A 288,358-nucleotide genomic window follows, 5' to 3' on the forward strand; every position below is an offset into this window, starting at 1 on the left:
AAGATAAATTAACATAGTGATACGTAATTGAAACTAGGCGTAATAAGGAGCAAAAAGAAACGTGATTGGCTCTGATTATCTTACATAGGTGGATCTATACGATAATACTTAACATGGATGCGTGCGCAGCAGCATGACGTGTGATTGACGTGCAACTAGGGGGTGAAGGGGACTTGACATTTAGCTCTACATGTGGAGACGAGAAGTCTAGGGGGTCATGTCAACCTAATCCCAAATCATATCTAACATCCTATGTTTAGAGAACTATGTTATCCACAAGGAAGGACTCTCGGACAGAATCTATTCTATACTAACTGTATGTGCGTGTACAAGCGTCTAAGTGTCTATATGAGAAGCGAGGGGCAGAAAACTTTCCATGGCAAGAGGGCTATGAATCACTTGCAGGAGGACGGAAAGGCTGAGTCCTTTGCTTGTGAGCTAAAGGAAATGTTTACCTAAATCACTAGACAGGAATGCATCGGCTGAAGAGCAAAATAGATAATTCGAAGGTGAAATACAGCTTCTTGGCAGGCAGGCGAAAACTGGCCGAGGCAGGCACCGTTAGCTGCACAGGGAGTAGGACAAAGTTCATGGATACAGATGCGAGCTCAAGCTGAAACTGTCAGAGACAGAGAGCAGGGAAAGGCTTTGAGGAAAGAATCGGGCCTACTTGCCTGAACTGTAAAAATGGAGTACCTTAGCCATATAAAGTCGGTGGCTTTTCATACTTAGGAATTGAATATCCAGCCCATTGATGGCGGATCTGACAGAGAACATGTCGACGGTAGACACACATATGTTTGCGTCTTGGAAACTGGAACTGGAGGGAACATACATGTACTTGTGACATGCACATAGAATCGTTGGGGTCCAAGATAGGGGACATAACTTATCAGGAAAATCCACATTTCCACATTCCCTCCTTGTCCCCTACTTGCCCTTCAAGAGATATCAATCTTCATTATTCCATCGATTTGCTCATGGAGCATCATTTCTTCTTCCTTCTTTTTCCGGCATTTTGAACGAGAACTTTGATATGGAATGCATGATGTGGCACACAGACCACAAATCGCTGGTCCACATTGCAGGCATAAACAACAACTGAAGAGCATAAGAAGGCCAATACCTAGGAAGGATAGAACTCTCCATCCCCAGGCTGATATCACACTCCAAAACCACCCGGACCACGTCCAAGTGCCTGGATTCTCGTGTATCTGGCTTACAATCTTATGAAGGCGTGTTATAGCTTTATATACAGATGGCGAATTTTCTGGTATGAATATGCAGCAGCTGGATCCGATGACCCTGCAAGCTCCGCCCCTATCGGCCAGGATGACGTCAAGGACAAGACGATTCTGGAGAACAACAATTCTCATCACTGATTGTTCCTCTGTCAGATTGCCTAGGGCGGCTATAGTCTCGTTTACTACAGCTTCAAGAGTCTTGGTGAGTCTGCGTATCAGCTTACTATTTGATATTGTACCTATATAGGGAAAGATACCTTTATTGAAATCTACATACTTGTCCCATGCTGTCTCAGTATAATCGACAACTGGGAGATCTCTACACTCTCTTTTGTGTACTAAATGAACATTTCGATAATAATCAGGGGGAGCTAGGAAAACAGGTGGCAAAAGGAATGCTATGTAACAGGTACCATCCCAATCTAGAGGCAGACGCATATATGCCGTCTGACCACATATAAAGTAAGAATGGCGAGAAGTTCTAAATGAAGATTTCCCTTGATCACTATATTCTACTGTAGTAACGCATTTGCTATGGCCCATGTGTATGGAACCAACTTTTCTCACACATAATTCACCCTTAACTGGAAATACTGACATAGTGGGCAGAATTAATTCAACTTCGGATTTGACGTTCAAAATCATGAGGTTAGGCGTAAAATTACCTAATTTATACACTTCATTTTCTAAATCAGTTCCTGTTCTACTGGGGTGACCCTCCTTATTAGGGTGACAGACTTTGAATAAAACTAGATTCAGATTTCCCCATATCCAATGTTGTTGATAAACTGCTGTGTCTGGGTCTATGGAATTTAGTAAACTAAACCATGCTCCACAGGAGCCATTGTGTGTGAACGGATGTGGAAAGAAAGGCAGAACTCCTTTGTTATTCTGATAGGGAGGGAGTCGGCCACACACCCAACAATTGGTGGCATTACTAGTCTGATGGGAATGATGTAACATACTAATGAAGGTGTTATTGCGCAGCGCAAGTCTATAAGATAATTCATGTGGCGGTAGGTCACTAAAAGAATGTTCAGCAGTAATATTATAAACATGTCTAGAAATAGGATGATATATGTGCAAAATCACACTCGTAATGATTATTAAAACACTCAATAAAAACAGAATTAATAATGTCCTCACACAGTAGCTACGCAGTGATTTACAATACGCCTGTCGTTTCAACATTTCTCTGGTATTTTCTCTACTCAGGTCCAAGGGATACATGTCAGAGACAATTCAACCGCTTCACCTTGGAGAGGACTTAAACAATCAAATTGCTCGACTGTTTGGGCCTAAGTTTTAATTTATAGTTCTGAGAGTCATTCCTTTCAACAAAGGGAAGTTTTGAATCAGTCTGTGAGGGAGTGCAGGGCACAGTGTCTATATCCGAGGATAGTCCATGAAATTTCTTAACATGGCTGGAATGTATCCATCCTTTGCGGCCCTCCACTTTCACGGCTGTTCTTGTGGTCAGCAGGACTAGCTTCGGTGTTTTCCACCTGGGCTCCAATTGGGTTTTCCGATCGAAATTCCTCACAAACACCAGATCCCCCGGAGCAACGTCATGGGGTTTCACCTCAGTGTTGTCAGGAAAAGCTGCAGCTACCTGTGAACGACAAGATTGTAGTGCAGACATCAAGGAAGCCAGGTAATCTGTCAGCATATTACAATTAACATCAGTTATTTTACGTGGTACAGGCGTCCCCCACATATTTGGTGGCCTTCCGAAGATCACCTCATACGGGGATAGCCCTGTTCGAGAGTGTGCTACCATTCTTATGTAAAATAGTGCAACTGGTAAGGCTACTATCCAGTCAACACCTTTCTCCTTACATATTTTAGACAATCTGATTTTCAAAATTTGATTATGTCGTTCCACGAGACCTGCTGCCTCGGGGTGTCGGACACAGTGGAACTTCCACTGATATCCCAACAAAAGTGAGACATGTTTCATTAATTCGGATGAGAAAGGCTGGCCGTTATCTGAATATACAACACGTGGTAGCCCGTACCGTGGGAAGAATTCTCGAACTAACTGTTTGGCAGTAGTCGGGGCCGTGTAATCTGATACTGGGTACGCCTCAGTCCATCGGGAGAGAGCGCAGACAACTACAAGAACATATTTGAATCCTCGACATCGTTCCATCTGGATATAATCCATTTGGAGCACTTCAAAAGGATGATCAGGAGTCTGGAATCCACCCTGTTCTACGGGAACACTTTTTCCCGGGTTGAACTGACAACATATCATACAGGTACGGACCTTTTGTTTAGCTGCTGCTCGTAAATGTTTATTGAACCAAATGTGTTGAATACTATCTAGCATAGCTTTTTCTCCTAAATGCGCCGGGCTGTGAATTGTAGCTATAATGGCTTGGACCATAGAGTCAGGAAGAAACCATACAGATTTCTCCTTCGTCATCCATCCCTGATCTGTCTGGATCCCTCCTAGTTCAGTCCATTTCTTTAATTCTTCTGCAGTAGCATGTGTCTGTATGTCAATTACGTCAAGTGCGGGATCCTTAATTGTCATACACTGTGTTGGTGTCTGAACTATTGGCTTTGTCATGTCTAATGTGCGATTCTGAGCAGTCTGTTTAGCTGTTCTGTCAGCTAAATCATTGCCTTGAGAAATGATATCAGTAACCTTCGTGTGTGCTTTACATTTCATAATCGATATAGCAGTGGGTAGATGTATTGCGTCTAACAAGGCATGAATGAGGGGTCCGTGCTGAATGTGGGCACCATGGGAGGTTAAATAACCTCTCTCTCGCCACAGTACGCCGAAGTCGTGTACAACTCCGAATGCATAACGTGAGTCAGTGTATACATTAACTTTCTTATTTGTGGCTTGAATACAGGCTTGTGTTAGAGCAATAAGTTCTGCTGCTTGGGCTGACAAAGTATCTATACAATTTGTCTCAATAACTTCAGTGTCTGTTGTGACTGCATACGCGGCCACTAAATCTCCTGTACTTGTTCTCATGCACGATCCGTCTACATACAACGTCAGGTCTGGATCTAACAATGGAACGTCTGTCAAGTCTTGTCTAGGTTTCGTCTTTATTTCAATGATTTCAACACAATCATGAGCTAGTGGGTCTGTTCCAATTACAGGTAATAGTGTAGCAGGATTCAATGTATTACACCGTCGGATCTCTATGTGTGGTTGAAACAATGTCAGTTCATAACCGGTAAGTCTTGCTATGGTCAAGTGTTGTGTTTGTGTTCGGTTCACAAGAACCTCTACTGCATGTGGTACTTGTACTGTCAATGGATGTCCTAATACTATGGCATCGCTTTGTCTGATTGCTAAAGCTGTCGCCGCCACTGATTTCAGGCATGCAGGCAAAGCCTGAGCTACGGGATCTAATGTACTGGAAAAATAAGCACATGGCTTGCGTGATCCTGCTTGATCCTGAGTGAGTACTGACAAGGCAGTACCTTCACGTTCTGTAACAAAGAGTGTAAAATGTTTGCTATAACATGGTGTTGCTAAAACAGGTGCTTGACATAAAGCTTCCTTTAGGCTTTCAAAAGCTTGTGTATGTTCCTGAGTCCAAGGGAGAACAGTCGATGTGGCTGCCTCCTGTGTGGTTAACTGAATGAGTGGTTTTACTAGAAATGCGTACTGAGGGATCCACTGCCTACAATATGAAGTGAGGCCTATAAAAGCCCGCACTTCCTTTTGTGTCTGGGGTATTGACATGTTAGCAATTAACTGGATGCGATCTGGTGTAAGCTGCCTTCCCTCCTTGGACAGCGAGTGACCAAGATAAATAACTCGCTGGACACAGAATTGCAGCTTAGAAGGAGACACCTTGTGCCCCTTGTCGGCTAGAAAATGTAAAACTGTCAGAGAAGCCTTTTCACATTCAGGTTCGCTTCTCGCGGTGATCAGCAGATCATCGACATATTGAAGCAGTGCAGTATTGACTGGCATGTGGATACTGTCAAGTTCTCGTTTCAGTGCTTGGCTGTAGATGCTGGGGCTTTCTGTGAATCCTTGGGGAGCGCGTGAGAATTTAAAGCTGCGCCCATTTAAACTGAATCCGAACAAATATTGGCTTTCCGGATCTATTGGGACGCTGAAAAAGGCATTCTTGAGATCAATTACAGTAAAGAATGTTGCTTCGGAATCAATTGCTGTCAATAATGATGATATATCAGGGACCACAGGAAATTGTGGTACAATGCACTTGTTTAGTTCACGCAAATCAATAACCAATCGGTATACTGGTGGGGCAGTAGGATCAGTTCGTTTAAGAATCGGAATTATCGGTGAATTACATACATTGGAGTCTGTTTCTACAACTACTCCCTGGGCAATTAGCTCATCAATGATTTTCAGCAAAGCCACTACAGCATCATGCGGTAACTTGTATTGTCGCATTCGTGGTAGTACCACTCCTGCTTTCAATGTGACTCGGTATGGTGTAATGTTCATGCAGCCAACATCCGTAGGGCCTTGTGCCCATAGATGTACTGGTAAAGTCTGTAGTCGGGGATCCATGTCCCTAGACACATAGTGACCTTTAAAATCACGTAGAAACAACCTTACTCCTTCCGGAGAACAACATATTATGGCTCCTAGTGCTTTCAGAGTTTTAATTCCTAACAGATTTTCTGGGCATGATTTAGTAAGCAATAAATCTGTAGTTCGTGTCAAAGGTCCTATCGTAAGTGGGAGAGGCTGTGATACTTCATTAACAATAGGTTTTCCTGAAAAACCAAGGGAAACATTTTGAGAGCCTGAGAGGGGTGCCCCTGGAACTTCACTACGTTTTATAGTTGTTCGACTTGCCCCTGTATCGAGTAAGAATTTTCTATCTTGACCTAACAATTCACTATGTACATACGGTCCTTCTTGATCTACAGGAATCTCGATGAGCGGTAAGTCAACTTCCCTCTCTAGGCTTGTTCATGCGTAACGCTGATACTCAGGATATTCATATTGTGCAGTCTGATACATTTGTCGTGTTGTGGTTTGTGTGGCAGTAGCAGGCAACGGTGGTGCAGCTGGCACAAACTGTATGGGCTGCTGTGAGGCTGGCATGGACTGTTGCTGAACTGGCATGGACTGTTGCTGAACTGGCATGGACTGTCCATGCTGCATAGCTCCTTGTTCATTCTGATCTTGTCTAACTAATCGTGGTCTCTCTTTTGCAATACCTGTAGCTATATTACGTTTCAGGACTGGACAATCGTGTACATAATGGCCTAGTTGCTTACAGTAATTGCAGGTTCCTTTTACAGGAGCTGCAGAATCACCAGAATGTGTCACACCCTTTTTGTGACCCTCTGCTGGTACTGTCTGAGAAACTAGCATTTTCATTTTTGTATCCTTCATGCGTCTATGCTCGTGTTCTTGTTCATCCCTAATTCTATTGTGATGATACTGTAACATTTGTAGCATTTGTGACGGAGTGTTACTTTGCCAGGTACTCTCGAATTTCAATATTCTATTCTTCACTGGAGGCAATGCATTTTCCACTAATTTTGTCACAAATAAATGTGGATATGAGTCACTACTTGCTTTTATACCACTGTTTATACCAAAACATTTTTTAAATCGAGCATAATAATCGCTTGTGTCTTCATCTTGCTTTTGTTTGCAGGCTGTGATTGCACCCCAATCTTCCTTTTTTGTAGTTAATAGACGTGGCAGTACCTGTACTAGTAAACCTGGTAACAGTTTAACTTTATCCCCGAGCCCTGAACCTGCAGTTCGGGCCCTTTCTTCCTCTGCTAATGCTGTCCAGTCTATCTTTTGGTCTCCCACTTCCCACTCTTTTTCTTTCAGTTTTTCATAGATGCCAGCAGGCAAAAGCACCTTTAATATCGTCATAATATCAGGAAAGGTGTACTCTCCCATTAGTAACATGTCTTTAATTTCTCGGTGGAAACCCGCTGGGTCTTTGTCATGACTAGGTACTACTTTCTTCATTTCTAATAATTCCATTTTTGATATGGGTGTGTAAACAAATACACGGTGAAACTCATTGTCTTCGCCTTTTATTGGGTGCACTTCTCGTAAAGGGTTTTGTCTATCCATATAGTACGGCGTTCTTTCTCTGTGGGGCAGCGAGAGAGAATCCGGATTTACAAAAAGGACATACTGTTTACGTGACACTAATATCTCTTTAATTAGCTTGTTACTAGAACCTCTCCATCTGTTCGTGAGTAGTTCCGTTAATATATCAGGTAAAGGACCAGGGTCAGCATGTTGGCTCTTATATAATATAAGGAGTTGCTGAATCATATAGATTCCAGCTAAACGTTGTTCGTCTGCACTGAGATAAAAAAACGTGTGTGCTACGGTCTCATCACCGTATTTTTCAGGACTGTCAATCCAGTGAACAGCTGATCTGGCTAATTCTTGCTCATCCATGGAATCGAGGAGGTGGTAACCCCTTCGTTCTCGTAGTATTTTATCTGCGACTTGAAACAAATGTTCAGGAGACTTCAGGTTTATTACAGGCGTCGGATACGTTCTGCTATTACTTGGGCATACAGAGTGTATGGGATCAGAAAAACATCTAGCATTATCACAGGATCTTCCTCTGCCTACATAGGCTATGGTCTCTGACTGTCTTGCGGAATTCCCTGATTCGGACACTTCATCTTGCTCGAACTCGTCTGTTCCCAATCTTTCTTCATGAATACGCTCTATTTCTCTACGGATTTTTCGGCACATGGCTATTATACAATTTTGCTTATCGTGTCTCCCTTCTGATATATTCTGGCTCCATCTTGTAAGAATAAGCATTGCATTCGGGTCTACCCCCGGACGGTCTTGATTTCTGATCACACAGTTTATGAGGAAACGTAACAGTTCCCCCTGTATCTCTACTTTCTGGAATTCCATAGCTCTGTTAATACATCCTGGATCTCGTCCTGTTTGAACAAAATGATATATGTTATCTAGATGCGTACTCATTCCTGGTAACCTTGCTAAATACTCGGCGGCTCGCCTGATGCGTAATGATGCCAGGACCATTTCGTCCTCTTTACCAACCACCGGGTCATATCTACAATTTACAAGGAGTTCCTTAAGCGTACGTTCACTTACGAATTTAGGTGTACGTGAATGCGCTGATTCTTGAAAGACAAGTTTATTTATTCTGGGTGGTGTAAAGGTATTGCTATCACCTCCCGTGGCCCCATCTGGGGCATCGGGTGTGAATGGGTTCGTTGAACGTGACACAGCAACTATGGGTGTCGATACCACTGTAGAATCGACTGCGGGGACAGATGTGCTTGCCGAAGCTTGTATCGGGACTTGCTGTTGCACGGGGTCGGATACCTGATCCTGACGTTGAACCCCTCCGCCAGACGGTCTATGTAGTGTGGCGTTAGCATACTCGGGAGCTGTGTCGTCTAGATATGAGGAAAGAAAAACATCTTCTGCGGTTCTGGGATGCCCTTTTTGATGTACCTTAATTGGAAATAACGGGGGTGGCAAGTCTTTTGGCATCCCTGGAACAGCCTTTGGTAGTCCTTCGGCTAGAAGGGGATACATACCATTCATAAGAGCATTTCTTTGTCTATTTACTTGTTCTGACTTCACTCGGATACCTTCCTCAATTAATAGATTTTCTTGAACTTTATTTGAACTTTCTTTACTCCTCTCTTCTTGTCTACGTGCTTTTTCTGTACGTCTATGAGATTCTTTACGCCATAACTCAACAGCGTCTTTCTGTGACTGTCTGACCTTTCTTTTCCATAACTCTTCCTCCACTTTCATGATGCACTCTGCATCCCAGGTTCCCGCTGCGGGCCACCTTTGACTTTCCGGTAATCCCTTGGTATAATCTACCCATAGATCAAGAAACAATATGGCATCTAAGCCATGCTTGTGGTACATAAAATGCCCTGGAGTGTCCCTAGGAGGAATAGGAACTGCTTCTTCAAGCACCCCTTTTCTGGTAGTAATCTGTCTTAACTTCGAGAAGAGCGGCATATTGACAACTGATCTGATACTTACTCTTGAATTCACTTAATACGAAAAACACAATAATGAACAGTGAACAAAGAACAATCATTCATACCACAATATGCAAGACATTTGAACACTTTAAACATTGAACATTAAACATTTTAACAATAACCGACAATGATGACAGTCTGCCTAACTAATCACCACGCTGAATTCTTGACAATAACTGAATACTTCGGAATACTTGATATACTGCTAAACAGTACATATACACTGCTAAACAGTGCAGACCGGATTTGTGTACCCAAATCCGTCTTGACCGGCACAACCTATGTGCGCGTCAACACGCCTCCTCGGCGATGGTACTCACCGAGTAGCTCCTTGAAACGGAAGGCCTCAGAGAATGGACAGGACTCGATGACTGCGGATAGCGGACCCTCTGGACATCGGGATTTCGAAAAACCTGGTGGGCTTCTGTATACCTCGGATCTTGCTCTCTCAGCTAGGCTCTGGTCGGGATACTTCGCACTTCTCACCGCCTCGTCTGGGTTGATCGCAGCCTCAGTCGCCCCCGCTTGACCGGAGGGAGCTTACAGGAAATCCTGCTGGTACGCGTTTATGGTCCGTCCAGCTGTGGCAGGAGACCGGGCCTGCAACGCACCGCCGGCGCGTGAGATGAGAAAGTGTCCCTGTTCGGGCGCCATTATGTGGTAAATATTCTTTTTACCGAAACTGAATTTCATACGGAATCTTTAAAATAAAGTAAAATAGCTCAGAATAACAAGAGGCAGAATCCGTGGTATAAGAGGTTTTCTAAATGGGCTTTATTCCATCCAAAATGGCCGACTCGAGTCGCGGCCTTCAGGTTCCGTCACCACGAGGGTTCAGGAAGTGAAGTACAATACTTTATTGACAAGAAGTAACTTTTATAGGTCATACATTTACAATGAAACAAGTGCAAAAAGGCGTAACAATTGATAAGATAAATTAACATAGTGATACGTAATTGAAACTAGGCGTAATAAGGAGCAAAAAGAAACGTGATTGGCTCTGATTATCTTACATAGGTGGATCTATACGATAATACTTAACATGGATGCGTGCGCAGCAGCATGACGTGTGATTGACGTGCAACTAGGGGGTGAAGGGGACTTGACATTTAGCTCTACATGTGGAGACGAGAAGTCTAGGGGGTCATGTCAACCTAATCCCAAATCATATCTAACATCCTATGTTTAGAGAACTATGTTATCCACAAGGAAGGACTCTCGGACAGAATCTATTCTATACTAACTGTATGTGCGTGTACAAGCGTCTAAGTGTCTATATGAGAAGCGAGGGGCAGAAAACTTTCCATGGCAACAGGGCTATGAATCACTTGCAGGAGGACGGAAAGGCTGAGTCCTTTGCTTGTGAGCTAAAGGAAATGTTTACCTAAATCACTAGACAGGAATGCATCGGCTGAAGAGCAAAATAGATAATTCGAAGGTGAAATACAGCTTCTTGGCAGGCAGGCGAAAACTGGCCGAGGCAGGCACCGTTAGCTGCACAGGGAGTAGGACAAAGTTCATGGATACAGATGCGAGCTCAAGCTGAAACTGTCAGAGACAGAGAGCAGGGAAAGGCTTTGAGGAAAGAATCGGGCCTACTTGCCTGAACTGTAAAAATGGAGTACCTTAGCCATATAAAGTCGGTGGCTTTTCATACTTAGGAATTGAATATCCAGCCCATTGATGGCGGATCTGACAGAGAACATGTCGACGGTAGACACACATATGTTTGCGTCTTGGAAACTGGAACTGGAGGGAACATACATGTACTTGTGACATGCACATAGAATCGTTGGGGTCCAAGATAGGGGACATAACTGATCAGGAAAATCCACATTTCCACAGACTCTTGGGAAGGTCAGAACCCACCCTGTGAGGACGAACTCAAAAAAGTATATCGGGCTTGGGTTGACACACAGGAACTCAGTAACCCTAGCGCAGGTAGGATGACAGATCATTTTTATCACTTCAAGCAGCACATATTTTTAGAACCATATTTAGAGCTGGCTCCCTCTTAGTTCGCGAGCTAACTGCAAAATGGAATGCTCCTCGACAGACTATTGCGGATTGCCCTTGCTGTGAGGCACCAAAAGAGAGGATGGCTCACCTCATGTTCGCATGCCCAGCATACTCCCGAGCCAGAGCAAGATGGATAAAACCAATCTGTAGACAGCTGGGCACCTTGGATTACAATGTTGCTTTGCGGATCTTGAGATCAGATTCAAGAGCTCTTTTGTCTGTGGCGTGGCAAAGTATCTCGGCTGTATTTGGCTTGTTAGATCCAAATTCTTGCGTAGGGAGGTATGAATTTACACTGGGAATGCATTTTTATATATTTTTTAAATCTCATCAAATAGTTGTTAAAGATGTATGCTCTTACTTTTTCTTAACTAGTTTTAATCACTAGGTCATATTTGAAAATATATCTAATGCACAAAATGAACTTTTCATTTCGATTCAGAGATTAGCATGCTACTGTTAATATTTATCAACAAAACGATCAATCTTTTGTATATTTTCTCTGAGTGGAATCTCTTCACCGATCTTTTTTTCTGTTTTTTATGATAACGCGCATCTTTTATTTTTGGCTTCTTTGATGTTGCTTTTATGATACTTGTTATCGGATAAAGCTATTTGACTGACTGATATAGCATTTACTATAGAACTTACGTAAAATGAACTACACTGTATTCTTTTATAGATTTTAACCGAATAAAGATATCTTGACTGAATGACTGACTGTTTGGAAATCACAAGACAGAAAGTACTGCAGACGAGACAGCTAAATGCTCCTTATGGTCTTCTTCACTGGACTTTGCCCATCTGAAAAACTGCAAGACACAGAGATACTTCAAAAGCAATAAAGAGAAGTATGAAAGAGGACAAAGCATTGTGATTGTTAGCTTGGAGCTCTCAATACTGTGGTTTAATCTTTTATTCTATAAGCACCGCATAGATAATGCTAACAGCTGAAAGTGCGGCAGAAGGATACATATTAATTACCCAACCGTGGCACCCTCAATAAATACCTCAATTGTTCTTATCATTCAATTCAGCTAAGATATGTTCAGCATGAAGAACCATTACCTGTGTACACGATTCACTCCATGACTAGCATTTCTTTCGCCATGTTTTTTATGAAATTTGGCAGGAATATAGATTATGGTCTGGAAGGGATTCCTTTGGGGGTTTCTTGAAAATATAAGTATCATACTCATAACGCACAATAAACTTTGTGATATCTCAGGCCGCAGTACATGGCAATGACAAGGCATTCTTTGTTTGGCTAATGACTGACTTTACAAAAGTTAAGGCAGCTTTGTACATTTAAGTACACTTTCACTGTGTTCTGATTCAGGGACTTAGATCTAGGTAAGTGGTAGGTTTTTTCTTATTTTTCCCTACCTAACACCACTTTATTAAAGTGGTAATAGGTTGGGAAAAATAATATTATTTTTCTTTATATTTGTACAAAAAGTTTACAAGGTATTGCAATACTACCTATGAAATACTGTGTAACTTAAAAATTAAAAAAATATATATAATTTGTTTTAAATACATTATACTACACTATATTTCACAAATATAGTGAACTACAGTGTATCATACATTTTAAACATATTTTATTCTTTGGAAATAGGTATATGGAGTACTGCGGTAATACCTATAATTTACTGTACTACACTATATTACACTAATATAGTGTACTAAAGGGCGTTTTAATTTTTTTACATATTTTTCTCTTTTTTTATTTTTTGAATAGCATGGTACTTTCTAGGTAGCAGCAGGGTAGTCTGTACATTTAAAAAGATATATAAATAAAATTATAAATACATTTTCCTACTGATTAATACTTTAATAGATAGGTAGGGAACAACAATAAAAAACACTATTATATATAGATCTAAGGCCCTAACTCAGTACACAGAATGAGAGTGGTAAAAACCACATGATTGCCTTTTAACTTTGAATAGACAGACAGGCCATTCCACTCTATGCCACTTCTCTCTACTGTATGACACACTACTCCACTGTATAACTCCTGAGTCTATGCCTCTCCACTATATACTATTCAACTGTACATCACTCCACTCTACGACACTCAACTGTACACAATGAGGTAACTCAGAGGGGAGAACGAGATTTAAAAAATAGCACTAGGACACTTTATTAATTTATTTGGGGGAAAGTTGCAATATTGAATATGTGGGCACTTTCATTGAAGGACTGTATAGCTTTGTTGTTCTGTGACTCTGTGTAAGTTTAAATCTGAATGCTAGAATTGACCTAAAAACTAAACAACAAAAGGAATTTTTAATTTTGTTTTAACTGTTCTTAAATTGGAGTTTTAACTTCTGCAAGCTTCCTGCTAGTGCATGCATTTTTAGCTTCCCTATCACTTCCTGGTTGCCACCAAGAGATGCACTCTTGGGACAGACAGTGCTATAGTGGTTGAAACCAGACAGCAGGTATTGTAGCTCAGCTCAATTACCTTTGTACATAAAATCCCGGCGGAACCGCCAAAGGCAAGACCGTCTGCACCCGTCCACATTCCTTCCAGCGCCAGCCACTATGCTGGTTCCACTTTGGACACTCTCCAGTTTACATGTTATACTTCTGAGGCACTGAAGAAATGTAACACTTTCTCAAGTGAGCCTATATCTGTTCTAACATCGAGTATAGGCTCAATTTCATGTGTCCATTGTAAAACTTAAAGTTTCTAACTAAAAGTAACAAATCCATGACAGGGGCTCTGCCTTCCCTGAGAGCTGCTCTTCTTCACACCGACTCCCTACAAAAGCACTTTGCCAACATCTATAATCTACTTTTAGATTCTGATTATGATGTATTTTTCATGTCAGAGACCTGAATGAAAGAAGATTCCACCTTTAACATTGAACTAACTTTTCCTGAAAATTTGGCATGTATACACAAGGAAAGGCAACGGAAAGTAGGAAGCCAGGTTGCCATTGCTTTCAAGACCACCTACAGTGCTCTACTTTGCCCTTGAATTACATTAAAGGTGCTGAAGCAATAGGCTTCTGCCTATCCCTCAATGCACAATCCCCTTTCTCTGGTGTCCTTTTATATCATCCTCCAGGCTATGCTGGCAAATGTATTGACTCTTTGCACCGCGGTAAAAGGGTTAAACTGCACATTATTTTAAATGTAGCTTCCTGAAGGTGATAGACTAAAACAGCTTACAGAATATTGTGTTTTGTTCGCCACACCTTTGACTCCGCCTACACACTCACTGAACCCGCCACCATTGCATGCAGCATCACAGTTCCCGTTCCCTTTTAATGCACTTCTACTGCTGACCTCACTCTACTCTACTCCACTCCACTCTACTGTGCAACACTGTAATCCACTCTGTGTCATTCCACTCTGCTACACTGTACAATACTTTCTGACATTCTACAGCACACCAGTCCACTCCACTGTACGACTCACCACTCCACTCTATAACACTTTACTATATGCTACGCCAGTCAACTCTACTCCACTCCCCGCAACTTTACTAGGCAACATGCTACTCCACTCTAAGCTACACCGTTCCACTGGACTCCACTTCACTCTACTCCTCTGCTCAACGCTTTACCCCACTCGATGCCAAAGCATGACACTTCATTCTATGGTGCTCCACTCTACCACACTCTACTGCATTCTATACAATTCTACTCTACAAGGCTCTCCTACACTATGTGTCACTGTACCACACTGTACTTGACTCTCTGCTCCTACACTACACTGTACAACACTCTACTCTACTAGGGGACACTTTCCAACACTCTACAATGCACCACTCCACGATACTGTACAAGATGCCAACCATTTTATGACTATTTATTTAACTTGACGCAATACCTCTCCACTCTACTGCACTTCACACCACTCTACTGAAAAACATGCCACTCCACTCCATGACCTTTTCCTCCATTGTACGCTATGTTACCCCACTTTACTGCACTCCACTTTACTCCTCTCTTCGGCGCTCCACTCTATGACTCACCACTAGATGACACTCCTGTCTACGCCACTCTACTGTGTGCCACTCCACTGTAAGGCATTTCATTGTATGCAACTTCACTCCATGCCACTCCTCTCTACTCTGTTCTCCTTTCCGCCACTCCACTCTACGTCACCCCACTCCAAGGCACTCTACTATATACTATTTCAGTTTATACCACTCTACTCTATGCCACTTCACTCTATGCTATTCCACTGTGTGCCACTACCCTGTACCTCACTCCAGTGTATGCCACACTGCTCTATGACACTCGACTCTATGACACTCCACAATATGCCATTACACTGTATGACATTCCACTCTACAGCAGTCTTCTCTACGCTATTCCACAGTGCATCACTCCAGTCTACGCCACTTCACTGCACATCACTCCACTGCACACTATTGCACTGTATGCCACGTCACGGTATGCCATTCCAGTCTACGCCACTCCAGTGTAGCCCACTCCAATTTAAGCCAATCCACTATATGTATTCCACTGTACACAATGACACTCTTTAAGACTCTACACTAACAGTGTATTTTAAGTTTGGTTTGTATAAAAAGAATAAATAAAGTTTGCCCATAACTATAACTAACGTTTGACCTTTGGCATTCTCATTGGGTCATTTTGCTGCAAAATAAATAATCTGTTTTCTATATTAACATTGAAGAGTGTGTGCCTTTTTCCTGGATCGTGGAAGGAGTTGTTCAATAATATTTATATTTACTGAAAAAAACAAAAATTAAAGTAATGCTATAGTTAGGTGAATTTCTCAGTAACAACATTAACATTTTGGATTAAAAAAACACAGAAATTCTGCAGTTATAGTTAGTAGCACTAACGATAACTTGTGCCCCTGCAATGCACGGCTTATGACCTAACATATGACATCACTCATGGCATGTTCTATGACATCATTTATGGCACAACTGATCACATCTCAAATGACATCACGGATGACATCATCCAAACTTCACTTTCACAGATATTGCTCTATAAATTAGTATAGCATTAGAGGCCTGACAGTAAGTACACAATAGCTCTGGAGAAAATCACCCATTGCTATTGCCGCCACACAAACAACTCACATAGATGTTGAAAACTAGCATTATACAGTGTTCAGCCTATAGCATACACATTACAGGCAGCATAGATCAAATTAGCAATCGACTACAGATATACGAGAAATACCCATTGACTGCAGTTTTCGATATCTGTACAATTGTTGACAGAAAGCCAAAATAGTAAATGCTAGTTCAAAAACAAATGCCCTTCTATGGACAGCTTTTATCTGTATAAGCTCTTGACACACCCAAACCCTAACTGAGAAATTAAGTTGATATGAGCTGAAATGTAGGCACTGTAAACAGTGTTTTCACAAAGGAGAGAGTTTACTCTGTATCACACTGTTTGCAGACAGTGAAACTCTCATGTGAAATGCACCACAGAGTATTAAAACAACTACTAAGAACAGTGTAAACTCTTTGCAACACTTGGAAAAAAAATACTATTTGATCAAAATAACCACAATTTGAAAGTGCTAAAGAATGTACTAGCTGCACCCTTCACACCATGGTGAAAACTTTACACATAGCTCATCTTTACTAGCAAAACTAGCTCACGCTCACATGCATATCTTGGCTCCTGGTACACACAATATTCTATGTTAAGTATAAATTATCATGCTGGCAGGACTCTCTCTAATAACTCAAGGCAGATTACAAAAGTTAGTATTTACTACGTAGAATCTTTCTCCTGTACAAAACGTTTTCTGTAGAATCAAAAAACTTTGAAGCAAAATTAACACAATTCAACTGTCACCTGCACACAGAGGTACTCTTGAATTAAAAAATGTATAACCACCTCTACACATCTATGAACATTACGAGCACATGCATTGTGTTAACACTTACACCCATTAGCTGAATACAAGCTGTGCAAAATTAACTACAAATGTAATATGACAGCTAGTGCCCACTATGTAAAGTATAAAACAAACTAGCACACTCATTGGATGATGTCATTAGTGATATCATCAATTATTTCATTTGAGATGTCATAAATGATGTCATAGGACATGTCATGAGTGATGTCATATGTGAGGTCAAGCAGTGTATGTCGGGGGCGCAAATTATAGTTAGTGCTACTAATTATAACTGCTGAATTTCTGTGTTTTTGTTTAGGACAAAGCGTTAATGTTGTCACTGAGAAATCCAGCTAACTATAATGTTACTTTAACCTTTTTGTTTTTTCAGTGAATTTATAAGTTTTTTTAAAAAACAAAAACAGATCTTTTTATCACACCTAACCATAAAGTTACTTTAGCATTTGTTTTTTTGTCAGGTTTTTTTTTTATTAAAGGATTTTTTTAAGTGTATGTGTGGTCAAATAACTCAATAATATATCGTATTGTGATTTAACAGGAAATGGTGCATATTTTGCAAAATGTTTAAAAAAATGATGTTTGGGCATAAAACAGAGTAATGCAGCAATATTTGTGCTGAGATGGTCTATCTCCTCAGTTCTTCAGACTCTCATATTGAGAAAATCTCCCAGCAAGTTCATTAATATTGTAATAACATACTTTTTATAGCCTTTTGAATGTGTTTGTATATTAAACTCATTATAATAATTCAGAAAGAGAGTAATCAATGTTATAAATATTGTATACTGTTAAGTGTAATTGTGTAAATCTATTTATTAGTTGTGTGATTACTTACTAGAGTTCTATATTTTGTTGTAATCTACTGTTTAGAGTTCTTTTTCATGTGTTCAGTTATTTTTTCAGTTAATCTGTAAAAAGAGAGTCATTAAAATATGGTTGTAATATTATTTTTTTAATTTTAAGGTGATGCCTCTCATTAGACACTGGCAGGATTCGAACACACAACCCCCTGATTGGACTCCGAGGGGGATGTACTTCCTGGTCGGCTCTCGCTATTCTCTTTCACAACATCGCACATTTGAAATGAAGTTAAGAACAGTGTTTTCCTTTAATTCTGAATAATGTAACTGATTACAGATGTTCATCATTTTAGTAACATTGATTACAATTTTTTTCATTCAATATATAAAGCATCGATATTTTTACGATCTCCCTGAACACACAATGCCCAGCACAGACTCCGAGTGGGCTGTACTTTCTATTTGGCTCTTGCAATCTACCAGCAAGATCGTGAATTAGCAATTAAGTTAATAAGAGTGGTTTCTTGTAATTCTGAAAAAATTAAGACATTAGAGATCTTGATTAGATTGGAAAAATTCATACTGAAGTGTTCCATGAAATATATAAAGCAATAATATTTTTACGATCAGGCGAGATGCTGGCGGGTATCTCTCGAAAGGTACAAGAGAGGGCCCACACAAAAAAGGAAGGATTGTAATTGGTTCATATGGACGTCTTTATTCAGAAGAAGAAGATTCAATCTTTTTTTTGCTTTATTTCACTATTGGATTTTGGTGAGAGTAGGTATATTTGGCTTGCTCTCCTTTCCTGTTTTCCTTTCTTTACAAAGATGTCATTATCAGATTCTGATGAGCAGCCAGGGGCGGCTGCACCAACTTCACCATCTCAGCCTTCTAAGGAATCCTTGATCTAGCAATTCTTTAAACTGAGGCCAAGTAGCAAGAAAGTTTCTGCGAAGTATGTTGCCTGTAAACATTGCAGAAAAGAGTTCCGAAGAGTATAAACAATTGTCAGGCTCCTCCTTCCAGAATCTTCAGGATTGTGCTGATGCTCAAGGGGGTCCACCTCTCGACGGCCGGAATATAAATACACACAGACTGGTGGGATAGTTAAGCGGGGAAGGAAAGGATAGGAACAGCATGGAGGGAGACCTGTGGATGACACGGTAATACAACGTAAGTACTTAGTTCAGTATTCAGATAACACAGCTAAAGGAAGCATTGACACACATGAATAACCTCAACATCTATAACACACTACCTGTAAAATAAGAAGGCGAGAGAACTATTCCAGAAGAGAGAAGAGGGTGTTTGCAAGTTCCCAAACACGAAACTAATAGGAAGAGAGAACATATATCGGAAGCAATTCCTACATCAACATAGCATTTGATACCCTAATCTCAAGAGAGAAGATTCCCCCCACACCTACCAAAGGTCACATGTGGATTAGCCTGATATGCAAGCCAGAGTTTGTCTGCACACCCTCTCTGGTCCCTCTCTCCTATGAAATAAGAAAAAATAGAACAACCAAATGTGAAGAAGTAACAAAGGGCCAGGATACAATCATAATCTTGTACTTGCCCAATTGGAAAAGAGCTTGGGTTTGTTTAGGTATCACAATACCCCAAGCCAATCTCGTGAACTATGGTTCACTGGTTAATGTCTAGACTTCTGTACAAGCCACAATCCTCAATTGTGTATAAGCCTCCTGCTTAAGCACACGTTCATAGAGGAAGTTTTCCTGTTCGGTAAAAGCAAGATAGCAATTTTCCACAAAAAATAACGGAGGTACTGATAACGCTGAGTCTGCTCCTCAACCGTATCAGAGATACCAAGGCAGTTCAAATGTGGAGGTTCACTGTGAAGCCCTATTGAGGAGAAGCAGCTACTACGATAAATATCAGATTAGGTTACTCACGCTTGATGGCCAGGTCCGGCCAGATAGAATGCTATAATCCTCCCTGCATGAAACCTCTGCCAGGACTGGTCTCTCCAACAGGGAGATATCGGGCAAAAATGCCCCTGTAATCCGCAAAGCACTCCTATGCAAGCGACCGCCAGATATCGGCTCTCGGCCAACAGAGGAGATAGAGAGGGTGCGCTCGTGGGGCTAACAACCACACCAGCCTCCACAAAACATGAGTCAGACAGTCCTGAATAGTGCTCAATGCACTCTTACAGCCTTAGGTCCTGTAGTCCATAGGAAACGGTGCTACGGGAATCCGCCAGGAAAATCGGCAGCGTTTGGTGTCTCAGCCGCCCTATACCTGGTATCCGGCATCTCGCCCAAGTCACGTGGGGCGTGGCTCTCTCATTGCTTGCCGGGAATTGTAGTTTGTAGAGGTTCGGTACTTCCTGGTTCACGCGGCTGTGTGCAGTCAGTGCCCAACTGGCGGCTAGTCCCTGACTGCAATATAGCATGAGTACCACAGAGATGTGTAGATACCTGCGGTCTATCCGTTGGCAAAGGCTTGCACAGGCAGAGTTTGCTAGTGGTGCGGATCTAGACAAATCTGCAGAGGTCTATAACATCATTTTCTCCAGGGGTTACTATGCTTGCGCAGGTTCTAAGTGCACATGTGGACAATAACCTGTCTTTTTTAAATAAAGTACTATTTTGCTGCTTGTGTAAGTAGATAATTTTTTCATCAGGGATAAGCAGGTCTGCCCAGGTGAAGCTTGTCCAAGAGCACAAGTGCACCCCAGGCAGTAGGTTATTTTTTTTAAAACAGTTTTTTGTAAGTTTTTCTCCTTTTTGCTTTTAAGGCGATCTTGATGGTGTTTATTTAACACTTCAAGTTGTAGATTTTTCTCATACCCTTTAATAATTTTTTTTACAAAAAATATATAAAAATTGTGAAAAACACAAAAAACATTTATAGTTATTGAAAACTGTTATAAAACCGGCTATTTTCAGACCTACCCTATAGTTTAATGATCTATATTGTTTGTACTATGTTTCCCTTTGTTTTCCCTTCTCCAAAGCTCTCACAGGAGCCAGAGAGGGATTCCCACGTGTGCAGTCCAAGGTGGCAGTACTTCCTGGTTTGCTCTTGCAAGCCTTTCGCGAGATCATAATTTTTATAATGGACTTTGCCCTTACACTGAATATATTCTTATGTAGCATGTATAATTTATATACATCAGAATATTAACAGTGTGTTTAGTTGAATTAAATGCAAGCAATTATATCATTCTGGACAAAAATAAATCACTTAGATTTATTAAAAATCCCAACTTGTTTTATCTGCATGAGACAAACGTTGGTACATAGCCCACATTGAAACTCATTTTTTAACTTTAAGCCCATTTATTATTATTAGAAAAAGTGCAATCACTACTTTTTTTATGATCCATTGAGAATCTTGCGCGATCTTAAACTTATTTTTTGAATGAAGAATTTGCACTTTCCTTTATTACAGTACTTATGCCTTCTAGTCCCTATTAGTAGGGTGTGCGGAGAAAGTAGACTCAAATGAGACCTTTTCACAGTATAACAATAGTTCACAGTAGGATATAAGGAGACATCGGGGTCTCATTGACACCTCTCCACAGCCTAACAACTGTGTACATTAGACTAGAGGGAGAAACAGTGTCTCTAGTAAGACATTGCATGAAGGTAACAAGTGTGTAGAGTAAGGTGTAAAGACTCACTGCCTTTCTACTCACACCTTTCCCCATGCTCAGCTGGATGCACAGTGGGGTAGGGAAGGTACACACATCACATGTAAGACCTTAGTATTCTATAATAAGTATAACAAGTACTGACCTCTCCACTGAGACCTCTCCCCAGGAAAATAACCATATTTATTAGGGTGTGGGAATGTACGTGACCGTCCAGCCACAGCTTTTCCCAGGATGACAAGCATATACAGTAGTGTGTAGGGAAACATTTTTCTCTCCACTAATACCTAGTTCCAACATGGATGTGCAGTACGGTGTTGGCAAGGAGTGGCCTCTATGCTGACACCTCTATCTAGACCAACAGGGATACGCAGTGGTATCTGGGAAGGGAGTGGCCTGTCTGCTAACACATCTTACCAGGGTGAGAGGTGTCTGAAGTATAGTTTGAGAAAAATGTATCTCTCTGCTCATACCTCTGCCCATGCTAACAGATATGCATAGTAGGCTGTGTGGAGGAACTTCAGTTTTTTCAGGCAGATCTCTTTTGCACAATAAGTCTGCGTAGTACAACTTTACTAATTTATAATGTCTTAATCACATTATGATGAGCAGCCTGGTGTACTTGCACCACCTCAGACACCTCAGCCTGGAAAAGAGTCTTTGGTATGGCAGTTTTTTGTTTTGAGCGCAGCTAGCAAAAAAGTCTCAGCAAAGTTTCTCATGCCTACAGAATTTTAAAAGGAGTTCACGAAGGCTAGCTAGGGTAGAGTTAGCTCGTGCTCCTGAACTGCAGCCCTCTTCATGTGCTTCCATATATTTTCAACCCGAACATACTGTGCCTGATCAAGTACTCACTGCTGAACAAGACAATAATCCTGCTTGTCTTAAAAAGGCTCTTTTTTCTGCTTATGTAAGCTGATAATTATTTCATCAGAGACAAGTAGAGCTATACAGCACAAGTTTTTGAAAGATCACAAATGTTCCCCTATGAAATACAAACATTATCACTTGTCAAATTAATAGTTTTTTCCCCACTTTCCACAGAATAATTATTAATTGTTTTTTTAAAAGTGCATAAGACTATTTTTTCTCCTCCATATCCATTCTCACATGGTAGTTTTGTTGTTCGCAACTTCTGTTTTCCATTTACCTCCTACTAAAAGAGAAAATAATCACAAAATGTGAATGTTACATACTAGTCAAGTGTTCTACATCTTTCACCTACAATCACATATTTATATCTAGTGTACTGCTAACTTGTTATTCATTTTTCCAGAAAAATTCCACACCCAGTGTATTTTTTATGAATAAATTATAACATGTCATCAAACCTAATTTCATAAAAATTTATAAAGTAGCACATTCCTCTTGAGACACCTTTGCTATAACTGAGCACAGTGTTGCACTCTAGAAATCGCAATATCATCACTCAAACACCTCATAGTGCTAAAGTATATGTACAGTGAGGTTCATAAAAATAATAGGGCTTGTATTAACACATTTCACATTCTTTGTTTTATAATTTGAGAAACACTGCCTCCTTTACTAACATGTACATACAGTTAGAACACTTCATTTATCAACACAATCTGGAATACTTGCTGATATCTCTCTACATTCTAATGTGTTCCTCTCAAAACATATATTAAGATATCTGTACCTCCCCAAACAGCTTTTCACTCAGTAAACATGCTCCAGAATACCTTTATCAACTTTTGTACACATACTGACACCACCACAAAGTTTATAAAGTATTTTATTAAATACTTGAACTTGAAGTTCTTTCTTAAATGCAGATGAAGATACCAGTCCCTTTCAGCTCCACATAAATTAAATTCTGCTGATCAGAACTCAGACTTCCTTCTCCTGCAAAGCACTAAGGACAAACTGAGCTATCTCCGGTTCTGTACCCAGTCACATCACAGCATTTCTCCAACCATGTTCTCCCCATATGATCTTTTGAGACTCTTGCAGGATCGTAAAACAGCTTTGTGGCATGCTCAATAATTTTCCACACGAGTCTCACGTGTAACTAACAGGATTGCATGAGCCTCAAGCGGCAAGCCTCACTCCCTGAAGCTTGCACTCTACTCTCGCAAGAATCTCACAGGATTACAGCACAATTGTAGAGGAATAGTAGCATATGGGAAGCACTAGACTCTCCACTGAGAGCCCTTTGTTGGATAATGGGTGTGCATACTGGAGTATGAGAAGGGACTACCCTCTGCATTCCAACCTCTTTCTCAAAAACAACTATGCATAGTAGGGTGTGTGCAGAGACTGGCTTCTTCGCTGAGACCCCTCTCTTGCATAGCATTTGTACATAGTAGTATAGTGTAGTTCCTATAGTACCCCTGCAGTACCTACGCTTTTGGATCACATACACTGTGGGACTGGTAGTAGACTGACTCTGATCACCCCCACCGCGTATGTTGGCCTTGTTTGCATTAGCAAGATTACAGTGCCACTTGAATCTCCTTTTTATTGGAGACATTAGTTTTTGGCAACCTCAGAGCACAACAACACTGATTCCTCAGACTCTTGGAAACAATGTATTACTTTTTGCCCAGTCACTCGTGCTTGCTTATTTGGTCTCAGAGAGTTACACAGAAGAAACAGTCGAGCGTGTTTACAATAAGAATTTATTGCACAGTTGTTTTCTAGTGTAAAATATATATGCTGCGAAAACGGTTAAACAGTAGCAGAGATATATAGTCAGCAGTACAATGAATAAAAAGGAATAGCACAGTTCTACCATTTTGCAATAGTCATGAACATATACATAAGTATAAAATGCATTTGTAAAATAAAACACATACTCCCACAATGCCTGTCTAGATGTACCTAAGTGTACCTAGCATGTGAGTAGGTGCGAAAGAGTCAAGATTCCCGCTAGGATTTAGTCAAACCCCATTACCTGAATAATGAGAGTGTGGGACCTCGTCCTGGTCTCGAGTTGGACACCCCGCAAGGGATGGTTAGACCACTGTCAGCTAGAGCGATTGCATGCAGGAGCCTCAGTGTCTCTGGCCAGTGTGTCGGCCTGGAAGTCTTGGTTTCCTATAACTACTGATAGCAAGTGGTGCTGTATTTATACAGAAAAGTATAGAGTCCCTTTGTCCCTTGTGTCATGTATTAGCCATTGTTGGGTATGAAGATGACGTATGGGATGAACCGTTTACGCAGATGTTTATGCAGGTGGATTCTAGCCGCTGCCTGGTTACCTAGAACTCTTATGAATATTTAATCATACTGGATGAGCACATCATAGATAGTATAGGAAACCATTGTTCGGGGAAAAACCCTCCTTCTGCACCCAAACCACAGTCTATATAAGGTTCAGCCCTCAGTGACCGTTATTGTGGAGAATAGGGAACTAATGTAGGTGAAAGATTATGCCTATATTAGGGCATCTCAAACCATGCCTATATTCGGAGATCTATATGAAACATAACAGTAGGGTGTGTCTTGGGACTGGCATCTCCTTTCATACCTCTCTCTCAGGTAACAGATGTGCTTAGTAGAGTGTGGGAGAGACTGGCCTTTCCTTTGAGATCTCTCTCGCAGATGACGGGTGCGTGTAGTAGTGAGTGGGGAAGGACTGGCCTCTCACTTCAGCCTTCACTCTCAGATGACTGGTATGTGTAGGGTGTTTGAATGGACTGGCCTCTCCTTTGGGACTTCTTTTTTAGATGGCAGGAGTGCTTAGTAGGGTGTAGGAAGAGCCTGGCCTCTCTGCTCAGACCTCTCTCTCACATGACAGGTGTGTGTAGTAGGGCATGTGGATGGACTGGCTTTTCCTTTCACACACCTCCCTCAGGTGATGTGTGTGCATAATAAAGTATAAAGAGGGACTGGCCTGTCCACTCAGACCTCTCTCTTGGATAACGGGTGTGTGTAGTAGGGTGCAGGGAGGGACTAGGCTCTCCTTTCAGACCTCTCTCTCAGATGACAGGTGTGCATAGTAAACTGGGACTGGTCTCTCTGCTTAGACCACTCTCTGTAAATATGGGTGTGCATAGTAGGTTGTGGGGAGGGACTGGGCTCTACTTTTAAACCTCTCTCCCATATGACAGGTGTGCATAGTAGGGTGTGGGGAGGGACTAGCCTCTCTTTAAGACACCTCTATGAGATGATGGGTGTGCATAGTAGGGTGCAGAGAGGGACTGGCCTGTCCACTCAGACCTCACTCTTGGAAGACTGGTGTGCATAGTAGTGTGTGGCGAGGGACTAGCCTCTCCTTTCAGACTCCTCTCTCTGGTGACTGGTGTATGTAGTAGTGTGCGGAGAAGGACTAACCTCTACTTTCAAAAACCTCTCTCAAATGATGGGTGTGCATAGCAGGGTGTATGGTGGGACTGGCCTCTGCCGAGACCTCTCTCTGTTATGGGTGTGCCTTGTAGGGTGTGGAGAGGGAATGGCCTTTCCTTTCAGACCTCTCTAACCAATGATGGGTGTGTGTAGTAAGGTCCGTGGAGGGACTGGCCTCTCCGCTGATAACTCTCTCTGTAATGACATGTGTGTGTAGTAGGGCTTGGGTAGGGACTACTCTCTCCTTTCAGACCTCTTTCTCAGATGATGGGTGTGCATAGCAGGGTGTGTGAAGGGACTTGGCTCTCTTCTAAGACCTCTCTCGGTAATGGGTGTGCGTGGTAGGGTGTGGAAAGGGGCTAGCCTCTCCATTCATACTACTCTCTCAGATGATGGGTGTGTGCAGTAGGGTGTGTGGATGAGTCTTAACCCTACACACAAACCAGTGAACATAAATAGTAGACTTTGCTAACCACTATATTCCTACAGAAACAAGTGTGCATCGCAGAGAGTATTCAAACATCATCTGCTCCTTTCTACTTTTCACAATCCTGTGAGAGTCTCACGGGATTGTAACATTTTTTACTCTTCCTCTCATAAACAAGAGCACAATCTACAATCCTACTAATAGAGTGCTTTGAGAACTCATCTACTACTTTTTTACTATTCACGATCCTGCGATAGTCTTGTGAGATCGTAAAAATTGGTTAAAAACAATATACATTTATTATCTTCACAGTAGTTATCCCTTAGACACCTCCTCTCTAAATTCAGGGAGACAACATGCCTTTCTGCTGCCCCCTTAAATTCCTTACATTCCTTTTATACCTTAATTGCCATTTTGTTTCTAACATTCCAACTGCCAATCAATCAGAGTGCTCGGGCCTCTCAACCCAACACAGGGTTTAATTTTTGATTTCACGCTCTCGCAGACCAACTGACAAAACATGCAATTATTACTGAACGGATTTACACCAAATCAAAAAAGGTGCAATTTGCAGATCAAGATGTAGTTATCTGTCGAATTTGGTGTAATTCAGTTCAGCAGTTTTTGCTGTAGCTCTGTCTAAAGAAGTGTATGGAAAATACAAGGAGATTTTATGTTTTGGGACCTCCCTTTTTTCTCGGCCGCCTTGTGACTATTCACCCAAAAACTTTCCAGAAAAGAACTGAGGTGGCTGAACTATTTTATTGGGAAAGCTTTGTGAAGATTCACCAAACAGGGCCAAGTTGTTAGCAAAGCAAAAAACGCTCTATCGATGGAAAAGCAGACCTAACTATAACTACAGAGTAGCGACTGCCACTAGATAATCAATCAATCAACCAATCAATCAATCAATCAGGGATTTGTGAAGCATGCTACTTACCAGTGACAGTCGCAAGGTGCTGGGGGGTGAGGAGGGTGTGCAGATCCAGATCAGCCAAAGAGCCAGGTCTTGTGGCTCTTCCTGAAGGTGTACAGAGTGGGGGAATGTCTGGTGTTGAGCGGCAGCTTGTTCCAGGTTTTTGCCGTGATGTAGGAGTAGGCTTTTACACCCACTCTGACTCTGCTATATATACACATACTTACATATACATATATATATACATATATTCACTGAAAAAAAACATAGGTTTCAGGCACGTTATAGTTAGGAATTAGCATTTAAAAAACCTTAGAAATTCACTGAAAAAACCATAGGTTTCAAAGGCGTTATAGTTAGCAGGACTTTTCACTCGTACAAAACCATTGAAATTCCCCCGTTATAGTTAGTTCAAAACTTTAACTTGCGTGCCCGCAATTCACTGCTGATGACGTCACATATTACATCACTCATGACATGGTCAGTGACATCACTGATGACATCACTGACGACATCTCAAATGACATCACTGATGACATCACTGATGACATCATAAAGTGAATGTGTGTTTTTCTGAAAATTAATTATGTTTTATATATGTATATCTCAAGGTCGATGGAAGAATAAATGGGTATATAAGTGTGTAAATGATTTCTTTATGTAAAATTAATTGTATAACAGACTGATTAAGTGTATCTTAGTGAATACATGGGTTACTGAGTAATGTTTAAATATGTAAATATCTGTATCAGTCTCTCACTTTGTGTATAAGTGACTGCATGGGTTGGTGAGTAGCTACATGAGTGTCTATATGGGTTATTACTTGGTGTTTCGAGTATCAGTATGAGTGTCTGAGTGTCTGTATGGTTCAGTGGAGGGTATTACTTAGTGCATAGATGCATGAATGAGTGCATCACTGTTTGTATGTGTTGAAGACAGTATGTATGCAGGACTGTATGGGTGGATGAGTGTGTGTATGGGTGTGTTAGTGAGTGAATGACTGTCTCAATAGTGTATTTTATTATAAGTAACTACATATGTTTTAAACTAGTATATGTGAGTATTGGTGTATATAAGTGAGTATATGTGAGAGTGAGAGATTGGAAGAGTTCCTGTATGAATAAGTATGTGTTTCTATAAGTGATTGTTTAAAAGAGGAAGTATGTGTAACTTTCTGTAGAAGTAAGTGTGCTGGTGTGTGTATAACTGTATATGCAAGTAAATGGAAGTTTGATTCTTTAATAGCTTGAGTGACTATGTGTGTGAGTAACTCTATGGATGAGTGGCGGTATGTAACAGGATGTATAGGTGTATGAGTACATATGATGAGTGAGTACATGTATGAGTGACTATATAGGACTGTTGGTGAATGAGTGGATGTGTATGTAGATCTTAAAATTACTGAATAGGTTGTTGTAACTGGCATTGGTATGACCATTGTTTAGAAAATGTTAGTTTCTATTTTTGAGTGTGGGTATCAAACGTTATATTAGGGTGAGAGGAGGTCTGCCACTCTATCACAAGGATGATGTCAGCAGTGATGTCATTTGAGATGTCATCAGTGATGTAATGAGTGATGTCACTGACCATGTCATGAGTGATGTAATATGTGACGTCATCAGCAGTGCATTGCGGGCGCGCGAGTTATAGTTAGCTGAACTAACTATAACGGGGGAATTTCACGGGTTTTGTACGAGTGCAATGTCCAGCTAACTATAACGCCCCTGAATCCTATGTTTTTTTCAGTGAATTTCTAAGGTTTTTTAAATGCTAATTCCTAACTATAACGTGCCTGAAACCTATGGTTTTTTTAAGTGAATTTCAAAGGTTTTTTAAATGATAATTTCTAAATATGCCTACAGAGAAAGGACATGAGAAGAAGGAAGAGAAAACGCACAGTAAGAAAAAAAAGAAATGCAGAAAGAAGCAACAGAAGTCCTTAAAGATGAAGAAAAGTACAGGAAGAAGGAAAACGTGCACAAAGAACAAACAGAGGAGCAGAAAGAAGCTTTGTTGCAAAATCATCCTGTACCCTCAACTTTTTTCAGACAGATACTGGTGGTAACGGAGTCTGACTAACCAGTCCTAGAGCCAGTGCTATGTTAAAAGACACTTAGAATACAGTGAAAACACCTACATACACTAGGGAACACTATGCGTTGGGGTCCCCATGTGATTAGCATGACCTCCTCTGTAAGCCCCTAGTATATAATAGGGCAGGGGGATTAAAACTACCTCTTAAAATGCGCCTCAGGGTGTGTTTGCACACTGGTGAAGTGAGGGGGAGCTGAGCTGACGTGTACAAACACGCCCTGTAGCCATTTTAATTTGGGGGATAAAGTTCCCTTGAATCCTGAGGGTCCTTGGGGTCCAACTAGCCCACTAGGAACCTCCAGTAAGTGCCACATAGCTGTGTTGCTGAGAGGCGTAAAAAGGGGCACGGCCTAGTCCACCTCTCTGCAACGCAGCTCCTTGGTGCTTACTGGAAGCACCTGGTGGGCTAGTTGGACCCCCGGAGCCCTCACAAGTGAAGGGGAATTATTTCCCCAACTTTAAATGCGCCACAGGGTGTGTTTGCACACGTCACCTCAGGCCCCGTCACCACTGTGTAAACACGTCCTGTGGCCATTTTAACTTGGGAGATTAAGTTCATTTGAATCCTGAGGGTCTCTAGGGTCCAACTACCCCACTAGGTACCTCCAGTAAGCGCCACAGAGCTGCAGTGCAGAGAGGTGTAAAAAGTGTAACGGCCTGGACCACCTCTCTGCAACGCAGCACAGTGACACTTACTGCAAGCACCTTGTTGGCTAGTTACCCCCCAGGGTCCCTCAAGGTTGAAGGGGAAATGCTCCATAGGGCGTGTTTGTACATGTCACCTCAGGCCCCGTCCCCTCCCTTCACCACTGTGTAAACGCGCCCTGTGTTGAGAGATTAAGTCCCCTTGAATCCTAAGGGTACCTAGGGTCAAACTAGCCCACTAGGTACCTCCAGTAAGCACCACAGAACTGCGTTGCAGAGAGGTGTAAAAAGGGGCATTGGCCTCTGAACACCTGTCTGCACCGCAGCTCCCTAGCGCATACTGGAGATACCTCTTTGGCTAGTTGTCCCTCAGGGACCCTCAGTATTGAAAGAGAATTAATTCTCCAACTTACAACTCGTCACGGGCGCGTTTGCACAATGGTGAAGGAAGGGGGCGTGTCCTGAGTTGACATGTCTGCAAACACGCCGTGTGGCGCGTTTTAAGTTGGAGATTTAATTCCTCCTCAATTCTGAGAGTCCCTGGGGGCCAACTAGGCCACCAAGTACCTCCAGTATGCGCCAGAGAGCTGCCCCCAGGAACCCTCAGGATTGAAGAGGAATTAATTCCCCAACTTAAACCGTGCCACAGGGTGTGTTTGCACACATGCCCGCCCCCTCCCTTCACCACTGTGCAAATGCGCCCCGTGGCGCGTTTTAAGTTGGGGATTAACTCCCCTTGAATCCTGAGGGTCCCTGGGGTCCAACTAGCCCACCAGGTACTCCATTAAGTGCCAGGAAGCTGCGTTGCAGAGTGTTGTAAAAAGGGGCGTAGCCTCAGAACACCTCTCTGCAATGCAGCTCCGTGGCACATACTGGAGGTTCCTGGTGGGCTAGTTGGCCCCCAGGGACCCCAGTATTGAAGGGGATTTAATTCCCCAATCTAAAACACGCCACAGGGCGCATTTGCAGAGTGGTTCCATGAGGGGCCTGACCTAGGCATGATCGCATCTTTTTTTATTTTATTTATTTTTTTGGAAGGGGGACTGTGTAGCCCCCCTTCTTTTTTCTTTTTTGTGGCCCTAGTGACCCCATCCCCCAGGGCCTGACACCCAATGTAAAAAGAAAAAAGATGCAGCTCCCCATGTGGAAAAGCAATTTGCTTTGGTATTTGGAAGAGAGAGCAGGTTTCCTGCACTCTCTTCCAAAAACCAAAGCAGTTTGCTATGACAGGGCGGGAGCCGCGAGGCTCCTGCCCTGCCATAGCAAACAGCAGTGTCCCGGGGGTGGGCACCCCGGGACACTGCAGGAGCCGGCCCTGGGGGGGTGGTGGTCCTCAGGGCCATCAAGGGTTCCAGGAGGGGGGATGCGTGGCCCTCTCCCAACATTTTCAAAGCCCCAGGGGGAGGTGGTCCCCGGGGCTGGGGGGTGAGCTTGAGCCTGCCCCCACACAGGGTATTTTATAAAAAAGAAAATCCCCGGGGGTGATGCTCCCTGGGGCTGCGGGGGGCAGTGTGCCCCCCCATAATCACATTTGAGTCGAGCCCCTGGTGTGGCGGTCCCCGGGGCTCAGGGGACCTTACAGGCCCCCCAACATTATAAAATAAAGCTCCGGCGGGTTTCGGTTTCGGTCTCTCTGAGACCGAAACCGGCAACCGTGATCAAGGTCTTGGAGAGACCGTAAACGCGTTGGTTTGTAGCGATGACATGCCCGTGACAATACATGATTGAACTTTGGAATTAAAAGAAAAAATTGGGAACAACACCCATGAGTGTGCTCCGTTCTTCTGAAAAGAGGGTGGTGAAAATGTTGAACGGCTGGGCTCTGCTGTGGAAGCTGCACCGCTGTAGATGTGCCAAGACTCCGGCGAACTTGAGCTAAACTTGGAGGAATTATATATATATATATATATATATATATTCACTGAAAAAAACATAGGTTTCACACATGTTATAGTGAGCTGGACATTTCACTCGTACAAAACCATTGAAATTCCCCCGTTATAGTTAGTTCAGCTAACTATAACTTGCGCGCCCGCAATCCACTGCTGATGACGTCACATATGACATCACTCATGACATGGTCAGTGACATCACTCATGATATCACTGATGACATCTCAAATGACATCACTGATGACATCACTGATGACATCATCCATTGAGTATGTGTTTTTGAACAATTTTAATATGTTTAATATATATAGGGAAAGGCCTGTTAAAGAATAAGTGGGTGTACAAGTGTGTAAATGGATGATTTTCTGTGGTGCGTAACTGACTCTATAAGTGAGTCATTAAATGTATCTTACTGCAGACTACTGACTAAACTATGTAAATGTCTGTATGTGTCTGCATGTTGGTGTATAAGTGGCTGCATGGTTTTGTGAATAGCTATATGAGTGTCTATATGAGTTATTGATTGCTTGTCTGAGTATCTGTATGGGTTCCTGCGTGTTTGTGTGGGTAGGGTGTGTGTGACTCTATGCATAGATGTGTGAGTGGGTGATTCTATGGGTGCATGGTTTTAAGAGTGCATCTGTGATGGACTGTATGTTTGAGTGAGTGTATGTATGGGTGTGTTAGGGATTGAATGTATATCTCAGTGGTACATTTGTGACTAACTACATATGTGAAAGGCAGTATATATGCGTGTAAGAGTATATAAGTGGGTAGATGTGAGAGTGTTTGATTGTGACAGTGACTGTATGGATGATTGTGTGCTTGTATCAATGATTCTATAAGAATGTAAGAATGTGATACTCTTTTTAAGAGTAAGTGAACTTGAGTGTGTTTAACTGTATAGGTGAGTAAATTGGACTGTGTTTAATTACTTGCACGACTGACTCAGTACCTCAATGGATGATTGGCGGTGTGTGAGTGTCTATATAGGTGTATAAATGCATATGATAGTCTTGTACGGAGTGACTATAAGTATGAGTGACTGTACAGGTGAATGACTGGAGGTGTATGTAGACCTAACAGTTAATAAGTGGGTATGTAGTTATTGGTATTGGAGTATGTATGGTTTTGAGAATTAGACTCAGAAATTTTGAGTCTGTGTGTCAAAGGTTATATTAGGGTGTGAGAAGATGCATTAATTTATCACATGGATGATGTCATCAGTGATGTCATGAGTGATGTCATTTGAGATGTCATCAGTGATGTCATGAGTGATGTGACTGACCATGTCATGAGTGATGTAATATGTGACGTCATCAGAAGTGGATTGCGGGCGCACGAGTTATAGTTAGCTGAACTAACTATAACGGGGGAATTTCAATGGTTTTGTACGAGTGAAATGTCCAGCTAACTATAACGTTTGTGAAACCTATGGTTTTTTCAGTGAATTTGCAAGGTTTTTTAAATGCTAATTCCTAACTATAACGTGTGTGAAACCTATGGTTTTTTCAGTGAATTTGCAAGGTTTTTTAAATGCTAATTTATGAATGTTTTATTATATTTTTTATTTATTTATTTGACAATATGCTACCTATGTATATAATTAAAGATATAGGTGCCGATCACAATCCGGTAAAAAATTCCCCCGTGCGACTCGTATCGGGTCTTTTTACCGTACGAATCGTACAAGTGCCGTACGAACTGGCAATCACGATTCGCATGGTAAAAAGTCCATACGAACCGCACTGGGAATCATTCCCCACACGTCCTCGGGTCGGAAAATGTGTCCGACACGTCCTCGGACGATTTACCTTACAAACGTGAAAAGCCAAGTCCGACCGAGGAATCACGATCCATCCCGTGCGTCCGACCGTACAACCGTATGGAAAAAACACCGTCCGCACCGAACACCCATAGCAACCATGGAGACATGTGCCCGCATACGCGCCCAACACTCCCCCCAGCCCCCGTACGTCCGACACGTACCCCCCGTGTATGTATACCCCCACCCGTCTAGGTACACCCCAGTACGTTCCAGTCGAACCCCCACCCCAGTACGTGTCATACCCCCGTCAATGTACACCCCCCCACCCCTGTACGTGTCGTACCCCCGTGTACCCCCACCCCAGTACGTTCCAGTCGTACCCCCACCCCTGGACGTGTCGTACCCCCCGTGTACCTACACCCAAGTACGTTCCAGTCGTACCCCCACCCCAGGACGTGTCGTACCACTGTCAATGTACACCCCCCCACCCCTGTACGTGTCGTACCACCGTCTATGTACACCCCAGTACATTCCAGTCGTACCCCCACCCCAGTACGTGTCATACCCCCCGTGTACCTACACCCCAGTACGTTCCAGTCGTACCCCCACCCCAGTACGTGTCGTACCACCGTCAATGTACACCCCCCACCCCTGTACGTGTCGTACCCCCCGTGTACCTACACCCCAGTACGTTCCAGTCGTACCCCCACCCCAGTACGTGTCGTACCCCCCGTGTACCTACACCCCAGTACGTTCCAGTCGTACCCCCACCCCAGTACGTGTCGTACCACCGTCAATGTACACCCCCCCACCCCTGTACGTGTCGTACCCCCGTGTACCCCCACCCCAGTACGTTCCAGTCGTACCCCCACCCCTGGACGTGTCGTACCCCCCGTGTACCTACACCCAAGTACGTTCCAGTCGTACCCCCACCCCAGGACGTGTCGTACCACTGTCAATGTACACCCCCCCACCCCTGTACGTGTCGTACCACCGTCTATGTACACCCCAGTACGTTCGAGTCGTACCCCCACCCCAGGACGTGTCGTACCCCCGTGTACCTACACCCCAGTACGTTCCAGTCGTACCCCCACCCCAGTACGTGTCGTACCACCGTCAATGTACACCCCCCCACCCCAGTACGTGTCGTACCCCCCGTGTACCTACACCCAAGTACGTTCGAGTCGTACCCCCACCCCAGGACGTGTCGTACCCCCCCGTGTACCTACACCCAAGTACGTTCCAGTCGTACCCCCACCCCTGGACGTGTCGTACCCCCCGTGTACCTACACCCAAGTACGTTCGAGTCGTACCCCCACCCCAGGACGTGTCGTACCCCCCGTGTACCTACACCCCAGTACGTTCCAGTCGTACCCCCACCCCAGTACGTGTCGTACCACCGTCAATGTACACCCCCCCACCCCAGTACGTGTCGTACCCCCCGTGTACCTACACCCAAGTACGTTCGAGTCGTACCCCCACCCCAGGACGTGTCGTACCCCCCCGTGTACCTACACCCAAGTACGTTCCAGTCGTACCCCCACCCCTGGACGTGTCGTACCCCCCGTGTACCTACACCCAAGTACGTTCGAGTCGTACCCCCACCCCAGGACGTGTCGTACCCCCCGTGTACCTACACCCCAGTACGTTCCAGTCGTACCCCCACCCCAGTACGTGTCGTACCACCGTCAATGTACACCCCCCCACCCCAGTACGTGTCGTACCCCCCGTGTACCTACACCCAAGTACGTTCGAGTCGTACCCCCACCCCAGTACGTGTCGTACCACCGTCAATGTACACCTCCCACCCCTGCACGTGTCGTACCCCCCGTGTACCTACACCCCAGTACGTTCCAGTCGTACCCCCACCCCAGTACGTGTCGTACCACCGTCAATGTACACCCCCCCACCCCAGTACGTGTCGTACCCCCCGTGTACCTACACCCAAGTACGTTCGAGTCGTACCCCCACCCCAGTACGTGTCGTACCACCGTCAATGTACACCTCCCACCCCTGCACGTGTCGTACCCCCCGTGTACCTACACCCCAGTACGTTCCAGTCGTACCCCCACCCCAGTACGTGTCGTACCACCATCAATGTACACCCCCCACCCCTGTACGTGTCGTACCCCCCGTGTACCTACACCCCAGTACGTTCCAGTCGTACCCCCACCCCAGTACGTTCCTGGCGCACCCCCAACACAACCTCCTAAGTACGGAGCGCACCCCATGCCCCAACATCACAACCGCATGTACGAGTCTTACAAAGCCACACACAAGGACAAAATCGTACAACCAAATGGCCCATGTACACACCGTACACACGCTCAAAACGCACGTACACAACCAGGACAAAATAAAACAACACAAGAATACACCAGTCGAAAGGCACACAGCCACTAAACATGGCCAACAACCACTTAAATAACACAACACTGACCTGCAACTGCCAAAAACAAACAGAGGCCCAATACACCACCACTCCTTATAACACACCCACCCAAAATTCAAAAACTGCCACACCCACCCATGGACCAATAAAAAGGGCCCACACACACAAACCATGAGCCTTTCCAACAGACTCACTGCTGCCAGACACCACAGAACCAGACTACAAGCTACACCACACCTTACACTTGCACACCTTCAAACGACCACCCTCACAAACACCCTCTCATCACATTCACACACACACACAACCATCCACACCCCCCCCCCAACATCCACACCCCCCCCCACACCCACACCATCCCCACCCACACCCCTCACCATGCCCACTACCAAGAATCCAAAGTTCAGTCACCGAGAGTTGGAGGTCCTTGTTGATCAAATCCTCAGAGTCGAGCCACAGATCTTTGGAACATTGGTCAGAAGCACCAGCCAGGCAGCCAAAACAGCCATGTGGCAGACCATCGTCGATGCTGTGAATGCTGTTGCGGACACCAGGAGGACCAAGCAGGATTGCCAGAACAGGTGGTACGATCTGCGGAGGAGGGTCAGAGCCAAGAGGCAGGAGGAACACGACCAGGCCAACGCCACCGGAGGAGGGCCCTCCCGCAGAGCCGTACAGTATCATCCCTGGGAGGAGAGGGTGATGGCCATACTGCCGGTGGAGGCAGTTGAAGGAGTAGAAGGACTCCGAGACCCGGGTGAGTACACAAACAACGCACCTCACATGGGGGGAACTGCAACCACAACCAAAATCAATAACAGGCACGCAACCACCACAAGCCATCGCATTACTCAACCACACTCCATGAGCAGGCACATGCCACTGCTGCCACCATGCCCCATGCACCCAGCTGGACAATGTCAAGTCACAGGCCACAGAAGACAACAACACATGACACGGTAACCCGGATGGCGGGAGGCTGGGCACCAAGAATCACATAGTGCGACTCCAAAGCAGACAACAATGCCCTCTGCCCATATGGCCTAGGTCACAGCCAGACAAACACTGTGTCCCAACACAGGAATGACTTGCCAGCAAATGGCGGACGCCTTGCATCAACACATGGGGGTGAAGGCACTGTTTTGCACATGCCAGCAGCTAATGAACAGCCAACAGTGTGAAAGAGTGGCAGCACACACCACCACAGCAGCAGCGCACAGACACACAGCAGACAAAATGGGTGCCTGGAGATCAGAAACAAACTCACATCAACAGGCCAAGGGCCACTCAAAGATCTGCTAACAGTGTGTGCCCAGGAAGCTGGGCCAAGGTGACAGAGGGTGACACACGGAGGGAGGGAGAGGGGGACACAGAGGGAGGGAGAGGGGGACAGAGAGGGAGGGAGAGGGGGACTGAGAGGGAGGGAGACGGACAGAGGGAGGAGGCTGACACACGGAGGGAGGGAGAGGGGGACACAGAGGGTGGGAGAGGGGGACTGAGAGGGAGGGAGAGGGGGACAGAGGGAGGAGGCTGACACACGGAGGGAGGGAGAGGGGGACACAGAGGGAGGGAGAGGGGGACAGAGAGGGAGGGAGAGGGGGACTGAGAGGGAGGGAGACGGACAGAGGGAGGAGGCTGACACACGGAGGGAGGGAGAGGGGGACACAGAGGGAGGGAGAGGGGGACAGAGAGGGAGGGAGAGGGGGACAGAGAGGGAGGGAGAGGGGGACAGAGAGGGAGGGAGACGGACAGAGGGAGGAGGCTGACACACGGAGGGAGGGAGAGGGGGACACAGAGGGAGGGAGAGGGGGACAGAGAGGGAGGGAGAGGGGGACAGAGAGGGAGGGAGAGGGGGACAGAGAGGGAGGGAGACGGACAGAGGGAGGAGGCTGACACACGGAGGGAGGGAGAGGGGGACAGAGAGGGAGGGAGAGGGGGACAGAGAAGGAGGGAGACACAGGGAGAGCAAATCAGTCCTTTGGTGTGTGGGAATGTCTGCTCGTCAGCAGGTGGACTGCGTGCATGTAGACAAGGGTGCCCAGTGCCAGAACCCCCCCTCTTCATCATGGCAAAACGCATGGCCATGTTACAACCTGTACACGAGCACAAGGACAGCCACCTGCATCATATGAGTGTGTGGATCCACTCCATGTGCACATGTACAGTGCTACAAGGAAGGCGCAAACGCATAGCTCGGCACACATGCACACTCCACTGCTGACTGCAGTCACACTTGACGCAGCAAGTAAGACTGTGCCACACATAGTTAAAGGGGCCAAATTGGTGCCCAAGGGACACACACATGCACAAGTGCACTGTGAGTGGAATGCAAGACAGATCCTAATTCCAAGAGGAAATGTGCCAACTTTGTAACGGATGAAACATGGATGTTGCATGGATCAAAAGTAACATTGTCTCTCTCACACACAGGTCAACGTCGTGCTGCACCCCCCAACACTGGGGGGGAACACTCACAGGACCCGGATCTGCAGGAGACCGATCCCACCGGCAGCGACCACTCTCACCACTCTGCGGACGACCCCGACCGACCTGGCCCCTCTGGTGTCCAACCACCTGCAGCACCTGCGTCAGGTACAACCGTGCCAACCACCACCCCCACTCCTGCCACATCCCAGGAGACACCCAGGATCCCTGCCCCAACACCACAATGCAGCCAGGCTCGCCAGGAGGGACACGGTGTCCCGGGCACCCAGGAGGAGGCAGGCGACAACGCCAATGCCACCCCTCAGGGGTCCCGGAGACCCCATGTGCCCACAAGTGCAGGCCAGACGCAAGTGGGCAGGGGTGGTGGGAGTGGAGAGCGGCGGAGGCGCGAGCCTGACCAGTTGGCTGGGGATCCGGTATTTTCCCATGTCCGTAAAATCCTGGACTCATACCGGCAGGACACCACGGGCATGGCCCAGGTTGTGTCCGTCCTCGAGGGGATCAAGGTCCAGCAGGCCCAGCAACATGCGGAGCTAATAGCCTGTCTACAGCTACACCAACGGAGGATGGAGGACAGACAGGCTGAGCAAGTGACGGCGTCCCAGGGGATTCACGCTGAACTCCGTCGGATGGCCGACACCATGGCCGACCCTCCCTGTGCCAGAAGGCGGAGAACATCACCACCCACAGGGAGGGATCATGAGGAGGAGGAGGAAACATCCGACGGAGCATCCCAGACGTCGTCACGGCCTGCTGCTGAGGTTCCCCGCAGGAAGCCGGGTCGTCCACGGAAAGGACCGTGAGGGTGGCTGCTACATCACCATCTCCCAGGACACCTGGCCTGGCACCTGGCCCACTGGAGCAACAGCATCACAGCATCAAGAGACATTCTCTGCCACATGGCCCTGCTGGTCACTGGCTGACCAATGTTGACAAAGACTGTGGCATGGACTCTGAGGATTACCAATGGCAAGGACACCAACTCCCCTACTGAACTTTGGATTCCCTAATCCCGGAAAGGCCCTCACTTGGCCCCCCCCCCCCAATAATAAATCACACTATTAAGAGTAGATGCCTGCTGGTAGCATTATTACCTAACATGTGTCTTGTACAGTCTAAACATGCCTGAGTCATCTGTTCACTTCAACCATCCACACCCTGGGGCCTGAGTCTGGCACAGGACACATGGGTCACAGTTTTCTAGGCAAGACAGACATGGAGCACCATACACACCCGTGATGGTCAGAACCAGCTGAGGGGGTGGCCGAACAACCGTGCTGACAGACACATTGAGTACAGCAACAGTCATGCGCAGAGGTCAGGGATCCTGGCCCGTGTCCTGGGGGGCACCCAGGTACGTGTAGACAGGTGGCAGAACCATGTCCTGCAAGCTTGAGTCCGGTGGATGCAGAGAATGGGGTCATGGACAACGTTGGATGCATGGGGATGGCACATGTCACAATACCCACACAGTCATGGACATCATGCCCATTACACAGTCTCAGCACACACACACAGCTTGCATCTTGCCACTCGACACATTGACACATAGCCACAATCAGGGAATACCATGCCAGACATGCAGGATGCACCGTGCCAACACACCAGCATTGACTGAGAAGAGGCACCTTGGAGGCATAGGGACACCTTTAATAGTCATGTGTTTGGGATTGCAGAGGCAACTTGAAGTACACATGAACACATCATGTGGAGTAACATGTGGCTCCAACACTGGCACCCCCCTTCTGCAGCACAAATGCGTGATAGCCATGGAACTGGCACACAAGTGTCGGATAATAGCTAAATACCCACAGCTGCTCACGGAGAGCCTGCCATACACCATACATCCGCTGATGTGGAAGTCCCACGCCATGTCAAGACAATGTTAACCGTATGTGTCCGAGGGCAGTGTCACACACATTGATGCCTTCATCACAATCCACCATCCCATCACTGATGACTGACAACCAGGCAGCCCATCTATTCAGGTGTACCCAGCTGCATGTCGTGTCCCATGGGGATGCCACATGTCTGCAGAGGACCCAAACCCCGACCGGGGCAGTGTGCACACATCGTGAACAACTGCCACACCCAATACACCCCAGATGCATCCCTTACCCCATGGAGACTTCCAAACGTGTCCGTGCCTGTAACGCTGAGTCAGCCCACGATGCCATGTCCATGAGGAATAGCAGTGCCACAACAATGCAACCAGCAAACGGCATGCGCAGGTACCTGGGGAAGAGAGACACACAAGAAGTCAGCCACAAGAAGCACAGCCACTTGCATGTGCATGTACTCGACACATGTATGTATGACAACATGCTAGGTCACAATTATGCCTGGGGAAATACTACCATCACTGCCACCATCACTCCAGTGACACACCCACACACACCTCTGACCCACGTGCCATACATGCAGGTGGAGACACACATCACAACGCATGCCACACGGGGACCAATGCGTGCACACTCAGACCCTGGTACTCACCACTAAGCAAAGAAGTCGCGTATGAGCCGAGTCCGGATGTCCTCTTGCGGCTCCACATCCTCCACATCACTAGCCCCATTGCCAAGCCCTTCGTCCTCCACGGGTGGATGGTCCTCGTCATCTTGATCCAGGATGAGGGGCACAGCTCTTTCAACTGCCATGTTGTGCAGCATGCAGCAGACCATGAAGATCTTGCAGACCTTCGCCGGGGCATATGGGAGTGCGCCGCCGGTCTTGTGGAGGCACCGGAATCGGCTCTTCAGCATGCCAAACGTCCTCTCTATCACTCGCCTTGTCCGGCCATGGGCGGTGTTGTAGCGGAGCTGGGCCGGCGTGATGGGGTTGCGGAGAGGTGTCAGCAGCCAAGGCATGTTGGGATAGCCAGCGTCCCCTAAATGGAAAGCACATGGATATCGTTAGAACAGGCGAAGCGGTAGTGCTGCTCGGCCAAACAGAATACAGGACAGACAGACTGTACCCACCAACAACACATGCACGTTCGTTGCGCAGCTGCATCATCATATCAGGCATCCCGCTACGCCTCATGATGTAGGCATCGTGTGCTGATCCTGGAAAACGAGCACAGACATGTGAAATCACCATGTTGGACAGACACACCACAAGGGCATTGATGGAGTGGTAGTGCTTCCGATTGCGGTACGCCACCTCCCGTGCGTGTGGTGGTACCAAACCTACATGTGTCCCATCTATGGACCCAATGACATGGGGCATCCCTCCCAGGGCATAGAAACCACGTTTGACCTCAGTCATCTGTTCAGGGGTTGGGAACTTGATGAAGTCATCCAGGTGAATCAACATGGCCTCCAAGAAATCATGCAGCACACCGCTGAACATGCTCTGGGACATGCCACCAACATGAGCTATGGTATATTGGAAGGTACCCGTGGCAAGGAAATGTAGGGCAGCCATGACCTTCAGCTGGGGTGTCAGTGCCGTAGGATACCTGTGCTGCGGTTGCAGGTGTGGTGCCAGTCTCGCCGTCAGCTCCAGAATCAACGGTTGGGTGAAGCGGTAGAGCCAGATCCTGTCATTCTCCTGCATGGTGGCCAAGTCTGGAATTCTTCGGGCAACAGGAGGCGCTCTGCAGTAATTTGGAAGTGACAAGGAAGAGTGAGTGCACTACGAGAACAACTCATGTCTACTGAGCACATGTAAATCTGCCAATACACACATGCCACATAGGGAGTCAGGCATGTGCTACATGCCCAGGACACGTATGGATGCAAGGTGACACTCCTTCCAAGACCCAGCTACACACGGTGATTGAGAACCTCCCCATGCCACGCCATGGGAATAGCTGTGTCCCAGTGCAAGTGCACTGCCCGACGCAAGACAGGAGTGACATACACCCACACATCAGCAGAAGTGTGATGCTGATTGCAGAGACTGGCAGCGGAACACTTGAGCCACAGGTCACATGACATTACACTAGTCCAGCCCACACACCTTGCCATGAAGGTGCACATGTCATGACTCCCCACACATTCCTTGTGAGTTTGCTGACATGGCCTTGTCACGCTACTCCGTGTCCCTTGCATACATGTGCACCTCACATCCGGTAACACATGTGGCATGGTGTTGGGAACAGTGTGCAATGACAATCTACACACAGCCACATGTTGGTTGCTGCAACGGCTGCAGCTTTTGAGGGTGCAACAACATCAACCCGATGTAAATCCCGGACACATATATGGCATAGTCACATTGTGCACTGTGGGTAGTGATGAGTCATGTGTCATGACCCCTGTACCGGGCATCATGGGACACTTCCGTGTGTTGGTGTCCGTGCCATGCCAGTGACGCTCACCCCAAGTGCGCAGTCCCACATGCACACATGTCAAAGGAGTCAAGGGCATGCCTGGCACACATTGCACCCTCACACAGTACACATGTACACATCTCATCATACATCTGGTGCCTTCTCCACTCAGGAGGCATGTTCCACATCACAGCCTGTGACACCTGTGCCCAACACATGTGGTAATGCACAGACGATGCCTTGGTGTCCATTCCTGGACAAGTATGTCCATCCATGGACAAGTATGTCCGCCCTATTCCGACATGTGTGTCGCCTATCACCACAGTGATGTGTAAAATCCGCCGTACTGCTGCTGAGAGGGCCTGTGCATGTTCCCAAATCACTGTGGGAGTGCTGCCGTATGTGTACCCATCGTGATGGCGAGCGTAGATGCGAGTGTACGGTCCGTACCACTACGGGTACGCATACGCGTGCAGACCCATAGTGATAGTGAGCGTAGATGCGAGTGTACGGTCCGTACCACTACGGGTACGCATACGCGTGCAGACCCATAGTGATAGTGAGCGTAGATGCGAGTGTACGGTCCGTACCACTACGGGTACGCATACGCGTGCAGACCCATAGTGATAGTGAGCGTAGATGCGAGTGTACGGTCCGTACCACTACGGGTACGCATACGCGTGCAGACCCATAGTGATAGTGAGCGTAGATGCGAGTGTACGGTCCTTACCACTATGGGTCTGCACGCGTATGCGTACCCGTAGTGGTACGGACCGTACACTCGCATCTACGCTCACTATCACTATGGGTCTGCACGCGTATGCGTACCCGTAGTGGTACGGACCGTACACTCGCATCTACGCTCACTATCACTATGGGTCTGCACGCGTATGCGTACCCGTAGTGGTACGGACCGTACACTCGCATCTACGCTCACTATCACTATGGGTCTGCACGCGTATGCGTACCCGTAGTGATAGTGAGCGTAGATGCGAGTGTTCGGTCTGTACCACTACGAGTACGCATACGCGTGCAGACCAAAAGTGATGGAGAGCGTAGGCATGCATGTACGGGCCGTTGCCATGCATTTGGGGTGCCCTAGGGCCCCCACACGCACCGTACCTGTGTGTGATGCTCCAAATTACATGGGGGACAAGTATTAAGGCCTACATGCATGCTGGTTGTCATGGAGACCAAGTTCAAAATTGGAAATTGTTCTGGAAGGTGCACAGCAGAAGTCAGTTGGGATTTGTCTACTTTGTTGCAATGTGTTTGTGGGGCTGACATCATGCAGGAGAATGAAACCGATAGAGAACCCACAGACTGCTAGGTTTGAAGGGATTGGTGGAAACATAGGATGCAAATGTGAGTGACCAATCTCTCTGTACTCCTGTGCATGAGACTGGGCAGAAGGGCACATATAAGGCAGCCAGGTCCCATGAGGGAGCACTTGCCTGCACATCTTTGCATTCGTCGACCCAGCTGCTGCTACTGATTCCCTGGAACCATGTCAAGGGCTGTGGAGAGGACACAGCCATTCACCCTGGAGGAGAACATGGCTCTGCTGGATGTGATCCTCCCACAGTACTCCATGCTGTATGGGCGGCCAGGTTATCAGGTGAGTGCATAGGCCACTGCCACAGACTGTCCCTATGTGGTGACTGTGACTTCTGCCATTGCGTCCAGGTGTAACACACATGCCATGTACTGTCGGGGGGGTCCCAGGGGGGGGGGTGCCTGATGTCTCCCAGCAGTGCCCTGAGACAGGAGGGGTGGGGGCCTATCACTCACAGCAGTGCCCTGAGACAGGAGGGGTGTGTGCAGAGTCCTCCCAGCAGTGCCCTGAGACAGGAGGGGTGGGGGCCTATCACTCACAGCAGTGCCCTGAGACAGGAGGGGTGTGTGCAGAGTCCTCCCAGCAGTGCCCTGAGACAGGAGGGGTGGGTGTGGAGTCCTCACAGCAGTGCCCTGAGCCAGGAGGGGTGGGTGTGATGCACAGTGTGAGCCTAGATCATTGATTGTGACATTGCCATCATTCCACCTGTGTACCCACTGTGGCACGTACTGCTTTTTCCCTCACCAGGGGATGATGTCCCTATGACAAAGGTGCAATGCGTTGGCTGCATGACATGCCTTGTTGTTACCAGCTAATTTGTACCCATATGTCTCTCTGTGACATGTGGCTGGTGTATTGATGTGGTGTCACTTGTTCCTCCTCACAGGTAGGCGCCACTGCCAAGGAGCAGATCTGGCTGACCGCCGTCAGTGCCGTGAGGGGTGTGGATGGTCGGAGGCGGCGCCTGGCCCAGGTGAGGAAACGCTGGCAGGATATCCGGTGCTGGACGCGGAGGATTGCACGGCTCCTGCTGGGGGACTCACCTGAGAGCCACAAGAACCGTGGCCGCCGCCGTCTGAGCCACCTCCACAGGCGTGTGCTGCCGGTGGTCTTTCCAGACCTGGAGAGGCGCTTACAGGCGATGCAGCAGCCGGAAGGGGGTAGGTACATGTGTGTTTGTTGTGTGTCACCGGCATTTGTAAGGGCACAGTAGCATGAATCCACTGGCAGGGTTTAAAGGTGCTGTGCAGATCCTGTTTGGCCCAGTATAGCGCTGTGCCCCTGCCACCCTTCCCCTCCTTGCAATGTGTTCCCTGGTCTGTGTGTAGTCACTCCTTCCCAGGGTAATGTAGGCTGGCGCTTTGTCCACGGGAACAATGTCTGTAGCATCATGTGTGGGGGTGGTGTGTAACAGGTTGTGGGACCTTGCCTGTGCACTGTCAAGTTCACTGCATGTGGGTTCCATGTCAGTTGGCACTGATGCTGACTCCAGACATGGGAGTTGGTCTCTCATGTGTCATGCCTTACAGCGCGCATGTCCTATGTAGTGGCCTGTGACATGATGTGCATGACTGTGCGATACACATAGTGCAGGGATGGTGACGTGTGTTGCTGTCATTACCATTCAGTAGCATGTAGTTGCGTGCCCACTACTGTCCCCTGGGGCACCTTTTCCTCAGTGGTGTATGTGTCATCATGAACGTGGCCACTGTCAGTGTCTACAGCGTAAGTTGTGCTCTGTGCCATTGTCCCCTGTCACCATGTATATAGACGTGCTAATTTGTACAGGTGTCCACTGTGCAGCCTGACCTGATTGTCCTTCTTCATACTCACAGTTGCCAGTGCCTGTGTGTCTTGTTATACTCATCTGAGGATGGGCACTGGTACCTCATTATTTGTACAGGCGCACCTTGGCTGTTTGGCGTCCAATCTTGCTTTTTGCCTGCCCCTGTGTGTATCACCCAGACCATGAGATGTTGGTGCCACCTGTGTCTCCACAATTTGCCTCGTGTAGGGTCTTGTTGGGGCGGGCAATGCCTATGTGTTAAATCCTGATTACCACTTGCTGGGTCTGGGCAGTGTGTGATGTGCCTGGACACACACGCAATGTGCAGTGACCGAGTCATGTTGTGCATGTTTTCAGCATTACCTATGCAGCATGTGTCTCAAGTTCATGGATATGGTCCCTGGTCATCGGTATTTTCGCAAACGCTGTGTGGTGCAGATGCAGTGCTGGATTGTCCCCAGGACCTGGGTGCTATGTCAGACTCCTTTTCCTGTGTTTAGCTATTGTCTCATGCTCTCCATGGTATTTCAGTGGCATGGTGGCTCAACCAACTGTGTGTTGCATGCCCTACATCGGTACCCTGTTCAGTAGATGTTAGGGATCTTCCTTTTCAGGCCATGCAATGTTACCTATGTAGATTGGACTCATGTGACAGATGTGTACAGGTGTCTGAATAATTTCTGTCTCTCCACCCTGCCCACAGCATCGTCGGGGGACACAGAGGGAGACATGGACACAGACCAGGCGGAGGGACCGAGCACCAGTGCCAGCCGTGACATCGGGGCTGGCACATCGAGTGGGACAGAGGCGGAGGAGAGTGTGGCCGAGGACCTGTCGACTGGCACATCAGACTACGAAGCTGACAGGTCCGGGGACGATGTCTCCGAGTGGGCGGAGGCTGCACCAGCAGCTGGAAGCGGAACAACACCTCGCACCGCCCCCTCAGTTTCCACCAGCCGCCTCCCACTTGCTCGTGTCCCTTCCCAGCGTGCCCGGTCACAGCATGTCTCCTTCCTGCCAGGCACCGCGCCCCCTGCCCCTGTCTCCACTGCTGCCGCCAATGCAGAGTCTGTGGACATCCAGCGGCAACTGCAGGTTGGTCAGGCTGCGATCCTTAATGTCCTCCATGCCCACGGCAAAACCCTCACCAACATCGAGGCTTTCTTGGAGGGCATTCATTCATCGCAGGCTGACCAACGCAACTTGCTGAGGTCCATCGACTCCACACTGACTGCAGCAGTGGGTCTCCTGCAGCGCGACCTCCCCCCACCTACCCCTGCCCCATCCACACTTCCCACTCCCATGCCTGTCACACGTACACCCAGACGTCGGCATGCACCCACATCAACGGACACGGGCACCACACCAGCAGGGAAGGTCCACCGCACTCCTCCTGACACGCACACACAGGGTGAGGTAGGCACACCCACTGGGTCGGGGGGCAAACGTGTGACACGCAGCCATAGTGGGAGTCCGCATTCCACCCAGTCCACTCCCTCCAAATCCCCTCCCCTCAGCTCTCCTGGCCACATCTCCCCCAAGGACTCCTTCATGGCCGCTCTGTCCCTGAGCCCCACAGTTACACCACCACGCAAGCGGTCACGGAGGTCCCCGGTCAGGGTGGTTGAGTCTCCCCCCCTGTCTCCACCCTCCCCCGGTGGCGCTGCGACCCATCCCTCTGACCCCCCCCCCCTCCTTGGGGCCTGAGGTCCCTTCGGGTGCAGGGGACTCCCTGGATGACCTTGCAAAGGTGTGTAGTGCCATCCTGGCCTCCGCCTTTGGCACTGACCCACCCCCTGTGGTGGACTCCTCCATCCCTGCACCCACAACGCCGCCCCTTTGCCCTGATGTCCCTGCGGTGCCTGTTGCTCCCCCCCCCCCTGATGCCCTCACCAGTGTGGAAGACGATGCCATTTGACTGTGCAGGCAAGGTAGGGGACACGCATCCCACTGTGTCCCCCATCCAGCTGAGAATCATTGACTGCCCTATGGGCTTTGTGAAGATTGAACTGCCTGCGATCCACGGACATTGTGCTCCTGCAGAATAAAGCTTAATTTTGTTTTCATTATCACACTACTGCTATGCTGGTATTGGTGTTGGTGGGGCTGCTACATGGTTTTGGGTGGTGTGTAAGGGTTTGGGTGTGTGGGATATGTAGTAGTGTACTGCTCATTGGTGGGACCCTGTGATCTGTGTGCCATCACAAGGTGTTGGCTAACTTTCTTTGTTCATGTAGGCAGTTACTGCATGGTGCACTTGTCCAAGGGTGTATTCCTTCCTCTGTGTACCCAGCTTTCTTCCCTGCAGGGTGTTCCCAATGTTTAGCGCAGAGCTGTGTCTACATGAGCTGTGTGTGTGACGGAGCCCTTCTACTTTGGCCATGCATGCAGGGCCATGTCTCCACCTGCGACAATCGTGGCATCCTTGGTGATCACTGTACTTGTGTGTGGAGTCTGTTGACATGAGTTCATGGGGACATGTTCCCTTGTAGCCAGTATGCATGTGGATAATTCTGGCCTCACACACATGTGTTACACCCCTCCAGTCTCAGGGCACTGCTGGGAGGACTCTGCACCCACCCCTCCTGTCTCAGGGCACTGCTGGGAGGACTCTGCACCCACCCCTCCTGTGTCAGGGCACTGCTGGGAGGACTCTGCACCCACCCCTCCTGTCTCAGGGCACTGCTGGGAGGACTCCACACCCACCCCTCCTGTGTCTGGGCACTGCTGGGAGGACTCTGCACCCACCCCTCCTGTGTCAGGGCACTGCTGGGAGGACTCTGCACCCACCCCTCCTGTGTCAGGGCACTGCTGGGAGGACTCTGCACCCACCCCTCCTGTGTCAGGGCACTGCTGGGAGGACTCCACACCCACCCCTCCTGTCTCAGGGCACTGCTGGGAGGACTCTGCACACACCCCTCCTGTCTCTGGGCACTGCTGGGAGTGATGGGCACCCACCCCTCCTGTCTCAGGGCACTGCTGGGAGGACTCTGCACCCACCCCTCCTGTCTCAGGGCACTGCTGGGAGGACTCTGCACACACCCCTCCTGTCTCTGGGCACTGCTGGGAGTGATGGGCACCCACCCCTCCTGTCTCAGGGCACTGCTGGGAGGACTCCACACCCACCACTCCTGTCTCAGGGCACTGCTGGGTGGACTCTGCACACACACCTCCGATTTCTGGATATGTGCGCTTGGCACATACACGGTGGGGTTACGCACACTGCATTAGAGGTGAGGGTACGAGTCTACTGACACTGGTGTGGTGGGGGTACGCTCCGTACGTCCGCAGGTGGGGGTACGGGTCGTACTTACACTGTTGGGCAGGGGGGTACGCTCCTTGCATTCGCGGGTGGGGGTACGGGTCGTACTTACACTGTTGGGCTGGGGGTACGCTCCGTACGTCCGCGGGTGGGGGTACGGGTCGTACTTACACTGTTGGGCTGGGGGTACGCTCCGTGCGTCCGCGGGTGGGGGTACGGGTCGTACTTACACTGTTGGGCTGGGGGTACGCTCCGTACGTCCGCGGGTGGGGGTACGGGTCGTACTTACACTGTTGGGCTGGGGGTACGCTCCGTGCGTCCGCGGGTGGGGGTACGGGTCGTACTTACACTGTTGGGCTGGGGGTACGCTCCGTACGTCCGCGGGTGGGGGTACGGGTCGTACTTACACTGTTGGGCTGGGGGTACGCTCCGTACGTCCGCGGGTGGGGGTACGGGTCGTACTTACACTGTTGGGCTGGGGGTACGCTCCGTACGTCCGCGGGTGGGGGTACGGGTCGTACTTACACTGTTGGGCTGGGGGTACGCTCCGTACGTCCGCGGGTGGGGGTACGGGTCGTACTTGCACTGTTGGGCTGGGGGGTACGCTCCTTGCATACGGGGTGGTGGTAGGGTCCGTACATATCCGTCCCCACGCTATGTGATGTTTGTGCGGCCCGTACCCAGGCCTTTGCCACGTGGGTGCGATCCGTCCCGCCATTGTTGGGGTGACGTGTGTGGGCGTGGTCCGACTCGTACCCACGCTCTTCAGGCGTGGGTACGGGACGTACCTGTCTGGTTGTGTTGCCGGTTCGCGTGGTGACGGACTTCCGTTGTGGCGGTCGCTGGATTATCAGGACACGCCCCCACCCCCTCGTGGTGACCAGGGCATGGGAGTCAGGTATGTCCAGGCCATGTGTAGTGTGTCACTCATGTGGTTGTTTTGTGGCCTGCCCTGGTCGTGCCACCCCCACCCCACCCCACTTTCCCCCCTCCCTTAGTTATTCTGACCTTCTGCGGCGTCTGCGTCGTAACCTGTAGAGGAGGTGTACTGCTATGAGGGCAGGGATGACTCGTAGGTTCGGGTCCATGTCTGTCCGTCGCGTACTGGTACTCCTTGCTCGCGTCGTCCTGTCGCGTACGGGTCCTCCTTGATCGCGTCGTCCTGTCGCGTACGGGTCCTCCTTGGTGGCGTCGTCCTGTGTGTCCGTCACGTACTGGTCCTCCTTGTTCGCGTCGTCGTCTGTCCGTCGCGTACTGGTGGTCCTTGTTCGCGTCGTCCTGATTTCCCGGCAGTTTTTGGCTGCCGCAAAATATTCACCGTGCGGGGTGACGTCGGTGCGAATCGTGATTCCTGGGTCGTGAATGGCTGGCTGCGTGCGTCCCGACGTCAGGTCGGCGCTTTCCCGGATCGCATTGGTAGGTGTTTTTTGTTCGGTCGGTCTTTTTTACGATTCGTACGGTAATGGTGTACCCGTGCGAATCGTAATTCCATGTTTGTATATTTTGACGACCGGGTACGCGTCGGACGGAGAATATGCTCCGTCCGACGGTTCGTACCCGGTTTTTACCGGATTGTGATCGGCACCTTACTGTATCCTGCAATATGGAATGGCTCAGCTTTTTTTTTTTATTTTAGATATAGTTGAACAGCGTAGTTAATATCTTCTATAAACCGTGACCGTGCGTGCACCGTACACGTACCGTACGCGTACGGTACGCGTACGGTGCGTGCACATGGCTTGCATGCGTACGTGCTTCGTGTGCGCATGCGTACGTGATTTACGTGCGCATGCGTACTTCGTGCGTGATGCATACGCGTGTGCTCCGTACGCGCATGCGCGCTTGCTCCTTTCGCGCATGCGCTCGTGCTCCGTACGCGCATGCGTGCGTGCTTCGTACGCGTGTGCTCCGTACGCGCATGCGCGTGTCCTACGTACGTGCATGCGTACTTGTACCGTGCGCGCACCGTACGCGTACGGTGCACGCACGGCAAGTCATGTGATCAAGAAACAACACTTTTCATTGGTTTATAGTAGTTTCAGTTCCAGAAACTTCCAACACCACACCCACTCCCCTCATTATTACTTCTGATTCCCTGGGAGAAGGAGCTGAGCAGCTTTTCTAGTACTTCAGTACTTCAGAATGGCAGAGCAGCAGTCATCTTCTGGGAGTGAGCAGGAGACCCTTGTGAGACAGAGACAGAGGAAACAGAAAGACTCTTTTATATGGCAATTTTTTACATTTCCACTGGGACAGAAGAAAGTGAATGCTCCCAAAGTCACCTGCACTCTTTGTGATCGTGTCTTATCAAGAGGAGATCCTAAAAAGAAATACTCTTTTAGTATCTTCACTATGATCAGGCACGTTAGAGATGTACATCCTGTGGCTTATGCTCGAGCTGCTAGAGAAAACCATCCAGCAGCTCAGCCGAGCACATCCGCAGCAGCTCAGCCGAGCACATCATCGGCAGCTCAGCAGAGCACTTCATTTGCGGCATCAGCTTCACCTTGTTCGGTTCCTCTGGATATACACCCTCTGTTTGAGAGGGTGCATATGCGGTGCAACTTGTGTCATGCTCTTATCTGTTATGCGGATACCAGCATTCCGCTAATAGAGAGGAAGATACAGCAGCACACGTGTGACACCCTATCATTTTTGCCATGTCTTTTTTTTCCTCTGTCCCTCAATTAACACAACGGCTCTTTTTAGAGCCACCTAACATCTAAACACGTAATTTTTTTTTTTATTCAATTTTTTTGTTTTTTTCCCCGCCGTGCGCGCACCGTGCACCCCGCGATTTTTTTATGAAAAATAAAATGTTTTTTTTCACCCTTCATGGTCCTTTAGGGACCTCCTGACAAAAGCTAGGGGGTCAGAAGCTCTGTACCCTTTCCAAATGATTTCTACCCCCAACATGACTTCTGCCTGCTAGCATAGCATTAGATCATGGAACACTGGTGTGTGCAGAGACGTCAGAAGTTCAGTACATAATGTTTCTAATCCAAAGAGCAAGATTGCTTATCTTTCCAAACCTAGCAGCAAATCCAAAGTAATGTTCTGTGGGAACACATTTTTCTGGACCAATACAAAACATGCTTTTAAAAATGTAAACATTCAGCCTAGTTTTTATTGTAAAATGGTCTGAAACAGCCAATGAGTTCTTTTTATTGAAAAAAAGTATATCAGCCTCCATTTTACAACTACCTTTCTTTTCATTTTGTCATTCTACTGAAAGACATCTTCAGAGTGCATCCAGGTCTCCTCCTCACTCCCTCAAATACACTGCTGTTCTACCATTTTCAAGTAAAATTGATTGCTGCTCACCTCCTTGTCCCAGGTAATAAGAAGAATAGTGAGGGGAGTGGCTATGGTGTAGGAAGATTCTGGAAGAGAAACTACTATGAACCAATGCTTCTGAGTGCATCCAGATGTCCTCCTCACTCCCTGAAGTAGTTTGCTCTTCTGCCATTTACAACTAAAATTGATACCTGTTCTGCTCCTTGTCCCACGAAATAAGAAGAAATAGTGAGGGCATTGGCAAGGCATTTATAGAGTAGACGGTGTACATTTCACAGATGAAGGGAACAGAGTCTTCCTCTTGATCTTTAGACTCTGCATCGATACTTACTTATAGGTACCAAAAAACACTAAATTAACACAATGGCTCTTTTTAGAGCCAACCAAAATCCAAACACTTAAACTTTATTTGTAATTCTTTTTTTTATACGATTTTATTTGGTCGCATCTCTATGCTTCCCCTGCGCAGGCGTACAAACTGCAGCCATGCACCGGCGCAGGCTCCCTTGCACCATGGTTCAAGGATGAGTGCGTGGTGGGGAGATTGTTCTTGTGCAGGAAGGGACACCTGCATCAAAAGAGGCTTTTTCCGCTTTCAATGCGTGCTGTAGAATGGAGGACGCACTAAAAGAGGAAAAAATGAGGAGAAATAAAAACATTTCTCCTCGTTGTGCCTCGCTACGCCACCACTAGGGTAGCGTAGCATTCACACGCATCTCCAGAGCTACGATTTCTCATAAACCTGGAGATGTGTCTAGTTCTTTGAGTTTTGCGTGGCAGCACCCACAACAACACCCATGGAACGCCCCTTCAACGCACAGTGCTGCGTGTGAAGTGGCTGTATTTATGTGGAAAGGAAAAGTCACGCAGGGTGGCTTTTCCTCTCCTTGTAAATATGGAGGAGCTCCCTGCGCCACCAGTACGTTATGAAAAGTGACATAGTGGTGGTGCAGGGGCCTTGTTAATTTTCCCCAGAGATGTTAAGCAAATTAAGGGTAAGACAGACAAAGGGAGAGAGACAGAAACAGAGACAGAGAGCAAGGAACTGAGAAGGAGTAAGGCAGTTCCAATGACTGAGACACATGGAGACAGGGAGAGATACATGGTTGAAAAAGTAGTGATGGAGGCAGTAAACCTAGGGGAGTAGTATAGAAGGAGTGAGGGAGTTACGAAAGAGCAGTAAAGGAAGAAGAGAGAGAGAAGGGGAATGAGAAAAGCAGAGTGAGGAGAAGTGAAGAAAAGGGAGCATGAAAGTGAAGGGGTGAGAAATACAGATATTTCAAACTTACCTGACCAACAAAATAACTTAATTATAAATAAATGTTTTTTTTTAAGTGCTAGAGAAAAGGATTACATTTCCTAAATTTTCTTTCTCGATCTGAAAAAAAAGAAAATAAGTAATAATATTTAACAATACATTTTAGAATACAGTACACATATTTTCATATTTAACAAAGTAATCTTTTGCCCTTTTTTTGCTGTTTTCAGAATATATTGAATTTCACTGCAAATTGTGAAATCAATTGCATTCATCACTTAACAGCGGGCAAAAAAATTAACAATCTGAAAGATTGTTTAAAAAAAGCCCTGAATCTCTACTCAGTAAAACATACCTTGATAGAAATGTAACATATATATTAAAAATATCATCTAAGAACAATAACTATTTGCAATAAATAACGTCTGTAAATTTTGTTGCTTAAGCTCATACACCAAAATAATATCTGTCAAAGAAGTCCACAATAGAAACAGTTACCTTTCCATGAGGCCAATGGTAATTTTTAAATTCTTTTTTGGTGAAATATCCAATGGTAATCCTACAAAATTGAAATAATGGTTTCTTCAGATGCTGCAATTTGTATCTAAAATTTTGGTTTTAGAAAAATTAAGTAGGAATTTGGTAATTCTGCAGGCAAACGTTGCTTGAAAATCAATTTTGAATCATTACACAGTGTCCAGCCTTTTTCACATTTTAGATAAACTGTGTAATGACCAGAAGTTATAGAAGGTCAATCATAGAAAATTATTGCAACTGCAACAAAAGTTTTTCCTGATATTGATAATTGATTTCCTGTAAACTTCTTTATTAAAGTGTCCAATTTTGTTCCATCAGCTCTACAACGTTGCATCATTAAAATTACATACTGTCCATATTTCTTTAAAAATAACGTTGATAACATTTCTGATTTACATTGAGAACATTCCATGTTGTGATTTGCATCTTTAACTAATTTACTAAAAGTCACTGATTTACTCTCTGGTAATGTTAAATATATGAACCTTTCAGAATCAACATTAGAGCTGCATGTGTTCAAACAGTTTTCACAACTATGTTCCCTTTTATAAGAGAGACCAAACATATTTTCTATTTCTACCCCTTCATCTTCCAGTACCATAAGCTTATACATTAAGAATTCCTGTGCATCTTGCTGGACATTTTGAGTAAACTGTGTACATCCTGAACATACATCTAAAAGATTTCTAACATCAGAAGCACTTTCTATTTTAGTTTTATCATTACTCAGCTTCTCATAAAGAAAACTCAGCAGAGAACAGAATCTTTTTTCATGATTTAGTATTATCTGCTCTTGCAAACTTTCAAGATAAAATACAACATTCAGCACTACATTAGCGTAGCAGTTGACACCAGAGCTATTTTCAAAATGACAACCAACAACCTCTTCAACATTGTCCTTTTTCTTTTTGCTTGCAATCACATCACTCTCCTTTTGTTTTCTCTTCTGTACATCCTCATTACAGATATTCTCAATTCTCCTTTTCCGACAAACAACACGTTTTTCAAACACAGGATACTGACCTAAATGAGGAGCATAGCTTCTTCTTAATCTATTATATTCCTTTACACAGTTTGCATCAGCACTAACTTTTGACTAGGGTTGGGCGGAATTTGCGAAAGCGACTTTCGCAAATTATCGTGAAAATGTTTAAAATCTCCGCAAACACGCGGAAATATCGCGAAGATGCGGAACTTTTTTTCCCACCCGTTCGCGGTATTTTCTACGTGTTCGCGGCTCGCCAACTTACCCATGCGGTTGCTTGTGGGCGCGGCCATCGTGTTTTCACTCTTGTCACGGTGCATGATCGCGAGAAGAAAGACGTGATCGCGCGACGCCTGACGTTACTGCAGGCGCGAACTGTCGCGAGACAGCGCAAATGGCTACCAACAATCCAACATCTTGTGGAGAACGCGACCGGATCGGGAAAACTTGTCGGTGAACGCGGGGATTCAGGCAAGGCGATCGCGCGCGCACGAGAATGTATTATTTTACAGTGCGAGCAAGAACCAAATTATCGCTAAACTGCGGAATGCGGAAATTTTGATATTTTCGCGCTCTCCGCAGAACGCGAAAATGTCAAATTATCGCAATTTCCGCGAGCGGAACGGTAATTTAGCCCAGGCGTACTTTTGACTCATCAAAGTCTATCATGAATAAACCAGATATTTTTTTCACGCGTGACAAAGCAACATATGCCATACCTTCTTTAAACACACTAGATCCAATGTTTACAAAAGCACTATCTACAGTTAATCCTTGAGATTTGTGAATAGTTACAGCATATGCTAGAGAAAACGGAAACTGCTTCCTACGTACATATAAGTCTTTCACAAGCAAGAAACGAACTGAACAACGACTAATGTCTTTAACCTCTTCAATCTTATCAAATTTTATTTTTAAAAATTCAATTCCATCTTTTTTCTGGTAATTAACAAAACCCACAACTTTAACCATAGCTCCATTCACTAAACCTTTTTCTACATCCAAATTACGTCTTAAAATTACTCGACAGTTCATACATACATAAAGATTCTTTTCTAAACCAGCTGTTTTCGATATGTTTTTCTCTAGAGAATCCACTTTAGTTGTCAATTTGCTTGTCAATGTAATAATTATTCCTTCATGCTGTATTTAATCCACAGCTTCCAGTTTTACAATCTCTTCATTTTCCAATTTCAAAACTTCTTGATTGAATATAGAGCATTCATGTTGTGTTGGCATTAAGCAGATTACAGTATGTTTTTTCAGCAATTTTCTTGTATATTTTCTCTGGAACTATTTGTTCTGTTGGAAATAAATTACATAGCAATCGACTCTGTAAAGCTTTTCTTCCATGTTCTGTGAGCAGTCCAATTCTGATATCTTTGAGAATACTTGCATAATCATCATCATTTGCTTGCTGCATATTGGTAATGAGTTCTTTGTACTCAAAGTATGTCCAAATATTCACATTACCTATACTTCCTAACGACTTTTTCGTGTCTTCATGTGTAAGAGTATGAAATACTGGTTGTCCTTTAACTGGTGTGAGCTGCAGTAGATCCCTAAAAACTATAAAATGTTTTCCTCCAAATAGTACGTCATAGTTTGTCTTTATAATTTGCTGCATTCTTAAATGCACAAAGGCAAGCATTAAGTTTGATACCATGCTTACCTCATCAATAATGAGAACTTTCATTTTTTAAAATACTCTTGAAACTTCATAACATGCTTCTCCTGTTAGCTTGTGGTATTGTATTTTGTTCTCATGCTCTACTGGTAACATTAGCAAACGATGGAGGGTAATTCCTCTTATGTTATATGCTGCTAACCCAGTTGGAGCAGTAACAACACAAGACAAAGTTGAATCAGTTTTTTTCTGTAGGTAGCTTCTGATTACTTTAATCAAGAAACTTTTTCAAGTTCCAGCTTGTCCACTCACATAAATTCTGATTGGTTCAAATGATGTGCATGAGCACTCTTTATTTTCATGTAGTAATCCATGATCAATTTGTTTTGTGACTTCCTCATAAATTTGTTGCTGTTCATCATTCAGTTGCTGTTCCAAATTTGGTAAGTTTATTAAATCTTCCTGAGCTTGATTCATAGCTGTTTCCACTTCAGTCATGGCTATTGCAGCTTCATTTTCTACGATTGGTTGTCCTAGGGGATCTTGACTGAGCGTCCCAGAACTTTGACTGTCCTGAGAACTGTCTCTAGCTACTTCACCAGCAATTGTTGCTTCTTGTTCAATTTCTTCATTTCACATTTGTACATAAGTTGTGAAAGTACTGCATTCTATGGTATCTTTGCATGCATTAAAGGAATCTTCATAGCTTTGAAAATGTCCAAGTAATTCATCCTCTGAGCGCCATGGTTTAAACAACTGTAAAAGTGCTAAGTAGTAAAATTCCTTCTTGTCAGTAGTGTCGCAACTCAGCTTTCTGTGATTAATCAAACTTCCTTTTGTTTGTTTTACCAAACATCCTTCCTCACCAATGACTTTATATTTTCCATTGTTGATGTCTTCTGTGGCATTCCGTTTATAAATGTAGTTCTGCAGCACTTCATAGAGACACATGTTCTCAAGATGATGACTTCTCTTTGGGTAATATGTGTCCAACATGTTTGTTCTTAAAATGTCTGTACTTTCAGGTTCGTACTCTGCTAAATATTCAATTTCTCGAATAGATTTCAGTACCCGATTTCGCATTCCTGGAAGGCCGAAACTTACCCAAATTATTCTTCTGGATTTGGAGTAAAGACTTGCAGATGATAACCTATCTGAGCATTCGTATGACCCAATTTCTCGATGCGATAACATCTTTAAACTGAAACTGTATAGCTTCTCGTGAGAAATCTCTTCCCACATTTCTTTCAATTCCGTTTTCTCAGATTTAGTGATGTAAGATGTGACATACCGAGCAACAGCAATAGAATTGTCAGCTACATACTGAATATCCATGTTAGCATTCCACATGGATAAAATGACTGGGTTTTAGTCATTTATATATTTCGACTCTTCTTTTCCTCTTAGGTTGTAGGTATTTTTAGGCGATTTTCTTGTAATAGTATGTCGCACAGCTGACATAAAACTGTTTACTCTTCCTTTTGAAAGAACAGGTCGTGGAAATCCAAATCGATATTTTGTATAGAATTTATCTTTACTCTTGTACTTTCGTCGACAGTATTTTCCACACCGATGACTTTGGAAACGTAAAACTTGCTCTTTTAAGTTTTTTTCTTCTGTGCTTTTAGGTATAGCACATGTTGCATATCCTTCAACGAAAGATAAAACTGCATCATCAGACTCTGTTCCAAATTTTGGGGCATCCTTGATCCACAACAGCATATGAATATGAGGAGCACCTCTTGCTTGGTACTCTTTTCTCCAAAAGAAATCCACAACTTCTCCAAGAGGTGGATTTTTTTTATTGCAGATGAAGGACATCATAGCCTCAAATCTATGATTGAAAGATCTGCAAACATTAACCGGATCCAATGAGCACAATTCAACTGCTGTCTTGTATTGAATGTTTTCAATATTTGAATTTGCCTCTCGAAGAAAATCCAGTAAATCATCCCAAGCGTACTCTGCACAGCTTAGGGTAAGGAACCATGTAGGAGTTCCTAAATTCCGTAACAAACATTTCAATTCTCCATGGCGTCGGTATCAATATTCATTAGTCCCACGCTGACAAGCCATTAGATTAATCAATTGAGATTCCAAATGATCATCTCGCTGTTGCACTTTGTTCAGAAAATCCTTTGCAGACACATTATGTAGATGTACTCCAGTTTTCAAAATGTGATTTACTGAATAAGATAGTGCTGATAAGTCACTTTCAAATAAAAGATGGAACAAATAAGGAATACTTTGATGAAATCTTGGATCTTCTGCATAAAATCTTGTAGTCCGATACTCAGAAGCAGGAATCTGTACTGGACGTTCATCATATCGTCCACCTTTTCCTGTAGGAAACAGCTGGGGAAAACAACGAGCTTCCAAGCTCTCCTCCCATACACTCACGGGAGTTCCTTTTGCTTTTTTCATCTGAAACAGATCAATAGTGTTTCCCATAACTTCTTTAGAATGAAGAGGATGTATGCTGAAATGTTCATAAATTTCTTCTTCTTTTGACTTATCCACTTTTTAAATTTGCCCAGTTGGTATTCCTGTGTCTGCTAGTAAAACTTCTTCATCTTCATCCATATAAATTGATTCATACCATTTATTATTTCTTTTCAAATATAAATTTGCTCTTTGTACTTTACGTACATCAACCAGCTCCTGCCAAATTTTCTTATTCTTTGTAGGTACACCATTAACCAGAATAACTAATGGTTCAGTTTCCAAACTATCTGCATCAATTGTTTCAATATTTTTTTTCAAATCTAATGGCAAATAGACAACTCTTCCTTTTAAACCTCTTTGTAAATCTGAAGGAGGTAATTTGCCTGTTTTGGGCTCCATACGAACTATAGTCTGAAACGGATGGACACATTGAATGAGTATAGACTCATACGTATTTAAATCACTAAGTTCTGCAGGAATAACAACCAATTCTAAATTATTATGTACAGCTCTAGCTGGCATTTTATTTTCTTCTAACTTGTTATAACAGTATTTACAAATACGCTGATCTTCACCCAATTCAAAACAATTTTCCAGAAACAAATATGTAGCAAAATCCTTCCACTCATAATTATTTTCTTTTTCACTTTTTTTATAGAGATCAACATTCCTTGTTTGAGTTTTATAATGGCTTCTCCGGCAACAAATACAAGTAATATTTGGTCTTTCATTAGAGATGATAGTACATTTTGTCATTTGATCTTCAAATGTTTTACTAACAGTGGCTTCTACATTCTCTTCCACATTTTCTTCAATAACTGTGTCATTTCCTGCACTTTGTTGCTCTGGACCAAAGTAACAAAACTCAATATCCTCACAAACCTTCTTCACATCTGTTACAGATCCTCGGAACAGAGCACTATTCAACTCATGTAACTTTAGTGCTGAACTTTTAGCAAAATACAATCTTCTCACAAACTTTCTCATTTCAGTATGATGAACTGCCAGCATCCTATGGTGAAAAACACTTTGACAAACTTTCCTAGAAAGACAAGCCAGAGAATGTCCTTGCAAACCAGTATTCTCTCTCACTCTGCATGGATCTAGTCTTTGAAGCACCTTAATCTTCTGTTTAACACTTTTTTTTACTATATTCTCTTAGAAAGTCACAAAATTTATCAATAGATTCCTGTCGTACAGTACAAATACTACTACATTTCCAAGTGTACACTGGGGCTTTAGGACGTCTCCCCATAACCTCATCAGCTAACACTTCTTCCTCATTTCTTGGAACCATTTTCTCCTTTTCCATTACACAACCATCCTTAACTTCATATGCTCGACCACTGGTGTCAACTGCATGCAGCAAATTATTACTTTGAAGATAACTCTCTTCATTAAAAAATGGTTCAGTACTTGAACTATGCTTCCATTCTCCTAAGAACACTTTACAAAAGTTTTTTTTTCACTTCTCTTTTTCTTTTGCTTTTTGACTTCATTACATTCACTAATTTATCTAATGTACGAATCCTGTTCAAAATTAAAATGAATAGTTTTATTTTTAATTCCAAAGCCTTTGCAACAATTGATTCAATATGTTTCTTTTTCTTATAAAATTTGGCTTTCTTCCTATATTTTTTCACATCCTTTAGCAAATTGAACATCACTCTTCTCTGAAACATTTTTCTACGAATGTTTTTTAAATCTATTTTTCTTTTTAAGTCATTCTTTCTTACTTCTGATTGTACATTGGCATTTAGTATATTCTGTCGATTGTTTTGTTGCTTTCTACTTGAAACACTACTTCCAGTGGATATATTTTTTACATTTTTTCTTTGCTTGAGGATATTTTTAAAAAAATCCTTAGACTGCTTACCAGAAGTCTTTTTCTTTTTTCCAACATGAGGTTCTTCAACTAACTTTTGTTGTCCAGTTGTTTTCAAATATCGATGTTGTTGCTGTTCTTTTCTCTTTCTTGATTTTATAGGCATCTTTAATTTATTTCAGTCTTGTTCAGCAATTCCTGAAAGAAACTAAAAAAAAAATACCTTTATGTAATTTATATATATTACTATATTTTTATGAGCTTTTCAAAACCTATCATATGAGCTGTCCCTTTCCTACGACTGCAAGTCTTACACAATAAAAGCTACACAAATTAAATCTCTGACAACAATTCCTGTGTGCACACAGACTCATGGTGTGATTCTAGGCAGAAAACAATATTTGATTGGCAATTTCAAAGCACATTTACCACTGTGGTTTTGCAAGTGAGAATTACTGTAACAGCCTGACACATTTCCTTATAGTTTAGAGAGGCAGAAAGGAGCATATGTCCTAACAGCTACTTGAGAGCATGAGCATGTGGAACCTGGGTGAGTGATTAGACTAGAGCAAAGGAAATGAGCCTTGGTGATGTTGAATGTGGTAGCGTTACACACTACTATCTGAAATACCACACAGTGCTGAATACTTAGCATGGGAGTGCAGGAGAAGCTACTGCCTGTGTGATAAGAGCGTGCTTCTGGAGACTGTGTATTGTCAGGTGCAAGAGAGATCTGCATGGACGCTTGCACAACTGCATGAAGACTGCAGAGATGTATGTAAGAGTACATGTGTGATAAGTTTTAATTGGAGTTTGTAACACATAGGAACTACCTCACCCATTGCAGGAGTGGAAGGAAAATCTACCCTGTTGTTTTCAAATGTGTTAGCATTTCCCTCACATTTGTGAAATATTGATTTGTGCTGAATGCTAGCCATCACACTTCAAGAAAACAAGCTGCCCCTTTCCTACGAATGCAAGTCTTACAGAACCAGACCACCACGAATTAAATCTCTGACAACAATTTCTTTGTGCACACAGACTCATGAAGTACTGGGAGTTTTAAGTCCAGCGGTGCAGGGGAACACACCCTATGACTTCGGGTTCTTCCTGTTTCAGACCTACAGAAACACAGAGTCTTCTGGGTGAAGTCAAAGATCAGTTTATTGGCTGCAGACCAATTACAGGTATCCTAGAAGTACAACAGCGTGTATGTTCTCAGGAGACTGCTAAAAATTAAAATTACAGAAACGGGCTTCTCCTTAAATTCAAAATATCCTGCTTCAGGCACACATTCCTTGTTTTATGGCATGGTCATTCATATGTATACATTACAAACGAAAAGGCAGAGTCATGATGACCATCCCACATTCCAGTTAAGCCAGCCCACAATTATTTACCCAGCAAGGCTCAGATCCCACATCAGATATCAACAGGCCCCAATAAACACGAGCATCTCCTGTTTGGAAAACAAGCCATAAAGCAGGAACAGTCAGGTGTGAAAGAGATTAGCTGGAGGCTTGTGTGGGATGAAAAGTCTTTATGGTGTGTCAAGCCCTGATGCTAATCACAGGTGGCCGTAGGACGGGGAGCTCGTGAGACCGGACTGACCTGGGGCAGCGGAGCCAGGCTGCCCAGGTCACAGAGAAGTCAAAGGAAAGCACATGTGCTCTAAAAGGCCCGTATTTGCTTCATGATATGTAGCCTATGTGAGGGCAACCATAAGATGGCCACCGCTCTAAGATGGAACCCACGGAGTCAATGTATAATAACGTATACATAGTGCATTCATAGCTAAAACGTTACACAAAGCACTTGTACATACCGCATTGACCATTCGCGGTTTCGCTAATACCGGGATAGACAGGGGTAGGGCCCTGCCTCCTACGCGGTCCCAATTTCTAAAGTACGACAGACCCTCCTTTTGCCCTTACATAGGCAATAACTATACTCATTTCAATCCGAGTCTAGGTCAATATTTACGAAGTCATGGAGATGTTGCTGTAGCATCATCCTATTACTTAGCTCGTCCCTCGATACAGGTTTCCTTACACATAATGTAGCACAGAGGCCACATATCGCAGGAGCACACTGTATGCACAGACAGAACAGGAAAAGGATGGCTAAGATCATTCCAATGACCATCAGAACTTTCCAACCCCAGGCAGATATCAGTTCCCAGAACCACCCCACCAGTGACCAATCTCCTTTATCCACGTGTATGGACTCAGATATTTTATGTAGTTTGGAGATGGCTTGATAAACTGTTGGAGCGTTGTCTGGTATGAAAATGCAACAACTAGATTGGATAACCTTACATACCCCACCGCGGTCTGCAAGTATGACGTCTGGAACCATCAGGTTCTGCACAGTCATGAGGCGATCAGCTTGGAGCTCAGCTGTCAAATTACCAAGGGCACCAGCCGTAACATTAACAGTGGATTCAACCACACGAGTCAGTTGTCTCAGGTTCCTACTATTAACCATAGGTCCCCAAAGCGGCAGGAAACCCAAAAAGAAATCTCCCGCTTCCTGACCGGCAGTATCCTCCTTACTAATCACGCCTCTCACAACTCTGGTCTTGTGATAGTCAGAGGCAGCAGTAAATGTTGGCGGTAGCAGATTTGCAATATAACATGTGCCCGAGAAATCAGGGGGCAACCATGTATATGCTCGGTCATTGCAGACAAAATATGTACCCTTGGCAGCCAAAAACGCAGGGGAAAACTGTGACGGAAAAGTGTACGTTTCAGTACAGTCACTTCTTCCCAGTTGAGCTCTTGGATTCTGACCATTACCTTGTAAACAGAACCGACCTATGTGGGGTACGACCCAGATTGGGGATGAGATCTTTCGCTGTCTTTCACCCAGACTAATACTATACCCCGTCGCATTCCACCCTACATAAGCTCTCAACTCTTCTTTGGGAATAGATGAGTATGCATCGATATCTCTGCTCATATCGGCAACTCCTTTCATTAAAGCTTTATTATTGGTGCTAGGTCTGATGGAACGCGGTTGTCGCGGGGAGTACGCATCTAGAGCAAAGAGAAACATGGTTTGGAATGCCCATGATGATCCATTGTAACTAAACGGCAGCACTAGATAAGGAATACCCTTATTAATGGTATGTGGCATTAAACCACACACCCAGCAATTGGTTGTATTCATGACTAGTTGGTGCTGGTGCAGGAGCTGAATAAACGAGTTGTTTACAAACTCAGACCGTCTAGCTTGTTCATGTTCAGGCAGAGGGTGAAAAGAATGTGAGGAGACAGTAGGAGGAGGTACAGGCTGTACAGTGGGTGCAATGGGCTTTTGAGAGGAGAAGAATACAAATCCTACAGTAAACACTATCATACTACATAATATAAACAAACATAAAAATACAAAACGTTTGCTCTTCATTATTTTACATATTTTTGCTTTAAAGTTCATTTCCTCAGCGAGTCTCTCCATCTTGAAAAACTCCATCCTCTAATCGTGCCGCTCGCGGCGGGTGAGTATCTTCTGCTAAGGAGTACGCCTGTCAGTCCAGGGAACGCCCTAGACCAACCAGAACCGTTGACCTAACGTCTTCGGCCTGTACCCCAAAGTCTTGGCACCGCGACCCTACGGCTGAACCCGGATGGTGGTTCGAAAAACAAAAATCAAGAAAGTCCTTCAGATGGGAGAGCTATGGTTATCAAAAACAAAAAGGTAAGGAAAAGAATATTTATTTGTCCATAGGCCTTGGTCTTAAGTTATAGTGGCCAGGTACTGTTTGATCTTGAAACAAGAGTTCAGGCTCTGTGGTGTCCAATCGAATTGACGGTGGCACAGCTTCTTGTAAAATATCGTCACTTTCCTGTGCTGAAGCTGTGCCTCTTACGCGTGCATCACTGAACGGCACAAAACGAGGTACAGTGTCTGTTTCAGAGTCTGCGATACCCTCCTGGACCCACTGGTCATACGGCAGAGGCAAAGGGATCCTTTTGACGTGGGCGCCGTGGATCCAGTTCTTTTTCCCCTTTACTCGACCAGCTGATCTTGTAGACAGAAGTACCAGATGAGGGCCGATCCAACGGGGCTCATCGTTGCTTTTGCGCTGGAAATTCTTCACCAGAACCCACGTGCCAGGGTTGATAGGGTGTCCTGGAGCTTCAGAGGCCTGGGGAAGAGTATCGTGCACCTGTTGGTGTAAAACACGCAATTTAGCCGTCAATTCGTACAAGTAATCAAGCAGTACTGGATGTTCAATTTCGCTGAATTTCGCCGGTCTTGGCACACCCCATACATTAGCCGGGCGGCCAAAAATAACCTCGTATGGGCTAAGTCCCACTCGTGAGTGTACGGTCATTCTGGTGGACAGGAGTGCTAGAGGCAGAGCGTCAGGCCATTGAAGACCGGAGCTCGCCTGGATTTTGGCCAGCTTGAGTTTTAGAGCGCCATTGTAGCGCTCTACTAATCCAGCTGATTGGGGGTGATTTGCAGCGTGGAACTTCTGCTTGATCCCTAATCCCTCACACACATTCTTCATCACTTGACCCACAAACTCACTCCCATTGTCACTCCACACCATTCTTGGCATTCCAAACCTAGGGAAAAATTCCTTCACAAGGGCTTTGGCTGTGGACAGAGCAGCGTTGTCCTTTAGGGGATAGGCTTCTATCCATTTTGAAAAAGCGCAAACAACCACCAATACATATTTCAGGTTGTTGCACCTTTCCATGTGGATAAAATCTAGCTGCAAAACTTCAAATGGATATGATGGAGGCGCAAAATGACCAGCTGGAGTTGGGGTTCCCCTACCAGGGTTGTATTTCAAGCATACCATACAATTCTTGACCACATTCTCTGCACACTTGGGAATTCCAGCATTCTGCCATACTGGAGCCAACAACTTACAGATTCCTTTCATACTAATATGTGCCATTCCATGTGCCATAGTAACCACTGGAAGCACATATGCATCAGGTAACAACCATCGCCTATGTTCTGACAGATCAATCCAACAACCATTCTCATCCAACTTACCCATACTTTCTCTCCACTTGCTCAACTCTTTCTCTGTGGCTTCAGCTTGAAGGGACTTTACACTTTCTATTGTGTTTTCACACATTCCAACATCACCAACCCATCTTGCAGGGCCTGCAACATACATTCGAGTCTTCACATCTTTTGCTGTTTCTTTCGCGACTTCATCAGCAAACGCATTACCACGACCAACATCATCAGTGATTTTCTTGTGCGCACTGCATTTGATAATCGCAACTTGTAATGGTAGGGTCAGTGACTCAAGGAGATCATTCACCAACTTGCCATTCTGAATCTTAGCTCCATGCGAAGTCAGGAACCCACGTTCTTTCCACAATCGCCCAAAACTATGAGCCACGCCAAAGGCGTATTGGCTATCCGTATATATGTTCACTTTCATTCCTTCAGACAACACGCATGCTCTCGTAAGGGCAATCAATTCTGCTGCTTGAGCCGAATTTTGTGGCACACGTGCAGTTTCAACAATCGTGTGCAAAGTCGTGATAGCATATGCAGCAGTCGTATCACCATTTGGAAGCTTAAAACACGAACCATCCACCCATAAAGTACCATCACACTCAGTCAGGGGAGTATCTTTAAGATCTACTCTTCCTTTCATCTCTTCTTCTGTTCTGAACAGACAATCATGTTGCTCAATCTCATCTAGGTCTGCTGGAATTGGTAATAGTGTAGCTGGATTCAACGTGTTGCATCTCTTTATGTGTATATGATTTGCTAACAGTGTCAGCTCATATCCGGATAATCGCGCACTAGTTAAGTGTTGTGTCTTGGTCCTGTTTAACAATGTGTCCACAGCATGTGGAACCATAACAATCAATGTATTATCCATTACTAGGTCAGCAGACTGTCGAATAGACATAGCTGCGCCAGCTGTAGCTCTCAGACAACTTGGCAATGCCCTCGCTACCGGGTCCAAGGTTGACGAAAAATATGCGCATGGACGCGGTCTATCGCCAAAAGGCTGTGTTAACACTGAAATGCGCAACCATCTTTCTCATGAACATACAATGTAAAAGGCTTGCTGTAGTCAGGGGTACCCAACACAGGAGCTGAACATAATGCATTACGCAATTCCAAAAAACTTTTCTGACACTCTTCAGACCATGGAATAGGATTCGGTGTGTCTTTGCATGTTAATGCTAACAAAGGTTTTGCCAACAAGGAAAAATTGGGAATCCAATGCCTACAGTATGAAGTAATGCCCAAGAAAGCACGCACTTCTCTCTGTGTTCTTGGCACACTCAACTGTGCAATGGCTTAAATTCTTTCTGGGGTCAGTTTCCTTTCCTCCTTCGATAAGAGATGACCTAAGTAGGTCACTTCTTTCGACAATATTGCAGCTTTGAGAGAGACACTTTGTGATGAAAGGCAGACAAATGACGCAACAATGACAAGGTAGCGTTTTTGCAAATCTTTTCAGTATCCGCGGCGATTAGTAAATCGTCAACATACTGAATAAGGATAGCGCCACTGGGTAAAACCAGTGCATCAAGCTGCGCTTTTAAAGCTTGACTGTATATTGATGGACTTTCACAGTAGCCCTGGGGAGCGCGTTTAAAGCGGAAGCTGCGACCTCCTAAACTAAAGCCAAAAATGTCTCTGCTCTCCTCTGCAATTGGGATGCTAAAGAAGGCATTCTTCAGATCGATCACTGAGAACCATGCAGCGGATGCTGGAATCATAGTTAACAAGGCAGTTATAACAGGGACAACTGGAAACTGTGGTACAACAATCTTATTAACCTCTCTAAGATCAATCACAAATCTGTAAACAGGTGGCTGTGAAGGGTCCGTTCGTTTTAAGACAGGTAAAACAGGACTATTGCAAACGTTGCCTCTTGTCTCTTCAATTACACCCTTTTTAATCAAATCACTGACAATTGCTAACAATGCTTTCTGACCTTCATTGGAGATCTTGTACTGGGGAATACGTGGCAATCTGACATTGGCTTTTAAAGTGACCACGTATGGCGGTATTTCCAGGAGACCCACATCATTGGGACCAGTAGCCCAAAGGACATCCGGAAGGGATGACAATTCAGGTGGCATTGCATTCTTAGACAAATACATTGGGGAAATCACTTTCTTGCCTAATGTAAGTTGTACTCCTGAGGGAGAACAATATAGTGTTGCATGCAGTCTTTTTAGCAAATCTAATCCTAGCAAATTTTCACCACAACCTGTCGTTAGGATGAGGGGTGCTTTTAGCTCACAAGGTCCAACAGAAAGTGACATGGGACTAGAAATCGGGTTCCTAACTGGGGCGCCAGAAAAACCTACTGAAACATTCATTTCGCCAGACAAAGGCGCGCCAGGGAGTTTTGAATGCATGATTGAACTCTTTGCAGCACCAGTATCCAGCAGAAAGGGCTCCGTTACATTTGCTGTAGTTACTTTAACATAAGGTCCGCTCTGATCCACTGGCACTGAAACAACTCCCTCTCTCTGTCTACGGCTGTCCTAGTAATCATTATCTTCTGCATAATAATCATTATTGTAGTACTGAGCTGTATTACCAGTCGCGTTGGCTTGCTGATCAAAGCTATTTATGGTATTTTGAGGCGGAAGAGGACGCGCGTTCTGGGGAACATTTCCACGCCCTCTGCCTCTAGGAGCTTGCTGACCACCTCTACCTCTTGCGCCATACGCATTACTGCTACGCTGCATTAATTTAGGGCAACTATATTTAAAATGACCTTCCTCTTTGCAATATGAACATTGGTTGGGACCTACAGGGATACGTGGTTGATAATACCCATTCATTTGCTGATTATTCTGAAACTGTTGGTGTTGCTGATAGATACCTTGTGTTTGCCTATAATTATTCTGTCCTCCACGTGGCGGATAAGCCTGCTGCAAGAGGACCTTTGTTTTCAGTTCTTTCGTTTTCTTATCTGTTCTATCCTTCTCATCTTTATCTCTATTTTCATAATACTGTGCAGTAGCCAGTATTTGCGCTGAAGAGGAAACAGCCCAGGAACTTTCGGAATCTTTTAATTTCTTACACAACTCGGGAAGTAGGTTCTGTACAAATTTATCAACAAATAACCGTTGACTACCTTCAGTGCTCATGTCTTGACCACTGTGGTCGATAAACGTTTCTTCAAACCTGGTGAAGAAATCGGACACTGTCTCATCTTTCTTCTGCTTACATGCGGATAGTTTGACCCAATTTACGCGCATCACAGGCATTATAGTTTTCATGTATGTAATAATTCTACCAGGGAGGTCTGCTACTAAAGGGTCAGGCTTTGCACCACCAACTTGTCTAGCGTCTGCAGCAACGATATTAGCCCATGTACCCCCTAGTTCTGCCGCATGATCCGTATTACGAATGGATCCCCACAAAGGCTGTGGAACAACATTCCCAAATAACATATCTATGTCAGCCAGATTCATTACACATGATTCTGCAGTTTGTGATAACTCCTTGTAATATCCCGTAGGGTTTGTACGGGGGTCAGGCAATGTCTGCTTGAGCGCTATTACTTCAGATCGTTTCCAAGGGACATGCACCCAAACACGCTGAAAATGAGCTGGCATAGCAGCAATACCATTAGCGGCATCAGCCGCAACAGCTTCCTTCCATACCGGAGGGACATCTCTCATAGGGTATTGTCGCGCTTTTCCCTTTTTCCCCACAGGGAATTCCTGTTCGAACAATGATTGCTGACAATCACCATTTCTGAGGGACAGTAAAGTCGCAACTGCTTTATCTACATTGGGGCCCACAATTATACCTGTTTCAAAATCAAATCGCACTCGACACAATTCCTGGGGGTTTGGGTTTGCACCATTATCCTCCAATTCCTCACAGAGGAATTCACACATCTTATCAAAGACATACCTCTGTTTTGGGGCATCCCATTGGTGAAAAACGTTAACAACTGATTCCACATCATAGAGTGAAGGGAAACCCATCCACCTACGCGCCAGATGATCTAACACCTCTTTCTCGTCGGGACCAGGCAGCTGACTGCGCAATTGCTTACGCTGTAAGCCAGGAGTCGCACTGGATGACCCAAAGAGAGGCGACATTAAACTAGTAACTACATTAGCTAGTCGTTGTCGTGCTGAAGGAGAAGTCGAGGCGAAAACAGGGGGATAGACAGAGGGAAGAAAAACAGATTCAGATACAGGTACCTGGGTAGTGTAAGAAGGAGCGCCAGGGGAAGCCGCTGGCGTGCTAGGCAAAGTCGCAGGAAGCGCGGGGGTAACAGGTAACAAAACTGGCAGCCCTTGAGAGGGCTGCACTGCAGGGATAGGAGCCAGCTGAGGAGGAGCTGGCGGCTGCGGGAAGGCTTGCGGCATATTTACTGGAGGCTGCACATTTACAAGCTGTGGAGGTGCTGTGGCATTTTGCGCATATGGGGGTGGCGAACTTAGCAAATGGGACATTAGGGAATCTTTCTCATTCTCTTTTGTCTCATCTTGCACAAGGGGTGACAAAACAGGGTAACATTTATCAATCCCTAGTTTGCGCTGTCTATGCAATTGCTCATTCATTTGTTCCTCCTCATTATCTTTAAATTGCACAGCTGCTTGCATCACTGACATACCTCTTTCTCTTTTATTTCATAGGCGGAAAGAATCAAACATTGCCGGCCGGGCTTTCTTTTTAAACATTTTCACTTCCAAATTATCTAAGATATCTGTATCGAAACTACCATTTTGGGACCATTTTAAAACACCGTCCTTTCTGGTGTATCGGATCCATACTTCATTATATGCAATGGGGCCCACGCCATGTTTTACATAAAGTTCATAGGTTGGAGTTCCAATTGGAGGAACTGGACATGAATCCTCTAACTGGAAATCCCTTCCACATCCCAAACAAAATAATCTTCCAAATACACTAGCACCAGGCATCTTCGCTCACTAGTCTAGTTCCAAATTTCAAAGGATTTATCGATTACGATAGTCTCGTGAATACACGAGTCCTCTGGCTTTGGGGTTTGCAAACTCCAAATCAAAATAATCCCGAAGGATACCAAATTCAAACTGGGAGACGCTCCACTTATACTTAACTGAATATCGATGATCAATGGCGTCACCAGAAGACTCTCTCGATTGTTTCGCTCTACCAAAATCGTCAAGGGTCCAAAACAGGGCGATTAATCAGGGCAGCAGTCCTTCGTAGCCGTCGGGACGCGGAGAACCTCGCAGAAAAGACTTTCGGACCACGTCGACATGCAGGGGTCGATGAAGTGGCGGCCTTCCTCCAGAATTTCCACACGAAGCTCCTCACGAACCTCTGGCTTGGACCGGTACCGCTGAAATCGTCCCGAGTTGGGCGCCAACTGAAGTACTGGGAATTTTAAGCCCAGCGGTGCAGGGGAACACACCCTATGACTTTGGGTTCTTCCTGTTTCAGACCTACAGAAACACAGAGGTGCCGATCACGATCCTGCAAAAACCGGGTACGAACCGTCGGACGGAGCACAATCTCCGCCCGACGCGTACCCGGTCTCCAATTTTCACAAACAAGGAATTACGATTCGCACGGGTACACCATTACCGTACGAATCGTAAAAAAGCCCAACCGAACAAAAAAACACCTACCAATGCGATCCGGGAAAGCGCCGACCTGACGTCGGGACGCTCGCAGCCAGCCATTCACGACCCAGGAATCACGATTCGCACCGACGTCACCCCGCACGGTGAATATTTTGCGGCAGCCAAAAACTGCCGGGAAATCAGGACGACGCGAACAAGGACCACCAGTACGCGACGGACAGACGACGACGCGAACAAGGAGGACCAGTACGTGACGGACACACAGGACGACGCCACCAAGGAGGACCCGTACGCGACAGGACGACGCGATCAAGGAGGACCCGTACGCGACAGGATGACGCGAGCAAGGAGTACCAGTACGCGACGGACAGACATGGACCCGAACCTACGAGTCATCCCTGCCCTCATAGCAGTACACCTCCTCTACAGGTTACGACGCAGACGCCGCAGAAGGTCAGAATAACTAAGGGAGGGGGGAAAGTGGGGTGGGGTGGGGGTGGCACGACCAGGGCAGGCCACAAAACAACCACATAAGTCACACACCACACATGGCCTGGACATACCTGACTCCCATGCCCTGGTCACCACGAGGGGGTGGGGGCGTGTCCTGATAAGCCAGCGACCGCCACAACGGAAGTCCGTCACCACGCGAACCGGCAACACAACCAGACAGGTACGTCCCGTACCCACGCCTGAAGAGCGTGGGTACGAGTCGGACCACGCCCACACACGTCACCCCAACAATGGCGGGACGGATCGCACCCACGTGGCAAAGGCCTGGGTACGGGCCGCACAAACATCACATAGCGTGGGGACGGATATGTACGGACCCTACCCCCACCCCGTATGCATGGAGTGTACCCCCCATGCCAACAGTGTAAGTACGACTCGAACCCCCACCCGCAGACTCACGGACTGTACCCCCACCCCAACAGTGTAAGTACGACCCGTACCCCCACCCGCGAATGCAAGGAGCGTACCCCCCAGCCCAACAGTGTAAGTACGACCCGTACCCCCACCCGCGAATGCAAGGAGCGTACCCCCCAGCCCAACAGCGTAAGTACGACCCGTACCCCCACCCGCGAATGCAAGGAGCGTACCCCCCAGCCCAACAGTGTAAGTACGACCCGTACCCCCACCCGCGTATGCAAGGAGCGTACCCCCCATGCCAACAGTGTAAGTACGACCCGTACCCCCACCCGCGAATGCAAGGAGCGTACCCCCAGCCCAACAGTGTAAGTACGACCCGTACCCCCACCCGCGTATGCAAGGAGCGTACCCCCCATGCCAACAGTGTAAGTACGACCCGTACCCCCACCCGCGGACGTACGGAGCGTACCCCCACCCCAACAGTGTAAGTTCGACCCGTACCCTCACCCGCGTATGCATGGAGCGTACCCCCACCACACCAGTGTAAGTAGACTCGTACCCTCACCTCGAATGCATTGAGCGTACCCCCACCGTGTATGTGCCAAGCGTACATATCCTGAAATCGGAGGTGTGTGTGCAGAGTCCACCCAGCAGTGCCCTGAGACAGGAGGGGTGGTTGCCTATCACTCCCAGCAGTGCCCTGAGACAGGAGGGGTGGGTGTGGAGTCCTCCCAGCAGTGCCCTGAGACAGGAGGGGTGGGTGTGGAGTCCTCCCAGCAGTGCCCTGCGACAGGAGGGGTGTGTGCAGAGTCCTCCCAGCAGTGCCCTGAGACAGGAGGGGTGGGTGCCTATCACTCCCAGCAGTGCCCTGAGACAGGAGGGGTGTGTGTAGAGTCCTCCCAGCAGTGCCCTGAGACAGGAGGGGTGGGGGCCTATCACTCCCAGCAGTGCCCTGAGACAGGAGGGGTGGGTGTGGAGTCCTCCCAGCTGTGCCCAGAGACAGGAAGGGTGGGTGCAGAGTCCTCCCAGCAGTGCCCTGAGACAGGAGGGGTGGGTGCCTATCACTCCCAGCAGTGCCCTGAGACAGGAGAGGTGTGTGCAGAGTCCTCCCAGCAGTGCCCTGAGACAGGAGGGGTGGGTGCCTATCACTCCCAGCAGTGCCCTGAGACAGGAGGGGTGGGTGTGGAGTCCTCCCAGCAGTGCCCTGAGACAGGAGGGGTGGGGGCCTATCACTCCCAGCAGTGCCCTGAGACAGGAGGGGTGGGTGTGGAGTCCTCCCAGCAGTGCCCTGAGACAGGAGGGATGGGGGCCTATCACTCCCAGCAGTGCCCTGAGACAGGCGGGGTGGGTGTGGAGTCCTCCCAGCTGTGCCCTGAGACAGGAGGGGTGTAACACATGTGTGTGAGGCCAGAATTATCCACATGCATACTGCCTACAAGGGAACATGTCCCCATGAACTCATGTCAACAGACTCCACACACAAGTACAGTGATCATCAAGGATGCCACGATTGTTGCAGGTGGAGACATGGCCCTGCATGCATGGCCAAAGTAGAAGGGCTCCGTCACACACAGCTCATGTAGACACAGCTCTGCGCTAAACATTGGGAACACCCTGCAGGGAAGAAAGCTGGGTACACAGAGGAAGGAATACACCCTGGGACAAGTGCACCATGCAGTAACTGCTTACATGAACAAAGAAAGTTAGCCAACACCTTGTGATGGCACACAGATCCCAGGGTCCCACCAATGAGCAGTACACTACTACATATCCCACACACCCAAACCCTTACACACCACCCAAAACCATGTAGCAGCCCCACCAACACCAATACCAGCATAGCAGTAGTGTGATAATGAAAACAAAATTAAGCTTTATTCAGCATGAGCACAATGTCCGTGGATCGCAGGCAGTTCAATCTTCACAAAGCCCATAGGGCAGTCAATGATTCTCAGCTGGATGGGGGACACAGTGGGATGCGTGTCCCCTACCTTGCCTGCACAGTCAAATGGCATCGTCTTCCACACTGGTGAGGGCATCATGGGGGGGGGGGAAGCAACAGGCACCGCAGGGACATCAGGGCAAAGGGGCGGCGTTGTGGGTGCAGGGATGGAGGACTCCACCACAGGGGGTGGGTCAGTGCCAAAGGCGGAGGCCAGGATGGCACTACACACCTTTGCAAGGTCCTCCAGGGAGTCCCCTGCACCCGAAGGGACCTCAGGCCCCAAGGAGGGGGGGGGGTCAGAGGGATGGGTCGCAGCGCCACCGGGGGAGGGTGGAGACAGGGGGGAGACTCAACCACCCTGACCGGGGACCTCCTTGACCGCTTGCATGGTGGTGTAACTGTGGGGCTCAGGGACAGAGCGGCCATGAAGGAGTCCTTGGGGGAGATGTGGCCAGGAGAGCTGAGGGGAGGGGATTTGGAGGGAGTGGACTGGGTGGAATGCGGACTCCCACTATGGCTGCGTGTCACACGTTTGCCCCCCGACCCAGTGGGTGTGCCTACCTCACCCTGTGTGTGCGTGTCAGGAGGAGTGCGGTGGACCTTCCCTGCTGGTGTGGTGCCCGTGTCCGTTGATGTGGGTGCATGCCGACGTCTGGGTGTACGTGGGACAGGCATGGGAGTGGGAAGTGTGGATGGGGCAGGGGTAGGTGGGGGGAGGTCGCGCTGCAGGAGACCCACTGCTGCAGTCAGTGTGGAGTCGATGGACCTCAGCAAGTTGCGTTGGTCAGCCTGCGATGAATGAATGCCCTCCAAGAAAGCCTCGATGTTGGTGAGGGTTTTGCCGTGGGCATGGAGGACATTAAGGATCGCAGCCTGACCAACCTGCAGTTGCCGCTGGATGTCCACAGACTCTGCATTGGCGGCAGCAGTGGAGACAGGGGCAGGGGGTGCGATGCCTGGCAGGAAGGAGACATGCTGTGACCGGGCACGCTGGGAAGGGACACGAGCAAGTGGGAGGCGGCTGGTGGGAACTGAGGGGGCGGTGCGAGGTGTTGTTCCGCTGTCAGCTGCTGGTGCAGCCACCGCCCACTCGGAGACATCCTCCTCGGACCTGTCAGCTTCGTATTCTGACGTGCCAGTCGACAGGTCCTCGGCCGCACTATCCTCCACCTCTGTCCCACTCGATGTGCCAGCCCTGATGTCACGGCTGGCACTGGTGCTCGGTCCCTCCGCCTTGCCTGTGTCCATGTCTCCCTCTGTGTCCCCCGACGATGCTGTGGGCAGGGTGGAGAGACATAAATTAATCAGACAGCTGTACACATCAGTCACATGAGTACAATCGACATAGGTAACACTGCATAGCCTGAAAAGGAAGATCCCTAACATCTACTAAACAAGGTACCGATGTAGGGCATGAAACACACAGTTGGTTGAGCCACCATGCCACTGAAATACCATGGAGAGCATGAGACAATAGCTAAACACAGGAAACGGAGTCTGACAGAGCACCCAGGCCCTGGGGACAATCCAGCACTGCATCTGCACCACACAGCGTTGGCGAAAATACCGATGACCAGGGACCATATCCATGAACTTGAGACACATGCTGCATAGGTAATGCTGAAAACATGCCCAACATGACACGGTCACTGCACATTGCGTGTGTGTCCAGACACATCACACACTGCCCAGACCCAGCAAGTAGAAATCAGGATTTGACACATAGGCATTGCCCGCACCAACAAGACCCTACACGAGGCAAATTGTTGAGACACAGGTGGCACCAACATCTCATAGTCTGGCTGATACACACAGGGGCAGGCAAAAAGCAAGAGTGTACGCCAAACAGCCAAGGTGCGCCTGTACAAATAATGAGGTACCAGTGCCCATCCTCAGATGAGTATAACAAGACACACAGGCACTGGCAACTGTGAGTATGAAGAAGGACAATCAGGTCAGGCTGCACAGTGGACACCTGTACAAAATAGCACGTCTATATACATGGTGACAGGGGACAATGGCACAGAGCACAACCTACGCTGTAGACACTGAGATTGTCCACGTTTATGATGACACATACACCACTGAGGAAAAGGTGCCCCAGGGGACAGTAGTGGGCACGCAACTACATGCTACTGAATGTTAATGACTGCAACACACGTCACCATCCCTGCACTATGTGTATCGCACACTCATGCACATCATGTCACAGGCCACTACATAGGACATGCGCGCTGTAAGGCATTACACATGAGAGACCAACTCCCATGTCTGGAGTCAGCATCAGTGCCAACTGACATGGAACCCACATGCAGTGAACTTGACAGTGCACAGGCAAGGTCCCACAACCTGTTACACACCACCCCCACACATGATGCTACAGTCATTGTTCTCGTGGACAAAGCGCCAGCCTACATCACCTTGTGAAGGAGTGACTACACACAGACCAGGGAACACATTGCAAGGAGGGGAAGGGTGGCAGGGGCACAGCGCTATACTGGGGCAAACAGGATCAGCACAGCACCTTTAAACCCTGCCAGTGAATTCATGCTACTGTGCCCTTACAAATGCCGGTGACAGACAACAAACACACATGTACCTACCCCCTTCCGGCTGCTGCATCGCCTGTAAGCGCCTCTCCAGGTCTGGAAAGACCACCGGCAGCACACGCCTGTGGAGGTGGCTCAGACGGCGGCGGCCGCGGTTCTTGTGGCTCTCAGGTGAGTCCCCCAGCAGGAGCCGTGCAATCCTCCGCGTCCAGCACCGGATATCCTGCCAGCGTTTTCTCACCTGGGGCAGGCTCCGCCTCCGACCATCCACACCCCTCACGGCACTGACGGCGGTCAGCCAGATCTGCTCCTTGGCAGTGGCGCCTACCTGTGAGGAGGAACAAGTGACACCACATCAATACACCAGCCACATGTCACAGAGAGACATATGGGTACAAATTAGCTGGTTACAACAAGGCATGTCATGCAGCCAACGCATTGCACCTTTGTCATAGGGACATCATCCCCTGGTGAGGTACACAGGTGGAATGATGGCAATGTCACAATCAATGATCAAGGCTCACACTGTGCATCACACCCACCCCTCCTGTCTCAGGGCACTGCTGTGAGTGATAGGCCCCCACCCCTCCTGTCTCAGGGCACTGCTGTGAGTGATAGGCCCCCACCCCTCCTGTCTCAGGGCACTGCTGGGAGTGATAGGCCCCCACCCCTCCTGTCTCAGGGCACTGCTGTGAGTGATAGGCCCCCACCCCTCCTGTCTCAGGGCACTGCTGTGAGTGATAGGCCCCCACCCCTCCTGTATCAGGGCACTGCTGGGAGTGATAGGCCCTCACCCCTCCTGTCTCAGGGCACTGCTGGGAGACATCAGGCACCCCCCCCCTGGGACCCCCCCGACAGTACATGGCATGTGTGTTACACCTGGACGCAATGGCAGAAGTCACAGTCACAACATAGGGACAGTCTGTGGCAGTGGCCTATGCACTCACCTGATACCCTGGTCGCCCATACAGCATGGAGTACTGTGGGAGGATCACATCCAGCAGAGCCATGTTCTCCTCCAGGGTGAATGGCTGTGTCCTCTCCACAGCCCTTGACATGGTTCCAGGGAATCAGTAGCAGCAGCTGGGTCGACGAATGCAAAGATGTGCAGGCAAGTGCTCCCTCATCGGACCTGGCTGCCTTATATGTGCCCTTCTGCCCAGTCTCATGCACAGGAGTACAGAGTGATTGGTCACTCACATTTGCATCCTATGTTTCCACCAATCCCTTCAAACCTAGCAGTCTGTGGGTTCTCTATCGGTTTCATTCTCCTGCATGATGTCAGCCCCACAAACACATTGCAACAAAGTAGAAGAATTCCAACTGACTTCTGCTGTGCACCTTCCAGAACAATTTCGAATTTTGAACTTGGTCTCCATGACAACCAGCATGCATGTAGGCCTTAATACTTGTCCCCTATGTAATTTGGAGCATCACACACAGGTACGGTGCGTTTCGGGGCCCTAGGGCACCCCAAATGCATGGCAACGGCCCGTACATGCATGCCTACGCTCTCCATCACTATGGGTCTGCACGCGTATGCGTACTCGTAGTGGTACGGGCCGTACACTCGCATGTACGCTCACTATCACTAGGAGTACGCATACGCGTGCAGACCCATAGTGATAGTGAGCGTACATGCGTGTGTACGGTCCGTACCACTACGGGTACGCATACGCGTGCAGACCCATAGTGATAGTGAGCGTACATGCGAGTGTACGGTCCGTACCACTACGGGTACGCATACGCGTGCAGACCCATAGTGATAGGGCCGTACACACGCATCTACGCTCACTATCACTATGGGTCTGCACGCGTATGCGTACCCGTAGTGGTACGGACCGTACACACGCATCTACGCTCTCTATCACTATGGGTCTGCACGCGTATGCGTACCCGTAGTGTTACGGACCGTACACACGCATGTACGCTCTATATCACTATGGGTCTGCACGCGTATGCGTACTCCTAGTGATAGTGAGCGTACATGCGAGTGTACGGTCCGTACCACTACGGGTACGCATACGCGTGCAGACCCATAGTGATAGTGAGCGTACATGCGAGTGTACGGTCCGTACCACTACGGGTACGCATACGCGTGCAGACCCATAGTGATAGGGCCGTACACACGCATCTACGCTCACTATCACTATGGGTCTGCACGCGTATGCGTACCCGTAGTGGTACGGACCGTACACACGCATCTACGCTCTCTATCACTATGGGTCTGCACGCGTATGTGTACCCGTAGTGCTACGGACCGTACAAATGCCTGTACGCTCGCCATCACGATGGGTACACATACGGCAGCACTCCCACAGTGATTTGGGAACATGCACAGGCCCTCTCAGCAGCAGTACGGCGGTTTTTACACATCACTGTGGTGATAGGCGACACACATGTAGGAATAGGGCGGACATACTTGTCCATGGATGGACATACTTGTCCAGGAATGGACATCAAGGCATCGTCTGTGCATTACTACATGTGTGGGGCACAGGTGTCACAGGCTGTGATGTGGAACATGCCTCCTGAGTGGAGAAGGCACCAGATGTATGATGAGATGTGTACATGTGTACTGTGTGAGGGTGCAATGTGTGCCAGGCATGCCCTTGACTCCTTTGACATGTGTGCATGTGGGACTGCGCACTTGGGGTGAGCGTCACTGGCATGGCACGGACACCAACACACGGAAGTGTCCCATGATGCCCGGTACAGGGGTCATGACACATGACTTGTCACTACCCACAGTGCACAATGTGACTATGGCATATATGTGTCCGGGATTTACATCAGGTTGATGTTGTAGCACCCTCAAAAGCTGCAGCCGTTGCAGCAACCAACATGTGGCTGTGTGTAGATTGTCATTGCACACTGTTCCCAACACCATGCCACATGTGTTATCGGATGTGAGGTGCACATGTATGCATGGGACACGGAGTAGCGTGACAAGGCCATGTCAGCAAACTCACAAGGAATGTGTGGTGAGTCATGACATGTGCACCTTCATGGCAAGGTGTGTGGGCTGGACTAGTGTAATGTCATGTGACCTGTGGCTCCAGTGTTCCGCTACCAGTCTCTGCAATCGGCATCACACTTCTGCTGATGTGTGGGTGTATGTCACTCCTGTCTTGCGTCGGGCAGTGCACTTGCACTGGGACACAGCTATTTCCATGGCGTGGCATGGGGAGGTTCTCAATCACCGTGTGTAGCTGGGTCTTGGAAGGAGTGTCACCTTGCATCCATACGTGTCCTGGGCATGTGGCACATGCCTGACTCCCTATGTGGCATGTGTGTATTGCCAGATTTACATGTGCTCAGTAGACATGAGTTGTTCTCGTAGTGCACTCACTCTTCCTTGTCACTTCCAAATTACTGCAGAGCGCCTCCTGTTGCCCGAAGAATTCCAGACTTGGCTACCATGCAGGAGAATGACAGGATCCGGCTCTACCGCTTCACCCAACCGTTGATTCTGGAGCTGACGGCGAGACTGGAACCACACCTGCAACCGCAGCACAGGTATCCTACGGCACTGACACCCCAGCTGAAGGTAATGGCTGCCCTACATTTTCTGGCCACGGGTACCTTCCAAAATACCATAGCTCATGTTGGTGGCATGTCCCAGAGCATGTTCAGCGGTGTGCTGCATGATTTCTTGGAGGCCATGTTGATTCACCTGGATGACTTCATCAAGTTCCCAACCCCTGAACAGATGACTGAGGTCAAGCGTGGATTCTATGCCCTGGGAGGGATGCCCCATGTCATTGGGTCCATAGATGGGACACATGTAGGTTTGGTACCACCACACGCACGGGAGGTGGCGTACCGCAATCGGAAGCACTACCACTCCATCAATGCCCTTGTGGTGTGTCTGTCCAATATGGTGATTTCACATGTCCGTGCTCGTTTCCCAGGATCAGCACACGATGCCTACATCATGAGGCGTAGCGGGATGCCTGATATGATGATGCAGCTGCGCAACGAACGGGCATGTGTTGTTGGTGGGTACAGTCTGTCTGTCCTGTATTCTGTATAGCCGACCAGCACGACCGCTACACCAGTTCTAACGATGTCCATGTGCTTCCCATGTAGGGGACGCTGGCTATCCCAACATGCCTTGGCTGCTGACACCTCTCCGCAACCCCATCACGCCGGCCCAGCTCCGCTATAACACCGCCCATGGCCGGACAAGGCGAGTGATAGAGAGGACGTTTGGCATGCTGAAGAGCCGATTCCGGTGCCTCCACAAGACCGGCGGTGCACTCCCTTATGCCCCGGCGAAGGTCTGCAAGATCTTCATGGTCTGCTGAATGCTGCACAACATGGCAGTTGAAAGAGCTGTGCCACTCATCCTGAATCAACATGACGAGGACCATCCACCCGTGGAAGACGAAGGGCTTGGCAATGGGGCTAGTGATGTGGAGGATGTGGAGCCGCAAGAGGACATCCGGACTCGGCTCATACGCGACTTCTTTGCTTAGTGGTGAGTACCAGGGTCTGAGTGTGCACGCATTGGTCCCCGTGTGGCATGCGTTGTGATGTGTGTCTCCACCTGCATGTATGGCACGTGGGTCAGAGGTGTGTGTGGGTGTGTCACTGGAGTGATGGTGGCAGTGATGGTAGTATTTCCCCAGTCATAATTGTGACCTAGCATGTTGTCATCCATACATGTGTCGAGTAACTGCACATGCAAGTGGCTGTGCTTTTTGTGGCTGACTTCTTGTGTGTCTCTCTTCCCCAGGTACCTGCGCATGCCGTTTGCTGGTTGCATTGTTGTGGCACTGCTATTCCTCATGGACATGACATCGTGGGCTGACTCAGCGTTACAGGCACGGACACGTTTGGAAGTCTCCATGGGGTAAAGGATGCATCTGGGGTGTATTGGGTGTGGCAGTTGTTCACGATGTGTGCACACTGCCCCGGTCGGGGTTTGGTTCCTCTGCAGACAAGTGGCATCCCCATGGGACACGACATGCAGCTGGGTACACCTGAATAGATGGGCTGCCTGGTTGTCAGTCATCAGTGATGGGATAGTGGATTGTGATGATGGCATCAATGTGAGTGACACTGCCCTCGGACACATACGGTTAACATTGTCTTGACATGGCGTGGGACTTCCACATCAGCGGATGTATGGTGTATGGCAGGCTCTCCGTGAGCAGCTGTGGGTGTTTAGCTGTTAGCCGACGCTTGTGTGCCAGTTCCATGGCTATCACGCATTTGTGCTGCAGAAGGGGGGTGCCAGTGTTGGAGCCACATGTTACTCCACATGATGTGTTCATGTGTACTTCAAGTTGCCTCTGCAATCCCAAAAACATGACTAATAAAGGTGTCCCTATGCCTCCAAGGTGCCTCTTCTCAGTCAATGCTGGTGTGTTGGCACGGTGCATCCTGCATGTCTGGCATGGTATTCCCTGATTGTGGCTCTGTGTCAATGTGTCGAGTGGCAAGATGCAAGCTGTGTGTGTGTGCTGAGACTGTGTATTGGGCATGATGTCCATGACTGTGTGGGTATTGTGACATGTGCCATCCCCATGCATCCAACGTTGTCCATGACCCCATTCTCTGCATCCACCGGACTCAAGCTTGCAGGACATGGTTCTGCCACCTGTCTACACATACCTGGGTGCCCCCCAGGACACGGGCCAGGATCCCTGACCTCTGCGCATGACTGTTGCTGTACTCAATGTGTCTGTCAGCACGGTTGTTCGGCCACCCCCTCAGCTGGTTCTGCCCATCACGGGTGTGTATGGTGCTCCATGTCTGTCTTGCCTAATAAACTGTGACCCATGTGTCCTGTGCCAGACTCAGGCCCCAGGGTGTGGATGGTTGAAGTGAACAGATGACTCAGGCATGTTTAGACTGTACAAGACACATGTTAGGTAATAATGCTACCAGCAGGCATCTACTCTTAATAGTGTGATTTATTATTGGGGGGGGGGGACAAAGTGAGGGGCTTTCCGGGATTAGGGAATCCAAAGTTCAGTAGGGGAGTTGGTGTCCTTGCCATTGGAAATCCTCTGAGTCCATGCCACAGTCTTTGTCAACATTGGTCAGCCAGTGACCAGCAGGGCCATGTGGCAGAGAATGTCTCTTGATGCTGTGATGCTGTTGCTCCAGTGGGCCAGGTGCCAGGCCAGGTGTCCTGGGAGATGGTGATGTAGCAGCCACCCTCACGGTCCTTTCCGTGGACGACCCGGCTTCCTGCGGGGAACCTCAGCAGCAGGCTGTGACGACGTCTGGGATGCTCCGTCGGATGTTTCCTCCTCCTCCTCATGATCCCTCCCTGTGGGTGGTGATGTTCTCCGCCTTCTGGCACAGGGAGGGTCGGCCATGGTGTCGGCCATCCGACGGAGTTCAGCGTGAATCCCCTGGGACGCCGTCACTTGCTCAGCCTGTCTGTCCTCCATCCTCCGTTGGTGTACCTGTAGACAGGCTATTAGCTCCGCATGTTGCTGGGCCTGCTGGACCTTGATCCCCTCGAGGACGGACACAACCTGGGCCATGCCCGTGGTGTCCTGCCGGTATGAGTCCAGGATGTTACGGACATGGGAAAATACCGGATCCCCAGCCAACTGGTCAGGCTCGCGCCTCCGCCGTCCTCCACTCCCACCACCCCTGCCCACTTGCGTCTGGCCTGCACTTGTGGGAACATCGGGTCTCCGGGACCCCTGAGGGGTGGCATTGGCGTTGTCGCCTGCCTCCTCCTGGGTGCCCGGGACACCGTGTCCCTCCTGGCGAGCCTGGCTGCATTGTGGTGTTGGGGCAGGGATCCTGGGTGTCTCCTGGGATGTGGCAGGAGTGGGGGTGGTGGTTGGCACGGTTGTACCTGACGCAGGTGCTGCAGGTGGTTGGACACCAGAGGGGCCAGGTCGGTCGGGGTCGTCCGCAGAGTGGTGAGAGTGGTCGCTGCCGGTGGGATCGGTCTCCTGCAGATCCGGGTCCTGTGAGTGTTCCCCCCCAGTGTTGGGGGGTGCAGCACGACGTTGACCTGTGTGTGAGAGAGAAAATGTTAATTTTGGTCCATGCAACATCCATGTTTCATCCGTTACAAAGTTGGCACATTTCCTCTTGGAATTAGGATCTGTCTTGCATTCCACTCACAGTGCACTTGTGCATGGGTGTGTCCCTTGGGCACCAATTTGGCCCCTTTAACTATGTGTGGCACAGTCTTACTTGCTGCGTCAAGTGTGACTGCAGTCAGCAGTGGAGTGTGCATGTGTGGCGAGCCATGCATTTGCGCCTTCCTTGTAGCACTGTACATGTGCACAAGGAGTGGATCCACACACTTATATGATGCAGGTGGCTGTCCTTGTGCTCGTGTACAGGTTGTGACATGGCCCTGCGTTTTGCCATGATGAAGAGGGGGGGTTCTGGCACTGGCCACCCTTGTCTACATGCACGCAGTCCACCTGCTGACGAGCAGACATTCCCACACACCAAAGGACTGATTTGCTCTCCCTGTGTCTCCCTCCTTCTCTGTCCCCCTCTCCCTCCCTCTCTGTCCCCCTCTCCCTCCCTCTGTGTGTCAGCCTCCTCCCTCTGTCCATCTTCCTGTGTCTCCCTCCCTCTCTGTCCCCCTCTCCCTCCCTCTCTGTCCCCCTCTCCCTCCATCTCTGTCCCCCTCTCCCTCCCTCTCAGTCCCCCTCTCCCTCCCTCTGTGTCCCCCTCTCCCTACCTCTCTGTCCCCCTCTCCCTCCCTCTCTGTCCCCCTCTCCCTCCATCTCTGTCCCCCTCTCCCTCCCTCTGTCCCCCTCTCCCTCCCTCTCTGTCCCCCTCTCCCTCCCTCCGTGTGTCACCCTCTGTCACCTTGGCCCAGCTTCCTGGGCACACACTGTTGGCAGATCTTTGAGTGGCCCTTGGCCTGTTGATGTGAGTTTGTTTCTGATCTCCAGGCACCCATTTTGTCAGCTGTGTGTCTGTGCGCTGCTGCTGTGGTGGTGTGTGCTGCCACTCTTTCACAATGTTGGCTGTTCATTAGCTGCTGTCATGTGCAAAACAGTGTGTTGATGCAAGGCGTCCGCCATTTGCTGGCAAGTCATTCCTGTGTTGGGACACAGTGTTTGTCTGGCTGTGACCTAGGCCATATGGGCAGAGGGCATTGTTGTCTGCTTTGGAGTCGCACTATGTGATTTTTGGTGCCCAGCCTCCCGCCATCCGGGTTACCGTGTCATGTGTTGTTGTCTTCTGTGGCCTGTGACTTGACATTGTCCAGCTGGGTGCATGGGGCATGGTGGCAGCAGTGGCATGTGCCTGCTCATGGAGTGTGGTTGAGTCATGCTATGGCTTGTGGTGGTTGCGTGCCTGTTAGTAATTTTGGTTGTGGTTGCAGTTCCCCCCATGTGAGGTGCGTTGTTTGTGTACTCACCCGGGTCTCGGAGTCCTTCTACTCCTTCAACTGCCTCCACCGGCAGTATGGCCATCACCCTCTCCTCCCAGGGATGGTACTGTACGGGTCTGCGGGAGGGCCCTCCTCCGGTGGCGTTGGCTTGGTCGTGTTCCTCCTGCCTCTTGGCTCTGACCCTCCTCCGCAGATCGTACCACCTGTTCTGGCAATCCTGCTTGGTCCTCCTGGTGTCCGCAACGGCATTCACAGCATCGACGATGGTCTGCCACATGGCTGTTTTGGCTGCCTGGCTGGTGCTTCTGACCAATGTTCCAAAGATCTGTGGCTCAACTCTGAGGATTTGATCAACAAGGACCTCCAACTCTCGGTGACTGAACTTTGGATTCTTGGTAGTGGGCATGGTGAGGGGTGTGGGTGGGGATGGTGTGGGTGTGGGGGGTGTGTGGATGTTGGGGGGGTGTGTGGATGGTTGTGTGTGTGTGTGAATGTGATGAGAGGGTGTTTGTGAGGGTGGTCGTGTGAAGGTGTGCAAGTGTAAGGTGTGGTGTAGCTTGTAGTCTGGTTCTGTGGTGTCTGGCAGCAGTGAGTCTGTTGCAAAGGCTCATGGTTTGTGTGTGTGGGCCCTTTTTATTGGTCCATGGGTGGGTGTGGCAGTGTTTGAATTTTGGGTGGGTGTGTTATAAGGAGTGGTGGTGTATTGGGCCTCTGTTTGTTTTTGACAGTTGCAGGTCAGTGATTGTGTTATTTTAGTGGTTGTTGGCCATGTTTAGTGGCTGTGTGCCTTTCGAATGGTGTATTCTTGTGTTGTTTTGTTTTGTCCTTGTTGTGTACGTGCGTTTTGAGCGTGTGTACGGTGTGTACATGGGCCATTTGGTTGTACGATTATGTCCTTGTGTGTGGCTTTGTACGACTCGTACATGCGGTTGTGATGTTGGGGCATGGGGTGCGCTCCGTACTTAGGAGGTTGTGTTGGGGGTGCGCCAGGAACGTACTGGGGTGTAGGTACACGGGGGGTATGACACGTACTGGGGTGGGGGTGTGGCTCGAACGTACTGGGGTGTAGGTACACGGGGGGTACGACACGTACTGGGGTGGGGGTACGACTGGAACGTACTGGGGTGTGGGTAGACGGGGCTATGACACGTACTGGGGTGGGGCTCGAACGTACTGGGGTGTAGGTACACGGTGGTACGACACGTACTGGGGTGGGGGTACGACTGGAACGTACTGGGGTGTACATAGACGGTGGTACGACACGTACAGGGGTGGGGGGGTGTACATTGACGGTGGTACGACACGTACTGGGGTGGGGGTACGACTGGAACGTACTGGGGTGTGGGTACACGGGGGGTATGACACGTACTGGGGTGGGGGTGGGGCTCGAACGTACTGGGGTGTAGGTTCACGGTGGTACGACACGTACTGGGGTGGGGGTACGACTGGAACGTACTGGGGTGTACATAGACGGTGGTACGACACGTACAGGGGTGGGGGGGTGTACATTGAAGGTGGTACGACACGTACTGGGGTGGGGGTATGACTGGAACGTACTGGGGTGTGGGTAGACGGGGCTATGACACGTACTGGGGTGGGGGTGGGGCTCGAACGTACTGGGGTGTAGGTTCACGGTGGTACGACACGTACTGGGGTGGGGGTACGACTGGAACGTACTGGGGTGTTGGTACACGGGGGGTATGACACGTACTGGGGTGGGGGTGTGGCTCGAACGTACTGGGGTGTAGGTACACGGTGGTACGACACGTACTGGGGTGGGGGTACGACTGGAACGTACTGGGGTGTACATAGACGGTGGTACGACACGTACAGGGGTGGGGGGGTGTACATTGACGGTGGTACGACACGTACTGGGGTGGGGGTACGACTGGAACATACTGGGGTGTGGGTAGACGGGGCTATGACACGTACTGGGGTGGGGGTGGGGCTCGAACGTACTGGGGTGTAGGTACACAGTGGTACGACACGTACTGGGGTGGGGGTACGACTGGAACGTACTGGGGTGTACATAGACGGTGGTACGACACGTACAGGGGTGGGGGGGTGTACATTGACGGTGGTACGACACGTACTGGGGTGGGGGTACGACTGGAACGTACTGGGGTGTGGGTAGACGGGGCTATGACACGTACTGGGGTGGGGGTGGGGCTCGAACGTACTGGGGTGTAGGTTCACGGTGGTACGACACGTACTGGGGTGGGGGTACGACTGGAACGTACTGGGGTGTTGGTACACGGGGGTATGACACGTACTGGGGTGGGGGTGTGGCTCGAACGTACTGGGGTGTAGGTACACGGTGGTACGACACGTACTGGGGTGGGGGTACGACTGGAACGTACTGGGGTGTACATAGACGGTGGTACGACACGTACAGGGGTGGGGGGGTGTACATTAACGGTGGTACGACACGTACTGGGGTGGGGGTACGACTGGAACATACTGGGGTGTGGGTAGACGGGGCTATGACACGTACTGGGGTGGGGCTCGAACGTACTGGGGTGTAGGTACACGGTGGTACGACACGTACTGGGGTGGGGGTACGACTGGAACGTACTGGGGTGTACATAGACGGTGGTACGACACGTACAGGGGTGGGGGGGTGTACATTGACGGTGGTACGACACGTACTGGGGTGGGGGTACGACTGGAACGTACTGGGGTGTACATAGACGGGTGGGGGTATACATATACGGGGGGTACGTGTCGGACGTACGGGGGCTGGGGGGAGTGTTGGGCGCGTATGCGGGCACATGTCTCTATGGTTGCTGTAGGAGTTCGGTGCGGACGGTGTTTTTTCCATACGGTTGTAACCTCGGACGCACGGGATGGATCGTGATTCCTCGGTCGGACTTGGCTTTTCACGTTTGTAAGGTAAATTGTCCGAGGACGTGTCGGACACATTTTCCGACCCGAGGACGTGTGGGGAATGATTCCCAGTGCGGTTCGTATGGACTTTTTACCATGCGAATCGTGATTGCCAGTTCGTACGGCACTTGTGCGATTCGTACGGTAAAAAGACCCGATACGAGTCGCACGGGGGAATTTTTTACCGGATCGTGATCGGCACCAGAGTCTTCTGGGTGAAGTCAAAGATCAGTTTATTGGCTGCAGACCAATTACAGGTATCCTAGAAGTACAACAGCGTGTATGATCTCAGGAGACTGCTAAAAATTACAGAAACGGGCTTCTCCTTAAATACAAAATATCCTGCTTCAGGCACACATTCCTTTTTTTATGGCATGGTCATTCATATGTATACATTACAAACGAAAAGGCAGAGTCATGATGACCATCCCACATTCCAGTTAAGCCAGCCCACAATTATTTACCCAGCAAGGCTCAGATCCCACATCAGATATCAACAGGCCCCAATAAACACGAGCATCTCCTGTTTGGAAAACAAGCCATAGAGCAGCAACAGTCAGGTGTGAAAGAGGTTAGCTAGAGGCTTGTGTGGGATGAAAAGGCTTTATGGTGTGTCAAGCCCTGATGCTAATCACAGGTGGACGTAGGACGGGGAGCTCGTGAGTCCGGACTGACCTGGGGCAGCGGAGCCAGGCTGCCCAGGTCACAGAGAAGTCAAAGGAAAGCACATGTGCTCTAAAAAGCCCGTATTTGCTTCATGATATGTAGCCTATGTGAGGGCAACCATAAGATGGCCACCGCTCTAAGATGGAACCCACGGAGTCAATGTATAATAACGTATACATAGAGCATTCATAGCTAAAACGTTACACAAAGCACTTGTACATACCGCATTGACCATTCGCGGTTTCGCTAATACCGGGATAGACAGGGGTAGGGCCCTGCCTCCTACGCGGTCCCAAATTCTAAAGTATGACACTCATGGTGTGATTCTAGGCAGAAAACAATATTCCTGGGTGATACCAGTACACCTTTACTTATGGTGAAGACATACTCCATAATATCTGACAAGTTCAAGGCAGTTAAATATCTTCCAAAACATAAAATGTAAAACACAACTTTAAAACAAGAATCTCATTTATATTTTTTATATCAAAATGCACCACGTATAACCCCTTTCAAATTCATAACTCACCTTTAAAAGTAGTTAGTTGTGAAAGAAATGTGGCACTCACACAGCAGATTATCAGAGCCAGAATCTCTGAACTGTACACCTCTCAGCAGAACCAGTAAATGGCAATGTTTCCCTCTCTTTTTTCACACATATACATGTTAACTTCAAATCACAGTGCTTCCCACATTTTTTCAAATGGAAACACACATTTCTATTGGTTGCAAATTTCAACCCTTTCCAAATGATCCCTACCCCCAACCCCAAACCTAACAGCAAATCCATAGTAATGTTCTGTGGGAACACATTTTTCTGAACCAATACAAAACATGCTTTTAATAATTTAAAAAAAAGTATGTAAGCCTCCATTTTACAACTATCTTTCTTTTCATATTGCCATTCTACTGAAAGACACCTTCTGAGTGCATCCAGATCTCCTTGAAAGATGTTCACAGTGTGGATTGTAGGTCATAGCTATGTCTTCTGGAGTGAAAAGTATGCAGAAAAAGAGGTATTTTGAAAGACCTTGCTTTGCCAAATGTAGACATTAAATGGATTGGTCAGAGAGGGTTAAAGTGGCACCAATTAATGCCTTTGGTGAAATCCTTTCTACATCTCCCACAGCCTAACCTTATAATTGTGCACTGTGGTGGAAATGACCTAGGCACTTTAACTGGGGTAGGTCTGGAAATGCTTGTTAAGGACACCTTTGTGCAATTGATGTCACTTTTTCCACAAACTACCTTTGTATATTCTAATATATGCCAAAGGCAAAAGTGGAACTGGTCCAACCAATATTGTCCGCAGATTGACAAAGCAAGAAAGCACGTCAATAATTCTGTTTCTGCTTTCCTCAGAGACTATGGTATGGGTTCTATATACCACAACAACTTGCGTTACAACATGCAAGGCATTTATAGAGGAGACGGTGTTCATTTCACAGATGAAGGCAACAGAGTCTTCCTCTTGAACTTTAGACTCTGCATCGGTACTTACTTGTAGGTACAAAAAAACACTCCATGAACACAACGGCTCTTTTTAGAGCCAACCAACATCTAAACACTGGTGTTTAGCCAAAATATCGAGTTTTAAATTTCGACCTACAATAATATCGTGTTTTTAATATCGTAGGTACAGAATATCGAAGTCAAGAATATCGATGGACAGAATATCGATCCCAAGGTAAGTAATATCGAAGTTAATAATATCGAAGTACTTAATATCGATGTAAGTAATATCGTAAGTAAAAATTGCGATGTCAATAATATCGATATTTATTTAGTGTAATGTCATTTAATATGTATTTTATTTGTATGTTAAAGATTATTGTAATGTATTTTAATACATTTAAAAATAAATGTTTAGAGATTTATAATTATTTTACATTTAATTTAGCGTTTTAGTATCAGAGCGGGTTGTGGGTTTATAGGGGAATAGGGTGGGAAGTAATTTAATTATAATTAATGAATTAATATGTATTGTTTAATTGGTATTTATGATTAATTAATTGGTAATTAATTAATAATTGGTAATTAATTGATTAATTAATTGTTAATTAATTATTAATTGTAAAATTATTTTTATTAATTGGTTAATTATATACATTATAATTACTTTATTATTAATATTTATTTATTGTTATTGTTAATTAATTAATTGTTAATTAGTAATTAATTGGTGATTTAAGTTTATTAAGTGATTAATTGATAATTAAATTAATTATGTGAATTTTTATGTGTAGTGGGTTGTGGGTTTATAGGGGAATAGGGTGGGAAGTAATGTAATTATAATTAATTAATTAATATGTATTGTTTAATTGGTATTTATGATTAATTAATTGGTAATCAATTAATAATTGGTAATTAATTTGATTAATAGATTAAATAATTTTTAATTAATTATTAATTGTAAAAATAATTTATTATTTGGTTAATTATATAAATTATAATTAGTTTATTAATAATATTTATTTATTGTTATAGTTAATTAATTAATTGTTAATTAGTAATTAATTGGTGATTTAATTTTATTAAGTGATTAATTGATAATTAAAATTAATTATGTGAATTTTTATGTGTAGTGGGTTGTGGGTTTATAGGGGAATAGGGTTGGATGTAATTAAAATAAAATAAATAATGATATATTTTATTTATTTGTAATTATTATTAATTAATTGTTATTAGTTAGTTAAATATAGTAAATATAAACAATTGATTATTGTATTTTATTTGTTGTTATTGCTAATTAATGTATTGTTAATTAATAATTAATAGGTGAATATTTGTAATTTCGTAGTTAATATGTATTAATTAGTGAATTAATAACTATATTAATTATAACGAATGTATTATTAATTGTAAATAAGAGATAAATTGATATTTAAATCTATTGTGTATTTTGTATGTGTAGTGTGTTGTGTGTTAAAGGGGGAATAGTGTGGGATGTAATTTAAATTTATTTATTTAAATATTTATTTTACATAATTGGTATTTAATAATAATTATTTTTTTAAAACATTGTTAACATGCAATTTTTTTATAACAAATTATTGAATTGGTTATAATGTTCATAGAATCACTATGCTATCTAGTGCTTTCCCAACTGTTTTACTATCTGGAGTGGGAATAGTAATTTTTACCCCTACGCTATCCAGCGCTTTCCCTACTGTTGCACTCTCTGGAGTTGGAATAGTAATTTTTACCCCTACGCTATCCAGCGCTTTCCCTACTGTTGCACTCTTTGGAGTTGGAATAGTAATTTTTACCCCTACGCTATCCAACCTTTTCTCTACTGTTGCACTGTCTGGAGTGGGAATAGTGAATTTTACCCTTACGCTATCCAACACTTTCCCTACTATTGCACTCTCTGGAGTTGGAATAGTAATTTTTACCCTTACGCTATCCAACACTTTCCCTACTATTGCATTCTCTGGAGTGGGAATAGTAAATTTTACCCTTACGCTATCCAACACTTTCCCTACTATTGCACTCTCTGGAGTTGGAATAGTAATTTTTACCCCTACGCTATCCAACGTTTTCCCTACTGTTGCACTCTTTGGAGTTGGAATAGTTATTTTTACCACTACGCTATCCAACGTTTTCTATACTGTTGCACTCTCTGGAGTGGGAATAGTAAATTTTACCCTTACGCTATCCAACACTTTCCCTACTATTGCACTCTCTGGAGTGGGAATAGTAGATTTTACCCTTACGCTATCCAACACTTTCCCTACTATTGCATTCTCTGGAGTGGGAATAGTAAATTTTACCCTTACGCTATCCAACACTTTCCCTACTATTGCACTCTCTGGAGTTGGAATAGTAATTTTTACCCCTACGCTATCCAACGTTTTCCCTACTGTTGCACTCTTTGGAGTTGGAATAGTTATTTTTACCACTACGCTATCCAACGTTTTCTATACTGTTGCACTCTCTGGAGTGGGAATAGTAAATTTTACCCTTACGCTATCCAACACTTTCCCTACTATTGCACTCTCTGGAGTGGGAATAGTAGATTTTACCCTTACGCTATCCAACACTTTCCCTACTATTGCACTCTCTGGAGTTGGAATAGTAATTTTTACCCCTACGCTATCCAACGTTTTCCCTACTGTTGCACTCTTTGGAGTTGGAATAGTTATTTGTACCCCTACGCTATCCAACGTTTTCCCTACTGTTGCTCTGTCTGGAGTGGGAATAGTAATTTTTACCCTTACGCTATCCAACACTTTCCCTACTATTGCACTCTCTGGAGTGGGAATAGTAATTTTTACCATTACGCTATCCAACACTTTCCCTACTATTGCACTCTCTGGAGTTGGAATAGTAATTTTTACCCCTACGCTATCCAACGCTTTCCCTACTGTTGCACTCTTTGGAGTTGGAATAGTAATTTTTACCCCTACGCTATCCAATGTTTTCCCTACTGTTGCACTCTCGGGAGTTGGAATAGTTATTTTTACCCCTACGCTATCCAACATTTTCCTTACTGTTGTTTTTGTTGAAGTTGGACTAGTAGTTTTATTGTGTCTGATATTAAATATGTTTTGTAATATTTTAGCTATTGTAATATATAATTAATAATAAAAATTATTCAAATTAAAATTATTGATTATTATTTGCTATATGTAATTATTTAATATTTATTAATGTTATTGTTTTATGTGTATAGATGTATTGGTAATTTAAATAAATATTTAATAATTTAAATGTTACAGAAATTATTATTAAAAGTAATTATTAAGTAAGTGTATATATTATATATATATGTTTCATTAAAGTTTCATTTAATTATATATATTTATTATACATTTTACATATTATACAATATATTTAATTATGTTTCTTTGATTTATAAGTATTATTTGGTTTATTTTACATATATTTTTAAACTAAAAAAAACCTGATATTTTTGAATGACGATATTTTTGACATCGATATTAAATTATCGATATTTTTGTACTTACCATGTTGTAGATAGGATGTCGATATTCTTGACCACGATATTTTTGTTGCGATATTTTTGTAGGTCGAATTTTTGTCTTTCGAAATTATGTCATACAATCCTAAACACTTAAACTTAATTTTTAATTCTATTTTTTTATGTTTTTTTGCCGCCGTGCGCGCACCGTACGCGCACAGTGCGCGCAACCCACAATATTTTTTTTTTTTTTTTTTTTTTTTTGTGACCTAAGGGGTCTTTCATGGTCCCCCTGAGAAGGCCTAGAGGGTCAGGGACTCTCTACCCTGCCCCCTTTTCACGTTCTCCACTTGTGTTTTTAGCTCTCTTCTGCCTCTAAAACTCAAAATGGCGGCTGGGGGTGCACGCACCGTGCGCAAACCCCGCGATTTTTGAAAAAAAAAATGTTTTTTTCACCCTTCGGGGTCCTTCAGGGACCCCCTGACAAAGGCTAGGGGGTCAGGAACTCTCTACCCTGCCCCCTTTTCACGTTCTCCACCTTTCTTTTTCCCTGTCACGCACACAACACACAAAATGGCAGCCGACACTTCCTGATTTCGCCCGATTTGAATGTTGACTGTCATGAATCCACCAATCAGAATCGGTGCGCTTACGGTGCGCTTACGGTGCGCGGCTATAGATATTTATGTGATTTTAACTGCAATTTTCTCAGGAACTACTGAACAGATTGACTCCATATATGCAAAAGGCACATGCCTGACCTGAGGACTACCTCTTTGCCAAATTTCAAGTAATTCTGTACAGCCGTTTCTCGGCCCCCGCTTGACGAATCCCCCCGAGACTTTCAGGGTAGGAGCTGAGTGGAGCGCCCCATTAGTTTTGAAAATTTTGCAAGGATTCGTCAACCGGTGCCAAAGTTATTCAAAATAGAATTTTCAGATTTCCTATGGAAACACGGTCCTAACTATAACTATCTACTGGCGACCGCCAGTAGAGTTGGGACCTAGTTTCCAAAGGAACAGCATTTTTTGACTTGGCTATAACTTTGTCGTTGTTTGACCAATCTGCATGAAAGATTGCCCAAAAAGTGTCACCGTGGGTACTATTTATTGGGAAAGTTTGGGGGTGATCCATGCAGAAGGGACTGAGAAAATGTGGTGTGCAAATTAAGGTTGCGATTGTAATTTTAATTCCCATAGGAACAATTAGCTACCTCTACAGCCCGAACCGCTGGACAGACTTACACCAAATTTGGCAGGGAGGATGATGTCGGTTCAAGGAAGTGCCTTTTGCTTATTTGGGTGCCGATGACGATCCGGTAAAAAATGTCCCCGTACGACTCGTATCGGGTCTTTTTACCGTACGAATCGTACAAGTGCCGTACGAACTGGCAATCACGATTCGCATGGTAAAAAGTCCATACGAACCGCACTGGGAATCATTCCCCACACGTCCTCGGGTCGGAAAATGTGTCCGACACGTCCTCGGACGATTTACCTTACAAACGTGAAAAGCCAAGTCCGACCGAGGAATCACGATCCATCCCGTGCGTCCGAGCGTACAACCGTATGGAAAAAACACCGTCCGCACCGAACTCCTATAGCAACCATGGAGACATGTGCCCGCATACGCGCCCAACACTCCCCCCAGCCCCCGTACGTCCGACACGTACCCCCCGTGTATGTATACCCCCACCCGTCTAGGTACACCCCAGTACGTTCAAGTCGTACCCCCACCCTAGTACGTGTCGTACCACCGTCTATGTACACCCCAGTACGTTCGAGCTCCACCTCCACCCCAGTACGTGTCAAACCACCGTCCATGTACACCCCAGTACGTTCCAGTCGTACCCCCACCCCAGTACGTGTCGTACCACCGTGAACCTACACCCCAGTACGTTCCAGTCGTACCCCCACCCCAGTACGTGTCATACCACCGTGAACCTACACCCCAGTACGTTCGAGCCCCACTCCCACCCCAGTACGTGTCATACCCCCCGTGTACCTACACCCCAGTACGTTCGAGCCCCACCCCCACCCCAGTACGTGTCATACCCCCCGTGAACCTACACCCCAGTACGTTCCAGTCGTACCCCCACCCCAGTACGTGTCATACCCCCCGTGTACCTACACCCCAGTACGTTCGAGCCCCACCCCCACCCCAGTACGTGTCATACCCCTGTGTACCTACACCCCAGTACGTTCCAGTCGTACCCCCACCCCAGTACGTGTTGTACCACCGTGAACCTACACCCCAGTACGTTCCAGTCGTACCCCCACCGGCAGCGACCACTCTCACCACTCTGCGGACGACCCCGACCGACCTGGCCCCTCTGGTGTCCAACCACCTGCAGCACCTGCGTCAGGTACAACTGTGCCAACCACCACCCCCACTCCTGCCACATCCCAGGAGACACCCAGGATCCCTGCCCCAACACCACAATGCAGCCAGGCTCGCCAGGAGGGACACGGTGTCCCGGGCACCCAGGAGGAGGCAGCCGACAACGCCAATGCCACCCCTCAGGGGTCCCGGAGACCCCATGTGCCCACAAGTGCAGGCCAGGCGCAAGTGGGCAGCGGTGGTGGGAGTGGAGGATGGCGGAGGCGCGAGCCTGACCAGTTGGCTGGGGATCCGGTATTTTCACATGTCCGTAACATCCTGGACTCATACCGGCAGGACACCACGGGCATGGCCCAGGTTGTGTCCGTACTCGAGGGGATCAAGGCCCAGCAGGCCCAGCAACATGCGGAGCTAATTGCCTGTCTACTGGTACACCAACGGAGGATGGAGGACAGACAGGCTGAGCAAGTGACGGCATTCCAGGGGATTCACGCTACACTCCGTCGGATGGCCGACACCATGGCCGACCCTCCCTGTGCCAGAAGGCGGAGAACATCACCACCCACAGGGAGGGATCAGGAGGAGGAGGAGGAAACATCCGACGGAGCATCCCAGACGTCGTCACGGCCTGCTGGTGAGGTTCCCCGCAGGAGGCCGGGTCGTCCACGGAAAGGACCGTGAGGGTGGCTGCTAAATCACCATCTCCCAGGACACCTGGCCTGGCACCTGGCCCACTGGAGCAACAGCATCACAGCATCAAGAGACATTCTCTGCCACATGGCCCTGCTGGTCACTGGCTGACCAATGTTGACAAAGACTGTGGCATGGACTCGGAGGATTTCCAATGGCAAGGACACCAACTCCCCTACTGAACTTTGGATTCCCTAATCCAGGAAAGCCCCTCACTTTGTCCCCCCCCCCCCCAATAATAAATCACACTATGAAGAGTAGATGCCTGCTGGTAGCATTATTACCTAACATGTGTCATGTAAAGTCTAAACATGCCTGAGTCATCTTTTCTCTTCTACCATCCACACCCTGGGGCCTGAGTCTGGCACAGGACACATGGGTCACAGTTTATTAGGCAAGACAGACATGGAGCACACACCCGTGATGGGCACAACCAGCTGAGGGGGTGGCCGAACAACCGTGCTGACACACACATTGAGTACACCAACAGTCATGCGCAGAGGTCAGGGATCCAGTCCAGTGTCCTGGTTGGCACCCAGGTATGTGTAGACAGGTGGCAGAACCATGTCCTGCAAGCTTGAGTCCGGTGGATGCAGAGAATGGGGGCCTGGCCAACGTTGGATGCATGGGGATGGCACATGTCACAATACCCACGCAGTCATGGACATCATGCCCAATACACAGTCTCAGCCCACACACACAGCTTGCATATTGCCACTCGACACATTGACACATAGCCACAATCAGGGAATACCATGCCAGACATGCAGGATGCACCGTGCCAACACACCAGCATTGACTGAGAAGAGGCACCTTGGAGGCATAGGGACACCTTTATTAGTCATGTATTCGGGATTGCAGAGGCAACTCGAAGTACACATGAACACATCATGTGGAGTGACATGTGGGTCCAACACTGGCAACCCCCTTCTGCAGCACAAATGCGTGATAGCCATGGTACTGGCACACAAGCGTCGGCTAACAGCTAAATACCCACAGCTGCACACGGAGAGCCTGCCATACACCATAGATCCGCTGATGTGGAAGTCCCACACCATGTCAAGCCAATGCTAACCGTATGTGTCCGAGGGCAGTGTCACACACATTGATGCCATCATCACAATCCACTATTCCATCACTGATGACTGTCAACCAGGCAGCCCATCTATTCAGGTGTACACAGCTGCATGTCGTGTCCCATGGGGATGCAACATGGCTGCAGAGGAACCAAACCCCGACAGGGGCAGTGTGCACACATCGTGAACAACTGCCACACCCAATACACCCCAGATGCATCCCTTACCCCATGGAGACTTCCAAACGTGTCCGTGCCTGTAACGCTGACTCAGCCCACGATGTCATGTCCATGAGGAATAGCAGTGCCACAACAATGCAACCAGCAAACGGCATGCGCAGGTACCTGGGGAAGAGAGACACACAAGAAGTCAGCCACAAAAAGCACAGCCACTTGCATGTGCTTTTACTCGACACATGTATGGATGACAACATGCTAGGTCACAATTATGACTGGGGAAATACTACCATCACTGCCACCATCACTCCAGTGACACACCCACACACACCTCTGACCCACGTGCCATACATGCAGGTGGAGACACACATCACAACGCATGCCACACGGGGACCAATGCGTGCACACTCAGACACTGGTACTCACCACTAAGCACAGAAGTCGCGTATGAGCCGAGTCCGGATGTCCTCTTGCGGCTCCACATCCTCCACATCACTAGCCCCATTGCCAAACCCTTCGTCCTCCACGGGTGGATGGTCCTCGTCATGTTGATTCAGGATCAGTGGCACAGCTCTTTCAACTGCCATGTTGTGCAGCATGCAGCAGACCATGAAGATCTTGCAGACCTTCGCCGGGGCATAAGGGAGTGCACCGCCGGTCTTGTGGAGGCACCGGAATCGGCTCTTCAGCATGCCAAACGTCCTCTCTATCACTCGCCTTGTCCGGCCATGGGCGGTGTTATAGCGGAGCTGGGCCGGCGTGATGGGGTTGTGGAGAGGTGTCAGCAGCCAAGGCATGTTGGGATAGCCAGCGTCCCCTACATGGGAAGCACATGGACATCGTTAGAACTGGTGAAGCGGTCGTGCTGGTCGGCTATACAGAATACAGGACAGACAGACTGTACCCACCAACAACACATGCCCGTTCGTTGCGCAGCTGCATCATCATATCAGGCATCCCGCTACGCCTCATGATGTAGGCATCGTGTGCTGATCCTGGGAAACGAGCACAGACATGTGAAATCACCATATTGGACAGACACACCACAAGGGCATTGATGGAGTGGTAGTGCTTCCGATTGCGGTACGCCACCTCCCGTGCGTGTGGTGGTACCAAAGCTACATGTGTCCCATCTATGGACTCAATGACATGGGGCATCCCTCCCAGGGCATAGAATCCACGCTTGACCTCAGTCATCCGTTCAGGGGTTGGGAACTTGATGAAGTCATCCAGGTGAATCAACATGGCCTCCAAGAAATCATGCAGCACACCGCTGAACATGCTCTGGGACATGCCACCAACATGAGCTATGGTATTTTGGAAGGTACCCGTGGCAAGAAAATGTAGGGCAGCCATTACCTTCAGCTGGGGTGTCAGTGCCGTAGGATACCTGTGCTGCGGTTGCAGGTGTGGTGCCAGTCTCGCCGTCAGCTCCAGGATCAACGGTTGGGTGAAGCGGTAGAGCCGGATGCTGTCATTCTCCTGCATGGCAGCCAAGTCTGGAATTCTTCGGGCAAGAGGCGGCGCTCTGCAGTAATTTGGAAGTGACAATGAAGAGTGAGTGCACTACGACAACAACTCATGTCTACTGAGCACATGTAAATCTGGCAATACACACATGCTACATAGGGAGTGAGGTATGTGCTACATGCCCAGGACACGTATGGATGCAAGGTGACACTCCTTCCAAGACCCAGCTACACACGGAGATTGAGAACCTCCCCATGCCACGCCATGGGAATTGCTGTGACCCAGTGCAAGTGAACAGCCCGACAGAAGACAGGAGTGACATACACCCACACATCAGCAGAAGTGGGATGCCGATTGCAGAGACTGGTTGCGGAACACCGGAGCCACAGGTCACATGACATTACACTAGGCCTGCCCACACACCTTGCCATGAAGGTGCACATGTCATGACTCACCACACATTCCTTGTGAGGATGCTGACATGGCCTTGTCACGCTACTCCGTGTCCCATGCATACATGTGCACCTCACATCCGATAACACATGTGGCATGGTGTGCGGGACAGTGTGCAATGACAATCTACACACAGACACATGTTGGTTGCTGCAACGGCTGCAGCTTTTGAGGGTGCAACAACATCAACCTGATGGAAATCCCGGACACATAAATGACATAGTCACATTGTGCACTGTGGGTAGTGACAAGTCATGTGTCATGACCCCTGTACCGGGCATCATGGGACACTTCCGTGTGTTGGTGTCCGTGCCATGCCAGTGACGCTCACCCCAAGTGCGCAGTCCGACATGCACACATGTCAAAGGAGTCAAGGGCATGCCTGGCACACATTGCACCGTCACACAGTACACCTATACACATCTCATCATACATCTGGTGCCTTCTCCACTCAGGAGGCATGTTCCACATCACAGCCTGTCACACCTGTGCCCCACACATGTAGTAATGCACAGACGATGCCTTGATGTCCATTCCTGGACAAGTATGTCCATCCATGGACAAGTATGTCCATCCATGGACAAGTATGTCCGCCCTATTCCTACCTGTGTGTCGCCTATCACCACTGTGATGTGTAAAAACCGCCGTACTGCTGCTAAGAGGGCCTGTGTATGTTCCCAAATCACTGTGGGAGTGCTGCCGTATGTGTACCCATCGTGATGGCGAGCGTACAGGCATTTGTACGGTCCGTACCTCTACGAGTACGCATACGCGTGCAGACCCATAGTGATAGTGAGCGTAGATGCGTGTGTACGGTCCGTACCACTACGGGTACGCATACGCGTGCAGACCCATAGTGATAGTGAGCGTAGATGCGTGTGTACGGTCCGTACCACTACGGGTACGCATACGCGTGCAGACCCATAGTGATAGGGCCGTACACACGCATCTACGCTCACTATCACTATGGGTCAGCACGCGTATGCGTACCCGTAGTGGTACGGACCGTACACACGCATCTACGCTCACTATCACTATGGGTCAGCACGCGTATGCGTACCCGTAGTGGTACGGACCGTACACACGCATCTACGCTCACTATCACTATGGGTCAGCACGCGTATGCGTACCCGTAGTGGTACGGACCGTACACACGCATCTACGCTCACTATCACTATGGGTCTGCACGCGTATGCGTACCCGTAGTGGTACGGACCGTACACACGCATCTACGCTCACTATCACTATGGGTCAGCACGCGTATGCGTACCCGTAGTGGTACGGACCGTACACACGCATCTACGCTCACTATCACTATGGGTCAGCACGCGTATGCGTACCCGTAGTGGTACGGACCGTACACACGCATCTACGCTCACTATCACTATGGGTCAGCACGCGTATGCGTACCCGTAGTGGTACGGACCGTACACACGCATCTACGCTCACTATCACTATGGGTCAGCACGCGTATGCGTACCCATAGTGGTACGGACCGTACACACGCATCTACGCTCACTATCACTATGGGTCAGCACGCGTATGCGTACCCGTAGTGGTACGGACCGTACACACGCATCTACGCTCACTATCACTATGGGTCAGCACGCGTATGCGTACCCGTAGTGGTACGGACCGTACACACGCATCTACGCTCACTATCACTATGGGTCAGCACGCGTATGCGTACCCGTAGTGGTACGGACCGTACACACGCATCTACGCTCACTATCACTATGGGTCTGCACGCGTATGCGTACTCGTAGTGATAGTGAGCGTACATGCGAGTGTACGGCCCGTACCACTACTTGTACGCATACGCGTGCAGACCCATAGTGATAGTGAACGTAGGCATGCATGTACGGGCCGTTGCCATGCATTTGGGGTGCCCTAGGGCCCCGAAACGCACCGTACCTGTGTGTGATGCTCCAAATTACATAGGGGACAAGTATTAAGGCCTACATGCATGCTGGTTGTCATGGAGACCAAGTTCAAATTTCGAAATTGTTCTGGAAGGTGCACAGCAGAAGTCAGTTGGAATTATTCTACTTTGTTGCAATGTGTTTGTGGGGCTGACATCATGCAGGAGAATGAAATCGATAGAGAACCCACAGACTGCTAGGTTTGAAGGGATTGGTGGAAAAATAGGATGCAAATGTGAGTGACCAATCACTCTGTACTCCTGTGCATGAGACTGGGCAGAAGGGCACATATAAGGCAGCCAGGTCCCATGAGGGAGTACTTGCCTGCACATCTTTGCATTCGTTGACCCAGCTGCTGCTACTGATTCCCTGGAACCATGTCAAGGGCTGTGGAGAGGACACAGCCATTCACCCTGGAGGAGAACATGGCTCTGCTGGATGTGATCCTCCCACAGTACTCCATGCTGTATGGGCGACCAGGGTATCAGGTGAGTGCATAGGCCACTGCCACAGACTGTCCCTATGTTGTGACTGTGACTTCAGGCATTGTGTCCTGGTGTGACACACATGCCATGTTGGGGGGGTCCCAGGGGGGGGTGCCTGATGTCTCCCAGCAGTGCCCTGAGACAGGAGGGGTGGGGGCCTATCACTCACAGCAGTGCCCTGAGACAGGAGGGGTGTGTGCAGAGTCCTCCCAGCAGTGCCCTGAGACAGGAGGGGTGGGGGCCTATCACTCACAGCAGTGCCCTGAGACAGGAGGGGTGGGGGCCTATCACTCCCAGCAGTGCCCTGAGACAGGAGGGGTGGGGGCCTATCACTCCCAGCAGTGCCCTGAGACAGGAGGGGTGGGTGTGGAGTCCTCCCAGCAGTGCCCTGAGCCAGGAGGGGTGTGTGCAGAGTCCTCCCAGCAGTGCCCTGAGACAGGAGGGGTGGGTGTGGAGCCCTCCCAGCAGTGCCCTGAGACAGGAGGGGTGGGTGTGGAGTCCTCCCAGCAGTGCCCTGAGACAGGAGGGGTGGGTGTGGAGTCCTCCCAGCAGTGCCCTGAGACAGGAGGGGTGTGTGCAGAGTCCTCCCAGCAGTGCCCTGAGACAGGAGGGGTGGGGGCCTATCACTCACAGCAGTGCCCTGAGACAGGAGGGGTGGGGGCCTATCACTAACAGCAGTGCCCTGAGACAGGAGGGGTGGGTGTGATGCACAGTGTGAGCCTTGATCATTGATTGTGACATTGCCATCATTCCACCTGTGTACCCACTGTGGCACGTACTGCTTTTTCCCTCACCAGGGGATGATGTCCCTATGACAAAGGTGCAATGCGTTGGCTGCATGACATGCCTTGTTGTAACCAGCTAATTTGTACCCATATGTCTCTCTGTGACATGTGGCTGGTGTATTGATGTGGTGTCACTTGTTCCTCCTCACAGGTAGGCGCCACTGCCAAGGAGCAGATCTGGCTGACCGCCGTCAGTGCCGTGAGGGGTGTGGATGGTCGGAGGCGGAGCCTGCCCCAGGTGAGGAAACGCTGGCAGGATATCCGGTGCTGGACGCGGAGGATTGCACGGCTCCTGCTGGGGGACTCACCTGAGAGCCACAAGAACCGCGGCCGCCGCCGTCTGAGCCACCTCCACAGGCGTGTGCTGCCGGTGGTCTTTCCAGACCTGGAGAGGAGCTTACAGGCGATGCAGCAGCCGGAAGGGGGTAGGTACATGTGTGTTTGTTGTGTGTCACCGGCATTTGTAAGGGCACAGTAGCATGAATTCACTGGCAGGGTTTAAAGGTGCTGTGCAGATCCTGTTTGCCCCAGTATAGCGCTGCGCCCCTGCCACCCTTCCCCTCCTTGCAATGTGTTCCCTGGTCTGTGTGTAGTCACTCCTTCACAAGGTAATGTGGGCTGGCGCTTTGTCCACAAGAATAATGACTGTAGCATCATGTGTGGGGGTGGTGTGTAACAGGTTGTGGGACCTTGCCTGTGCACTGTCAAGTTCACTGCATGTGGGTTCCATGTCAGTTGGCACTGATGCTGACTCCAGACATGGGAGTTGGTCTCTCATGTGTCATGCCTTACAGCGCGCATGTCCTATGTAGTGGCCTGTGACATGATGTGCATGAGTGTGCGATACACATAGTGCAGGGATGGTGATGTGTGTTGCAGTCATTACCATTCAGTAGCATGTAGTTGCGTGCCCACTACTGTCCCCTGGGGCACCTTTTCCTCAGTGGTGTATGTGTCATCATAAACGTGGACAATCTCAGTGTCTACAGCGTAGGTTGTGCTCTGTGCCATTGTCCCCTGTCACCATGTATATAGACGTGCTATTTTGTACAGGTGTCCACTGTGCAGCCTGACCTGATTGTCCTTCTTCATACTCACAGTTGCCAGTGCCTGTGTGTCTTGTTATACTCATCTGAGGATGGGCACTGGTACCTCATTATTTGTACAGGCGCACCTTGGCTGTTTGGCGTCCAATCTTGCTTTTTGCCTGCCCCTGTGTGTATCACCCAGACTATGAGATGTTGGTGCCACCTGTGTCTCAACAATTTGCCTCGTGTAGGGTCTTGTTGGGGCGGGCAATGCCTATGTGTCAAATCCTGATTTCTACTTGCTGGGTCTGGGCAGTGTGTGATGTTTCTGGACACACACGCAATGTGCAGTGACCGAGTCATGTTGGGCATGTTTTCAGCATTACCTATGCAGCATGTGTCTCAAGTTCATGGATATGGTCCCTGGTCATCGGTATTTTCACCAACGCTGTGTGGTGCAGATGCAGTGCTGGATTGTCCCCAGGGCCTGGGTGCTATGTCAGACTCCGTTTCCTGTGTTTAGCTATTGTCTCATGCTCTCCATGGTATTTCAGTGGCATGGTGGCTCAACCAACTGTGTGTTTCATGCCCTACATCGGTACCTTGTTTAGTAGATGTTAGGGATCTTCCTTTTCAGGCTATGCAGTGTTACCTATGTCGATTGGACTCATGTGACTGATGTGTACAGCTGTCTGATTAATTTCTGTCTCTCCACCCTGCCCACAGCATCGTCGGGGGACACAGAGGGAGACATGGACACAGGCAAGGCGGAGGGACCGAGCACCAGTGCCAGCCGTGACATCGGGGCTGGCACATCGAGTGGGACAGAGGTGGAGGATAGTGCGGCCGAGGACCTGTCGACTGGCATGTCAGAATACGAAGCTGACAGGTCCGAGGAGGATGTCTCCGAGTGGGCGGTGGCTGCACCAGCAGCTGACAGCGGAACAACACCTCGCACTGCCCCCTCAGTTCCCACCAGCCGCCTCCCACTTGCTCGTGTCCCTTCCCAGCGTGCCCGGTCACAGCATGTCTCCTTCCTGCCAGGCACCGCACCCCCTGCCCCTGTCTCCACTGCTGCCGCCAATGCAGAGTCTGTGGACATCCAGCGGCAACTGCAGGTTGGTCAGGCTGCGATCCTTAATGTCCTCCATGCCCACGGCAAAACCCTCACCAACATCGAGGCTTTCTTGGAGGGCATTCATTCATCGCAGGCTGACCAACGCAACTTGCTGAGGTCCATAGACTCCACACTGAGTGCAGCAGTGGGTCTCCTGCAGTGCAACCTCCCCCCACCTACCCCTGCCACATCCACACTTCCCACTCCCATGCCTGTCCCACGTACACCCAGACGTCGGCATGCACCCACATCAACGGACACGGGCACCACACCAGCAGGGAAGGTCCACCGCACTCCTCCTGACACGCACACACAGGGTGAGGTAGGCACACCCACTGGGTCGGGGGGCAAACGTGTGACACGCAGCCATAGTGGGAGTCCGCATTCCACCCAGCCCACTCCCTCCAAATCCCCTCCCCTCAGCTCTCCTGGCCACATCTCCCCCAAGGACTCCTTCATGGCCGCTCTGTCCCTGAGCCCCACAGTTACACCACCACGCAAGCGGTCAAGGAGGTCCCCGGTCAGGGTGGTTGAGTCTCCCCCCCTGTCTCCACCCTCCCCCGGTGGCGCTGCGACCCATCCCTCTGACCCCCCCACCCTCCTTGGGGCCTGAGGTCCCTTCGGGTGCAGGGGACTCCCTGGAGGACCTTGCAAAGGTGTGTAGTGCCATCCTGGCCTCCGCCTTTGGCACTGACCCACCCCCTGTGGTGGAGTCCTCCATCCCTGCACCCACAACGCCGCCCCTTTGCCCTGATGTCCCTGCGGTGCCTGTTGCTTCCCCCCCCCTGATGCCCTCACCAGTGTGGAAGACGATGCCATTTGACTGTGCAGGCAAGGTAGGGGACACGCATCCCACTGTGTCCCCCATCCAGCTGAGAATCCTTGACTGCCCTATGGGCTTTGTGACTATTGAACTGCCTGCGATCCACGGACATTGTGCTCATGCTGAATAAAGCTTAATTTTGTTTTCATTATCACACTACTGCTATGCTGGTATTGGTGTTGGTGGGGCTGCTACATGGTTTTGGGTGGTGTGTAAGGGTTTGGGTGTGTGGGATATGTAGTAGTGTACTGCTCATTGGTGGGACCCTGGGATCTGTGTGCCATCACAAGGTGTTGGCTAACTTTCTTTGTTCATGTAAGCAGTTACTGCATGGTGCACTTGTCCCAGGGTGTATTCCTTCCTCTGTGTACCCAGCTTTCTTCCCTGCAGGGTGTTCCCAATGTTTAGCGCAGAGCTGTGTCTACATGAGCTGTGTGTGTGACGGAGCCCTTCTACTTTGGCCATGCATGCAGGGCCATGTCTCCACCTGCAACAATCGTGGCATCCTTGGTGATCACTGTACTTGTGTGTGGAGTCTGTTGACATGAGTTCATGGGGACATGTTCCCTTGTAGGCAGTATGCATGTGGATAATTCTGGCCTCACACACATGTGTTACACCCCTCCTGTCTCAGGGCACTGCTGGGAGGACTCCACACCCACCCCTCCTGTCTCAGGGCACTGCTGGGAGTGATAGGCACCCACCCCTCCTGTCTCAGGGCACTGCTGTTAGTGATAGGCACCCACCCCTCCTGTCTCAGGGCACTGCTGTTAGTGATAGGCACCCACCCCTCCTGTCTCAGGGCACTGCTGGGAGTGATAGGCACCCACCCCTCCTGTCTCAGGGCACTGCTGGGTGGACTCTGCACACACACCTCCGATTTCAGGATATGTACGCTTGGAACGTACACGGTGGGGGTACGCTCAATGCATTCGAGGTGAGGGTATGAGTCTACTTACACTGGTGTGGTGGGGGTACGCTCCATGCATACGCGGGTGGGGGTACGGGTCGTACTTACACTGTTGGGCTGGGGGGTACGCTCCTTGCATACGCGGGTGAGGGTACGGGTCGTACTTACACTGTTGGGCTGGGGGTACGCTCCATGCATACGCGGGTGGGGGTACGGGTCGTACTTACACTGTTGGGGTGGGGGGTACGCTCCTTGCATACGCGGGTGAGGGTACGGGTCGTACTTACACTGTTGGGCTGGGGGGTACGCTCCGCATACGCGGGTGGGGGTACGGGTCGTACTTACACTGTTGGGGTGGGGGTACGGTCCGTGAGTCCGCGGGTGGGGGTAGGAGTCGTACTTACACTGGTGGGGGTGGGGGTACGGTCCGTACGTCCGCGGGTGAGGGTTCGAGTCGTACTTACACTGTTGGCATGGAGGGTACGCTCCATGCATACGCGGGTGGGGGTACGGGTCGTACTTACACTGTTGGGCTGGGGGGTATGCTCCATGCATACGCGGGTGGGGGTACGGGTCGTACTTACACTGTTGGGCTGGGGGGTACGCTCCTTGCATACGCGGGTGAGGGTACGGGTCGTACTTACACTGTTGGGCTGGGGGCTACGCTCCATGCATACGCGGGTGGGGGTACGGGTCGTACTTACACTGTTGGGGTGGGGGTACGGTCCGTGAGTCCGCGGGTGGGGGTAGGAGTCGTACTTACACTGGTGGGGGTGGGGGTACGGTCCGTACGTCCGCGGGTGAGGGTTCGAGTCGTACTTACACTGTTGGGCTGGGGGGTACGCTCCTTGCATACGCGGGTGAGGGTACGGGTCGTACTTACACTGTTGGGCTGGGGGGTACGCTCCATGCATACGCGGGTGGGGGTACGGGTCGTACTTACACTATTGGGGTGGGGTGTACGCTCCTTGCATACGCGGGTGAGGGTACGGGTCGTACTTACACTGTTGGGGTGGGGGTACGCTCCATGCATACGCGGGTGGGGGTACGGGTCGTACTTTCACTGTTGGGGTCGGGGGTGCGCTCCTTGCATACGGGGTGGGGGTAGGGTCCGTACATATCCGTCCCCACGCTATGTGATGCTTGTGCGGCCCGTACCCAGGCCTTTGCCACGTGGGTGCGATCCGTCCCGCCATTGTTGGGGTGACGTGTGTGGGCGTGGTCCGACTCGTACCCACGCTCTTCAGGCGTGGGTACGGGACGTACCTGTCTGGTTGTGTTGCCGGTTCGCGTGGTGACGGACTTCCGTTGTGGCGGTCGCTGGCTTATCAGGACACGCCCCCACCCCCTCGTGGTGACCAGGGCATGGGAGTCAGGTATGTCCAGGCCATGTGTGGTGTGTGACTTATGTGGTTGTTTTGTGGCCTGCCCTGGTCCTGCCACCCCCACCCCACCCCACTTTCCCCCCTCCCTTAGTTATTCTGACCTTCTGCGGCGTCTGCGTCGTAACCTGTAGAGGAGGTGGACTGCTATGAGGGCAGGGATGACTCGTAGGTTCGGGTCCATGTCTGTCCGTCGCGTACTGGTACTCCTTGATCGCGTCGTCCTGTCGCGTACAGGTCCTCCTTGATCGCGTCGTCCTGTCGCGTACGGGTCCTCCTTGGTCGCGTGGTCCTGTGTGTCCGTCGCGTACTGGTCCTCCTTGTTCGCGTCGTCGTCTGTCCGTCGCGTACTGGTGGTCCTTGTTCGCGTCATCCTGATTTCCCGGCATTTTTTGGCTGCCGCAAAATATTCACCGTGCGGGGTGACGTCGGTGCGAATCGTGATACCTGGGTCGTGAATGGCTGGCTGCGAGCGTCCCGACGTCAGGTCGGCGCTTTTCCGGATCGCATTGGTAGGTTTTTTTTGGTCGGTCGGGCTTTTTTACGATTTGTACGGTACTGGTGTACCCGTGCGAATCGTGATTCCTTGTTTGTAAAAATTGATGACCGGGTACGCGTCGGACGGAGAATATGCTCCGTCCGACGGTTCGTACCCGGTTTTTACCGGATCGTGATCGGCACCTTGGTGTATATTCGTTCAGTAGTTGTTGAGAAATGTAAGTTTAAAATTATAGCGATGTCTCTGGCCGCAGATATTTCGCAGTGGTTTTGCGATTCATCGTGAATGCACACGCCAATGGGAATGCTCTGATGGGATGGCCACAACCTGAAAAGAAAATTGCAGCCATCATTTTATTGCTCTGGAATGGTTCCTGGGACTGAAAATCTGTGTGAAAGGCCACATAAGGGGTCAGGGTGGAGATACTCTGATCCCATGGTTGAGAAATGGATGTGTTAGTGACACAAGTCCCAAATAGATTTTTTTATTTGTGCGTGATATTCGTGAGGACTCCGTGACCGCCAATGCAGCCCCACATGTATCATCGCAGGGACGTCGCAATTACCGATGTTGTCATGAACATTGGTGAAAATATAAAGACAATATAAACAAATCATTAATATGCATTGTTATAGAGATATTGAGATACTGATAAATATTTTTATAGAGTTATTTATATTGTGAGTTATGTACTGTGATGGTTAGAATAAATGGTATAGCTATAATTTTTTTATGTGGTGTTGTTTATTGAATTCCTGCTTTTGCTTTCGCGATGTAACTGCGAGGATTGGGATTACCAACGTCATTGCAATTTCCGGCCTCACCGCGAAAACTGAAAATAGGTTTTAGAGATAGTTGTTCTAGAAATACTCTAGAAATACATAAGTTTGAAGTGTACAGGAATAAACCTCTAGTGTGTAAAATACTGTAATGTGTGTGCATATATGTGTTTTCGCTTTATGGAAAAGGCATAATCGTCATGGTTAATGACATCATCGCAACATTTCGAATAACCGCGAAAAACGGAAAATAGACCTGAAAGGTGGTTTTTAAAGAATCTTAGTACAAAAATATGAGTTTAAGCATGTTTTGAAAGAAGTATGTATATAGTAATATGTGTAAGGCAATGTTCAGAATGGATTTGTTTACATATTATTTTTGGATGTGTTGTTGGCCATTGAATTTCTGCTTTTGTTTTCCATTTTCGCTATGTGTCCGTGCAGATTGTGATTACCGACGTCATTGCGGTCTCCGGAGTCACCATGAAAAAATAAAAAATGTTTTACAGATGTTTTTTTATAGAAACGCTAAACAAAAACATGAATTTAGAGAATACTGTAAGAAACCCCTTGTGTGTAAATGACTATAGTATGTGTGGATGTATGTGCTTTAGACTTTATGGAAAAGGCGCAATCGTCGCGGTTAATTACTTCATCACAAGATCACGAATAACGGGGAAATAGGACTTGAAGAAGGTTTTTGAAGAAACTTAGAACAAAAATATGAGTTTAAACATGCTTTAAGAGAAGTATGAATATAGTAATATGTGTAGGGCAATGTTCTGAATGGAATTCTTTACATATTATTTTTGGGTGTGTTGATGTTCATTGAATGTCTGCTTTTGTTTTCTGTTTTTGCGACGTGTCCACAGGGATTACAACGTTGTCACGAAGATCCTTAAAAACTAAAGGAAAAAAACCTTCAGAAACATACTCACAATATTTTGAGTACTAGGGTGGGACTGACAAGAGCCGATGTGTTGGTTGTGTGTATATGGCTGCTACACATAAGATTGGATGCAGAGTTTCACGTTGCTTAAAAATCACCCTGTTGCCGTCTTCTGTAAAGTGCTCTCCATCATTTCTATAAATTCCATGCATGTCAAAACGCAGATTTTTGTTATAGATACATCCCATGCGATGGTCCCTGAGGAATGCAGAAACTGTTTTATTAACATGTTTCCTGGCTTTGTCCATCTGTGGACAAAAGTGATTTGACCACTTCCATTTCTGTCTTTGGCACATATTAGAGTACACCAAGACAATGTGAGGGAAAAGCGACATCAGTTCTGCAAAGGATTCTTTCATTGGTATTTCCAGCCCTGCACCAGTCAATGTACCTAGGTAATTGCCATCACAGTGCACAATAATGAGATGAGGAGCTTGAGAGCAGTTAAAATGGAGGTGTTTAAAAAAAATTATATATTTTATTGGATGCTGTTAGCATGATAGTAAATAAAATTAGGTAGTGTGTTGAATGACTGAGCAAGAAGGCTTAATTTTGGCTATTTTTTAGGAAAAGAAATGTAATACAAACATGGATATGCTTTTGAATCTGTGGAATAAAGCACACCTGCTGTATCTTATTTGGAAGTAGCATGTTCATTGTAAGCCTGGGCGGTGAACTCCACCTCGCTCGTGGAGTTTGCAGAGTTTTCCGCACCCCACGTTAGGAGTAGCTCGCAAAGTTCCGAAAAACGTGGATCGTCAACGTCAAGTTGGTGAGCGCAAGCGAGGAAAATCCACCTCCCGGTCAGATTTTACCTTGCTCCCGATCGTCAACGTCAAGTTGTCGAGTGCGAGCGTGGAAAATCAACCTCCTGGCGAGATTTCTGAATTACGTGTGGTTGCGTATGCTCGCAACCGCTCGCATTGAGAAACCGTCCGTTCGAGTTGAGAAAGCTGTCACTCATATAAAACATCTACTCGAGCGGCGGAAAGGAAGTAGCGCCCGCTTGCGCTGTGCATGGGGCCATTCAAGATTATTGCACAGTGTTGACAAACACCTGGCACTGAAGATCACAGCCATCAGCATTTTTCGAATGCACTCTGCTGCTTGCGGACCTCCGCATAGAGTGGTGGAGTGTTTTTTTCCTCTTCGCTGGGTTTCACGTGCGAACTACCTCTAGGCTTAGTTCCTTCTAGAATGTGCTTTGAACTTGTGAACTACTGGTTCCACTGGGTTGCTAGGTACACTGAGCTAAGAGTGTATTGGAGAAGGGTGTTAAAGAGATAGAACTTTTTTTTAAAGTTGAGGTTTGATGACACAATGTAAGTAATGGCAAGTTTTTATTTTCAACTCAGGACTGTGTAATAAACTGTTAGGTATTATTTAAATTTCAGAAAAATGAAGCTAGATATAGATTTGAACTCCTGTTTTTTATTGCGATTATTCCATGATGATCACAAAAACATCACAAAAACATGCTGACAGGAACCTCCTTTGAAAGAGAAGCAAATGGTTAACCGATGCTAACCATTCACAACTGGAGATGCCGTAGTCTAAAATGAAAGACATGATTTCCTTTGCAGCCTTTCTCAGGATGATAGAGTGGAAAGTTGAAGAGATTGCCATTTAGAGTAGCTTTGTATGAGAGTGGTGTAACATTCTTGTGCTTAGATTTTACAAATCTTAACAGTATGAAAACTATCCAGAAAGTGCTAAAACAACAATCTAATCTACAAACTCAATTCACTAGTACGTATATAACTGTAATTATTTTAAAAATGTACATTAGAAATGAAGATGTACATGGGAGTCTGATTTAAAGGAAGATAACACAGTGATGTGAAAATATATATGAGATGAACTGTATCTCTTAGAGGGTGTGTATGTTAGAGGTTATTGGTGAATGTTTTGGGAAGTAACAGAAACATGAATTATCAGCATAGTCTTGTGGAAAGTTGCAATAAGGAACTAAGACTGTTTTAAATGTCTTAACATCATGTGCAAAATAGATATATCTGGTATTTGCATTCTGGGAGTTGTAGTAAATGTAATAACATTATTAAACAGGAATAGTGTAGTGAGAAATAAAAGATAAGAACATGTTGTCCACCTGTATATGAATTAGAAAGAAGTAATATATGTTAGGCATGTAGTGGGAACTATTTGTGTTTTTTTAACTTATATAACCTCTTTGCATGTGCCTAGATTGTGAGATGTGTTTTTTTGTGCTTGCACATAGCTATATATATGGTGGGACTTTTGAGTTTACTTAAAGATTTAGAGAGCTACATATTTTTGGAAAGATGGCTTCAAGGTGTACATCTATTAAGAAATCGCATATATATTTACATGGTGATCTATGTTCAGTAGGGCTGATGAAAATTTCATTTAGATGGTGAGGGAAGTGTTTTTCTTTAAACATAGTTTGTTTGAAATTGAGAAGGTTTAATAGTGCAGATTGCCTCAAGAGTTCTTTTGCTAGCTTCATTTTGAGTGCAGCTCATGTTTGAGATATGCTGAATATATGTTTTAGAAGCAGAAGAAGTATTTGAGAAATTTTCAAAATGTTGTTTTCTCTTTTTTGCTCATTAACAAAGCAATTTGTGTTTCTAGAGAACCATGTATGCAATTATATATCAAGTGTGATACCTAGATTTCACTCAACCATAGCTCAAAAGAAAAGCATAAATACAGTAAAACAGGTAGTTTGATGCTGACACACGGAGATAACCAATGCGTCAGAGATACAGTGACAAGTGTTATGTATCTAATAGCAATGAAAGTACTTTCACAGTCAGTCAGGCAGTATTCAGCACTCATGCAATTATCCAGCCACTACTCAGGCAGTCAGAAAATCAGTGATTCACTATGCATGGAGTTATTCATTTACCCAGACACTACATATGTACACTTGCAATCAGGCAGGCAGAATGTATGTAGTCATTAAAGTATGCAGGCACTATCCATACATTCATCTAGTCACCTAGGTACTAACTATTGACTTATGCAATTAACAAGGCTGTAACTATGCAACCCTTATAACATTTGCACAGAACCTATGCAGCCATCTAAAAACCCACTTACAACCCATGCAGTCATTGAAATACTGAGGCCCACGCGTGCATTGATTAAACTCTCAGGCGCTGCTCATGCACTCATCTAATTACGTAGAGAGTAACATTGTAGTAAACTTAACACCCATCCAGTACCTAAGCTGTCATTTAATTACTGATGCAATAGGCTTGCACTAATACAATCACCCGAGCAGTACTCTTACTTTCATCCAATCTCTGAAGCTTTAACAATGGCATCATGCAGTCAGTCCGACACTAGTCATGCACTCACCTAATTAGCCAGGCACTACCCATGTAGGTATCTAAGCATCAAGGCACTACCTGTTCACTCAACCAAAGAGAAATGGGCAGCATCCAATCGCTGAAATACTATTCATCCACCATCCAATAGGCTAGGTGCTATGCATGGGCTTAAACAATCAAGTATGCACTATCCATGCACAGCATAAATCACCTATATACTATGTACACACTCTTGCAACCATCCAGGCACTAGAATTGCACTCATTTAATCATCCCAGCAGTATCTATGCAAGTATTAAATTATTGAAGCATTAGTCATGCTCTTGTCTAATCATTCAGGCTCTACTCATGCACTCATCCAAACACCCAGATACTAGTGGTATACTCATGCAAACATGCAGGCAGTAAGTATGCAGATATGGAAAGGCACATGGGGTTATGACATAGTCAGGGAGTCATCTAGGTACTACTTGTATCCTCAGGGAATCACCTAGGCACTACCTATGCACTCATTCAATCATCCAGGAAGAATTAATAATTCAACCACAAACCCAAGTATTTACAAGTTTTACTGATGAATATGTAGTCTTTAGACAATATGGGTGATATGTTTACTTCAATGGTACTCTCTACATAATTAGATGAGTGCATGAGTAGAGCCTGACTGTTTCATCTCTGTGCATGTGTGCCTCAGTATTTCAATGACTGCATGGGTTGTAAGTGGGTGTTTAGATCGCTGCATACATTCTGCACAAATGTTATGATTGCATAGTTACAGCCTTGTAAATTTAGTGATACATTAAAAAAAGTGTAGAAGAAGGAGAGATGCAGTGAAACTGAAAGAACGAGTTGAGGTAGTAGTTGATAAGGCCTTTGCTTTGAAGAGGAAGCTTTTCATTTTGATTCTAAATAGAATGAAGACTCTTGACAACATATTGTTGTGCATGAGGAGACAAAACCAGAAGAAAAGATTAGTAAATAGATGAAACTGTTGTACAGTCTTTAGTGGAGAACGGATACATACTTCTTGTACAGAGGCTTTCTTTAATGAAGAAAGGTATCTCCAGCATAACAGATTAGTTCATGCTGTTGATTAAAGAGGACGATGCTATGAAATGAAGAATAGTAGTCCTATAGCAAGAGAGGTGATGGTACCTAGAAATGTAGAAGTTATTGCAGAAGAGGAACAAGGAAGGCGTAGTCAGGGTACTGTATACAAATGGAATTGAAGTATTGTTTCTAGCATTAGACAACAATCCATTGTTTAAGAAAATTTCTACGTATCTTTCCAAGGTGAAGTTTAAAACACAAAGTAAGTTATACCACTCAACAATGCAAACTTTAGGTAGGAGGCTGAATTACGTGAAAACTCTTGCTTTATGTTTAGGGGAAATGAATAGAGCACTTTTGCATGGTAGAGTGTCAGACATAGAAAAGGTTTGAGGTGATGTGCAGTTTTGTTTCTTTGGTCCTGAGCAGGATTCTAGGGAAAATGAAGAGTTGTTAAGAGGAGGAGTTGCAGAACAAGAAACATATATTACAGGAGAAAGTTTTAAAGAAGAGATTACAAAATGTAACACAGTGTTGTCTTAAAAAAGCAGAGTATGTTTGTAAATGTTGTCGATGCACTTACTAGAAGATTTAAACACAGATTGATGACAAATTTAAGAAGTGAAAATGTAAATAATGATAACTGGCAAAAGTTACCTGTGTGTTTATTTGTAGAAGGATGGTTTAACTTGTCTACATGGCAAGTTATATCTAAGTTGTGTTACAATAAGTTAGAACACATAGATATTAAATACCAATTTTGTAAGATAATAAAATGCCTGCTAATGTAAGGTATGTAGGTCCAAAAATAAAATAAATCAACATTTATTATTCTTTGCAGCATTGTGAAGGGCCATTAAGGACTGCTCTGCAGGACTCCCTACAACTCCACAATCCACACAGTATGGTGCCATAGAGATAAACTGTGGAGTCAACTCTTGAAGTTGAGATTGGACTTTTGAATGGGCTCTCTGCTTCAGTGTTGCTGTACTGCTATTGAAGGCGAGAGTCCTTCAGCTTTGCATTGCCTTCTTGCTGCTCACTATGAACTGATCTTACGAAATGCGCAAAAAATATATAAGGGGAAAAAATGAACATGTATGGTTTTTGGCCAAATTGAGAATAGCTGTAACACACTGCACACCAGCTCTTATAACAACACTACAGTCCATGTAATACGTGGCCATTCTTGACAACTCTGGAGCCATATCTATTGTAGTAGTATGTACTTCTGAAGGGCCTTTCTGTCCGGTAATCGTTGCTGCTGCCATTGATGTAGATGGTCCTCCAGCTTCCTTCTGCTTCATCAGCAGTTGGATACGTTTTATATGATAGGTTTTAAGATGATAGAACATGAACATCGTTCCACGAGTCCTAAAAGAGTCTCCAGCCAAAATCTACCACCTGCTCACAATAAACTTCTGGAAACGAAGATTAAAGAAGGAGGAGTGGGTGTATACTTCCTATTAATGTTACTGAACAGTATATTATCCAATGATATTCCTTACTTTCACGGTCATGTGATGTTTTCAGATTGTTTATTCCAGGGCAGAGGCAGAGGGCGGGGGAGACAAAAAAGAAGAAATACAAGGGTCCAGTGGGAAGACCAACAACCACCGCAAGGAGTAACAACCAGGAGCAGAGGGAGAACGGAGATGCCCTCAACAAGCAGGGATTAACCAATATCGTTAATATCAGCACACACACCCTAACTCCTGATGAAGAAACCATTCTAAACAAAGGTTTAGGTTTCGTTCCTACTCCTAAAAATGACCCTTTCACTCTCAATGTGGAATTGGCCCAGTTTTTTCGTAAACTTAAGCTCCGAGATTTCTTCGGAGACACGCCAGAAATGGAGGAAGATAAGAGAAAATCTACAGGGTTGCGCAAAAAGTCTACCTTCCAACCACCAAACCAGAACATCTCATGTCAAATACTAACATTTGAACGAGCAGTGCTGAATGACATAGAAAATCTTGATTACCTTAACACCAAAGGGTTTAATAACCTTTCAGGGAAGGAACGGACGGCTCTACTGGCACTTAAAAACAACCAGGATATCGTCATCAAACCGGCGGATAAGGGGCGCGCCTGTTCTGATGGACCTCGCGATGTACCGAGATGAGTGCATGAGACTGCTAGCAGACACAAACAGCTATGCAATACATCAAAGGGACCCCACGGGCCCAATTAAGATCAAAATCAAGAGCATGGTGGAAGAAGCTCTAGGTCACGATTGGATCACGAAACATGAAGCGGATTTCTTAATTAATGACGAACCTAGGATGCCGCGCTTCTACATCTTACCCAAGATCCACAAAGGACGCATGCCACCGCCAGGCAGACCAATCGTCTCTGGCATCGGATCAGTTTTAGAACCTCTGTCCCAATTTTGTGATTGGTTCCTACGGCCCATTGTCAAGGAAACACAATCATACCTTAAAGACACGAAAGACGTCCTATGCCTCCTAAGAGACCTGGAGATTGATACCACAAGTGACTGGCTTATAACTATGGACATTGAAGCCCTGTACACCAGCATTCCGCAACGACGAACCTTGGAGGTGGTAGAAAACATCATTTTACACAGGGAGTGGGATTTTGTTACCCCCCAACATTTTATCATGGAATGTGCTGAGTTGGCACTCACAGAAAACTTCTTCGAATTCGAACAGGTCATTTACCACCAAATAACAGGCACTTCGATGGGGAGCACATTTGCTCCCAGCCTGGCCTGTATGTATGTCCAACAGTTTGAAGATGATTTCATCAATAATGCAGTCAATCCATTCCAAAATCACATAAAGATCTGGAAACGTTACATAGATGACGTCCTGCTTGTATGGAATGGAACAGAAGAGAACGCTACAGCCTTCGTCCAGTGGGTGAATCTTCAAGATAGCCATCTAAAATTCACTCACACTATCAATAAAACCCACGCAATCTTCTTGGACCTGGATATAACACTCACAAATGAGGGGATCATAACTAAAGTTCATAACAAACCCACCGACAAAAACAGCCTACTCCTTTATGAGAGCTATCATCCTAAAGCCCTAAAACAGAACGTACCAGTTGGTCAGTTCCTCCGTATCAGGAGAAACTGTTCCGAGAAAAAGACTTACACTGAGCAAGCAGAACAACTTGAGAAAAAACTGGTTGAACGCCATTATCCGAGGAAACTGGTGAAGAAGGCTAATAAAAGAGCCAGAAACAACCCAAGGGAGGCGCTTCTGGAAAACGTGGAAAAGGAGAAAACCAACAGACCGGTCTGCGTCACCACTTTCACCCCAATCTCAAACTCAGTCCAGAAAATTATTCAAAAAAGATGGCACATACTAAACAGCACTGGAAAACATTGGGAACCACCACTGTTCGCATACAAACGGAATAAGAATCTCAGAGATGAACTAGTACATGCCCAGATGAACACACATGAGAATACAGACCAACTAAGACTCTGGGATCAACCACCAGTGGTTGGCCATTTTTCTTGTGGCGGATGCCAGTCGTGCAATCTTACTAAGAACACTAAATCAGTGGACATTGGAACCAACAGACCGTGGCAACTAAAATCATTTAGCAACTGCAACACGGATAATGTGCTATATCTACTGACATGCCCTTGCCAACTTCAATATGTAGGGATGACTACGAGGAAAGTGAGAATTCGTATCAATGAGCACCGCAGCACAATCAGGTGCAAAAAACGAATACCAAGTTAACCCGACACTTTACTGAGAAAAACCATACAGATACAGACCTACAGTGGACTATCTTGGAGGTTATGAAGAAAACGAAATTTGATCTCACGAGGGCTCTTCATGTGAGGGAACAACGTTGGGTGTACCGCCTACGCTCTCATGAGAAAGGTCTCAATGATGACATTCCTTGGCTGCAGCTAACTAATTGAAGAAAGGAGATATAATTCTGACAGTAGAATTACTATACGCAATGTTTTTCCTCATTTTCCATTCTTTCTCATATAAACATTTTTTTGAATCGATCTAATACACAAATGATCCAACAATCAATAGCCATTATGCATAGTGTTACTGCATGCCAAAAAACAGGCCCCTTTTCTCCATTATTACTGTCTTTTCGATCTGGGAATCAGGGAATTTGTGATTGCACTCATTTTTATAAAAGCAGTATTTTGCACATGGGCTACCAAGCTATTTAGATCATTTTTTTGACGTAGGTATGTCAAAAGATTATGCATCTCTGTTTTAATTAAATAAGGTTACCCTTGCTGAGCCAATCTCACTTCTTACGAATCTGTCCCCGTCCAGTGCACTGCACTAGTCAGGCTGCAGCACGCCCTATCAACGGCATCCTTTCGATCACTCGTTCCTCATTGGACGGAATATTCACACCCCCAGGCTCCTCACCAAGCCTACGTCACCTCCAATGCGCCTATCTCTCGTATAGAACCAGACAGGCCACAGCGCGCACTACGAACGGCGCTTTCCCCCGCATCTGATTGGACGACAAGCACACACCCCCAAGCTCTCCACCAATTAGCTTCCGCGTCTCTTTCACACGCGTACTCCGCCATTTCGATTCCAGGCTCTGTGCCCCACAGACACCGGGAACCCATCACCTGTTTCAGGTCCCGGCTACATTTATACAATTTAACAGCACATATAAGGCGGCGCCCGCTCTCTCCAGTCTTCGTAATCGGGAGGCTGGAGCGGACGCGTAGGACACAGGCATATTCTGCTACTTGTTACAGTAAGGGTGTGGATGATGTGAATGACTAAACGGCATGCGTGTGTATTATTATCTTGCATTTTACATGCTGGCTCCTTTTAGTGTCCCTTTCAAGACGGTATGGGATTCGCTTGCAATGTTGAACCATCATTCTGCCTGTGTGACGATATTTCTTGAATTATTTATTTTAAAGCATTGATTAAGAACTAGGCTATGTGCTTTTCTTCCTACAGAAGAAAATTAACAGTGGATCTCCACAAGTCCCTCCTTCCCCCCTTGGGACAAGTTGTCCAACCGATTAGGGTAAGTTTGGTAGCAGTATTTACTGCTCCCAGGCTGCAATTGCTCACAAAAAGTGTACACAAATAGAGTGTCACAGAGTCACAAACACTATTTTTCACTTTTAGAGGTCAATGCATGCATTGTATTCTCTTTTTTCTCCTTTTCGTTTACAGGTACGTTCGCTTCAACAAGTTCTAAATAAATTCTGTTTTCATCTTGTTTTATAGGCTTCACCTTTGGAAGCACCATAAGAAGTGAAGTGTGGCCTATGCCACACTCACGCAGTGGTAGTATCTTACCAACATATGGTAAGAACGGAGCCCTCACCTATACTTTGGTCCTGATGAATGCCGCGGACCCGACAGGGCCATTAAGGCAGAAACATGTTGACCACACATAGGACGGTTAGGGGACATTAAAACCCTCTACACCGTCACACATATATTTTTAATATCATATAGTTGTCATTCACATTAAAATCACTTTTGACCACTATAATGATTTTTAACCTCACTCACAATCTCACGGGCCCCCACTTAACCATTTAGAAAGTGCATCCTTGTCGCCAAGTGTATGCCCGCCCTCTATCAAACGAAGGTTTTAGAGGGCGAGGACTGGTCAATGATGAAGCATGACACCAGGTGGTGTGTGAGACCAGTCCGCAACTTTTTGTGAGATGCCCACACCTACGACGTTCCTGTAACTCGTTTTGGGTTATCACACTAGGAGCGGCTTCTTGTGGTAAACAGTTATAGTGGAGGCTGCCAGCTCCTAGAACCCCTGTGCCTCTAGTTCCCTCCTCCACAGATCCAGTGGAGACTTTGTGTGTGCTATGTTTTCAGATTGTGCATTGCACTAGTTTGGCAACAGTTTTTAATTCCTCATGAGTTTGGGTAACAATGGGTAGTTTGATAAGTATTTGGCAGTTATGTTCTATTTGTGAGTTCAGATGTTGAGATATTTTTTGAAACTGTTCTTTTTTTTATAAATGTGTTGTTAAAAAAAGTTAAACCACTATGTTACTGAACAGCTAGACTCAAACTTTGTGTAAAATATGTCTGTTTATCTGTTTTCACTTTGTAATTTGTATTCATGACTACTGATGTCACTGCGACCTTCAGCGTTGCTCTGAAGAAAGAAAATGAATTTTTCATTTAGTTATTTCAACAAATGAATACAAAGGGAAAAGTTAAATTAGTATCTTACTGATTAGATACACTGAAACCTTATGTAAAATATGTCTATATATGTGTTTTACACTTTGTTAAAAACACCCGGTATTCGCAGTCTGTCCTTGGAAATGGCACTCATAGAATCATACAGGCACTACCTCTGCAATCATCAAGCGTGTCCTTTCTCCACCACTCTGCAAATGCACCTCATGGGATAGTACTAGTTGGAGGATAAAGTCCCCTTCTCTATTAAGGGTATTTGGGTGCCAACTATCCCTCATCTTACCTCCAGCAAGTCTCACACAGTCAGTTTGCTAAGAGGTCTTTGGAGACCATGCCCCCTTTCTGCACCATTCTGCAAACATGTCTCCTGGCACACTACTGGCTTGGGAATAAAGTTCTTTTGGATGCTAAAGGACTTGGGGACCAAGACGCCCTCCTAGTACTTTCTATTAGTCCTACATAGTGGGATTTCTAAGAGCTGGTCACACCATTTTGCAAACACCATTGCTACTTAAAAAACCATACAAAGTCACTGAAAAAACCCCCAAAGGTTATAGGTTAGTTATAATTAGGAATTAGCATTTAAAAAACCTTAGAAATTCACTAAAAAAACAAAGGTTACAGGGCTGTTATAGTTAAGAAATATAATTAAAAATCCTTAGATATTCACAAAAAACAAAGCTTACAAGGGTGTTATAGTTAGGCTGATATTTCACTCGTACAAAGCCAGAGCAATTCAGCAGTTTTAGTTAGCTGAACTACCAATAACTAGCGCCTCCGCAATGCACTGCTTATGACCTCACATATTACATCACTTATGACATGGTCAGTGACATCACTAATGACATACTGATGACTTCTCAAATGACATCACTCATGACGTCTCTATCGCTCTCTGACTGGGTGTGTGAGTGGCTGTATGGCTTTATAAATAGGTATGTGCGTGGCTGTATGGGTGGGTGACTGGGTGTATAACTGGGTGCATGAGTGTGTAAGTGCTTGTGTAACTGACTGATTGCTGGGTACATAAATGGCTTTAAATGTGTGTGAGTGGGTGTGACAGTGGCTGTATGGGTCTGTGAATTTCTATGTAAGTAAATGTATAGTGAGTAACTGGGTGTGTGGATGGTTTTATGGGTGTGTGACTGAGTGTGTCAGTAACTGTTTGACTATATGCGTTGTGGGTACAAAAGTGCAACTGGGTGTGTAAGCGCCTGCCTGACTCTGTGAGTGGGTGAAAAGTACATACTATTAAATTAAATACTATAAGCAACCACCCACATCTAATTTCAAATACATTCATTTATAAAGGCTTCATAAAAAAGCTATGGGTCTGATTACGATCTTAGCAGATGGAATACTCCGCCACAAACATGATGAATTTCACATTTGCCATATTACATGTCTCTGAAGATATAATGAAACTTGTAATACGGTGGATGGGATATCCGTCTCGTTTGTGACAAAGTATCCCATCTGCCAAGATCGGAATCAGGCCCTATATTTTCACTATAGCAATTCCTCTTCCTCCTTTGCTGTTCACTATATTTTTAGTTAATGTTTTCATCTAACTTCTCTTCTATTTTGCCTTTTACGATAGTGTCTAGAAGCTAAACCTTTTCTTTCAGCTTATATACACTTGTAATTTTTGTAATATACTTTTTATAGTACAACCTAATGAACCTGTACAATCTCTTTGCTGTTGTCCAACTTGTCCATCCTTTATTTTAAAATCTGTTAATATCTATTTTCCACTGCAAATCTTAAGTCAGAAATAAATCCTCCTCTTCCACTCTCAGTGCACAAGTACCAATAATGGCTTCCCTTCCCATGGTGCTCTCACTCATACTCCTGTGCTTAGCAAATCACAGACTACTTTTTTATCTTTTTTTTTTAACTTTATTTTAATTTTATATCGTTCGACAATTTGGCATCAGAAAAAATTAACTTCCGGGTCGGACCAGATACATTAGACAAATGTAGCAATGTTACAAATGTAGGTCATGTTTTAAGGAACAAGGGAACCCAATTAGCAATAGGGGTTCAATTGAGGGACAGGTTTACATAGTTTTAGCAAAGTCACCAATAATGCTTCATAAATCTTTGGGGGTATTTAGCCGGCCATACCATTTCCTCGAAGAGATTCACTAAATGTGGAATGAGTTGGTCCTGGTAGGCCTTGTAGAAGGCTACTGTCAGCCCATCAAAGTCTGGCACGTTACCTCTGATATTTTTTTGATGCTACAATTTCTGCAGGGTGCAGCCTTACCATTAGCAACTCGTTATGTGTATTTGACAGATATGTGCTAGATTGTGCAAAGGTTGGTCGCACACTGCTCGTCACACCAGCAAGTTGCCCCAAAGGACTTTGGTAAATGTAGTGGCGACGGCGGGTACGCCTATGCCACGATGTATAAAGAACAGTATGTGTTGCGTTAGCCATCCCTGGACACGTGTTTCGAGGTAGTTGCCTCTCGTCAGCAGGGAGCAGGTCAGTGTAAAGGGGTGCCGTGTGGACTGCCAAAATGTAATTAAAACAGGTCAAGTACCTCTCATGGCGCGCAGGTGCAGATCCAAGGCTCGTCAGCCCGTTGGCTCAAGGGAGCCATAATAAATTGTGCAAAGGTTGGTCGCACACTGCTCGTCACACCAGCAAGTTGCTCCAAAGGACTTTGGTAAATGTAGTGGCAACGGCGGGTACGCCTATGCCACGATGTATAAAGAACAGTATGTGTTGCGTTAGCCATCCCTGGACACGTGTTTCGAGGTAGTTGCCTCTCGTCAGCAGGGAGCAGGTCAGTGTAAAGGGGTGCCGTGTGGACTGCCAAAATGTAATTAAAACAGGTCAAGTACCTCTCATGGCGCGCAGGTGCAGATCCAAGGCTCGTCAGCCCGTTGTCGCCACTACATTTCCCACAGTCCTTTGGGGCAACTTGCTGGTGTGACGAGCGGTGAGCGACCTACTTTTCCTCAATTTAAACGGCTTCCTTAAGCTAACGGGCTGACGAGCCTTGAGTCTGCACCTGCGCGCCAGGAGAGGTACTTGACCTGCTTTTAATTACATTTGGCAGTCCACGCGGCACCCCTTTACATTGACCTGCTCCCTGCTGACGAGAGGCAACTACCTCGAAACACGTGTCCAGGGATGGCTAACGCATACACATACTGTTCTATTTACATTTTGTGGCATAGGCGTACCCGCCGTCGCCACTACATTTCCCACAGTCCTTTGGGGCAACTTGCTGGTGTGACGAGCGGTGTGCGACCTACTTTTCCTCCAGATATGTGCTAGATAATCAGCGGTAGCCTGTTCGTCATATGTAATGCGAGAGGTATACAGCTCGGTAAAATAGTGGCAAATCTTGCCACTTGTGTGTCCCCATGTATATATTCCCCATGCTCTGCAATAATGGATAGCACCTCACTGTCTTCATTACTTAGTCACATTAAGGCAACAAGAGTGGCACTCGGTTGCTCTCCAAATACTCTAGCCGTGGCATACTTGCCCAGGTGTGTAACCTCATTCTGAGCCACCTCATTATACTCATCACGCTTTGCTCTAATGTCACCAAATAACCCCTGCTCTGAAGTTTCCCGATGTGCATGTTCTAGGTTAGTTAAGTCTGCTTTCAGTCTCTCAAGACGGCCTCAAATAGAGTGAAGTACCCCAGCATTTTTTTAAATAGTGACTCCACGAATGTAGACCTTAAAGGCCTCCCAGTCCCAAATAGTAGCAAATTTTGTTACAGAACCCACGTTGGTGCACAAATATTCATCAATTGCCTGTGCTAGTTCCTCATGGAGCACCACATCCAGCAATGAGTACTGTGGAAACTGCCTGGAGAACGTTCTCAAGCACATGTTTTCTAACTCCAAAACAAGGTCAACTAGGGAATGGTCTCAGATGGTGCGGGGTAGATGATCACACTGTCTATCCATGGATAGCAAACTGCACAAAATAAGCCAAATGTCAATGCGCGTATGCATATCATGGGCAGTGGAATAGTGAGTATATTCCCTACCCTGTGGTGTATGATAATGCCATACATCTACAAGAACGCAGGCTTCCGATATCACTGCAACAGCGTGGGCAGCCATGGAAGGTCTCCGAGTAAGGCCGCAAGAATGGTCCACCTCAGGCACCAGGACACAATTGGAGTCGTCTGCCCACACCAGCAGCACCATAGGTGTCAAGTTTAGCATGCAGTGTATGACAAAATTATAGGTCGTCGTAATTAGGTCCATAGAGCCATTCTAAAAGTATGGCAAAATGGTCTTTGTTGCAGAGTGTCACCACGTATCAATCCCTAGGATCTACACCCACCTTCTGCATCGTAATCATGGAGCCACGAAGGCTCAAACTAAAACACCGTGCATGTGAGAGGTGAACCCCTCAGCACAGCATTCTCCCCTCAAACGTCTTGTTGTGAGTAGGCCACTGTTAGCAGCAAGATGCATTTCCTGGAATATAGTCTCTGTATGATATAGTTGAAGATACAATACCACTTTTCGAATTTTACAACATTCAGTCCTCTTACATTCCACGTCCAAAAGATTCATTGTGATGCACACCCAAGAGACATATGAGTTTCTTTTTCCCCAACTAGTCATTACCATTCCTAGTCTTAGATAGCCAAGCTCTATGGTCCAGTAAATGCGCAATTTGCAGTTACAGTTCGAGCCATGCTAGCAGTTGAATATATCTCCCACTACCCCCCACCCATGCCATGTCCCCAACACTTAACATTTCGCACCCTAACCCTTCCCGTACCATCTAAAATGATACCCTAACAATAACAATGTGAAACACACATTGAGGCAGATAATGCCTACCGAGCACTCCCATATTATAAAGTCATAGGATGGCTGTTACAAAATAATAAAGCGCTCACATCATGCGTCGGGCACTAATGAGTGCACACCCATACAACACATTCCACACACATGCATCACACTGCACAATGGGCACACGGTCCCCACACAACATTTAATGGAGGGACAGCCCAATAATCTACTTGAGAAAACTACAGCCCAGGGGCAAGTCACATTGAGACAGACCTAAAGAGAATATAGCAAATACAATAATAACAACTTTGAGGTTAGCATATCATGAAACAAAATGACACTTAGTCTTAAAGGACATGGCAGGATCAATAAGCAGGTGGAGTTCAGCCATGACCCTCATAAGAGGATCCCTGCTTTTCCTCCTCTGTCCTTGGGGATCGCTGTCTACCATTCATCATCTCATGCTGCTTGAGGAACTACTGCATACTCTTGGGGTCACCAAATATCTTAGACTTTCCATCAACAGACACACATAGGCGTGCAGGTTAAAGAATTGCATATTACATTTTTAGTTCTTGCAGCTTCTGTTTTACTGAAAGGAATTGTGTCCTCGCCTCCTGCGCGTGCTGCGTGAAATCAGGAAAGATGGAAAGTTTCATGCCCTTGTATCATAGAGTCTGTAGTTCCCTAGATCGGCACAAGGCCACATCCTGGTCCCTATAGTTGAGCAGTCTGGCTATCATAGGATGAGGACGGACTCCGGGTATCGGCCTCAGCGCCAGTGAATGATGAGCATGCTTCACCATGAACATATCTGAAAAAGTCTTGTGCCCAAGCACTTCGATAAGAAGACGTTCCACAAAAGACTCCATGTTGCCAACATTCATAGATTCTGCTAGACCAATTACGCGAAGATTATCCTGCCATGAGTGGGCCTCTAAATCTTCGGTCTTGGCATGTAATGCTGATAGCATCTTCTCTAGTTGTTTCTGTGTCCCCGTAGACGTAGCCTGTTTCTCTTAAACCTCTGATACACGTCTTTCCACCATATCAAGGCAGTCTGCATACTTATCGATGTGTTCTGACATTCTATCCATTCTGTAGGAAAGGGCGTCTAACTTTCCGTCAATTTTGATGAGGCTAAATTGCGTGGAAGTTATGATTTGGCGTAACTTACTCCCCATCTCTGGCTCGAAGGCATTTGCATTGGGATCGAGTGCTGCTGCCTCTCATTCGCTGGTCCTGGTCATTATGCACCGCTCAACCTGCAACTTAGGTTGGTTCTTGTCTGTTTTCCCTATCATGGACAGCATTGCGGAGATTGTAGCAACAGTAATTGCCAGAATACATGTGGCAGTAGGTATCAGACTTACACAACAGAAAGCCAGGAGCATCATAGGACACATCCGGTCTGGGCATCAGTCAGCAAAAAATAGTGGCAGACACCACAGATTACATACAGCCCACAATAGTGTTAATTTAAGTATCACACTACGGTTGGGGGATGAAGTCCTCTTAGGAAAAGAGGGTACTTGGGGGCCAACAAGCCTTCCTGTTAGCTCCAGTAAGTCGCACACGTCCTGAGAGGACTTCAGAGGCCATGCCCCCTTTCTCTACCACTCTGCAAATGCGCCTCCTGGCGCAATACTGGTTGGGAAAGAAGTCTCTCCCACTCTGCCTCCTGGCACACTACTGGTGGGGGGATGAAGTCCCCTTGGCTCCAGAGGGTCCTTGGGGGCCATCAATCCCTCCTGTTATCTCCAGTAAGTTCCAAAGAGCGCAATTGGCTTGAGGACTTTGGAGGACATGCTTTTTTTTAAGATAAAGGGAGGGGCCGATTTCTGCTCTGGTGACCCATCCAACAGGACCTGGCCTTTATTTATATTTTTTTAATACAAATAAGGGGAGGGGTCACACAGCCCACCTTCTGGGCTGATTCAGGCCCACAGACCACACCCCCCCAGGGCCTGGCCTCTATTCTGGGTGCCCTGGTCCTACCCAGGGCACCCAGTGAATTTCGTTGGAGACAGCAGGTGGAGTCTAAAGGACCCTGTGCTCCCTGCCAACAGCCCACAACCTGCAGGATCTGGCATTGCTTTTACAGAGAGGGTGCTGTTGAGCATGCAGCTCCCTCTCTGTGAAAGCAACTACTCTCTGCCTCCAGCAAGGGAGAGCATTTTTAATGCTCTCACTTACTGGAAGTGGAACGTTTGCTATGGCTAGATATATTTCTCCTACTAAAACTCGAGCAGCCTGACATCCTTCTGCCAACAGAAACATGGCTCTCTCAGGATTCTTCCCCTGACATCCTGGCAGCCCTTCCCAATGATTACTACATCCTCCAAGCAAACCTCCCTCAGGGGAAAGTGGGCAGAAGGATTGCCGCCATAATACGCCATGACCAGAAATTTACCGCCTTAACGCCGCAAGATCCACCATCAGTAGATAACCTTGTTATAAAACTAGAATCTAATGCTGCCCCTCTGATCTGTGTTCTGCTCTATAGGCCCCCTCACAGCATGCCTTCTTTCCCACAATCCTTGGGCAAACAGGTAGCTCACTTAATAGCCGACCATGCAAAAACTTTGCTGATCGGTGATTTCAACTACTGGGCAAACAACCCATCAGGCAGCCCTCAATCTGCTGAAATATCCAACCTACTCATGGGGTAAAATCTCGCTCAACAGGTGTCCTGTGCCACACACATTAAAGGGCACACACTTGACCAGGTTCTGGACAGCCAACCTCATCACATCCGCCATGTTGGTTACACCCTGCACATGGTTGGATCACTATTTAATTAAATTCATCATCAATAACATTACCAAGGACAAAACCCCCACCTCTGAAGGGGGAACAACAAGGAACTGGAGCAAAATTGTCAAAACCCTATTCCTCAAAACACTAGCCAACTCTGTTCCACCCAATCACCTCTCTATCAACCATAGAGAAGGAAACCTCACAGCATGGCTATCAGTAGCCAGCAACAAATGTGCACCGCTCAGGAACACACACCTTGCCCAACGCCATGAAGCTCAGAGTTGATTTTCCACCAACCTAAAAGCCCACAAACTAGCTCTTTGCCAAATTGAAAGGAAGTGGAGACACTATTACCTATCTGAGGACAAAAGGATCTATTTAGACGCTATGAAGACCTATAAAAAAAAGCTATTTTGACTACCAAAGCCTCTTAATTTTCCTCTAAAATCTTGACGGCTACCAATAGGTCCAAGTAGATCTTAATTGTCAATGAGCTGTCCAATCCTGACAGAGATGCAATTAAACCCACTCCCTCTCAAACCCTATGTTACTCCTTGAACACCTTCTTCATTGACAAGATTGAAAAGATTAAGGCAAGTATCTCGGCATGCCCATACCCCGAGCACAGTCCCATTACATTTAAAAATACCAGCACTTTCAAACAATTTCCTTCTATTAGCAACCAGATATTCTTGGATCTCCTAGCTAAAGTAAAATCAGGCTCACCCAGGGACTTCTGCCCCCCGGCATTTTAAAAGAAATATTCACTGTTCTCCAGATACCAGCCGTATATCTTTTGAACGAGTCACTGTCCCAGGGCCTTGTCCCCGAAACCTTAAATGAGGCAATGTTGTCCCCTTCCTGAAGAAATTAGGAGCAGACCCACAAACCCTGAAGAATTACCGCCCAATTTCTCAGCTTTCATACCTGGCCAAGGTCTTGGAGGCTTACGTGACAACATGCCTCTCTGCATTCTTGGAAGAGTCTGAATGCCTCGACTTCCATAAAGCAGGGTTCCCCCCAGCACATTCTACAGAGGCCGTAATACTGATGGTGTTGGACAACCTCTACAGGGATGCCGATAAAGGCTCCACACAGGTCCTCGTACTGCTGGACCTCTCCGCTGCTTTCGACATGGTTGATCATGGCATACTGGTTGATCGTGTCAGAGACGCGGGGATCCAGGAACCAGCCCTTGGTTGGATCAGCTCCTTCCTGGAAGACCGCTCCCAGTCGATTCGCGTTGCTCAGTTTACAGCTCCCAAAATGAGAACTACATGTGGAGTCCCACAGGCTCCTCACTTTCCCCCCTCCTGTTCAACCTCTACCTCCTCCCACTGTTTCAGGCCCTGAAAGAGAAAAAAGTATGCACCTTCAACTATGCTGATGACTTCCACTAATATTCTCCATCAGCAACTCCCCCAACTCGGTCCGTGATTTTCAGTCCACCATGCTATTCATCAGTGGGTGGATGAATAGCAATCACCTGAAACACAATCCGGACAAAACCGAGCTAGTCCTCACAGGGGGTATCCACAACCCCTGGGGCCCACACTTTTGGCCAAAGGAACTGGGCCCATCCCCCTCCCCATCTGCCTTGACCAAAAGCCTCGGGGTAACAATTAAACCATGACCTCACCATGAAGCCTCAAATTGGGTCAGTGATATCTACCTGTTTCTTCCATCTGAGGAAAATAAAAACGATCAGAAGATTTCTCACCCAGGAAGCTCTGATCCAGGTAGTCCTTGCCATGGTTATGTACCATGTCAACTACGCAAACTCCCTATACTCTGGCATTCCATTAAACCCAACCAAACATCTGTAACTGGTACAGAACCAAGCAGCAAGACTGATTTACCAGCAACCTAGACACCATCACGTCACCCCCCCTCATGAGGAAGGTACAATGGCTCCCTATCACACAGCACTGCGTCTTCAAGGTATGCTGTCTCATCTTTAAATCTCTGAATGGAAGGAGCCCTAAATTTGTGGATAGCCTCATTCAGAGGCATTTGCCCATGTGCAACTTGCGCTCGGTACACATGCACCTCTTGTCAACCCGTTCCATCAAACTGAAGCACCTGTTAGTGCTAGGTTTGCCGTTCTGGCCCCAAGACTTTGGAACTCTCTCCCCTTCGAAATCCAATCCTGCACCGACCTCCTCAGCTTTAGGAGGCTCCTTAAGACCTGGCTGTTTACACAAGCTTACGAGTAAATCCATAGGGTTCCGGTGCATCTCAGAGCAGCGCCATGAAACCAATCTGGTGTACGTGCTCTGTATAAAGAATTTTAATATAACATAACATATGGCTTGATGGGAGCTGCAAAGATCCCACCAAGCCATAGCAAACAGCTATGTCCAAGGAGTGGACACCCCAAGACATAGCAGGAGCTGGTCCTGGGGGGTGGTGGTCCCTAGGGCCATGTATGGCTCCAGGAGGGGGAGCCATACGGCCCCCCTCCTTTCTTGAATTTTGCCCCGAGAGTTGGCTGTTCCCGGGGCTGAAAGGGACTACATGCTGCACCACATTCAATTTAAAAAAAGCCCCGAGAAGGAGGTGATCGCTAGGGCTGAAGGGGGTCCGCAATGCTCCCCGGCATCACTTGAAATTCAAGTATTAATAAGCCGCTGGGGGAGGGAATGCACACCCCTTCCTTTAATATTAAAATGCCCCCAAGACCTGACGGACCCGGGGGGCGATTAGTAACAAGGCGCGGGCGCCCACACTTCATTTCCCCCCAAAATTCAGTGGGATTCCCTGATCATGCCGATGTTTTTTTTAAAATGCTTTTTTTGCCCTGCGGGGTCCCCAAGAGGCCTAGGGGGTCATAATATTCTATCCTGCCCCCTTTTCTTTTTTTTAAAGTTTTTCCCAGGTCTCGCCTCAACCCAATTCCCAAGATGTCTGCCAACACTTCCTGGTGTGAAGTGTTGGCAGCCAATCAGATCTCAGCACAAAATTGGGAGTGGTTGTGGCTCCTCCATGTCCCTATATACGCAATTGAAAAAGTCTTTAAATAACTCAGCAACTGTTGATGAGATTTACACCAAATCAAAAAATGCACTTCCTTGGAAAATCACCTGTTTTGTCAAATTAGGTGTAATTCCGTTCAGCAGTTCGGGCTGTAGCTGTGTCTAAAGTTCCAATGAGAATGAGGAAAACACTTTTTGGGACCCCCCCTTTTTTCTCAGCCCCAGATTTACAGATCACACCAAAACTTTCAAGATAGCATCTGAAATGAGTGTCAAGCTAGTTTTGAAACATTTTGTGAGGATTCATCAATAGATGCCAAAGTTATTGGCAAATGAAAAAACTTTCCCCTATGGAAACTGCATCCTAACTATGCCAGTAGGTAATATATATATATATATATATATAAAATAGGAGAGCAGCAGTGAGCGAAAATAGACACTATTTGAATATGGATTTGACAAGTGAGAAAAAACAAGGAATATGCGTGCATCACCTCCTGGAGGGTTTGAAAAAGCGTTGTTATACACGACAAGTTCCAGCATGCTGTGCAAATTTCCAATCAGGGCGGCTACTAGGGGCCAAAAAATTTATAAATTACAGCAATCGTATTGAGGTGTGTTTGATGCTAAGGCTTCACTTTTGAAAAAAGGTCAAATTTTGACCAAAACGCATCAGGATTGCCTAGAGACATATTATCATCAAATAAAGGAATTTACCTTCGTGACTGGAGTGCGGCTCGTTTCTTTCTGTGAGGAGAGAGTTGGGAGGATATATATATATATATATATATATATATATATATATATATATATATATATATTACCTACTGGCGGTCGCCAGTAGGTAGTTATAGTTAGGACCCTGTTTCCATAGGAAATCCGCAACATTCTATTTGGAATAACTTTGGCGCCGGTCGACGAATCCTCGCGAACTTTTCAAAATAAGTGGGGCGCTACGCTACGCTCCTACCCTGAAAGTCTCGGGGGGATTCGTCAAGCAGGGGCCGAGAAAAAAGGGGGGTCCCAAAACGCGTTTTCCCCATGCATTTTTCCATAGGACCTTTAGACACAGCTACAGCCCGAACGGCTGAACAGAATTACTTGAAATTTGGCAGAGAGGTAGCCATAAGGTCAAGGAAGTGCCTTTTGCAGGTCTGGTGTAAATCTGTTCAGTATTTCCTGAGAAAATAGCATTTAAAAGCATATATATATGTGGGCGGAGCCTAACCACACATCTCATCCTGAGATCTGATTGGCTGTCAGCACTTCATCCAAGAAGTGTTGGCAGCCATCTTGGGACCAATATACATGATAGCACCTCATTAAAAAGCATTGCAGTTAATAGAAGGTTTTAAGACTTTAGTTACATTATAAATCATTTGTTGATGGTACCATACTCATTTTAGGAATTGTGGTATGTTCTAAGGTGATTTCACCATGTGAAAAAGCCTTCTGCTGGGATATCATGATTGAGAGAAAAATATTTTCTCATGCTTTTACCACAGAGGTTTAGAAGGTGATCTATAGGCTAAACTGAGAGCTTATTTTCTGTAAATTCACATTATCTTTCTCAGTCATGTGAGAATGAAGTCTGACATTCTCAGTAAAACATGTACATCCAACAAGGGCAGAGACTGTCAGTTGATTCCTTTGTGTTCTACTGCAGCTTCCCAGAGTGTTCCAAAGAACTACTAGAGCGCTAACAGTCCTACTTATGATAAACGTATGGCACACCTGAAGCCATCTTGCTTGGATTAAAGTGGTAACTCTTAAAACATTTAATTTAAAAAGGAACAAAATGAGGGGGTTCATTTTTCCATAAAAAGTATGAATAGTGCTGCAGAAAGAAAAATTAGGGCACATTTTGAGTGACTTCTCAAATCCTCTTCTATTTCATTAAAAAATTCTGACATGCAGACTGAAACATGCACTTTCAATACCAGCAGCAGTTTTCCCTGGTGAGCAGTAGCTTTACTACAGTGATCTAATGAGCAAAAAGAGTGCTAACATTCTGAATTTATGGCAAATGTGTGACACATCTGAATGCCTTCTTGATGGAATCAAAGTAAAAAACTGAAAGTATTTCCTACTGAGGGGACTGCAGTAAATGAGGAAATTAGGAAACTTCATAACAAATAAGTCTCCCAAGATGGCCACCAGAGACAAAAGAGCCCAAATGTAGCCCAAATATCACCCAGATGTAGCCCAAGTACAGCCCAATGACAGAATGTCCCAGAATGTTCTTAAAAACAACTAGAGCGCTTACTGTCTTCATTATGACAAAAGTATGGCACACCTGAAGCCATCTTGATTGGAATAAACTGGTAACACTTAAAACATTTAATTTAAAAAGGAACACAATGAGGAGGTACATTTTGCCATAGAAATTATGATTAATGCTGAAGAAAGAAAATGAGGGCACATTGTGAGTGACTTCTCAAATCCTCTTCTATTTCATTAAAAAATTCTGACATGCAGACTGAAACATGCACTTTTAATACCAGGAGCAGACTTCCATGGTGCAGTAGTTTTACTACAGTGATCTAATGAGCAACTAGAGTGCTAACATTCAGAATTTATGGCAAATGTGTGACATATCTGAATACCTTCATGATGGAATCAAAGTAAAAAACTGAAAGCATTTCCTACTGAGGAGACTGCAGTACATGAGGAAATTAGGAAACTTCATAACAAATAAATCTCCCAAGATGGCCACCGGAGACAAAAGAGCCCAAATGTAGCCCAAAATCACCCAGATGTAGCCCAAATATAGCCCAATGACAGAAGTGTGCAAAACACTTATTATTTTGTGTTTTTGCAGTGTTATACAGTGCAGACTTGTCAGGTATTGGAGTGCTTTACATGAGCATTGGTTACATCACACAAGAACAAATTCATTTTGGTTGTAGACATGGGGAGACTAAGTGATTTGACCAGAATCACAGAATGTCGAGCTGAAGCAGAAACTTCAACCTGGTTCCCCAGTTGCAAAGTCTGCAGTTCTGGAAGTAACACCACATCCTCTCCCCTAAGTGCAACATTTAATCAAGTGGTCAACTGGATAAAAAAACATAAAGATAACAAATAATTTAAAAGTGCTTTGTCGCTATTTGAAAACTCAGAAAATATGTCCTTATTTTAGTCTTTTAGAGCACTAACCATAATTTTGATGCCAATAAGACCCTCTCATATATGTAATTTCTAAAGGAAATGCTCTAGGTATTACAGTTTTGTTTACATCAAGATGATGTCAGGCGTTCCACACTTTTGTAATAAATATAGAATGTTAGCAATCTAGTTTTTCATTAGGATACTGTTGAGAGGCAGAGGCCAGGGGCACGGACTCTGAAAATTGAAGGCAGGTAGGAGGGTGCAAAGGCAACAATTTAACCACACTGAGCAGGCAGGAAGGGCCGTGGAAGCACAACAGACTATGGAGGGCAGTGGAAAGGGGGGCAGGGGCAACAAACCAACAATACAGGACTTGCAAGAGAGGCTGTTGGAGGGAAGATCTATTACGGGTCAAGGAAGCTAGGGGCGGTCCCCAGATCCCCGGGAGCCACCACAGAACTGAGCAGGAGAGTGAGTCAGGGACAAAAGGGGCACCTTAATTTGAGCCGGGGTGCCTAGGAACGCTTGCTCCAAAAATGAAGAAAACAGACATATGAGACATGGAATTGGAGGCAGAATACCATGGCAGTTTAATGAGAAGATGCAACTTCAAAGAAACCGCAGAATAGAGACATAAAGTACAAAATACAGAATCCAGATAATCATACAGCTGTCATAATATTCTCTGTATCTCAATTAATGTACTGACAGAGAGAGAGAGAAAACACATCTATAAATGCATCATGAGAAACAAGTTACACCAAGGAAAATGTTACCTAGGAACACTCACGTTTACTCTTAGAGCAAGCATTCCTGCAATTACAATACAAAATCTTTTAAATGCAAAAGTAAAGAGAAAAACGGTTAAACATAACATGACATTTCATATAGGTAAAATAGAATAAGATACTTCAAGCAAAGCAGAGCAAGACATTTTAAGCAAAGGAAGACAAGAGCTCCCAGCTCTTGTGGAAAACCTGCACTGCCTGTTAACCTACATACAGACGGCGAGGTAGTCCGTCGATATCTGTGGGTGCTCCCTTTTTATATCATTTTGTGGGCTCCTTTGCACGCTACATCTACCTACGTATGCTACCCAAAAGCTTCGTCTGCAGATTTTACCAGACATTTCGTCATTTACCCACTTAATGCTGACAATGGACTGGGTGAAAAGGTCAGTCTCTCAGGCCAATCGCTTATCGTAAGTTCCATAGAGCAAGCAGAAAATAATGGGTATTGTACGGGAATTCAATATATTCATGTATAAAATCTCCTCAGTTCTCCTAACTTGACGCTCTGCGGTTGCCTCTTCCTTAAAAGCGGGAAACCTGCCCAGGAAGCAAGTACCAGTCCAGGATGCAGCCTACTGTATGTCGACAGCTTCAGGGGGATGTTGAACTTTGATACCGAGCACGGAGCACTCGGGTAGGGTGGGGGCTACTAGTTTGGATAAGAAGGCCTCGCAGACCTGCCTTCAGACTGCTATACACTAAAATTGCAGAGCTATGGTCAATTTAACAAAGAGGCCTACATATTGAACAGAAGGGCCTACACAGGGGTTTTATGCTGGCTGAGTGGTAAGGATGTCTCAGGATAATTATATAGCAACACAGGACCCGCTGGTCAATTTAATACGGCCTACAAATGCAGCTGGCAGGGCAAGGACAAGGGTCTCATACTTCAGGTGTGGACAGAACGGGCCAGGGGCCCCCTGTGATACAAAATCTACCCTCCTTCAAGGCTGTGGCAATGCAATAGACCATTGTGGGCAGAAGGAAGAGGCAATGGTAGTACAACCATACATGCCAACAGACCCGATTCAGCTAGGAAACGTCCAATATTTTTAAGCTCAAATGGGCTTTATTTGATCTGTCTCCTGTCTACAATATCCTCTTTTTCAATGTAACTCAAAGGGGAAAATCAATACCCCAGTTTTTTTCAAAATCTCCCTCTTACCAAGTTCAAAATGTTCGCAAGTATGGTACATTGGATCATGGAAGGAAATGGGATAGGGACATGGACTTGGATAACAGAGGACAGGAGGGACATGGAGAGGTGCACCAAACTGACCCTGCAGGGCAGGCATCAGGGTTTGCAGCAGCACAATACACCACACAGGGCATGCAGGACGGGAGTGCAGCACAACAATCCATAGAAAGCAAGAGGGAGGGGACAGGACCATGCACATGGACAACAGAGAACAGAGGGGCAAGAGGCAATGGTAGCTAGCTGACCATAATGGACAGACAGGAGAGAAAGCTGCATCATAACAGACCATAAAGGGCAGGTGGGACGGATCAGGGGCATTACAATGGAACAGACAAGCCAGGAGGGAGGGAGTAGGGCTGGGGGCAAGGGGGCAGGGCAGGAGCAGCAAGATAGCCATGGAGGTCAGGCAGGATGGGAACTAGAAGCAAGACACACCATGAAGAGCAACAGTGAGACTGTGATGGCATACACACAGACCATGGAGGGAAGGTGGGAGGGGGTCAGGGGCAGCTAACTGACCACACAGGGAAGGTGGGAGGGGCCATGGCAGCACAGAAGACCATGCATGGCAAGTGGGAGGGTTAGTGGCAGCACAATGGCTATGATGGGCAAGAAGGAGGGTGGAGGGGCATGCACAAAGGACGATGGAGGATAGAAGGGAGGGTCAGGACCTGTGCACAGACAAGAAAGTTCAGGGGAAGGGACCTCACAACAGACCACACGGGGCAGGCAGGAGGAGCAGTTGCAGCACAACAGACCAGGGAGGGCAGAAGGGTGTGGCAGTACAATGGACCATGTAGGACAGGAGGAAGAGGATAGGGGCATGGCATGTGGACAGGCAGGGTGGAGGTGGCAGGGACAGGTTACAGTCATCTGACAATGCTAGGCAGGTGGGAGGGGAGTGGCAGCTCAACAGAACACTCAGAGTAGATAGGAGTGGCAGGTCCATGGGACATGGTGGGCAAAAAGGATGGAGCAGGGGCATGCACAAAGACATCGGAGGGCAGGGGGAAGGAGAATAGGGGCAGCAAGCTAAGCACAGAGTTTAAGCAGGAGGTCAATGATGGGGCATAGAATTGGGCAATGGAGGGCAGGAGGAGTGGACTGGTACATCATACTAAATTGAGGGCAGTGGCAGCACATCAGACCATGCATGGCAGGAGGGAGGAGGCTAGTCCATGGATTCACACAACAGAGGATAGGGAGGAAGGGGATGGGGCAGCAAGCTAACTGTTCAGAGAAGGCGGGTAATAGGAACTTTATTGTTTTTAAAACATTGTGTCTGTGCGAACTACTTAAAATATGAACAAGTATGCAGCATAATCTCACTTTTATTCAGGAAGAAGAGGACGTTTGTGACTGTGACTCCGGGCTCACTTGGCAGAAACACCCCCTGACCCTCCACCCCCTATCGCAAAATGTAATGCCCGTGAAAAGGGTAGGTGAACACAGTGTTATATAGAACATAGTCCTGAGAGCACGATTGAAAATGAAAACTAGATATAGTGTATGGTATAAACTATGCACCAAAAAGTGTGATATAAGATGAACCGGGCGTGAAATATAATATGCAATACATTGTGCGTAATGACAGATTCATTGGAGAGCACGAGATAGCACAGGCACTAGCGCGTGCTATGCGATATGCGCCTTGGAGTGTAATATGCACAGGGCAGTGTTGTGTAACCTAACTAGTCTCTAAAGTTGTAATATAAAATATGTGCTGGGGAGTGTAACGTTGCATATGCACTGTGACAAAGATATGGATGCCAGATTGTAATATGTATGGCATAGCACTGTGCGTTATAACATAGGCATCGAGAAAGGCACGTTAGATGGGGCAATATAACCCGTGCGAAGACAAGTGTGGCATGACATATTCACGGGGTGGTGTTACAGTGCACATGGGCTAGAGAGTGTCATAGCATATGCACTAGCTAGTGGAATACAACACAGAGGTGTGTGGCACTCGGCAGGCAATGGTGGGTGTAACACAGCATTGGGCTCTGTCAGGAGCACGCCGTGAATCTCAAGTGATGTTCGTCCCCTTTCCAGAGAGTAAAATAAAAAGTATTACACATCCGGCAGTGGATGTGTGTTTTATTAACCGTGAGGGGGGTTTCTTGCATAGTTTTGGTCGAATTTTTGTCGAATCCTCTTTGAATGGCTTGGTGTGCATGTGTATTAAATGTGCCCGTCAATAGCTACCCATGTTTGTATAAATAAACGACAAGGGTGTCTACCAGGATTAGGCACGGTAGGGCATCAGACATGTCAGAGCTTCACTAGTGGTGTAAATACATTCCACGTGGATTCATTGCATGCATAGTCGCCTTTTAATGAATATCACGCAAATCGTCATGGTGATAGGTGCGTACGGTTTGTCCAGCATGTCCTAGGTGTGTCTATAAATATATATTTTTTAAAAATAATAAAAAACAGTGGCCGGCCCTGGGGATTGGGGTCAAAAAAATATAATTAGGAGACTGTCCCTGGGGGATGGGGTCATCAGGGCCAATAAATTAGAATAAGAAGGGGAACCAAACAGCCCCCCTTCTTAAAAAACTAAAATAAATAAAAGACTGGCATCGTGCCGGAGGCCATGCCCCCTCCGTGCAGCACTCTGCAAACGCGCCCCCAACAGGCATCTCCAGTATGCGCCAGGGAGCTGCGCTGCAGCCAGGTGTTCTGAGGCCAAGCCCCTTTTTACACCTCTCTGCAACGCAGCTCTGTGGCCCTTACTGGAGGTACCTAGTGGTCTAGTTTGACTCTAGGGACCCTTAGGATTCAAGGGGACTTAATCTCTCAACTTAGAACAGCCACAGGACGCGTTTACACAGTGGTGAAGGGAGGGGTCGGGGCCTGAGGTGACGTGTGCAAACACGCACTATGGCACGTTTTAAATTGGGGATATAATTTCCCTTCAATACTGAGGGCCCCTGGGGGCTAACTAGCCCACCAAGTGCTTCCAGTAAGCGCCACTGAGCTGCATTGCAGAGAGGTGGTCCAGGCCGTGCCACTTTTTACACCTCTCTGCAACGCAGCTCTGTGGCACTTACTGGAGGTACCTAGTGGGCTAGTTGGACCCTAGGTACCCTCAGGATTCAAATGAACTTAATCTCCCAACTAAAAATGGACACAGGGCGTGTTTACACAGTGGTGAATGGAGGGGACGGGGCCTGAGTTAACGTGTGCAAAAACGCCCTGTGGCCTGTTTTAAGAGGTAGTTTTAATCCCCATGCCCTATTATATACTAGGGGCTTACAGAGGAGGTCATGCTAATCACAGGGGGACCCCAACGCATAATGTTCCCTAGTGTATGTAGGTGTTTTCACTGTATTCTAAGTGTCTTTTAACATAGCACTGGCTCTAGGACTGGTTAGTCAGACTCAGTTACCACCAGTATCCGTCTGAAAAAGTTGAGGGTACAGGATGATTTTGCAACAAGGCTTCTTTCTGCTCTTCTTTTTGTTCTTTCTGCACGTTATCCTTCTTCCTGCACTTATCTTCGTATTTGAGGACTTCTGTTGCTTCTTTCTGCACTTCTTTTGTTTCTTTCTGTGCATTTTTTCTTCTTTCTTCACATGTCCTATCTCTGTAGGCATAGTTAGAAATTAGCATTTAAAAAACCTTTGAAATTCACAGAAAAAACCATAGGTTTCAGGCACGTTATAGTTAGGAATTAGCATTTAAAAAACCTCAGAAATTCACTGAAAAAACCATAGGTTTCAGGGGTGTTATAGTTAGCTGGACTTTTCACTTGTACAAAACCATTGAAATTCCCCCGTTATAGTTAGTTCAGCTAACTATAACTCGCGCGCCCGCAATGCACTGCTGATGACGTCACATATTACATCACTCATGACATGGTCAGTGACATCACTCATGACATCACTGATGACATCTCAAATGACATCACTGATGACATCACTGATGACATCATCCTTGTGATAGAGTGGCAGACCTCCTCTCACCCTAATATAACCTTTGATACACACATTCAAAAATAGAGACTAAATAAAATTTTCAAAACAATGGACATACCAATACCAGTTACAACAACCTCTTCAGTAATTCTAAGATCCACATACACATCCACTCATTCACCAACAGTCCTATACAGTCACTCATACATGTACTCACTCATCATATGTACTCATACACCTATACATCCTGTTACACAATGCCACTCATCCATAGAGTTACTCACACACATAGTCACTCATGCTAATAAAGAATCAAACATCCATTTACTTGCATATACAGTTATACACACACCACCACACTTACTTCTACAGAAACTTACACATACTTAGTCTTTTAAACAATCACTTATAGAAACACATACTTATTCATACAGGAACTCTTTCAATCTCTCACTCTCACATATACTCACTTATATACAACAATAGTCACATATACTAGTTTAAAACATATGTAGTTACTCATAAAGACACTATTGAGACAGTCATTCACTCACTAACACACCCATACACACACTCATCCACCCATACAGTCCTGCACACATGCTGTGTTCAACACATACAAACAGTGAGTCACTCATTCATGCACCTATGCACTACGTAATACCCCCCACCGAACCATGCAGACACTCAGACTGATACTCAAAAAACCAACTAATAACCTATATAGACACCCATGTAGCTACTCACCAACCCATGCAGCCACTTATACACAAAGTGAGAGACTGATACAGATATTTACATATTTAAACATTACTCACTAAGCCATGTATTCACTATGATACACTTAATCAGTCAGTTACACAATCAATTTTTCAAAAACAAATCATCCATTTAGACACTTATATACCCATTTATTATTCCATCGACCTTGAGATATACATATATAAAACATATTTAATTTTCAGAAAAACACACATTCACTGGATGATGTCATCAGTGATGTCATCAGTGATGTCATTTAAGATGTCATCAGTGATGTCATGAGTGATGTCACTGACCATGTCATGAGTGATGTAATATGTGACGTCATCAGCAGTGCATTGCGGGCGCGCGAGTTATAGTTAGCTGAACTAACTATAACGGGGGAATTTCAATGGTTTTGTACAAGTGAAAAGTCCAGCTAACTATAACACCCCTGAAACCTATGGTTTTTTCAGTGAATTTCTGAGGTTTTTTAAATGCTAATTCCTAACTATAACGTGCCTGAAACCTATGGTTTTTTCTGTGAATATATATATATATATATATAGATATATATTATCTACTGGCGGTCGCCAGTAGATAGTTATAGTTAGGATCGTGTTTCCATAGGAAATCCGCAACATTCTATTTTGAATAACTTTGGCACCGATTGACGAATCCTCGCGAAATTTTCAAAATAGGTGGGGCGCTCCGCTCCGCTCCTTCCCTGAAAGTCTCGGGGGGATTCGTCAAGCGGGGGCTGAGAAAAAGGGGGGGTCCCAAAACGTGTTTTCCCCATGCATTTTTCCATAGGACCTTTAGTCCAAGCTACAGCCCGAACGGCTGAACAGAATTACTTGAAATTTGGCAGAGAGGTAGTCCTCAGGTCAGGGATGTGCCTTTTGCAGGTGTAAATCTGTTCAGTATTTCTTGAGAAAATAGCATTTAAAAGCATATATATATCTATAGGCGCGCTCCGTGCGCGTACGGTAAAACTTACCGTACGCGCACGCTGCCGTGCGTGAGCGCGATTCTGATTGGTTGTTAGATCTTAGTAAACATTCAAATCGGTCGAAACCAGGAAGTGTCGGCCGCCATTTTGTCTCTCGCAGTCTGAGGGGGTGAAAAACAAGGGTGGAGAACGTGAAAAGGGGGCAGGGTGGACAGTTCCTGACCCCCTAGCCTTTGTCAGGGAGTCCCACAAGGACCCCCAAGGGGCAAAATTTATTCTATTTTTTTTACGAAAAATCGCGGCGTGCGCATAGCGTGCGCATACGGTAGAAACGGAAAAATTCTGCGAACTGCGTAACGTGGGCGCCCACAGCGCGCGCACGGTGCGCGAAGCCCACCGTGCGCGTACAGTGAAAAACCTTAAAATAAATAAATAAATAAATAAAAAACTTAGCATTTAAAAAACCGTACAAATTCACTTAAAAAACCATAGGTTTCACACACGTTATAGTTAGGAATTAGCATTTAAAAAACCTTGCAAACTCACTTAAAAAAACATAGGTTTCACACATGTTATAGTTAGCTGGACATTTCACTCGTGAAAAACCATTGAAATTCCCCCGTTATAGTTAGTGCAGGCAACTATAACTCACGCGACCGCAATCCTCTGCTGATGACGTCAGATATTACATCACTGATGACATATGTGTCATTCAGAAAAAAAAATATTTGTAATATATGTATAGCTAAAAATTAATGGAAGAAGACATGGGTAAATAAGTGTCTAAATACAGTATTAGCATCAGCAGAGGATTGCGGTCGCGTGAGTTATAGTTGCCTGCACTAACTATAACGGGGGAATTTCAATGGTTTTTCACGTGTGAAATGTCCAGCTAACTATAACATGTGTGAAACCTATGGTTTTTTAAGTGAATTTGCAAGGTTTTTTAAATGCTAATTCCTAACTATAACGTGTGTGAAACCTATGGTTTTGTAAGTGAATATATATATATTCACTGAAAAAACCATAGGTTTCACACATGTTATAGTTAGCGGAAATTTTACTGATAAAAAACCAATGAAATTCCCCCGTTATAGTTACTGCAGGCAACTATAACTCACGCGACCGCAATCTTCTGCTGATGACATATGTGTCTTTATGAAAAAAAAATATTTGTAATATATGTATAGCTAAAAATGTATGGAAGAAGACATGGGCAAATAAGTGTCTAAATACAGTATTAGCATCAGCAGAGGATTGCGGTCGCGTGAGTTATAGTTGCCTGCAGTAACTATAACGGGGGAATTTCATTGGTTTTTTATCAGTAAAATTTCCGCTAACTATAACATGTGTGAAACCTATGGTTTTTTCAGTGAATTTGCAAGGTTTTTTAAATGCTAATTCCTAACTATAACGTGTGTGAAACCTATGGTTTTTTCAGTGAATATATATATATATATATTCACTGAAAAAACCATAGGTTTCACACATGTTATAGTTAGCGGAAATTTTACTGATAAAAAACCAATGAAATTTCCCCGTTATAGTTAGTGCAGGAAACTATAACTCACGCGACCGCAATCCTCTGCTGATGCTAATACTGTATTTAGACACTTATTTGCCCATGTCTTCTTCCATTAATTTTTAGCTATACATATATTACAAATATTTTTTTTTCATAAAGACACATATGTCATCAGCAGAAGATTGCGGTCGCGTGAGTTATAGTTTCCTGCACTAACTATAACGGGGGAATTTCATTGGTTTTTTATCAGTAAAATTTCCGCTAACTATAACATGTGTGAAACCTATGGTTTTTTCAGTGAATTTGCAAGGTTTTTTAAATGCTAATTCCTAACTATAACGTGTGTGAAACCTATGGTTTTTTCAGTGAATTTGTACGGTTTTTTAAATGCTAAGTTACTTTACGCCATTCGTGGCGTGCGCGCCCACTTAACGCAGTTCGTTCCGTGCGCGCACGGTGCGCTTCGCGCACCGTGCGCGCACAGTGAGCACGCGGTGCGCTTCGCGCACCGCGCGCCCACTTTACGCAGTTAGTGCCGTGCACGCACGGTGGGCACGCGGTGCGCTACGCGCACCGCGTGCCCACGTTACGCTAGATGGGCCATGTACGCACGATGCGCTTCGCGCACCGTGTGCACATGGAGGACATATTATGCGCTCCCTTGTGATAGGTAATCTGTTGACATTTTTTGGGGAAATGCTGTGCTCTTATATGGCATGCACAAATGGTGGCCTTCGGCCACCATTTGCACACGGGGTGGAGAGAGTGGGTTTTTTTTTTTTTAATTATTTTTTTACCGTACGTGTACGGTAAGCGTACAGTAAGCGTAATCGGTGAAATTTTGAAAAATAAAAAATTACCGTTTTTTGCCTTCGGGGATCGTTGAAGACTCAACTAACATGGTTATGTGCATGGGCGCTGTCTAAACAGCCCCTTTATATGTTTTTGGCATTTGTTTATCAGCTCCCCCCTCAGAGTGCGAGAGACAAAATGGCGGCCGCCGCTTCCTGGTTTCGACCGATTCGAATGTTTACTAAGATCTAAGGGCCAATCAGAATCGCGCTCGCGCACGCCACCGTACGCGTACGGTAAGCGTACCGTAAGCGCACCGTAAGCTGGCTCAGATATATATATTGATTTAAAGGCTATTTTCTCAGAATCTACTGAACAGATTTACACCAAACCTACAAAAGGCACTTCCTTGACCTGAGGACTACCTCTCTGCCAAATTTCAAGTAATTCTGTTCAGCCGTTCGGGCTGTAGCTGTGTCTAAAGGTCCTATGGAAAAATGCATGGGAAAAACGCGTTTTGGGACCCCCCTTTTATCTCAGCCCCCGCTTGATGAATCCCCCCGAGACTTTCAGGGTAGGAGCGGAGCATAGCGCCCCACCTATTTTAAAAAATTCGCGAGGATTCGTCAACCGGCGCCAAAGTTATTCAAAATAGAATGTTGCGGATTTCCTATGGAAACGTGGTCCTAACTATAACTACCTACTGGCGACCGCCAGTAGGTAATATATATATATATATATATATATATATATATATATATATTATTCCCATGTGTTGCTTTCGTTCGAGGATGCACACAAGGACAAGCAAACAAAGCCTCCAGGGCCAAGTTCTTTATTTGGACAGGAAACAGCAGCGATCGCAGATATTTCCTCCACCTTCGCCAACGCGTTTCGAAACTCCTTTGCTCCTTGCTCACGGGGGCTTCCGAGGAGATGCACGAGGAGGCAGTCCCTTTTGGCTAATTCTCGCCCTCCTATGGCATTACATCATCCTTAGCTTTATGGGACTTGTAGTCCTGGTGCTAAAATAATACCATGATTGGGTTCTGCCTGGGAAGCAATTCAGTCATACCCTCCATAGGGCCTCCAGTCATGTTGTCGTTTCAAAATAAACTCCAACTCGTCCTTCTGTTATCCCGGTGTCTGTGTATCCGACACCAACAGTCCGTAATAATTTTATCAGCGGTGCTGTCCTCCCGACCTAAGCCAGCCGGTATATTTTCCCATGCGTTGCTTTCGTTCGAGGACGCACACAAGGACAAGCAAACAAAGCCTCCAGGGCCAAGTTCTTTATGTGGACAGAAAACAGCAGCGCTCGCAGATATTTCCTCCTTCCCCAACGCGTTTTGGAGCTCCTTTGCTCCTTGCTCACGGGGGCTTCCGAGCAGATGCACAAGGAGGCAGTCCCTTTTGGCTAATTCTCGCCCTCCTATGGCATTACGTCATCCTCAGCTTTATGGGACTTGTAATCCTGGTGCTAAAATAATACCCTGATTGGGTTCTGCCTGGGAAGCAAATCAGTCATACCCTCCATAGGGCCTCCAGTCACGTTGCCGTTGCAAAATAAACTCCAACTTGTCCTTCTGTTATGATATTACGGTGTCTGTGTATCCGACACCAAGAGTCCGTAATAATTTTATTGGCGGTACTGTCCTCCCGACCTAAGCCGGCCAGTATTTGTTCCCATGCGCTGCTTTCGTTCGAGGATGCACACAAGGACAAGCAAACAAAGCCTCCAGGGCCAAGTTATTGGGAAAACAAAAAACGCTTTTTGAATAGAAACAAGGTCCTAACTGTAACTACCTACTGGCGACCGCCAGTAGGTAAGATGTAGATATATATATATTTATATAGTGGACTAGAGATTGTAGAGCAGCACATAATGGATTAGGGTGTTGTACAGTGGCATACAGTATAGCTCAGTGTTATTCAGTGCAGTGTAAGGGTATAGACAGGAGTAAAGATCCAGAGTGGCATACATTCTAGAAGAGAGTTATAGAGGGGTGTTGGATAGAGCACAATAGTGTGTCAAACAGTGGAGCTGTGTAGAGTGGATTGATGTATAGTAGCATAGAGTGAGGTAAACTCTCGTACAGTGGAGTAGAGTTGAGTGGAGTGGCGCAGCATAGTGTGTTGTAAAGTACAATAGAGTGTATTGGTGTCATAGAATAGAGAGGCATGGAGTAGAGTTGAGTGGTTTAGCGTAGGTTTATAAACTGAGAAAAATTGGAGTGGGGTCTCGTACTGTAGAGTGGAGTGCTGTGTCATATAGAAAAGTGTTGCATAGTGGAATAGAGTGTTGTACAATGGAGTGCACGGGCACAGAGTGAGGTATAGAGGTGGACAAAGGACTGTTCGTGGAGTGGAGTCGAATGTTACAGAGTGCCATACAGTGTGATACACTTTTATAAAGTGGAGGTATTTAGAGTGGAGGAGAGTGTCATACACTGTAGTAGCGTAGAGTGGATTACCATAAAGTGGAGTAGCACACAGTAAAATAGCATAAAGTGGAATACTGTACAATGGAGTGTAGAAGAGTGGAGTGGCATAGAGTGGAATAGCGTAGACTAGAGTGGTATACAGAGGAGTGGCATACAGTGGAGTAGCCTACAGTGGATTAGTGTAGAGTGGGGTGGTGGACATTGAAGTGGTGTAGCTTAGAGTCGGGGAAACATATAAATTGGAGTGGTGTCTCATACAGTAGTGCAGTGATTTACAGACTTGGAATCTGTCATACAGTAGAGTAGAGTGTTGTAAAATAAAGTATACTGGCATACAGTCAAGTATAAATGTTTGCAGTGGAGTGAATGGAGATAGAGCGAAGTAGAGTCCAATAGAGTGGCATAGAGTATAGTAGAGTTTTTTAGAGTGGAGTTATATGGAGTGGAGTGGCTTAGATTGCAGTAGAATACAGTGGAGTGGCATGAAATGGAATAATTTAGAGTGGAGTGAAATAGAGAGGAATTGCATATAATGGAGTAGTGTACATTGGAGTGCTATGCAGTGGATTAGCGTACACTGGAGTGGCATACATTGGAGTGGCATAGAGTGTAATATTGTATAGTGTAGTAGCATACAGTAGAGTGGTGCACAGTGCTGTAGACTGGAGTGGTGTATTGTGGGGTGTTTTAAAGTGCAATAGCATACAGTGGAGTGGTGTACAGTGTAGTGGGGTAGTGTGGAATACCATACAGTAGAGTGGCAAAGGTTGAAGATGCATACAGTGTAATAGAGTAGAGTGGATTGACATACAGTGGAATAGCATAATGTGGAGTACAGTGGAGTGGCATAGAACAAAATGGCATAAAGTGGAATAACTTAGAGTGGAATAGCATAGAGTGCAACAGCATACAGTGTTGTGATGTAGACTGGAGTGGCGTACAGTGGAGTGGGGTAGAGTGGAATAGCATATAGTGGAGTGGCACCCAAAGGATTAGTGTTGAATGGAGTGGCATAGAATGGCGTACTGTACAATGGAGTGGCTTACAGTGGATTAGCATACAGTGGAGTGGAGTACAGTGGCGTGGCATACAGACGTATGTGAAATTTAGCAGCAATGTATAGTATGTTGTGCAGAGTAAGGCCAAATTGTTCTGCCTTGCATTTCTCTAGATTTACCAATCAAAGCAGTGTCACACATGGTGGCCTTCCGTTGCTTTGTAAATCTGACTTAAGTGTTGCGTTGGCCATGCAATACCATGCACAATGCAAAGGTACCACAATACAATAATGCAGCTAGACCTTGGTGATATTTTCGGCCATGGTATACCGTGGTAACGTTTCCATGTATATTATTGGGTAATGGTTGTTTTAGAGAATAAAAAAGGCAGTCATAATGTTTTTACTACACTTTGGCTGTGATCAGTGTTAAGGCCTTAGATGTAGGTAAGTAGTAGGTCCCTACCTAACACTACTTTACTAAAATGGTAATAGGTAGGGAAATGTATTTATATGTTTTTAAATAAGTTTAGGGCTGTGTACACAGAATTGTGTGAGGTTCCACAATAGTACCGGGGTGACAAATAAACTAAGATTAAATGCCTTATAACTTAAATAACACTTACCTTACTTAACTGCAGTACCCAACAAGCATTATCTATGCAGCATAATGTATAATCCTGCCAAATTCCATGCATATCCATTCACCCGTTTTCACTCTATGTCAAATACAATAGTCCATGGAAAATGCATTGGTGGAATAACATGTTTTGGGACCCCACTTTTATAATTGCACCGCCTTAATGATTCACCACAAAAATTTACATCATCTCAAAATGCAGAAAATAATATAGGTCTGGAACATTTTGTGTTGATTCGTCAAACAGGTGGATAGTGGGTATACTAACTATAACTACATAGTGGTATTCGGATTGAATGGGATTTCTTTCCTGTTATCAATTTTATTTGTATATTGGTTTACATAATCATGTGACCATCATTTTTTCTTTTAGTTGTTCATGCACTATTTCTTAAACTTTTCTTACGTAGTCTGATTTATTTTTTGGGCTATCCTGCTACCTTTAGTAGGATTGAGCTATTTATGAAGCCCAAAGTCAATGAAAGACAATCATTATCAATGTTTTAAAAATTGAGATTTATTTTTTTCTAGTTTCATTAATCATGTCCTCCAAATAGTAGTTTGTGAAGCTCACTGCTAGTTCATTTTTTCATTTTGTTGCAGAGCGATAAATAGGGAAGAGGTTTTTTTGTTTGGATTGTTCATCGCAGTTTTATTTTGTGAGCCAGAGAGCATGCCGAGAAAACTTATGTAGAGGAAGATGTATTCTATTTGTTATGTATTTGTTTATAGGTTTCCATTAATATTTGACTTAAATGGGTCTTTCAGTTGCTCATGTAGAAAATCTAAAAATTTTACATATGAAGTCCAGTTTATTTGTAGGCTTCCCTACTTCTTTTAGTAGTATTGTGCTACACAGATATCACTAAGTTGTTGACCTTTATAACTTCATAACTAACCCTGGGCGTAGTTCGCGTAGTCGGGCTACGCAAAGCTACGTGAAGATGTCATTGCACTACGCGAGCTACACATAGCTACGCGAGCGTGCATAGTTGCTTGGGGCGCCCGTTCGCGATGCGTTTTTCTTGTTCGGGAGCACATTGTGCGTGTTCGGGGCGCTGTTTACATGCTCGGGGGATAATATCTCGCGAACTTACCCATGCCGTCGCCTATGGGCACGGCCATCTTGTTTTTCAATTGTCCCGCCCGCTCGCGATGCCTTATTTCCTGTTCCGGGTCGCGTATAGCGTGTTCGCGATGCGGATGTCATGTTCGGGAGCGCGTTTTACTTGTTCGCGACGATTATTTCGTGTTCGCGAGAAATATCGCGCAAACTTACACACGCGGTCGTGAATGGGCGCGGCCATCTTGTTTTTCACTCTATGCTATGGTTCTGGGCCTACTTTTCTTTCCTCCCTTAATCTTTTCAATCCTTAGTTTTTTACACAGTTTTTCTGACTTTTTTATTTATCATCTATCTCTCTCTGTCCCTAAGTTTATATTTTGCATTTTATTTCTACTTTTACTGTGTTTTTTCTACTTTATATAACTTCTTTCTTCAAGCTACTACTTCTTCCCCCTAACTTTCTTTTTTCCCTTCTAACTTTTCTTTTCCGCCTCCCACCCACCCCAGAACCATGGCCAAGGGCACTACCACTAACGGCTCAAAGGGCAAGGCGCCTGCGCCCAAGAGCCGCCTGCCTTGCAGCAGAATGCGCCCTGCAGGGGTGCAGGTCCGTCAGCTTTTTGGCGAGGCAGAGGTGGCCGCCCTTGTTTTTTTTATCCAGCGCCACCTCCCCTTGACCGTGGCAGCAGGCGGCAGGCCCAGCTCCGGGTACCCTACCCAAGAGCGTCACCGTCGGTGGGCGAAGGTGCACCGGGCAGTGTTTCGGTGCTCAAGGGTCTGGTGCACCCATAACCAGCTGGCCCTACGGTGGTCTGACATCCTGGACCGGGAGAAGGACCTGTTGGACCTGCTAGGTGTCGAGGTCGTGGGGCTTGGTGAGTAGCTAAAATATGGTAGTATAAGTATTGTTGTGTATACATTTTTGACGAATAACAAGATTACTGCTGCTAACGTTGCTGGTAAATTACATTTCAAATCACTTCTGTGATTGTAGGACACAGGTGTTCAGCGCTACTCTTACTTGTTTGCAACTTTGCGCTAGCTTGGGCTGATTAATGTAAGAGTTTGCTTTAGAGAACTGAAGTTAGGTAATGCTATTGCTAGAGAGACTCTAGTCCTTCCATTGTCCTCCTGTGAAATAGTGGTGGATGGATACTAGGTTTAGTTAGTATTAGTTAATAATTTTTTTACGGTCTGCGTAATGCCTCCTCTGTCACTGAGTGCTGCTTACCCCAGTCCTCCATAGAAACCTTTTGTAGTTTGTTTAGTGAGTGGTAGGCTTAGCAGTGTCAGTCAGTAGCAGAACAAGATCAGACGCAACCAGCCCAATTTGATGTATGCACAAATTTATGCATGTGTTCTCCATCTCATCTATGCATTTTTGATGGCTAAAAAAATGGAAACGCAGACTTAGTGAACAATTGGCCCGTCTAGAATAGGTGGTCTAGGTCAGGTGGCACTTAAGCTTCGTTAGTATTCTGGAATCAGAATGATTATGGAACACTGGAGTGTTCAAAAATAAGTAGACGATCCATGAATCCAGCAAGCAGCCCAGTAGTCGATCCATCTGATTAATTTTATTGCAATTGTTGTTTCCTACAATGTTTTTTGACGTGTTTTTAAAATGATTTATTTGTTTCACAGCACTCCTTAATGTTTGTCTCTTTCTTTATTATATCTTACATGATCATCAGCACCACCTAGGGGCAAGAAGACGGGGTCCGAGTCGGCGGGACAACAACCAGAGGACCGCTCCTCTACCGAGGCCCCTGCTGCTGGCCCCAATAAGTCCTCCAGTGGTTAATATTAACAATTATATTTCCCTAACTTTTACTGCACCTTTTTTTCCAAACTATTAATTATGGTTCCACTTCCTAATTCTATTTTCTACAAAAGCTTCTTCGACCTTGACTATATGTTTCCAAATTCTGGTTATCCCTGCCTCTAAGTTCCTTCTAACTGCCTCTGCTATAACTCTCTGTACTACTACTACTATTAGTCTGTCTGTAGCTAAGCTTGCCCAGTTGGCCACTCTTTATTGAAGGTTTTCTTTGGAATAAAACTCAGATTGACCAATAGCTCTAGCCACTGTGTCCTGTCAGTTGGGTTGTCCTCTTCTAGACTTCTTAATCTTGAGGCTTTGACAATTCCCACCAACAAAATGCCCAACCATATATTTGACTAGTGTTTTGGATAGGATAGTACATACTACTACTGTTGGAGGGATTCTGCACAGCCACATACAGAACTATGCACAAGAAAATAGGATGTTGGTGATGGGAGGTTGGACCTTACTCACACCTCAGTCAGAAGAACCCACAATCCCCTGACCGACTAGCTATAGTGTCTCATTAGGGCCCGACCCCCCACACGAAGATACCCAATGATGATGACACAACCCAGAACATAACACCCTTTTGCTCACTCACTTGTGTAAGTCCACCCCACCACACCAAATACCACAGAGTCTATGTGTAAGTTCAAAAGGTTTATTTTCAAATAAGTAACAAGCTCTGTACGTTGTTCTATGAAATTATTACTACAGCCAGCTCCAACAGCAAAAAGCATAAGATTAAAACAGTAAACATTTACAAGTGCATGATAGAAGACAAAATATCTGTGTGAATTCTGAAAGACCCCTCACCATAGAACATAGAAATACTGGTTACATGCATCATAAGCTCTGCAAATCTCTGGTTTGTAGAAGGGAATCTTCTGCCTAGTATGAGAAAAATGGTGCGCGATAGATAGTATAATGCAATTATGCAAGCATTTCGCAGTCATGCTAAAAAGTGTACCATGTACACGTGATGGCTAAGCAATACGGACTAACCGAACTCCATAACAAAGTGGCTTGTTTTTCGACCTCTTCACTTGTACGCAACACTCATGTGTCCTCAAAGGCGTCTACTGCACAACAAGCTGCGAGGTAGTAGGCATAAAAGAGTAGACATGATGAATCTAAAATGGTTACATGGCTCAGGCTAACTTTCCAAAGAGTAGAGTAGGACTAGATGACCCTAGGGACCATAATAACACTACTAGTGTCTGTCTACTGACTCTACTCTAGTACCCGATTTGGACTAGTGATGATGTATGTTGTATTAACTTTTTTCAATCTTCCTAGTGAAAACTAATAAAATAGGGGGAGGTGTACAGGCATATAAAAATGTGTAATGTTTTTTCTAGGCATACTACTAACCACCAGTGCCAGCGGGGCCAGCGGTGATGCGGCCTTTCCGGAGGGGGCAGGAGAACAGGTGGCACCTGCAGGAGCTACGGGGGGGAGCCAGCAGCAGTGGCAGGCGGTGGTAAGTTATATTCATTACTTATTGACATTACTACTAGCTGGAAGGGTGTTCACTTCACTCACTGTACTGTAAGACATATTAAGTTGTAGCGAATATTATACAACGGTTGAAGAAGACACCCTTTACTTAGCTTTAGCAATAGCATTAGCAGTGTGAGTTGAGTAACCAATGGCCTCTTCTATCTGACTCCAACTCAGCTGTGATGGTTTTATGGAGAAGACTAAAACTCAGATCAGATGACCTTGATGGATGTGTTGAACAAAGAGGTAAATAAGGGTGGAAGGAGGAAGGACGGGAGAGATGTAATATGACTGGCAGAGAAGGATATGTTGGAAGCATGCATAGGTGGCTGATAGAAATCAGATCAGATGCATTGGTTGTTGAAGGATGGGTGGAAGGTGAAAGAAGATGCCTGCCTGGGTGGGCGACACAGTATGGGTGGATACTAGATAGCAAGAATCATCAGCAGTGTGTGGTACAAACTCAAAGCCAAGGCAAGCAAGGAAGGAGCAGACGCATGGGTGGTTGTTGGTGAAACCAACTAAGGTTTGTTAAGAAATATAAAAAAAAGTATGATAGACATTTACTTTTAATGGATGGATGCCTGGATGTACTATCATCATAGACAGCATAGGTGGAGACTGTCACTGGAGAGTCTTACTTTGAAGAGAATGTAAAAGAAACTGCGCCAGAGTAGCAAAGTGGAGGGGAATATAAGTAGTATTTTCAGAATACAGTTGACTCACAGTAGTTTTCAAGCACATCATATATATATATATTATCAAGCGCCTTCCTCCGACTCCGAGGACCACTCCCTACCTATGTTAATGTATTTTCGATTGTGTCAGCCAGCCTGCAAAGGGTGGCCTATCTGTTGGTTACACAATCAATGAAAACAAAGTACCCTATGCAGTAGCGGTCGGTGGTGGGAGTGCTGGCGGGCGGTGACGGGGGGAGGGGCAGGGTGGGGAGTAGTAAACTATGTATTACGACCAAATACAGGTAAGTAAACATAAAAATAAATAAAACAAATTTCATTGTGTGCACTGCACCGCCAAATGCGATGCAGTGTGTGCAACGAAATTTGTTTTATTTATTTATATGTATTGTTTACTTACCTGTAATTGTCCGTAATCCATAGTTTACTACCCACCACCCTGCCCCTCCCCACATCACCGCCCAGCAGCAATCCCACCACCGACCGCTACTGACCTCATGTCGTGTTCCCATCTATAATATAAGCAATGATCATTGGATCAGATAAATAATCTGCCTTTTTGTAGTACCCAGGGCAGGGTGACAGTGAAATTGAGCAATTGCCCTCATGTAACAGAGAGAGTATGGCCAGTGCCACCCGTAATACAAAAATATGAGCTTCTCCACCTGCAGACAGTAGTAGTAAATAAAACTAACGTGAGTCTGCATCATCTGACTCGTATCTGTTTCTCTTGGGTGCAAGCTTAGCTAACTGAGCTGGCATGCCCGCTACAACAAGGTTATGTAATTTCACTAAACTAGAGATAAGAACAAGACGACTGGTATGTACTGGAGTCCATAGTGCTAGTATAATGCCTGAAACTCCCACAAATGTTAGAGTCCGAGGAAGTAGGAGGATAGATACTTACCACAAATTTTATGTACTGTGCTTGCTAGTGATACTGTGCCACTATGTGTTGAATGAATTTTGTGTTACTGTTTTGCTAAGAGTATTGGTTACAATATTCTTTTTCTTTCTTGATATAGATCCTCCTTCCCAACCAAAACCCACGCGGAAGGAGTTGGAAGCCAGGGCCCGGAGCCGTAAACTGGAGGCCATTTGTGAAGAATACCGGTGGCTGGTGGCTCAGGCGGAGGAGGAGGAGGAGACGGCTGCAGCTGCAGCCTCCTGCAATGCCCCGGGCCCCAGCCAGGCCCTGCCTCTAGTTTTACGGCGCCGTGGTCAAGCAGTTGCCCACCGCCGTGCTTCAATAACATCAAGCACTGCTGCCCCCCACCCTGGATGTAACTGCAGGGCATTTCCCCACCAGATGCTCCTCCGGATGGCACGCTTGGAGGAGCACCTAGAGGAGCGGGTGAAGATCCTGGTAGATAAACATCTGAAAGCCCGACGAAATTAGGACCTTGTTGAATTGCCCCTTTTTTAATTCCTTTTGTTGGTGGGTGGGTTTTGGGCGTAGGGTTTCTGGACATTTGGGACTTTTGGACATTGGTTGGGGTTAGGGAGAGGGGTGGGTCAGGTCAGAGTGGGATAGTTTATTTTTGTTAGGGTAATAAATGATATATTTACTTAAACATACGATGTTAATGTTTTGTGGGTGGGTTACTGTTTTACGAATTTACGTCCCATGGTTTCCTTGCTGCTGCAGGCCCGCAGCCAGTGTTTGATTTAACACACAAACAGATAGATGTGGTACCCCTCACTGAGTTATTTTATTGGTCCTACTAGTACTGTCAGTCTCTCCTCCTAGTCCATTATACCTCCCACCAAACTTATCTTACCTGTGATGGATGATGATTAAGTTTGGCACAGCGATGGCTGCATGGTTTCCCAAGAGAATGGAGAAGATGCCATGGTTGTGGTGGTAGTAGTAGACACTGGCACTAGCAATTGAAAAAAAAAAGAGACAGTCACTTGCCTGAGAGAGACTGTGGGATGAGTAGTAGAATGAAGTAAAGTACAGCATGGGTGGGCAAGCAGAAGAAGATCCTTGCCCTGCCTTGAAATTGAATTAGTGTTGCTTTCACCACATCTGCCCCAGCAAGAGTGTGATCAATTGTTTGTGTACATTTATTGTAGTCACATCACACCTCAATATAAATCACACAGCCCAGGGGAAGAGGGTTAGGGATTGATGAATGGATGGGAAGGGGGGTTTGGGGAAAGGTTTGACAAAGAAAAACAGACAGTATGCATAGACACAACAAAAGTAAAACACAATCTTGGAAGACGACCATGATCCATTATCCAAGAAATCTATAAAGGGAGAAAAAGGAAATGCATGCATGATGATGAAGAGAACTTGATGGTTAATGAGTAGTACTTACTAACTACTACTACACAATTAGACAGTACAGGGCAGAAATTATTAATATGAAATTTGCCTTGCCTGGCTGCCTTAAGAGCGAACTATATTACATGCTGTACCGGGCTTACTTTTAGTTTTAAAGCTAGCAAAGAAAATGAAAAAATAGTTGTGGGGATCAATTACCAAACAAAGCACAACACACAGTCGTAATGATTGAAGAGATTAAAGGAATCAAATAAATTAAAAGACGAATGATGAATGATACTAAAGTTACTGTATTATCCTGGTCCAATTGTGGAGTTGCATCATTCTCGTCATTCATCTTGGTCCTCCCTTCCATGACACTCCGCACATCAATCTTGGATACCACTGCCTGCCTGATGCGGATTGGTAAGGTAAGTGTGAGTTGTTTCTCCCACTATAGCACAGGGTAAAGGCCGGCCTGTAAGTGTAGATGGAAAAACAAAGGGGTATTGAAAAATAACTGAATTAAAAAAAATAAACTCAATTACGGTGGAGTGCAAGAAGAGAAGACAAGACTCTTGAGAGAACACTTTCAGACTGAGGCGGCTTGGATACATCGTGTCTACTTTACAGCATTAAGCTACAACAACAACAGGACAGGAGCCAGCACAGAACAGGCCCACCACGGCACCGGGCCGGCTCGGGATCCAACCTCCATTTACCTTAAATTTTGACAGAGCCAGACAAAAGGCATATACAGCAACCTAGCATTTTCCAAATCTAGTGACTAAATCTATGCACCACTGTCAGTCATACCACTACACTCTACTCCACACCACTACACAGACATGTAGCCTAGGTCTGCTGTGGTTCTTGTTGAATTGTTGTATTTACCTTTTATGCCAGTCCATGAAACACAGTTATTCCATCAATTATCTCCGATCCAACTGACTGACTGCGTGCAAAGATAGTATGGTCATCATCATGAACGTGTGGTACGTGTGCTCCAACACCAACTCAGTCTGTAGTGACTCCGATTAAGTTTATATTCCATATTAAAAAATTGCAACGGATATTGGCCTGCACCTGCAGTAGTAGGAGTACAATGTGGTTATTAAACAACAAGGAAACATTGACTGTCACTTGAGTCACTTTTACTTTGTAGATAAACTAGTATAGTTCGACTTCATGCACATTCACTCGGAGTCAGCAAGCATCCAATGCAATGCATGCCATCATTCATTAATGATTACATGTCTTGCTCTTCTCTTTGGCTGTCAGATCAGATGCCTAGCCTTCTGACAGAGATGAGTTTCGGCTCTGAAACAAAACGGAAGATAGCTGTAGTCACGTTTCATTTCTTATGGAGGGACTGTTAGAGGCAACATTTATTGTACTATTCTCCATCTCCATCCAATGTCGTGCTTGCTTGAAATGTATTTAGGGAGAGTAAGGAAGATGGAGCAGGACTCTGACGAGTGGAGTGGACAGTTATGCTCAGACGTGCAACTCCAATAGGGAAATAAAAAGAGGAGACGGTGTTGATGGATTTGTTGTGATTAGATTTGAACCAGAAAAACAGATACACACACAAATAAAGGAAGGAAGAACAATATGAAAGCCTAGTTGTCAGGGAAGAGGAGCTCGTCCTCAAACTGTGGTGGTTCGGACAGAAGTAGGTCATGTAACCCACTACTTATGTCATCGAAGTCGCTCTCCTCTTCCTGCTGTGATTCATGTATTTTGTACTCCGGTTGTATAAAGTGCTGATTCATTTTGATAATGGTTAACCTCTCCACGCTTTTGGGCGAGAGACTGGTCCTTTTCATAGTTACAATGGCAAAAGCAGCACTGAAAACACGCTCTGAAGAGACACTTACAACAGGGCAAGCCAGATACTTTATCGCCAGCCTGCTGAGCACTGGCCATTGGCTTCTTTTCCCATACCAATACACCAATGGGCTTTACTCCATGAAGACCTCTGTTGTGTCATCCAGATAGGCCAGGACCATCCGCTCAATGTTCAGGGGTGCTCCGATTTGCTTGGCCTCTTTTGCCTTTGCATCAGCAATGGACGTTCAAGACCCTTTCCGTAGAAACCACTCACTTGCCGTTTGTTTGAATGTGGCTGATGATCCCATTGGTGCTGTTGTTGATGTTATTGCTGGTAGTGTTGGTGACTGCTGGGAGGCAAACGCACTGCTCTCAGGCTCTGAAGTAGAACTTGACTCTGGGTGCCCTGTAGTACTTGTTCTGGCCTGGGGTGGCGGGCCTCTAATTAAGAGCCGTTCGTTTTCGAAGTCAGTGGCTTCCTCAGCTATCAAAGTTTTGTACTTGACAACTTCCACTTCTGAAAAAGGAATTACTTCATTACTGTTCAGAAATAATTTTTAACGTGGATCCAAAATTGAGGCAGTAATGTAATGTCGATGTGACACAATGTTATTTTGAATCCTTGTATTTTCAGATAAGCAAACGGCTAAGGTGTCCACCAAATAATATGCGTCTACTTTGTCATCCACACCTGCGCATGTTTCAGACACCTCTTTCAGCTCTTGCTCTAGCATGGACAACAATGGGATAGCTTGGCCCATAGTACAGTCCTCCCTGCTGACTTCACGTGTGAAGACCTCAAAAGGAAGTAGCATCTCTGTCAGGCATTTAACGAGGTCCCATTGGGCCATCTCAACGGTCATGCCTTTCACAGTAGGATCTCCTGACCTTTTTATGACATAAGCATTGAGTGGTATGTACTGCTCAAACAGACGCTCAAGCATGTAATCAGTTGAGTTCCAACGTGTTGGCACCTCCTGGATGAGTGCTGTGACTGGCATTTTATGCTCACGTTGAATGACCCTCAGCTGCTTTCGGGCTTTAAAATAATGGTTGAAATGTGTGCATATTCTTCTGCAGGTGGTCAGTAAGTTGCTGACTTTGCTTTCATTTTTCAGAAAGTCTTGAACAACAATGTTAATGCAGTGTGCCAAACACGGGACCCTGAAATAGCCACCATCTTTCTTGGCCCTAACTACATTACTGCCATTGTCCGTGGCAACAAAACCAATGTTAAGCCCTCTTGGTCGCAGCCACTCAAAGACCTTGCTGTTAAACTCATCCAAAATGTTTGCAGCAGTATGAGATTTCTCCATAGCAAACATGGCTACAGTTGCATATTTGCGAGTGTCATTAAAAATCTCAGCAGTGTCAACACCTGCAGATGTGTTATTTCTGACACCCGAAAAAGAGACCCAGTGTGCAGTGATGCACATGTAATCAATGGCTTGGCAACTGGTCAACATGTCAGTTGTCAGGTGGATACTCTGAACAGCACTCTGTTTTAAGTCTTTTCCAAGCAATTCCAGCACGTCGTGAGGTAGTGCTGGAACAGCAACTCTGGCAAAATAGTAGCGGCTGGGAACCTTCCATTTTGGGCAGATGGTTGTCACAAATTCCAGAAAACCCACCCCTTCAACAAAAGAAAAAGGGAGAAGGTCCAGTGCTAACATTTTAGCCAACTTCGCATTGTACAAACGTGCTATTGGGTGGTTGCAATCGTACTGCCCCTCCGGCCTAGTAAACATGCTACGAATGGTAGGCTGCGTGGTATTCCTTCCTGTTATGCTCAACGTCACACTTTTTTTAAATGCAGTACTCCTTGGTGTCTCAGTCTGACTCTTACTCTTGTGCCACTGAGATGTTGCTGAGGATGTGGGTGTTACCACTGCAGTGCTGGGGACAGGGATACTTTGTGCACCATTACCACAAAGAATGTCTCCCTCTTCTTCTTCTGCCTGTTCGACCGTGAGCGGACCTTCTTCTACTCGTTTATCCCCACCAACAGCAATGGTTCCAGTTTTTATGCGACGAAGGTGCTCCTCCCAGTGGATTGCGTGGTGTTTTTTCAGATGGGTCATTTGGCCTCTCGTACCATAGTTTGTACCAAGCTTACCACGACTAACAGAGGTATGACAAATGGAGCATATAGCAATGTTCTCCTCCTTTTCGCTAACCGTAAAGAAGTCCCACTCTGGGGAGCTTAACTTTTGTCTCCTGCTGGAGGTGCCACTTCCAATGCTGGATGAACTGGAGAGTGTGCGTTGAATTTGACTCTGTGCAGTACCTCTACCTACTTCTGCTGAGGGGGTGCTTGTGCTAGATGTAGGACGCTGTTGGCCCTTTGCTAATGTAAATATGGAAGCTGGAGGTCGTGTTGGTGTTACCTATGTTGGAGGTATGCATGCTACATCACACGCAGCCATTTTGGATAGGGTAATAATGTTGGTCTCCATCTCCTCTGGGCCAGGAGTGATGTTCGTGATGACTGGCTCATCATCATCAGCATCCTGCTCTTCTACATCAACCTCCATAAGTGTAAGGCTTTCTGGAACCTTTCTTTTCCCATGCCTGATCTTGGGACGTGTCTCCCTCTAAGACTCAATTTGTGGCTTCCAAGTGGCATCTAGATTAGGGGTGGGCGGAATTTGCGAAAGTGACTTTCGCAAATTATCGCGAAAATTTTAAAAATCTCCGCAAACATGCGGAAATATCGCGAAGATGCGGAAGTTTTTCCCCGGCCGTTCGCGGTATTTTCTGCGTGGTCGTGGCTCGCCAACTTACCCATGCGGTTGCTCGCGGCGTGGCCATCTTGTTTTCACTCTTCTCGTGGTGCATGATCGCCAGAAGAAAGACGTGATCGCGCGACCAAGACATTGCTGCAGGCGCGAACTGTCGCGAGACAGCGCAAATGGCTACCAACAATCCAACATCTCGTGGAGAACGCGACCGGATCGGGAAAACTTGTCGGCGAACGCGGGGATTCAGGTAAGGCGATCGCGCGCGCGGAAGAATGTATTATTTTACAGCGCGGGCAAGAAACAAATTATCGCTAAGCTGCGGAATGCGGAAATTTTTACATTTTCGCGCTCTCCGCGGAACGCGAAAATGTCAAATTATCGCAATTTCCGCGAGCGGAGCGGAAATTTAGCCCAGGCCTAATCTAGATCATCAGAAGGGGGGCTTGGCGAAGAACTTAATGGACTAACCCTCCTTTTCTTTGCTGGGGATTTGGAAGACAATGGAACTTCTGAAGGAGTGGCTTCCTCTTCTCCCACTGCATGAGGCTCAATTTCCTGAACTGCCCCTACTTCGGGAGGAACAACAACTACTATTGCGGGCGGTGGTTGCGGCTGTTGTTGTTGACCACTTATCTGCTGTGTTCCCTCCTGCGTTGATAGCGTACTACTTTGAGATAGCGATAAGTTTAGTTCAGGCTCAGCATCATTGCTTTCCACCATTAGACTGGCTACCTCTTCCTCATCTGCTTGGGCCTGGGTCGGTGGGTTGGGCCCACTAATGCGGAGGTGCTGCCCCCAGCTTGGCCCCCGGACACCGCTGCTGCAGGCGTCATTTTTGGTGTCCCAAAAAAGGTTTTGGGCAGCACACCAGACTTAAGTGACACTTCCTTCTTCTTCTATTCCTTCTTCTCAATGGCAACTTTCTTGGTACTGGAGGACCTGCTACCTGCTTTCTTTAGGGGCATCTTCTTCAGATGTCAGCAGCACTCAGTTGCACAAGTTGCTGAGATGGCTGGTCAGGTCACTCACACGTCACGTCGTGTACAGCAGCAGGACGTCGGTCCGGCACCACAACGGGCGATGATGACACACCTCCTCCTCAGTCTTTTGTGCACCTAAAAGCTAAGAAGCCGGAAGACCATCAGTCAAAAGATAGTACAATCAAGCTAATATAATATATAACTTCTTAGTATGTGGTGGGGGGTCACAATTATTAAATTTTATTAAGTCAGTGAACAACAACATTGTAGCTATTTATGAGACTTTGACAACAAGGCCAGGGCTCCTGGTGTACTACTGTACTGGGTACACTCAGGAAGAATAAGAATAGCAAAGAACAAAAACATAAATGTAGTGGAGCCTATTTGCCCTAAATAAAAATGTGTGCATCACACGGGATGGATCCAGCATCATGAAGCAACAACAACGAACAAATACACATAAAAAGGCATTTATTTACCACACCCAAAGAGTGAAATATACCCCAGGAAAAAAGCAAAACCCACATTTTGCAATTCAATCCAAAGCCATCCATGCCATACATGATGTTAAAATTCAACAGACAACACAAAAACAGTTGTTTAACTTTCATGCACCCATGATGATTTATGAGTAGTACCCCTGGGCCTACTGGCAGACTAGGCCGCAAGCTTGGAGGCCTATGGAAAAAGCACAGTGGCTGGTCCCATAAAATGGCCACCACCACATGGCCAGGCAACTCACAAAAACAAAAAAAGAAATACAAGACAGACAATACAGGCTTATGGCAAAAGCACAATGCTTGGCTTCAGAAAATGGCCGCCACCCACATGGTCAGGCCACCCACCACAATTGTCAATAACAAGAAAGTGAATACAAAGGACACGAACAGGAAGTTGGAGTCTCTGTGGAACTTACTTCCTCTTTTAAAAAATTGTATAAAAAATAAAAGTGACTCCATGCTCCAAAAACTACAGCCAAATGACAACCTGAGGAGTTTTTTTAGCAAAATGCACAAAATCCTCATTTTCAAGAAGGTTTTATGTTGCTCGCGAGAAATTGTTTGCCAGATTGCAAATTCTGTGTGTTCGGCATCACGAACTGTACAAAAATTCAATATCGCGTGCGCGAACACGCATATTGAGAGCGCAAAGAAGACAACAACTGTAAGTCCTCGTTGTCGCGCTGTGCAGAGTTGCCAAAAGTACTCAAGCTGAATTCTTAGGGTTACCTACTGGCTGAAAGCCCTATTTATTTAACACACATCCAAAAACTTAAATTCCACCCCAAAAAACACCTTTTGCAATTCAATCCAAAGCCATCCATGCCATACATGATGTTACAATTCAACAGACAACACAAAAACAGTTGTTTAACTTTCATGCACCCATGATGATTGATGAGTAGTACCCCTTGGAACTACTGGCAGACTAGGCCACAAACTTGGATGCCTATGGAAAAAGCACAGTGGCTGGTCCCACAAAATGGCCGCCACCACATGGCCAGGCCACTCACAAAATCAAGAAAAGGTCAGGAATACAAGACAGACAATGCAGGCTGCCTATGGCAAAAGCATAATGCCTGGCTTCACAAAATGGCTGCCACCCACATGGTCAGGCCACCCACCACAATAATAACAAGAAAGTGAATACAAAGGACAGGAACAGGAAGTTGGAGTCTCTGTGGAATTTACATCCTCTTTTAAAAAAAAAATAAAAAAATAAAATTGACTCCATGCTCCAAACTACAGCCAAATTACAATGTGAGGAGTTTTTTTAGCAAAATGCACAAAATCATCATTTTTTAGAAGGTTTTATATTGCTCGCGAGATATTGTTTGCCAGAGTGCAAACTCTGCGTGTTCGGCATTGCGAACTGTACAAAAAGTCGCTATCGTGAACACGCATATTGAGCGGGCGAAGAAGACAAAAACTGTAAGTCCGCGTTGTCGCGCTGTGCAGAGTTGCCAAAAGTACGCGAGCTGAATTCCTAGGGTTACCTACTGGCTGAAAGTCCTATTAATTTCACACACATCCAAAAACTGCAATTCCACCCCAAAAACCACCTTTTGCAATTCAATCCAAAGCCATCCATGCCATACATGATGTTAAAATTGAACAGACAGCACAAAAACAGTTGTTTAACTTCCATGCACCCATGATGATTGATGAGTAGTACCGCTGGGCCTACTGGCAGACTATGCCGCAAGCTTGGAGGCCTATGGAAAAAGCACAGTGGCTGGTCCCATAAAATGGCCGCCACCACATGGCCAGGCCACTCACAAAAACAAGAAAAGGAATACAAGACAGACAATGCAGGCTTATGGCAAAAGCACAATGCCTGGCTTCAGAAAATGGCCGCTACCCACATGGTCAGGCCACCCACCACAATTGTCAATAACAAGAAAGTGAATACAAAGGACAGAAACAGGAAGTTGGAGTCTCTGTGGAACTTACTTCCTCTTTTAAAAAATTGTAAAAAAAATAAAAGTGACTCCATGCTCCAAAAACTACAGCCACCTTTTGCAATTCAATCCAAAGCCATCCATGCCATACATGTTAAAATTCAACAGACAACACAAAAACAGTTGTTTAACTTCCATGCACCCATGATGATTGATGAGTAGTACCCCTGGGCCTACTGGCAGACTAGGCCACAAGCTTGGAGGCCTATGGAAAAAGCACAGTGGCTGGTCCCACAAAATGGCCGCCACCACATGGCCAGGCCACTCACAAAAACAAGAAAAGGTCAGTAATACAAGACAGACAATGCAGGCCTATGGCAAAAGCACAATGCCTGGCTTCACAAAATGGCCGCCACCCACATGGTCTGGCCACCCACCACAATAATAAAAAGAAAGTAAATACAGAGGACAGGAACAGGAAGTTGGAGTGTCTGTGGAACTTACTTCCTCTTTTAAAATTTAAAAAAAAAAAAAAAAAAGTGACTCCATGCTCCAAAATACAGCCAAATGACAACCTGAGGAGTTTTTTTAGCAAAATGCACAAAATCATCATTTTCGAGAAGGTTTTATGTTGCTCGCGAGATATTGTTTGCCAGAATGCAAATTCTGCGTGTTTGGCATCGCGAACTGTACAAAAAGTCGTTATCGCGTGCGCGAACATGCATACTGAGAGCGCGAAAAAGACAAAAACTGTAAGTCCTCGTTGTCGCGCTGTGCAGAGTTGCTAAAAGTACACGAGTTGAATTCTTAGGGTTACCTACTGGCTGAAAGCCCTATTTATTTAACACACATCCCAAAATTGAAATTCCACCCCAAAAACCACCTTTTGCAATTCAATCCAAAGCCATCCATGCCATACATGATGTTGAAATTCAACAGACAACACAAAAACAGTTGTTTAACTTTCATGCACCCATGATGATTGATGAGTAGTACCCCTGGGCCTACTGGCAGACTAGGCCACAAGCTTGGAGGCCTATGGAAAAAGCACAGTGGCTGGTCCCACAAAATGGCCGCCACCACATGGCCAGGCCACTCACAAAAACAAGAAAAGGTCAGGAATACAAGACAGACAATGCAGGCTGCCTATGGCAAGAGCACAATGCCTGGCTTCACAAAATGGCCGCCACCCACATGGTCAGGCCATCCACCACAATAATAACAAGAAAGTGAATACAAAGGACAGGAACAGGAAGTTGGAATCTCTGTGGAACTTACTTCCTCATTTAAAAAAAAAATAAAAAAATAAAGGTGACTCCATGCTCCAAACTACAGCCAAATGACAACCTGAGGAGTTTTTTTAGCAAAATGCACAAAATCAGTATTTTCGAGAAGGTTTCATATTGTTTGCCAGAGTGCAAATTCTGCGTGTTGGGCATCGCGAACTGTACAAAAAGTTGTTATCGCGTGCGCGAACACGCATATTGAGCGCGCGACCAAGACAAAAACTGTAAGTCTGCATTGTCGCGCTGTGCAGAGTTGCCAAAAGAACGCGAGCTGAACTCCTAGGGTTACGTACTGGCTGAAAAGCCCTGTTTCATTAACACACACCCAAAAACTGAAGTTCCACTTCAAAAACCACATTTTGCAATTCAATCCAATGTCATCCATGGTGTTAAACTTCAACAGACAACACAAACAGTTTTTATGCACCCATGATTTGATGATGACTACCTCTGGGCCTACTGGCAGACTAGGCCACAAGCTTGGAATTGAATGGCAAAAGCAAGCACACTGCCTCGATGGCTCCACAAAATGGCCGCTAGCCACCCACAACAACAAGAAATGAAAGACAGACAATGTAAGCCTATGCCAAAAGCACACTGCCTGTCTTCAGAAAATGTCCGCCACACACATGGCCAGGCCACAACAACAACAAGCATAAGCCAAGGGGAACAAAGAAAATACATGCAGGCCTATATGGAAAAAGAAGCACACTACTAAATTACCAACACAAAATTGCCACAAGCCACATGGTCACTCACGGTCACAACAGGCCATGGAAAACAATGAATTGAAGCAGACCTATATATGATCAGACAAAGGAGGCCTGCTAAACAACACAGCTTTAATACAAAAATGAAAATCAACAGGGCTATGAAAGTATTGGAAAGTTACACATCAAGCATACACACACATCCAACAAAGGTATTTAACACATACACCCAAACAGTGAAATTCACCACAACCACATTTAGAAGTTCAATCCTATGCCATCCATGCCCTACATGATGTTTAAATTCAACAGACACCACAGAAACATGGACCCATGGGTACCTCTGGGCCTACTGGCTGAAATTTCAAAGAAAAACAACTAGGCCCCTATTGAAACTACAGGCCACCCACAACAATAATCTTTAAAAACAATGAAAATCCCAGAAAAATGTAGGTACAAACAAGCTCCAATGAAACATACATGTACACCAATTCTCCAACATACTTGTAAAATTAAATCTCAAATCCAAAAGTCCTCAAATAAATCCAATCCAATGATATGATGCAGCAGACAGACACAAAAAGTGATCCTTCCAGCTCCAAATCCAAATGAAAGTGAACAGCACATGGACAAAGCACTGGGAGGAGCCTGCTGGACAAGAACAGGAAGTTGGAGACTCATGGGCACTTCCTTCCTCTTGAAAAAAAGAGTAAAAAAAAAAAAAGGACTCCTTGCACAAAAGACTACAGCCAAATCACAATCTGAGGAGTTTTTCTGAGCAAAATGATCATTTTCGAGAAGGTTTTATGATGCTTGAGAGATATTCCACGCCAGATTGTAGTTTTTGCATGTTCGGGATCGCGATCTTACCAAGACAGCCGCCGGAAGTCAGCTTGCGTGTCCGAATGACGTGTTCGCGGGATCGGGCGGCCATATTACAAATCTTGTGGCGCACGCGAACGGATAGAAAATCGAGTCGGCGAACGCAGAATCACGGTAAGACCTTACCGCGTGCGCCAGAATGCATATTGAGCACGCGAGGAAGCAAAACAACTACGCTACGCTGTAGATTGCGTAGTATTCGGCAACTTCACGCTCTACGCGAATTGCGAAGTTACCAAAACTTGGCAAACTCCGCGAGCAGAACATAGTTCACCACCCAGGCTTATTCATAACCACTTCATAACAACGCTTGCATTAGCAAAAAGAATCATTCACATAGTCTAATGTACATTGTTGAGTGCTGTAAAATTGCATTGCAGTTCGTTCAGCCATTTTGCTGCTACAGGAAATACACATCTATGTAAAATGCACTGCAGTGCAAGTGTGTTTTGGGACCCCCCTTTTTTCTTTGCACCCCATTGACCACACGTCGCCAAACTTTCAATCCTTAACCAATGTAAAGTGTGCACTACGTCAGCAACGTTTTGCTAAGATTCATCAAATGGGTGCAAAATTATTAAGGGACAAAATTCAGAGGAATTCCTGTTTCTGTTAACCCTATCTGTAACTACAGAGTGGTTACCGCCACGCTGTAATAAATAATTGCATCTCTCCCAGTTAGCTCAAAATTACACTAACTGAAGAAATCATCCCACTCACAGTAGAGGAGGCTATACATTAGGTGAGAAGGCTAGCCACATAAACAATCCTATCTGCACCATGCAAAAAAAGATAATACAGTAATAATATATAGCATTTAGAATCATAGTTTCATTACTCATCTGAATTGTTTCACAAAGAAGTACTGACAAAGCACAAGTGAGATCATAATGAGTCTGGTAAAGGTATAGATATAAGGAATTCCACCTAATAAATGTAGAATTTAATTGGGTTTTTCATTTAAAGTAATGATTCCAGTAAATCATTATAATTGGACACTGGCCACATTGCAAATCTGCTGAACTTGCCTTTATCCTTATGGGTGCAGTAATTTCATGTCCTTGAAGATCATTTTTCCTGTGAATTGAAAAGCTCTCTCAAGAGAGAAGGGCATGTTTCTTCTCTCCGTGTCTAACACTATTTGGCATATTTAGAGTAAATAAAGTTTTGCGGGCCAATGAGAAGTGACTTTGTGGCACTTACAACTAGATTACAAAAACCTTGGATTCTCTCAAATACGGTGCAAATACTTGTGCACACTTTTGCGGCTTGCATATGGGGATGCAACTTACACATTTTGCACTATTAATTCTCCATTATAAAAAAAAAATCAAGTAAACTAAATTTGACCCAAATTTTGATTTCTCACGTTTTAAAAGTGAAGAATAGTTCCTTGCTTCCATTCCTTTTTATGCAAATACCGCAATATTAACAGAGCAAATACAGTTGGCCTTCTTTTTTTATGAGCGTTAAAAAATCCTAATGTGTAATATAGTTCATATTACACATTAGGATTTTTTTAACGCTCATAAAAAAAGAGGGCCAACTGTATTTGCTCTGTTATTATTGCGGTATTTGCATACATTAATTTATATATTTGCATGCATAATTATGTTTATAGGTATTCCACAAACACCGAGAGGCAGCTTAGATCAACTTTATGAATTTGCAAAAGTTAGGCACCTTCTATTTTGGAATCATTTTTCTTCCTGTGTAATAGTTCATTACACAGGAAGAAAAATGATTCCAAACTAGTAGGTGCCCAACTTTTGCAAATTCATAAAGTTGATCTAAGCTGCCTCTCGGTGTTTGTGGAATACCTATAAACATATTTATGCACTTAAATACATAAATTAACATTTCCCATTGTATACAACAATCGAGGTCGAGGTTACAAAATTGATTTTTTTTTAGTTTATTTGTTTTGGTTATACATTTTATCAAGGAGCTGTTCCATCGTTGGTTTCATCCAGGAGCTGCTCCATCGTGAATATGCGCGTCCACGCAAGACATGACTGCGCACTTTTATATTGATGTAATTTTACAGTCTAAAGCACATACATTTAATTTGGAGTTTCTACAAGTTAGTGCATGAGCTCCAGGCAGAACATCTCGAAGACAGAGAGATACAACAACTACTCACTGTTTCCGAGCTGTTCTGACCACAGTTTATGCACCTACTTGGAAAATTGAGAATTTAATGCATGTGTCTTAGTCGGCGCAGCCACGTAAAACAGGCATACAATGGCGATGAGCTTGCGCCTACTTTCATATTATGACTTCAGTATTTGTGGAATTGTTGGAGACTGAAATAGTGGCCCCATTTTACTAATAATTGAAGGCGATTCCTTGCATCCACTCTATTGAGACAAAACATGACAAACCCAGTTCCACCATATAAGCTATTTGTGGATTTGGAAGTGCTGAAAAAACGTTTCTGTAAATGAAAGTAAGGCTGTTAGAATCCGGGTTCTCTGATTGGCACAGGTAGGGAACCTTTCCTCTAGTCAGGGTAAGGGGTTACACTACTAAAACAACCCCTTGCTCACCCTCTAGGTAGCTTGGCACGAGCAGACAAGGCCTATCTCAGAGCGTTATAGGTTAAACATTTGTGAACACATACAGTAACCAAGTGACAACACTAAAAATGGACACCACACAGGTATTTATATTAAAAATAAGGATTCTTTATATAGGATTATCACAAGACCATTAAACGATTAAAAATACACAATACGGTTGCTTAGTTGGTAGAAGATTGCTTAGTTTCTCTTAAGTTCTTAAATGCGACACTTTAAGTCAATGTACCTTAGATGAGACACGCAGGGCAACGAAAGTGTTGCAGCGATGCAGATGCGTTGAAGTTCTTGGTGCAAAAGAAATAAAGACGGGATCTTCCAGATGCGTTACGCTTCTCCGATGTTGCGAGAAGACTCGACTCGATGCGTCAGCTACAGCGGCGTCACCCTTGACGAGACGACAGCGGCCTTGGCAGCGGCACTCTTCTCTGACGTTGCGAGATGCTTCCGCTCGATGCAATGCTGCAGCGGTGACAACCCTTCTGCGAGATGCGACGACAGCGGCTCCGACGGCGGCACGCTTCTCTGTGGATGCAAGGCGCTTTTCTGGATGCGGTGCAATGCGACAACTACGATGGCTGCGATGGCAACACGCTTCCTCCTCGATGCGAGACTCTTCTCTCGATTCGGTGCAATGCGACAGCGACGATGGCTGCGATGGCGACACGCTTCTTCGGCGTTGCGAGACACTTCCGGAATGATGCGAGACGCTTCCGCTCGATGCGATGCTGCAGCGGCGACACTCTCTGTGAGATGCGACGACAGCGGCTCTGACGGCGGCACGCTTCTCTTCCTTGCGTCGCGCTTCCAGCTCCTTGCGACACGCAGTCCTTCAGAAGGCCCAACAACAGCAGCAGGCACTTCCAAAAGACTCCGGGGAGCTGGGGGTGAAGTCCACTGGTCCTGGGACTTCGTTCAGGGAGCAAGCTCAGTTCAAGCCCTTGGAGATCTTTTTAAAGCACAAGTTGAAGCAAAGTCTTTAGTAGTCTTTCTCCTCTCCTTCAGCAGCAAGGCAACCACTGCAGGCCAATCTCCCAGGTCAGGGACAGTACTCCTCCTACAGCTTTCCCAGTTCCTTCTCCTCTGGCAGAGGTTCTTCTTGTTTCAGCAGGATCTAATTTCTTGGGAGCAGGGTCCCAATACTTATACCCCTAATTCCTTTGTTCCTCTGGAGTTGAGGGGCCTTTGCCCAGTCCAAACCAGTTCTTGAGCACTCTGTTGACATGACTCTACCTTTCTATTCAGGATGCAGGGCAGAGACATCAGCCGCTCCGCAGGAGGTGGAGCCAGCATTGTGGTAGCAGAGCACAACCCTATTCAGAGCCCAGGTGTACTCCTCCCACCCATCTGACTGCCAATCTTCCTATTCACCACCAGGCTACCTAGCCCTGCCCCTCTGGGTTTCCCCAGCCCTGTCACTCACACAACCAGACAGGCAGATACACATCATAGCAGAGGCGGGCTGAAATGGTCAAGCAAGCAAATACCAACTTTCTAAAAGTGGTATTTGCAAACACAGAATATTAAAATAAACTTTACTAAAAGATGTATTTTATTATTCTGAGTTCAGGCATACGAAACGCGAATTTCTACCATGTTCCCTGGGTCTGTTAGGATCATAGAATGTAAAAATTCTAACAGCCCATTCTGGCCTATGGAGAACAGGTAGCCTTACAATAGTGAAAAACGATAATGGCTGTAATTCACTATTAGGACATGCCACACACGTCAGGGCTTGTCCTACCTTATGCTTACAATGCACCCTGCCATTGGGCCTACCATAGGGGTGACTGATATGAAGTTAAGGGAAGGTTTAGGGACTGGCAAGTGTGTGCACTTACCCAGTCGGCATGACAGTACCAGACTGCACGCAGGTTCTGCAATGGCAGACCTTAGACACATTTTACTAGGCCGCTTCTGTGGGTGGCACAACCAGTGCTGCAAGCCTACCAGCAGCATTTGTATTTACAAGCCCTGGGCACTCCTGGTGCACTTTACTGGGGTCTGACAGTAAACCAAATAAGCCATTCATGGAATCCAACCAACATATACATTTTAAATAGGGAGCACTTGCACTGTGGCACTGGTTGGCAGTGGCACAGTGCTCTGAGCAGCTAACACCAGCAAAACACATGAGGCACAGCGACAAAAAGTGGAAGGGAGACTCACGCCAAGGTGCCAGGTCTAACAAAGGCCAACGGGCACAGCATAGAGATAAACTGATCTCATGCTATTTTTGCTGTCTACATAATTAAAATTGGAGAACCAGTATCACTCTTTTACATTGTGAAGGATTAAGCTGTGAGGCAAAATGTTGGATATATTTCTTATGAAAACTAACAAGCAACAGTGGGGCATATCAGCAAAAACCGGCGAAAATTATCGCTAAGCACACTTAGCGCTAGGATAATATTTGCCGGCTAGCATGTATTTTTAATGCCAGATAGCGTGCTATTAGCAACGCTTATCTCAAGAGCAATAAAAATCCTAGCGCTAACTGCCAAACGTGAGATTATCGCTGGATAATCCCATGAAGTTTGGCGATAGCTTGCTGATAGGGCCTCACATACTTAGCCATGATATCCACCTTCCATAGGATATCATGGCTAAGTCAGTTTTAAAGCAGGCGTAAGGAAAGTAGGGATAGCAGAGGTTATCGCTACTTTTCTTGTCGCTATTCTGCTGTGCGTGAGGCTTGATAATAGGAGAATTGTCGCTTAGCGACATTTCTCCCGTTATCCTGGGGAGGAACGCCCACTTTGCATCTCATTAGAGATGCAAAGATGAGCGTTAGGAATTCAGGCACTAAGGCAAGGTTTCATGCGATAGCGTGACCTTGCTAATATAGCGATAAAATTATTGCCGAAAACGGCCCCAAAAGCGGCGATAATTTTATATTGCCGCTTGTAGATATGCCCCACAGTTCTATCTCATTTTGCTCGATTTATCTATTTTGCTTCTCTGCGACACAGATACAGATTTTGTCAATGAGATCGTTGTCCATGACTATCTTTGGGGCATATTATCAAGGACGGCATTAAAATTATCGCCGGTTTAGTGGCAGAAAACTGCCGCTAAAGTGGCGATAATGGCCTTGATAATATGCAGCAGAAAATTCCCTTAGATGCCCATGTTCACACCGGAACCTGGGCTTCTATATGAATTCTCTGCGGCATATTATCAAGGCCATTATCGTCCCTTTAGCGGCAGTTTTCTGCTGCTAAAGCGGCGATAATTTTTAACGCCGTCCTTGATAATATGCCCCAAAGATAGTCATGGACAACGATCTCATTGACAAAATCTGTATGTGTCGCAGAGAAGCAAAATAGATTTATAAATAATTCTGAGATCGATATGTTTTGAAAGAGTTCGGCAATCTATTTTCTCCATCTTTGACACAAGGACAACACTTTTTCTGTATTATTGTCAAGGGCAACATTTCATTGTTCTATTTAATACCAAAACGCACAAATAAGTATAACATTGCTATGCAAAATATATTGCACAAATGCAAAATTTCGGTAATTGTGGGATGCCACTTCAGACATTGCAGATAGTCAATGTATCTGAACCTTAAAAATCCTGGTCAACAGACACAGGGCCGTTTCACCTGACCCCTGCAACACATGGGGAGGGAGGTGGCAGCAGACAATGCTCCAGGCAGCCCACACTAACCCATCCATGGCGTCCCCTACCTTTATGCCTCCAGCTGCCAAACCCCACTTTCCACAGGCTTTCCCACTGGGAACTTCGGCCTGCTCTTAGAAACCAGATTACATCAGCTGCTTTGTCCCCGGAGTCAGGAAAAAACACATGGAAACGCACCTGGTATTCTGCATTCTGCTGTTATTCCCTATTCTCTGGGAAAAACTCATAGCTGCTGGATTTTTGTACAGAAATACTGGACAGAATAGCATGGACCAGCCCTCAGGATTCCCTTGACAAACAAGGCCAAACTCATTATGATGACCATAGTGTACATAAATTACCTTGTATAAAGGAACTCACATTTTAATAAAGTTTCATTTATGTTAAGACATCAGGCTAGATGTAATTTGGCGTTTCAAGGAAGCATTGTTTCCTTAAACTTTAGTGAGAAACGGGGCATCATTTAGAGTGGTTTGGAGCAGTTACATTGCCATATATTTACAACTAAACAGGTAGAGGAGCACAGTACTCTGAGGTATAAAGATCCGACATCACAGGATTATATAATGCTCAAGCATGTATCTTACATCCTTTACAGACACTTGACTTATATGTGAGACTGCAAGACAAATGCATTCTGTTTGAAATTAAAACTTTCACATCCTTGTTATTTCTTTTCTGCCTTTATTCAAACGTCTTCAAGTAGCTGGACGAAACAGGACGATACAACCAGAAAAACAGCCTACGCGTTTTGTCCCAATTCACACAGGACTTCTTCAGGGCAAGATTCAAAGCCAAGATGATCCAAACACACAGGACAAAGTAGGCATCAGTTCCTTCATAAAGTGCCTGGTTCAGATATTCGCGTGTTTTCCCTATGTTTTCAGACTCGGTTTTAGACGACTGACTACTACTCGGAACAGGGGCATTGAAAGCCTTTTTAAGCGCACCATTGCGCGATAAGGAACCATGTAAATTGAAGGCCAGACAGAGATTAAATACCTGCAACTGAAGGATTGGTTGTTTATGAACATATGAAGAGAGTGTGAGAGGTGATTGAGCATTATATAATCCTATGAAGTCGGATCTTTATACCTCAGAGTACTGAGCTCCTCTACCTGTGAAGTTATATATATTGTCAAATTCAGGTTTTATAACGGTTGACCTGAAGAGTGTGCACTGTTTAGATGTTTAGCACTAACAGTGCGCAGACGAATCTTGGGCCACAACCGGTTTGTTGTATCTACATTGCCATATATTGCTAGTGCTCCCGCAGTGTCAAATTCGATGTTCCCATTCTCTGTATAGAGTTGGCGGAAGTACTGTGTTTACATCGGAGAAACCTCAGCTGGCTCCATTAGTATAAACCTCTGATCTGGCAGTCCCTCTACCAAGGGGCTTCCAGGTCGCAATGATGGACATCTTGCTCAATAGGGGGGTGGGGCTACCATCGCTAATTTTCTCTGACCATTTCCACCATTTGAGTTATAGTAAACAAGTGCAGTGAAAATGTAGAATGATCTCCGAGCAGATAGAGAAAACCCTGTGAGCAAGCATCAGGGACATTTATTTGTTATTGAGAAAACCACCTTCTGCTGTTGAAGTTGTTGAAGTTCATTTTCTAAATACAAAATACTTTATTGAGCTGGTGCTTAGAACATGGTGCCTACTCTGCAAACATTTCATGCCATGAAGTGTGGTTCTCTCAGTAGGACTGACAGGCCACCATTAGGGAGGCAGAGGTGGTTGCCTCTGCTACTCTGGGTGGTGAAGTAGCCATATTCTAGGGTCTAAAAGACCACCACTCTCTTTTTTATTCATTGATCTTTGACAGTGATCAGATGACGTTAATGTCCATTGTCTTTTTAAAGGATTGTTGAACGGGATTGAGTGAGATGCGGACTATTGCTGGCTCTAACCTTTGATGATGAGTTTCACTCTGGAAAAGTAAGGTTATATCTGGTGTTTGAAAACCTCTAGTGAATTACTCTCTTAATGGTAATTTCAAAGTAAATTATCAAAGATTAAAAAAGTAATTCCTATGGGAGAGGATTGGGTCCATAGCTTCTAAGGGCCTTATTCACAAAGGCAAACGTGCACTTTTTTGTGCAATTTCATATACCTCTTTATTCCACCCTCTTCCCAACAATACAAGGAACATGATGTAAGATAGCCAGCAGTCTAGTAGCTGGGGAGGGCGGAACCAAGGGGTCAGGGGAAGAGGAGGAGTCACTTGGAGAGAGGGCAGTTAGGATAGGGACAGTGCCGGTGTACGACGTAAGAATAAAGCTCCATAATAAATATCAAGAAGTGTCTGTGGTTTCATTAGTAGCACGACGCTACAGCTGGCGACGAGGGTGGGATCCCCCAACCCCACTGACCACAAGACTGTACGAGGCGAGCCGAGCCGATCGCGTTGGAGCGCGCTGCACGCGGTACGCGTGTGACTGGGAAGGCGCTGGTGAGCGCAAAAGTCGGGAGCCCACCCCGAACCTGTCGTGCACCCAAAAGCAGAGAGAGGAGTGCCCCAGCACCTGAGACGCTGTCCCCAGGAGAATGTCAGCGAGCGCTGTCGAGCGCGTTGAAGTGCGAGCTGGGAAAGCTCGATGCCGGCAAACCTCACGCTTGATGCGTGAGTTTCGGCCCGCCAGTGTGAGGAAGATCGCGGGAAACGGCAAGAAAAGGCGGGAGCCCACCCCGATCTCACCTGAGCTGTCGCAGTGAATGCAGAGCAGGACTGGAGGTGTGCCACCAGCCAAAGATGACCGCTGGTGAGTCCGGAATGAAGAGGGCTGAATGTGGGCATTGAGAGGAAGCCTCGTGTGTGCAGGGACGGCGGCCATCTTGGAGTCAGGCAGGCTCTCGAGACAGACCCCTTAGACGTCTGGGAGCGGCCATTTTGAAGTCAGGCACGCCACAGTAGAAGCAAGCACTGGCAAGACCAAATAAACAAGCATTGGTGCAAAAGGCACAAAACAAGCATTGGCAAGGGAAAGGCAAACAAGCATTGACAAGAGCAAGTAAGCACTGGCAAATGCAAACAAACAAACACTGATAAAACGAAATAAAGAAGCATTGGCACGAATAAATAAACAAGCATTGGCGAGTACACAGCACGAAATTAGACTCATCAAGGAAGTGGAAAAAGGACATCGAGGAAATGGCAACATCACCGCGACGGAAGCCCCTGGCTGTGGGAGGATCGCACCTGCGAGCCCCGGAATACCTGACTGTGACCACAGGAGGGAGCATGGGCCCCAAGTGGCAGGAGTGGTTAGAGGATTTCGAGGACTACATTGAGGGATCCAAGGTGACGGAAGGCGAAGAGAAGCTAATTGCCCTTCGCAATCTCGCAGGCCGAGAAATAAGCAGAATAATAAAGGATCTTCCGCCTGCTGAAACAGGGACATATGACGATGTGCGGGACGCACTGAACAAAAAATTCCTTCACAAAAGAAATGTCGATTATGAGCGCCATGCATTCCATCAAGCACGCCAAGGAAAGGAGGAGGCGATGTGTGCGTTCATCACTAGGCTGCGACGGCTGTCGAGATACTGCGAGTTCGAAAGGTTCTCGCCGGAGGCGGCCATCAAATCGCAAATTATAACAGGTTGCCACTCAGAGACACTTCGGCGACGGTTATTGAGGAAGCCTCATGACTTAGAAGAGATTGAAGAGATGACTCGCATCTACGATCAGGCGGAGGAACACGCTGCCACCATTGAAACAGGTCACAATGTCAGCCATGAGCAAGCGCATCGTGTTCAGGCACGCCCGAGTGACAGAAGAAAATACTCCCCGGAGAACAACTGGAGGTCTAGCACATCGTCTCACCAAAGGCGTCCGGAGTATGGAAGAAGGGACACCCGGCGAAGAGACAGGAAGACTGAAAGGATTAAGCGATGTTACCGGTGTGGACGTGACTATCCTCATGTGGGCACCTGTCCGGCCATGGGTCAACGGTGCAGGAAATGTGGGCGGTCCAATCACTTTGAAGCAATGTGTGGGGACTACCACCGAAACAAGCGGAGCGAACAGACAAGGTCGTCCCGATCAGACACCCGAAAACATCACATACGGGCTGTTCAAGGAGAAACCGTGCGGTCCCCAGGCTCATCTCACTCTAGCCGGGAATCACGCCGGTCGTGTTGGGAACGACGATCTCCATCCCGGGACTCGAGCTCCTCATCATCCTCCCGAGACTCCGCATACACAGTGGAGTACCTGAACATGATTGCAGATCCCGATCAGCTGAAGAAATATCCGCGACTAGACATTAAAGTGGGGAATCACAACACTAAATTTGTCATGGATAGCGGTGCGTCACTGAACTACATTCCAGTTACAGAGCACGGAAAAATGGTTCCGAAGCCTCCACTGACGTTTGCACCGGTCCGCGTGTTCACGTGGATGTCTGACAAACCACTTCCTTGCCTGGGCAAATTTCACACAATGCTCACGCACGGCACCATCACCATACAGGCGGTCATACACGTCATCGAAGGGCCTGAGGCCGACTGCCTCCTCAGCCTCCCCACGGCCGAACGACTTCGTCTGGTGGAGATTCTTTTCAAAATCAACAACACACAGGACTATGTCACCAAGTTTCCTGAACTCTTTCATGGTCTGGGCAAGCTGAGAGGTTGCCAGGTTCGGCTGCACATCAATGAACAGGTCAAGCCTGTTGCGCAGCACCCGCGACGGGTTCCCTACCATCTACAACAGGCGGTTGAAGAGGAACTTCAGGAACTGCTCGCAGCGGACATCATCGAGCGCACTGATGGACCGACGCCATGGGTATCCCCAGTGGTCATCGTGCCGAAAAAGGGGACCCCCAACAAAGTGAGACTGTGCGTCGACATGCGTTTGCCCAATACTGCAATTGAACGCGAGCGACACCCCGGACCACACCTGAGCGATATGATCGCTGCTCTAAATGGCGCAAGGGTGTTTTCAAAGCAGGACCTGAATAAAGGTTATCACCAGTTGGAACTGAATGTCAAGTCTCGCTACATCACCACGTTCGCTACGCACCTAGGGCTGTTCCGGTACAAACGGCTGAGCTTTGGTGTCTCGTCCGCTGCGGAGATTTTTCAGGAAGCTATCCGCCAGGTCATCCAACACATTCCGAACACGCTGAACTACAGCGATGACATCCTGGTCTATGGAGCGGACGTGAACGAGCATGACATCGCTCTTGATCGTGTTTGCCATGCTCTGCTGGGCGCAAATCTGACGCTGAACAAAGAGAAGTGTGAATTTCACAAGGCCACTCTGAAGTTCTTCGGTCATATCTTCTCTGATGAGGGCATGAAGCCTGACCCGGATAAGATTGCGACATTGAATAACACCAACAGCCCGCAGGACGTCAATGATTTGCGATCCTTTCTAGGAATGGCCAGCTATTGTGCCCGCTACATCCGGGACTACGCGACCATCAGTCACCCACTTCGAGTCCTGACCAAGCTCGGTCAGCCGTTTGACTGGACACCTGAGTGTGAGAGGGCGTTCAAGGAGATAAAACGGGCGGTGGAGTCGGCCGACAGCCTGTCCTATTTCAATCCACGACGGAAAACAGAGATCACTGTCGATGCCAGCCCCGTTGGCTTAGGTGCCATTCTGGCCCAATATGATGACGACGCTGACCAGAGGCGGATCGTTGCATATGCCAGCCGCAGCCTGTCGGATACTGAGAAGAAGTACTCACAGCCGGAGAAGGAAAGTCTTGCTGTAGTGTGGGCGTGCGAACATTTCCACGTTTTCATTTATGGCAAGCACTTCACCCTGATTACGGATCATCAGGCGCTTCTCACCATATACGGCAACCCCAAGTCCAAGATGCCGCCGAGAATTGAGAGATGGGGTCTCCGGCTTCAGGAGTACACGTTCAGAATTATTCATAAACCAGGGAAGGCGGAGAACCCGGCTGACTATATGTCTCGTCACCCTCAACCATCTGTGGAATCGAGTCCATCGATTGCCGAGGAATATATTCACTTCGTGACTGATCGAGCACTGCCGCCGGCCATCCCCATGGAAGCCATTCGGGAGGCCACTGCTCAGGACGCCATCCTGCAATCAGTGGTACACCGGATCCGCATGAATAAATGGAGACATACGACACCAGAAGAAGATGCTGATGCGACCATCCGGAAAGAGATACAGGCATTCCGGCATGTATGTGAGGAACTCTCAGTCACCACGGAAGGAATCATCCTAAGAAGCCACCGACTCGTCATCCCCAGTCAGCTGCGACAGGGAGTCATCGACTTGGCTCATGAAGGCCATAGAGGGGTGGTGTCCACGAAGAGAGCCCTACGGGAACGTGTCTGGTTCCCTTTCCTGGATCAGATGGTGGAATCCACGCTAAAGGACTGTCATCTCTGTCAGCTAACCAGCCAATGCAATCCACCGGCACCGCTGCAGATGACCACTTTACCCAGTGGAGTATGGCAAGAGATCGCCATGGACTTTTATGGGCCACTGCAGTCTGGCCAATATGTGATCGTCATAATCGATGAATACTCGCGTTTTCCCATAGCTCAAATAATTTCATCTACTAGCGCCTCTTGTACTCTCAAAGTACTAGACGATGTATTTGCAATATGGGGTGTCCCCAGAGAGGTCAAAACAGATAATGGGCCCCCATTCAATGGACAGGAATTCAGCGCCTTTGCAAAGCACATGGACTTCAAACATCGGAAAGTCACGCCGCTCTGGCCCCAAGCAAATGGCACCGCTGAGAGGTTCATGGCCACGATTAAAAGGACATTTCAGCAGGCGTCCGCCGAGAAGAAAGAACTCCAGGTCGCTCTGACGGAAGTTCTCAGAGCATACCGGACAACACCACACTCGACTACTGGACAATGCCCTGCCACCCTCATGCTAGGGCGACCAATGAGGAACCGCATCCCAACATGGGAGGGCGCTTTGCAAGCTGTATCACCAAGCCTCCTCCATCAGGAAATAGTGGTGACGGACAAGCACCACAAAGACAAAATGAAATCGTACGCTGATGCAAAACGAAGGGCGAGGTCTCCGTCCTTGCATGAAGGTGATCTTGTTCTCGTCAAACAGGAACAGCGGAAAAAAACTGACTCCTGGTTCCGTGATGAGCCACTGGTAGTTACCCGCCAGAAGGGCACCATGTTGACCGCGGAATCTGAGCAGCGCAGAATAACAAGAAATGTTTCCCATTTCAAGAAGTGTCGGCAGGACACAAATGGATCAGGGAAAGACATGACTCTCTCACCGGCAGGTGAAGAACATGACCTTATCAATGCTGGGGACCGAGGTCAGCAAAGTGAGCCAGTGGCGAGTGCGTCCACCGGGAACATATCACTGCGGCCACGTCGGGAGATCCGGCCACCCCAGAGACTCATCGAAGAGATGGACTAGAGCACTGTTGCTCTGTTATTTTATGAAGAAAAGGGGAGATGTAAGATAGCCAGCAGTCTAGTAGCTGGGGAGGGCGGAACCAAGGGGTCAGGGGAAGAGGAGGAGTCACTTGGAGAGAGGGCAGTTAGGATAGGGACAGTGCTGGTGTACGACGTAAGAATAAAGCTCCATAATAAATATCAAGAAGTGTCTGTGGTTTCATTAGTAGCACGACGCTACATATCCTAAAACAATAATTCGGTTATACCTTACCATTTGTAATGAGGGCCTAAGTGTGCTTTGTAACACTAACCTCAGAACACACATGCTCAGCTATTGACAAGAATAGGTAAAGTTGATGCAAACGTTTGCGAATACCAATAAGATGAAGAAATTATTGCGCTGTGGTCTCTCCCAGAAGGCTGTATAGTTTCACCTGTAGGATTTACGTGGGATTTGAGCCAGGTATTCAGGATAAAATGATGTAGGTTGTTGCACAATTCCTGGAAATGGTACTGGCAGCAGAGAGATAAAGGGTTTCATGAGAGAGAGCGTTTGCTTTGTTTCCCCACCATTGATTATCAGTACAGTGTGGGCTGAAGCTGTCCCGGGCTGTTGGCTCACTTTTGAACCTTCCGTCTCTTACAGGTGGCAGACCGCTCACCCCTCCTACAGATATATACTGACCAATGTGTCCCGGTAGCTACCCATGGGGCTGAGATTTGGAGTATCACAGCCTGTTTTGCCTTTTAGTTGCAGGAAAATTGTGTCTGCAGGAAAATCCTATCCACTCCCCTATTCTCTCCTCATTATATTTGTCGCAATGAGTTTGGCTTAACTTACCTGAGTGACTTGAGTCGATCCCACCCCACCCAATGTGGTTATCTATATGGCGAACAGAGGAGGCATCACTTACCAGACACATAATTAGCAACTGCTTAGCTTGTGACAGAGGCCTTTCCATTCCCTGGTTGACCTATGTAAAACATTTTTTTGCAGGGATTGGTTATTACAGTTCTTTTCTAATACAACTGATCATGCTCTCCAGGGAAGGACACAAGTCCAAGCTTTACTATTGGCCCAAGCCCAAGCAAACAGACTAGTCGCCTGATTATGAGTTTGGTAGTCCTGGAGCGGGCCGCCATGCCAGCGCCCCGCTCTAGGACTGCCAAACTCCACTGCGAACGCCTGCCGGATTACAAATAATCTTGTGGTCTGGCAGGATGGTCCTTTCCCACGGCGGTGCCAATAAAAAAGGCAGTGCAGCGAGGACGCTAAAGCCCGTTCCTGCATGGCATGGACTGTAAAGTCCATGCTGTGCAGGAAAGGGGGTAACTGCACACAGGAGGGCACATGTTACCACCTGCAGGCACCTCTTGGCCCTGAGACAACAAGGGGCCATTTAGAACCCAATTTGTTTCCTCACTGCCAGTTTTCATGGCAGCCTCACCGCCATGAAAACTGTGCTGTGGGGAAACTCCTAATATGCTTGGTAGTGCTGCAACGACACCGCAAGCATTTTAGGGCCTCTATCCGCATGCCACTGCTGCAGGTTCCATGATCCATAGTGGGTGCAGCGGTTCTGTGGCGAACCCACTGCCGTATTTGTAATACAGCGGGTGGACCGCCAATCTGGCAGTCCACTGATTGCCACAACAGGTTTGGCAGTCCTCGTAATTAGGCCTAAGTGTAGAAACTCATAAGCCAACTGTTGAGGCCTATTTACAGTTAAGCCCTGAGAATTCCCCTATCAGCTATTTGTGGAACACCAAGGTGAGCTGGAATCATTCGCTATTGTCCCACTTAGGGCTGACATGATTAAATATCCACTCTGTTTCCCATTTGGTTTTCAGCATAACCTTGAGTCCTGATTGTGCCCTTGTGATGATGCCTCCAGCCAATAGATGTACGTTACTTTCTCCTGCAGTTTTTATAAAAAATGTACCAACATTTAGTTCCTTTTATGTAATCGAGAAATTATAAGCACTGTACCCCAGCCTATCATCTCCTTCAACAGCTATCTGATGATGAAACCTGTCTTCATGTGAGTCCTTTTTTATGTGCAGCAGTACGATCTAGTGGCACAATGCACTTTTAATCTAATCTTGCTTCTTTTTTCTTTGACTTAATGTGCTGTGTATGTTTTGTTTTACTTTAATGCAACATGTTTCATTGTATTACTACTCTTGGTTATGACACAATATTTATGGGAAGTGCCATTTTTAAAGGACAGTATTGTGTATTTTTGTCATTTGTGGTCTTGTGATAAGTCTATATAAAGAATACTTATTTTTTTATATCAAACCTGTGTGGTGTCCATCTGTAGTGTTGTCACTGTATTACTGTATATGTTCACACATGCTTTACACACTGCCTCTGAGATAAGCCTGTCTGCTCATGCTAAGCTACCAAGGGGGTGAGCAGAGATCATTTTAGGAGTGTATCCCCTTACCCTGACTAGAAGCAAGGGTCCCTATTTGGTCAAAGGTACCTACCTCTGCCAACTAGAGACCCCCAAATCTAACAGGAAGGCAAAAGAGGTGTTGAATATGCAGGTCGGTCTTTTAGCGTTTTTCAATGTTTTAAAATGTTCTTGTATACTTTTATGGCTGTTTTATAACTGAATAAAGCTCTTGAAATTAAACATTTGTATGCCAGATATATAGGTGCTAATCTGCTAATATCACACAACAATTCCAAGTACTCTGTAATAGGACTCTTTGCCTCATCCAATAGCGTAATTGTGGCTTCAGCTGCAGGTTTCACACACCAACATTCACAAGATGTGCCAAATGTGTTAAGGTTGTTTCTGTTCATCCATACAGAAGCACAACTGACAATAACAGAGCACAATTAGCATTAACTTGGTGTTATTACATAGTTGGAGTTTACTCACTGCGTAAGTCTTATGGGAGGGATACATATTGGAACAATATTCACTATCTCACAGGTGTAAGGATATGGGGTCAATGCATGTTGTCAAGTGAAGGACATGTAGAAGTTTGACGATGCCTCAACTGGTATCTAAAATTTCATGTATTTCACATTGAAGTAGGTACTGTGGTCCAGATGGTGTAAATTATGGATGGCATGGAAATTATGAAAATTATTTACATTCCAATATTCAATATCAATGCAGGGGCTGTATCTCTGGCTTTCAGTCCAGTCCAGTAACAAGTACTGTAGAAAGATGTTGAGAAGCTGGCATTGCTCTCAGTGGAGAGGTATGATAAAATAAGTGCTATTTATTTCTCTTTTATTGAGTTTTTATATATTTGCCCTATTTTAGAGGATCTGCTGGTTAGCATCATGCTTGTTAGCATGGTAAACAAACATATCTTTCTACTGCGCTGTGATATACTATACTCAACAAATTAATTTTCAGTTTATTAGCTTTTGTATTAATAAAATGGGTTTTCAAATACGTAGGCATGCCAGGGATACTTGAATTAAAGGGAGGAAGGGCTATCCTGGATTCAGGTGGGAAACAGCCTTTATAACACATACTGAGCCACGCATGTTGTTTCTCCACAAGCAGAACCACACTTGCCTTAACCACGCATATGTATGGTTGAGGCAGTGCGCGGTCTAGATGCTGGGATGGGCAGACCCAGGAAGAGGAAGGATTGGGAGATGATGTGGTGTTGTAAGTGGGATTTTGGGGAGTGGGGGGCTGCTGTTCAGGGTTGGGGAATTGTTTATGGCAGAGGGGGTCAAGGTAGCTTTTAGGACTTGGGGGTCGAGTAGTGTTTTGGGCTCAGGGGGGTCGTGTAGTGTTTAAGGTTCAGGGGGGTTGGGTGGTGTTTAGGGCTTGGGGGGCAGGGTAGTGTTTAGTGCTCAGGGGGAGTCGGTGGTAGTGTTTAGGGCTCTGGGGTTAATGTAGCTATTAGGGCTTAGGGGGTCGGGTAGTGTTTAGGGCTCTGGGTGTCATTTTTAGGGCTCAGGGTGGGAGAGGCTAGGGTGTGATCTTTACCTAACTTCCCTTTACCAGTCATGTCTTTACCATGAAATTGCGTGGTAAAGACATGCGTTGTAACGGCATGCGATGTAAAGGAAAGTGCTGTTCAGATGCATTCTTTGTGGGGGCAGGATTATAGAGGAACGCATGGTTTAGCCATGCGTGCCTCTGTCATACAACCGATTCAGGTACTGTGTTATACCACATGAATTTAGCATCAAAACCAGCAATTCTTACTTGATGTTCAAATGTTTGTACCCAGTTTTAAAAAATAAAAATACCCAAATTAGCATGTACATCAGTCACAACACCACACTGTGGAAAGGGGGATGTTCTGACAAGCTCGTTGGAATGGAAGTGTGGCGAGAGCTCCATGGGAATACGGGTGTGCCGATGGGTTCCTTGATTGCCTATGCACTAATGGATCTATTGGGTGCCTTCAGTTTATAACTCAGCATGGTGTCAAACACCATAAACATAATTTAAAAAAGTTGTCAGACGTGTGCATTCCAGCTCTCACTTCCTCTACTCCTTTGCTGTGGGGACTTGTGTGGGGATGAGGTGCCTATCTGCCTTAGTATCTCAACCCTTTGAATCTTTCCATTGGTTGTGCAAATAGGTGTGGCTTTTTTGGGTATAGAGGCACCCTCTGGAGCAGTGGTTCTTAATCTTGTGACTTCAATGGAATCATAACTGGCGCACAGGGATTTCCACTAAATCATTTTTTGAATCAGGGGACCCCACTGAGTCATAACTGGAAGCTGGGAACTCAGGCCTAACCACTTTTGATGATTTGAAATGCAAAATAATACCCCAAAAAAACAGAAAGAAGCATTCAAAAAAATACTCAAATGATAAAATATTTTATTTAATTCTGAGAGGCAATACACATACTACTCCTCCTGTCTGGACAATTTCTTGCTACCTTCCTCGGAGGTAGGTCTCATTTCACAGACTCGAATCCCTTGCGAAGGACTTTCAGACCATTCTCCAGTGCGGTCGGTGGTCGAGGGCAGGCAGCAGAGTGAGCCTGGACTGAGGTGATTAAAAGCACAGTGGTTTCTGGACGGTGATTTTGCAGAGGGTATTAGAGAGGCTATCACCAAATATTTTGCAATCAGCAACAACCTGCCTCCTCCCCTACTGCCCTCTGAGAAGGTAAGTTGATCCGTCTTGAGGGCGAGATTGCCAGGCTCGAACAGATGGCTCAGATCTCCCCCTTACAGTCTGTGCAGCTTAATCTTATCCAAACCTGCTGAGACCTTTGGAAAAGCTTCTAGACTCAGCAAAACTGTGTTGCCTCCATTCCCAGGGGTGCGTTTATGAGATGGGAGATAAGTTGGGTAAGCTGATATATTGTGTGGTGTCGTCCAACAGCCCGCATAATTTGGTCACTGAGTAACAGACTGCACCAGGCATAACGCTGAGCGACAGACTTCCTAGTGAGGGAATTTGCCTTACATTTCTGAGCCCTGTACCTCCACCAGGAGCCTCCAGCTTTGAAGCAGGGGAATCCTATTAGCCAGGACTTGCCTATATGCACCCTTTCAGCCGAGGAAAGCGGGGACCTTAATCTGCCATTCACCCCTGAAGAAAGACAACAGGCAATCTTCATGATGTCGTCTGGGTAAACACCCAATCCAAATGGGTTTCTGCTAGTTATACTATAGACAATCCTCCTTATAAATCCAGCATTTACCTGCTCTATATGAAGCTGCCTATATGCGTGGGGAGTGCACCCAAGATCTATGAGGGGCAACTAACATGGTGATTCTTAAGCTTGACAAACCTCGGGCAGACTGCTGGTCATACCGCCCCATCTCCCTCATCAACTCTGAGGTGAAAATTCTGGGTAAAGTGCTGCCTACACACCTGGCCACAGCAATTTGCTCGGTAGTACACACTGACCAGAACAGATTTATGCCAGGCTGAGGCACTAGGCATTGCCTTTGTCAGTTGCACTTGGCACTGGCCCACTTTATGAACTGTTGGGCAATGCAATGCTTCTCCTGGTCGATGTGGAACGGGTCTTCAACACAGTGCATTGGCCCTATCTACTGGCAGCTCTGCATAGGGTGATCGATTGATCCAGATTCAGGAAGTGGTTATCCCGCTTGTATACAAACCTATGAGCCCAGGTCTGTGTAAATAGAGACAACTCGGAAACAATTCCTATAGGAAAGGGCACTCGGCAGAGTTGCCTGCTTTCCCTTTCATTATTTGTCCTGGTGATTGAGCCTCTGAAGGAGTTTATCAGGGTGAGTGCCAGACTCGGTGGCTATGAGTGGAGAGAGGGAATGGAGGATCGGGCTTACCTGTATGCAGATGATATGCGCCTCTTCCCCAGACACTATTCCGCAGTTTATGGCAATCTTAATGGTATACGGCGAAACCTCGGGACTTAGGGTAAATTGGGGAAGTCAACGCTGGTGCTCCTGCAGGATGAGATAGACAGAGGGAGGTGGACTCCTGTTTGAGTGTGGCAGGCAATCGTTTTCACTATCTAGGCATGATGGTGGCCATCACCCAGTAGAGGAACTGAGAACTCAAAGTCACCCTGTTGCTGACCCAGACATGGCGGGACATAGAAGAATGGTCCAGACTGCCTCTTTTGATTGCAGGTAGAGGTACACTCTTTAAAATGGTGTCCCTCCCTCACTTTCTATATGTCTTGCAAAATTACCCCCACCCCAAACTCTCAATTTATTTACAGACTGGCAGGCCCAAATAACTAGTTTCTTATATGTGGGAAAGACACCCAGAGTCCCTTTTGAGAAATGTTGGTTCTCCTCATTTACGGCAGGGTTAGGTTGGGCAGATGTTAAATTGTAATATTGGGCCTCACAGCTGGTAAATATTAATGACTGGTTCCTGGCAGATAGAGACAACCCAGCTCATAGGTTGTAGTTGGAACTACTGCACCCATATGGTATAGTTTAATTATTATACAGTGGTTCACACGCTCACTCCCTGCCATCCATTATGCAGGTCCCCATTCAGTGTTGGTATGCAGCCCTCCACCACATGAAATGATATGGTGCATTAACAAGGGTGATCCCCTTTGACATGGTACATGGCTGTCAGAGTTGGTGGGCCTAGCTGAGTTTAGCTCCTGGGACCTTCTAGGTATATTCACGCTTGGGGACATCTGTGGGGAGTGACACATGCCATTATTCGAGGAACTTGCGGCCATGTTCCACCTGCACTCCTCTCAGTTCTATAGGTACCTCCATCTGCAATATTCTCTGGAAGGATACAAAGAGAGACTGGGCGCCCTCCTGGACATCAGCCCCTTAGAGTCTAAACTGGTAACAGATGACCTGAGAAAGGGGTGCATCTCTCACTTTTACAAATCTCTGGTTGTTAACATGCCAGATCCCCTGATGATCCTTAGGGCCAGGTGGGCAGAGAATGTGGGGGCCCTTGAGGATGAAAAGTTTACCAAGGAATGTTGGCTATCTCTATGCCCTATCTGTCATCCGCACAGCCAGCCAAGCCAGCCAGCCTGGCCAGCCGGCCTAGTTAGCCAGCCTAGCCAGCCAGGTTAGGCAACTTAGCCAGCTAGCCAACCAGCAGGTCAGTCAGCCAGCCAACTAATCAGCCAGCCAGGCAGCCAGCTACAATATGTGATCTTAGCCAAAAGGCAGAGAAGCGATCTCTATGCGTTTTTGTCTAATTCAATTCAAATATTTTCACAGGATCTACTTTTCCCCAGCACAACTGTGGTGAATGGGACGTGCCCCGAGGCCTGAGCGTCTCCCCTCCCTACGCTCCCTATAGCAGGTACCCTGGGACTACCCGATTGTGCATGTGTACTGACATGAGGTCAACAGCAGGACTGGTCGGTGGTGCGTGGCTCCTGAGCCTAGAATTGTATTGCTGGCGATCACGGATGAACTGGGAGACTTACACACACCCTCATCGCCACACCTTACTTGGTCGTCAAGAGAGTTCTGGCCAGACACTGAATGAATGAGCTAAGGGCATGGACTACTGTTTAGTGATGGTAAAAGTAGGATTAAAGCACAGGGCATTTAAATGTATGAGTATGACTATTAGCCCCTCACGACAATATACAGCAGTCCAATGACCTGACCTTGTTTGATGCACAGGCGAGAGACTTGCATATTCCGTCACAAACTGTACTTGCTGTCAAGTACCTTAGCTGAAAGTTGAGTTTCCACGGGAGCAGATGCTGTATCTCCACTCCCCCAATCCACTACCGCGAGCTCTAAGGCTCACGAGCAGCAGCGAGGGGGAAAGGGGAATTGGACAGACAAGAGAGACTGCCCCGCGTCTTCTTCCTGGACTAGTCTCGGAACTTCTTCTTCAAGACTCCTGTAACGAGAGTTACTCAGCAACTTCTCTACTATATACAATTCTAAAAATACATAAGTGACATTGTTCCACACTATTACCTGTCCTGACACGGTGGGTAGCCGCTCTCAGTACTCATTCAGTTAGATACCCTTTTGGGTGGAAGAGGGGCTGTACAGTTTATAAGCAGCAACTCCTGCAAAAAGAATCACATGTAAACCTTGTGGACTTGAGACCCCTCCCTAGCTCGATAGAACTGCTAGTACCTGTCTTCCACCTGGGTAGATATTCCATATGTTTCCCTGAATGTGAAAACGTTCTTGTAAGATTTCAAATGTAGTCTCTATTTCAGTTCCAAAACTCTGCAGTAGATGCTGGTTGCAAAGAACTCTTATATATACATGTATATACAATTGCTCACTCCTACTCCACACTGTGTAAGTCCTTTCTTCACCATGCACTGTGGTTCTTGTTGGCTGACACTTTTCCTGCTGACAACTTCAGGACTGCGACTGAATCTAATACTGGACTCCAACTTGCTGGCTGTCTGACTATCTTGACTCTTCCAACTGCTAGTCTCAGGAGTTCGCCATTGACAGAGATCGATACGAAAAGTTAATAGATGGCAGCACTTACTTGACTTAGGACCATTTGCTGCACTTGCCTCTATCCCTACTACTTCTGGAGAGCTGAGACTTCTCGTTGACTGAAAATCAGGAGGTTGACACACAAGGGCGAGCCTTCTTTTGACGACTTCAGGAAACCCCCTCTGACTGAGGAACTGGGAACTAACTCTGGCGGGAAAACTAACGCTGACTGGAAACTAACACAGGCGAGATACGGGCTCTCAGAACACCTCCTCACAATCAAGGTTCGATGGTTGAAGTGCGCCGCGTACTGAGCGCGCGCGCACTACATCAACAACGAAACGCTGCACCGCTACCTAAGCGAACCCCAGGGAAACTAGAAGGACCAACCGGCGACCATCTTGGAAAGGGGGGGAGGGGAAAGAAAAGAGCCTACACCATCAATGAGCGGAGGATGGCGGAAAGCGATCTCATAGAAACACTTCTGCGCCTCCCTAGCACCCAACCTACTTGACTACGGGGTCTAGACCTAACTGCACCAGCCCTGACACTTGCTTATCATAGAAGTGGAAAACTTGTATTTTGTCACTGCAATATCGATCCTTTTTCATAAAAATGGCCTGGCGCTTTCTGGAAGGGCCCTTTGGACTGCAGCTGTTTCAGTATTATTTAATATTGTTGTGCAAAATCAATAAAATGTGTTATAAAAATATATATATTTTAATTAATTTGCAAATAAATATATAAAGATTTTTTATTTTATTTAGAAGGTTGGAGCGTTTCTAAATACAATTGAGGCACTCATCGTCCATATTATATTCTGTTTGATGAACTTGCACGCTCCTACACATCTATCTGGGGATACTAACTGAGGGGCTGATTACGATGACAGCCTGTCGATGGCGGTCTCACCGCCATTGTTTGCATGTTTTCCGCTTGCCATATTATAATGGCGGGTGTAAGGATGGCAGTCAGAAAGCCCGACCACCTCGCATCCAATGGGATCCTTGAGCCTGCGGGAATGGTGGAGGGCCTCCCATTCCCTGCAATGGTGGTGGTGCCTACCAGGCACCCAATTGATCCATAGATAATGGATCATGAGAAACTAGCCTAAGTCAACAGACAGTGGGTTCACCAAATTGGTGAGCCTCAACAATTTAGAAAAGAAAAATGTTTTTCTAGAGTCCCCTCACTCACCCAGGGTTGCCCCTAGGTGACATGCTTCATCATTGGGGCCATCCCAAACATCTACTGCTTGGGACGTGCTACGACTTGCGAGATTTACGTAGGAGCACTTTTTTGTGTGAAACCTAATTTAAGGTGAAAAATTAGACTAATAACGTGCGCCTATTGAGCGCACTTGGTTATATACATACGGTTATTAATTAGGGGTGGGCGGAATTTGCGTAATCGCGTTACGCATATCTCCGCGAAACGGTAAAAAATCTCCGCGAACACGCAGAAATTCTGCGAACACGCGGAATTGCTTGTTCGCGATGCTTTTTTCCTGTTCACAATCGCTGTTTGCGTGCTCGGGGAGAAATTTCTCGCAAACACGCATTTTGAGAACGCGAACAAGCAAAAAATATCGCGAAGTCGCGGAAAGCAGAATTTTGGGTAATTTCGCGTTCTCCGCGGAACGCAAAATTACCCAAATTCCGCAAATTCCGCGAGCGGAGCGGAATTTACCACCCAGGCCAATTATTAATGAACACATAGTATTTATATGGTAGCACTAATATGCCCCATGGTCTGTCTGGGTGGAGGGGCCTGTAGGACCTGTTCTCGGCATCCCTCCATCAGTGTGACCTGTAAGTCCCAGGCTCGACCGCATTATTAGTCTAATTTTTCACCTTAATTTAGGTTTCTGCACGGAGTGGTACACGTGGGGCTGGATCCCATGCTGTCCTGAAGAAGATGTTAGGGGATACCTCGAAACATGTTGACAAAATAATAGGCAATATAACCACATAACAGTTATATTTTTCCTGTTATTAACCCCTTTTTATCTTACCATCTAGGAGTAGGAATACATTGTTAATTCACTAGTTAGGTATTTTTAACTAACACAAACAACACTCCCCCAACACTGCAAAACACATAGTTTCACACAAAAAAGTGCTCCTATGTAAATCTCGCAAGTTGTAGCACGCCCCAAGTAGTAGATGCTTGGGATGGCCCCAATGATGAAGCATGTCACCTAGGGGCAACCCTGGGTGAGTGAGGGGACTCTAGAAAAGCATTTTTCTTTTCTAAATTGTTGAGGCTCACCAATTTGATGAACCAACTGTCTGTTGACTTAGGCTGGTTTCTCATGATCCATTATCTATGGATCAATCGAGTGTACTTTAATGATATAGGAGGACGAACCTAGCCTGAACCTCCTTCTCCCTCTTATTCTGACAAAGCCTACCCGGCACCTCCATAAGGATTAAGATGTCCCTTTCCACTTGCCTGTTCATGGCAGTTAATCCTCATGGACAGGCAGGCAGGAGGGAATTTAGGAGCCCATAGCGGGCCACCCCTTCCACCCTGGCCCTAAGCTGTGGCACTTGTGGGCACCAGATTCCTGCACCATGTGGCAGGCACCGAATGGTGACTGCCACATAGTGCAGGGATATTTACATTGTCCCTTTTTGGCATTGCAGTGTGTTCTGCAGCCAGCAGCACCCACCGCAATGCAAAATATAGGCATTGCAACCACTGTGGTGGCGGTCGCATCCTAATGCCTACTGTTGGACTGCCAACAGCCTCTCTGGCAGTCCTGTCTGCTTCGTCTGCCTGTCATCCTATTCGGGCCCTCAATATTTAGCCTCCAATTTCAAATGTATTTACATTTATATAATGTTTTCAAATTTCCAATTTTCCTTTATATACTCTTTATTAATCTATTGATAGTATTACAGTTTCTTAGTTGTGGACTGCCTGTGTAGGCTTTGCGGACCTGTAGGGATCCCATGTCCACAGGTTAAGTACCAGTGCTGTAGAGCATGGCAATGTGTTTGAACTGTAGACAATGGTTGTCTCTTCAATCTCTATACTCCACCTGGTGACAAACTGCACTTATGGAAAAGTTCTTGGTGTAGGTTCACTTTGTTGTAGTCACACCAGTGCTCCCAGCTCTCTGAGAAGTGCTGCATTCTTCCAGCTGTGGCCTTCCTGTGAGTCAGCATTTCAGTCTTGAGATTTTAGTGGTGGTCTGGGCTGTTCTTTGAGTGTTTTCACTGACCATTGTGTTTTCTTAAGACTTCCTAATAACATAATTCCAGGAATGTCTTTTAGGCATTATTTGCTTTTGGAAAGTCAGCCTAAACAAATAAATGTAAACCTCGAACAGAGTCAAAGCTTGTAATTACAGATACTTGGAGCATTTGCCCGAAGAATTATTGTCTGAGGATGCATTTTATGAATATTTAATGGGGCATAATATTGGCTACCTGATCTGATACAGTGCTCCCTGTATCTCTAGGTTAGTGTGGACATCAGTCAAGATTATTCTGGTCGATGAAGTAGATCAAATTCACTCCCTTCATTTTTCCAGTTCATTACCTCCCGAAGTTCCCAGATTTTAGTCTAGAGGAGATCCATGTCTCCAGTTTTCTAATCTGCAATTCTGCCATATCCAACAGACTGCCATAAAATTACCCTGCTTTACCATTATAAGTCTAAATTTATTGTATGTCTCTTGTTAACCCTAACTATGATATTTTGAAGAATCAAAATTAATGATTGCTGCACTACTACATGTGGAAATGTACGGTATTCCCAAAGCATCTTTCTTTTGTACCTGACTAATGGAATGTAAAATATCTTTTCTGAATTTGTTGGATTTGGTGTTCTTTATTTTAGTTAGCTTTCTGTTCTACAGAAGAGCCTGCTTTATATCTTGGCAGATCGGGTCTCACGTCACTTTTTCTTTGTTTCTCCACCCGCTTCCTAGGTGGTCCACTTGTTCAACTTAGATGCTGGTGGGTCTGTTCCTTCCATTTCCTCAGAGAATTTTCCTCCCGCATCGACGATGCCATAGCAAATGTGGAAAGCCAATTTCGGCCCGGCCACTCACGATCTGCTTTCCCACTGACGTAACTGTGGCGGGTAAACCTACACACCAGAGTTGGAAGTTTCGAAGGGATATAAGAAAGAAACCTAACATTTTTTCTTTTTCCTCTTCTCTTTCCATCATGAATCCGATCATCCAAGTCCTTCCCTTGCTGCTGCTCCTTGACCACAAAGCAAGTCAAACCTGTCATTGACAGAATCAAATGTAAGCTTATTTTTTACTTGTTTCCTTTCCAATTGTCAGTTTGCATTTGCTCTGGACTAATGCATTTTGAAATCTGTCTTACAAGCAATATTTTTCTACTGTGTAATTCATATGTATGTAATGTTGTCATTTAAGAAATTTAAAGAAACACACTTGTGTTATTTTTTTTATTTGGTACAAGCTGCCTTCATGTTAAAGTGTTCATACAACTGTGTTTAATTGTTTTTCATAAACTATCAAATTATAAACATATGCGTTACAGACATGTTTAATCATTTTAATTCAATATAATTTAGTACTTGCACTAGACAAGGTAAAACGTATTTCTACAAATAAATGTAAAATCAATGTAAGTTCTGACCTTAAATCATTTTATATATTTACTTTTGTAACCTATACCCTTGTCTAGTGCATTTACTGTATTTTATTAAATTTTTATTATTTTAAGGTGTAAAGCATATGTGTTTATTTTTTCACTTATTAAGTTTAATACAAACACACCTGTATTAGCAGTAAGAAAAATACAAATCCAATCGTTTTTTGGGTGTAAGTGCCCATTATCATGATAAATGCTTGCACCAAAAATGTCCCATACAATTTTCTTATCATTAATGTTTGAACTGTACAAATATGGAATTTAAACAAACATTTGTATTTTCTGTCATAAATGGAAGTATGATTATGTATTTCACATTTTCATCATTATCATTATTATAAATCAATGAATTGTAAATGAATAATAATGTTAGGACCTACTTCGTAAAATGAAAATATTTTTATTTTTAAATGAGATACTTCTCTCATAAAGTTTTATTCAAATAAAAAGACAAAAGCTGAACAAAAGGGTTTCACAATAGAACAGGCTGTGGCTTCATTGCCCCTAACTTGCCTTCCAAACAGACTTCATAGGGTAACCTCCTCAGGAAGGAGCATCTATTGGGCACAGAGCAGGCACCTGAAGGATTTTTCTTGGGAGGGCTGGGCTTAGGTTTGGTTGGAATGAAGGACAGGTAAAGGGTGAATTTGGAAGGAGGCGTAAGGGTAGGAGGGCTGGAAAAGGATTGGCTTTTGGAGGTAGAGGGTGCTGGAGTGAGTGATATAGTTGTGTTGTATGTTTGGATATGTGTTTTTTTGGCTGGTGGTTGGTATTCTGTGAGTGTGCGCATTTGCTTTTGGTTGGTGCTGTTTTGTGTGTGGGTGTGTGCTTTTCTGTGAGTGTGTTAGTTTTGATGAGTGAGTTATTGTGGTGGTTGGTGTGGTTGTGGTGCCATGTGTCTATAAGTTTGGTATTTGCATGTGGGCCTGGTGTGTGTTGTGTATGCTTGGATGTGTGTTGTTTGGATGGTATTTGATATTCTGGTGAGTGTATGTCTGCTTTTAGTTGGTGTTGTTTTGTATGTAAGTGTGCTGTTGTTTGAGTGTGGTGATCACTGATTTTGAGGAGTGTGCTGTGGTGGTGGTTGGTGTGGTCATGGTGCTTGTGGGTGTGGTAGTGGTTGTTGATGTGGTGGTGGTTGTGGTGATTGTGAGGGTGCCGGTGGCTGTGGGTGTGGTTGTGGGTGAAGGTTTAATAGTATGTGTATGTTGTTTATGTGTTTGTATTATTTTGTATGCTGTCTTTATGTGTGTGTGCAATTGTGCTGCCTATGTCTGTTGTAGTGCGTGCCTGCAAAGAAGTACTTGCGATTTGGGTGGCAGTTTGGATTGGGGTTGAGGAAGGGAACCTCAGTTACGGTAGAAGGTTGGGCCGGTTAGGAGGCTGGGGTGAGTGAGGAGGTTGTTATTCGGCAAGCAATCTCTGCATGCCAGACATTGAACTGTGAATGGTATCAATAAATGCAAAATGTTTTTGCATTTGGCAGGTAAGGCCCTGGATGTAATCAACTATCGCAGACTACAGAGATGCTGCGTAAGAGGTCAATAGCCTCCACAATCAGTGCAGCTGGGGTGACAGTGGCAGGGGGTGAGGTGCCTGTGGAAAAGGAGATGCCAGCCCTTTCACAATCACTACAAGCACAATCAACACTAAACCCCCTGATGTATCTATGAACTTGTTTTACATCTGCAGTTTTCCGTTTCATTACTTTTCATACATAATTTCCCCTCACGTAGGGTTCACCCGAAATGCATTGGGTTTGAAGAACCTTCAGGTTTGGACAACTATTCTTTTGAAGGAATGTGCATTTGATTTCAAACTACAGTGTTGAATAAACATTACATAAGGACTATCAGTGTCTACCTGCTGAGTAACATTGGATGAACCTCCCTTCAGGAGTTTTGGCTGTGCAATTTGGGAACCTTACCCCATGGGATAACACTTTCTGCTCCTATTCCCCCAGATACTGCAACAATGTATTGGAATGATCCTGTGGCAACACAATGGAGTACTGCCATTATTTTCAACATTAGTGTTATTGATTGGGTTTCCTATTGTGATGCAGAAGATCTGGTTCCAGCTGATGGCATAAATCAATAATAGTTTGCCTATTTAATCTGATTATTTTGATTATATCCTGTTCTTCCACGGTGGTAATGTGTGGAACTGTAAATGGAAATATATCATGATGTTGATTATGCATGGGTTATAATGTAAAACAATTCATTATTCCAATTTAATTAAATACTAGTTTTTGATTTAAATTTTTGTTCTTTTTTTTTTAGATTGTGAAAAACAATACCTACATGAAATGTATGTATGATTAAACAATCTTTTTATTTTTAACTTTTTGAAATGTATGATGGAACAAAGAAAATAAACAGGTTTTTTATTCAACAAAACTAAGGTCCATATTCACAAGGAGCTATCGCAGCCAAAGTCGTGACAAATTTACCACCCCATTAACAAGCTGGTGTTAACAGCCCACAGCACCAGTTTACCCGCGATAGCAGCTGCAAAAAACATCGCCACAGAGGACCCCCGCAACTATCGCTACTGAGATGCAGAGTGGGCGTTCCCGTGCCAAAAACCGCAACCACACCACTCCTCAACATTCACAACAACAGGACAGATCTGCGATAAGAACACAAATACGGCAATAAGGTGCGCTAGCACCAGGAAATCTACACCTGCTCTGACCTGGTGTTAAGTTGGACGGCAGCCTGCATCACAAAAGGGAGACAAGCCCAGGGCCACATCGGAAGGGCAACAGATGCCATGGAGCCACTCATCATGCGGCCTGGACACCCAAGAGGACCACAACACCCACCGACAACACACCCCGGACCACCCCTCCCTGGCACCCCCCGACCAAAGACATGAAACATCAGCTACACCCAAACATGTCCAAAATATTCAGCCTGCGGCTGCCATCGCACAATCACAACTGGTGACATGCATGTGTTGAAACAGAAATGAGCATGTGAAAAAAACAAGGGCACCCAAAGGGATTGGTCAGGGACCTTGGGAACTTATATGTTACAGGAAACAGTGGTCCCTGAAAGCAAAAAGGATATTAATACAATGAATATAGCCTCAATCGGTACTATATTTAAGCCAGTGTCCAGCCGGACAAAGGCACCTTTAATATACAATGTTTTGGAACAGTAGTACAGAAGATGTAAGTTAAATCTCAGTGGGATACAAGCCTGTATCCTAAAACGTACATATCGCATAGAAAACAAGGTGCGAAAAAGGCTCAGGCAATTTCAAGGAGGTTTCTGTCAGTAGATAATTTAGATGGTGAAACATCAAATATACAGTAGGTCACCTTCACAATAATCTATATACAATAAATAGAGTGTGTAAGGCTGACAACTATGTCGACGGCGTTTCGATCCTTATCAGGAGGATATCGGATCATCATCAGGACTAATTAAATAAAATTGCCCGTACACAAATGCCTCGAGCGATGTAGTATAACGAGTAATCGACGTCTGGGATGGGGACCGGTTAGCCCGGGTGTATGCCAGGAAACGCGAATAGCGCTCGAGGGAAAGTAATCCAGGGCCTACGAGAATTGGTAAGCCAAGGGTAATCGCGGCCCGCAATAGGAAGTCCGTATCATGCAATGGAGAGGAAATGTTCCGTGGCCGCATACGATCGTATGCGGCCATGGAACATTTCCTCTCCATTGCATGAGATGGACTTCCTATTGTGGTGTGGTGCGTGTGTCTCTATTGTAGTGTCCACTGGACCATGTACACAAAACGCAATGTCGCACCCTCTGACTCGCATCCCGCAGGTTGAACATCAGTGACGCAAGGGAAGGCACTGTCCACACATCCATCCACACATCCATACATGAATGATGTAAGACATGACAAAGCAGTGCATCACTAGATGTTTATTGGCACATACGGTGCAGTTTGCAGGTGGAGCGGTACAGGGCAATGCTGAGCACACCACACAATATGTCTATCCGGGGAAGGTATGTACTGCAGTAGAGGAAGGGTACAGTCTGCAATCTGTCCGCCGTGTCATTGTTCGTCGGGCAGGATGTTTCAGTCCATGTCGCTGTCCAAGGTGAGTGCATCTGAGTGTATCGGGGGACAGTGGAAGGTCATGAGGTGATGTGCGAGACCAAGCAGCAACAGGCCCGTTGGCGGGAATGAATGCTATTGCCTCCTTCTTATCACAAACCCATCTACGTCCTCATCCCCGGATGTGCTGCATGCCCCACCTGTGGGTGTTGCTGTTGCAGGTGCGGCCCTGTGTGCCACTGACACATCAGGTGCCTCGGTGGACAGGCCTGCTGCACTGGGAGGCACTGACACACCAGGGGGCTGAGATATGGGTGGTGTGGGGGCAGCAGCATTTACCAGTGCCACACCTCGTGGCGGCGATGCCATGATGTAGACCTGCAGGGCATGATATATCCCAGCTACATTTTGCTGATGTGCAGCGGTGGCTGCCATCCTTTCCACCTCCTTCCGCACCATGTCCTCCATGAGCCTCTGTATGTGTGCCAGCTCACGGCTGGTATCGCTGGAGCCACTCTGAGCGGTCAGGTGTTCTTCCCTCTGCGTCATGACTCCAGCGATGTCAGTCATGGCTCGTTGGAGACCATGAGTCTGGCCTAGACACCCAAGGATGGCATCCAGTTTGGTAGCCATGAGGTCAAAGCCCACCGCAACTGCTCAGCCGTCTCCCTCTGGCCCTCCAGCACACAGCGTTGGAAGGCCATGTGTTGTTCCTGGGGGTCTTGGGAGAGTGCCAGGGCTGTGGGTACCTCCTGCTGGGGGGTTTGGGTGGTGGGTGGGGTTTCATTGATGTAGCTGGGCTGCCTTGACCCTGGTGGTGATTGGCGGATGAGGTCAATGAGGTCTAGGATGGTTTGGGTGACGATGCTGGTGTTGTCCTCCTCATCATCAGTGAAGAGTGGCTGGGACTGCTCTGAGGGGGGTTGACGGTGGCCCTGCAATGTGAATGGGAGATGGTGTATTACAATGTGTCCACATGTATGTAGCGGCATGGTACATGTTGATATTCAGACAGTATGGCATTGTACATTGTGACTATCTGTAGATCTGGGCGATGACCCAGGGTCATTGTGGGTGTGCAAAGTGCTCTGCTTGATTTTGCATGTGTGCCATTGTGGCCATCTCCACCCGTCCCCCCAGTACCGGTTGGTCACTCACCCTGTTGCGGTTGTGTTGTGTCCTGTCGAGCAGTGTCCGATCCCCCGACTCCGGCCACAGTCTCCACACTGATGACTGTTGACACCAGCTCCTCCATGTCATCCAGCTCCAGCTGTGGCACTGGGCCCACACCTCCAGTCAGCGTTGCTGCCTTCTGGTTTGTGGAGAGTTTCTCCTTGGTCTTCCGCTTGATGGCATTCCATCGCCTCTTGACCTCATCCATTGTCCTCTTGTGCTCTCTGACGGCATTCACCTAGTCGACGATGTCCAGCCATATTCCAGTTTTGGTGCCCAATGAGACGGAGGTGATGAAGAGTTGTTGATGGTGTTCTATCACCTCTGTGACTATGATCCTGTTCGCCTGCTGACTGAACTTCGCCTTCCTCGTCGTCTTGTCCTTGCCCTTCCCTGTCCCCGAGGTCCCTCTCTGGTCGTCCGGGGTGCTTGTGGGGTTGCACTCGTCCTCTGCGCCTGCTCCGGCTGCCTCTATGGTGCTTTGGTGTTGGTCAGTTTGTGTTTGTTTGTTTTTTCTGTTTTTATGGTGTTTTCCCACCTGCCAGGTGTGTGTTGCAGGCCTGGTGCTGCTTATCACTGATTTCCTCATCGCACTTTGGCCCATCGCATGTTTTTTGGTGTTGTGGTTTGTGTTTTTATCTCCATCGAGGTGGTTCTATCGCGGACATTGTCCGCGGTTTCGGTAGACTATCGCACGGTACCGCCGTGTTGTGAATTCCTCGTTGACACAGGGTTATTTTCCCGTGATGGGCTGCGATGTTGAAAGTTGCGTTACGCTACTTATGCGGTAGTTATCATGCGTTCTCGTGAATATACCCCTAAATAAACAAAAACAGGATGAAAACAAAAACAAACAGAAAATATAAAAAGTCAAGTACGGTGAATGAAACTGTTCTTGAAGAGCAAAAATTGTTTGAACTCCAATGTACTAAATACAAACTTGCATCAAAAAGGTTCATGCATCCAGAAAATAGTCCACAGAGTGAATAATAGTCACACAGTGGAGGAAATAAGGTTCTGTGTCTCTTGCTGGTGGTGGTAGAGGTCTTACCATCCTCTACTGGTGGTCCGGATGAACATGCCCACCTCAGGGGGACTGGTGGATCCACAGTTGTAGGGACAGAGGTGGGTGCATGTGTTTCCTCTTGTGGCAGGGCCTCCCTTTCTGTGGCTGAGGCAGCTGTAGTAGGCCTAGATGTTGCTGAACCAAGGAAAGGAGAAAATGTTGCTGTAAAAGCACTACACATATGGGTAAAACAATCATGCAGCACCCCAGTTGGGGAACCCAAATTTGAGTTTAGATTTTCCATCTGAACATTGTGCTCCCTCTGCAACTGCTTTATTTCCCAGAGTTCTGAAAGGTCCTGGCCCATCATGTCTTGGGACTGGTTGGGGGATCTCAAGACTTGGCCAATGGTGGCCTGGATGACAATGAACCCAGTGGCCTCACTTTGTTGGCCCACAGATTCCCTTCATGACCCCCACCTCAACTACCCTATGCCCTTGACCCAGTGTACCCCATACCACTAGTTCCTGGCTGAACTGAAGGTGGTGGTGGTGTTGGGTCAACAGCTGCCAGGACTGAGGGGCACAGTATTGGGGTGAGGGGCACACTATTGGGGTGATGTTCCTTGGGACAAAGGCAGTGGAGGTATCCTGAGGCTGAGGTGTTGTAACAGCTGGGGTGGAAGGCCTAGGTGTTGACAGAGTCAGACTCACTGTAGCTGTATGCCGAGGCAGACCAGATGGACCAGCTTTTTCCTCATCATCTGGGTTTACAGGAGTGGATTCCTCACTGAAGGCTTGTTCCTGGTCTGTAGTGGAGGTACCATCAGTAGCAGTGGCGGATGGTTGTCCATGTACTCCCGGTGTTGGACCTATTATAAAATAAAAATTATTTTAAAAATCTGTCTGATACATCACACAGGTATGTAGCAAAATATGAAGAAACCTAATAAGAAAAAGTGAATTAATATAATGAATATACTTTTTAGTAGTATTATAATAAATTACAAAAATAGTTTAAATTACACAGAGAATCTACTTCTAAAAAGCAGGTAAAATTATGTCCTGAAATTGAAAAACAAATTAGGAAGTATACATAAACTTTTGCAAACATTCAACCCAACACAGAAGAGAGAGCGACAAGTGAAATAAACCATTCCAAGGCCTACCAGGGTAATATATATACTTTTCAGTAGTATTATAATACATTACAAAAATAGTTTAAATTACACAGAAAATCTACTTCTAAAAAGCAGGTAAAATTATGTCCTGAAATTGTAAAACAAATTAGGAAGTATACATAAACTTTTGCAAACATTCAACCCAACACAGAAGAGAGAGAGACATGTGAAATAAACCATTCCAAGGCCTACCAGGGTAATATTCAGAAAATTAAACAACTTAGAAGCATAAATAGCATTAGTCATCAAATAAACATTGCAAAGCACATTTATTAACAAAACAACATATTCAGCATACAACATAACATACATTCAAATATTTCCGTAAACGTTCTTTGATTTGTGAAACAAATCACATCAATTCAATAAAATAAAAATAAATTGACAACATACGAAAATACACAACAATTGACATAACACTTTTATATATGTGAAAATAGGAAGGAAAAGAGAGAAGGACCAAAATAACATTACAATAATATTTTCACAAAACAAAACATGATAGTTGTAGTCATTTCAATGAAACATTAACAACACTCGCAACATTGTAAGTTGAACATACCTAGTCAAATATATGCAGTGAAAATGAACAGACATTTACAACATAAAACACATATCTGAAATATGTTATTAGGTGAAAAAACACTTACACGCACCATAACATCAGGGGGAATTAAAAAGAAATTGAGACCTGTAATCTTAAGTACCACAAAATATATTCAAAGAAACAAAGAAAGAAGGCAAACAAATAAATTAACATGAAAAAGCACATATATTGAACAACACATATTAACAATTGATAAAACAAGAGAAACAACAATAATGCTACAAATTTCCCCCAAAAAATAAAAATAATTGATTTATATATGGGTTTGTTTATATGTTTAAAAAAGGTGCAAAACACATTACCAACAGCTAAATTAAAAGCAAACACGACATTTAGGTTTAGTGGCACATTCAGAAGTATAACTTACCAGTCTCCACTTCACCGGGGATTCAAGGTTTCAGGATATAGGACCTGCAAGATCTTCTCCTTCCAGGGATAAAGTAGTAAGGGGGTGCTGGGAGAACCACTACCAGTCCTCTGGTCCTCCAGGTGATGCTTGGAGGTCAGGGAATGCACACTCCCCACGCATATCATTCCACCTCTTTATTATTTCCTTCTGTTGTTTGCTACAGCATTCACTCAATCAACTATCCTGACCCACATTTGCCTTTTCTGAGCTATAGGTTTTTTTGCACTTGGGCTCCAAACAATTGTGACACTATTCTAATAATTTCATCCACCATGATTGACAATTCTCCCTCAGTAAAACATGGATTTCTCCTCCCTGCCATTATGAATTGTTAAACTTAATTGAATTTAATAACCCACAAGATAATAAATAAAAAAAGGTAAAATGAACAAGAAACAGAGAAAGCTAAAAACCTGACTTCACTGAAATAGTGCTCAGGGACAATGTTCTGCTGCAGTAGAATGGCAAAGGATCATGGTCTGAAATGGAGAGTGCTTTATAGTGGAGTATGCAGGTGAAAACAATTTCCCAGAACACATCAAGTGTGTGATGCTAGCATCCATCCAAAAGCCACAAGACAAGTACATTGTTGAACGCGTTCCACGACTGAATCCCTCCATTGGCAATCTACCACTAGGATAGTGCCAGTACAACTGTGAAACATAAATAGGCATGGCACAACCCTGCCACCCTGACGGTGACAGAGTAATGTTAGCCAGCAGAGCAGTCCACCATGTCAACAGTGGTGAGTTGCTTACATGATGGAACACAGTCTATCAAAGCGGGCGGAAGATCAGCCAGTCCACATCTAAATACAGTGTGCGGGAATAGTGATTCTCCTAAATACATGCCAAGAAAATCTGGATTTCATTAAAGACATGGAGGCTAACATTATGCATTATTCCTTTAATGCCAACTCCACACAGTACTTGGAAGTAATACATCATAAAATAAACAGTTCTAGAACATAATCCTCTTGACATAAAATAGGTTTGGACATAGAATAGACTGCCTCTTTGAAATGCAATCAAAAGCAGTTTTATTCTTCTCTTCTTCCCTTTTTTATGCAGAGTCTAAAACAGTAACTGAACTTCATTGCTGAGGCATGGAAGGAGTTCTCCTGGTATCTCACACTACCAGCGAAAGGTACAGTGCAGAAGGACTGAGTTATGTTGAAGTATCTGAAAACAAAGAAGAGTGTAAATGCTCTACGGTCATGTACACCTGTATTATAGAAGCCATTAACTTCAAAACACGCAAGGAATTTTAACATATGACTTTAGCTTGAATAAACTTTGTATTTAAAACAAAGCATATTCAGTTATTTAACAATCTATACATCAACCCCATTTCTGGTCTGGGAGGGTGGGATAATATTATCCTCCGTGTCTTTAATCAAATCCAGATTCTCTTGGCATGTAATTAGGAGAAATGCTATTTCATTACAAGACCAGAGGCTACCATTATGCATGCTAGTAGTCCTGTAAAACCACATCCAGCATGTGCTCAGTCAGTTTACACTAGCATTTTACAAAAGCATTAGAATTTGACCAATCAGCGGCTTTTAGGATGTCCTCTAGTCTGCCACCTTTCCAGAAGGATTGACTAGCTCTAGTTCCTCTTATCGAATGCACTTGAAAGTGCTTAAGGTCAATGCCAGCTAATTGCAGTGTACATTTGACCCACCTTGCTATTGAAGCAGATGTTATGGCCTTGAAAGGTTTCACAGATGAGATGAGTAGTTGATCAACACCATCCAGAAGATGCTCACTCATTTTGGAATCATATTTCCTCATGCAGTCTACCACACAAAGCTTCTTGCAAGAGTCAAACTTAGGGTAGAAATGTGTGTCCAACATAGTTTTAGTTCTTCTAATAATTTCAAATTTTACTCCAGAGGCATTGATGCAGCGCGGAAACCTGGGTAACGGGAATCAGGATAAAACCCCGTACCTAATATCCTCCCTTCGTCACAGACCAAATAACACATTAACACATTCACTCTTACAATCATTGGTGGGGCCCATATCACCAACATTCACACTTCGCTTCTCACTGGTCTGCACTTACAGGAGAGATGAATGTTCCAAGCGCTGACATGAAAGGAATACCTTATTACCTATAGAGAGAACATTATTTACACTTCTATGCACTAATATCCTTATCACTACACATCATAAACCTAAACATGAGGATACTCCTCCCACGTGACCAATGGATCAATTAGTTGAATTGATATTGATGATTTAGTCCAGCTAAAACATACTCAAAGATCCTGATCTATCCCCTTTCAATAAACAACCAAACACATTTTCTTGTTAATCAATATTTTTGTTTATCTAATTAATGCAAGAAATGTAGTTCCATCTATTAAATTTATAAATCATTACGCAAATCACAGAACACCATATTTACCTATTCTGGCTATCAGTCGTCCTCTAAGTCATCGACTTTAGTTGTCAGCACGCTACAGTCCCAAAGATTGGGTCAAGGATCAGAGACGTGCAAGTATCGATCAGTGCCCATATATTTTAGGAAGTCCTTAGTTCATCAAGAAATTGGGCAGCAATTCAGTCTGTCAAAGATTCAGGAACACAGCCGTCATGTAGCGTCACCGTCATCTCCATCAGCAAAAGTGAAAGTACGAGCAACCAGCAGAGAAAGAGAGAGATCTAAAACTTCTCTATTCTAACGTCACTTTTATAATGAAAATAAGGTCTAAAAGATTCATTTTAGATAATTTGGGCTTATCCCATTCGTTGGTTGGGATCGTCCGGTGAGGTTTCACATAGTTCAGGAGGTTAAGTCATTTTACATGTTCCATCCGGTTTTTACTAAAGTCTTTTGTCGAGATACTTGGCAGGCTTCCCGTCGTGACCTTGCTTGGGCACATCGAGTCTAGGTCATGTCGAGGCCAATAGTACATGTGGTTGGCGCAGGCGCACTTTGCCCGAAAACTCGTGGAATGGCGGCCATCTCGTTGTGTCGTTAAAACGGGCATCTTGGTTTTAGGCCCAAAGGACAACTTAAGTGAAACAAAAACAAAAAGTAATTAATACATAGAAATAATGAATAAAATGCTAAACCCTTATATACATAATATAAATGTTCAAATCTTTACTTTCATCTGGAATGTAAGTACAACAATGTTGAACTTTCAGCATTCCACAGACTCCACCCTCCTTTGCCAATAATATATCAAGGGCAAGTCGATTTTGCATTACCATGGCACGCCTGGCAACCATTTCAGTGTTTACCAATAAAAATCCTCCAGCGGTGCTTGTTGACAAGTGATCCCCTACTGTTGAAAGTCTTCTAATTTTGTTTGTATTCAGAGATATTCCCACTGCTGGTATCAATGCTCCAAAGATATCACCCACAATTTCTGACCAAGATTCTCTCTTCCTACGTGCTAAATAACTACCTTAGCACTTTGCCCGAAACCTCGTGGAATGGTGGCCATCTCGTTGTGTCGTTAAAACGGCCATCTTGGTTTTAGGCCCAAAGGACAACTTAAGTGAAACAAAAACAAAAAGTAATTAATACATAGAAATAATGAATAAAATGCTAAACCCTCACTAATTCCCCTATGTGCTTGTAATTATCTAGCGTATGGCGACATTTAAAGCGTTCATATTCACCCATTGATGTCATCGGGTGCAACATTAAGATAACGTCACAAAAGCTACATATATCATGCGATATTCTATTTTCTATTTGTCCTAGTATTAGTATGCGTACATATGTTAATTACAAATTATTTTTGCCATGCAAAATGCAAATCCCACGTGTATTTCGTACATTAGTAATGTTGATTAAACTTCACACGAACACATTAATAGTATTATAATTAATAGATTATTCTAATTAGTATAAACATGCAGAATAGGGGGGTATACAAAATTTTGTATTACCCGCTCCAACAATCCCCTCTTTGGTGATTTTATCACCACACCATTAAAAGTTTGTATTACATTTCATGGAGTTGAAGTGAGTTCTTGCTTTTATTCACAACTCAGTCTCCCCAATCTCTTCTCTTTTTGCTGTCTTATACATATTTTCCTTAACTTCTTCTAGTTCTATTTCTTCAAATTCCCTCTCTTGTTTCTTATCTTTTCTCCTTAGATTTTCTCTTTTTAACCTTTTCTGAATTTTCTTTTTATGACAAAGACATCCTAATCTTAATATTAACACTAGGAAAATCGCACATGTTAATGGAAGTAAACTTTTACCTAAAAAGGTACTTCCTAGGCTTACTAAGAAACTTTTGATAGCAGATATTTTCTTTACAATTTTTTCCCAAACACCTTCAACCTCCAGTGGTGTGATTTCGTCATGCAGTTCAGTTATATTTTTAATATAAATGTTCAAATCTTTACTTTCGTCTGGAATGTAAGTACAACAATGTTGAACTTTCAGCATTCCACAGACTCCACCCTCCTTTGCCAATAATATATCAAGGGCAAGTCGATTTTGCATTACCATGGCACGCCTGGCAACCATTTCAGTGTTTACCAATAAAAATCCTCCAGCGGTGCTTGTTGACAAGCGATCCATTACTGTTGAAAGTCTTCTAATGTTGTTTGTATTCAGAGATATTCCCACTGCTGGTATCAATGCTCCAAAGATATCACCCACAATTTCTGACCAAGATTCTCTCTTCCTACGTGCTAAATAACTACCTAAGTTATGTACACCACCCTCTCCTCTTTCCATATAGAAAAACTTCGGGAAAACCAGGCCTACATTACATGTACCATCCAATGGTCTGGCAAACGATAATATGCCCGCAAATAAAGTATAGCCCAGGAAAAACTGGATCATTTCCTCCTTTAAATCCCCATCCACCCATGATTCGGTATGTATCATGGCACTAACTATTACCTACAAAGTAATTATCATATGCAGTTTGATTCTTTCTAATACACAATTTACCTTTCTGAGCCCAATCTAAAGCCATAGTTGGACTAGCTTCTCCTTTCAAGTGTTTTTCCATTTCTTCATCCCAGACTGTCTTTTCCACCTTTCCTTCAGATGCCTTCCTTTGCATTTTCAATCTCCTTTCTTCAACCATATCCCAAAAATTTCTTTTCGTCTTTCTTTAAACTGCAAGTCAAATTGTTTCTAAATATATATTCTAATGTTAGTTCTTTAGTCTCTAAGAAAAATTCACCTAATACCTTTGCAGGTTTTACCTTGTTTAGCTTGTTAATTGATGGTACTTGTAAAAATATATTATCTACATCTGAAAAATAGTATACTAACTTCCCTGTTTGGTAAAATAAACTAGCTATTACACTACATGTTATTCCATAAGTTACTGGAAGGTGGTGATAAGTCACTCCCTCCGATACAGATGCAGGTAACTGCATACAAACGTAGCAGTCCCTTACGTCCATTGTCTTTACATATTGATACAATAATTTTGAAAATACATTATTAGAAAAATCAGTTATAGACCTGTCTTTATGCAAAGAGTTTCTATCTATTCTAGTTGGAACTACCTTTTGAATCTTTTCTATATTAGTTTTGTTTTCACTATGTCCTTCTATGGTATTTATCGTAACCTAAATGAGATCATTAGAGCAAGTATACTCCACAGAAGCATTAGTAATTCTGTACAACAACAACACATTTTACAGCATCTTTTCAAAAATATACATTTACCTTTTCTACTATCTGTGTTTGCCATTTTTGTTAAAATGAACATTGTCTTTTGACTTAGCCTCTTCTACTTCACAACTAGTTTGTCTAACCCAAGGCTCTAAGCACCAACTTGGTTCTACCAGTTTTTGTCTTTTTCCCGTATTTTCTTTTCTTTCCATTAGCAGCTTTCTTGTCTCATTCAGTTTGGCATCTCATCATCTTTCACCTTTCCTTCGTGATCCGAGTACAGAATGTCCTGAACATCCGTTTCTTCTCCAATATCTGATAAGATAACTCTCAGGATTTCCGATTCCTTGTCTTCCTCAACCACTTCCGGTACAGTCACCTCTGGATTTACTTGGCTATCTGCCTCTTCTTTTACTTCAGGCAGGGCCACATATGTCCATTCTGGCGACTTATACTTCTGGTTAGGTTTCCTCGTTCTTTTGCTTTCTTTAATTACAACTATTTCTTTGTCTTTTGATTTCTCTTGACTTGATACTTCATTTACTTGTTCAGCTCTTGGTAAATTTACTCATGTCAGTCGATATCTCAGTCTTTTTATTTTATTTGGCCAAACTTCGTCTTTTGCTGCTCTTTTCAGTTTACTTCCTTTATCATTCTTTTCAGTTCTCCAAGCTCTCTTTCTTAGAACTCGACCTTCAGGTACTTCGTCTTTGCTTTCCTCTGACTCTGTCTCAACTTGCTTTTTACTTTCAACAGCTTCTTTTTCCACCACTTCTTTCGTTTTCCCTACTTCTGTCCCTCCTCGAATCTCCGGCACCCAATCTTTCTGCGGACTACTTGTCCCTACCTCTAACTGGATGTTGGAGTTCCCTACACTTCCTCGGGGGGTCTTCCGCAGAAATCTTTCCCTCTCTCTCTGTATCTGGCACCTGTCCATCTAAATTGGTTATTTCAGGTGGAATTTCTCTCAATCTTTCATCTGGAACTTCTCTCCCAGTAATTTCTTTAATTGCCTTTTCACTGTCTTTTTCTTTTCTCGAACGTTGAGTTCCTTATTCAGTCTCTGAGTCTGAGCTGGTATCAGAAATCTGTAGCCTTCTCCTCAAGGAAATACTTCTGGGGACGAAAGTTAGATTTGACTCTGATTCCCTCCTTTCAGGGTTTTCTTTTGTTCTTGTCTCTTCGTCATCTGAATTAGTACTAGATTCTGATTCGTCAAAATATTATTTTTCTGGGCTATCCACTAGATTTGGAATTCTCAATGTGTGACTTGCATGAATCCTGTTTTTCAGTCCAGCACACTTCACAGCTGTTGTTGTGGTCAAAATTACTTGTGGTTTTCCCCACCTTGGAACCAGACAGTTTCTTCTTCTGTGTACTTTGATTCTTACCCAGTCCCCTGGGCTCAGATCATGGGCTTGCTTCTTTTCAAGGGTGGTGGCATCCGCTCCAACCTGATGAAACACAGAATGAACTGCGTCAGCCAGGCTTTTACAGTAACCCAACACCATGTCATCAGTTATAGGCATCAGCTTGTTGACTGGTATGAACACATGACGCATTGCTCTTCCCATGATGATTTCATGGGGGCTCAACCCTGTAGTTCTGTTTGGAATTGATCTAATAGTCTTGAGTACTAGAGGCAAGACATCAGGCCATTTCATGCCTGTGGCTAAACACATTTTCCCTATCCTGTTTTTGATAGTACCATTCATTTGTTCCACCACACCAGAAGCCTCTGGGCGATAGGCACAATGTAGCTTTTGTCATACATTCAATGCTTCACAAATCAATTTTATGATCTCATTATGGAAATGTCTTCCTCGGTCTGATTCAATTGTTACTGGGAACCTGAATCTAGGGATAAATTCCCTCAAAAGTAATTTTGCCACTGTGATTCCATCATTTCTTCTTGTTGGGAATTCATCCACCAATCTAGAAAACAAACAGACCATAACTAAAACATACCTCAACCTGTTACAGGGAGGCATCTCAATGAAAGCCACTTGCATTCTGGTAATAGGCCCTCCTTCTCGACCTATTGTTCCCAGGCTCACTACTGTCTTTCTTCCAGGGTTGTATTGATGACATATAAGGCATCTTTGACAAAGACTCTCTGCTACAAGTCTAAATGTTGCATTGTACCAGGTCTGCTTGAACAACCTGATCATAGCATCTCTCCCTCTGTGTCCCTGGCCATGATACATCCGTACCATGGCAGATATCATGCTATCAGGCATAACTGGTCTTCCATCCCGATAGAACCACACATGGTCCTTTTCCCTTGGTGCACATCCTGCTTTTACCCACTGTTTCATTTCCTCATCTCCTGCTTCTTCCTGCAATTGCCTTACTTCTTCCCAGGTACCTACAGTGTTAGTCAACATTAAGGTGCAAGAAGTCACTTCTTTCTCTTTCACCCTGTTTATTGAATTCTGGTTACACGCACAGTATAAGGCAATATCATTGGGGTACTTGTTGCCGATGGCGATGTAATCGCCAGATTGACTGTGTGCAGCACACTTCACAACCGCCAATTGCCTAGGCAGCTGTATCGCCTCAAGTAATTTTCCCACCACCTCAGCATTCTTAATGGGAGTTCCACTTGATGTAAAAAATCCTCTGTAGCCATATTTGGCCGAAATCATGCACCACACCAAATCCGTACTGGCTGTCAGTCATCACAGTCACCCTCACACTCTTCCCAATCTTACATGCTCTAGTCAAAGCAACAAGTTCAGCTACTTGGGCCGATTTTACTCCTTTCAGGTAGGATGCTTCCATTACTGCTGCAACCGTGCATACTGCATATGCTGCACTCAACATTCCATCATCTGTTCTCAAACAAGACCCATCTACAAACATCACAAAATTACTTTCTGGTAACGGTACATCTTTTATGTCAGGACGTGGTTTGGTACAGAAATCGAGAACATCCAGACAATCATGATCTGCTTCGTCTCTGACTTCCACATTTTCAGCATCCGGTAATAAAATTGAAGGATTCACGTTCAAGCATCTCACAAGACTCACATTCGTTGCACCTAATATGACTTTCTCATACTTAGTCAGCCAACTATGTGTCATGTACTGAGTGCGACTTGTTAAAAGGATTGCCACATCATGAGGTACAAATACTTTCACAGGATATCCCATCACAATTCCTTCACTCTGTTTCAAACTTCGACAGGTAGCAGCCACTGCTTTCAAGCACCCAGGTAAGGCTACAGCTACTGGGTCTAGCGTCGATGAGAAGTATGCAATTGGTCTCCTCAGCTTTCCATGCTTCTGTATTAACACTGAAAGTTCACATCCATTTCTCTCACTGCAATACAACTCAAACTCCTTCTCATAATCAGGCATTCCTAATGTTGGCGCTTCACACAAACCATCTTTCAATCTTTTAAAAGCTGCCAATTTCTCTATGTTCAAATCAATTGGATCTCTCACATCACTTCTCGTCAAACGTACCAAAGGCTTTGCAATCAGGGAGAAATTGCTTATCCATTGGCGACAGTATCCAACCATTCCAAGAAACATTCTCACCTCTCTTTGGGTCATGGGAGCTCTCATTCCTTTTATGATCCTGATTCTGTCTATTGTTATCTTTCTCAGTCCTTTTTCAATACTATGTCCCAAATAATGTACTACTTTCGTGCAAAATTGCAATTTTGATGGTGACACTTTAAGTCCACCATCAGCCAGATGATTTAGCAAGGCTATAGTGTCTATTTCACAAGCTTCGCGGGTTTTCGACGCCACAAGAAGCTTGTCGATATATTGGACTAACACTGAATTTTCGGTCATTTCTAGACTCTCTAAGGATTTCTTCAATATCTGATTAAATATTGAGGGGCTTTCTGTATACCCCTGTGGAATTCAGCACCAAGCCAAAATACGTTCGCCAAAACGAAACGCAAAAATCTGCTGGCTGTCATGATGTAATGGAATGGAAAAGAAAGCATGGCATAGATCAATCACTGTATACCATTCTGCATCATGGGGAATCTGATACAAAATCACAGATGGATTTGTTACAATGGGACAACATGATACAACAATTTTGTTTATCTTTCTCAAATCTTGCACTATCCTGAACTTTCCATTAGGCTTTTTCAGTCCCATAATCGGGGAATTACATGGAGTACTTATTATTTCTCTCAAAATGCCTTGTTTTATTATTTTTTCAATCACAGGAGTAACTCTTTCAATTATCTCAGGTGTCAATTTATATTGAGGGACATTTGTATAGCTTATTCCTTTCTTCGCTCTTATTTTTACTGGGTCTACATTTCTCATTAGTCCCACATCTTCTCCTGTGAAATCCCAGATTTCTGCTTTTACGGTCTGTTTTAATTCGTCAGGGTTAAACACAGCATAGGCTTCAGTAATCTCAGTTTCCCTGTTTGTCATAGTCATTTGATACAGCACATCTTCATCAAGGGTTTCAAATGCTATCCCATCAGGGGTACAGAATATAGTGCAATTCATTTTGCACACCAAATCCCTACCTAACAAATTCACAGGACTTGTGTCGCACACAACAACGCGTTGCATTTCAGAGAATTTCCCTATGCTAACTTTCACTGGTTCTGTAAGATAGGTTTTAATCTGTCTGTTGGATACACCAACTACTTGGATCGTTTCATCCGAGAGAGGAAGATTCTTAACATCAGCTGACCTAACAGTTGCTCGAGTAGCACCAGTATCTACTAGGAAAGTAATATTTTCATTATTTATCTTCCCATCCACAAATGGGCCTGTCTGGTCTACTTCTAGAGTTGCGCCAAGTACGCACTCTTCTTCCTCCCCTCGGCACCGTCAATAACCTTCTTCTGAATCGCTCTCATCGTGTTGTAGCCAATACAGCTTAGTTACCTCTTCTTCGTTGTAGAATCCTGTCTCATTACTGTATATCTGTGAGTTTTTGCTTTGTGAAAAAGGCAGTTTTGGTACCTGATTCTGTTGGGTAACAACCTGCTGCCATCGCTGCGGTTGACCACTCACCTCATTCTGCACCTGTGGATTCAATGATGCATTTTCATTGTTAGTACTTGGGGGAAATTTACACTCAGATTTCCAATGCCCTACTCTACCGCAATTATGACATGGGAATTTCTTTTTAGCTTCTTCCATATTAAAATTTCCCTTACCTTTCCCAGGAATTAATTTTGGTCTAGGGCCTGTATTATTCGCTTGTTCCGCTAACTGAGCTTCCTGCCTCTCTGCCACTTTTACTTGTGCCCACATAACTTTCTCTTTTAATTTATGAAGTTTTGCTTCAGTCTCATCACTGAAATATTTAGCATGTCTCAATACTTCATCTATTTTCTTATTTTGCCAGTCTACAGTATGTTGTTTGATCATTTCACTAATTTCTGGACGTAGACCATATACAAATCTGTATACAAAATGACTTAAATCCTTTTCACTCAAAATTTCATCACCACTGAACTGTTTAAAGGCTAAAATCAGCCTTTCGTAATAGGCATGTACCGACTCCTTAACTTCCTGATGAGTTGTGTTAATTTTCACCCAATCTGTTTCTTTGGGAGGTACTTTATTTTTCAGAAAGGCAAAAACCTGTTCATATTTCTTCATAACTTCTGGGTCAGGGGCTCCTGTCTTTGGATCCCTAGGGTATTCCTGTGTTGGCCAATTTATCATAAGTTTGCACTCTGTCCATAAATCTTCTGGTACTATTATGTCAAATAGACTATTCAGATCAATCCATAATACTTTAGATAACTTCACAAATCTGTCCACTTGCCTATACCACTCGACAGGCTTTTTGCATAGTCGAGGGAAATCATTTGTAAATGCCAAAATATCTTGTCTAGTCCATGGAACATGTACATATCCTCCTCCTGGAATTTTTCTCATGGGGCATTCTGTTACTACCTTTTCCTATTCTCTCACCGGGAATGCTGCAAATGTTTTATCAGAGGCATCATCTTGTTTTCGGTACCACGTGCTTCTCCATTTATCTACATCTCCCCATTTTCTCAACAAAATAATTATCTCCTTAATCTGACTTATCCGTCCTGTGGTATTCAAATTTTCAATATCTTTTTCAGTAAAATCTATTCGATATGGTTTTTGTAAAGCCTTCACCCATTCAATATCTATACCCATTTTATTTGCTACTTCTTCTAGTCTTTCACACAGATTTTTTGCTCTCCATGTTACACTTTTGCACAGAAACAGTAACTCCTCATCCTGATAAGTTCTTAATTTCTCTGTGGGGATAGTTCCTACTATTAACTCTTCCAGTACCATTCGTAATTTGGCCACATCTATTGATTGGGATTCTTTGTCTTTTCTCTGCAAGCTTCTCAACCATTCACTCAATTCTTCTGAAGATGGACCTACTGATTTCTCTACATTACTTTGTTCTGAGTCCCTTTGTGTCTCTGATACTGATTCCATTGTCATTGTATGTCTTTCTGCGACATTTGGACCTATAAATGGGTTACTCGAAACATTTGGTTCGATCATGCTCATTGTCTGTCTCCATGGATTTTCATTTAGACTCTGCTTCGGCTTCTCAGTTTGTTTATTGCGATTATAAGGAACTGTTCAACAATGCTCACTATCTTTCTGTTTCTCAAAAAGAGGCATCACAGGGCCTATAGTCACTGGAACAGTAACAGCTTCTAAAGTTTTAGTCAATTTTCTTATCTTTTCAGTTAATTCTAAAGTTGTTTTTGCTAATTCTGCCGAATTTTCACCACTCATTTTATCATTGGATTTTCTCTCCATCTCTCTGATGGCATTATTTTTCCCTAATTCTTGGGGAACTGGTTCAGTCCTAATGATTCGCAAAGTTTCTCTCATTAGGGCACTTGGTGTCAACATTTCAGATTCTGGTTGATACGGAGGTGGATTTTTATAAAACATGTCATCAAGAACATCATCCTCCGATTAATTCACTCCATACCCTCTTGATTCTATATTATATCTCTTTTCCGTATATTTTCTACCTCCAACTTCTTCAGCAGTTCTCACAGGAAACAGACCGTCAGTCATACTTGCATTCCGCCACCTTCTCATTCTCTCATCATGAGTGTCATGCCCATATCTACCAAACATGTACTTATACCTTCCGCCACTCCTCTGTCTCTCTCTGTCATGCATTTCAACTTCCCATTTGGTTAGGTTAATGCTTCAAACTGTGTCGGTCTAGGTCTCGGTTCTAGGTTCATGACTCTTTCTCTCAAATTTCTCAAAACCACTAAATTAAACAAACAATGCTCAGGAAATGCCAAAACTCCGTCGTTCTTAGTGTATTTTACCCAATTTTCTAACCAAATACAAGTATGATATCCCTATTTCGCAACCATAAAGGATGCGGGCGATTTCGGCGGGGGAAGCAACTGTCCTTCCCTAGTCACAATCGGTTTGTCCTTTTTAAACCATTTCTTGATTTTCCCAAAACAGGACTTTTTCTCCTTTTCAGGGGGATCATAATACATTATTTCGTCTTTTGTGTATCGCTAGTCTTTTCCTCACGACTGTTCTGGTATTTTAACCAATCGTAGCGTGACTCACACTAACGCACCAATCCGGAGCGTTTACGTCACTTCTGCAATTCTTCAATTCCAGCACGTCTCACACCTGCACACCAATCAGCAGCGTCTACGTCACCCTGTACTTCTCCACTCCTAGCGCGGCATACACTAGCACAGTAATCAGGGGCGTCTACGTTTCTCACTGACTAGCCAATCCCAGCATGGTTTTTCTGACATCAGCTTTTCTCGCTGTCGCGGCTCCTGCTCCTGTTGACCCCTCCTTTACAAAATCCTCTCAGTAAGCTTTTTACGTTCTTCCAATTCACAAATCTGTTAGTAACAACATAAAAATGCTATCATTGTCCGCTTCGCTAACCAAAGAACAGTCAATGACCTTTTTCACAAGAATTCCATCTTTCCCGAGAGCAGCGCTTACCTCTGCCCTACTACGGAATCGTCACTTCCGTTGATAAAGTAGCACATCCCTCTACTTCACCCTTCTATCAAGCATCAGCTAACCGTTTCTCCAGAATTAAGACACCTAGGGGCCGATTCTGATCCTGGACTTTTATTTTACATTCAAATCGGATCCGTATTTTTTTCCATACAAATCGTACAAGTCCCTTCCAACCCGTGTAGTACGATTCCTATGGGAAAAATACATACAGATCGGGCCGATCCTTACAAATTGGATCGGGAAAAGCTGTACGACACGGACTTGTAAAAAAGACCATACAATTTGTAAAAAGGCTGTACAACCCATCAAGTACAATTCGTACCGGGTTGTCAGCATGCGATTTTTATGGAAAATGGCCTATATACGGGGAGCAACTCGTACCGGGCTACGAAGCGAACCCCTATACGCCTCGTACCCGGGTATGACTCGTTCTGGGGGTACGACTCATACCGGGGTACGGGTCGTATAGGGGTATGAGGCGTACAGAGGTCCCCCCACATGCGAGGCGTGTGTATGGAGCTTACCCCAACATCGCGCATGTACGCACCGTACATACGCGATTTTGGGTTCCGCACCATACATACGCAATTTTGGGGTACGGTGCGTACACAAGCGATTTTGGGGTAAGGTGCTTGTACTGTGCGTACACGACCAGTACCCCTTCAGCGCGTATATATGCACCATACCCCACTTTCTGTGTCATCGGTACGCACCGTACATACGCACCGTACCCCTGTATTCATGGGGTGTACGACGCATACATGGGGGGTTCGTCTCGTACTATTTTTGGGGCGTACAATGTTTTCCTGGCACTTTTTGGCTCCCGTAAAAAAAGAGCCGTACGGAGTGCTGTTTGTATGAATCGTACTTGACGAGTTGTAAACTGCTGCCGGGAATACATGGAACGTCGCGTGCAGGGCAATCCGAATCGTAATCGCTTGTATTTACGAGTTGTATGGTCTTTTTTACAATTTGTATGGAGAGCGTCTATTTGTACGGATCGTACTTCCTAGGTTGTAGGGGAATCCTTACAAGTACGAGTTGTATGGGGAAAACGCTCCATACCACAATTTGTACAGCGTTTTTCCAGGATCAGAATCGGCCCCTTAGTTGGAGACGTAATGCTCCTGAGAAATAAAACTAGAGTTTCACAATTAACCCGAATGCTATTTCATTCACACACTTTCATACGGAAAATGTAGTACATTCACACAGAATTCTGTCTTTCCCGAGAACAGCGAACAGTCTGTCCTACTACAGAATTATGACATACGTTAGTAAAGTAGCACTTCCCTCTACTTTATCCTTCTAGCAAGCTTAGGGAACACCTATTACCTTTCCAGTGATAAGCGTTAGCAGAGCTCCTTCTGGACTCCTGGTACCTAAGACCAAAATTTCACAGGTGACCTTCGCTACCATACAGTTCTTTCATACAAGAGGTATTTCTAATGGCAACACACGATGAGCAAGGGACTCACGTCTGAGTATACCCTCCCACACTGAGTGTGGATAAAATCGATTTGGGAAAAAGGGGGTGGTGATGGACAGAGTTTCTGAATGATGCAGAATACTCTTACCAAGTCAAGAGATCATGGTTTTAATCCATCACCGTTTTTTAGCTCACTGCACCATCCCAGCTCAGAACTTGGCTACATGCAAATTAGTCTGTACCTGTCCCAGTGCATGATGGGAACAGGGCAAACCAAACTACCAAGCCAATTCTTATACTGGGAAGGAAACAAGCTTCCGGGGACCGGTTTCTGGCATCACAGCCTTCGTCGGCCCGGCTTGCCTGAATCCTGATGGTGCAATGAGCAAGGGACTCACGTCTGAGCATACCCTCCCACACTGAGTGTGGATAAAATCGATTTGGGAAAAAGGGGGTGGTGATGGACAGAGTTTCTGAATGATGCAGAATACTCTTACCAAGTCAAGAGATCATGGTTTTAATCCATCACCGTTTTTTAGCTCACTGCACCATCCCAGCTCAGAACCTGGCTACATGCACCGCCATCCATATTAGGATGTGTGGAAATCAAGGCCTTTCCATGGCGGCATCAAGGCTGGTGGGGATTCCCTTTGGAGGCCCGTTGCGGGCGCCCGAGGGGTGGGAGTGCACTTGGGGGGTACATATGGTACCCCCTACATTACCATGTACAAGGTGGCAGGCACTGCGCGGTGCCTGCCACGTTGTGTATGGCAATGTACAACATGGCATTTCACCATTGCGGCGGGTGCTGGTTACAGCAGAATCCGCCGCAATGTTAAAAATGTGGAATGCCACCGCCAGGGTGGCTGTCGCATCCTAATTAGCGGTGCGGGACCGCTGCACGTCTGGCGGCCGGTCCCAGCACCGCGAGGGTGGCTTGCGGACTTAAGTCATCCTAATCACCCCCTTAGTATGCAATGGGAGATGTAATCACTAATTTTAGTAAATGGTCACTGACTTTGAAACACTTTTGAATTAGTAATTGGTCAGTGGTAAGTTGACATTGTTTCATATAACCAGTGCCACAGTTCCATTACATTATGATTTTGTGTCTCCTTTTCTAGCCCTCTACTTCAGGGGAACCGTACTTGAGAACCTCAAACCATAACATTCCAGATACATATTAATAAAGATACAATTTGGATTGAGTGATGAGCACCGAATGACATGAAAGCAAACAGTATCACCTCTGTGTAGTCTATTGCTTTTGTGATGAGTACTGCTAACAAATCCTGCACTGGAAAACCTGAAAACGTGTCTCCTGTGTTCAGTTGACCTTCTCTGAAAACTGGCACATGTGCAACATTTACTGAAATGTTTACAGACAGATAGTGTAAAACCAGGCCTGCCGTGGCAAAGCTGTAATGCCTGGTCACCCTGTGTCTACTTATAATTGTGAGTGGGTGTATCTAGGCCAAGGGACCACTGTGTCTGGTGACTGTGGGCCTGTTACTTCCACTCTCCCATGTGGCATCTGATGTTCTAAGTTCAGTGCTCATATTGTGTTTTCTGTCTACCTGCTGGTCTCCCTCATGGCCCTCCTATATATTCAGGGAATGTAATCATTGATGTTATGAAATTTTAGACATCCAGAAAATATGCAGGGGAATGTATAGTTTCCCTAATCTCTGGCATATTTTTCCCTGTTAAGCCTCTATTATTCAGTCCACTGGACAGTAATTGTTGTAAATGGTTCCATATGTGATATTTACATTTGCGAAAGTTCTAGAGGGTTCTTGCCTGGTCGTAACATTTCTGCCTCTAGAAGAATAAATATATTGCTTACCTTCTCGCAGGTAAGCTCTTGTAACTAATTTCAAAATGGCAGCTTTGCAATGGCTCTGCGGCAATCACGAGGATCATTTTAATTGGCTTACTCCACCAGGTACTATTCACTTTCAAAAGATGTGTCAGCAAACTCAAACTTGACTTTCCTGATTCACGGCCACTTCTCTTCTCACATGAAGAGTTCGTGATCCAGAAAAAGCCATAAGGGTCAACAAAAAAGGATCGAGGAAGTCTGAGACTTTTACGGATTGCATTGTATTTAAGAGAACTCTTTAAGCTGTTGAGCCTCAGAATTGTCTTTACATTTTCGAAAGACTATATTTCGCTTTGATAGTCTGCCTGAGCCACGCACCCCATTCCTTCCTCAACAGGTGAGAAACCACAAATCCGATTGGGTCTTGTTGAAAAGTACAGGAGGACTTCACCAGTCACATTACTTAATTGTTGCTTCCTTTTATATTTACTCTGGAGACCATTTACAAGTAGAGACATTTTCAAACTTCCAAAGAAATCGAATGACTTTATAATTTTTAGACATAGAGCTTAACGACTTTCTCTCTCAAATAAGTAAATACATATATAATTGTAAATAGTTTTGAAACAGGGAGGCTTTCAATTTAGATGGCATTTTTACTGCCAATTATCAAACACACATTTTCACTGGTGCCATATTCTCTGTCCACTGGAGTTCTTCCCAGAAATGTCAAAAGACATTCTCAGGATTGCAATTGTAGTAAAACCAGAGACAGCAGTGGAATGCAACTTCCACAAACTAAACTGTATGGCACAAACATGAAGGCGAGTAAAACATGTAACACATGATGATAGTGTAACATTGAGGCTTCCTGTTTGGATCATGCCGAGTCCTAATTTTGGACTTTCCAAGTAATTATTACACATTTCCGACCAATCCATAAATTAGATTGTAAAACTAACATGCCGAGAGGACAGCAGGGCAGAAGTGTAAGTGAGATGAGTTGCGAATATCCATTATCACTTGTCTAGAAATAGAAATGCTTAATCAGAGACAGGAACACAGTGAAATGAAGTGTGAGAAAAGAATGGAGAACATTAGAAGTTACATTCATTTATTTAGAACCCTCAGGCACGATTTCTGAGTGGTGGGCAAATTCTGTTCTATGATGTTCGTGGATAAATTATTTGAACATTAAGGACAATTGCAAACTTGTTTACATAGACAGTTGATATAACTTCTAAACAGATGAAGCAGCATGCTGAACAGACTTGAATAATTCAGTTTATGCTACATCTATATATTTGAATTTCTTGTAAATGTCTTTAAACTCTGCGGTAAATAGAAAACATATAATATTACCCAAAGGATAAACTTGAAGTTAATTATTAATCTAAAGCAATCAATCTGAGCCTCATTTCCTGTTTTGTTTCACTGCTGCAGCAGGATTGGAATGTTGAAACTCTGGGGCCCAAGCTGTGCATATCCATGCATCAGGCCAACAACTGTTTTGCTGTACCACAGCCCATAAATATGTATAGCTGGTAGTACGTGATGCAACTGCGGCAGATATCTGTAGACACCGAACTGCCTTGGACCATTGTTGCCCTCTCCTCTATCCATTGCTGTGTATTCACCAAAATGACAATGATAGTGCAGGTGACGTCAAAACCTTTAAAAGCTGATGACATTACAGGTTCAACTCATTGTCCTGTCTTTAGCTGTAATTTGCTTCTGAGATTGCAGTGGAAGAGCAAGTAGTGGGAACTGCTGCACTTAAAGAAGGCTATTAGAGCCCTGATTACTTTTGCTGCTGCTGCTGCTCTCTTAGTCAATTCAATATTTTATTTATGTATTGGAACTCAACTCAGGTCCACATACGAAATACAAAAATAAATCCATTATAAACATTTACACAGTCATTATTGCGATAACAATAAAAAAAGTTAAAATAAAACACAACACATGAAAGGAACATGGGACATATAACTGCATAATTAGAATATATTGTTCACTGCAACTCAATAATAAAGTGCAAAGGTGCAAGTATACTCGACCGAGGACCACATAAGCAATACAAAAGTACATCCAATATAGCATTTACGCAGTCATCATTGGGACAACAATACAGATTTAAAAAGTCACAACGTGTAAATTGCAAATGGGACATGTGTGATTAGCATTTACAATTCATTGCAACTCAATTATAAAGTGCAAAAGACTATTAAAAACAATCACAACATGTAAAGTGCAAATGATTAGAATTACAATGCAATAGTAATCAGTAGCAAAGTACTAAAGTGCAAAAACGCACATCCATGCAAACACATTTGAAAAACAGGGTGGGGGGGTGAATAGAGATTGACGAGCCATGACTGCCAAATGTAACTTATACTTTAAGACAATCAGGCTGCAAAAGTGACCTACAAAATTGAAATATGGTCACAAGAAAATCACATGACTTGAATATGTTTAAAATAAAATTCACAAATTATCCCTTGCCATATTTCTGTGATCACACACAGAGGGAGCAAGTTAGCCTTAAAAGCAGATTCACTGCGAATACCTTGGCTGCGCACTTGAGTAATTTTCAGTTTTCTATTTATTTACTTATTTAGTATTTTGTATTTCTCATGATTTATTATTATTATTATTATTGTTATTATTATTATTATTATTATTATTATGTGTTCATTTCTTGTAACTCAACAAAAATATTTGAAATAAAAAAAAGCTAAATAATTCTACGTATATCATGTAGAAGGTTCCAAATAGGGCAGGGTTGAGAATTTTTGAGGATTTTTCTTATACTACTTTCTATAATACCCATATTCCTCTTATGCTGTGTACAAAGGGAAATGTCCCTTTTCATGCTTTCTATATTCAAAGGTGTCGATTCCGATCCTGGAAAAACCGGGTACGAATCGTCGGACGGAGCGTTCTCCGTCCGACCCGTACCCGGGAAAAACACCATACAAACCCGCAAGTACGATTCGTACAGAAACACCATTTCCGTACGAATCGTACAAAACACCTACCGGCAAAAAATAACATACAAATCGGATCCGGGACACCGCGGACGTGACGTCCGGACGGAGTCAGGCAGCGTTTCACAAACCAGCAAGTACGATTTGTGCCCACGTCACTCCGCACGGATAATATTTTACGGCAGCCAAAAACTGCCGGGAAATCAGGACGGGATAGTTACTTCTGGGTTGCTAGTGTATAGGATTATATCGTCAGCATATAAAGCTATTTTACATTGATAAAGCTGAGATTTAAAAGGAAGGATTAGATCATCTAGTCTCATAGCCTGTGCCAGTGGCTCTATATATAAGTCAAATAACAGAGGTGAGATGGGGCAACCTTGCCTGGTCCCCCTCTGAATATTAAAACTGGAGGTAAGTGTTCCGTTTATCAAGATTTTTGCTGATGCTCCCTGATAACATTTCCTGTGGTTTGTATAAATATGCCTCCAAGAGATAAACCCAACTGACCCTATCGAAAGCCTTGGCAGCGTCCAAGGCGACCACTGCCAAGGGGTCTGATCTTATTATGGCCAGATTGATATTGCCTATGAGCAGCTGCGTCTGTTTCTGAATATATCGCCCGGTTATGAAGCCTTTCTGATCAATGTTAACCAACTCAGGAACCAGCTTAGCCAATCTCCCTGCCAAAATACCCATAAAGATTTTGTAATTAGCATTTAGCATTTAGCAGGGAGATCGGACGGTATGAATCTGCTTAAGTGGATCCTTTCTGGGTTTTAATATTAAGACAATAGTTGCTTCCTTCCATAAGCTAGGAATTTGACCTGTTAGAATGTATGGTGATTGAAACAAGGTCAATTCGTCTGACAAAAGTTTGCAAACTTCATTTGGCAGTGCATCCATACCTTGGGCTTTATTGTTCTTGGATATCTTAATTTAAGTTGTTATCTTTTCCAACGTAATAGGAGCATCCAGAAGATCTCGACTAGCTTTGGTTAAAATAGGGAGAGATTTACTGCTCAGCCATGTTTGTATTTGTTCTTTTGAGGGTGCTAAATTCCCTTTATAGAGATCTGAGAATAATGTAAGGAAACAGGTCTGCATATCCTCTACACTAGTAGATTTGTCCCCGTTGTTGTTTATTACTCGCGCACTGATATTTTTTTTGGAACAGTCAACTCTTGCCTTCCAGGCTAGGAGGGCACCTGCTTTCTCTCCATATTCATAATTTTCCATATTCTTAGTAAGCCATTGTGCCTTGCATTTCTCATCTAATTTCCCCCTTAACTCTTGCCTAGCCCTATCAAGATCGTCCTGAACTTTACCCAACCTTCCTGTTCTCTCCCGGTTGATAGAATCATCTCAGCTTCCAACTGCTGGATTTTTTACTCGATTAATTTTAGCTCCTGAGCTTCAGCTCAATTTTTAGAGCATATGAGGCCATGGAGCCTGTCCCTCAGGTTGGCCTTAAAGGCATCCCAATCAAATTCTATAGCCGTTGAACCAATATTTCGGTAAAAAAACTCTAAGGAAGGTAATTTAACGGCCTGAGTAATTTCAGGGTCTGCTAATTTTGCCCTGTTGAGCGTCCATCTCGTTTGTGTAATATATGTTTTTTTTTATGAAAATAATATTGGGGCATGGTCTGAGAGATGACTTGGTAATATGGTGACCTCAGACGTGGTGTCCAGGAGGTTTCTGTTAGTTAAGGTATAGTCAATCCTGGAGAAATGATGGTATTTTTTACTATAAAACGTAAACCCGGGGAGGTCTCCCTTCCTTCTCCTCCAGACGTCGACCAACTCCAAGTCATGCATCAGATTTTTCATGGCACGACGGATTCAGGGGGCCCCTATATAATGCGTCTGATTTGACCTATCTTTTAGGGGATCAAGAAGAACATTAAATTCTCCTCCGACAATCATAGGGGGGGTTTCCTTGGTTAACTTGGACTGCAACTTAGAAATATAAGTTGGATCGTCCATGTTTTGTCCATAAAAAGAGGCACATGTTAATTCTGTTCCTCCAAGGTCCAGTTGTGCTATGATCCACCTTCCCGTTTGATCAGTCGGTGCTGATTTAATGGAACAGGTAATCTCCTGCTTGATCAGGATTGCGACTCCCCTACTATTAATCGTTTGTTCGGAGGAACAATAACCTTTAATCCAAGGAATACTGTAAAATAATGTGTTGAATTGCCCTGAAGTCAAGTGTGCCTCTTGTAAGAGACAAACCTGCACTACAGAGAGCTCCAAATATTTCAATATCAGTCTCAGCCCATTTACGTTCCAAGAGATAAAACAGATCTTACTATTTTTTATCAAGTCACCTGCCATCGACTTACAAACCCTTGACATAGATCGATTGACCAATTTTTTATGCACTTCAAGTGAGATGAGGAATATTTTTTGCTTTTACCCATTGCCCCCCACCCTGTGCTCCCCCCTATCCCCCCTCCCTCCTGTGTCCCCTCCTGTGTCCCCTTACTCCAGTGAGGAACCCTCCATTACAATAGGCAAAGCCTATTAGGTCACTGCTCCCTCGGGCTATAATTGTATGCTAAAAGAAAAAATAGAAGCGGTCTGGAAATCTGAAGCCGGAGAGCCCCTAACACCATTGTTGCCCTCCTCTTCTGTTTTCAGTTTCCATTTTTAATCTTCGCATCCACCTCCTCTGTTGAACAAAACTGATGCATCTGATTATCATACATTACCCGTAATTGGGCTGGAAATTTCAATTGTCCCTTAGCCCCCAAACTTTTTAACTCCTCTAATCTGTTCCCCAGATCCCATTGCCTTGTTGCTGTGATGTGTGAAATGTCAGATCTTATCAAAAAGGAGAATGGTTCTTGACCAATAGGTGAAAAAGTTATAGAACCTTCCTTGAGGGGCGAGGATAGTATTTGCTCCTTAACAGAGTAAGAGAGGAAATTAATCAAGATCTTCCTGGGTTTTTGTCTGCCAGGATTCCTCCAATAGGGATCTCGGTGTACCCTTTGAATCTCATGAGCTAGATTAATGCTGGGTGAGCACTTTAAAACAGTTCCCTGTAGCAGAGAGATGACAAATCCCTTGATGTCCGACCCCTCAAGGGCTTCAGGAATATTTAAGAGCCTCAGGTTATTTTTGCTGGAGTGGTTTTCCAGCCGTTCTAGATCATCCTTAAGTTCTTTATTCTGTGCTGCCAGTTTTGCCATGTCCTTTGACGCGGAGTGTATGGCCTCCTTAATTATGGGGATCTCCGACTCTATCACATCAGGCCTTGCTGTAACCTCCTCCAAATTCTGAGCTAACACCTTGCAAGACGATCGAATTGCTGCCTGATTGCTTTGGACACAGAAAATCCGCTGGCCAACTCAGCCTGATTCGTTTCTAAGATCTTAAACCTACTCGACATCTCCTCCTTCATGGCAAGTAGGATATCATACAATGAACAAGGCATATATCCTTGGGTCCCAACTTCTCCTACTTCCCCAGTTACTGTTTCAGTTACTGTTTCGTTTGCACTGTCTTGAGAGTCTTGGATTTTGAGAACATTATATCTGTTAGACAGGCTCACTGCCAAGAGGGGAGCAGATGGAGTTACTGACGAGATTACTGTTGGCCCCCGTCTGTCCTGACTGTCCAGGCATCCTGCTTGCTTGCCTGGAGGGGTCTTCTGCTTGGGTCCTCTCGGTTTACACTGCAAAAATCGATTAAGAGCTAGAGAGAGGGCTGGATGTTGCTCTTTGTCATGAACTGTTGGCTTGATCTTGGGCTTGGACTTGGAGGGACCCCCCTGAAGCTCCTCTTGAGTAGCTATTTTATCTGGTTCACTGGTGGCTGTAATTGAGGAGGACATAACTTTATAATAGGTCTTCAAAGAAGGGGTGATTTTCACCTTTAAAGACAATTTTTTCTTCGCCCTGCCTCTCCCCTTACCCTTGGGAACCTCTCTCTCCTTTAAATTTGCCTCATCAATCGTAACCCCTTGCTTACGTTGTTTGATTATTGCTTTAGTTTCTAAAATAGGAGGGGATTTTTGGGCGTCAAAATGGGTTGTGTGATGTCGATGTTTTGTGATGAGTGGGCGACTCTAGCACGCAGTGTGTATTGACCAAGTTTGGGAGGGGGGAGATCACTTTAGCTTCTTTTCCTCCCTCACCAACCTCCATACGGTAAAGGGAGTCCTCTCTTGCTTCCCCTCCCATCCCTTCCACAGCTGGGAAAATACCTGCACTCAATGGCTCTTCGTTTGCTGAGTAGACTCTGTATGCTGAGCTGGCTGGGGGCCAGGTTGTTGAGCCGAACGGGAGCACTACATACCCCCTCCTGCCCTCATGCAGCCGACACAAATGAGCCTGCTGCTCCGTACCTTCCCGCAGCCGCTAAGACCTCACAGCGAAATCCAGGGAAAGACCGGCACCAGTGATGTCTCTGCCCCCAGCGACATGGAGCCAGAAGCAGGCAGCCTCCTGGCGTCTCCACAGCCTCGCTGCCTTCTCCCACCGCCAGTTGCCGGCCTCCCAGGGGCAGAGGAGCGAGGCTGTCCCTCGCCTGAGGAAAAATCACCAAAAAATGCACCCCGCATTGCCCACTCCATGGCGCAGAGGAAAGAAGGTTAAAGCCCCCATAAGATTCAGGAAACGGGGTCAAGACTTCAAATTGGCAGCATCAGGTTTGTGGTTCGTGGTGTCGAGTTCGCGGCTTCAGACAGCCATCAGACCACCATCATGAAGCCTGAGGTGAGACGTGACCGCGGCCGTTTAGCTGGCGGCCGCCATGTTCCTCCCCCTATTTATTTATTTATTTGTGTTAGTAATATAATAGTATGTGTTTTAAATAATGTAAGATTTTTTGTATATCCTGTTATAGTTTATTTTAAGTAATTGACATATGTAATTTAATTTTATAAATTTAAACATTGCTTTTTAATTTTAAATCTTATTTTCAATCTTGTTTGTATGTATTTTATCGCTATTTATGTCGTTGATATTGTTGATATCGATATGTTTGGTGTATGTGTTTTATTTTTAACGTAATTGATATTTTTGTTAGCTATATTTATGTTGTCAATATTTTTGTTTTCAATATTTTTGTAGACGATAAATGTTTATCGATGTTTGTGTAATTACTTATTTAAGCATAGGGTGACGATATTTATGGTCATGATATTTGTTCCTCGATATTTTTGAAGGACGAGGTATTGTACTCGATATTTTATCAGTGATCCCCTTTAGCAGAGGGTACTTTTCTATGACTGTAAAGCCACAATGTTATCAAGGGTACCACGGTTCTTTCAAAAGCCAGTCTGCTCTGCAGAAGTTATAGGGCTCTTTATGATGGCCTAATGATCACCACCATCTGTCCGGCGGTGGCGATCGTTACGCCATCGTCATGAGAAAACCCCCGCCATATTATGATGGCGGTGGGTATCGCGGTGGATGCAAAGTCCGTCCACTGCTTTTCCGCTGGTCGGCAATTGTTATGATTGCCGGCCGGGCAGGTCTGGGCCACTAATATGGTGGCGGTGCCTAGCAGGCACTGCCCGCCATATTAGGATGTGGGTGATTGATGGGCCTTTCCATGACGGCGATGCCGCCATGGAAAGGCTGGCGGGGTTTGGCTTTGGGGGCCCGTTGCTGACCCCCTCTGTGGAGTGAGTGGGGGGACGGGTGCACTGTGGGATAGCTATGGTAAAAGGCTAGGATGCGCCCGCCAGTATGGAGGGAGCATCCTAATTGTGCCGGTGGGACCCATGCACGTCTGGCGGCGGTCCCATCACCGTGACTGATTGGCTATCATTTCTAAGTAATGTACTCCTTTGTTGTTTATGAAGATTTTGATCTTTAATTCTAGCATATTGTACATTCCTAGGGTTTGTTTGCTAAGTTTAGGGCCAATTTGGCAAACAGATTGATCTATTCTTAGTTGTTGGTAGCTTTGCTCTTTTTGTAATGCTTCAATACATTTGTGCAGTGCAGGGTGGGTTGTGCCTAATGCGGATAGAAAGGCATTGAGCCATACTTCCATTGCGTTGTTTGTTTTTGCTTCCTGTACCAAGGTGCTGTCATAGACATTCCAACATGGTATTTGGAATTTGGGTTGGCTACTGTGTCCTGAGTGATGCAGTCTGCCAACCCAGGTGCCTTCGAAATTGTCCATTAGGTGGATAAGATTGTCTTCATTTTGTTGGTAGAAAGGGCATTCTATTAGTATATTGTAGTTGTTGGCTACTTCTATGACAGGGACATAGGCTAGTGTTTTCATTCTTTTGATTTCAAAGGCAGATTGGCTGTTTGTAGAATATTCTATACAGGTTTTTGGAGGTGCCTCCATATACTTTGATCAAAACGATAGTAACAGCCTTGTATGGCTGTAGGAGGTTACATATTTAGAATGGTTTGAATCATGGCTTGCTCAAAAGTCTACGATTATTTTTTGGGGGGTTGTAATTATTTGTTTTAACTTTGACATGGTCTAAGACATCGTAGTAAGTGCTGCTTTGTTTATTTGGTAGTAGGGCATATAAAAAAGGATATTTGTTTTTTGATTTTCACCATGTATGATGCATATCTGAATGAATGGTTTGGGACAGATTTTGAAGGTCCCAACGATCATCTATGTTTCACATTTGCTAAGTTTTAGTAAGTTATCTCCTCTAGAAAATATTAGAATTCGTGTTTTGCTATTTTGGTTGTCATGTAATAGGAAAAGATCCTCATTATGGGGTCGATTAGGATGGCTGGCGGACCTGAGTCCGCCCGCCATCCCTGCCCAGCCACCAGACATGCGGCGGTCCCGCACCATGAATCAGGATGCGACCTCCACCCTGCAGTCGCATTTAGCAGGTTAACATTGCGGCAGGTGCTGCTTACAGCAGCACCCGCCGCAATGCGAAATTGCCACGCGGTGCCTGCTACCTTGTGCATGGAAATGCCCAAGTGTACCCCTCACGCCACCAGGAGCCCGCAACAGGCCCCCAAAGAAAATCCCTGCAAGCCTCCATGGATAGGCCTAACACCGCACACCATATTGTGGCCCAAGTCCGCCCAGCTGGCAATAGGAACAATTGCCTGCTGGCGGAAAAGCGGCAGACACACTTTACGTCCGCCGCGATACCCCCGCCATTATGATATGGTTGGGTGAATCAGGTTACAATGGCGGGTGGATCGCTACCGCCGGGCCGGCAGTGGCGATCCACCCACCATCGTAGTCAGCCCCATAGTGTCATTCTTAAATGTTCTGGTATGTGTATGTCTTGGTATCTTCTAGGAGCTGATGGGATATCACTGGTGGCTTTTTTAGTTAATGCAATTAAATGTTTTAAAGTGGGGATAGGTGATAGTTGACCTGTGATGTGCTCAGAGACTTTAGGTGGTATAGCTTTATGGATTTTGCTTCTGGGTTTCTTTGAGCAAGTGCTTTCCACTCCTATATCCTGCAAAATCTCTCTTACTTCTACACCTGTTACATTCGGGAATGGTTGTGCTCTCTTACATTAATTTCAACATCACCTTTTGTATTTGCCCTCCCCTAGCATGTTTTAGAATAATATTAAGTACATTTCCATTTTATCGTTTCTATTGATGCATTTTCTTGGCTGTAGGTGATTTAGTGATTGTTTTCCTTTCTGTGAAGTGATATACTCCACAGATTCTGTCATTGTATCTGAAAGTAGTGTAAAAGTACAAATATAAAGAATCTTTTAAAGTTTGTACATTTGTAATTTACATGCAAAAATATGCAACTGCATCTATCTTGTATACTTAACATGTATGATCTGTTTAGATGTTTCACACAGATTTGCAGCTTTTAATTTGGGGGTGTTCTAATTTGGGGCAATAGCTTTCTTTTTTCTTGGATGAGAACAAATCCTAAGCTTCATTTTACATGTTAATTTTGTTAATGTTTTGGAATTTTGTAGAGGTTGAGGTCGTTAGGCTTAGTTTTTGCTTGCAATTCAGGTGATTTTAAACTTTTTTATTAATTTATGTGTACTTACTTTCTTATACCTTTTTGCTGGTTTCTGAAGTTGTTATTATCTGCCAGTTTATAGCTTTTTGAATCGTGTTATAAAGATGTATAGTTTGACACTTTAAAAAATCTGTAAAAAATATATATATACATATGTAAATATTTTGGTTGTAGTTTAACCTCTTCAGTGCCCATGACGAGATAGTCTCGTCATGGAGCACGGTTGCGCTGTGCCCATGACGAGACTATCTCGTCATGAACCCCACCCACTAGTGCAACGCCCGGCACAGGAGGGGGAAAGGGCGTGGCACTGAAGGGGTTAAATGTTTGTAGTGCAGGATGATATTGTTTGAGGTTGTATTATTGTAATTTTAATTATCTAATTTTTTAGCTGAATTGTAAAGGTTTAGTTGATGCATTATGTTTTTATTTGTATTAAACGTTTTGGGTTTCTTTGAAGTAATTGTTTTATGTGAAAGGTGTTTTTTTATATACCTATTAATAATTAGTTAATTATTTTGGCAATAAGATTGTAATCAATTTGTGTGAATCAATATTTTTTACATCCAATATTTTTATTTAAACTTAATAGTTTTGTATCTAACATTTTTGTTTCCAATATAGTTAAAAAATTTATATTTTTAGCAGTGATAGTGTTCTCGATATTTGTGGTTTAACTAGTTAAGCACAGGAAGTCATTATTTCTATTATAAACATTTAATTTCGTGTGTTTTTATGTTTCAAAATTGTATGGATCAATATTATATTAGTGACCCAAATTATTCATTGGTAATAAGTCCACAGATGGCACAAGCAGCATAATGTATAATTTCTAACGTAAACAGAGTGATGCTGCGTTTAAATAATGTATATGGGTGTGATGTTGAAATTTACCTTAAGTGATCCACAAGTGTCCCTTCACCAAAATTAAAAGATTAGCAAGTGTTAGAATTTGTATGTATTGTGAATTGCCATTTGAAAGCAATGACAGCAAAAGGTTTCATTATTTTGACATGTTGAAATACATGGTATGTACTAAAGGTGATGGAGGCCTATGCCTCCTGAATATAGAACTGTATTTGTTGGCACTTCTGCTTGTAAAATACTCATCTCGCTCTCAGGAGTTGATAGGCAAAAGTGTTCAGCGCCATTACTCACCATTTGTAATTGAAAAGGAGGTTAGAAATATGTGAATTTAATTGGGCTATGAAGTCTCCTTTATGAAGATATCGACCATAATTTACGGGACACCATTTTAATCTTGCAAATTTTCACCGTTCTAATATTTATTTACTTAATACATTTGGTTTAAATTTCTTTAGTGTGTTTTTGCTTCAATTGAAAGAATAGTTTTCATATGTGATTTACTTTAAACAGTATGATATTATAAAAAGTGGCATACATATAACATACTGCCGTACAGCTTGTGTCTCCCTTGGTAAATCTGTGCATTAGTCGGGTGACATAATCATCAGGATTGTGCCAGACTGATTCAGTGCACACCCTCAGGATATGTTGACCTATGATAACCCTGATCCCTCAAAGAAATCATGGGAACAGAGGTAGAACCTTTGCGTTTGGACTCTCATGCATACCCAAAGATGTACACAAGATGTACTCCCCAAAGCTTTTCAATATTTATTGAAGCATTGTGATTCTTGTATAAAATATGTGCACTGTGATAATTGGTAGAATGCAATAGATTAGCGAAATTAGCAGCACAAGAACAGTGAAAAGAATGAATATTTTCACAATTGTGCTAAGATAGTGAATATATGCAGGCATATGAGTACTGTATATAGTTGTACTCCTACCTAGCGCTCCGTAACCTAATTTTGTCTAGGATGGGTGATCTACCAAATCCCTGCCAGGGTGGACTGCCGTTACCTGTGGGTAAGTGTCATCAGGCTGCTCGTCTTGGTGTACAGTTAGACATCCCTCATGTTGGTAAGCAGTAATCAGCTGAGCTGGAATTCTGACAGAATTTGTTTCTGAGCATTTAGTTCCATCTTATGTGCGTTGGCAGTTCGGTGCACAGAGGCCAGAGCTAGATCTCTTTACTGGATAGAGGTTGAGGCAGTAACCATTTGTGGTATATAAGCAGGTGTGTGCACTTAGGTTATGAAACGACAAGAGGAACTCATGGCTGAACCCACCAGCAACACAACAGTGAAACCTAGGTACAGAGGATATGATGAGAGTTGTCCAACAGAGGTCCAGTTAACTGCCCTCAGAGCCAGTCAGAGATCTCATTTCCAATGGTTTTGCTGCCTTTAGGGTTAGGTATTTCATAGTGGCCTTAGATGGGAACACACAGTAGAGTGTTTAATTACTTTCACAGGTCACAAGCACCCACTGAGACCAATGTCTGCAGGGGAGGAAGCACAATCCAGACACCCAACAGCAAAGAAATGATTTACTCCAGAGGCTTCTTGAACTCATCTCTCAGCAGTTTTGGCACAGATAGTGAGTGCCTCATGGAACATAGTCTAGAGACTCTCTTATGTTTTAAACTTTGTCTCAGTCAGAGTAGGCATAATATTATTAACAGAGGACAGCAAGTATTTATGCTATGCTCACTGTGTCAGGGTCCCATGGTTCTCTGCAGTCTTGTCAGTGTGCTCCTACTACCCTTGCTCACATCAACAATAGGTTTCTCTCAGTTGGTGAGTCTATGCCTGAAACTGGATAGGAGCAGCAGTGTTGAGTCTGGAATTTTCTAGTTGAGATAAATATTGCCTAATGGAGTTAAGCCCACGAAAATTAGGCATAACATGTTGTTTTTGATGCTTACTGAGCAAAAATCTGCAAGTTCCAGTATTTATCTGATATATTTCACCTTTTAAATTTGAGCAGGTTTGAGCTGCCAAAATTTACGGAGCGTACAGCTTTCAGATCAGCTGGTAATTACCACATCACTTATTAATGCCCACACAAACAGGTGTTGGGCTAGGGGATACCATTTTCATTGGAAGCTGTGATCAGTCCCTTAGTGGCCTATTCCTGATCCAGTCCTTCTCCTTCATGGCTTCATAGAGATCACAATGATTCAAAATAATATTAGGCTCCCTTTTATATTAAGACTTTTTAACATCGGTGCCCTTCCAACTATCCTCCCAGGTGCTCAGTCAGAGTCAAATATTTTGAAGTTTTAAAGCAAATTGAAATACAATTCTATTCATGAGATGTACAGTTCCCTTTATATCACTATATATGCTGTATCAGACAGTGTGCAGCAGCATTTGGATTCAGATACTTCAGACAGGACCGAGATGCATTTCTACAAGAAATGCTTACTCATCCTTCATATAGTTCACTTTGGAGACAGATGCAATTACCCTCTACGTGGATTTTATGATTTGAGGGGGCGCTAGAGGGTGCACGGCAAGATGGCTGCGCCGTAGTGGAGCTCGGCCGGCTGACAGCTTCATCCTGCATCTATCCTGCTCCCTAGATACCATCCCAGCATAATAATTGATGGAGAGTGACTGCTACCTGCCAGGAATACATTTTTGTGCGTTTGGGTGCAGTTGCTGGGTCCTGGAAGGTGCGAGAGTTTATTGACGGGGAGCCAGTGCTTGATGCAACATAGCGACCGCATGAGTGGCGGCCACAAGAGATCTGGTGCCTGGTGCACTGTGAGGGAGTCTGCGGGGGTGAACGCACCCCCCATAGTGGAACCCCGAATAATCCAGCGTGGATTCCCTACCATAATGGAGATGAGGAAGCACCCGGAACCTCGTGAACAATAGATGATCTTTCCCTCCTCACGCAAAACGCCGGAAGTAACACGGATGTAGTCCGTCCCAAGGAAGGCAGGGCGCAAGTCCAATTCCCCCAATCAGGAGCCTCGACAAGAGGTCAAGACCAGCAGAAAAACCAATGCGATGTCAGGTGTGCCAGTGGTGGAGAATCTGAAAACAGACTTCCGAGAGATCGAGATGCTGTCAAGGAGCCAAGCTGACGTCAGAGGACAGGAGACTGAAGAAGAGGCTCCAGACCCTCCTGAAACGTGGACCAAAGAGTGGTGGCATCCCAGAGGACGTGCGAGCTGCCACTCAGGAGAGTTGTGGTTCTTAGCGGTACGTGACGGGGCAGGGGAACCAAAGGAAGGGGGGGCGATATAAAGGATGGGTTGGAAGCATTGGTGATGGCCGTGAGAAAGTAAAAACTCCTGTTTTCTCCCGCTTTCCACCCAAACCGTTCGTGTAGTTAAATATGCCGCATACTGCCCCTATACCTTCGAGCAGAGCAGAGATAATGATAACAGAGGCTCTATCCCCTCAAATCCTTATGTCCTCCATCTTAATCCTTCCTGAACCCTCACAATTTGTAGCACAGTATTTTTTCTTCTCTTCCTTTTTCACGTGGTATGGTGACGGTAACCAAACTTATAACAGGAGAGCATATTGACAGCTGCCTTTCTCTTGTTTATTTTGGAGTGCATTCCGGGATTCCAACAGAACCCCAAAAGCTCGTACCAGGTTCCCTGACCATCCTAGAAGAATGACCTCCAATCAAGAATGCTGGAAAGACCTCCTACTTCTGAATCCGGTGCCCAAACAGACCCAATTTCAACTCCACTTCTGTTTACCCGGACTTTAAATTTCTTTATGTTGACAAACTGTGATACTTACCTCCAATAAACCTCTCAATATTAACCCCATATGGCCTCCTTGCTTCTGCTTCTGACCGTCCCTCCGAATTTTGGTGTCAGAAGTGGGATCGGAGGAAATGGAGGCCATAGTAAAAAAGGTGGCGGAAGGACAAGACCGCCTTGAGGAGATCATGGCCCGGTTTTTAGAAACCGCAGAATCAGAGAGGGAAGCCCTGCACAAAACCCTTACCGGCCAAGGATAGACCCAAGAAGCCACCATGGGAAAACTGGCAGAAGCACTTGGACAGCCCCAGGGTTACACGGCCCCTCCCTCAGTTGTAGTACAGAAATACGTACAAGGAGAAGACCCAGATTTGTTTCTCGCTAATTTTTGAGAGGATGGCAAGGGCTGCCCAATGGCCAGAATACAGGTGGGGACAGTATCTTGGACCCCTTGTAAATGGGAACCTACAAGCCGCCTAACAGGCCACCAATCCTCTCTGAACCACTCCCTCTCCAGACATTAACATATATGTCCTAGAAAGAATGGGTATAGATGAGGAAACATACAGAATGCATCTCCGTCACATTAAAGAAGGACCTCAAGAGAATCCTCAGGCCCTTTGTTACCGCATAAAAGATACTGCCGATCGGTGGTTGAAGCCTTTAACTACCTCCAAAGAAGCCATCTTAGAGAAGATATACCTCGAACAGTTCCTCACCTCCTTACAGCCCCCAATCCAGAGGTGGGTCCGTCAATACACTGACTTATCCTTAGACAAAGCAGTAGAGGTTGCAGCGGTCTATTTTAGGGCCCAAGAATTACAGAGGGGAAGAGATAAAGGGTTTTGGAAGCAACCTAGTCATCCACCTGTGAGACCTCCCAAACCACCACTATACCCTTTAAAAACCAAAACTGTAACCTAGCCCTTTACCACCCATTTCAAGACCCACCGTTCCGTTGGGACCCCAATGCTTCCATTGTGGGGCTTTTGGTCACATAGCACATTTGTACCCCCAAAAGGAAGAGCCCATGGAAATCAGATATACCCGGGTTCTATATTGTGGCCTAGAAGATGAATCTCGGCCGTTCCACCGAGAATTAGCTATTCATGGGGAACCCAGAGACGCCCTTGTGAATACAGGAAGCCGACAGACCCTTATGAGGCCCCAAGTTGTCCCTGGAGGACCACCCATCACCACAGGGGTGATAAAATCCAATGTATTCATGCTGATAGTAAGATGTACCCCATGACTGACGTCGCTATCCAACATCAACCGGCCCAAACCCCAGTAAACATAAGAGTAGGTCTTCTTCCCCATCTACCTGATCCCCTGATCCTGGGAACTGACTATCTCCACATCAATACCCTATTGGTAGACCCAGAGAAAGAAAGGAAGGAGTGGACGGAAGGAGCACTGTTCTTTTCTGAATGCAATCCCGGTTGGGAGCCAGGAAAAGACGAAAGAGTAAGCAACAAAGGAGAAGAGAGAAGAAGGGGAAGCCTGTACTTCTGATAAACACTGAGACTTCCCTATGGGAACATGATAGGAATTTCCGTTCAGCTCAAAGGGAGAACAGTACTTTGCAAGCAGCATGAAAGCAAGCACACAAGCAGGAAGACCCACTCCAAGTAGGTCCTAAGTTCTTCATGTACAAGGGGTTATTGTACCGAAAAGGAGGGAAAACACTCCCTACACAACTTTTAGTCCCAGTCCCCTTTCAAGAAAAAATACTATACCTGGTTCATAGCCACTTGTTGGGAGGCCATTTTGTGGGGGGAGAAAACTGAAAAGGCCATACTCGAACGGTTTATTGGCCAGGTATCTATCACCAAGTCAGGAAGTGTTGTCAAGAATGTGCGGTGTGCCAAAAAACCAGTCACTATATTCCACCCCGAGTACCCCTAAAACCCTTACCGGTAATCGACATCCCTTTTTCCAGGGTAGGAATGGATATTATAGGGCCTCTCCTACCCTCCCAAAGCGGGTGTCTCTATGTCCTAGTGCTGGTAGACTATGCTACAAGGTTTCCGAGGCCGTGGCCCTGAAACAACCCAAAACTACCCAGGTTGCCAAAGTCATGATCAATATCTTTGCCCGAGTAGGATTTCCAAAGGAAATACTAACTGATCAGGGTACTCCCTTTACTTCTAGACTTATGAGGCAGGTATGTCAACAGTTACACATCAAACAGATTCGTACCACAGCCTACCACCCTCAAACTGATGGGTTGGTGGAACGCTATATTGCCACCCTGAAAACCACCTTAAGTAAGTTGTTAAACCTCAAAGCCCGTAAATGGGAGGACATGCTTCCCTTAGCTCTATTCGCTATCAGATTTAGCCAACAAAAAAGTCTGGGGTATTCCCCTTTTGAGTTATTGTATGGTAGGCCTCCATGTACCCTTAAGGATATGGCCAGGGAGGAGTGGGAAGAGGAAACGGATACCTCAAAGCGTCTGTTGGACTATGTGGCTGGTCTTAGGTCACATCTGAATCAGGAACGGGAGATTGTGCGCACAAACATGGAACAATTACAAATAGCACAAAAGAAACAGTATGATAAGACCACCAAAGAGCGAACCTTACAAGTAGGGGATCAGGTTCTCTTGTTACGACCTTCCTCTGAACATAAACTGCTCAGTCAATGGCATGGTCCCTTTAAAGTAGTAGATAAAATAACACCCATTACTTATAAGCTTGAAATGGATTCCACAGGTGACTCTACGCAAATGTTCCATATTAATCTATTAAAAAAATGGAAAGGACCTACCCCTGTCCTGTTGGCACATTCACTGAGCTCCCTGACAGAACAAAGCATAAACGCAGAATTGTCAGAACACCTCAAGCCAGAGTTAAGGGAATCCTTAGCCCCAGTGCAAGAAGTATTCTCTCTGGTACCTGGTAAGACTATCTTGGTGGAGCATGAGATCCACACCCCCCTCGGAAAAACAGTGCGGTTAAAACCCTACCATATACCTGAAGCCAGGAGAGAGGCCACAGACCAAGAAATCCGACAAATGCTACAGCTGGGAATTATTGAACCCTCCAAAAGCGAATGGTGTTCACCTGTAGTCCTAGTGCCCAAACCAGATGGGTCTATATGTTTCTGTATCGACTTTAGGGAGGTAAATAAGATCTCGCAGTTTGATGCTTATCCCCTCCCTATTGTCGATGAAATGATAGAAAGACTAGGGAAAGCGCAGTACATCAGTACACTTGATCTATGCAAAGAATACTGGCAAGTACCATTGAGGCGCTACTTTTCAGCGGTTGCATGAGACCTCAGGAAGAAAAAGTCGCAGCAATAGCCCAATTCCCCTTTCCGAAAACCAAAAGAGACCTCAGGGCCTTTTTAGGTCTGTTCGGTTATTACAGGCATTTCATCCCTTGTTTTTCAGAAATAGCCACTCCCTTAACTGATCTGTTAAAAAAAAACATTCAAACAGAGAAGTGCTTGAGAACCCCTCCCCCTTAGCACTAGAAGCATTCAAACAACTGAAACAGATTATCACTTCCAAACCTCTTCTTACCAATCCTGACTATGAGAAACTGTTTATACTACAAACCGACGCATCTGACCAAGGTATAGGCGCTGTATTATCCCAAAAAGATGAGACAGGGCAAGAAGAACACCCCATTCTTTTTATTAGTCACAAATTGTTCCCGAGAGAAACCCGATACGCAGCTATCGAGAAAGAGGTCTTAGCCATTAAATGGGCTGTGGAGGCCCTACATTATTACCTAGACGGGAGAGACTTCCTACCGTATACTGATCATGCTCCCCTTGAATGGCTTTCTTGGAATAAAGGACACAATCAAAGAATCCTGAGGTCGTTCCTTGCCCTTCAACCTTTTAGATGCACTGTACATCACCGGAAAGGTAAAGAACATGCCAATGCAGATTTCATCTCCAGGTATCCCTATGAACCTTTTCTTGTAAAAAAGAAAGTTAGGGAAGGGGAATGTGAGGGAGTCCCCGGGGGCGAACGCACCACCCATAGTGGAACCCCAAATTACCCAGCATGGATTCCCTACCATAATGGAGATGAGAAAGCACCCGGAACCTTGCGAATAACAGATGATCTTTCCCTCCTCACGCAGAACACAGAACGCCGGAAGTAACCCAGATGTCCCACACTACTCATATATTTAATCTCCCTGATGAAGGTGTAGCCCCTCCTGGGCTTGAGACCGAAACGCGCGTTGGCGCTTAATTTCCTTGTGCATTTGGACCCTGCTTCCATCCACGACTGGGAGGATACAAGAGAGCCTACTACTCCTACATCACTTGGTTGCTTATCATTCTTGATTGTTTTTTAACTATTTGCATAATTGCTAGATTGTTCTGGATTGTAAGTGATGAATGAATGTGTATGCTATTTTGGAACCTTGAATGAATGTTGGCATGACTGATTGTTTTGATTGTTGTGTGTGGGACCTATATGTATAAATGTATTATGCATTTTGTACATATTTATGTATTATGTGAAGCTTGATAGAAACTAATGAATTATCAAAATGCTTAAAATAAAAGGAATGGAAATCTTGTAATTAGTTTATCCTTGTAATCATTTTTTACTATGTCCGTTTGTCAGCCCCGTTGTTGCCCTATATTGCTTTGACCCTATTTTGAGCATATATATATATATATTCTATGATATAGGCAGGTGGTTCCTGTTAGTAGTAGACAGAGGGTTTATGTCCAGTGTAGACCCACAGGTGGATGCTGTTGGACGAAAAGATCTATTGTTGTGCCAACCACAAATATATATATATATATATATCTTCCCAAACGACCAAGGTTTCCAAAGTCTGTGGCCCATAGACAGGTGGCAAGTCAAACCGGGCAGGTCTCCCGGTAAATATATCACGCACAGCAGTCTTCTTCGAAGAAGGACTCGCACTCAGGGAAAAACCAATATTTATTCACCACGGTAACGCGTTTCGACAGACAAGCTGTCTTGCTCACACAAAGTCGTGTACATTTCAGAGGAATCTTTATAGGTACAGACATAAAAGAAAGACTGCTGTTTGTCAAATGGTAATGACCGGCAAATGTGGCGGCCATATCTAAATGTAAAAAAACACTAACATTGCTTTACATGTTATACTGAGTTAATCAGTTGGTTTGAACATGGAAATACAAAAATAGATGTAAAACATGTGTATATAACTAAATTTCGTTATTTAGACACATTGTCCATAGTCTGTAGTCATATTGCAACAACCGTAATATAGGTGAATTGATGTAATCTATAGGCAATAATATCTGTAAACGGCAAATAGTGCTCGAGTGTTCATAATAAACGACCAAATCACATATTGTCAGGCGACAAACTTACATATTAAGCTAGGATGTGTCCGTCATTTCACAATTTGTTCTTTTCATAAATATACTGGCGGCATAGTGCCCCTATTATATATTGACTGATCATCCACTGAATGAAATATATTTCTAAAGGACTCAGGATGTGCCTGACATATTGCTATATTACAGCAAAATGCTATATCTAGAAGATTGGACCACGATCTAAACAAATAATAGCAGTACATTGTTCTGGCATTTTTTTAAAGATTCTTGAAATGCAAGGAAGAAAAATTTTTTATAAAGTGCACATCACAACGATTTGAATAAGAAAAATATAGTAATCTTATCTGGGGAAGAAACCATAGGACACGGAAGAAAAGGGTAGGGTAGCCGGAACGGATGAAACAGTCCGCAACTGGAATAACCCTTCCTTTCTTCCTGTATAAAGAATATCAAATAAAAAAAGAGAAAAATGTGTGTAAAATCACATATTAAAATATAGGCACATACTATTACAGCATAGTAAGTACTTCATGATAAAAAAACATCAGTATGAATGCAAGCAGCTATATACACAGACAGCTATAATGCTATATCAGGACTAATTATTCCGTAAATGGGTATTCAGTTCTTCATCAAGATTGTGCCCCTTAGGATACTTAGTTTCCAGTTCAATGATCCATTTGGATTCTCTTTTCCGTAACATTAGGGTTCTATTACCTCCCCTAGGACCAGTATGCACTTGTTCAATCACAAAATAGCTAAGTAACGAGCTATTTGACAGGTGGAACAATTCAAAATGTCTGGCAATGGGTAATGGGTATCTTTTTTGTTTATGGCTCGCATGTGTTCTAACACACGTTTCTTAGCCATGAATGTTGTACTTCCCACATACCACATTTGACACGGACATACCAAGACATATACACAGTATGTAGAGCTGCAAGTTAAAAATTGGTTAATATTCTTGGGAGACCTGTAACCAGGGATTGATACAGTTTTCTTCATGCCGCTGTTACGACAGGCTTTACAATGCCCGCAAGGGAAGAAACCTTTAAGATTATGTTCACTTGATGGTTTACTAGATGTTATGTCGTTGTGTAGTAAGATATCTCTGATGTTGCGACCTTTTCTATAGGTTATTCTAGGTCTACGCTCCATTGATTTGCCAATGATGGAATCGCTGGTCAAGATATCCCATTTATCCATTTATTTATAGTTAGTTCAGCTAACTATAACTCGCGCCCCCGCAATGCACTGCTGATGACATCACATATTATATCACTCATGACATGGTCAGTGACATCACTGATGACATCACTGATGACGCCATCCATGTGATAAATTAGTGCATCTTCTCACACCCTAATATAACCTTTGATACACCGACTCAAAATTTCAGATGGCCATTTTGAAAACCATAGATACTCCAATACGAATAACTACATACCCACTCATTAACTCTTAGGTCTACATACACCTCCACTCACTCACCTGTACAGTCACTCATTCTTACAGTCACTCCGTACAAGACTATCATATGCATTTATACACCTACATAGACACTCACACACCACCAATCATCCATTGAGATACTCTCACACCTAGTCAGTCATGCAAATAATTAATCACACTCCCATTTACTCACCTACGCAGTTATACACACTCAAGTTCACTTACTCATAAAAATAGTACCACATTCTTACGCTCTTATACAATCATTGATACAAGCACACACTCATCCATACAGCCACTCTCACAATCACACACTCTCACATATACCCACTTATATACTCTTACACGCATATATACTGCCTTTCACATATGTAGTTAGTCACACATGTACCACTGAGATGTACATTCAATCCCTAACACACCCATACATATACTCACTCAACCATACAGTTCATCACAGATGCATTCTTAAAACCATGCACCCATAGAATCACCCACTCACACATCTATGCATAGAGTCACACACACCCTACCCACACAAACACTCAGGCACCCATACAGATACTCAGACAACCAATCAATAACCCATATAGACACTAATGTAGCTATTCACAAAACCATACAGCCACTTATACACCTACACACAGACACATACAGACATTCACACAGTTTAGTCACTAGTCTGCAGTAAAATACATTTAATGACTCACTTATAGAGTCAGTTACGCACCTAGAAAATCATCCATTCACACACTTGTACACCCACTCATTCTTCCACAGGCCTTTCACTATAAATATATAAAACATATTTAAACTTTACAGAAAGACACAGTCACTGGATGACGTCATCAGTGATGTCATCAGTGATGTCATTTGACATGTCATCAGTGATGTCATCAGTGATGTCACTGACCATGTCATGAGTGATATAATATGTGATGTCATCAGCAGTGCATTGCGGGGGCGCGAGTTATAGTTAGCTGAACTAACTATAACAGGGGAATTTCTAGGGTTTTGTACGAAGGAAATGTCCAGCTAACTATAACACCCCTGAAACCTATGGTTTTTTCAGTGAATTTCTAAGGTTTTTTAAATGCCAATTCCTAACTATAACGCCCCTGAAACCTTTGGTTTTTTCAGTGAATTTCAAAGGTTTTTTAAATGCCAATTCCTAACTATAATGTGCATGAAACCTATGGTTTTTTCAGTGAATTTCAAAGGTTTTTTAAATGCTAATTCCTATCTATAACTTATCTCTGAAGATATCATGTTTAATGATTTTGATTGGATTTCTATATTTTTCAAATTCAGTGTGTCAATTTCATTAATTATCTTTTATTTAAAATACATTTTTATCACTGTTTTTTAAACTTATTTTTTCAATTAATTCTTTTAAAAATTAAAAAATATTATTTGAACTTAATGGGTTTATCAAACATATTTTTTTATATTTTTCAAAATCTTTTTTTAACTATATGTGCAAAACTTTATTTTATATATTTTTTTCAATGTTTTTGGATCCACGCACCCTAAGCGCACCGTTCCCGATCCCTACGCGGTGGCATCCGAGCATGGTACGAGTTGGGTACGTGTTTGGTGCGAGATCGCAATGCGTCCGGTACGCGACTCTCAGCTTATACGAGACACGTTCGATGTACGTAACACGACGTTTACGCGCTTCCGTGATGCGTCATCTACGTCTATGACACGGTAGGTGCGCGGATCGCGTGAAATATTTAACATTTAAAAAAACATATATATATGTATTTCATGTGAATATTAATTGAAGACAAACTCTAAACTAGTCTTAAAACTAATATATTTTTAGATCTAATCTTATATTTCTTTTTAATTCAATTTCGCGGATGCGCGCTGGGTGCGAGCTGCGTACGCGCAGGGTGCGCGGATCCCATGTGACCTGCAAAAGAGAGATTTGATTGGTTCATTACACTTCCTCTTCTAACTATTGAAAGACCCCACCCATTTCAATTATTCTTCTTTGACCTTCTTTAGAGCACCATCTCTTTGGAGAGAAGAAGATTTTTTAGACTAAGTTTACACTTAGCTCTAACTTTTTTCAACCAAAAATGGCTTCAGGGCAGCAGGCATCACCTGCATCACCTCATACTTCTGAGGATGAATTTTTGCCGGAGGCACCACTCAAAAAACCTTTTTCTTCAGTGGTGTGGACATTTTTTACTTTTGCCGAGGGGCAGAATAAGACCAATGCCACCTTGGTCATGTGCAAGATTTGCAAAAGAGTCCTATCGAGAGGGGATCCTAACAAGAAATACTCTTGCGGCACGGCAAGTATGATGAAGCACATGAGGACCCTTCATCCAAACAATCTTGCACGAGAAGAGTGCCGACGGATGAGAAACACTCCTGCTCCTGCGCCATCCACCTCATCGCAGCCGAACACATCAAGAGTGCGTCCATCAGCCCAAACCTTGGACATCCGTCCTTAATTTCAATTTTTAAAGGTGCTCTGCACTAAGTGCAATGCGACTTAATGCTATGGTGAGCAGTCGATCGATCTGATCTGCCGCCACCAAGAAAGTCACATTTGCTAGTTTTTTGTAATTTTTTTTATTGTTCCCTGAAGTTCATTGTTTGGTTTCTCCTGTTTTTTTGGTTGTTTTTTTTTTTGCAGAAAAACCCAATTTTTTTTTAAATTGTTCAGAAAACCCCAAAATATTATAAAAGAAGAAAGAAGAAAAAAAAAAGTTCTTGTAAGAAATAACTTTCCTGGTTTAAAAAAAGAGCTACATTTCTTTGTTAGTGTGTGAAAGTTTAGATGAATGTATGTGTAGTACGTAATTGACTGAATGAATGCATTAGTAGCATATGGTGAATGTATAAGTGCAGAACTATGAGGAAGTGCTGCAGCATTACACAGTAACCTCTTTAACTACAGTGTGCTGTAGTACTTCCGAAGCACAGGGATGCAACATATGTACATAAATATGTTGCAAATCTATGCTTCTCTCTGCACGGCTGCTTAAACTACAGCCATGTGGTGACACAGGCACCCTTGCACCATAGTGCAAGGATATTTGTGTCATGTGCTGTTTGTTTTTCTGCAGGAAGACACACCTTCCTGCACAAAAACAATGAGAAAATGCATTTTTCTCCTTCAATGTATGCTGAACATTTCAGCATGCATTGAAGATATAAAAATGTGGAGAAATGAAAACAATTCTCCTTGTTGTGCTTTCCTACACCAATTTTAGAATGGTGCAGCATTCACACACATATCGAGATTTATGATTTCTGATGAATCTAGACATGTGTCTTGTTCTATGAGTATTAAGTGCAATCATGCACAACAACACTTATAGAACACCCTTTCAACACAAAGTGGTGTGCATGATGAGGTTATATTTACATGGAGTATAAAAAGTGCACAGAGTGCCTTTTGCTCTCTTTGTAAATATAAAAGAGTATCTTGCACAATAACTATGTTACAAAAAGTGACATATTTCCGTTTTTAAATTTCCTTGCGAATGATAGAAGGTACGCACAGAGTTTTGTCTGCAAAGATGTTCAAAGAAGAATGATTGAAATGATTGCGGTCCTTCAACAGCTAAAATGGTGAAATATTATGAACCCCTCAAATCTCTTTTTTTGCAGGTCACATGATATCTGATTATGGTCAGATTTCAAAACTACATAGGTATAAACAGAGTGGTTTTATAAACGTGTTTCAACTTTGTAGCTTCTTGCAGACCTCCTCATTCTGCATATTGAGACTTAGTTAAACTTACCTTCACAATAATAGGAATAAAAAATGGTGCACATTTTTTTCACATTTTCATTCAAATCTAAATTCTTAAAAATTGCTTATTTTAAAATTTGGATCTTTGAAAGAAAAGAAAAAAAACATATATAACATGTAATCATACATTTTTTAAAATACAGCATAATTTCCACAAAGTAATTTTTTTGCCTGTTTTGCTCTTCTCAGAATATATTAAATTTCACTAAAAATAGTGATTCCAATCGTACTCATCACTTAACAGCGGGCAAAAAAAAACAATCTCAAAGATTGTTAAAAAAACAACAACATGCTATTCTCCAAAAAAAAACAAGATACAAATCACAGATATATAAAATGCATACAGCTAACAAAATTGTATAAGTTTAACTTACAAAAACTGTAAATGTTGTCGCTTTAAAATATTCACCGAATCTAAGGATGAATTTTTGGAGGATGCACCACGCCCACAACGTTTTCCTTCAGTGATGTGGAAATTTTCTACTTTTCTCGAGGGGCAAACAAAGACCAATGACACCTTCGTCACGCGCAAGATTTGCAAAAGAGTTCTGTTACGAGGGGATCCTAACAAAAAATACTCGTATTCAGCAAGTATGATGAAACTCCTAAGGACCCTTCATCCAAACAACCTTGCACGAGAAGAGTGCAAACAGATGAGAAACACTCCTGTTCTGTATCTGTAAAAAATAATCACAAATAAATGTATATCAATAACTTTCAAATTTATACTATTCCATTACTGTACAAACACATTTTATATAAAATTTGACTAAGAAACTATAGCCCTGAACCACAAGTGTGACGATGATTAAAACACTACATACATAGTGCATACTACTTTGAAGCAGTTCATGCCCTAAAGCATACCTCACTAAAAGACTACATGCTAACTGACTGAATGATTACAGTATTAAAAGGAGACACACTGGGTGAGTAACAGGGTGTTTGCTAAAAGTGTATGAATACTAACTGGGGAATTGAAGGTGTGAAAGACAACTGTGTAGTTGATTAGAGAACTGAATGCATACTGGATAGGCATTTAAAGCACTCCATGTGCTAAGGCCTGGCTCACTGCATGAGTACTTGGGTACTGCCTGAATGATTAGACTACAGCAAGGAGACTGCCTGGATGAATTTATAAGTGGTAGGCTTTTGGCGCAGGGAATGGATTAGTACTTGGTACTGAATGGGTCACTAGAAAAGTGAAAAGGGAGTGACAGGATATTTGCTGGACTATATGGATACTGACTAGGGAATTTAAAGTGTAAAAGACAAGTGTCTAGGTGGTTAGAAGGGTGCATGCATAGTGCATAGGGGTTTGAAGCAGTCCATGTGCTAAGGCCTGGCTCAGTGCATGAATACTTAGGCAGTGACTGAATCATTAGAGCACTGGAAAGAGAGTGTCTTGGTGAATTTATAAGTGTTTGGGTTTTGGCATAGTGAATGGATTAGTACATGGTGCTGAATGGGTCACTAGAGGACTGCAAAGGGAGTGACAGGGTGTTTCCTGGAAGTGTATAGATACTGACTAGGGAATTGAAGGTGTGAAAAACAAGTGTGTAGGTGGTTGGAGAACTACATGCATACTTCATAGACATTTGAAGCAGTCTATTTGGTAATGAATGGTTCACAACATAAGTACTTAGAAACTGACTAAATCATCAGACTACTTCTAGGACAGTGCCTGGGTAAAAATTTACAATTTTCAGATCTGGTGCAGTGAAGACTATACTACATGGTACTGCACTTTAGTGTCAAAGCATGACTCATTTTATCAATGCATAAGCAAACACTGGCTTCTAATGCTACTAAAACTTGACCACATGACAGGTTTTAAAACACTTATCTGCCACCAAATACACAATGTTACCAAATGCTTCTCTCACAGTGGTTCCCAAATGCACACAAACTCACAGTGTGATTCTAGACAACAACCACTATCCCTAGGAGTTTACCAAAACTCATTCACTACAGTGGAAGTGGTAAGGGAACTGCACACAATCTACATATTTCACGACTACACTTTACTGCCAATACCTGACTCAATTAATGAAAGCATAAGCCATAACTGTCTTCTAATGCTACTAAAACTTGAGAACATGACATGTTTTAAAACAGTTATCTGTCGGCAAATACACAATGTTACCAAATGCTTCTCTCACAGAGGTTCCCAAATGCACACACACTCACAGGGTGATTCTACACAAACACCACTATCCCTAGGAGTTTACCAAAACTCATTTACTACAGTGGAAGTGGTAAGGGAACTGCACACAATCTACATATTTCACGACTACACTTTAGTGTCAATACCTGACATATTTAATGAAAGCATAAGCCATAACTATCTTCTAATGCTACTAAAACTTGACAACATGACATGATTTAAAACAGTTATCTGTCAGCAAATACACGATGTTACCAAACGCTTCTCTCACAGTGGTTCCCAAATGCACACAGACTCACAGTGTGATTCTTGACAAGCACCACTATCCCTAGGAGTTTACCAAAACTCATTCACTACAGTGGAAGTGGTAAGGGAACTGCACACAATCTACATATTTCACAACTGCACTTTACTGTCAATGTCTGACTCATTTAATGAAAGCATAAGCCATAACTGTCTTCTAATGCTACTAAAACTTGACAACATGACATGATTTAAAACAGTTATCTGTCAGCAAATACACAATGTTACCAAACACTTCTCTCACAGTGGTTCCCAAATGCACACAGACTCACAGTGTGATTCTAGACAAGCACCACGATCCCTAGGAGTTTACCAAAACTCATTCACTACAGTATAAGTGGTAAGGGAAATGCACACAATCTACATATTTCACGACTGCACCTTAGTGTCAATGCCTGACTCATTTAATCAATGCATAAGCAATGACTGGCTTCTAATACTACTAAAACTTGACAACATGACAAGTTTTAAAATAGTTATCTGTCAGCAAATACACGATGTTACCAAATGCTTCTCTCACAGTGGTTCCCAAATGCACACAGACTCACAGTGTGATTCTATACAAACATCACTATCCCTAGGAGTTTACCAAAACTCATTCACTACAGTGGAAGTGGTAAGGGAACTGCACACAATCTACATATTTCACGACTACACTTTACTGTCAATACCTAGCTCATTTAATGAAAACATAAGCCATAACTGTCTTCTAACGCTGCTAAAACTTCACAACATGACATGTTTTAAAACAGTTATCTGTCAGCAAATACACAATGTCACCAAACGCTTCTCTCACAGTGGTTCCCAAATGCACACAGACTCACAGTGTGATTCTAGACAAGCATCACTATCCCTAGGAGTTTACCAAAACTCATTCACTACAGTGGAAGTGGTAAGGGAACTGCACACAATCTACATATTTCACGACTGCACTTTAGTGTCAATGCCTGACTCATTTAATCAACGCTTAAGCAAAGACTGGCTTCTAATGCTACTAAAACTTGACATGACAGGTTTTAAAACAGTTATCTGTCAGCAAATACACGATGTTACCAAACGCTTCTCTCACAGTGGTTCCCAAATGCACACAGACTCACAGTGTGATTCTAGACAAGCACCACTATCCCTAGGAGTTTACTAAAACTCATTCACTACAGTGGAAGAGGTAAGGGAACTGCTCACAATCTACATATTTTACGACTGCACTTTAGTGTCAATGCCTGACTCATTTAATCAACGCATAAGCAAAGACTGGCTTCTAATGCTACTAAACCTTGACAACATGACAGGTTTTAAAACAGTTATCTGTCAGCAAATACACGATGTTACCAAACGCTTCTCTCACAGTGGTTCCCAAATGCACACAGACTCACAGTGTGATTCTAGACAAGCACCACTATCCCTTGGAGTTTACCAAAACTCATTCACTACAGTGGAAGTGGTAAGGAAACTGCACACAATCTACATATTTCACGACTGCACTTTAGTGTCAATGCCTGACTCATTTAATCAACGCATAAGCAATGACTGGCTTCTAATGCTACTAAAACTTGACAACATGACAGGTTATAAAACAGTTATCTGTCAGCAAATACACGATGTTACCAAACGCTTCTCTCATAGTGGTTCCCAAATGCACACAGACTCACAATGTGATTCTAGACAAGCACCACTATCCCTAGGAGTGTACCAAAACTCATTCACTACAGTGGAAGTGGTAAGGGAACGGCACACAATCTACATATTTCACGACTGCACTTTAGTGTCAATGCCTGACTCATTTAATCATCGCATAAGCAAAGACTGGCTTCTTATGCTACTAAAACTTGACAACATGACAGGTTTTAAAATAGTTATCTCTCAGCAAATACACAATGTTACCAAATGCTTCTCTCACAGTGGTTCCCAAATGCACACAGACTCACAGTGTGATTCTACACAAACACCACTATCCCTAGGAGTTTACCAAAACTCATTCACTACAGTGGAAGTGGTAAGGATACTGCACACAATCTACATATTTCACGACTACACTTTACTGTCAATACCTAACTCATTTAATGAAAGCATAAGCCATAACTGTCTTCTAATGCTACTAAAACTTCACAACATGACATGTTTTAAAACAGTCATCTGTCAGCAAATACACGATGTTACCAAACGCTTCTCTCAGAGTGGTTCTCAAATGCACACAGACTCACAGTGTGATTCTAGACAAGCACCACTATCCCTAGGAGTTTACCAAAAATCATTCAATACAGTGGAAGTGGTAAGGGAACTGCACACAATCTACATATTTCACGACTGCACTTTAGTGCCAATGCCTGACTCTTTAATCAACGCATAAGCAAAGACTGGCTTCTAATGCTACAAAAACTTGACAACATGACAGGTTTTAAAACAGTTATCTGTCAGCAAATACACGATGTTACCAAACTCTTCTCTCACAGTGGTTCCCAAATACACACTAACTCACAGTGTGATTCTAGACAAGCACCACTATCCCTAGGAGTTTACCAAAACTCATTCACTACAGTAGAAGTGGTAAGGGAAATGCACACAATCTACGTATTTCACGACTGCACTTTAGTGTCAATGCCTGACTCATTTAATCAATGCATAAGCAATGACTGGCTTCTAATACTACTAAAACTTGACAACATGACAGGTTTTAAAATAGTTATCTGTCAGCAAATACACAATGTTACCAAATGCTTCTCTCACAGTGGTTCCCAAATGCACACAGACTCACAGTGTGATTCTATACAAACATCACTATCCCTAGGAGTTTACCAAAACTCATTCACTACAGTGGAAGTGGTAAGGGAACTGCACACAATCTACATATTTCACGACTACACTTTACTGTCAATACCTAGCTCATTTAATGAAAACATAAGCCATAACTGTCTTCTAATGCTGCTAAAACTTCATAACATGACATGTTTTAAAACAGTTATCTGTCAGCAAATACACAATGTCACCAAACGCCTCTCTCACAGTGGTTCCCAAATGCACACAGACTCACAGTGTGATTCTAGACAAGCATCACTATCCCTAGGAGTTTACCAAAACTCATTCACTACAGTGGAAGTGGTAAGGGAACTGCACACAATCTACATATTTCACGACTGCACTTTAGTGTCAATGCCTGACTCATTTAATCAACGCTTAAGCAAAGACTGGCTTCTAATGCTACTAAAACTTGACATGACAGGTTTTAAAACAGTTATCTGTCAGCAAATACACAATGTTACCAAACGCTTCTCTCACAGTGGTTCCCAAATGCACACAGACTCACAGTGTGATTCTAGACAAGCACCACTATCCCTAGGAGTTTACTAAAACTCATTCACTACAGTGGAAGAGGTAAGGAAACTGCTCACAATCTACATATTTCACGACTGCACTTTAGAGTCAATGCCTGACTCATTTAATCAACGCATAAGCAAAGACTGGCTTCTAATGCTACTAAACCTTGACAACATGACAGGTTTTAAAACAGTTATCTGTCAGCAAATACACGATGTTACCAAACGCTTCTCTCACAGTGGTTCCCAAATGCACACAGACTCACAGTGTGATTCTAGACAAGCACCACTATACCTTGGAGTTTACCAAAACTCATTCACTACAGTGGAAGTGGTAAGGAAACTGCACACAATCTACATATTTCACGACTGCACTTTAGTGTCAATGCCTGACTCATTTAATCAACGCATAAGAAATGACTGGCTTCTAATGCTACTAAAACTTGACAACATGACAGGTTATAAAACAGTTATCTGTCAGCAAATACACGATGTTACCAAACGCTTCTCTCACAGTGGTTCCCAAATGCACACAGACTCACAATGTGATTCTAGACAAGCACCACTATCCCTAGGAGTGTACCAAAACTCATTCACTACAGTGGAAGTGGTAAGGGAACGGCACACAATCTACATATTTCACGACTGCACTTTAGTGTCAATGCCTAACTCATTTAATCATCGCATAAGCAAAGACTGGCTTCTTATGCTACTAAAACTTGACAACATGACAGGTTTTAAAATAGTTATCTCTCAGCAAATACACGATGTTACCAAATGCTTCTCTCACAGTGGTTCCCAAATGCACACAGACTCACAGTGTGATTCTACACAAACACCACTATCCCTAGGAGTTTACCAAAACTCATTCACTACAGTGGAAGTGGTACGGATACTGCACACAATCTACATATTTCACGACTACACTTTACTGTCAATACCTAACTCATTTAATGAAAGCATAAGCCATAACTGTCTTCTAATGCTACTAAAACTTCACAACATGACATGTTTTAAAACAGTTATCTGTCAGCAAATACACAATGTTACCAAACGCTTCTCTCAGAGTGGTTCTCAAATGCACACAGACTCACAGTGTGATTCTAGACAAGCACCACTATCCCTAGGAGTTTACCAAAAATCATTCACTACAGTGGAAGTGGTAAGGGAACTGCACACAATCTACATATTTCACGACTGCACTTTAGTGCCAATGCCTGACTCATTTAATCAACGCATAAGCAAAGACTGGCTTCTAATGCTACTAAAACTTGACAACATGACAGGTTTTAAAACAGTTATCTGTCAGCAAATACACGATGTTACCAAACGCTTCTCTCACAGTGGTTCCCAAATACACACTAACTCACAGTGTGATTCTAGACAAGCACCACTATCCCTAGGATTTTACCAAAACTCATTCACTACAGTGGAAGTGGTAAGGGAACAGCACACAATCTACATATTTCACGCCTGCACTTTAGTGTCAATGCCTGACTCATTTAATCAACGCATAAGCAATGACTGGCTTCTAATGCTACTAAAACTTGACAACATGACAGGTTTTAAAATAGTTATCTGTCAGAAAATACACGATGTTACCAAATGCTTCTCTCACAGTGGTTCCCACATGCACACAGGCTCTCTGTGTGATTCTAGACAAACAACACTATCCCTTGCACTATACCAAAACACATTTCTTCATCTACAAGGAGTACTACATTTTAGTGCAGAAACATAACTCATTTCACAAATTCATAAACGATGGCTGGTTTCTAATTCTACCAAAATATAAAAACTGCATAGTTATCTGTCTACAAACACATGAAAAATCAAATCCTTATCACAAAATGGTTTCTAGATGCACACACACTGTCAATAAGATTGTAGAGAAAAAAAGTACTCCCTACACTTTAGCAGAAGAAATACATTAGTCTGATTAAAATAAAAATAGTCTACATACATCCCCTCACAATTAAATAACTCACCTTTCAAGATGTTTTGTAGATTAAGAAGTATATCAGGAACACACCAGATATCAGTCACACACCAGATTTTCTTATACAGAATCTCTTCACTGTGCACCTGTCAGCAGAACCAAAGAATGGCAAAGTTTCCCTCTCATTTTCCACACATATACATGTAAACATCAAATCATATTCCTTCCGACATAAATTCAAAAGCAAACACACATTTCTATTGGTTAAACATTTCAACCCTTTCCAAATGATATAAACTTCAACCCTTCCCCCAATCTGCCTTCTGCCCGTTACCATAGAAACAGGTCATGGAACACTGTACTGAGCACACAGGTCAGAAGTTCAGCACACACAATGTTGCTAATCAAAACAGCAGGTGTGCTTGACTTCTCAACATATCAGCTTATCATATATAATGTTCCTTACAATAAGTTTTTGTTAACCAATAAGAATCATTTGTTTAAAAAACAGAAATATGCACCCTACCTTTCAGTGTAGAATGTTGTCAAACAACCAATGATTTCTTGTCTTTTTTCAAAATTGCATCTTAGCCACCATTTTACAAACATCTTACTTTCCAAACTGCCATTTCATTTACAGAGACCATCTGAGTGCATCCAGACCTCCTTACAAGATGCTTACAGTGTGGATTGTGGGACACAGCTACATTTTCTGGAGCCAAAGGTATGCAGAAAACAAAGGCATTCACAAAGACCTAGGTTTGCCAAAGGTAGACATTAAATGGATTGGACAGAGAGGGTTAAAGTGGCACCAAATGATGCCATTGGTGAAATCCTTCATGCAAATCCAACACCCTGACCTCATAATAGTGCACTCTGGTGGCAATGACCTAGGCACTTTGACTGGGGTAGGTCTGGAAATGCTTATGAAGGACACCTTTGCAGAACTGATTTCACTTTTCCCTAAAACTGCCTTTGTGTATTCTAACATATGCCAAAGGCAGAAATGGAACTGGTCCGATCATTTTTGTCCACAGATTGAGAAAGCTAGGAAACATGTGAATGAATCTGTTTCTGCTTTTCTCCGAGACTACAGAATGGGGTCCATTTACAATAACAATCTGCGCTTTTATATGCAAGAGATGTATAGGAGAGATGGAGTACACTTTACTGATGAAGGAAACAGAGTCTTCCTCAACAACTTTAGACTCTGTATAGGTACTTACTTATAAGTACCAAAAACTCAGAATGAACACAAGGGCTCTTTTTAGAGCCACTCAAGAACAAAACAGTTAAGCTTAATCTTTATTTCCCAACAATTTCATTTTGTTTCCCTTGGATCCGCGAACCCACCGTGAGAGAATCCGTGCATCCAACGCGATAGGCTGCTCGCACCGTGCGCGCATTTCGCCATTTTTTTTGTTTTTTAAAAAGGGGGGCCCCAGGGGGTCCTTCTGGGACCCCCTAAGCACCTCTAGAGGGTCAGAGAATTTCCACTCTGCCCCCTTCATATGTTTTACACACTTTTTCACCTTGCTTCTTCAGCCTCGCTTCTACCGAGGCAGAAAATGGCCGCCAACAGTTCCTGATTTCGAATGTAGAGAGACACTCGACAGCCAATTAGCATTCAGCACGCGATCGGGAGGGTGCGCACTCGGTTCGGGGAGGGTACGCTTATGGTGCGTGTACGGTCCGCGGATCCTCCGCGCCCATAGATATTTATGTACTTTTAACTCTAATTTTCTCAGGAACTACTGAACGGATTCACACCATATATGCAAAAGGCACGAGTCTCAACTGAGGACTACCTCTTTGCCAAATTTGGTGTCATTCCGTTCAGCGGTTCGGGCTGTAGCTGCCACAACAGATCCTATGGGAAATTGCATGGGGAAAACGCGTTTTGGGACCCCCCTTTTTTCTCGGCCCCCGCTTGACGAATCACCGCGAAACTTTCAGGGTTGGAGCGGAGCGGAGCTGGTCAAAAGTTTTGAAAATGTCGCGAGGATTCGTCAACCGGCGCCAGACTTATTGGGAATAAAATGTTGCGAATTTCCTATGGAAAATAGGTCCTAACTATAACTATCTACTGGCGACCGCCAGTAGATAATATATATATATATATATATACACACACACACATATATATACATATATATATATATATATGTATATATTTTACCTACTGGCGGTCGCCAGTAGGTAGTTATAGTTAGGACCACGTTTCCATAGGAAATCCGCAACATTCTATTTTGAATAACTTTGGCGCCGGTCGACGAATCCTCGCGCATTTTTCAAAATAGGTGGGGCGCTACGCTCCGCTCCTTCCCTGAAAGTCTCGGGGGGATTCGTCAAGCGGGGGCTGAGATAAAAGGGGGGTCCCAAAACGCATTTTTCCCATGCATTTTTCCATAGGACCTTTAGACAGGGCTACAGCCCGAACGGCTGAACAGAATTACTAGAAATTTGGCAGAGAGGTAGTCCTCAGGTCAAGGAAGTGCCTTTTGTAGGTTTGGTGTAAATCTGCTCAGGAGATTCTGAGAAAATAGCCTTTAAATCAATATATATATCTGAGCCAGCTTACGGTGCGCTTACGGTACGCTTACCGTACGCGTACGGTGGCGTGCGCGAGCGCGATTCTGATTGGCTCTTAGATCTTAGTAAACATTCGAATCGGTCGAAACCAGGAAGCGGCGGCCGCCATTTCGTGTGTTTCACTCAGAAAAAAAAAGAGTGATATCTTGGAAAGGGGGCAAGGAGGAGAGTTACAGACCCCCTAACATTTGTAAGGGGGTCAAAGAAGGACAGAAAAGTACAAAGAAAACATTTATTGATTTTTTAAAAAATCGCGGGGTACGCGTACGGTAAGCGTACGGTAAAAAAAAAAAAAAAAAGAAATGAAATGCAGATTTAAGTGTTTAGATATTAGGGGGCTCTAAAAAGAGCCGTTGTGTTTATGAAGTGATTTTTAAGTGGTACCTACAAGTAAGTACCGATGCAGAGTCTAAGGTTCAAGAGGAAGACTCTGTTCCCTTCATCATTGAAGTGCACACCATCTCCTCTATAAATGTCTTGCATGTCGTAACGCAAGTTGTTGTGGTAAATGGAACCCATACCATAGTCACGGAGGAAAGCAGAAACAGATTTGTTGACGTGCTTTCTTGCTTTGTCAATCTGTGGACAGAAATGATTGGACCAGTTCCATTTTTGCCTTTGGCATATGTTAGAAAACACAAAGGCAGTTTTAGGGAAAAGTGAAAACAGTTGTGCAAAGGTGTCCTTCATAAGCATTTCCAGACCTTCCCCAGTCAAAGTGCCTAGGTCATTGCCACCGCAGTGCACTATTATGAGGTCAGGGTGTTGGTTTTGCATGAAGGATTTCACCAATGGCATCAATTGGTGCCACTTTAACCCTCTCTGACCAATCCATTTAATGTCTACATTTGGCAAAGCAAGGTCTCTCACCATACCTGTTTTCTCTGCAAACTTTTCACTCCAGAAGACATAGCTGTGTCCTACAATCCACACTGTGAACATCTTCAAAGGATATCTGGATGCACTCAGGAGGTGTATTTCAGTAGAATGGTAAAAAGAAATGAAAGACAGTTTGGAAATGGAGGCATACATATTTTTTTTTTAAAAAAAGAACTGATTGGCTGTTTCATACCATTCTACAATAAAAACTAGGCTGTATGTGTAAATTTATAGAAGCATGTTTTGTATTGGTACAGAAAAATGTGTTACCAAAGAACAGTACTATGGATTTGCTGTTAGGTTAGAAAAGTCAAGCACTCTTGCTCTGTGGAATTGAAACATTGTTTGGCGAACTTCTGACCTAACTCCACACAGCTGTGTTCCATGAGCTGTTGCTATGGTAGCAGGCAGAAGTCAAGTTGGGGGAAGGGTACTAGGCAGAAGTCAAGTTGGGGGAAGGGTACTTTTGGAAAAGGGTTGGTTTTCAACCAATAGAAATGTGTGATTACATTTGAAAAAAAGGGGGAAGCACTGAGATTTGAAATTAACATGTATATATGTGGAAAAAGAGAGGGAAAGTTTGCCATTATCTGGTTCTGCTGAGAGGAGAGAGGTGTAAAGAACAGAGATCCTGGCTCTGATAATCTGCTGTTTGAGTGCCACATTTCTTTCACAACTAACTAATTTTAAAGGTGAGTTTAGAGTTTGAGAGGGGATGTATATGGTAAATTAAGAAATGAATATTAGAAATGCAATTCTTTTTGTTGAAGTTGTGTTTATTATTTTGTGTTTTGGGAGAAATTTAAATGTGAGGAACAAGTAAAATAATATGGACTATGTTTTCACAATAAATTAAGGTGTACTGGTATAAAAAAAGAATAGTTTAAGGGTTTGAGGTTGGACTCAGTAATGCAAATACATTCAGCATCACTAAGGCTGGTTGCCCTTGCTGGAGTGTAGGCAGTCACCCAGGTTACAAATGGTGCTGGTCTGAAAAAGCAGTTTGGACATGTGCTTTTTAAAAAATCTGAAAAAAGGATTCATATTGTGTCAGTCTGTAAAAGTGTTTATCACTTGCCAAAAAAAAGAGCAGTAAGTGTGCTTTCAAATTGGCAAAGAAATTTCGTTTTGTGACTAATGTGAAAACATGACTCTGTGTGCAAAGAGGAATTATAGGCAGAGATTTATTGCGTATTGCTCTGGTGATTTCACAGTTGCATTAGATGGAAAGGGGGAGCCAATTTTTGGTGCAGAAGCAGACTCTTAGCACACACCCAGCTGCTTACCATGTGGAATCATGCACAGTATTCACAAGCGAGTGGGGTTTGAGGTTTCAGTCAGTAATGCAAATACATTCAGCATCACTAAGGCTGGTTGCCCTTGCTGGAGTGTAGGCAGTCACCCAGGTTACAAATGGTGCTGGTCTGAAAAAGCAGTTTGGACATGTGCTTTTTAAAAAATCTGAAAAGTGGATTCATAATGTGTCAGTCTGTAAAAGTGTTTATCACTTGCCAAAAAAAAGAGCAGTAAGTGTGCTTTCAAATTGGCAAAGAAATTTCGTTTTGTGACTAATGTGAAAACATGACTCTGTGTGCAAATAGGAATTACAGGCAGAGATTTATTGCGTATTGCTCTGGTGATTTCACAGTTGCATTAGACGGAAAGGGGGAGCCATTTTTTGGTGCAGAAGCAGACTCTTAGCACACACCCAGCTGCTTACCATGTGGAATCATGCACAGTATTCACAAGCGAGTGGGGTTTGAGGTTTCAGTCAGTAATGCAAATACATTCAGCATCACTAAGGCTGGTTGCCCTTGCTGGAGTGTAGGCAGTCATCCAGGTTACAAATGGTGCTGGTCTGAAAAAGTAGTTTGGACATGTGCTTTTTTAAGAATCTGAAAATATATTCATAATGTGTCAGTCTGTAAAAGTGGTTATCACTTGCCAAAAAAAAGAGCAGTAAGTGTGCTTTCAAATTGGCAAAGAAATTTCGTTTTGTGACTAATGTGAAAACATGACTCTGTGTGCAAAGAGGAATTACAGACAGAGATTTATTGCGTATTGCTCTGGTGATTTCACAGTTGCATTAGATGGAAAGGGGGAGCCATTTTTTGGTGCAGAAGCAGACTCTTAGCACACACCCAGCTGCTTACCATGTGGAATCATGCACGGTATTCACAAGCGAGTGGGGTTTGAGGTTTCAGTCAGTAATGCAAATACATTCAGCATCACTAAGGCTGGTTGCCCTTGCTGGAGTGTAGGCAGTCATCCAGGTTACAAATGGTGCTGGTCTGAAAAAGCAGTTTGGACATGTGCTTTTTTAAGAATCTGAAAAGTGGATTCATAATGTGTCAGTCTGTAAAAGTGTTTATCACTTGCCAAAAAAAAGAGCAGTAAGTGTGCTTTCAAATTGGCAAAGAAATTTCGTTTTGTGACTAATGTGAAAACATGACTCTGTGTGCAAAGAGGAATTATAGACAGAGATTTATTGCGTATTGCTCTGGTGATTTTACAGTTGCATTAGATGGAAAGGGGGAGCCATTTTTTAGAGCAGAAGCAGACTCTTAGCACACACCCAGCTGCTTACCATGTGGAATCATGCACAGTATTCACAAGCGAGTGGGGTTTGAGGTTTCAGTCAGTAATGCAAATACATTCAGCATCACTAAGGCTGGTTGCCCTTGCTGGAGTGTAGGCAGTCACCCAGGTTACAAATGGTGCTGGTCTGAAAAAGCAGTTTGGACATGTGCTTTTTAAAAAATCTGAAAAGTGGATTCATAATGTGTCAGTCTGTAAAAGTGATTATCACTTGCCAAAAAAAAGAGTAGTAAGTGTGCTTTCAAATTGGCAAAGAAATTTCGTTTAAGGGCCTAATGTGAAAACATGACTCTGTGTGCAAATAGGAATTACAGGCAGAGATTTATTGCGTATTGCTCTGGTGATTTCACAGTTGCATTAGATGGAAAGGGGGAGCCATTTTTTGGTGCAGAAGCAGACTCTTAGCACACACCCAGCTGCTTACCATGTGGAATCATGCACAGTATTCACAAGCGAGTGGGGTTTGAGGTTTCAGTCAGTAATGCAAATACATTCAGCATCACTAAGGCTGGTTGCCCTTGCTGGAGTGTAGGCAGTCATCCAGGTTACAAATGGTGCTGGTCTGAAAAAGTAGTTTGGACATGTGCTTTTTTAAGAATCTGAAAAGTGGATTCATAATGTGTCAGTCTGTAAAAGTGTTTATCACTTGCCAAAAAAAAGAGCAGTAAGTGTGCTTTCAAATTGGCAAAGAAATTTCGTTTTGTGACTAATGTGAAAACATGACTCTGTGTGCAAAGAGGAATTATAGACAGAGATTTATTGCGTATTGCTCTGGTGATTTCACAGTTGCATTAGATGGAAAGGGGGAGCCATTTTTTGGTGCAGAAGCAGACTCTTAGCACACACCCAGCTGCTTACCATGTGGAATCATGCACAGTATTCACAAGCGAGTGGGGTTTGAGGTTTCAGTCAGTAATGCAAATACATTCAGCATCACTAAGGCTGGTTGCCCTTGCTGGAGTGTAGGCAGTCACCCAGGTTACAAATGGTGCTGGTCTGAAAAAGCAGTTTGGACATGTGCTTTTTAAAAAATCTGAAAAGTGGATTCATAATGTGTCAGTCTGTAAAAGTGATTATCACTTGCCAAAAAAAAGAGTAGTAAGTGTGCTTTCAAATTGGCAAAGAAATTTCGTTTAAGGGCCTAATGTGAAAACATGACTCTGTGTGCAAATAGGAATTACAGGCAGAGATTTATTGCGTATTGCTCTGGTGATTTCACAGTTGCATTAGATGGAAAGGGGGAGCCATTTTTTAGTGCAGAAGCAGACTCTTAGCACACACCCAGCTGCTTACCATGTGGAATCATGCACAGTATTCACAAGCGAGTGGGGTTTGAGGTTTCAGTCAGTAATGCAAATACATTCAGCATCACTAAGGCTGGTTGCCCTTGCTGGAGTGTAGGCAGTCACCCAGGTTACAAATGGTGCTGGTCTGAAAAAGCAGTTTGGACATGTGCTTTTTAAAAAATCTGAAAAGTGGATTCATAATGTGTCAGTCTGTAAAAGTGATTATCACTTGCCAAAAAAAAGAGTAGTAAGTGTGCTTTCAAATTGGCAAAGAAATTTCGTTTAAGGGCCTAATGTGAAAACATGACTCTGTGTGCAAATAGGAATTACAGGCAGAGATTTATTGCGTATTGCTCTGGTGATTTCACAGTTGCATTAGATGGAAAGGGGGAGCCATTTTTTGGTGCAGAAGCAGACTCTTAGCACACACCCAGCTGCTTACCATGTGGAATCATGCACAGTATTCACAAGCGAGTGGGGTTTGAGGTTTCAGTCAGTAATGCAAATACATTCAGCATCACTAAGGCTGGTTGCCCTTGCTGGAGTGTAGGCAGTCATCCAGGTTACAAATGGTGCTGGTCTGAAAAAGTAGTTTGGACATGTGCTTTTTTAAGAATCTGAAAAGTGGATTCATAATGTGTCAGTCTGTAAAAGTGTTTATCACTTGCCAAAAAAAAGAGCAGTAAGTGTGCTTTCAAATTGGCAAAGAAATTTCGTTTTGTGACTAATGTGAAAACATGACTCTGTGTGCAAAGAGGAATTATAGACAGAGATTTATTGCGTATTGCTCTGGTGATTTCACAGTTGCATTAGATGGAAAGGGGGAGCCATTTTTTGGTGCAGAAGCAGACTCTTAGCACACACCCAGCTGCTTACCATGTGGAATCATGCACAGTATTCACAAGCGAGTGGGGTTTGAGGTTTCAGTCAGTAATGCAAATACATTCAGCATCACTAAGGCTGGTTGCCCTTGCTGGAGTGTAGGCAGTCACCCAGGTTACAAATGGTGCTGGTCTGAAAAAGCAGTTTGGACATGTGCTTTTTAAAAAATCTGAAAAGTGGATTCATAATGTGTCAGTCTGTAAAAGTGATTATCACTTGCCAAAAAAAAGAGTAGTAAGTGTGCTTTCAAATTGGCAAAGAAATTTCGTTTTGTGACTAATGTGAAAACATGACTCTGTGTGCAAAGAGAAATTACAGGCAGAGATTTATTGCGTATTGCTCTGGTGATTTCACAGTTGCATTAGAAGGAAAGGGGGAGCCATTTTTTGGTGCAGAAGCAGACTCTTAGCACACACCCAGCTGCTTACCATGTGGAATCATGCACAGTATTCACAAGCGAGTGGGGTTTGAGGTTTCAGTCAGTAATGCAAATACATTCAGCATCACTAAGGCTGGTTGCCCTTGCTGGAGTGTAGGCAGTCACCCAGGTTACAAATGGTGCTGGTCTGAAAAAGCAGTTTGGACATGTGCTTTTTAAAAAATCTGAAAAGTGGATTCATAATGTGTCAGTCTGTAAAAGTGATTATCACTTGCCAAAAAAAAGAGTAGTAAGTGTGCTTTCAAATTGGCAAAGAAATTTCGTTTTGTGACTAATGTGAAAACAAATGTAGTAATATATTTAAATAAAATAAAGGAATTTTTTTTTAGTTTTTTTCAGGTATTGCTGAAGAGCAGTGAACAAAATTTAAGATGCCTACAAAATCCAGAGTAAAAAAAGACCACAAAAAAAACCTATATTTGAAGACAACTGGAGGACCTAAGTTAGTTGAAGATGCTCACGTTGGGAAAAAGAAAAAATCTTCTGGTAAGCAGACAAAAATTTTTCTAAAGAACATATTCAAAAAAAGGAAAAATGTACAAAATGTCTGTACTGGAAAGAATGATTTCAATCGAAAAGGACAGGAAAAAATTGAGAATTTAGTTAATGCAAATATACCTTCTGCAACTAAAAAGATTAACTTAAACAGAAAAACAGCGTTAAAAGAGATACGTAGAAAAATGTTTCAGAGAAGAGTTATGTCCAATTTGATAAAGGATGTGAAGAAATATAAGCAAAAGGCTAAGTTTTATAAGCGAAAAAAGAAATTGAAGCCATTGCAGCAAAGGCATTAGAATTAAAAAGGAAACTATTCATTTTAATTTTGAATAGGATGCGTACATTAGACAAAATGGTTAATGTACTGAAATCACATAGCAAAAGGAAAAGAGTAGTGAACAGAACAAACTTTTCTAAAGTGTTTTTAGGAAAATGGATGCATAGTTCAAGTAGTGAACCTTTTTTTAATGAAGAGAGTTATTTTCAAAGTAATAGTTTGCTGCATGCAGTTGACACCAGAGGTCGTGCTTATGAAGTGAAAAATGGTTGCATAATGGAGAAGGAGATAATGGTTCCAAGAGATGAGGTACAAGTGATGGCGGATGAGGCTATGGGGAGACGTCCTAAAGCCCCAGTGTACACTTGGAATTGTAGTAGTATTTGCACTGTGCGTCAGGAATCTATTGATAAATTTCGTGAGTTTCTAAGAGAATATAGTAAAAAAAAGTGTAAAACAGAAGATTAAGGTGCTTCAAAGTCTGGATCCATGCAGAGTGAGAGAGAATACTGGTTTGCAGGGTCATTCTCTGGCTTGTCTATCTAGAAAAGTGTGTAATAGTGTTTTCCATCATTTTAGGATGCTGGCTGTTCATCATACTGAAATGAGAAAGTTTGTGAGACGGTTGTATTTTGCTAAAAGTCCAGCAATAAAGTTAGATGAATTGAATAGGGCTCTGTTCCGTGGAACGGTATCAGATGTAGAGAAGGTTGTTGATGAAATTCAGTTTTGTTACTTTGGTCCTGAACAAAACAGTGCAGAGAAGGACACAGTAAATGAGGAAGAAGTGGAAGAGAATGTAGAACCCTCTGTAAGTAAGACATTTAATGATCACATAACAAAATTTGCAATAATCTCTAATGAAAGACCAAATATTACTTGTATTTGTTGCCGCAGAACTCATTATAGAAAACAAACTAGGAATGTTGATCTCTACAGAAAGAGTGAAAATGAAGATAATTATAAGTGGAAGGATTTTGCCACATATATATTTCTTGAAAATTGTTTTGAATTGGGTGAAGATCAGCGTATTTGTAAATACTGTTACAACAAGTTAGAGGAAAATAGAATGCCGACCAGAGCTGTACATAATAATTTAGAATTGGATGCTATTCCTGCTGAACTTTCTGAATTAAATACATATGAGTCTATACTCATTCAATGTGTTCATCCGTTCCAGACCATAGTACGTATGGAGCCCAAAACTGGTAAATTACCTCCTTCAGATTTACTGAGAGGTTTAAAAGGTAGAGTGGTGTATTTGCCCTTGGATTTGAAAAAAAATATGGAAACTATTGATGCGGATACTTTGGAAACTGAACCATTAATTATTCTGGTTAATGGTGTACCTACAAAGAATAAGAAGATTTGGCAGGAGCTGGTAGATGTACGGAAAGTACAAAGAGCAAATTTGTATTTGAAAAGGAATAACAAATGGTATGAATCAATTTATATAGAAGAAGAAGAAGAAGAAGAAGATTTACAAGAAGACACAGAAACACCAACTGGACAAATTGAAAAAGTGGACAAGTCAAAGGAAGAAGAAATTTATGAACATTTTAGCATACATCCTCTTCATTCAAAAGAAGTTATGGGAGACAATATTGATCTATTTCAGATGAAGAAAGCAAAAGGAACTCCCGTGAGTGTATGGGAGGAGAGCTTGGAAGCTCGATGTTTTCCCCAGCTGTTTCCTAAAGGAAAAGGAGGACGATACGATGAACGTCCGGAACAGATTCCAGCTTCTGAGTATCAGACTACAAGACTATATGCTGAAGATCCCAGATTTCGACAAAGTATTCCTTATTTGTTCCATCTTTTATTTGAAAGCGACTTGTCTGCATTGTCTTATGCAGTAAATCACATTTTAAAAAGTGGAGTACATTTGCAAAATGTGTCTGCTAAGGATTTTGTGGAGAAAGTGCAGCACCGAGATGATCATTTGGAAACACAACTGATCAATCTGATGGCTTGTCAGCGTGGGACAAATGAATATTGGTACCGACGCCATGGTGAATTAAAATGCATGTTACGGAATTTAGGAACACCAACATGGTTCGTTACCCTAAGCTGTGCCGAGTACGCTTGGGATGATTTACTGGATTTTCTACGAGAGGCAAATTCAAACATTAAAAACATCGAATACAAGACAGCAGGAGAACTGTGCTCATTGGATCCGGTTAATGTTTGCAGATATTTCAATCATAGATTTGAGGCTAAGATGTCCTTCATCTGCAATAAAAAAAATCCACCTCTAGGAGAAGTAGTGGATTTCTTTTGGAGAAAAGAGTACCAGGCAAGAGGTGCTCCTCACATTCATATGCTGTTGTGGATCAAGGATGCCCCAAAGTTTGGAACAGATACTGATGAAGCAGTGTTATCTTACATTGAAGAATATGCAACATGTGCTATACCAAAAAGCACAGAAGAGAAAAAGTTAAAGGAGCAAGTTTTACGTTTCCAAAGTCATCGGTGTGGAAAATACTGTCGACGGAAATACAAGAGCAAAGATAAATACTACACTAAATGTCGATTTGGATTTCCTAGACCTGTTCTTTCAAATGGAAGAGTTAACAGTTTTATGTCATCTGTGAGACATACTATCACAAGAAAATCACCTAAGAATACCTACAACCTTAAAAGAAAAGAAGAATCAAAAAATATAAATGACTACAACCCAGTGATTTTATCCATGTGGAACGCTAACATGGATATACAGTATGTAGCCGACAATTCCATTGCTGTTGCTCGATATGTAACGTCTTACATTACGAAATCAGAAAAAACAGAATTGAAGGAAATGTGGGAAGAGATTTCTCACGAGAAAACTCTCAGTAAGAAGCTGTACAGTTTCAGTTTGAAGATGTTATCGCATCGAGAAATTGGATCATACGAATGTTCAGATAGGTTATCTTCTGCAAGTCTCTACTCGAAATCAAGAAGAATAATTTGGGCAAGTTTAGGCCTTGCAGCAATGAGAAATCGGGTACTGAAATCTGTTGGAGAAATTGAATATTTGGCCAAGAATGACCCAGAAAGTACAGATATTTTGAAATCAAACATGTTGGACACATATTATCCCAAGAGAAGTCTTCATCTAGAGAACATGTGTCTCTATGAAGTGCTGCAGAACTACATTTATTCACGGAAAGCCGCAGAAGACATCAACAATGGAAAATATAAAGTCATTGGTGAGGAAGGATGTTTAGTGAAGCAAACAAAAGGAAGTTTGATAAATCACCGGAAGTTGAGTTGCGACACTACTGACAAAAAGGAATTTTACTACTTGGCTCTTTTACAGCTGTTTAAACCATGGCGTACAGAGGATGAACTACTGGGAGAATTTCAAAGCTATGAAGATTCTTTTAATGCTTGCAAAGACAGCATACAATGCAATACATTCACAACTTATCTGCAAATGTTAAATGAAGAAATTGAACAGGAAACTACAATTGCAGCAGAAATAGCTAGAGACAGTTCTCAGGACAGCCAAAGTTCAGGAACACTCAGTCAAGATCCCCTAGGACAACCAATCGTTGAAAATGAAGCATCAATAGCCATGAATGAAGTGGAAACGGCTATGAATCAAGCTCAAGAAGAATTTATAGACTTACAAAATTTGGAAAGACAACTGAACGAAGAGCAGCAACAAATTTATGAAGAGATCAGAAACAAAATTGATCACTGATTTCTACATGAAAAAAAAGAGTGCTCATGCACATCATTTCATCCAATCAGGATGTATGTAAGCGGACAAGCTGGAACTGGAAAAAGTTTCCTAATAAAAGTCATCAGAAGCTACCTACAGCAAAAAACAGATTCTACTTTGTCTTGTGTGGTTACTGCTCCAACTGGGTTAGCAGCATATAACATAAAAGGAATCACTTTACATCGTTTGCTAATGTTACCAGTGGAGCATGAGAACAAAATACAATACAACAAGCTAACTGGAGAAGCATGCTTGGAAGTTTCAAGAGTATTGAAGAAGATGCAAGTTCTCATTATTGATGAGGTGAGCATGGTATCAAACTTAATGCTTGCCTTTGTGCATTTAAGAATGCAGCAAATTCTGAAGACAGACTATGACGTGTTATTTGGAGGAAAACACGTCATAGTTTTTGGAGATCTTTTGCAACTTACTCCAGTTAAAGGACAACCAGTGTTTAATACTGTGACACATGAAGACACGAAGAAGTCATTGGGAAGCATCGGTAATACAAATATTTGGTCCTTCTTTGAGTACAAGGAACTTACTACTAATATGAGGCAAGCAAACGATGAAGAATATGGAAGTATTCTGAAAGATATCAGAATTGGACTACTCACTGAAGCTGGCAAAAAAGCATTACAGAGTCGGCTGCTACATAATTTATTTCCAAAGGAAGAAATAGTTGCAGAGAAGATATACAAGAACATTGCAGAAAACAAAAGTGTCATCTGCTTAATGTCAACTCTACGTGAATGCTCAATATTCAATGAGGAGCTTTTGAAATTGGAAAAGGAAGATATCAGGAAATTGGAAGCAGTGGACAAAATTGAGGATGGAAGAATTACTGTCACATTAACAGGCACACTGAAAAATAAATTGGATTCACTAGAGAAGAACATTTCCAAAACAGCTGGATTAGAAAAAAATCTATATGTTTGCATGAACTGTAGAGTATTTTTACGGAGAAATTTGGATGTTGAAAAAGGTTTAGTTAATGGAGCTATGGGAAGAGTTGTGGGTTTTATTAATTATCAGAAAAAAGATGGAGTTGAATGTTTAAAAATAAAATTTGATCAGATAGAAGAAGTTAAAGACATTTGTTGTTGTTCAGTTCGTTTCATGCTTGTGAAAGACTTATATGTACGTAGGAAGCAGTTTCCGTTTTCTCTAGCATATGCTGTAACTATTCACAAGTCTCAAGGATTGACTGTAGATTGTGCATTTGTGAACATTGGTTCAACTGTGTTCAAAGAAGGTATGGCATATGTTGCTTTGTCACGAGTGAAAACATTATCAGGTTTATTCATGATAGACTTTGATGATTCAAAAGTTAGTGCTGATACAAATTGTGTAAAGGAGTATAATAGATTAAGAAGAAGCTATGCTCCTCATTTAGGTCAGTATCCTGTGTTGGAGAAACGTGTAGTTTCTCGTAAAAGGAGAAACGAGAATATCTGTAATGAAGATGTAGAGAGGAGGAAAAAAAAGAGGAGTGATGTAATTGCAAGCAAAAAGAATAAGGAAAATGAAGAACAGGTTGTAGGATGTCATTTTGAAAATAGCTCTGGTGTCAACTGCTACGCTGATGTAGTGCTGAATGTTGCATTTTATCTGGAAAGTTTGCAAGAGCAGATAATAGTAAATCAGGGAAAAAGATTCTGTTCTGTGCTGAGTCTCCTTTTTGAAAAGCTGAGTAATGATAAAACTCAAATAGAAAGTGCTACTGAAATTAGAAAACTTTTAGATGTATGTTCAGGACGAACACAGTTTTCTCAAAATGTACAGCAAGATGCACAGGAATTCTTGATGTATTTTCTTCAGGTACTGGAAGAAGAAGGGGTTCCCATTGAAAATGTATTTGGTCTCTCTTATAAATGGGAACATAGTTGTGAAAACTGTTATAATATATGTGGCTCTAATGTTGATAATGAAAGGTTTATTTATTTAACATTGCCAGAGAGTAAAACAGTCACTTTTGCTAAATTAGTTAAAGATGCTAATCATAGCATGCAATGCGGTGAGTGTAAATCTGACATGTTTTCAACGTTAATCTTAAAGGAATACGGACAGTATGTAATTTTAATGATGCAACGATGTAGAGCTGATGGTTCAAAATTGGATACTTTAATAAAGAAGTTTACAGGAGAGCAATTATCAATTTCAGGAAAAACTTTTGTAACAGTTGCAATAATTTTCCATGATGGACCTACTGTAACTTCTGGTCATTACACAGTTTATCTTAAATGGGAAAAAGGCTGGACACTGTGTAATGATTCCCAATTGATTTTTAAGCAACGTTTGCCTTTTGATTTAGCAAATTCCTATCTAATCGTCCTGAAACCTAAATTTTAGAGAGATTTGGCAACATCTGGACAAAACAATTTTACCATTTTATTGGATTACCATTTGGAATTTACAAATAAAAAGATTTAACAAATTATCATTTGGCCTAATGGAAAGGTAACCAATTGTAATGTGGATTTTTTCCATTTTTTAAGGAAACTTTGGAAAACCAAAAATTTAGAAAAAATCGGTAACATCTGCACAATTTAAATTTTGGAATGTTATTGGATTGCCATTGGAAATTTTTTCAAAAAAGATTTTTAAAATTACTATTTGGCCATGCGGAAAGGTAAACAATTCTATTGTGGACTTATTTAATTATTAATAAATCTTTCGGAAACCAAAATGTTACAGAGAATCGGTGAGATCTGTACAATTTAAACTTTAGATTTTTATTGGATTACCATTGGAAATTTAACCAAAAAAGAATTTTAAAATTACTATTTGGCCTAAAGGAAATGGAACCCGATGTATTGTGGAGTTATTTGAGATATATTATTGTGATTATACTTCTGAAACAAAAATATCAGACGGTATTTTAAAGAAATAAGTATTGATATTAGATGATATTTTTTAAGAATATTATGCATTTCTATAAAGTTATGTTTATGCAAAAAGAGATTGTGGGCTTTTTTAAAACAATCTTTGAGATTGTTAATTTTTTTTTTGCCTGCTGTTAAATGATGAATGCAATTGCTTTCACAATTTATAGTGAAATGCAATATATTCTGAAAACAGCAAAAAAAAGGCAAAAATATTTTTTGAAAAATATGTAAATATGTGTACTGTATTATAAAATGTTTTATTAAATATTAATACTTTTTTCTTTTTTTTCAGATTGAGATAGAAAATTTTCGAAAACTAGAACCATTTTTAAAGCAATTAAAAAAAAATTTAAATGAATAAATCTTTTTTTGAGTGGGTATGGTAAGTCAATAATATCATGGTCCCTTTTTTCCACTTCTCTACAATCACATTTTCAGTTTTTAATTGTAGTCTCTCAAGGACCTTGTAATGTGATAATTGATTTTTAGTGTTTTTAAAAGTTTTTCAAAACATATATAAAAAATAGATGAAAGGTAAGGTTGGCTCTTAAAAGAGCCGTTGTGTTCATGCAGGGACAGAGGAAAGAAAGATTGGGAATATTAGATGGTACGACAAGTGTGCTGATCTATTTTACTGTTCACTAGGGAAATACTGGTCTCCCTATAACTAATTAGATCATGACAAGTGGCGCACCATACTTCAACCCTCGCAAACCGAGGGTTAATTTCCAGAGGACCAGAAAAAGGAGATGCTCCCCCCACAGATGAAGGGCTCACCTGACCTGCAGAAGAAGGACTCGGCACTGCAGATGATGGTCCAGGCTGAGCTGCTGTGGATGTGCGTGGTTGATTTACTGAAGGGTTACCTTCAGTAAGTCGAGCATGTGTCCTTCTGTGTACATCCTTAAGGTGTCTCATCATGGTGTGATTCTCAAAGGAATACTTCCTGTCAGGATTCCCTCTTGAAAGTACACGCTTACACAGCTTACAAGTCACTAAGGGTGCATTTACCTTTTGCTGGCCTTCTGGAAAAGAAAAATACTCCCATACGTAAGAGGTCTTTTGTTTCCTCGCTCTCTGCCTCAAGGTAGTGCTGCTAGCCTCACTCTCAGAAGAGCTCTGCTGTTCTGCCATCGTATCACAAAGACAACCCAGCTCCTTCTCCTAAGGGATCACAAGCAGAAATGAGGGGAATGGGTGTGGTGTAGGAGAGTTCTAGAACTGAAAGTAGTTTCAACCAATCAAAAGTTGTGTTTCATGATCACATGACCCACCGTACGCTTACGGTGCGCTTACGGCAAAAGTACGCATGCGCGTAAAAAAGACACGCGCTCGCGCGCATGCGCATAACAGTCACTTCCCAACACTTCCGCGTAACGTGCGCGTGTAGCGTACACGCGTACGCGCCCCACGCGCAGTACGCGCGGCTACGCAAATTGCGTAACTATACGCAAACAGCGTAGATAAATTACGGACATTGCGTAAACCGTACGCTTACCGTAAGCTTACCGTACGCGCACTAAAAAAAAAGAAAAAAAAAAAGGAAAAAATGTATTGCTAATAAATTTTACCTGTTTATTTTAAAAAAAATGTAAAATAAAAACATATTGTAGAATTTTTAAAATTTAACCATAGTTTTTAAAAAAGGATAGAAAATTAAAATAAAAATATGTAAAAAAAAAAGAAGAAAAAAAAAAAATTAGCATTTAAAACACCTTGCAAATTCCCTGAAAAAACCATGGGTTTCACACACGTTATAGTTAGGAATTAGCATTTAAAAAACCTTTGAAATTCACTGAAAAAACCATGGGTTTCACACACGTTATAGTTAGGAATTAGCATTTAAAAAACCTTAGAAATTCAATGAAAAAACCAAAGGTTTCACACATGTTATAGTTAGCTGGACATTTCACTCGTAAAAAACCATTGAAATTCCCCCGTTATAGTTAGTTCAGCTAACTATAACTCGCACGCCCGCAATGCACTACTGATGACGTCACATATTACATCACTCATGACATGGTCAGTGACATCACTCATGACATCACTGATGACATCTCAAATGACATCACTGATGTGTTTTTCTGAAAATTGAATATGTTTAATATATGTATATCTCAAGGTCGATGGAAGAATAAATGGATATATAAGTGTCTAAATTGATGATTTGTTTTTGAAAAATTGATTGTGTAACTGACTGATTAAGTGTATCTTAGTGAATACATGGCTTAGTGAGTAATGTTTAAATGTGTAAATACCTGTATCAGTCTCTCACTTTGTATATAAGTGGCTGCATGGGTTGGTGAGTAGCTACATGAGTGTCTATATAGGTTATTAGTTGGTTTTTTGAGTATCAGTATGAGTGTCTGAGTGTCTTTATGGTTCGGTGGGGGTTATTATGTAGTGCATAGGTGCATGAATGAGTGGCTCACTGTTTGTATGTGTTGAAGACAGCATGTGTGTAGGACCGTATGGGTGGATGAGTGTGTGTATGGGTGTGTTAGTGAGTGAATGACTGTCTCAATAGTGTCTTTATGAGTAACTACATATGTTTTAAACTAGTATATATGACTATTGGTGTATATAAGTAAGTATATGTGCGAGTGAGAGATTGGAAGAGTGCCTGTATGAATAAGTATGTGTTTCTATAAGTGATTATTTAAAAGACTAAGTATGTGTAAGTTTCTGTAAAAGTAAGTGTGGTGGTGTGTGTATAACTGTATATGCAGGTAAATGGATGTTTGATTCTTTATTAGCATGAGTGACTATGTGTGAGTAACTCTATGAATGAGTGGCATTGTGTTACAGGATGTTTAGGTGTATGAGTACATATGATGTGTGAGTACATGTATGAGTGACTGTATAGGATTGTTGGTGGATGAGTGGATGTGTATGTGGATCTTGGAATTACTGAATAGGTTGTTGTAACTGTTATTGGTATGTCCATTTTTTTGAAAATTTCAGTCTCTATTTTTAAATGTGTGTACCAAAGGTTATATTAGGGTGAGAGGAGGTCTACCACTCTATCACAAGGATGATGTCATCAGTGATGTCATTTGAGATGTCATCAGTGATGTCATGAGTGATGTCACTGACCATGTCATGAGTGATGTAATATGTGACGTCATCAGTAGTGCATTGCGGGCGCGCGAGTTATAGTTAGCTGAACTAACTATAACGGGGGAATTTCAATGGTTTTTTACGAGTGAAATGTCCAGCTAACTATAACATGTGTGAAACCTTTGGTTTTTTCATTGAATTTCTAAGGTTTTTTAAATGCTAATTCCTAACTATAACGTGTGTGAAACCCATGGTTTTTTCAGTGAATCTATATATATATATATATATATATATATTACCTACTGGTGTTCGCCAGTAGGTAGTTATAGTTAGGACCTATTATCCATAGGAAATCCGCAACATTCTATGTAGAATAACTTTGGCGCCGGTTGATGAATCTTCACGAAATTTTCAAAACTCTTGGCCCGCTCCTGTCCGCTCCTAGCCTGAAAGTCTTGGGGTGATTCGTCAAGCGGGGGCAGAGAAAAAAGGGGGTTCCCAAAACATGTTTTCCCCATGCAATTTTCCATAGAGACCTTTAGTCGCAGCTACAGCCAGAACTGCTGAATGGAATTAGATCAAATTTGGCAGCGAGATAGACCTTGGTTCAGAGTCATGCCTTTTGCTTAAATGGTGTAAATCCGTTCAGTTGTTCCTGAGAAAATCAAAAGTAAAATCACAAATATATCTGGGCGGAGCCTAACCACACATCTCATCGTGAGATCTGATTGGCTGTCAGCACTTCATCCAAGAAGTGTTGGCAGCCACCTTGGAACCAATATACATGATAGCACCTCATTAAAAAGCATTGCAGGTAATAGAAGTTTTTAAGACTTTAGTTACATTATAAATCATTTGTTGATGGTACCATACTCATTTTAGGAAATGTGGTGTGTTCTAAGGGGATTTTACCATGTGAAAAATCCTTCTGCAGGGATATCATGAATCATGTTTGAGAGAAAACTATTTTCTCATGCTTTTCCCACAGAGGTTTGGAAGGTGATCTATAAGCTAAACTGAGAGCATATTTTCTGTAAATTCACATTATCGTTCTCAATCATGTGAGAATGAAGTCTGACATTCTCAGTAAAACATGTACATCCAACAAGGGCAGAGACTGTCAGTTGATTCCTTTGTGTTCTACTGCAGCTTCCCAGAGTGTTCCAAAGAACAACTAGAGCGCCAACAGTCCTACTTATGATAAACGTATGGCATACCTGAAGCCATCTTGATTGGAATAAAGTGGTAACTCTTAAAACATTTAATTTAAAAAGGAACGAAATGAGGGGGTTCATTTTGCCATAGAAAGTATGATTAGTGCTGCAGAAAGAAAAATTAGGGCACATTTTGAGTGACTTCTCAAATCCTCTTCTATTTCATTACAAAATTCTGACATGCAGACTGAAACATGCAGTTTGAATACCAACAGCAGACTTCCCTGGTGAGCAGTAGCTTTACTACAGTGATCTAATGAGCACCTAGAGTGCTAACATTCAGAATTTATGGAAAATGTGTGACACATCTGAATGCCTTCTTGGTGGAACCACAGTAAACAAGCATTGAAAATGGAATAGGTCTCGCCCTCGTTTAAGTTAAAGCAATTCAGTTTGTAATTAGGTGGCTTTTTAGCTTTGCTTTTATTAGTGTTTTTTAAACTTTCATGTACATAACATACATATGCATGCATATACATATATGTATATGTATGCATGCATTTATATTTGTATTTATATAGATATGCAGAATATATATATATGTGTATATATGTATGTATGTATATATACACATACATATATAAATGCATATGCATGCATATATATGTGCATATGTGTGTGTGTAGAGAGAGGTAGAGAGAGGTAGAGAGTTAGAGGTGCAGAGGTAGAGAGGTAGAGGTAGTGAGGTAGAGAGGTAGAGGTAGAGAGGCAAGGGTAGAGAGTAGTAGAGAGAGAGGTAGAGAGAGGTAGAGAGGTAGACAGTAGAGGATGAGTAATAGAGAATAGAGACTAGAGAGTGAGTAGTAGAGAGTAGTAGAGAGAGTAGCAGAGATCGAGTAGTAGGGAGTAGTAGAGTGAGTAGTAGAGAGTGAGTAGTAGAGAGTGAGTAGTAGAGAGTAATAGAGAGTGAGTGGTAGAGAGTGGGTAATAGGGAGTGAGTAGTAGAGAGTGAGTAGTAGAGTGAGTAGTAGAGAGTAGTAGAGAGTGAGTAGTAGAGAGTAGTAGAGAGTGAGTAGCAGAGAGAGTACTACAGAGAAGTAGAGAGTGAGTAGTAGAGTGAGTAGTAGAGAGTAGTAGAGAGTGAGTAGTAGAGAGTAGTAGAGAGTGAGTAGAAGAGAGTGAGTAGTAGAGTGAGTAGAAGAGAGTAGTATAGAGTGAGTAGTAGAGAGTGAGTAGTAGAGAGTGAGTAGTAGAGAGAGGGAGAGGTAGAGTAGTAGAGAGTAGTAGAGAGTGAGTAGTAGAGAGAGAGTAGTATAGAGTGAGTAGTAGAGAGTAGTAGAGTGAGTAGTAGAGTGTGAGTAGTAGAGAGAGAATAGTAGAGAGTGAGTAGTAGAGAGCAGTAGAGAGCGAGTAGTAGAGAGTGAGTAGTGGAGAGTGAGTAGTAGAGAGTAGTAGAGAGTGAGTAGTAGAGAGTGAGTAGTAGAGAAAGAGTAGTAGAGAGTGAGTAGTAGAGAGTAGTAGCGTGAGTAGTAGAGAGTGAGTAGTAGAGAGAGAATAGTAGAGAGTGTGTAGTATAGTAGTAGCGAGTGAGTGGCAGAGAGTAGTAGAGAGAGTACTAGAGAGTAGTAGAGTAGTAGAGAGTGAGTAGTAGAGAGTGAGTAGTAGAGAGTAATTGAGAGCGAGTAGGAGAAAGTGAGTAGTGGAGAGTGAGTAGTAGAGAGTAGTAGAGAGTGAGTAGTAGAGAGAGAGTAGTAGAGAGTGAGTAGTAGAGAGTAGTAGAGTGAGTAGTAGAGAGGAGTAGTAGAAAGAGAGTAGTAGAGAGTAGTAGAGAGTGAGTAGTAGAGTAGTAGAGAGTGAGTGGTAGAGAGTAGTAGAGAGTAGTAGAGAGTGAGTAGTAGAGAGTGAGTAGAAGAGAGTAGTAGTAGAGAGTAGTAGAGAGTGAGTAGTAGAGAGTGAGTAGTAGAGAGTAGTAGCGAGTGAGTAGTAGAGAGTGAGTAGTTTAATTTAAAAGGAACACAATGAGGGGGTTCATTTTGCCATAGAAATTATGATTAGTGCTGAAAAAAGAAAAATGAGGGCACATTTTGAGTGACTTCTCAAATCCTCTTCTATTTCATAAACAAATTATGACATGCAGACTGAAACATGCACTTTCAATACCATTAGCAGACTTACCTGGTGAGCAGTAGCTTTACTAAAGTGATCTAATAAGCAACTAGAGTGCTAACATTCCGAATTCATGGCAAATGTGTAACACATCTGAATGCCTTCTTGATGGAATCAAAGTAAAAAACCTGAAAGTATTTCCTACGGAGGAGACTGTCGTAAATGAGTAAATTAGGAAGCTTCATAACAAAAAAGTCTCCCAAGATGGCCACCAGAGACAAAAGAGCCCAAATGTAGCACACATATCACCCAGATGTAGCCCAAGTATAGCCCAAAGACATAATGTCCCAGAGTGTTCTAAAGAACAACTAGAGTGCTAACAGTCTTACTTATGACAACAGTATGGCACACCTGAAGCAATCTTGATTGGAATAAAGTGGTAACACTTAAAACATTTAGTTTGCAAAGCAACAACATGAGGGGGTTAATTTTGCCATAGAAATTATTATTAGTGCTGCAGAAAGAAACATTAGGGCACATTTTGACTTCTCAAATCCTCTTCCATTTCATTAAAACATTCTGAAATGCAGACTGAAACATGCACTTTAAAAAAAAATAAAACAAATAAAGAGAATGAGGTTGATAAGGAAATGGTTTGTGGTGTTGATACTGCTGTAGTATCCGAAGAGAAATGGCACACTGAAATACAATCTGATGATGTTATGCATGAATTACTGTCATTCATAAAGGTTTCTGGTGTGTTAAAGATAAAGAAAAAAAAAATGCAATAGGTCTCGCCCTCATTTAGAGTGAGTAATAGAGAGTAGACAGTGAGTAGTAGAGAGTGGGAGAGAGTAGTAGAGAGAGTAGCAGAGAGGGAGTAGTAGATAGTAGTAGAGTGAGTAGTAGAGAGTGAGTAGTAGAGAGTGAGTATTACAGAGTGAGTGGTAGAGAGTGAGTAGTAGAGAGTAGTAGAGAGTGAGTAGTAGAGAGAGTACTAGAGAGTAGTAGAGTAGTAGAGAGTGAGTAGTAGAGAGTGAGTAGTAGAGAGTAATAGAGAGCGAGTGTCACGCTTGCCGATTCCAGTCCCCGGATGAATGTGCTCCCTGTCCAAGATGGCCGCTCACGAATGCGCAGGTGCAACACGGTCAGGCGAGTTGAAAAGCCTGACTTCCGGTTTGCTCGGAGCTTCGCGTTCCAGTGTGGCTCCTCAGGCTGTTGCGATACTTACCCTCAACGTTCTGAGTTCTGGGACTACATCGGTAGTCAATCTGATCCCGTGTCCTTTGCCCAACCACTTGAAGAGGATTCCGCGGTTGCTTCAGTTCACCGCCAGCCTCTTTGTCAGAGCTCTGACACCCGAGCTTGTTTCCTCCCGCTCGGGGCTTATTTTTGATTCGCGCCGCTTGGCGCCTTGTTCCTTTGCTCCTTCGAGCATCAGCAGCAGGTAGCGGTGTGCTCCGCCCACCTTACCGGACCTTGTCTCGTGGGCCGGCCGGGTTTAACCGCTCCTGCTCCCGTTTCCTTTGTGACCATTACTCCCTTCTATTCCACTCGTCCTTCCCAGTTCCCTTCCACTTCTGCCCAATCCTCCAGAGACCCGCTTTCCTTCGCTCACTCATGTGGAGTGCTGGACGAATTCGATTCTTCGCTGCATCTGGCAGTAACGTTCCTTACTCCATCCAAGGCTCCGATACTTCACATCCAAGGCACTGTGCCGGGAGAGCGCGTGGGGGGTATCAGTTCCCACATAAAGAGTACTTCTCATCCCTATCTTGTTCTCTTTATGGTTCCTTAGATGCAAACAAAAGGTGTGTCTCACATGGTACCAGGGTCAGTTCCTTAGGATTCCCCTTACAACCATCCCGGTTCCACCAGTAGGTAGGCGAGCCTCCTTTTGGTTAGTAAGGACAAGTGGGAGGGGGCTTCTAGGCACATTCACATCACCTCCCTCCATTATTCCATGTTCTTTGTGCCTTTTCAGAATTCCGCTTTCTAAGGACCACAGTGAAGGTGAAGACGGCAGTTCTCTGGATGCTACCCTCCTTTCCTTGTTTTGTCTCCCCTCTTTCCCTTCTTACCTGTGTATTCTAGGGATTGATAGCTACACAGTGTGAGAGGGGACGGTTGGGAATTAGCATCAGCATCTAGCAACAGTAGCGTGGGGACTCGGTGGCGCTCCTGCAGAATCACTTCCGGTAAGATCCTGACAGAACGCGAAGCCCTAGTGGTTTGTTCTGCCCGGGCGCCATGGAGTTACCTCAGGTTACAGTAGCAGACTTAGCCAATATGATAGGGAATTTACAGTTAGAGACACAGGCCTTGACCGCTCGAGTAAATACACTACAGAGAGAGAGGCCTGGGGAGGGCGGTGCTAGGGGCACAGCTCAGGTCATACACGTAACTACTCCTCCGTCCATTCCTCTCGCTCCACCTGAAAGATTTTCGGGAGACTACCAAGTGTGCCACTTTTATTAGTCAGTGTCAGCTACAATTCACATGCAAAGTGCACTGTTTTCCTACAGACCAGGCAAAAGTGGCTTTCATGATCTCATATTTAGGAGGGTCAGCTGCAAAATGGGCAATTCCGTTGATAGAACGGGACGACCCTTTATTACAGTACTATAGGGCATTCCAAGTAGAATTAAAAAAACTCTTCGACAAACACACTTATACGCAGTCTGCAGATACCGAGTTACTAGCCCTCAAACAAGGGACAACGGATCTGATCACCTATATCACCTCATTTCAGAGGTTAGTGTTTGAAGCAGAATGGCCAGAGGAAAAACGCAGTACTTTGTTTTATCGTGGCCTTAGAGACGACATTAAACATTCCCTATCACAGATAGTAGATCTCCCCAGGGATTGTAAAGAACTTATAGAATTGGTGGTCAAAATAGATCATCGTCTACAGGAACGAAAGAGAGAAAGAGGGAAACCCGAGAGTAGAACAGTGACTTTCCGAGAGAAAAGAACAGAAAACGCTTCTGCAGCAGACGAAGTAGAACCTATGCAGATAGGGACATTACGTGGTCCTTTGACCCCTGAAGAAAGACGCAGAAGGCGCGACAACCAACTATGTCTCTATTGCGGGAAGGCGGGTCATTTTCTCAGAAACTGTCCTACCAAACCGGTGGTGACCAAGAAGTCGGAAAACTAGAAAACCCGGGGCCTTGTGAGACCAGGACTCCGGGTTATTCTGGTTTAAGCGTCTCTTCGGTTGACCCCATTATGGCTCACCCCAGTCACTTTTTTGTCCCCGCTGAATTAATTTGGGAACGTGGAAAGACAGGGATTCAGATCATGATAGATTCCGGAGCTTCAGGGAATTTTGTAGATAAGGTTTGGGAACAGGAACATTGTATTCAGGCTTATGACAAGGGCTACGTAGAAACTGTAACCACGATCGATGGAAGCGCCTTAAAATCAGGTCCCATCACACATCAGACAGAGGCCATACAAGTCCTTTTAGAACCTAATCATGCAGAACTAATAGAATTCGACTTGATCCAATCCCCTCAGTTCCCGGTCTTATTGGGCCTCCCTTGGTTGAGGTTGCATAACCCATTGATTGATTGGAAGAAAGCAACAATCCAGTTCCGACCTGAATGCTGTTTGGCACATACAGTAATGTCTAGTCAGGTCAGCGAAGTGACAAGGGTTGAGGAAGAGAACTCGTTACCCCAGGACTATCAAGATTTGAAAACCATTTTTAACGAGGAAGAGGCCACCAGTCTTCCCCCTCACCGACCCTATGATTGTCGAATCGATCTACAAAACGGGGCTAAAATACCCTGTAGCAGGGTTTACTCCCTCACGGAGAAAGAAAACCTTTATTTGAGAGAATACCTGGATTCCATGTTGGCCATGGGGTTTATACGTCCTTCCCGATCCCCAGCATCGTCCTCTCTGTTTTTTATACCAAAGCGGGAAGGGGGCTTGCGCTGTTGCATCGACTATAGGTCTTTAAATAAAATCACGATTAAAAACAGGTATCCTCTTCCGCTCATCTCTTCTCTCCTTGATCAAGTGAGAAATGCCCAAATATTTACTAAACTAGATTTACGGGGTGCGTATCACTTGGTTAGGGTAGTAGAGGGAGATGAGTGGAAGACGGCCTTTTGTACCAAATACGGCCTTTACGAATATCTTGTAATGCCCTTTGGGCTGTGTAATGCCCCCTCAGCATTTCAATTCTTCATTAATGAGGTACTTAAGGAAATGCTGGAGGTCTACGTCATTGCCTATATTGACGATTTGCTAATCTACTCCTCTTCCCTACAAGAACACGTACACCACGTCAGAAATGTGTTACAGCGACTACGGGACAACCATTTATATTGCAAACTTGAGAAATGTATGTTTTATGTCCAGGCGGTCCCTTTTTTGGGCTTCATTATATCACCACAGGGGTTGAGTATGGACCCCCAAAAGGTTGAAGCCATCCACCGTTGGCCTGCTCCTCAAAAGGTGAAGGACATTCAAAGTTTCCTCGGCTTCGCCAATTTTTATAGGCGTTTTATATCTGGCTTCTCAAGAACGATAGCGCCTATTACAAAACTGTTGAAAAAAGGGGTCCCCTTTTTATGGACAACAGAAGCCGAGAAAGCGTTTCAAACACTAAAGACAGCTTTTACACAAGCTCCAGTACTCCAACATCCGGATCCTAGGTATCCGTTCATAGTGGAGGCGGATGCTTCGCAGGCCGCGGTGGGTGGGGTGCTATCCCAGGCAGATCACACTACGGGTGAATTACATCCAGTAGCATTTTTTTCCCATAAATTCACACCTGCAGAAATAAACTATGCTGTTGGCGACAAAGAACTGTTAGCCATTAAGAAGGCTTTTGAGGAGTGGCGTCAGTACCTGTTGGGGGCCAGACATACCCTCATGGTGTTCACAGATCACCGTAACTTGCAATTTTTAAAATCAGCCAAGGCCCTATCCATGAGGCAATTGCGGTGGGCTCAATTCTTTAGTGAGTACGATTTCACTATTCAATGCCGAGCGGGCAGACAGAATGGTAAAGCCGATGCATTATCTCGGTTAGGATTTGAAATACCAGAAGAACAGGTAGATCCACCCCACATCATACCTCAGCATAGAATAGTGGGAGGACTTTCAGAGGAGGATTTCTGCACTAAAGTAAGGACAGAGCAACAGACAGTGAGCGGACAAGAAATGATAGACTCTGTTGAACACGTTACAAGGGAAGGGTTCCTTTACGTGCAGGAAGGCCTGCTTCTTCCTACTTTGGACTTACAAAGACAGGCTCTGGAATGGTGTCATGCTCACCCTCTGGCCGGACACCCTGGAATAAAGAAGACCATCGCCTCAGTAGGAAGATGGTTTTGGTGGCCCACTCTGGGAAAGGATGTAGAACAATTTGTAAAAACCTTTCACGTGTGTGCCCAAAGTAAGACATCCAGACAGAGGCCTATGGGGTTACTCCAACCTCTACCTACCCCCCTTTTGCCATGGCACACAGTGTCAATGGACTTCGTAGTGGAATTACCTCTCACAACCAGCGGACACACCACATTGTTGGTGGTAGTGGACCTATTCACTAAAACTGTACATTTTGTTCCATTACGGGGCCTCCCTACGGCGGCTGAACTAGCTACAGTATTCCTCCATCACGTAGTTAGGTTACACGGGTTTCCCTCAGTGGTCGTGTCAGACAGAGGTGCTCAGTTTGTTTCCCGGTTTTGGAGGAAACTGTGCTCTCTGCTACAGATGGAAGTCAGATTGTCCTCTAGTCATCATCCCCAAACCGATGGCCAGACCGAGAGGGTAAACCAGTGTTTCGAACAGTACATACGAAGCCAATCGTTACACTCTAGAACAGAATGGGACAAGATGGTATGGATAGCGGAGTATGCATACAATAACAGTCAACATGCATCCACGAAACACACGCCCTTCTACTGTTCTTACGGTTTCCACCCAAAAACCCTTCCCTCAGTAACCATCTCGGACTGTGCCGTTCCAGCGGTCAGTGACTTCATTCAAAACATTCAAGACATACACAAAGTCATGCGGGTTAACTTAGACCAGGCTAAGGCGCAGTATAAAATAGGGGCGGATACTCACAGACAGACAGAACCTTTGTATCAACCCGGGGATGAAGTATGGCTATCATCAAAATATATACCTTTAAAGGGTCCTTGTAAATTCAAACCTAAGTTCCTTGGGCCTTACAAGATCAAAAGAGTAATTAACCCAATAGCTATGGAACTGCACTTGCCAGTGTCATTTAGGGTACACCCTGTCTTTCATGTTTCAGTGTTAAAGCCCATGGAACCTGAGACTCGGCTTCCCCCGAAACCTGCTCCGGTATCCGTGGAGGGAGATGATCAATACGGAGTAGAAGCCATTATTGATTCACGAAGAAACAGACGTCGATTACAGTACTTGATACACTGGAAGGGTTACGGTATAGAGGAAGGTACGTGGGAACCCGCTAGTCAGGTCCATGCCCCTCGATTGATCCGTCTCTTTCATAGACGCCATCCTCACAAGCCCAAACCTGTGGGAGGGGTTCTAGGGGGAGTATACTGTCACGCTTGCCGATTCCAGTCCCCGGATGAATGCGCTCCCTGTCCAAGATGGCCGCTCACGAATGCGCAGGTGCAACACGGTCAGGCGAGTTGAAAAGCCTGACTTCCGGTTTGCTCGGAGCTTCGCGTTCCAGTGTGGCTCCTCAGGCTGTTGCGATACTTACCCTCAACGTTCTGAGTTCCGGGACTACATCGGTAGTCAATCTGATCCCGTGTCCTTTGCCCAACCACTTGAAGAGGATTCCGCGGTTGCTTCAGTTCACCGCCAGCCTCTTTGTCAGAGCTCTGACACCCGAGCTTGTTTCCTCCCGCTCGGGGCTTATTTTTGATTCGCGCCGCTTGGCGCCTTGTTCCTTTGCTCCTTCGAGCATCAGCAGCAGGTAGCGATGTGCTCCGCCCACCTTACCAGACCTTGTCTCGTGGGCCGGCCGGGTTTAACCACTCCTGCTCCCGTTTCCTTTGTGACCATTACTCCCTTCTATTCCACTCGTCCTTCCCAGTTCCCTTCCACTTTTGCCCAATCCTCCAGAGACCCGCTTTCCTTCGCTCACTCATGTGGAGTGCTGGACGAATTCGATTCTTCGCTGCATCTGGCAGTAACGTTCCTTACTCCATCCAAGGCTCCGATACTTCACATCCAAGGTACTGTGCCGGGAGAGCGCGGGGGGGGTATCAGTTCCCACATAAAGAGTACTTCTCATCCCTATCTTGTTCTCTTTATGGTTCCTTAGATGCAAACAAAAGGTGTGTCTCACATGGTACCAGGGTCAGTTCCTTAGGATTCCCCTTACAACCATCCCGGTTCCACCAGTAGGTAGGCGAGCCTCCTTTTGGTTAGTAAGGACAAGTGGGAGGGGGCTTCTAGGCACATTCACATCACCTCCCTCCATTATTCCATGTTCTTTGTGCCTTTTCAGAATTCCGCTTTCTAAGGACCACAGTGAAGGTGAAGACGGCAGTTCTCTGGATGCTACCCTCCTTTCCTTGTTTTGTCTCCCCTCTTTCCCTTCTTACCTGTGTATTCTAGGGATTGATAGCTACACAGTGTGAGAGGGGACGGTTGGGAATTAGCATCAGCATCTAGCAACAGTAGCGTGGGGACTCGTTGGCGCTCCTGCAGAATCACTTCCGGTAAGATCCTGACAGAACGCGAAGCCCTAGTGGTTTGTTCTGCCCGGGCGCCATGGAGTTACCTCAGGTTACAGTAGCAGACTTAGCCAATATGATAGGGAATTTACAGTTAGAGACACAGGCCTTAACCGCTCGAGTAAATACACTACAGAGAGAGAGGCCTGGGGAGGGCGGTGCTAGGGGCACAGCTCAGGTCATACACGTAACTACTCCTCCGTCCATTCCTCTCGCTCCACCTGAAAGATTTTCGGGAGACTCTCCCAAGTGTGCCACTTTTATTAGTCAGTGTCAGCTACAATTCACATGCAAAGTGCACTGTTTTCCTACAGACCAGGCAAAAGTGGCTTTCATGATCTCATATTTAGGAGGGTCAGCTGCAAAATGGGCAATTCCGTTGATAGAACGGGACGACCCTTTATTACAGGACTATAGGGCATTCCAAGTAGAATTCAAAAAACTCTTCGACAAACACACTTATACGCAGTCTGCAGATACCAAGTTACTAGCCCTCAAACAAGGGACAACGGATCTGATCACCTATATCACCTCATTTCAGAGGTTAGTGTTTGAAGCAGAATGACCAGAGGAAAAACGCAGTACTTTGTTTTATCGTGGCCTTAGAGACGACATTAAACATTCCCTATCACAGATAGTAGATCTCCCCAGGGATTGTAAAGAACTTATAGAATTGGTGGTCAAAATAGATCATCGTCTACAGGAACGAAAGAGAGAAAGAGGGAAACCCGAGAGTAGAACAGTAACTTTCCGAGAGAAAAGAACAGAAACCGCTTCTGCAGCAGACGAAGTAGAACCTATGCAGATAGGGACATTACGTGGTCCTTTGACCCCTGAAGAAAGACGCAGAAGGCGCGACAACCAACTATGTCTCTATTGCGGGAAGGCGGGTCATTTTCTCAGAAACTGTCCTACCAAACCGGTGGTGACCAAGAAGTCGGAAAACTAGAAAACCCGGGGCCTTGTGAGACCAGGACTCCGAGTTATTCTGGTTTAAGCGTCTCTTCGGTTGACCCCATTATGGCTCACCCCAGTCACTTTTTTGTCCCCGCTGAATTAATTTGGGAACGTGGAAAGACAGGGATTCAGATCATGATAGATTCCGGAGCTTCAGGGAATTTTGTAGATAAGGTTTGGGAACAGGAACATTGTATTCAGGCTTATGACAAGGGCTACGTAGAAACTGTAACCACGATCGATGGAAGCGCCTTAAAATCAGGTCCCATCACACATCAGACAGAGGCCATACAAGTCCTTTTAGAACCTAATCATGCAGAACTAATAGAATTCGACTTGATCCAATCCCCTCAGTTCCCGGTCTTATTGGGCCTCCCTTGGTTGAGGTTGCATAACCCATTGATTGATTGGAAGAAAGCAACAATCCAGTTCCGACCTGAATGCTGTTTGGCACATACAGTAATGTCTAGTCAGGTCAGCGAAGTGACAAGGGTTGAGGAAGAGAACTCGTTACCCCAGGACTATCAAGATTTGAAAACCATTTTTAACAAGGAAGAGGCCACCAGTCTTCCCCCTCACCGAACCTATGATTGTCGAATCGATCTACAAAACGGGGCTAAAATACCCTGTAGCAGGGTTTACTCCCTCACGGAGGAAGAAAACCTTTATTTGAGAGAATACCTGGATTCCATGTTGGCCATGGGGTTTATACGTCCTTCCCGATCCCCAGCATCGTCCTCTCTGTTTTTTATACCAAAGCGGGAAGGGGGCTTGCGCTGTTGCATCGACTATAGGTCTTTAAATAAAATCACGATTAAAAACAGGTATCCTCTTCCGCTCATCTCTTCTCTCCTTGATCAAGTGAGAAATGCCCAAATATTTACTAAACTAGATTTACGGGGTGCGTATCACTTGGTTAGGGTAGTAGAGGGAGATGAGTGGAAGACGGCCTTTTGTACCAAATACGGCCTTTACGAATATCTTGTAATGCCCTTTGGGCTGTGTAATGCCCCCTCAGCATTTCAATTCTTCATTAATGAGTAGGCCTGGGCGGTAAATTCCGTTCCGTTCGCGGAATTTGCGGAATTTGGGTAATTTCGCGTTCCGCGGAGAACGCGAAATTGCCCAAAAACCTGCGTTCCGCGACTTCGCGAAATTTATTGCTTGTTCGCGTTCTCAATATGCGTGTTCGCGAGATATTTCACCCCGAGCACGCAAACAGAGATCGCGAACAGGAAAAAAGTATCGCGAACAAGCAATTCCGCGGATTCGTGGAATTTCTGCGTGTTCACGGAGATTTTTTACCGTTTCGCAGAGATTTGCGTAACGCGATTACGCAAATTCCGCCCACCCCTATTAATGAGGTACTTAAGGAAATGCTGGAGGTCTACGTCATTGCCTATATTGACGATTTGCTAATCTACTCCTCTTCCCTACAAGAACACGTACACCACGTCAGAAACGTGTTACAGCGACTACGGGACAACCATTTATATTGCAAACTTGAGAAATGTATGTTTCATGTCCAGGCGGTCCCTTTTTTGGGCTTCATTATATCACCACAGGGGTTGAGTATGGACCCCCAAAAGGTTGAAGCCATCCACCGTTGGCCTGCTCCTCAAAAGGTGAAGGACATTCAAAGTTTCCTCGGCTTCGCCAATTTTTATAGGCGTTTTATATCTGGCTTCTCAAGAACGATAGCGCCTATTACAAAACTGTTGAAAAAAGGGGTCCCCTTTTTATGGACAACAGAAGCCGAGAAAGCGTTTCAAACACTAAAGACAGCTTTTACACAAGCTCCAGTACTCCAACATCCGGATCCTAGGTATCCGTTCATAGTGGAGGCGGATGCTTCGCAGGCCGCGGTGGGTGGGGTGCTATCCCAGGCAGATCACACTACGGGTGAATTACATCCAGTAGCATTTTTTTCCCATAAATTCACACCTGCAGAAATAAACTATGCTGTTGGCGACAAAGAACTGTTAGCCATTAAGAAGGCTTTTGAGGAGTGGCGTCAATACCTGTTGGGGGCCAGACATACCCTCATGGTGTTCACAGATCACCGTAACTTGCAATTTTTAAAATCAGCCAAGGCCCTATCCATGAGGCAATTGCGGTGGGCTCAATTCTTTAGTGAGTACGTTTTCACTATTCAATACCGAGCGGGCAGACAGAATGGTAAAGCCGATGCATTATCTCGGTTAGGATTTGAAATACTATTAGAACAGGTAGATCCACCCCACATCATACCTCAGCATAGAATAGTGGGAGGACTTTCAGAGGTGGATTTCTGCACTAAAGTAAGGACAGAGCAACAGACAGTGAGCGGACAAGAAATGATAGACTCTGTTGAACACGTTACAAGGGAAGGGTTCCTTTATGTGCAGGAAGGCCTGGTTCTTCCTACTTTGGACTTACAAAGACAGGCTCTGGAATGGTGTCATGCTCACCCTCTGGCCGGACACCCTGGAATAAAGAAGACAGTAGGAAGATGGTTTTGGTGGCCCACTCTGGGAAAGGATGTAGAACAATTTGTAAAAACCTTTCACGTGTGTGCCCAAAGTAAGACATCCAGACAGAGGCCTATGGGGTTACTCCAACCTCTACCTACCCCCCTTTTGCCATGGCACACAGTGTCAATGGACTTCGTAGTGGAATTACCTCTCACAACCAGCGGACACACCACATTGTTGGTGGTAGTAGACCTATTCACTAAAACTGCACATTTTGTTCCATTACGGGGCCTCCCTACGGCGGCTGAACTAGCTACAGTATTCCTCCATCACGTAGTTAGGTTACACGGGTTTCCCTCAGTGGTCGTGTCAGACAGAGGTGCTCAGTTTGTTTCCCGGTTTTGGAGGAAACTGTGCTCTCTGCTACAGATGGAAGTCAGATTGTCCTCTAGTCATCATCCCCAAACCGATGGCCAGACCGAGAGGGTAAACCAGTGTTTCGAACAGTACATACGAAGCCAATCGTTACACTCTAGAACAGAATGGGACAAGATGGTATGGATAGCGGAGTATGCATACAATAACAGTCAACATGCATCCACGAAACACACGCCCTTCTACTGTTCTTACGGTTTCCACCCAAAAACCCTTCCCTCAGTAACCATCTCGGACTGTGCCGTTCCAGCGGTCAGTGACTTCATTCAAAACATTCAAGACATACACAAAGTCACGCGGGTTAACTTAGACCAGGCTAAGGCGCAGTATAAAATAGGGGCGGATACTCACAGACAGACAGAACCTTTGTATCAACCCGGGGATGAAGTATGGCTATCATCAAAATATATACCTTTAAAGGGTCCTTGTAAATTCAAACCTAAGTTCCTTGGGCCTTACAAGATCAAAAGAGTAATTAACCCAACAGCTATGGAACTGCACTTGCCAGTGTCATTTAGGGTACACCCTGTCTTTCATGTTTCAGTGTTAAAGCCCATGGAACCTGAGACTCGGCTTCCCCCGAAACCTGCTCCGGTATCCGTGGAGGGAGATGATGAATACGGAGTAGAAGCCATTATTGATTCACGAAGAAACAGACGTCGATTACAGTACTTGATACACTGGAAGGGTTACGGTATAGAGGAACGTACGTGGGAACCCGCTAGTCAGGTCCATGCCCCTCGATTGATCCGTCTCTTTCATAGACGCCATCCTCACAAGCCCAAACCTGTGGGAGGGGTTCTAGGGGGAGTATACTGTCACGCTTGCCGATTCTAGTCCCCGGATGAATGCGCTCCCTGTCCAAGATGGCCGCTCACGAATGCGCAGGTGCAACACGGTCAGGCGAGTTGAAAAGCCTGACTTCCGGTTTGCTCGGAGCTTCGCGTTCCAGTGTGGCTCCTCAGGCTGTTGCGATACTTACCCTCAACGTTCTGAGTTCTGGGACTACATCGGTAGTCAATCTGATCCCGTGTCCTTTGCCCAACCACTTGAAGAGGATTCCGCGGTTGCTTCAGTTCACCGCCAGCCTCTTTGTCAGAGCTCTGACACCCGAGCTTGTTTCCTCCCGCTCGGGGCTTATTTTTGATTCGCGCCGCTTGGCGCCTTGTTCCTTTGCTCCTTCGAGCATCAGCAGCAGG

The sequence above is a fragment of the Triturus cristatus genome, chromosome 10, assembly GCF_964204655.1.
Source record: "Triturus cristatus chromosome 10, aTriCri1.1, whole genome shotgun sequence".
Taxonomy (NCBI): Eukaryota; Metazoa; Chordata; class Amphibia; order Caudata; family Salamandridae; genus Triturus; species Triturus cristatus.